Source organism: Pantherophis guttatus, chromosome 1 (assembly GCF_059756535.1).
Source record: "Pantherophis guttatus breed Tessera chromosome 1, ASM5975653v1, whole genome shotgun sequence".
NCBI classification, from domain to species: domain Eukaryota; kingdom Metazoa; phylum Chordata; class Lepidosauria; order Squamata; family Colubridae; genus Pantherophis; species Pantherophis guttatus.
In genome coordinates this window covers 276,506,075-276,794,432 of record NC_142063.1, presented here as the reverse complement: position 1 = coordinate 276,794,432, position 288,358 = coordinate 276,506,075, and the positions used below count along the sequence as shown (strand labels likewise).

Genomic DNA, 288,358 nt, shown 5'->3' with positions numbered 1-288,358 from the left:
CTTATATCTTGCTTCACAGTACTTAAAGCCCTCTCTAAGCGATTTACAGAATCAGCATATTGCTCCCAACAAGCTGGGTCCCCATTTTACTGACCTTGGAAGGATGGAAAGCTGAGTCAACCTGGAGCTGGTGAGACTTGAACTGCCGAACTGCTGGCAGCCGGCAGTCAGCAGAATTAGCTTGCAATACTGCATTCTAACCAATGCACCACCACGGCATAGAAAAAAATATATCAAGTTCAAGAGTTGTGGTTTCCCTCTGTTTTGCATTACTCAGACTACACCTAGAATATTGCACAAAATTCTGGGCATGACATTTCAAAATAGCTCTAGAAGATAGCCTAGGAAGACATTTAGAAAGAAACACCTATGAGGAACAGTTGGAGGCATTGAATATGATTTATATAATAAAGAGAAAGCAGTGGAGAAACAGGATCATAGTCATCAGGTACCTGAAGAGAGCTGTAGAAAATTAGAATTGTTTCCAGGACAAGAATTAACAGGGTAAAATTACAAGGAAATAAATTTTGATTGAATATCAAGTTCAGGAGATTAAATAGAAGTTGGGTGGCCAGCTGTTGAGGCCAGATGGTTTTCTGTTGGGGATACCCTTGACAAAGAATTGGACTAGATCAGTGATGACGAACCCTTTTGGCACAGAGTGCCCAAACCGGAAGGTGCGCACACGCATTAGAAACCGACGATCAGGTGGCCAGCACATATGCGCATCTCGGAAACCCAAACCTGGCTGAGCTGGGGCAATGGCACGTGTGCCCACAGAGATGGTTCTGTGTGCTGCCACTGGCATGCGTGCCATAGGTTCGCCATTACAGGACTAAATTATCTCCAAGGATTTCCAACCCTTGTAGAATGTTACTATACATAGTAATATTATATTCTATTACTATGAGGAACTGGCATCTGAGGAGCTTTTTATTTTATGAATTTATTTTCCTTTGTCCTTTCATAGAAAAGCCTTAGAGTCATTCCTCATATCCCTGCAATATTTAAAATGTCAGCAAGACTTCCAAGAGACACGTTCATGCATTCTGTCAGTGTTCCAACTAACTCCTCATCGCAATTCAGAACTCTGAGAGAAAGTCCATCAAAGTAAGATTTTATTAGAGAAGTCATATTGGCACATCTGGAGAAAACCTGAATCTGAAATCCCGTGTTTTCCCCCACCCACACTAAAACTCACACCCTGTCCAGTCCAGTGATATTCACATCATATGGCCCAATCAATTTCCTGTCTCACCTGCCACCAAACTTCATTCATTCCCACTTCAGGTGCCAGCAGCCCGACCTTGATCTCATGTGAAAAAATGTTGTTATGATTTACTCCCTTCGCTACTCTCCCATTCCCACTGTGGCAGCCCTGTAAAGTCTGAACCAAAGATGGATCCAGGGCTGACACATTTATTATTAACTCAACTTACAACCTCTTCACATGGAACCTTTACTCAATGGCACATGGCCAGATGGACTGTCAACAGCAGTTAAGGTAGTTCCATCTTGTCATTAGAGCAATTAGTGCAATCTTTGTCAATCAGGGACTTCCAGATGTGCCACCTTTCACTTTTGTAATTCTCAGCCATCATTCTTGCTGTTTGGGAACCGTGGGAATTGCAGTTTAATATATCGGAAGGAAATCATATTGGGGAATACTGCTCTAGTGTAGTGGTAGTTCCATGACCATTTGGTCAGTGACTGTTCAAAGTTATGATGGTGTTGAATAAATAGTGGTTATGTCCAGTCTTTGGAATTCTGGCCATGCCAGCATCATTTGATCCTGATCTGGGCACTTGGCAACCAGTTCACACCTATGACCAGTTATAGTGCCCTGCAATCCCATGATCACCATTTGCAACCTTCCCTGCTGGTTTCCCCAGAAAGTCAATGGGGAAGCTGGCAGAGAATGTTATCAAGTCACTGGAGTAAGTTTCCTCCATCTGTATACCTTCCCCCAAGCTCCTCTGTGCTTGCACCATTCCAGCTATTCATACACCTTCATATACCTTCTCTGATTTGTACCTCTGCATATCCTTCCTGACCCTTACTTTATGTCTTTCACACCCTCTCACCATTCCTAATCCTCACTGCATCCTTGCCACACCTCTCACACATACCCTCCACTCCTTCCTCACTCTTGCCTCACATCCCTCCCCCATATTTCAGCCACTTACCTGCCTGCTGTCCTGGGACTTGCAACTTCCTACTGGCTTCCCCACTGATTTTGGTTGTGGGAAGCCAGCAGAATTTGCCTCGCCTAACGACTGTGGGATTTACCAGTAGTTAATGATGGCAACCAGTACTGTAGGGATTGCTGTTGCTAAGCAATGTGCTTGTGTTTTACAGCTGCATAGTTTAGGAATGGAAATTCCAGTCTCAATTGCTCTTTTAAGTTGAGGTCTACCTCTACTGTAGACAACTGAAGAAAGGACCTTGGAGAAGACATCCAGAGACCATTAGGAAACATCAGGTGTAGAGGAAACATGGAACTTTACAAAAAAACCCAACAACAATAAACAAGAATATTGCTTACTGAACTATTGTTATTCTTAACTATTTTAAATTTATTTTTTAATTTAGCTTCTTCCTTTCTTAGTCTCCCCAGAGTTCTCAGCAACTAGCGAGGAGGAAACATACCTGCAAACCTGTCTCAAATGGTTAATAGGAGCTCGCAAATCCCTGCGTATAATCATTAACTGTATTATCAACAAAGCATCCTAAATGATGAACTTGGCAAAAACTCTGCTCTTTATAGGATGGATTATTTGAATGAATTATTGTAAAAAGTAATTTAGGATCCAATCTAGGTCGGTCATTGGGGCCAGAGTGGCACCGGTCACTGGTCCTGGTGACTGATCTAGATTGGATCCTGCAACGTTATACTGGGACACATATATTCACCTTCATTCGTAAAAGTAGTTTAAGATTTTCAAATTTAAAAGCAATTTAAGAATTCATTGTTTTGACTGCAATTGTTCAGTCTTTTTTTAAAATAGCATTCTTATTAAGTAAATTGATAGGTCAATACATTTGGGGAGATTATTTGTAAGCATCAAACACAATAGGAATAAATGATATGTGTATATATAATAAATTATAAAAAAGCAAAGGTTGTTTTATTGTTCACTGTATTTGTTGTGCGGTGTATTCATTATAATTGTAGTGCAAAAGAAACCAAAAATGTTTGAGACATGCAAGGTATGTTAAACTCTAAAAAAGGTTTATATAGATTATGAAATATGGGCAATCCTAATCCCACTGGAAAACCCGCTCAGAAAAATGGACTTTCTCATTGACTTCATTTATTATTCATCATTATCTCACACTTCCTTGACCTTTCCTCCTCTAGTTAATTATGGCTATCGGCTATTAAAAAATTGATCTTCTTTGAGCTGTTCAAACGCTTATGTTTGCATCACCCTGATGGAATTTTTTAAAAAATGTTCTAAGAAATTCTAATGTGCAGAATAAATTTTTTAGCATAATACTTCACATTTTTCTTTCAGCAACCACTAGTATCCATATACGTGTGTGTGTGTGTGTGTGTGTGTGTATACACTGCTCAAAAAAATAAAGGGAACACAAGAGGAAGACATCCGAGATCTGAATGAATGAAATAGCCTTATTAAATACTTCGTTTGTTACATACAGTAGTTTTGTTTCTTTAGTTGTTTGAGCAGTGTATAAACTACTGTATGTAAAGAACGAAGTATTTAATAAGGCTATTTCATTCATTCAGATCTCAGTTGTCTTCTGCTTGTGTTCCCTTTATTTTTTTGAGCAGTATATATAGTATATTATATAGTATATTATATATACTATATACTAGTAGCTAAGACATTGAGCTTGTTGATCGAAAGGTTGGCAGTTCAGCGGTTTGAATCCCTAGCCTAGTGCCATGTAACAGGGTGAGCTCCCATTAGTTGTCCTAGCTTCTGCCAACCTAGCAGTTCGTAAGCACGTAAAAAATGCAAGTAGAAAAATAGGGACCACCTTTGGTGGGAAGGTAATAGCATTCCGTGAGCCTTTATTTATTTATTTGTTTGTTTCTTTGTTCAACTTGTATGCCACCTTTCTCCGAAGACTCAAGGCAGTTTACAATGCATTTAAAAACCATATATAAAAACATTAAAAATTAAAACATTAAAAACAATTAAAACCCCTTTGGGGTTTAGTCATGCCAGCCACATGACCACGGAGATGTCTTTGGACACCGCAGGCTCTTCGGCTTTGAAACAGAAATGAGCACCGCCCCCTAGAGTCGGGAACGACTAGCACATGTGTGCGAGGGGAACCTTTACCTTTAGTATCTATGTAACAGTTGAGATTAATAATCAATACCACACACAGAGCAGTACACATTCTTCTAGAGAGAAGTTCCCTGAAGATGGGCTCCAGCACAAGTCTGAAAGCTCGGAAGACAAAACCTCTGGTTCCAGTAACCAACCCAGATTGGATCCTGCATTAATAATCCAGATAAAATGCCTATCATATTAAAACATGTAGCCCATGTAATAAATTATTAAGGATTATTGGGGCATTGTAGGAGATGACCAGGTTGAGCCCAAAGGCAGGGTCAAATATGTCATCAGTTGGAAGTTGCTGCATTCCCACAAGAGACCTAAATCAACCACCTGTAACTCTTATCTAGTGCCAAATTGCCTTGACCATTAGTAGATCAGATTCTTGTCTATAGGTAGCATGAAATAAACTTGCAGTACTTTTGAACTCTGTCCAGACTCCTGAAAAGCTTAGCCCTTTCTTGAAATATTCACTGGATAGGTGAAGCAGATATTAGAAGAGCTAGTTGCTCCATTGAGCACCTTCCAGCTACATGAGGAGAAAAAAAAAGATGGCAGAGATGGAACATAACCTTATGTAAAGCTTTTGCAGAGAACTTGGAGTTCTCTGCAAAAGGCCTGAGTGAATAAGCTCAGTTTCCATAGTTTCCTCTTCTTGGTTGTGATGCCTTCGGCCACCATTTCAATTTATAGCTGTCACCTTAGCTTCAGATTAGTTTCAGCAACACACGGTACAATTCCCATTTAGACAGGCCAATTTGCTGCAGAGTAATCTCTCCTTTTTTCCCCCTATAATCTTGAGACTAGCATCAATATGTTGATGCCATGCATGATTGTACCTCTGACTTCAAAAGGAATATCTTACACTGCCGCAGACTTGGAATTTATTAGCATAAGTTAATAATGAAAATGAAAATTAAGCATTTCAGCTCTGCTTTGAAGAAATATACAAAATATTATCTTAGTGCCTGTCTATGGTTATTACCATAATCTCATTTATTTACAGTATGTTAGACCACTTTAAGAACATTAGCAAGATCAGTAAATAAAGGGTTAGACTGAGCAATGCTTATCTAATCTAGATAAATTCTCCATTCTGAATTTCTGCTGTAACAAATGCTTACCACTGTATGCTTTATGATTTTCAAGTCATGCATTCACCACTCACAAAATCCAATCACTATATGCGTGTGTATTTTGGCTACCAAAAAAGGTCATGCCTTTTCTTCATAAATATCTCTCCTCTTGTCAGCTATGAAGGAAGTTATTTTATGTTACTTTACCCAGGAAACCATCAACAGCTGCAGCAACTGCACAAGAGTATGGTAGAAGAACTGTGTTCATTGCTTAAAACAATAAACAAATGGTGTACATGTGGTTTCCAGAAAACAAATTAGCATAGAAAATCAGGGGGTGAAGCTACACAAGAAAAGGCTATCGATTAAAGGGAAGCAGTTATGGCAGTCTTAAAAATTATTAACTACTTGTCTAGAGTAATTTCTCAGGGGTCATGTTTTGACATTTTTTGCTGATGGTTCCAGCACAAATTGGCAACATGTCTTGGACCAATATTTCAGCACAAGATTTAACTAATTAACTCCCTAAAATATACAATTGAGTCAGAGGGCCCCTATAATTACCAGTGCACCTTTGCTCTAAGGTAGCAATAATTTTCTTTTGGAAGTGACAAATAAAGAACTCTTAATGCTACAGTATGAAGAGACTAATAGAATACATTTAGACACTGCTAGTAGTCTAAATCTCACATAAATATTTTTGAATAGCAGTGGGGCCAATTCACATGTTTTTATAGAAAATTAAATTAAAGACATTTTTTCTAGTCTGAAGAGCATTCCAGAAGCTACTTATTTATTTATTTAAGACATTTATATAGCTGCCCATCTTTCAACCAACTCTGGGTGGCTCCAATCAAAAATTAAATGCCGTATAAAATCAATAAAAATTTAACCAACTAAACCATTAAAAGGAACAAAAGCCAATCAATTCTCACATATGATCATCTAATCTTAATGCTTGGAGGGAAAGCCAGGTCCTTTAAGCCTTATAAAAGACTAAAAGGGTGGAGGCTGGTGCCAAGATGTTTCATAGGACAGGCACCACTATAGAAAATCCATGCTTCCTAGCTCCCATCAGATGACAATATTTAGGGGAAGGGAATTGTTGAAACACTTCCAAGTTTTTTGTGCATTTAATTTTTCTTAAGAAAGAATTTGTCCTTGCTTGATGTCTGCAATCCTGTAGGCTGCTGACCAATTACAGAATATACAATGCCATGAGGGTGAGATGTCATATATATGCACAATTAAATGTCCCATCCCTCCCTCTGCTAGAGATGGGAAAAGATTGGTCCTATTAATACAAAGAAGGGGTATTAAAGAAAGGAAGAATTGGAAGAATGAATCGTCAAGAAGTAGCTGGCCCAAGGCTAGGAGAGAGCAAGGGTGACCATCTTCCCACAGTTTTTGATTCAAGGTTCATACATTTGGGCACTAGGACAGCAGTCCAGTCACCCTGATGGGACTAATCAATGCACTTGAGCTTATGAAATTGAAATTTCAAGCCAATATTTGTTTTAATTTAAAAAAAGTGGACCTGCAACTCTAGGAGAAAGAAAAAGAGGGGGGAAATGAAGGACAGGTTGAATAGCAGAATAATAATAGCAGAAGGACTCCCTATGTCTATAACCAGTAGGCAGGGGTAGGGAGATGGGACACAATGCATGTGGTCTGCAAAATGTCTTGGAGTTGACTCTTCCCTGGTCTACAGATAGTGTGCTTGCAAAGCTCCTGACATCTTTTGTATCATGCTTTTGTTGCTATGCTTGTTTTTAGTGTGGGCTGCCATGTTTGTTTCATGTGTTTCTAAACAATTTTTAATTGCTTATTTGACATCATAAACCACTCAGAGTCTTCTGAAGCAAACTGCCATAATAATTTTGATTAAATAAAATTAATTAATTAATTTTAATTATTAATTATTTAATTATTAATTAATTAATTATTAATTAATTAATAATTAGCTATTATTTAAGACCATGGCTTAAAACAGTCATTGTACATGCATGCCTTTGAGTCAGTTTAACTCTTAGAGGCTGCCTGGACAAGTCCCTGCAGTTTTCTTGGCAATATTTTGGAAGAGGTTTTCCCTTGCCTCTTTCCTAGGACTGAGAGTGAGTGACTGGCCCTACTGGCTTAGGGCCAGTATCTAAGGCAGGACTAGAATTCATGGTCTTCCAGTTTTTAGCAGGTACCTTAACCACTATACCAGATTGGCTTATAAAAATGTCATAAGAAAGTGCCAAAAGGAAATTTAGGACTTTATAATAGAAAGCAGATGATTTTATCACCCACAAAATGATAGGGTGTGCTTTATACTAATTGGTCCAAATGCACAAGAGCCAATATAGTCAAAGAAATAATTGATCCAGCTGTCTGACTAGCTCTACAATAATCTTTCTAAAGGAACCTATGAGTCCTGCCTCACTTGAGCCTCCAAGAAATAACCATCTGTAACTCCATTTGTTGAGAAAGATATAGTTTACCAGATATAGTAAACTATACTAGACAGTGGTGGGTTTCAAAATTTTTTACTACCAGTTCTGTGGGTGTGGCTTGGTGGGCGTGGCATGGGAAGGATACTGTAAAATCTCCATTCCCACCCCACTCCAGGGGAAGGATACTGCAAAATCCCCATTTCCTCCTGATCAGCTGGGACTTGGGAGGCAGAGAATAGATGGGGGTGCGGCCAGTCAGAATTTTTACTACCGGTTCTCTGAACTATTCAAAATTTCCACTACCAGTTCTCCAGAACTGATCAGAACCTGCTGAAACCCACCTCTGATACAAGATATAGTTTACTAGTTTACTAGAGGTCAAGTGAAATACAGTAGTGCAAAGCCAGAACTGATGTTTGCATGCCAAAATCTCCATATCTAACCTCCCTTCCCTTAGGTGCCTTCCCATGCTGCCCCCCATGCCCCCCACAAATATAAGAGCCATAGTGGCTCAGTGGTTAGAATGCAGTATTGCAGGCTACTTCTGCTGATTATCGGCTTCCAGCAGTTTGGCAGATCGAATCTCACCAGGCTCAAGATTGACTCAGCCTTCCATCCTTCCGCAGTCGGTAAAATGAGGACCCAGATTGTTGGGGACAATATGCTGACTCTGTAAACCACTTAAAGAGGGCTCTAAAGCACTATGAAGTGGTATATAAATCTAAGTGCTATTACTATCCAATCAAATTCATTTCAGAACAGTCGCTTTGATATGCAACTATATTCCATTCCTAGATGGTCAACCTTGAAATCACATCTCAGGGAAATACAGTGAACTTTTCATTTTCCTTGAATCCTTCCCCCTGCCATTCCCCCTAGAGGTCATTACTGAGTCTGGCACTGAGTAATCCTAAAAGGCAAGCATGAAGTGGCAGCTGACAGGACCAAAGAGCATAGAGTAGAGTAGGCATGACAGTTTAGAAGTTGGCATACATATGGAGACCTCAAAGCATTCCTGAGATGGGAGAAATTCTACCAGTTAACCTAGGAGCTACGCTACACTACATCTAACTGCTGCTAGAACACATCAGCACCATCCAACTGGCCACCAGAGGGCAAACATTGATAATCTGCTGAGTAGCGGAACCATCAGATAATTTTTTAAAAAAAGTGAATGAAATTAAATATTTTTTTTCCCAATTTAGCAAGAACTATAAAATACTCTTTGAAAAGCATGATTGTTTTCTGCAGGTTTCTCTTTTCCTGGCAAAAGTATGTTGCTGTTATTTAGATGCTTGAAGCACACCAAGTCAATTGTCTAAGCATAAATTAATTGTGCTTTGAATGATGCTCTCTGCATACCTATTTTTCATAGATAGTTTTACTTACCTTTTTTTTTCTTTTTTCAGTAATCTGATATGGATGTTTCATTAAAAGAAATGAATAGACCTACACTGAAAGGATGGCTAATAAAACACACTTCTGTTCTGTTGTTCTATTTGGGTGGGGAAAAGGGAAGGCTCCTTGAACTCAGTGTGATTATGCAATATTTGATGCCATCAGGTAGCTCTGAATTATTAACAGTCTGTGTTTTTTCAGTAGCTGGAATGCAGCCTGTTCATAGCTGATTCCAATTCTTTTGAAAGAATGATTTCAGAAGGTAATGCTTGAAGGCAGGGCTCTATTCAATGCCTCCATCTTATTTAATATATACACTATGGTTTTGCAAAGCTTCAAAAGTGCATACAAAGCAACACACTACACTTCTAAAAGTGAAGAAATAATAACAATTTTACTTTAAGTAGTTCCAAGCTGTTTTAACAGTTCCAGTAGATACTAATCGTCAATTGGAAACACCCATAAGGTGTGATATAAACTGCTTTTGATAAAGCAAATATATCACCTTTGCCTCACCTATCCCTAATACATACACTAATGGGAGTGGCCTGCCATTACATTTGGAGAAAAAGTCACCTGTAGACCGATTAACTCTAATTTAATTTCTCCACTTAAATCTTAGAAAAATGTAAGTTTCTAATGGAGTGTTTGATATTGTTGTAAATAAATTCAGACATATAAATTATTATTTGTGCAAGAAAAGCAAATTATGTCCCCTTCTCTTTGAAGAATCAGATTCACAATAACTTCCAGCCTTATGGTTTCAATCTGAAACCAAAAAATCAGTGGTATACAGTGTATTCAGTATTCAGACTTTTGTTATGCTACAGCCTGATTCTACAGTTGTTGAAATCCATTTTTTCTCATTAACCTACACTCATACCCCATAATGACAAAGTGAAAACAGAATTTTAGAAATTTCTGTAAATATATTAAAAAGAAAGAAAAACCCTGAAATATCACATTGGCATAAGTATTCAGACCCTTTGGAACAACACATGAAATTTAGCTCTGGTGCCTCCTATTGCTCTTGATCATTGCTGACATGTTTCTATACTTTGAATGGAGTCAGCCTGTGGTAAATTAAATTGATTGGACATGATTTGGAAAGGCACACACTTCTCTGTAGAAGGCCTCACAGCTGACAATGCATACTGTAGCAGAGCAAAAGCCATGAGGTCAAAGGAACTGCCTGCAGAGCTAAAGAGTCAGGATTATTGCAAGGAACAGATCTGGGGAAGGCTACACTAAAATTTATGTTGCACTGAAGGTTCCTAAGAGCATAATATCAGGGTTCTGAGTAACACCCCCAACCAAGTAAGACTCTGAGGCAATCAGTTCCTCAAAGATCCATTTTATTAGCGATATCATATTGGCACATCTGGGAAAACCCAAATCTGAAAGCTTCTGGGTTTTCCCCACCCAAAAGAAAGTCGAAGTCCCTTCCCCTACACCCATATGCCAATCACATGGTCCAATCAATCCGCTGGCCCAACTGGAGATGCCTCCCAGTCACACCACTCCAGGTGCAGGCTGAACATCCTTGACTCTCAGAGAAAAGAATGTTGTTCTGGCTAAATAACTCTACCAACTCCATACAACCCCCCTCCCACTTCCCCACAGCACTAACTGCAGCAGCCCTGAAGATCCAAAAGAAAAGATGGCCTCCAGGGCTGACAGACAATGGCCTCCATAATTCTCAAATGGAAGATGTTTGGTACAACCAGAACTCTTCTAACCATCTCAGCATCCTTGAAGTCACATGATTGTGATCTGGGCACTTGGCAACCATTTCACATTTATGATATTTGCAGCATCCCAGAGTCATATAATAATAAGTTGTAACTTTTCCTGCTGGCTTCCCACAAGCAAAAGTGATGGGGAAGCCATCGGGGAAGGTTGCAAATCACTCAAGTAAGTCTCCTGTGCCCAGCAGCCACCTTATGATCATACTGTGCCGCATCTTCAAATGCCCTCTTACACCCAGCCGCAGCAACCCCAAGTCTCTCTGCACTAACACTGCTTCTCCCCAGCCATTCGTGCATCCATACCAAGCTTTACCACCATGGCTCTCCAGCCATTTGCACACCCTCACCCACCCAAACCTGGTTGCCAGTTGCTCTGCCTACTCTGAGCTTTGCTGTGTTCCTGCTGCAGCTCCCTGGGAACCTGCACACCCTCATATACTCTCTTGTAGGCCAATATGAGGCAGAGCCTGGGTGAAGAGTCAACCCTAGTGTTGTTACATTCCCACAAGTGATCCAAGTCCCCACCCCACTTGAATTCTGTTAATGCATATCTAGTGCCAATTTACTGCTGACTGTTAGCTGACTAGATTCTTGTGTATAGGCATGAGCAATACATCAGCTTAACTGGAACTTAATGTGCAGTCCTGATTCTTCACATTTGACCTCTCCCCTGCCAGACATAAGCCACTAACCATCCTACCAACTTGCCAGCCATCTGGAACTTCTTGCTGGCTTCCCCACTGACTTTGATGGTTGGAAGCCGGCAGGATCCCTTAATGACCTGCAAACCTTGCTTAATGATAGCAACAGGGTCTGCAGGGATTGCTGTCACTAAGCAATGCAGCCATGTCACATTGCGATTTATGACCAGATCAGTTAGCAATGGAAATTCGGGTCCCAATTACCATCATTAATTGAGAACGGCCTATAGTCAGTAGTGCATTTGCCCAGACTTGCTCAGACTAGCATGTTAACTGTCCTAGTATCAGACCTGATCATAGATTCACAGGTTGAAATTCCTGTTTCAATTATCTTAATATAGGCTATGTGGGACTGCCTATGAAAAGCTTTTGAGAGACTTCAATTGGTCACAAATAATATAGCCAAACTATTAACTAGGACTAGTTACAAGAAAAGTTTTACCTTTATAGAGTTTTAGGTCCTTTTAAGGCACAAATCAGTTTGTGTGTCCTATAAAATGTTATGTAAAGTATTGCATTCATATAAATAAAGCTGTCTGGATTTTAAGATTCTGAAAACATACTTTTTAAAACCCCACCATAATCCAAGGTACTTTTAGTAGGAATATGAGGATGTTCTCATTTTTCTGAGCCTCAGGAATTTACCCTTTTGTCAAAAAGCAATGCTTTTCTACTAAGGCAGGCTTTTGATGTTTAATGGAAGTTTTTCCTGAAGTCAGTTTTAACTGATGGGTGATAAAATATATACTTCATCTTAAATGTTATTAACTACTTTTTTCTCTGAATAACTAAAACCAGAATGATAATTATGATAGTAATCTTGGGAAGGACTCAATAGGTGGATAAAAATGCCAAATCCAGTTCAAACACCTGACGATGCAAATAGCCGTAATCAAAACATCAAGATATGAAAATAGAAATCAAAACATTATGGTATAAATCAGCCATGGTGGTCCCAATGGTTATGGAAGTAACACTAAGTGCCTTGGACAGCAAGGCACTTAGTGCCTTGTAAAACCTGTGCACTGAGATTTTTTTCATCAATTACAAAAGGCCCTATTGCTTGCATCCACATATGTACTATGCCAATACATTACAGTACAAAACCTTAAGTTCTTTGGAAAAACCGGATGCGAATGAAGGCCGACACTAGTTAAAGAACTGGTATCTGTGATTTCACACTGTTATGTATATAATGATAATAATGATATACCATTTTGCATTCCACTCTATTGAACATAGAGTGTTCTATGTGTTCTATATAAGTCCAGTTTCAGATATGCCCTGAAGGAGCTAGTGGTAATGGCAACAGTAGTGGAAATATATATCCTGTCTCATGTGACAAGTAAAATTAAGTATTAGAATGTCAAAAAGAGAGAGAGAGAGAGAGAATTGGAACCATACATGATTTATTTTAAAAGTCTGAAATGATAATTGTTAGAATAATAATTCCTTATCTCTACAGTTTTTTCTACAGTATTCTTCTTCTAACTAAGCTTTATTATGTTCTCTGACTTAAAAAAAAACAAACAAAAAAGTTGCAAATTATGCAACTTTACGTGTTTCCAGGCAACAACTGTCAATAAAATCTGAATTCTGTAGTACAGTACAGTGAAGGATGTTGCAGCATTCAAGCTACTTGGAAATACTGTCACCAATAAGAGTGGGCTGTCATATTAAAACAAAACAAAACAAAACAGGAATGTTAACATTGCACGCATAATGACTTACCCTTCCACATTCATTTGATCAGAATTTAAGTCATTATTTTCAGTGCCATAGTTTGAATGATTCATAAAAAAAATCTATGAGGAAAAGAACCTTTAAAATTTCAAATCTGACACTTCATATCTAGTTATCTACATGATATGCACAATATATAAATATATTTATGTACATAAATAACAGTTGAACTGTACAATCGAAACTAACATAAATGGTACAAAAATATTGGCTTTGGTGAGCATGCACTACACTAAGCTTCAAATCAAATTAAATAAGAAGCATCTCTGAGTTGTGGTTTCTTAAAAATAAATTTCAGTTCACATAGATTTTGAAGCAGATTTATCAAGAAAGTCAAATTTCCTAGTAAAGATACAAAATCTATTAATAAACATTAAATTCATGTACAGTGCTTTTAGGTGATAAGAGCTTTCAAGTATTTTTTTTTCTCTTTTCATCATTACTTCAATATTCAGCTTGATTATTATTTCACTGAATAAATAAGATCTTAGCTCTAAAATTGCTTGGCTATGAATAGTTTGAAAATCACAGCCAGTCTGCTAAAACTGGAGCCTGAAGTGAAGATGAAAATGCTAAGGAAAATGGCTGTCCACTGTAATATGCCTTCAGTTCTGTATGCTGGTGTTCATGGGTCCCTGTTCCTACAACCCACTCAAATCCGATGCATAACACCCTTTTGTTATATTTAAGGCTAGAAGGAAAACACTCAGAGATCACGTTCAGGCTTAGGAAAGTCTTCATTTAGAATATATTTTAGGCAGGGGTGAACTGCTCCCGGTTCAGACCGGATTGGGCGATCCAGTAGCGATTGTGGCAGGTGGTTCGGAGAACCGGTAGCGATGGCGGCTTGAGGCTCCACCCACCTACCCAGGTGTCGTTATTTCCTGGTTTTAACCAGGAAGTAATGTGTTTTTTACCCTCTGTGCATGTGCAGGTTTTACACATGCGCAGAGGGTCTAAGCGCACATGTGCCCCATGCATGCACTTCCAAACCGGTAAGGAAGGTAAGTAGATTTCACTCCTGATTTTAAGGTAAAATTACTTGATGTAGGCTTAGTGTGCAGCAAATGTAACTCTAAACAACTTTCTGCCGCACATAAAGCACCTTTGTCCAAACTCCCCTCTCCAGGCTGTACAGAATAGAGATGATCTGGACAAAACATTGAGGAGAGATGTTTCAGAATGGCTGTTTGTCTGCCTTATTCATACTGAGACAAACCTAAATGTTTTCAGAGCTTAGAGTGACTGAGACAACGCATAACAGATAGAATACACTTGGTTCTCACTTTTTGGTTCTGTAGCGATAATTGCACTGCTACATACCTCAGTGACTGCCATCTGGAAGATTATTCCTATTTTCTAAAAGCTACCGTGGCTACCATATTCCCTTACGTGGAAAACATGAAGATTTACTAACTCAGTGCTTTCCAAAGATTTGTTGCCACCCATGAAACTGGCATAAGAAGGTCTGATCTTTGGGGAAAAGCTAAGTATTTTGTTGATTTTAGAGTGGAAAAGGAGAAGAGACTAGAACAGGGATAGTCTTATCTTATATACTGTGTATACATCATGAATCCTGAGGTCTCAACTGCACACTAGTTTTAGTCAACATTCCCAGTATGTAGAGCCAGCAACAAAAATGCCTCTATTTGGCCCATAAATTGTAAAAGATCCCAAAGCACTATGTATATATGAATCGTATAGCATAGCATTCCTGCTTCTATAGTTACATTAATAGTACTAGTTCTAACGGCAAGAATGTTAAGTGCACTGTTGTTGATACTAGAATGGAAGCCCTTGGTTAATTGTTTATAAAGTCATCAGAGTTAACTGCAGGTTGAGGAGTCACAAAAGGCTCATCTATTTTCTGGTATTCCTTCATGGATGCTGCCTGGTCTGAAATTGAAGAGAACGACAGTTGGTCATGTTCTGTAATGTGCATCTGGTCTTCTTCCTTGTTTTTCTTCACGTAGAATATTTTCCTAAATTTTTTGAGTTCATGAAGTTCACAGAAAGTTTCTAGAACAACCAGCATTGCGATGAGGCCCAGCAACAGGTAACCTAGGAAAGAATTATCACAGTTGATGAACTAAGAACTGACTGAATGTAAATAGTAGTGCAAATCTCCACCGTGAAAAGGATTAATTGCTAATCCAGAAGCTCTTAATGACCATGCCATGCACAGTCCTTCCACATAACCCCATTAAATCTCTCACATTCTGAAAGACTTAAATCAAACAGTAGGACTCTTAAGCAGAATTATACACCATCTTGTTTACTGACTAACATAATTATCAAACATATAAAGGCTTGAATAGCTCTCATCAATAGTGGGATTTGACTAATCATGTAATTTGGCTCTCTCTCTCTCTGCAGTTATATAATATAAAAGGTTATCAAGAAGAAATATGCTTTTTTCTTGTTAGAGTGTTAGTTTACTACTCACATGTAATTCCTATTTTATATAGCTCTCTGAATTTTTGGTTATAACCTTCTCCTGGAACATAGTCGCCAAGGCCGATGGTGCTGAGAGAAATGAAGCAAAAATAAAATGATTCCAGAAAGTTCCAATCATCTTCCAGGACAGAAAATATTATTGCTGGGATAAAGAAAAAGCATGAGACGGTCACAAAGCCCAAAATCACTGCGTGGATGATGGCCACAATTTGCTTCGAAAAGCCCCAGTGGATGTGGAAATACAGTACAGGCCGCCTGGTGACATAAACTATGACACGCTGGACCACTGCTGTCAGGAAGAGCAGGGTGAAGGGGATCCCAATAACTGAATAGATGATGCAAAAGGCCTTTCCTCCATCTGACAAAGGCACAGTGTGACCATAACCTGTAACAAAAGCACAAAGACAGGAGTGAGGCTTAGAGATTTATGTGTGGAGGAAAGCTGTTAAGTCTGAATGCACTCTGAGAGAGCAGACTTAAGATGGTAAAGTAGTTACCTCAACCTGAGGTTGAAGTGCGGAGAAGGCTTACATTTTACATCATTGTCTGTACTTCATTAAAGATCATTCACGTGTACCACAGAACAAAAGCAAAGAGAAAGAAAAGCTGTATTTTGAAATTTGGAAAGCATCTTGTAATTTGTTCGTTAAACTCAGGGGTGAAATCTAAAATTTTTCCCTACCGGTTCTGTGGGCATGGCTTGGTGGTGGTGGTGGGTGTCCTGTGACTGAGTGGGCTTGGCCAATTCAATATCACTCACAGCCACACCCACTCAGTCCCAAGACCCCCTTCCACCAAGCCACGCCCACAGAACCCGGTAGGAAAACTTTTAAAATTTCTTTCTCCCACAGCTCTGCCCACCCACCCCATTCCCCAGACTCCTACTGCTCACCTTTCTCCCGCAGCTGGCTGTCAGGGAAGGCAAGCGCCCAAAAGGTACCGGAGTCGCTCATTCTCCTTCTTGAATGAGCCGCTCTGGTCCACATGCCTGCTGCATAAGCACACACTGTTTATTTAATTCAGTGGCAGGTTGGGTGTGCGCTTGCGCAACCGGCGCATGGACCAGAGCGGCTCATTCAAGAAGGAGAGTGAGTGACTCTGGTACCTTTCGGGTGCTTGTCTTCCCTGACAGCCAGCCGCGGGAGAAAGGTGAGCAGTAGGAGTCAGTGAATGCACCATTCCTCAAACTCTGACCTTGCTGCGGAGCCGCTGCCTGCTCACCCTTCGCCACGCGGCTCCGCCCACCCGCCCCATTCCCCGGAGTCAAAAAGTTAATTTAACCAGCTCTGCAAATTCCATCATCTTAACCAGCCATTCCTCTCTTGTGGGAAGTGTCGAACCTTCCCACTTTTGACCATTTAGCAATCTTGCCACACATGACATTTTTCTAGTTAACTGTCCATTAGTTCCCAAAGAAAAGCCTCTTGTTTTTAATTTAGTCCCAAATTAATGTATTCAATCTTTATAGCTCTTTTACATATCCACTAAACATGGTAGAATGTCCCTTTATCATTCACATTTCCAACAGAGATTCAAATTATCTTTATATAGGTAGTTCTCAACCTCTGACCATAATGGAGCCTGCCCATTATGGTCACATGTTGTAATGGTTGTTAAGCAAGATCGCCTTGCTCAATGACCCCATCTCCTGCTTTCTCTGATGTGGTTATTACATGACTGTGTGGGTTAAGTAGAACATGGGGTGCCTCAGGGGTGGGGAAGCATAGTGCAGGACCAGACCGGTCTGCCTCAGGTCTTTCCCCACCCCGAGACACCCCATGTTCTGCTTCCCATCATCAGGTTCCCCACAGACCTTGGGACTATTTCCCTCCACCAACAGGGTCCCTGTTTTCTCCCCTCCCTCTGACATGCTAATGTACCAGAGAGAAATTAACAGTTTCTTTTATCCAAATTACAAATGATGATAGAGAAATATTAGCTCACTCCTACTCCCTAAAAATGTAGTTCCAGACTTATATTTCTTGTTTAGCTTATAATATATAGTTTATAAGCTATCATGCAGTATCCATTTCTGAGTTGGGTGATCATATAAATCTTTGAAATAAAACTGTTCAAATAAAATTAACTTAGAATTAATTACATGCACTCCAACCATAATATATTAATTTGTTTCTAAATATCCAAATGCTGAATATGAAAACTGAAAATTGATGTAAGTTCTTTGCAATGTCAAGCTGATTTTCTAACATTACAGACCAATTGGGAAAGAAACAACCAAAAAGTTTCTGCCCAGTAAAAACTAATAAACAACACAGAAGAGGTAGTCAGGTTTGAAGGCTACTTTAAGTTCTCTTAGTAGGAAACTCATAGGTCACTTGTTTAACCTGCCAAGCAATGAACTATCAATAAATATTACCAAGGTGAGGCAACTATTTGCAAACTAGGGCTGTCTCCTAGCACAACGGTTAAAACAACAAAAAGGATAAAAAGAAATTTACACGAAGGATGAAATGTTCCAGTTTGGGCTGGGTGTATAGAACTTTCCATTAGTTAAAAGTGTTGAGTATTTCTTTTAAGCACTTGCCTGCTATGTCATTATTATTTTTTTAAATTTTAAAGCCTGTAGATAGTTCTTGAAAATGCTGTTGGATCTCAAACATTTGCATTAGGTGCCAATTCTAGTTATGCTTCTAGTGGACTACAAAACATGCATGGCTTTGTTAATAGGATTCTAATTAAAATAGCATTTATTTTGCCAAGAATAGAATATTCAGGAACATGGAGAGTTCAAGGTTTCTTTGAAGCAAGAAAATCAGTTTAATGCTATGCTTTTTCATCTTCAGCTGTGGCATTTACAACTGTGCATCAATTTTTAATGCTCACCCTCATTAATCCAAACTGTTGAAAACCATGGTTTATTCCTAAAACACCGTAACAATCGACAGCTGTAAAACTAGTGCCTTTTTATGGCCTTGCTTGACTTATTTTCTGATGAAGGGTAATTAAGAGCCAAGGATATCTAGGGATAATAGTCTTGCAGGAGGTGAAGCCAAGACCTCTGGCTGAGGTAAATCCAGTACTCCCTGCCTGCACCCAATAACAGCGTCTCAGATATGAACTTCAATCCTCCAGTCCTAAGCAAAGGAGCACTTTAAAGATCCAACAACAGAAGGTTTAGCTCTTCAGGTCAGCCAGACTGGCCAAAAAGTGGGTCAGCAGGAGACAGAGTCTAACAGTGCTTCAGCTGGGCATTTGGGCAGAGGCCCGGTTTGGCTCATTTATTCACTTTATTCTGTACAAAGACAATTTTGTAAACCTCAGCTCTGTTGCCTTTACCTTGCTGCATTGTATTATCTCTAGAGTTCTAGATTCCACCTCTTTGTGTTTCATGTTTTTTTTTTAATTTGTTGCTTGTTTATTGGATTCCTGGACTCTCTTGGCCCAGGCCAAGATAGGAAAATGTGAGATAGACAGCATTGCCATCAGATGCATTCATAATTGGCTGACCAACTGCACTCAATGTGTATTCCTCAATGGAACTAGATCTACATGGAGGGAAGCGTGCAGTGGGGCACTTCAAGGTTCTGTCTTAGGCCCATCTTTATAAATGATTTAGATGAGGGAATAGTAGGGGAACTTATCAAATGTCATCAAGCTGGGGAGGAATAGTTAACACTTTAGAAGATAGGCTCAAGATCCAAAAAGATATTGACAGACTCAAACACTGAACATTATCCAACAAAATACAATTCGGTGGTGAGAAAAGTAAGATTTTATATCCAGCTTGCTCCCTGGCTGGCTAGCAGCACAAGAAATGCTTGCTGTGTGATGCACCTGTGCAGAATTGTGGCTCAACCTGGAAGGAACCAATGTCAGGAGCAATTAATCCAGCCCAGGCTTCTAACAGTAGTGTATGGCACTTGTCAGTAGCATATGAGTAGTAGAATGTGCACTATAGCTTGACAGTAAAATACATTGATATCCACTGATATATTTAATAAATCAAATCTCTAACAGGTCCGAAAGAAATTCTAAAACCTGGGAAAGTTATTTCTTCCTGTGAAATGAGCAGCAGAAATCCTGCTGGAAATAAAATGAATTAAAATGTGTAGAAAAATAAGAGAGAAATAAAAAAGGGAGGTTTACATGTTTTCTCCTGTAGCCAGGAGTGCTTTGATTTACTGTATGAAAAAAATAACATCAAAGCTGTAGTGCCTTAAGACAAAATAGAGGGAAGGTGAGACTAGGCAAGAGGACCTCAATTTGTTCAGGAATCAGAGGGGACTTTTGCAGGAGCCACTACTGTGAGTGCAGAGGTTGCCAAAGGATAGCCTCAGTGCCTCAATTCCTCTGGGAAAAAGGTAGCCCCTGATTTACAATTGTAATAGAGCTGTAAGGCAAGACATCTTGTGACTGGACCTGTTTTTCCAGCATTTTTGCAATAGTCTTAAGAGAATGCTGTGGTCATGAAATGTATCCATTTTTACCCAATGAAAGGGATTGGGGTTTTTTTTTTGCCAGAAACTGGAAATAAACACTAGTAAAGTTACCTGGTAATTACTTAATATTTATAATATTAATGATAATGCAAGTTCACAGGATTAATCCATCTCCTTATTTATTTGGCTGTCCAACTCAAAACAATATGGCTCTGGGTGGTATACAAGAAAAGTAACCAATGACACTCCCTACTTCCCACCTCTGTACAACAGAAAGTTGCTCACGGTGCCTCAATTTGTAACTCTTTAAATTAGGAGTGTCAAACTCAAGGCCCAGGGGGCGGATCCGGCCAGTGGGGTGCTTAGATCTGGCCCGCAAGACCGCTCTGGAAACAGCAAAGGACCGGCCCATGGTACCTCTGCCAGCAAAAAAGGGCTCCTGAGCTCCATTTTTGGCTGCAACTGCCTCCTGCAAGTCTCTGCCAGTGAAAACTGAGCTCAGGAGGACCACGTGCAGCCCTCCGAGCTCTATTTTCACTGGAAGAGGGTTGCAGGAGGCTGTCGCAGCCAAAAATGGAGCTCAGAAGCCCATTTTCGCTGGCAGAGTGCTCAGGCCAGCACAGGCGTCCCCAACACAAGTGACGTCAAGCTGGCCATGGCCATCCTGGCCATAGCCACCATGGCCACCCATGGTCAAACATAGCCCTAATGCGGCCCTCAATGAAATTGAGTTTGACACCCCTGCTTTAAATCAACCACATATTTCCCCAGGATCCTGTGGTTGTCCTCTGCAGCTTCAGTATGATTCTGGGAAAGTTGCAGTGTGATTCTGGGAAAGTTGCAGATAGATACTACAATATGTGCATGATTGTGTGTGAACCAAAGGAATTTTTCCCTTCAGATCCAAAGTGTTGCATAGCCATGGTTATTACAGAAAATTCAATTTTTGCCCTCTGGCCAGCAGGTTTGTGAATGAATCAGTGTTGAAATTGATATTACAGATCCTTCACTTTAAATACAGCTGCTGTTATGTTGTTTACCTGAGTTATTAAGACTCTAACTCTAAGTAATTAAGACTCTAAGACTCTGTGTAATTTTCTTAATCCATCCAGCAGTCAATATAATTTTCTTGTTGGCAGTGATGTTATCAGTGAGGGATCTCTCACTCCTCATTTTTAATTTATATTATTAATATATACTGTATTGCAATATTGCTGTTCAGTTTTAAAACTATGACGAAAGAATAAATACAGATTTTTAAAATGGCTTACATATTGGTTAATAAATCAACAATTCTTATCCACAATGTCTGGATTCAGGTCTTCTTCTGAATTTCATTTTTTTACAGAAGAACATTTACTTGAATCTAGCTAATCCTTCCGCAAAATAGCCGTTTTAATTTCTAAGGGTGGCTAGATCCATTAATGTTGTAATACTCAGAACATTTAGTTGGAAGTCAGACCATTGACTTATTTCTGAGGAAACATTCGTAACTCATGTGCTGCATGAATTCCAATATACATCAACATCATGTTAATTTTTACTCATTTTATCCTTGCCATGAAGAGTTTGAGAAAACAGCACGTCTGATGCCTCCAGTACGATTACATCAGTTAGTACTAACTTGACTAACACTCTTACCACAGCAAGAAACATTGTGGTCATATTTAGGAATTCATATGACTCAGACTTCCTGGACAGAGTTAATACAAACAGGAAAAATTTCCTTTGAATTATGTGTCATATAAAAAACTTGAAGCAGATGGCAGATATGAAACTGCCATTCAGTAAGAAACTGAATAGAAGATGAAAAAACCTCAGCAAGCTTAATTATTAAATTTGTGCAGCTTCTTTATATATGAGCATAAGAAAAAACTGCTTTAAACTCATCTATATTTACTGCTGCTAGATGTTCCAAGCTACTGGCTTAAACCAGCAGGAGGCTGGTTTAAGTTAACTGACATTTAATCTTCACACATGGTGTTGTAAATGTGAATTAAAGTTTACGTATTTGAATTGATCCTACAACAGATGGCAGGGCTGGCAACTATGGCTAATCTCAAGAAAGATTAGTCTTGAACTCAATTAGTATCTTTATGAGAGGCTACCAGGAAATTGCAGTAACTTAGACATGTTGTATTGTTCCAAATGATCCTTATCATCTTGAGTCACATCTCTCCTCAACTAGAGATGCCCAAACTTTAAAACATGCCACAAGTTGATACAATTAAGAAAGGGTTAACAACAACTGCAGTTCATGTGATGTTTGTCTCACTGCCATTACATTTCACAAAAAGTTATAAAGTCTGGGCACCACCACCTCTAGATACAAACTGGAACAATTTCAAAAAGGGGAAGTGAGGATAACCAGGAGACTACAAGCTATAGCCTATTAAAAGAGCCTGAAAGAAGTGAAAAGGTTCAGTGTGAGATAAAATACTGATGGGGAATATGGTAGCATTTTTCAAATATCTGAAATGATATGGAGTACCTCTTCCCATATTAGTCTACATCAGCATGGAAATTAAAGTTTATGGTCTATAATTTTATAGAACGAGACACCAAATGAGGGATTCAGTAACAGGGTGGTGAATTCTTATAGAACATTAGGAAAAAAATTATAATGAACAGAGCTCTTTGACAATAGAAGAAATTAAATTAGAATAGAGCTGGAAGGGATCTTGGACGTCTTCAGGTCCAACCCCTTGCTCTAGTAGGAGACCCTATACTATTTCAGGCAAGTGGCTCTCCAGTCTCTCCTTGAAGATCTCCAGTGATGAAGCACCCACAACTTCTGACAGCAAGTTGTTCCTCTGGTTAATTGTCCTCACTGTCAGGAAGTTTCTCCTTAATTCCAAGTTACTTCTCTCCTTGATTAGTTTCCATCCATTATTTTGCCTTCTGATGCTTTGAAAAATAAATTGAGCCCCTCTTCCTTGTGGCAAATACCGGAATACTGCTATCATGTTATCCCTAGTCCTTCTTTTCTCTAAACTAGCCATACCAGATTCTTGCAACTGTTCTTCGTATGTTTTAGTCTCCAGGCCCTTAATCGTCTTAGTTGCTCTTCTCTGCACTTTTTCCAAAGTCTCAACATCTTTTTTTGTAATGTGACGACCAAAACTGGATGCAGTACTCCAGGAGTGGTTTTATTACTGAGAGAGGTGATGGGGTTTCCTTCATTGGGAAATTGAGGCTAGATAGTCATTCCTGAACTGAGTAATTGACTCAAGGGTCTTTTCCAGTTTTGGAGTTCTGTGAAGTCAATAAACTAAAGCACTACATCAATCATTTCAAATGAAATCTTATACACAATAATAACAATAATCAGCCTCTTTCAAAAATGAATGTAATTTGCCTGCTTGTGAAATAATTTACTGTGTCTGTAGTGTGAAAAGCCTTTCTAAACACATTTGCACTGAATATTTCATAAAGTTGTAAAATGCTCATGCCAACAGACAAAAAAAGAGTCTCTGAATTCTTTAGACTGCAGTGAAAATATATCCTTGGTATATCTTTTCTTTAAACATTTCTAAATTGCCTTTATTATTTAGCAATAATTGCCAAGAGTTGTTTGGCAGCAGAGGGATCTAAGTGTAATTAATTAATTAATTAATTAATTATCCAATTGTACTTGGAAATGTGATTTGTTTATAAATTAATTAATTAATTAATTAATTAATTAATTAATTTATAAACAAACCACATTTCCAAGTACAATTGGATATAATAGAATATCAGTCCATGCAGTTAGTAAACTACAATAAACCAACTAGAATCCTAAGAAACAGTATTAAGCTGTAAATGCCTGGGCTGTACTTCCTGAGAACGCTCAGGAAGATAAATCTATCTCAGCATCTACTTCTGTCCTACTACTGCAGCACCATTGAGAATGTCCTGACATATGGCATTCTTGCATAGTATGGGAGCAGCTCTGTAGCAGACAAAAAGGCTCTACAGAATCATTAAAAGTGCCCAGAATATCATTGGGCTCCAGCTACCAGCCATGGATGACATCTTCGAATCTCACTGTTTGAGGAAGTTGCATAACATTCTCAGAGACTCTTCCCATCCTGCTTACAATTTTTTTGAAGTGTTGCCTTCCGGCAGAAGATACAGAACAATTAAAACTCAGACCACACATTTTCTGAATAGTTTTTATCCCAGAGCTATAATTGCACTCAGCAATGAACTAAATGCCACCATCAGTGAGTTGTTGGACAGTATTACTTGGTCTGTTGTGTGGATGTTTGGGTGGTTTAGGGGTGGAGAATTGTGGTGGGTGGGAGTGTGTTTGGGGATTGTTATGTGTGTTGGACCTGGTCTTTGGGTGTTAAGTGAATATTGTTGTATGGATATACTGTGTATACACGTACAATAACAATAAAGTTATTATTATAAAGCATAAAAATCTTTTTAATGTTGATCAAGTTCTCTCATTCTGGAGCTGAAAAGGCTCTCTTCTTTATTCCTCTCTTATGATGCTTTAATTCATGGTTACACTAATATGGGAAGAGGCACTTCTTATATTGGTGACTCAAACTTGTAAGTGATTTAAACCCAACACCAGCTCCTTAAACAAAGAAGAGAGAGATGTTCAGCATTACATTGACACTTTATGATAATGAAACTGAGATAAAAAACCTCCCCTCCCTCTGGTGAGCAGCAGAATGGACCTGCTATATCTGCGATGGTGAACCTATGGCATGTGTGCCAGAGGTGGTACGCGCACCCTCTCTGATGGCATGCTAGCCATCATCCCAGTTCTGCTCCGCTGAGCATGCACGCGCACCTCCCGCCAGCCAGATGGTTTTTGGGTCTCTGCTGCACATGCATGGGGAGCGGGGCACATGCATGGGGCCCGTGTGTGCACAGTGGGGGGGGCACATGCAGGGGCTGGGGTGCATGCACGGAGGGTGGGGCACATACATGGGGTTGCACGCACATTGCATTTTGGGGGTTTGGGCGCATGTACATGTGCTTTGGGCACTCAGTCCAGAAAAGATTATCCATCACTGCTATATTGTTTGGTCTCAACAGCAGAAGTGTCTCTGTACCATGAGGAATGCACAAGCAGAACCCACTTTCTTCAAAGTAAGGCTAATGGTCAAAAAGAAGTGTCCTCACCTGAATGCCTTCAGAAATAGACTGTGCCTCCTTCGCTACCTGAAGGATCACAATTTGCACATTCCAAGTTCAGAAAGGAACGTAATATAAATTGATAGACAATGCCAGCCAGAAGTTCAGCTGTAGAATTTAGCATTATATAATACTTTGGATCACCTTTATCGGCATACCATAATATGACATATTACATACGCTAATCCTACCTGCAAATCATCAAAGTTCAGCTTTTCTTGTAAGGGATAGCTAATAGCCTGCAAATCATCTAAGGATAGATGGATTCTCACTGTCATCAAGGAAACTTCCTTGGGAGTTACCTATCTATAACATTACTTCAGCTCATTAACCTCTATGTTGTCCATTGCTTATTATTTATTATTTTTAATTAAAAAGAGCTACCAGACTAAGCATTGCCTTTAGAGTTTACTTATAACTACGGTCAGTGCAACTATATAAGTCACTGCAATAAAAAAGTAGTTATCTGTCACATTTAATTGCAGGATTTGAAAATTTGAATTCACACATTTATAAACTATAAATCCTATTATCAGTAGGAATGCAATGGAGAATGCGAGTTTCTTTTTAAGATTGTTCCTTTTAGAACATCAAACGTCTTGCTAAGTAAAATTTGAAAGTCAATTATTCTCAATTGAGATATTTTTGTATCATGGTTTCTTTTTCTTTTTTTAAAGCATCTCTCTCATGTTCATGAAAAGAAAGCTTGTTAAAATATTTCAAAGACTCCCTTTTCTGCACATTTAATTAATGTGCTGATTACAATTTACCCTACTCCTTCTTTTGAAACAGTATTATTAACATTCCTGTTTTGTACAAGTGATATTTCTCTTTTTAAATATCTGATGAAGGTGTTCCATATATTATAATTCTACTAGGTTGTTTCTTAATTTCATTTTTTTTTCTTTTACTATTTTAAAAGTAATTTAAAATTTACGCACTTTCTGCCGTGCCCTCAAGACTTTTTTATTCCAACAAGCGGGGCTAGCCTAACTCTTTTTAATTGTTTAATTTTAATTTTAATTTGTTTTTAAAAACAGGGGTCTTTTAATTAGTATGGGCCAAATTTATTTAATATGTTTTTAAATTGTTTTTTAAATTTTATATTGTATCTGTTTTATCTTTGGCTCCCGAAGGACTCACTGCCCTGAGTCCTTCGGGAGTAGGGCGGTATATAAATCTAAATAAACTTAAACTTAAACTTTAGCAATTTTTATTACTGTTTTTTTCCCCCTTCTGTTCAATTGTATCTGGTTCTAGGAGACTGCCTGGACAGATCCTGCAGTTTTTTAGTCAAGGTTTCTCAGTATTGGTTTGCCATTGCCTTCTTTCTAGGGCTGAGAGAAAGTAACTGGCACAAGGTCAACTAGCTGATTTTTGCCAAGGTGGGATTAGAAATCACCTTTCTCAGTTTCTAGTCTGATGCCTTAGCCACTACACCAAACTGACTGTTGTATTAAATAAACATTGTTAAAAAGAACATAAAGCTGTGAAACTATCGATCAATGATAGTCTGAAAACTATGTATAAAACAGCATCCTAGGTACACAAAATGAACATAACCATCATCCTTCACTTGTTTGTTGCAAGAAAAGCCAGTGAATTCCTTTTTTACTTAGTTTGCTGAAATCTAACCCAGTTGTAAACGTTATAGCTGGGATGGGAGGGGAAAGGAAGCTTCTATTGCAGGGGTGTCAAACTCAAGGCCTGGGGGCAGGATCTGGTCCATGGGGTGCTTAAATCTGGCCCACAACATCTGGCCCTGGAAACAACAAAGGACTGCCTGCGGTGCCTCAGTCCAGCCCAGGCCAACCGGGCACTGATCTACAACCTGGTGGTGGCCATTTTCATTGGCAGAGTGCTGCAGGAGGCTGTTGCAGCTGACAATGGAGCTTGTGCCCCTCCAGAGCTCCATTTTCACTGACAGAGTGCTAGCAAAATAAACTTGCTTGCCCTCTGCTGCCTAGGCCTCTGGGCAGCCTGTACTGCCATCCAGGGATCCTCCTCATGGCCTGAGAGGGACGGCGAGGCTCCTCTGGAGAACAAGGGTTTAGCGCTCTCCCTGGATTCGCCTTTCTCTGCTGGAGACAGTGGATCCCCCAGCCCCACCCATACCACTACAGGTACCCCCGACACAAGGGACATCAAGCTGGCCATGCCCACCCTGGCCACATCCACCAGCTCCCCAAGGTCAAACACAACCCTGATGCGGTCCTCAATGAAATCAAGTTTGACATCCCTGTTCTAGTGCATGAGAAAAGTTCACTCATATCACATAAGATCCAGAGATTTTCTATGCGAATAATTTATAGTTCTATCCGGCCACAAATCTCTGATGCTGGTGGACTATACAGCACCACAATGATGTGAAACTGTTGAAGACTGATGTGCAAATGTTCTATGATTAGCTTATATAATTTTGGACTACAAGAAGCCTAGGCTCTTGATTCACAATTTTGAGTTTGTGGAACAGTTCAACAAATTATTTTGTCATTGTCATCATCATCTACAGCAATGGCAAATCCAGGTGGTTCAATGCTCTTTTGAGGGGACTTTGAGTTAAGAGTTGATTGCTAGTGACTGCTTGTACAAATCCTTGTAGTTATCTTGGGAAGATTTTGGAAGTAGTGTCTCACTCACTTCCTGAGCTGTGTGCCTGGCTCAAGGTCACCCAACTGGCTTTGTGCCCAAGGCAAGTCTTATGGTCTCCCAGTTTCTAGCCTGGTGTTTTAATCACCTCACCAGTGAGTATTAGCTGTGATCGTCATAGTTAAAATTAAAAAATGATTGGGAAGAAGCATATTAGATCGTTCATGAAATATGCTATTTATAGCAAGCTTAAAGAAAAGATGCTGCTGCTTTAATAATTCTAGTTGTTTGTGCAAAGTCTGAATCTTATGTCTTTTTTGGAGCACACACAATCCTAATAAAAACATAGAATCTGTCCATCAAAAAAAAATGACCTTTCAAAAGGACACATAATACCATGGCAATTTTCAGAATTAAAAGTTAGCCTTGAAAGCAATGCTTAATACAAAAGTCTCATTATCATTCATGTCATCCAAATCGATCAAAATACGGGACATGATACTGAATATCACATTGACAGTACCTCATACCACCTTTATGCAATTTTAACTGCTGAGTCAGCAAGACCTCTAAACAATTTAAGGGCAACATATCCTATCCATAAAAGGATCTTTATTTAGAACTCAGGAAAAAATGCATTAAAGGATTCATACTTAACTGGAAGGTTTAGAAACTTTAGATAACATACATTTTGGTACACAATAAATTAGCTGCAGAGACACAAGCTAAATGATGAATTAGTTATGGGTGTGCTTTCCCTTCCTCAGTCATAAGTGAGCAATCGTTTTTTCCATTATATCAGGAAATACAATACCATTTTGTCCTTATCAGGTCACTTTATTCAAATAGGAAAGAGAAACACAAAAAGAAAGTGGCATCCTCTCAACCTTCTCAACCCCAGTGGGATGTGCTTCCTACATTTGAGAAGACATGAACAACTTCTTCATTTTCAAGTTCTGCTGGTTTAAAGGGGCATTTTAACTAGAGATACCCCAATGGCTTCTCTTTTGCTACATGTAATGTTTGCCACATTTCTCTAGGCAAACCATAGCGAGTGACAAATCTGATGGCTATTGAACTGGTCAATGATAATAATATTAATGATGGATGGATGCATTCTATAAGATCATATTTACCAGACATGCTATTACAGATATGATTCATTATCAAAGCAACAAAATGACATTCTCACTAATCAGAATTTCATTCTTTAAAAAATAACTATTGCAGGACATGTATAGAGTAATAATTTACAATGTTGACAGTACAAGAAGATTTTCATGAACGCAACAAAGATGTCACGAAAATTAAACTATGGCTTCTTTTAAACTCAGACTGTTAAACAAGGCAGAATGGCCTGGCTTGATAAAAACTATTATGGCCAGAAGTCATAAACTAGGTTGACATATGATACATTTTTCAGCTGAAGCAGACACACCCAGCTTTTAATATCTCTTCAGCCAGTCACTTTTTCCCAGCCTAACCTCACAAGAATGTGGAGAAAAGTAGGAAGAAGGCTGTGTGCCCTGCTTGAACTCCTGAATGAAAAGTAGAATATAAATATAATAAATGTATGTCTAATAATAAATATATAAGTATTTGGATTCAAACAACAAAGTGAAAGCGTCAAAACTAAGCAGTTTATATGATTTAGCACCACATGTGACTTCAGTCTAAAAGTGAACATATATTATCCAGTTATAGAAACAGGTTCTGACTGGGAATATGTAAAACTGTTTATGATCCTACACGCACAGTTAAACAAAAATCCATTGTAATAGCATTGGTGAAAAGGCATGTTCTCAAACTGTGCACCTGTATACATTTACCATTTTTAAAACTAGATGGACAGTTTTGACAGGCATAGTACTTACTGCATTGAAATGTAATGTATGAACCCAACTAAGATGCTTTCTTTCTTGGGCTGGCTTCTTTCTTATATTACAAGCAGGAACCCGTCCCAGCATTTTATTACTAAGGGTAGAGGTACTGGCCCTATTAACTAGGGGAAAGGGACGGAAGCCCAGGATGACATGATGATGGGGAAAAGAAAACTTTGCAGTTGGATTACCGCTTCACAAAAGATATGAGTACCTTGCCTCCAAGTTCTGTATTAAGTATCTCTATGCTGTTCTGAAAATGTTAGCGCTATACACAAGAAAGTAAAAGGAGCAAAGGATTGGAAGGAAAATAGAAATGCCTGAAGGGGAATAAAGGGGAAAAAGGGAAAGAGGGTGCTCCTTGGTGCTCTCTGAGCTTGTTTGATTTTTGCAGAGTTTCCTTACCCAAACTAGGTAACATCATTAATTCTAGTAAGGAGTTTGCTGTCAGTTTGTATTCTAATCTAGAATATAAACTAACAGGTTTCTAGAATGTAAACTGACAGCAAACTGCCTTCCTTACTAGAATCAAGGGCCCCTCATTTCAACCCAGAGCTACAAATATTCTCCTTTATAAGAGGGAAAGACCCTGACTATAATCACAGACCTCCCTCAACCAAGTCAAGATGTAGTGGCTGCATTTGTACCTCACCATACCTGCAACAACAAAGCATCAACCCTGGTGACGGTTTCTTCGTGGGACATTTTTGTTAGCACAGCCCGTTTTGCTATTTTTATGGTTCAACGCCTTGAACGACTCCAGACGCCTATTATTTCAGTAAGCGCGTTAAGCGTGTCGCGTGTGAAGGCAGACGCTTTCTTGGCAAACCGAACAGCCGCAATGGAATCCCACAAGAAACATTCCTCGGTCTCTGCCTTCTAAATTTGTCCTAGCCGAGCCACCTCTTTCTCCGTTGGAAAGGGGTTCGTGGGGGGAGGGGAGGAGAGAAGCCGCCACTTTCCCCCACCGTTGCTGACTCAAGCTTTCCGCGCGGCTTGGCAGGCCCGGGGCTGGCCTAGGAAGGAGGTTCCCGATGCAAAGGCCAGGCCAGGCCCGGGCTAAGGCCCGCGCCGCCGCCGCCGCCACCTGCTTACCTGTGGTGGAGAGCACCGTGCTGGCGAAGAAAAGCGCCGAGGTGAAGTCCCAATTCCAGCTGCCCGAAGCGTTGCTCAGCACCGAGACGCCGTAGTTGCTGGCCTGCAGGACGCGCGCCAAGAAGCTCTCGAGCTGCTGCTCCGACAGGCACTCGTGCTCCTCCACGAAGCGCTGCTTCAGTTTGCGCAGCTCCTGGCGCAGGAGGTCTTCGTAGGGCAGCTCGACCGACGAGAAGACCACGGCGCCGAAAACCAGGTAGAGCAGGTAGCCCAGCACCAGCAAGCCGAAGCACCAGGCGGAGCGGTGCCTCTCCACGCACGAGCTGCCCGCTAGAGACTGCAGCATCTTCCCCCGCCAGCGCCGCGCACTCCTTCCGAGCGCCAGCCCGCCACCGCTGCTGCCCTGCCCGGAGCCCGCGGAAGACCCGTGTCCCTGAGTGACCCGGGCGGCTCAGCGCAGGAGCCTGGGGCCTCGAGGCGCGCTGGAGGGAGCGGGGTGGGGGGGGGGCAACCCACGGAGAGTGGCCCGGGAAGCTCTGGCGGCTGGCTGGGGCCCACGCGGTCTCAGCCCCCCCAGAGTAGAGATCCCTCTCTCCTCCGTCTGGGACCAGGCTCTTTTCCTGGTTCCTTCTTTCGGTGACTTTCAATACCAAAAATCCCCGATGATGTGGCGCTCACGTGGCCAGCTCAGGTAACCGGCAATGGGACGCGCGTCACCAGAAGCTGCTGAACTGGTTCCAGCGGAGGAGCTTGCTAACCGAATGAGGAAGAGCGGGGAGAGAACCAAAACGCGCGCAGGCAGTGACGGAAGAAAATAAATAAATAAATCCACGAACGATCCCGGATCGGGCAAAAATGGAGAGATTCTTCCATTCATCGGTCTGCCTCTTGGATTATTCCATGGTTTTTAAATTCGGAATCTCGAGATTCACCCCGAAATCCCCAATACAGGACTGTATTGGTTTCGGATTCCGAGGCTGTTCAAGCTGGTGCAGCATTGAGGCGGGAGCCTGGGGGAGCGTCTCGGCGTTAATGGCCAAGAGCCAAAGCCGATGGTCATCGTCCCTTATTGTCTCACTAGTATAGCAGAAAGGACTCCAGCGGGAACTTCCGTAGAACGTTTTCGGTGAATGAAAACGGCACGTTCGCTTCCAATAAATGAGAGAAAGTGCTTTTCAACCCTCAGCAACTTTAAGCGGTGTGGACTTCCAACTTCCAGAATTCCCCAGCCAGCATGAAATCCTCACCGCTTTAAAGTTGCTGAGGTTGAGAAATTCTGAATTAGAGACTTCAGGTTGTGGGTTCTGTTGAGCAGAATTGCACACAAACATCGGGAGAGGGAGCGCAGCAGTGACTATTTATTTATTTATTTATTGGTTGGTTGGTTGGTTGGTTTGATTTATATGCCGCCCTTCTCTGGAGACTCAGGGCGGCTTACAATGCGTTAAGCAATAGCCTTCATACCTTTGTATATACCTGCTTAGTAGGGCTTTCGCGCCCCCCCCCAAGCAGTGTTCTTTTTTATACAAAGTCATCTTATTGCCCCCACAATCTGGGTCCTCATTTTACCCACCTTGAAAGGATGGAAGGCTGAGTCAACCTTGAGCCTGGTGAGATTTGAACTTGCAATAATTGCAGGCAGCTGGTGCTACTTAACAACACTTTAGTCTGCTGCGCCACCAAGACTCTTACACGTTAGCTGTGAAAACACGTGCAAGGAAAGGAATGGTGGATTCTGGCCATCCTGCTATGCTGCCTATGGTAACAGTTATGTTCTGTTTATGAAGGTAGCTGAGTAGGCTAATATGGTGATGATATGACTAAGTGTTGTTGCCTCCTCCCTTCAGTCAACGCTACTCTTATTTATAGCTGCACTGTGGGTGTGAATGGATTGGAGAAACTTGATACAGTATAGTGCTGTAATGTACAGTTCAGGTTTCTTCTGTATTATACATTATTCAGTTTAGCACTGAAGAGTCATTAAGTCCACCCATTGCACCAGAGCCAAAGCTATTCCTTTTCCCAGCTCTCTTATTTGACACAAAACCCCCTATTTTGATGCCTTCCAGAGCCTACCCTGCTTGTCATTGATAAAGGAAGTATTGATTTTGGACAGCTTTACATTTCCGTCTTTTAAAACAAGATGGAAGTAGCAATAGCAATAAAACTTATATAGCACTTCATAGTGCTTTTACAGCCCTCTCTAAGCAGTTTACAGAGTCGGCATATTGCCCCCAACAATCTGGCTCCTCATTTTACCCACTTTGGAAGGATGGAAGACTGAGTCAACCTTGAGCCTGATGAGATTTGAACTGCTGAACTGAAGCTAGCAGTCAGCTGAAGTAGCCTGCAGTACTGCACTCTAACCACTGCGCCACCTCGGCTCTTTAAAGTAAATTAAAGTAAGTCTGTTCAGCTTTTGCTATGCTGAATATATCTATTTTGCCTTAGCCATCTCCAAAATACAAAAATGAAAGAATGAATGAACAAACGAATGAATGAATGAAATGAAATTGGTCCCTCCTTCTTCAGAAGTACAAGGTACTGCAGCTCTCAAAAACTAAAAAAGAAAAAGCATGTTACTCAGCCATTAAAAGGTTCCCTACTCCAGTTGTAGAAAAATAGAAGACAGGAAGGAGGTGTTAGCTGCCCTACTGCATTGCTAAGTGACCTTTAGGAAATAAAATAGTAGAAAAAAATTAACAGTCTTCATTCCTGTTACGCATCGCAGGGCCATTCCGGTCTCCGTTCTTAAATCAACAAAAAACCTGACTGGCATGACATTTTCTATACCTACTTCTAATCCCTAAGCTGTCTGTGTTGCAACTGTTGTGAGCTAACCCGGGAGTTTGCCACTTGTTAAAGGCAAACAAAAAAACTTTTTTTTTCCTCTGGCTTTGCCACCATACCAATAATATCATTCTGAGAATGTATTTTTAAAATCCTGGTTGAATTACAGCATTGTGTTTATTTGTTTGCTCTTTAAAACATCGTGAATGCAGATACAAATGGGATGAAAAGAAGAGAAATTTTGGTTTTGTGCTTGACATCTGAGAGAATAAATACAACTATTTAAAAAGCTGACTTCTCCCTGGTTTTCATATCTGTGCTGTAAAGTTATCTAGATTTATAACTTTTGCACATTGCAGAAAGATGGGCAAATAAGAAATCAGATAATTTATGTTTCCAAAGAGGAGACCAAGGATTTTTGCGATGTCTGCACTAAGGCAAAAGTGGGGAAGTGATGACAGATAAATGACAACATCATCATGCAAATGCCGTGACATGTACTTGCACCAGACATTAGGAGGATGACATCATTATGTGTATTAAGTGGGGTGAATGAGGACGCAGCAAGCCAGAGTAGTGAGTGACAACAGCTCTTTATTGTATAGTGAGAATCCAGCAACTAACCCAGGGAGCCAGCTCCCTTTATATACCTTGCAGCTGTAGTGGTTAGCTAATCAGCTGAAGGTCAGTTAATTCGAACTTCCCGCCAAACAAACCTATTTACATAACACTCCTCCCCTCCCAGAAGTCACTTGGGGTGTTATTTACATACAAAGTCTCTCAGGTGACTAGGGCGTGTGCGAGTCCTAGTTGATCTGCGCAGTTCAGTCGGAGGGGCGGCGTCGAGCAGGTTGGAGGGACCCTCTGTTTCTCCCTGCTCCGCCAATGAGGCCTCTGGAACTTCCTTGTGGGCGGCGACTTCTCCGGCAGCCTGAACTACCTCGATGGGGCGGCGCTGGATACCAGAATCCTCAGCTAAGTCCTCCACTCTACCCGGGCTTGTAGTTTGTGTTTCTGGTTGGTAGTCATGGTCAGGGGTTGGTTCGTCGAATCTGTCTTCGGTATCTGCGGTTACTCGTTTTCTCAGTTGGTCGATGTGTCTGCGCCAAACTCTCCCGTCCCCCATGTCTACCCTGTATGATTTGAGCCCCGTGATTTCTGCAATGGTCCCTGCCTCCCAGAGTGGGCCCTGTCCGTAGTTTCTGGCGTGGACCGGCGTTCCTATGGTGAACTCTCTAAGCTTCCTCTCCCCCCCCCTTGAAAGATTCTGGGGAGTAGTTGGGGTTAAGCCTGTCTAGTACTCCTCGGAGTTTCCGCCCCATTAATAGCTTTGCCGGGCTTCGGCCTGTGGCTGTACAGGGTGTGGAGTGCTGTGCTATTAGGAATTTGTCTACCCTTTCCTGCCAGTCTCCGGGGCTTAAACGTGAAAGGGCCTCCTTTGCTGACCTCACAAATCTCTCAGCCTGACCGTTACTAGCCGGATGAAACGGGGCCGAAAGGACATGTCTGATCCCTAGCCCCGCTAAGTACCCCTCGAATTGTGTCGCGGTGAATTGTGGCCCGTTATCTGACACTAGGACACTAGGATGTCCGGTAACCCATGGGTGGCGAATAACTGTCTGAGTTCCCTGATGGTTGTGTCGGTGGTAGTGGCCTTCATTAGCTTAATCTCCAACCATTTGGAAAACGCATCTACAACAACCATGAAGGTCTGTCCATGAAATGGGCCAGCAAAGTCAATATGTATTCTGGACCAGGGTCCCTGGGGTCTTTCCCACTCCCTCACGGGTGCCGTTGGTGGATCTGGTCTGGACTCTTGGCAGGGCTGGCATCTCCCCACCCACTCGGTAATGTCTGTATCCATGCTGGGCCACCAGACGTAGCTCCTGGCTAGCCCCTTCATTCTTACAATCCCAGGGTGCCCCTCATGCAACAATGTTAAAACTTTTTCCCGTAGGCACAAAGGAATAACAACCCGATCACCCCATAGTAAGCAACCCCCTTGCATTGTTAATTCATCCCGTTTTCCCGCGAACTGTTTAAACTCCCTGCTCCCAATCCTTTCCGGCCACCCCCTCATGACCCAACTTGCGACTGTCCGGATCACGTGGTCTTTGGTTGAGGCTCTCGCAACCTCTGCTGATGTTATGGGCCCCGAGTCCAATACATCTATCAGCAAGATGGGGATGCCGGGTGTGGGGTCTTCTAGGTTGTCGGGTAGTGGGCATCGGCTAGGTGCATCCGCGTTGCCCATGTCCGCCCCTGGTCGGTGTACCAGGCGATAGGAGTATGCTGCGAGGAAGATGGCCCAGCGTGTCATCCTGGGTGATAGTGCTGCCGGTGTTGGCCGATCTCCCGCGAGGAGGCCCAGGAGCGGTCGATGGTCGGTGATTAGGTCAAAGTCTCTCCCGAACAAATACTCGTGGAACTTCTTTACTCCCGAAACGGCGGCGAGGGCCTCCTTGTCGAGCTGACTATAATTTCTCTTGGCGCTTGACAGAGTTCGGGAGTAGTATGCGATGGGTGCCTCTAGGCCATTCGGGAGTCTATGGCTCAGGACAGCTCCCACCCCGAACGGAGACGCGTCACATGCTAGAACAAGGGGAAGCGTTGCGTTGTACTGGATTAGAAAACTCTCAGCTGATAGTAATTTTTTAATGCCGGCGAATGCCCTGTCTTCGGCCTTCCCCCATTTCCAAATCGCTTTTTTAGCTAACAGTCTATGTAAGGGTTCTGCCACTGTTGCCTTGTCCTTAAGGAAGATGGCGTAAAAGTTTAATAGTCCCAGGAAGGCCTGTAATTCTGCCTTGTCTTTGGGGGTGGGTGCTTCTTTGATTGCCCTGATCTTGCTCTCTGTGGGGTGTATGCCGGTGCCATCTACCCTGTATCCTAGGAATTCGACTGAGGGGACTGCGATCATGCATTTGTTTCTTTTTACTCTGAGTCCCACGCCCCTGAATTTCCTTAGGACCTCCCTCAGCCTTTCCCCTAGCTGTTGCTCATTGTCGGTGGTAATGAGCACGTCGTCAAAATAGGGCACCACCCCGGGGATTCCCTGTAGTAGCCGCTCCATGGTGCTTTGGAACAGTCCGGGGGCTATGCTTACTCCGAATTGCAGGCGGGTGCACTTGAAGGCCCCTCTGTAGGTTACGATAGTCTGTGCCTCTGCGGTAGCGCCATCTACCGGCAGTTGCTGGTACGCCTGCGCAAGATCGAGTTTTGCGAAGATCTTGCCGGAACCCAGGGAATGCAATAGGTGGTGTACGATGGGCACTGGATAGGCGCTCTGCTGCAGGGCCTTATTAATTGTGCATTTATAATCAGTGCATATGCGCACTGATCCGTCCGGCTTTACCGGTGTTACAATTGGGGTCTCCCATTTGGCGTGGTCAACTGGAACGAGCACCCCTTGTTTGATTAATTTGTCCAGTTCAATGTCAATTTTGGGCTTCAGGGCGAACGGTACCGGCCTAGGCTTTAAACGGATAGGTGCAATATTGGGGTTGAGGTTAAACGAAATCGGGGTCCCCACATACTTGCCAAGCCGTTCGTCAAACACGTCCTGGAACTCCTGCATCAGGTCGTCTTTCAGGGTGCTTTGAATGTTCCTTACTCCGGTGAATCCCATGCCCAGGGCTCTAAACCAGTCCATGCCCAGGAGGCTTGGGAGGTTGTCGCTGATGATGGTGAGGGGTAGTTTCTTGGTAAACTCCCCGTACTGTACTTGGAACTCGCCTCTTCCTTCGACGGGGATGCGGTTTCCTTGGTAGTCTTTCAGCCTGCGTTGCTGTGGCTGGAGCTGTTGCTTGTGTACGCTGGGGATGGCTTTCTTCAGGTTGTCCCATGACATGATGGATATTGGTGATCCCGTGTCGATCTTCATCTGGCACTCCCATCCCTCGATCTCGACCGTGGTGTAGGTCTTTTCTCCGGGCGAGGTGCAGGTCTGCTCGATGCGTATGGTGTAGGCCCCAGCGTCTTCGAATTTCGCGCCCTTCCGGCTGCCGCCATCTTTGTTGGGCCTCCGGTGTGGCGCTGGCTCGGATTGGAAGGTTTGGCCACGTGGTTTGTAGCTCTGGTGTGTTTTAGATCTGCAGACCCGAGCGATGTGGCCCCTTTTCTCACAGGAACGGCAAATGGCGTCCCTGAACTTACAGTTTTGTCGGGAGTGGGGCCCTCCGCAGCTGGCGCATCCGTCTCTGGGTTCCCTCCGGGCTGTGCGGGACTGCTCGGTGCGGTAGACTTCCTCTCCGGACTCCCCCTCGCTCGCGGTGCTTACGGCCTCTCGGTGCACGGGTGCTGTCGTCTGCGTTGTTCGGCTTAGGTGGGAGCTCTTCCGTTTCTCTGCAGCCTTTACTGACGATTCCTGCGCTCTTGCCTCGTCCAGGGCGATGTGTAGGGTCAGGTTTGACCTCGCGAGTAGTCTTCTCTGGAGTCGGCTGTCCCTCACTCCGCAAATTAGTTGCTCTAGGAGCATTTCATCCAGGTCTCGGTACTCACACTGGGTTGCGGCCTTGCGCAGGGCAGCGACGTACTCGCTGATCGATTCGCCCTCCTGCTGGAGCCGTTGCTGGAAATCATACCGCTGGACGTACTTCGATGGCGTTGGTGCATAGTGGTCCTTCAGCAGGGTCTGTAGCATCGACCAGGAAATGTTGTGGACCGAATTCGGCTCTGACAATGCTTCGGCTGTGTCGAAGACCCGTGGCCCGCAGTGGCTCAGGAACAGGGCTTTCTTTCGAACGTCCGGTAGCCCTTGCATGTCGTTTGCCACCATGAAGCACTCGAACCGGGACATGTAGGATCCCCACTTCTCCTCCTTGGGGTCGAAAGGCTCTGGCGGGGTGTAGGCAGACATCGTTTCGGGATTCTCCTGTGCTCCGCTCGCTCGCCTGACTGGATTCAGGATGCGGTCTCCGGTCTCCTCTCTGAACGTGGCCTCAGCTCTTTTCTCTTGAGTGTGGCTTCAGCTCTTCTCTGCTTCTGGCCTCAAAATCCCACCTTCGTCGCCAATGTTAAGTGGGGTGAATGAGGACGCAGCAAGCCAGAGTAGTGAGTGACAACAGCTCTTTATTGTATAGTGAGAATCCAGCAACTAACCCAGGGAGCCAGCTCCCTTTATATACCTTGCAGCTGTAGTGGTCAGCCAATCAGCTGAAGGTCAGTTAATTCGAACTTCCCGCCAAACAAACCTATTTACATAACAATGTGCATATGTACATGCTATTACTTTGACTTCATTGTGGTTTGCTGCAGGTGCCATGCAAGCAACAAGGAAAAGGCTTTATTTCTATTTTGGTTCAAATTATTTTGAGGAAAAGCTATGGCAACTATAAAAAACATGAGGAAATTTCAGGCTTAAAGCTTGAGAATGATAAAACCTGGTCAGGATAAAATATGGTCAGGGAATACCTACTTTTTCTGATATTCTAAATCTCCAGGACCATTTTAATTGCATCCTGGGGCACTGAAGAAACTTCCTCATGGTCTGGCTAAACCTTTACTTATTGTTTATTATTTCTTAAGTCCTGTTGAGTCATGTTGGTAAAAGTTATCCATGTGTAAGTTCCGTGTGTGTGTGTGTGTGTGAGAGAGAGAGAGAGAGAGAGAGAGAGAAAGGCAGAGGGAGAGAGAGGGCTTGGTGGCCATGGTGTGGCTTGGACATGGCTTGGTGGGCGTGGCAGGGGGAGGATACTGCAAAATCTCCATTCCAACCCCACTCCAGGGGAAGGATACTGCAAAATTCCCATTCCCTCCCCACTCCTGGTGAAAGGATATTGCAAAATCTGGGGCCAGCAGGAGGTGGTATTTGCTGGTTCTCCAAACTACTTAAAATTTCCGCTACCGGTTCTCTAGAACCTGTCAGAACCTGCTGGATTTCACCCCTGGAATGGGGCTGGGGAGCGGGAGCCAAAGATGTTATACTGAAAGAAACTGTGCCAGAATAACATGTACTTTTTGGGGTACCAAGAGACCAATTGACCATAAGGCTCTGTAGATCCACCTTCTTTCCCAAAATGATTTTAAAATCAAGTAGTTTCAAAATCTCTATATTTCTTTCTATGAACTTGGCATGCTTCGTCCCTTGTAAAAGTTCCAGCTTATCTACATATTTCATTGTGTTCTTGCTGACTTCAGCAACCCCTAAGAAAATGGAAGTATTTCTTTGAAGTATTGAATCAGAATCATCCTAGCTGTAGAGTCACTTGGACATGACCAACTATAGAATTCTGGGTTGGCCTTCTAAACTGGATTGCATGTTCTTTGCAGTCCCAATTTTTCCTGTTTTATCAACAATATTTGGTTGAATTTATGGTTCTATGTTACATCTCACTCATCTTATGTTCAAATGCCAGAGAAAGACGGTGAAACAAAAATAATCAGTCATGTTGGAAACTCCTTGACATCTTTATTTTCCCTGTCAAAAATAGATTTTTAATCTGCAAAATAGACCTTTAAAACTTATAAGACTTCAATTTATAGCAAATTCATAGACTTGATTTATATAAGGAAAAAAAATAACATATATATGTCTTATATACATATACAAATACATGTCTGTCTGTGTGTAAGAGAGTCTCTAAAAGATTTATTAGTTTTACTTTCACTTTCTTGTGTTTTCTCCTATTTATGCTTTGTATCTGATGCAATATAACTGGGTGGAATCTGGGCGAGGTATAGAGCAGCCACTTTGGTAATGTTTAAACAAGGAATCAGATTAACTTTTGATAAATAATTTAAAATAGGTTATAAAAAGATTGAGTTAATATTGCAGGTTATCTTTGGGCTGTTAATCCCTGCCTTTCTGGGTACTAAACAAACTCGTGACAGGTGAAGGTTTTCCTTGGGCCAGGACTCTGAACTTCCCTCAGGCTTGTCACGCCCAAAGTACAGTTCCTTCTTTCCTCAGTTTCCCTTTTCACTCCAGAATAGAAAGTGGGAGGATCTGCTATGCATTGCTATTCTGTACTTGGATTGACCTAATCAGGTTACCTTTGCGTATGTGTCTGAACCTGGCATTCCCTTCATGATTGCGTGTACTGGGAAGCACAGTGTGGGAGGCATGCTCTGGATCACATGACCAGGAGAAAGTGGCGGGGAGGGGGGCTTAGAATGGAGCAGTCAGAATTAGACGCACTGGAGGACTTGAAGGTACTAGAGAGGAAGTGAATCCTGTTCTGTTCAGTTTTTAGTTTTATCTCTACTGCAGGCAGAGATATTTTTTTTTTATTTTTTTTTTAATTTGATTTATATGCCGCCCTTCTCCGAAGACTCAGGGCGGCTTACAATGTGCTCAGCAATAGCCTTCATCCTTTTGTATATTTATACAAAGTCAGCTTATTGCCCCCACAAACTGGGTCCTCATTTCACCTACCTTAGAAAGGATGGAAGGCTGAGTCAACCTTGAGCCTTGGCGAGATTCGAACCCTGCAGTAATTGCAGGCAGCTGGTCTTAAGCAGCTTAATAACAGGGTGCCTTAAACCCTAGTACTACCAAGATATGAACAAAGTCCTAAACTCCTTTACATCATTTCTTTCCAACATTCTGGTGGGCTGGAAAAAATAAAAATATTGATTCATATGTACAGGTACTCTTCGACTTACCAAGTTTGTTTAGTGATTGTTCAAAGTTACAATGACCAGGAGAAAGTAGAAAAATTGACTTATGTCCATTTTTCACAGTTACGACCTTTTTAGCAATCCCATGATCATGTGATCAAAATTCAGACGCTTGGCAGCTGACTGGTTCAGATTTATGATGCTTGCAGTGTCCAGGGGGGGAAGGGAGGGTCATGTGATCCCCTTTTGTGACTTTTTGACAAGCAAAGTCAATGGGGAAGCCAGATTCATTTAACAACTGGGTTGCTAACTTAACAACTGCAGTGATTCACTTAATAACCGTGGTAAGAAAGGTCATAAAATGAGACAGAACTCACTTAACAAATGTCTCACTTAACCACAGAAATTTTGGGCTCGGTTTTGGTCATAAATCGAGGACTACCTGTATTACAATCTAATAGCACCATGTGTATCCCCAGCTCTATTGAATATGCTGTTGTTGTGGATAATAAATTATGCCTCTTGTAAAATAGAATTGTATTTTAAATGTCTCTGTGTCAGTTCAAAAGAAGTGTAATCTATGGCCATGAAATGTATTTGACTGGTATGGACTTAATATTTTCTGTACAGGATGTGTGACATAGGATTAATAAAATTATTTCTAAAACAGAACAAGGAAATGGCTCAGAAAGCATCTGCATTGAAGTAAATTCAGAATTAATAACTAGTATATTTTTTAATCTGTAGAATTATCCTTAACTGTATTGATAATAAATCTTTATTATATGTCTTATGGAAGACTTCCTCTTACCTGTGAAAGGCTAGTCAAACATGTAATTTTGGAAAGCTTAAGGACTATTGAATGACAAAACATGCCCCATGAGAATATATGGTTGCAAAGTATGAATTAGCTTGTGAATACAGTAATTAAAAACTCGCTTGGGCAGAAACATCTGGAATATAAAAAGCTGAGGAAGCAGAGATGAAAATAACTGATCTATGAAAAAAAAATTCAGCTGATTTTTGTGGACAGTATTGTGGCTCTTGCTAGAGAGAAGTGGGAATACTCTCAAACCCTGATTTTGATTATGTGAACACTGGTACAGTATTTTTTTTAAAGTCTGCAGCCAATGTAGAAAAATTATGCAGTAAATGCCAAAAATGACACAAAATGCTGGTGCCTGCCAAGTAAAACGTTTCACTTCCACACTCACATTTTCCATTCCCCAGTGCATCAAAAGCGGGTTGGAAATGATCTGTGACCACCTAGGCTTGAGCAGAAGAAGACATGGACGTATCACTGCCAAAACAGCAAACAATTGCACGTTTGCTGTAGTAAAATTCTATCCCCCATCCCCACATAAAAGGGAAATAAAACAGAAACATAACCAGAGCTGGGCATTTTGCATGAGGCCATGGAGAAAGTAAACCTGAAAAAATCTTGTCAATTTGTTCACTTTGACTGGGCCACTATTGAAGAACAAAACCTGGCAGTCCCCTTACAGCAATGGTGAAATCTATTTTTTTTTTTACTACTGGTTCCATGGGCGTGGCTTGGTGGGCGTATTGTGGCTTGGTGGGCTGGTAGGGGAAGGATACTGCAAAATCCCCATTCTCTCCCCACTCCTGGGGGAAGGATATTGCAAAATCTCCATTCCCACCCCACTCTGGGGCCAGCCAGAGGTGGTATTTGCCAATTCTCCAAATTACTCAAAATTTCCGCTACCGGTTCTCCAGAACCTGTCAGAACCTGCTGGATTTCACCCTTGCCTTACAGGCCTTGGAGGATCCATTGAAGCTCAGGATCCAGGAGACGCCAAGCAAGAACTCTTTCCAATGGGGAAATGGCTCCATAAATCTTCCCTTCTTCCAGATAACAATCTGCTTCAGAGTAGCTCAGGTTAGGTGACCGTTAACAGAACAAGCTCATTTGCAGTGCAGTGTATTAGCAATAGCACTTAGACTTATATACTGCTTTACAGTGCTTTGCAGCCCTCTCTAAGTGGTTTACAGAGTCAGAATATTGCCCCCAACAATTTGGGTCCTCATTTTACCCACCTTGGAAGGATGGAAGGCTGAGTCAACCTTGAGCCTGGTGTGATTTGAACTGCTGAACTGCAGCTAGCAGTCAGCTGAAGTAGCCTGCAGTACTGCACTCTAACCACTGCATCACCTTGGCTCATATTAGGGTCCAAGCTGAATTTGTGACATGGTAGAAAAGCTGACCTTGAGCTTTTTCATTTCTTCATAACAACATAGAACTTCAAGGTGGAGAGAGGAGGAAGGGAAAGAAGAATGGAGTGGAGTAAAATGACTGACGAAAGATCTATTTTCTAATCCAGATATTAAATCATCCAGCATTTCTCCCCAGGGGAAGAACTGACAGCACCTGTGCTGCAGAATACCTTCATATGCTGCAGCCTTTGGGATCTTCCTGCCTTCTTCTCCAATTTCTCTCTTCTTTCAAGTTCACCAGTCCTCTTCATTAACAGATGGATCTACAGTACAGCTTAATAAATACTTCCAAATTATAAAGAGTTCCTTTATAGAGAGACTTGCCACTGATCTCTCTGAAATTCAGTGTGCTATATCTCCAGCACAGGGTCAACAATGCCTGTACATTTCACTTAATATTATTCCAAACAAAGTGACTGATGCTTTTAAAAAAGGAATTTAAATGAATCTCATACCCAAGCACTTTTCTTTCTTTTCTTTTTTTCTTGAATTTGGGCACAGTTTCTGCCCCCAGTTTTTAATAAAAGAGGATTTATCCTCTATCATAATAAGCAGAGCGGCTTTAGGCAAAGGCTGAGGAAGTACTGGCATAGAGACCAAAGCTTGAGGTCCAGTGCTGCTCCTCCCTCTGAAACTGTCCAAAGATGCAAATCTTTCCATCAGCCAGAAGTGTCATCATCAGTCATTGTGGGCTAGGGGTGCCATAAATGCTTGAGCTGGCACTGAGCAGTAAGGTGTCAATCACACAGGAGATATAGACTGTGTGGACTAACTCATGGCAAATAATCTATAAAACAAGAAATGTGTGGCCTGGAGCAGAAGTCAGAACATTACATATAAAGTGAACAAATTGTGAGAGGTTCAGCAAGCCAATACTGTGTAACAAACGATTTGCTGTGGTTTTCCTTTTCTATCTTTAATGCAGCTCTAGGCTGTTTAATGTTTCTCGTAAACATTTCACATTTCTTTGTGTGGCATGGTGGGAAGCTGCTCGCTGTCAAGTAGTCTTTGGGAAGAAGATGTGAAAGTAAAGCATTCTTTACATTTGGGCTGGAAAGAACAATCGGAAATATATTGAAGAAAATGGACTGTTGACCAGGTGTAGAAACAGAGTGATTTGTTGGTTTGGCTTAGCATGTAATGTGAACCCAGCTATTCTGGCTTATAAAAGATCTTTCATCATTTAGCATTATGTGTAAACCAGGCTATTTTTGCCCATTCAAAAAAATAATAGTTTGTCGAAAGTTAGCACCCACCCCTCTCCTAGAAGAATGAAATATTTTAGGAAATATTAAAAAGGCAGAATATTATATTTCCCTGGATGAGAAATGGAGAAACGTGTTTTTTTAGAGGCAGGAAGCAGACTCACTCTTAATAGCCCACACAATTCTTAATAGCCCACAGCAGACATCAGCACTTAAGAGATAAAGAGATACATACCTCTATTCATAAGCAAATTCCCTGCAGCAAGATCTGAACAAAGGTAGGGTTAGCCCTCAGCTACAATAGGAATTGCTCAGCAAGCCCCTTCATTGCATCAGCCCAAACTTCAACCAAATGAAACTCAAACAAACTCCTAGGTTTTGTACATGGCACTATGGGAGTCTGACAAGAGCCAATAGAATACATGTTCTTACACAGGAACAGGAAGCTCAAGTTCAAAGCCCAAGAGAAGGTATAAAACCCCCTCATTCTCAACCCCATGTGGTAAGCTAGCCAGACCCATGTACTTGGTGGTTCTGTTCATCATTAAACCATCTTTCCAATCAGTCTCCATGTTTCCAGTGTCTTTCTCCCAGCTTGGAACTGAACCAGATGGATATTTCTTCCAACAATAGAAATAAACTACACTTTAGAATTTCAGGTATGAGTTCACCCATAAAAATAAACAATATTCTAAGAACCCCAATCTTCTCTCTTCACCCCGATAGACTCATGGTCATTCACAGCTCATATTTAAACCACCTTAAATCATCCACATGTGTACTGGAATCAATTAGTATTGCTTCCTTAGGTCATCAATACTCGATCCTAGCTTCAAGCTGTTCAAAATCTACATTTTGCCGTCCATTATTTTGGAGGTGAGGCAAAGTGACCTCTTGTGAGTATAACCAGAGATGTGTTTTGTTGGAAGACAGGAATGTGCCTCTTTTCCTTTGTGAGAAGTTAGCACCCACCCCTTTCCTAGAGGAATGAAATATTTTGGGAAATATTAAAAAGGCAGAATATTATGTTTCCCTGGATGAGAAATGGAGAAGCATGTTTTAAGGATGAAGCAGCTCCCATTTTCTTGCCCCCACCCTTTGTCAAGGGACCAGAGGCAGAAACTCAATCTTTGTCAAAGGACCATCATCTGCAACACAATGGGACCCATTTAGCAACAGAAACTCACCACATGGCACCTGGGAAGATTACATCAGCCAGCAAGGTTTGCTAAGACCCCCATCCCCTGGGAGTCTGAGAACCAATCAGGATACTCTTTCTGGGCCCCAGGAAGTTCAAAGCCAGAGTGGCCATAAAACCTGGGGACTCACTGCATCTCGCCCCTTTTCTGTTCAGGAACTCAAACCATGTGATCCTGTCCACCATCAAACCATCTTTCCAAGCAGTCTCCATGTTTCCAGTGTCTTTTTCCCCACTTGGAGCTGAACCCAGAATGATATTTCTTCTAACACCTTTTATCACTAATTTCCAATGCTATCATTTCTTTTTTTTTAACATTTGTCGTTCAATTAGTGCATGCTTTTCCTGAATTCCTTTTACCTCCATCCCTTCCCACTCCCAATTTTTGAAATCAATTTAACCTCCATTTTACCTCTTCGTAAAGTCTTTCAGGCTAAACTTGTTCCGATCATGCTCTATGGTGCTGAAATTTGGGGTCTTACAGAGGCCCCCATATTAGAGAGAACTCAAAATAATTTGTTAAGGAGGATGCTTGGGGTAAACAATTCCACTTCAGCTGCAGCCGTCAGAGCTGAATTGGGACATTTCTCACTGTACACCTATACAACCACTAGGGCGGTAGCCTACTGGCTAAAAATGTCCCAGATGGATGCCAGCAGACTCCCTAAAATATGTCTAGAGGAACAGCAGATTTCAAATCCTCAAAGGTATTCCTGGCTAACCCAGCTGTCAGAAATATTGAACCGATATGGCATAGGGTTCCCGTTGTGTGACACACTGAACCAAGTTAAACAACGGATTAAAGATATACATGGGCAAATGGACATGGCAACCCTTTCAACTAATCATTCCCTTAAACTGCTGACAGCAGTTAAAACAACTTTCACTCTGGAAAAGTATTTACATTTAGAAATGCCATCAGTGGAGAGACAGTTATTTGTTAAGTTTAGATTCGAACTTCTAGATACCAACGTTAGATTCGGCCGTTATCGGAAAATCCCGTATGACAAAAGAATATGCATATGTGGGGTAAACGTCGTGGAGGACACGGCGCATATAATATTCGAATGTAGTCTCTATCAAGAAGTAAGAAAACAATATCTGTCCCCAATTATAAATAAATTTCCCCACTGGAATATAAGCCAAAAATTAGCATTTCTGTTGAGGGCTGACTCTCCTCCCCTGGTAAGAGCGATCACTCGATACCTTAAAAGAATGACGGCAATACGAGCCAGTTATATCAAAAAAAATTTTATCGATTGTAAGGAAGATGAGCTCAGTTAGAGAGGAGCTATCCTATTTGGGTTATCTAGTTTTGGCAACTTAGCTATTGAAATTTGATATTGTAAAATTTTAATGTCATCTATCATATATTTTTAGATTGCTATTTTTGTAACTGTTTTATCTTTTTCCCTTTTTCTTTTCTGTTTTGTTTGAAAAGGCCTTCAGACTATTCAATAAACTATACTTGAAATCAATTTAGCAAGGAAAGCAAAGTTCCACTGTTTTTTCAGAGAAGAAAGGAATACAGGTAGTCATCGGTTAATGACTGATCATTTAGTGACCATTTGAAGTTATGACAGACTCCCAAACGATACTTTCAACCCAACTTTGAAGTAGTGATGGCCACAAAGTCTCCCCCCCCCAGGTCACACGATTGCATTTTGGATGCTTGGCAACTGGCTCACATTTGCAGCCATTTGCAGCATGTGGTCACATGACTGTGGTCACATGACTGTGGTTTTGGTGGTCTTTGCTGGCCTTTTGCATTTATCTGCAAAAAGTGCCCATTGGATAAAACAGATTTGCTTTATGACTATGGTGTTCACTTAACAACTGCTGCAAAAGAGGTTGTAAAATTGGGCACAATCACATAATGATCCAGTTAACAGCCACAACAATTTACAACCATAAGTCTGGCCTCAGTTATAGTCGTAAGTTGAGGACTACCTTTATATTTGTGCCACATCGTATTTCACAGCATCAAATGGTGGCAGTGTAGATGAAGCATCCCCACCAGTGGTGGGCTGCCCCCAGTTCGGACCGGTTCTATAGAACCATTAGTAAAACCAGCAGGAGGCTCCGCCCACCGACGCTGACATCATCAGGAAGCTTCTGCGCATGCAGCCCCGTTGCAAACCGGTAGTAAAGGTAAGTAGAACCCACCCCTGATCCCCACTGGAGTTCTGTTTTGAAAATGTGTCATTTCCTGTTTTGGTTTCAGTTCCCATTCCCTCAAAAACTAGTGAGCCCAGCTCTTTAGGGCCTTATCAGTTATCCAATGAGAGCAGGATCTGTGACTGATTAAACTATCTGAATTAGAATCCAGTTGGTGTTCCTTGGTTAATTTAAAATATTGACACACAATTATGAACAGAAAAACTTTTTCTAAAGGTTTCTTCATTTTCCATATATTTTTATCTTGCAAGATGCTCACATATAAGGTGTGAGAAGAGTGGTTAGCAAACTAGCCTACATGAATCAAATGGAGAGACAAAATGGCAGTGTGGTATACCAAGAACAAACTTATTATATTTGCATTGCAGTGTCTCAACTGGTGCTGGTGAGCAGGTAAAAGAGGAGGCCTGCAGAGCTAGAGGAGAAAATCCATCAGTGTGTATCTGTAAATCTGGACAACACAGTATGGCAAAAAATCACAATGGATTAAAGCATTCAGATTTTTTTATTACCGGTTCTGTGGGCGTGGCTTGGTGGGTTTGGTGTGGCTTGGTGGGTGTGGCAGGAGAAGGATACTGCAAAATCTCCATTCCCTCCCCACTCCTGGAGGAAGGATATTGCAAAATCTCCATTCCCACCCCACTCTGGGGCCAGCCAGAGATAGTATTTGCTGGTTCTCTGAACTACTCAAAATTTCTGCTACCGGTTCTCCAGAACCTGTCAGAACCTGCTGGATTTCACCCCTGGATTAAAGGCAGGAGAGGGTTTGGAGATGTAGACAGAGGCACCAAAGAAAGAGCAGAGTGCAGTTTAATTCAGTAGTGGGGAACTGCCCATTACAGAGTGTTTTTTCGTTAAATACAAGGAAGTCCTTAGGGTTGGTATGAACATTTTCCAGTTTTGCTTCATTATACAAGTTCAGCATTGTTCAAACTACCTGTTATTCCTTCCTGTGGTGCAGCGAACAAGGCTTTAATTGCTGTTATTCAGAGCTCCTAGCTTGCACTTTGTGGTAAATAAAACCATTTTCATTCCTGAGTCCATCTTATCCGTAACCGTTTCTGCTATTTCTATGAGTGATAAGGTCATAGTATGGTGTTACCTGTCTGTTTTTTTAGTATGAACTATCTCTTCTCTGAATCACCTTGTACTGAGAGCCAGTGAGCAGCTGGAACATTTATTTAGATGAAGAGGCATCAGAGTGGGAGTTGAAAGGAATTTAACTGTTCCTAGCTCATTTCTTATTAGTACCGAGAATGCAATTCTCTCTGGGTGTATCTCATCGAGGTGAAAATTAAATGGCTTATGACTTCAGATGTGATAGCACAATACATTTTATATTCTTCATTCTTCCAAATTCCAGAAATAAAAATTACCTTATAAAATACGGGACAAGTAGAAAAATTGGGCTAACCCAGATTCTCATGCAATTGAAGACATGAAAATTATTAGAATGTTTTTTCAACATTCCTGGCAAGGATTTTTCATTTTTTTTGTTATCTGCTCATTCTATGATAGATACATAGTAAAATCATCAGAGAATATCCGGTGCAAAGCCAATCACAAAGGATCCTCAGATAAAGAATTAAAAAAAAAACCTTGGTGCAATGTGAAAGTCTGACAAACATTTAACTGAACTATAAAGCCATCAAATACCATCCAAACAAAATTTAACTCTCACTGAAGCCAAGAAATGCTTCAGAAACATTTAAGTTCTAACAGCTGAAAAATTGTAAGCCCTGAATATTTAATTATTGGAGTTGCTAGATGCTTCTGCATCTTTGAAAAAAAAATCTTCAGTCCATCTTCCTATCTTTCATTCTAATTATGTACTTATTCAGTTTAAAACAGATTGCTGATTAGATGGAGAACATCCTATGCATTTGACTGTATGTACTTCAGTTCTGCTCACTCACTGAATCTTTAAGATCAGGAACACAGACAGTGGGCCTAATCATGATTTTTGTATGTCGTATGACCTCTAGTTTCATGTTTTTTTCTTCCCCATCAGATAACTATCATATAACCAATGAGTCAAGCTTTCAAAATGTGTTGCTGTGGCAACCTAGGAATGGTTTATTCCTCACACTTCCTTGAATAACTAAAAAAAAAAAAAGCCTTTTGCCTTATTCTTGTTTAATCAGGAATAAGTCTGAATCACATATTCATATTCTTGTGGCATAGAGATATGGCTTTCAGATATGAGTTGTGAAACAAATTCAGTACAGGTCCTCAGGTATGTTCTGAGAAGTATCCATTAAAAAATATAGTGACTGAAGTAATCATAGTCACCTGATTTTCAGCTTCAGGGACAGAACATACTTTGGTCAGCTGAGAGGTAGTTATTCATTTGGGGCTGAATTCCAGGGCAAAAGTCCAGGGCTTGAAAATCCATGATAGATCTCCAAATAGAAAACATGAAAGGGTGAGTTGGACTTCAACTCACAAGTCTGTTATTAATATCTGAGCAAATAATGTCATTAAGACTGATATTGCTCATCACATCGTCTTTTATCCTGTACAGCAGGAATGTCAATCTATGGATCCCATATGAACTTCACAGCATCCTTTAATGGCCCTCAGAACATCCCTAGAGGAAGCAAAACTATATTTGGTTTATTTTCTTTCAAACTTTGGGAGTGTTGGAAGAAACTTAGACGAAATAGATTCCTTGAACTTTTCAGAGGATTAAGGACTCTTTTCAGATCAGGAAATGACATTGGTTGCACTTATTAATGTCCTATGATGGAGCCGGGATGGGAAAAGTATGGATATCCTGCTCTTCCATGATCTCTCAACTGCTTTCAGTATCACTGATCATGGTATCATTCTGGAATGGCTGTGGGACTAGGAGCTGCTGCAGTGGTTCTTTTTTCCCATTGCAGGTCCCACTTGATGTTGCTTGGAGGAGAGAGGTCAAACCTGAAGTCACCAATCTGTGGGGTGCCTCTCCGCTCCTATTTAATATCTGCGTGAGATCACTAAGGAAAGTCTTCTATTAGTTTGAATTCAAGTTATTATCAGTGAATACAATTTGATTCCTAGCTGACCACGCAATACTATCAAATCTTTTCTTAATACCTGGATTTGGTAAAAATTTGGATGTGGAGGAACAGGTCACACTCAATCCTAGTAAGAACAAATGGCTGTAAGGTTTTGGTCTTCACAATGCCAGGAACTTTTCATCTTTGACTCTGAAAGGGATGGCACTGTGCTGTTTGCGAATGTTGCATATCTAGGAGCATTCTCAGTTTCTGCTCCAGGAATAAGTGGCCATTGTAGCCAGGAACTTAGACTTATATACCTCTTCATAGTACTTTTCAGCTCTCTCTAATCAGTTTTACAGAGTCAGCATATTGCCCCCAACAACCTGGGCCCTCATCTTATTGATTTCGGAAGAATGGAAGGCTGAGTCAACCTTGAGCCAGTCAGGATTGAACTCCTGGCTGAGCAGTGAGTTAGCCTGCAATACTGCATTCTAACCACTGTGCCACCATGATTATCTGAATTAGAGGTCCCCCCTTCACTTACGTTTTGTTTACAGTATCTTGTGGTTGGAAGATTGCAATGTGCTGTATCTGGGACTGCTCTTAAACAGCACTTAGAATCTACAGCTAATCCGGAAAGTGGTGGCACAAGTAATGATGTCTGAGCCTCACTATCCCCATTTAATTCTTCTGCTTCATCAGCTGTATTGATTACCAGTTGACTTCTAAATACAATTCAAGTTGCTGGTTATTACTCATAAATCCCTAAATGGCATTGACACTCCCTGTCTGAAAACTGGTTGTCTCCTCTAAAGTCTGTCTATCCTGTGCATTGTGACAGTTGAGGACATTATAATATTAGAAAGCTAGGCAGTTGCTATATTAGATCTAAGGTTCGGAGGAGAGCGTTCTGGAAACTGTCCTCCATTTTAGCAGAAACAAGTGAGCAGAATAAAGTAATGTCCTAAAAAAGGTCTTTATTGAAACAAGCAGAGTTCTTCTTAATCTTGTAAAAAGTAAAGCAAGCATATAGAGAGAGCAACTTCCTAAGGAAGGAGCAACTGTCTAAAGCTCACTAATTCACTAAAGAAACATGATGCTTTACTATCCTTGTTGCTAGGAAACTCTTTGCACTTACTAATTTAACTCTTTGTTTCCAGGCTTGCAATAATCTTCTAGTAGTGCCATTCTAAAACTCAGTTGATCAAGGGCTTCTGCAGAATCATAGAATCATAGGGCTGGAAGGAAACTCAGAGGTCTTAATCCAACATCCTGCTCAAGACAGGAGCCTTATATCACTATTCTAGTCAAATTTTATGAGAAGAGTCCTCCATTCCTCTACCCGCAATAAAATACCTTATGCCACCAGACTTCAAATTTTGGGCTAAGACAACTTAGAACTACGCCAACTTCGGTATGACCTAAGTGTAGTACATAAAATTATCTGCCACAATGTCCTTCCTGTCAATGACTACTTCAGCTTCAACCACAACAATACACAAGCAAATAATAGATACAAACTCAAGGTAAACCACTCCAAACTCGATTGCAGAAAATATGACTTCAGCAACAGAGTGGTCTATGCCTGGAATGCACTACCAGACTCTGTAGTTTCTTCCCCAAACCCCCATAACTTTAACCTTAAACTGTCTACTGTTGACCTCACCCCATTCCTAAGAGGTCTGTAAGGGGCGTGCAAAAGAGCACCAGCATGCCTACCGTCCCTGTCCTAATATTCCTTTTTACTCTTACTCTTTTCATGTATTCAAATTATGTTTATACTTTTACCTGTTATCTTATATATGTTTGACAAATAAATAAATAAATAAAATAAATAAAATGGTTGTCCAGTCTATTCTTGACTCAATCTCCAGTAATGCAGATAGAATGTCACAATGTAGCTCTCACCCTTCTATACATGCATCAGTGTTGCATTGATGCTTTAAAGGTGGGGGCTTGCAACCCAATTCCCTCTTGACCATTTTGAACTGCAGTACTGATGCAACCGCAGTGGATGACTTTAAAATGAGAAAATGAGTTTTTGATCTGTTTCCTATAGATTCTGCTTCTTGGTGTTTTGCATACCATGATGGAAATTTGCCCTCCAACAGACTGCTTTTCCTTCTCACTGCAGCTCATGTATTGACTGCCTTCTGGCATCAGGAATTAGATATTCAGAGTGAGAGAAGAGGATACAAACGAGTGACCACGAGAGTTCTTTGTCCTCTTTCTTATTACTTCTGCCACTCAACCATCAGCTGTTCTAGCTACAGAGGAGATTTAGTCTGAAGATTAATTCAGCCACGATCAGTGAGGGACCCACTGCACTGATCACTGATAACTTTTAAGATCATATCCTGTACAGTCCTCAGAATCACTAGCAGCTCCATTTTGTCTAGAATATATTTAATCTTTGTCAGTCCTTTGCAGGCCAATCACAAAAGAAAATGCATTCATTTTATAATTGCAAAATTAGGGAAACAGCAGCCATAGGATACAGAATAGAGAATAACAGAGTTGGAAGGGAAGTTCTAATCCAACTTCTCCCTCAAGCAGGAGATTTTATACCTTTCTGGACAAATGGCTCTCCAATCTCTTTTTAAAAGCCTCCACAACTTCTGAAAGCAAGCCGTTCTACTGGTCAATTGTTCTTAACGACACTATAGAACACTGCACACCAGAACAACTAGACACAAGAACAGTTTTTTCCTGAATGCCATCACTCTGCTAAACAAATAATTCCCTCAACACTATCAAACTATTTACTAAGTCTGCACTACTATTAATCTTCTCATCGTTCCTATTACCCATCTCCTTCCACTTATGACTGTATGACTAATTTTTTTTTTAATTTGATTTATATGCCGCTTTTCTCCGGAGACTCAGGGCAGCTTACAATGCGCTAAGCAATAGCCTTCATTCTTTTGTATATATTTATACAAAGTCAGCTTATTGCCCCCACAAACTGGGTCCTCATTTAACCTACCTTAGAAAGGATGGAAGGCTGAGTCAAACTTGAGCCTGGTAAGATTCGAACCTGCAGAAATTGCAGGCAGCTGTGTTAATAACAGGGTGCATTAAACCACTGTTCTACCAAGGCTCTTGTTGCTTGCATGTTGCTTGCATCCTTACAATTTATACTGATATTGTTCAATATAACAATATAACAATTTACAATTTATATTGATATTGTTTCCTGATTGCTTATTTGTACCCTATGACTGTCATTAAGTGTTGTACCTTATAATTCTTGACAAATGTATCTTTTCTTTTTATGTACACTGAGAGCATATGCACCAAGACAAATTCCTTGTATGTCCAATCATACTTGGCCAATAAAAAATTCTATTTTATTCTATTCTATTCTATTCTATTCTATTCTATTCTATTCTATTCGATTCGATTCGATTCGATTCGATTCGATTCGATTCGATTCGATTCGATTCGATTCTTCTCACTGTCAAAATATTTATCCTTAGTGCCAGGTTGTTTCCAATGTGCTATCACTTAGCCCAACCCAAAGTTTCTCAAATTTGGCAATGTTAAGTATGGTGGGGGAATTCTGAGGGTTGAAGTCATACATTTTAAAGTTACCACATTTGAGAACCACTGGACCTCTCCCCATGCACGACAGGATGTTACCTACTCTCTGAGTTTGCCAGTGCTTCTTTTCTGCTTAGCTGGACACAGTTCAAACAAACAATTGCCTGCATCCCTCTATTACCTCTATCAAGATTTATGGGCACATTAAAGATTCAAATACTTTAATGGAAATAATGATGGAAGATGGTGGCTTGTAAATTGGAGCCAGGAATTTAGATAACCTGGTTACACATTTTAGTTCTATCATAGCATTATGCTTAACTCCCCAGTGACTTGGATATCCTGAAATAGCAGGATGTAGTTTTTTGAAATATGAATGTATACCTTCAGCTGGTAATGCATGCAATCTTAGGAAGACATTGGTGATATTCAAGAAAAACTGGTTTGATATACAGCTGATAGAAACTTCTAATACAGAACGAGCCAATTAAATATTAATAGGAGCAGAAGCTTAAGCTACAGTATTATTGGCATTCTATACTCTAAAAATAGAAATACAGTAAGCAAAAACAGAAATAAAGTTAACGATTTTTTTAAATAGATGCTTTTATCATTAAAAAAAAAATCCTAGCCAAAGATTACAATTCAGCAGCACTTTATTGCCAAGCTCAATAATGAAAGCAATTTCTATTTCAGTCTCTCCTTCCCCCTCTCTTTTGGCCTTGGAAAAGAGGAAAAAGCAATCTACTGTGAATTTACCATTGTGAAAACAACTGAAAAGGTAAGATTGATAGGCTTAGTTTTTGAAATAAGAAAAGGCTCCCCAGATTCCAGATTAAAATGCACTTGAATAGTCCAGTTTACAAGGTATTTTACAATAGGCTAATGACAAAAATACTAGGAGCAATTATAGCATAGCATGAAATAAGAGCAAATCAGTAAATGTATATGGTAGTAAAATAGAATTGGAACTTCTAGGACAAGTAGCAATAGAGAAGGGAAACTAATCCTAAAGAATCCCTTTCCTAGACCAGGAATGGACATACCATGGCTTAATCATGGATCTTCATAGTGTGCTATTGAAATGAGGTAACACGATTCTAAATTCAGCGGCAGAATTTTTCATTTTAAGAAACAAAACATAGAAAGTGAAGTCAGTGAATAAAGCTGGTCTCTCAATTATATGGAACACCCATGAGATCTTCTTGGTGATAACATAGAAATGGTTTGCCATTGGCTTTTCTGGACTGGTGATCCAGTCTAACATACAGGTCTGGGATCTTGGTTGCCCCTCATCCAGACTATTAATCAAATCAGACTCTGCTTAGCTTTTCAGTATTGTCAGTCCCACTTGGCTAAACCAACTATGGGTGATACCCATAGTATCAACTATATTATATTCTGCATCTATTTCTTACCTGTTCTGTTGGTTGTTGAATGAGTCTTTGTGCATTTAACATGCAAAGGGAATTCCTCCTTCTCCTTCTCCTTCTCCTTCTCCTTCTCCTTCTCCTTCTCCTTCTCCTTCTCCTTCTCCTTCTCCTTCTCCTTCTCCTTCTCCTTCTCCTTGTTCTTCTTCTTCTTCCTCTCCTTCTTCTTTTTCTTCTCCTTCTCCTCTCATTTCAAAATAAAATTTGGGTAGAACTGAGGTTTTTCTTTCTCTATTCATGTCGTTTTAAATAAATCTAGCTTTTTCTTCAAACACAACAAACATCTGCTAGCATTCAGTAGTCAAACCCGTATTCTGCATCCAAGACAACCTATACCAGGAACATTACTCGTTCAGAATTCTTTCAAGCACTCTGCTTATGTTCTCAAGGTCTCCTGCTGAATTCAAATCCCTAACCATGTCACAAGGAGTTGACTCAAGATGACTGCATCCAGAGGCATCAACAGAATTTGATGATTTCATCAAAATGACATTGAAATACAAGCTTCATCCTGTGTTTATTTGTGTGCAGTGCCTCCATGCAGATATTAAAACTTCAACGGGAGCCTGAAACAAGGTGGGCTTCTTTAATGAATAAAAGAGAAGTTCAATGCTCATGCTTGTGCTTGTGCGAGATCTGAGGCACTTTTTCCAAATAATTTTCCAAATAATTTTCCAATTTTCCAAAATTATTTTTCCAAATAATTTCCCCTTCCCTATTCATATATAGGCTTTGCACTATAAACACAATAACATTGGTATGCAAGAGAAAAATTGAATCAAAATAATATCAAAATATTATATAAGACTAAGGCAACATGAACAAAAAGTCACAACAGCACACATTTTACTACACATCTGGAGAGAAAAAAAGTTGTTTTTCACGCAGGAGGGATTTTTGTTTCCTGTAGGAATTTTGCTTCCTGGATCATAAATAGTGTTTCCCAAATTACTGCAGAGAAATACCTCTTGTGATAATGACTGGCTCTTAGAATTGTAGCATAAGAAATCACCTTCTAATTTAAATTCCAGAGGGAGGGGGCCTGAAGAGAGATTTGGGAAGTGTAGACAAACGAGTCTGGAGTGCTACCCAAAGAAATCTTCCAACTGCCCAGAGGGACAGGCTTAGAAATATATAGCTATTTGTTGCCAGGAAAAGCATAGGTTAACAGCCTTAATTGTCACCCTTCAATGTAGACCAGACTAGGACACCAGAGTTATGGTGTCCTACTTTATTGCAAGGTAACAATAACAGAATTTGCAAATCTGAACTTGCTGCCCCATATCTTTATCTCTATGAGAACCAAGGAGGTTCATGTCTGAGATGCTAAGTCAATCGACATACCTGACCCAGGCTTAGATTTCTTTTATCTGATCTTTGTCTTGTTTGCAGCTTTTCCTCCTGTTCCTACTTCCCATTACACCTATACTGTGTCAAATGTAGGCTACCAGAAGTAATCTTTTCATAATAAGTAAGGAACTACTGCAAATAAATTAATAAGTGCCATACCCTCCCCATCTCCCACTAAGCCATGTCACCCGGTATATAGAGAAATAGAGAAGAAAAATAAAAGAATTTCTAAATTAGAAATGAGTCTACTGACGGTAGAAAAACCAATGGATACCATAACAATTTCCCTAAATTCTGAGATTGCCCTTCAGTTCTGAAACCTTTAAGAAAATTAGCCTGAGTCATTGAAAGCTCAATATTTCAATTGATTTACTCTATGTATGGCTAACTCTAACACCTCTAGGTAACATGTGCAGATACACATTTAATAAAAAAATAAAAACTCTGGATCCAAGTGTAAGACATTTATTGTGGCATAAGGTTTTAAACTGATACATATAAGGCCAGTTCCTTGATCTTTGCCACAATTCCTGACTCCACTTTTGCAGGCTGCCTTCCCCCCGAAGCCCTTTAATTTTGTATTTCTAAAAAACTAATAACCTTTCATACTTTATTATCAGCATGTAGTGAAAGAACATAAAATATACTGAGAAGATTAAATATACTTCAGCATGGAAAAATTGGCATGAAGGCCATCTCTAATAAATATTAACATGACACCCACCATAATTTCAGTTTGGGGAGCATTTACTAAGTACCATTAGTGAGAAATTAATGATGATCAGAGCAATATAGGTCATCAAACTGTATGAGTTTTGTAATGTCAAAAACTGTCTAAGTAACTGAACTGAAATTTAAAATTGTCAGGATTAATTATTACTGCAAGATATAAAACCATGTCTCAGATGTGGCTCATTGCAACTATATGTTTTGTAATTCAACTGACTATGTTTGCAAAATGTCATGCAATACTGAATATTATCCTTTTATTTTTTGCATCGTGCATTAAATCTAGTTTCAAGTGGTTTTCTTATTTATTTTCCTTGTGTTTGAGAAACTATAAACTTTCTCAAAATTTCTGAATCCAGCATTTTCTTTTTGGACCACGAGAACATGGCAGTTCATAAAAAAGGAAGCCAAGAGCTTGAACAATACTGCCTTTGTGACTTTTTGTCACAATGGTCATATCATTGGATCAAAACATCTATTAGAAAATTTATTCATAATAGGATTCTACAATAGATTTTTATTGATTTTTTAATCTAGAATTGAAAATTGTTTGTGTAGGCTCCTCTGGGTATTCTAAGTAAAGTTATTCTAAGCTTAAACTATAGTAATAATTTTATTCATAATAGTTTTTGCCCATATGGATATATATATGTCCTGAATCTACATAGCCAGATCTATTGGTTACATTTTACATTTACTTGTTACTGTGCAAATATGAAAATACAATTATTATTTCATTACAGTATAATAAAGTAATAAATAACTATTTAAACTTTCATTGTTAAAAACAAATTCAAAGCAAGGATTAGGTTTTGTCAATATTTTAATCCAAAACATTTGCAAAAATTGAATCCTAATTAGAAACTTAATGGATATGAACTAGATAAAAATATTTTTCACCAAATAAGTTGGTGTGCATTTTAATAAGTGTGTTTTCATTATTTTATATATAGCTATAAGCACATTCCAGTCATAAACTGTTTGTGTGTGTACGTGTGAACCAGGGGTGAGTTTCAAATTTTTTACTACTGGTTCTGTGGGCGTGGCTTGGTTGGCATGACTTGGTGGGTGTAGCTTGGTAGGAATGGCAGGGGAAGGATACTGTAAAAGTTTCCTCTTGATCAACTGGGACTTGGGAGTTAGAGAATAGATGGAGGCGGGCCAGTCAGAATTTTTACTACCGGTTCTCCGGACTACTCAAAATTTCCGTTACCAGTTCTCCAGAACTGGTCAGAACCTGCTGCAACCCATCTCTGGTGTGAACATGTATTTATTTATTTTTCATTTATTTATATCCCACCCTTTTTATTTTTATAAATAACTCAAAACTCCAAAACAAGGTGTGAAATCCAAGAGGTTCTAACAGGTCCTGGAGAACCAGCAGCAGAAATTTTGAGTAGTTCAGAGAACCGGCAAACCTCTGGCTGGCCCCAGAGTGGGGTGGGAATGGAGATTTTGCAGTATCCTTCCCCTGCCACACCCACCAAGCCACACCCACAGAACTGGTAGGGGAAAAAATTTGATTTCACCCCTGCTGCAAACATATCCAATACATCTTTATCCTCCTATTTTTCCCACAACTACCCAGGAAGAGAGAGAGTAGCAGGCACAAGTTCACCCAGCTGGTTTTCCTGACTAAGTCGGGACTTGAACTCATGGTCTCTTCTTTTTTAGTGCCTTAACTCCTAGACCAAACTAGCTCTACATATATGAGGAGTGCTTAGTGCAGTAGCCTGTTCAGATATTCCAGTTTGGCTTAGTCACATCACATGAGGAGAACAAGATGAGCAGATTAGATCTGCTTCATTTATTGCTTGGGCTCCCCCATGAGTTGGAAGGATAATGGAAGTCCAGTGTGGTGGACATAGATATTCTATGATCATCTCTTGGTCATGGCCATGTACAATAGCAACTTTACAATAGACATAGTCACAGAACTGCATGAAAATGTGTATAAAAAGCTTCAGTGTACATTTATGTACATTTCTGCTAGCTGTATGCTCCCTCTCTTTCTTTGGTTCTCCATAGATGATTATCAGAGAGACCTAAATAGATGCTGTGACTAGAAAAGTTTATTTTTCTTATAACATCCACCAACATCCACCAAATAAGCAATGTTATTTCATATTGGACACTTCAGATTTCATATTGCATGGTGTAGTATACTAAAATTGTCACTTTATTAGGACAGGAGCATTCTAGAAAAAAAATATCCCTTCCTTTCTACTGTCTTCTCCTTCTCCTTCAAAGAATCTGTTTTTTGCCATTGAAGATACATAAATTCCTGGGATAAGTTATATTCAGAGTTGTCTAGTTCTTTGTTTTATTTCTGAGCAACTAATTTGACGCTGCAGTTGAAAGCCAGAAATATTTTTTTCTAGTGAAAAAAGGCTAATTTTTTTCTCTACATTTGAAGCGGTATATCCTTTCCTTTGAATTGTATAAATCATATAGTTTTTACTTTTATGCATAAAACAGATTAACAGAATTTAAAATAAAAGGGGGGTGGGAAAAGAAGGCACTTCAAAGAAATATCTATTCTTTAATATAATATATAAATAGGAAAATGATTTCTTACTTATTATACTGATATTTGAATCTTCTTTGAAAACCACATAGAAACACATCAAAATGGCTATCAAGCACAACACAGGAATAGAAAGAAGAAAATATTGGTGAAATACATATTTATTATTTATTTCACTTATATACTGTCACCTCTCGCTGATTTTTGGGTCTCTGGCACGGGGGGGGCGCATGTGAGAGACATGCATGCATACACAGAGGTGGGGGAGTCATGCATGCAAATGGGGGGGCAGTGCCTCCCCGTGGCCCATTTTTGGTCCCAGGAGGCTTCAGGGAGGCTTGCCAGGCCCAAAACAGGACATGCGGGTGCAGCACAGCCCCCCCGCCCGTTTTTGGTCCCAGGAGGCTTCAGGGAGGTCTGCCAGGCCCAAAACAGACCATGGAGGGTCGCACGCGTATGCGCGGGGCGAGCGCCGGGGGGGGTCAGGCATGCATGCTTGGGGGGGCGCACAGGGGGCATTGCATAATGGATGTGGGCACACATGCACACGACCTCCCCCTGCTTTTGGCACATGACAGCAAAAAGGTTAGCCATCACTGCCCTATACTATTTCAGGCAAATAGTTGTCCAATGTCTTCTAAAAACTTCCAGGGTTGGAACATCCACAATCTCTGGAGGCAAATTGTTCCACTGATTAATTATTGTAACCGTGATGAAATCTCTCCTTAATTCCAGGTTGCTTCTCTCCTTGATTAGTTTCTACCCATTGCTTCTTGTCTTGCCTTCTGGTGCTTTGGAAAATAATTTGCCGCCATCGTCTTTGTGGCAGCCCCTCAAATATTGGAACACTGCTATCATGTCACCCCAGTCCTTCTTTTCATTAAACTAGACGTACCCAATTCCTGCAACCGTCCTTCATATGTTTTAGCCTCCAGTCCCCTAATCAACTTTATTGCTCTTCTCTGTATTCTTCTTAGAGTTTCAACATCTTTTTTTTACACCGTCACAATAAAAATTGGATGCAGTATTCCAAGTATAGTCTTACCAAGACATTATTAAATAAGAGATAAATATTGGTAAACTACAATGCTAAAAATCTCACTCTTAAAAATGGAGAAAGTATTGAATGGGGGGGGGATGTCAATCCCATATTAAATTATAACAGTAAAGGAATCAGTCTCACCTACTCCACAGCTTGTCATTAAATCAAGGCCCCATAACCATGGCAAAATCAGCAAAAGGAGCATCCCTAAATATCTAACAATGTGGAATAGCCTGTATGGACATAGATGGTCCTGCAAATAATCTGGGCTGAAGCCACAGCTATGGGAAAAGCAATTACTGACATATGCAAGTGGCTTCAGTTTACACCAAATATTTACACCAAACTTCAAAGTGATACAAACATTCTTCTCTGCAGGTCTCCAGTGCATGGATTTGTATAGTAGGTTCCATACATATAAGTCCAGAATGGCAAACCTATGGCACCCATGCCCGAAGTGGCACGCAGAGCCATGTCATCTGGCATGCGTGGTGTGGCCTGTTCCTCTTCCAGGTTTCTGGTGCGCATGGATGCGCGATGATCAGCTGTCCTTTTCTGGCAGTGCCAGAAACTAGAAGAGCTGGTCTTCTGTTTTCCTGTGTGCCCATGTGTGCCAGAAACCAGGAAGAGTAGCTGGCTGAAACTGGAAGTTCAGTAGCTGAAACCGGAAGTTCATTTTCAGGGGCGCACATGCACCCTGGGCAGCTCCTCTTCTGGGTTGTGGCCCAGACATGTGCACTCTCCCTTTTTGGCACTCGGTGCCAGTGGTGGGTTGCTCCCAGTTCGCAACCGGTAGTAAAAATTTGTAGTAGTTCGGAGAACCGGTAATAACATTGGCTGGCCACGCCCCCGAACTGGTCCCTGGCCCGGTCACCGCTCACTTACCCTGCCTACCTCATCAGAGGCTGTTTTTTTTTAACTTTTAAAAGCATTTTTTCTACAACCTCTTCGGCGGAAAAAATGCTTTTAAAAGTAAAAAAAAGCCTCTGATGATCGCGCGGCTCAGCTGGGATCGTCAGAGGCTTTTAAAAGCATTTTTTCTACAACCTCTTTGGCCAAAGAGGTTGTTTAAAAAATGCTTTTAAAAGGCTCTGCTGATCCCAGCTGAGTTGCCTGATCGTCGGAGCCTTCAGTAGAAAAAATGCTTTTAAAACCCTCTGGCGATCCCAGCTGAGTTGCCTGATCGTCAGAGCCTTCAGTAGAAAAAATGCTTTTAAAAGCCTCTGGCAATCCCAGCTGAATTGCCTGATCATCAGAGGCTTCTAAGAGCATTTTTTCCTGCAATCTCTTAAGGTTGTAGAAAAAATGCTTTTAAAAGTAAAAAAAAAAAAAAAGTTGGCCACACCCACCCAGTCACATTACCCCTCACCAAGCCATACCCACAAAATAAGCCACGCCCACAGAACCGGTAGTAAAAAAAATTAGAACCCACCCCTGCTTGGTGCCTTTGGTTCACCATCGCTGATATAAGTGTATCCAAACAGAAATGGTCTGATATAATACCATTTTCATGCAATGACATAAGGGCCCAGTTTTAATTGAATCTAATGCACCTGTGAATAGAACTATTTATATTCAACGTGCCAAGGATTGTTCCCTTCTAAACTCTACAGTGGTTTTCTCTGCCTATGGCACTATGGCATCAATATCTGTGAATGACATGTTCGAAGCACAGCTTGCCTGCAAGGGCCCATTTCTCTTTCAAGCCAGTGAATTTCCTATAGTGGCTGTTGGCACTGACATAGTACTTCATTATAAGACATAATTTTCTGGCTGAAGGCCAGACCGTGTTTGGACATTGTAGGAATGGAAGTCCAAATGCCTATTAAACTTTAAGCTGAGGAGATATACAGTAGATGCTTTCCAAATTAAAGGTTATATTTAGATAATTCAAATTAAAAGTGGTTTTCTTCTATGTAGCACCACTGCCATTGTGCTTCTGAGTTATAAATCTTGATACAGCTTTCTAAACGAAGTGCTTTGTGCAAATGTCGAACAAGCAGAAAAAAAGGCTGTTCGCTCAAACCTTCACTTGATTGTCATCCGATTTTCATGTGAAGATGAAATACGTAATACAGTAAATGCAAGTCAGTACTCAAGGTTGTAGCTTAAGAGGTGAAAGATAACTTGCTCTATCACCATTCTTGCTTTCCTGAATTCCGCAATTTTTTAAACCTGTCCATTGGAAATGTAATGTATCAAAACTTTAGAATTCAGAATAAATTGAAGTTACTGGTATATCTCATTTTTTTTAATCTGATTTCTTTGTTTTTATTTATTTATTTATTGAATTTATAGGCTTGCCCAGCTTGCCTAGAGGCTTACAATCAGTAAATGGGAAGGAAGGGAGCAAGGTTTCTTTATATTTATTTATCAGATTTAGAAGTTGCTCATCTCCCTCCCAGAGGGAGATGGGCAGTTTACAAGTAAAATATAAACACATAAAAACTGTGAGGCAAAGATGGTTAAAATTCAAAGTTTTAGGCAGAAGGAGAGCCTTGAAGTTGCTAAACAGCCCCATGGCTCTGTGCACACCAGCTGCTGTGTCCTAGAAGTGGAACTCTTGCCTCACAATCAGAAAGTTATGAGTTCGATCCTAGGCAGAGGCAGATGTAGGGTCTCCTGCTTGGGTCGAAGGTTGGACTAGATGACCTGCAAGGTCCCTTCCAACTCTGTTAATCTGATTCATTTGCTTCTCTGTGACCCCCAAGCAAAATGGTGGAGCCACACCTTCAGACATTTCCAAAAGGCCAGGAACATATATATGGAACAAAATCCACAGATTTTTTTTGCAGTTCCAGCACTATTCTTCCTTACACATTCTTCAAGTTAGACAGGGTCATCCAAATCTCAAGAACAATATTTGGGAAACATAGGACAGTACTTCCTGGAGAAAAATCTATTTTTATAGTTGCTAAGTGTCAACACTGACTACTGTAGATAGCACATCAATCAATCGATCAATTAATCCGGGCAATATGGAAAAGGGGCAATTGGACAGAACCTCTTCCCCTAGCCCTTTATTCTGATTTTAATTGAAAAGTTCTGATACAGTTAAAGCCTGTTACCTTTAGCCATGCTTAATGGCTAAAGATAAGTCTTAGAAGCAGATCAGATGCACCTCAAAAGAACAGGTGTAAACATGTTTTCCCAGAAACATCCCTTTGGATCTATTCCATTTTATGCTTCTCAGCAAGTAATTAAGGACGCAAATAAGGCTAACATCAACTTGAGCCAAGTGTGATCTTCATATTTAATCCGCGGTACATTTTGCAATGGCTCAACAGATGCATATTGATGTAGTCTGATTGTGAAAATCATTATCCTTCTATGAGAGGTTCCCTCTGATTGTGATTGTCAAAGATTGGAGAGATACAAAGTGATTGAATTTCAACAAGGGAAGTAAGGAAAGAGGAAAAAAATATTTTTGGAACAACAGCACTTTTCTCGAGGTCAGCAGTAAAATTATGCTTACTGAATTGAAATAAAATGCAGATGCGGTGTTCTAAGAAAAACAAACCAATAAAAAAGCAAACAAATCTCATATAAATAATCAGATTTGGGTTTTTTGCTTTGTTTATACCCTGTTTCCCCTAAAATAAGACATCCCCTGATAATAAGCCCAACCGGGCTTTTGAGCGCATGCGCTAAAATAAGCCCCTCCTGAAAATAAGCCCTCCCTGAAAATATTTAAACGCATGCACAGCCGGTCCCCACCATTTCCTCTGGTTTTCTCCACACACCCCAAAATAATAAGACCAATAAGGCCAAGCGCTTATTTCGGGGTTCAAAAAAATATAAGACAGGGTCTTATTCTTGGGGAAACACAGGTATATTTAGTGAGGTATTTCTCTCTCTTTTTAGCATAATTGCTTACCAGATGATTGTTTCTGACTTGCATGAATTAATTACAAAGCTACCTATTACAGTCCAGCATTTTAAAAAATCTTTTGTAAGTGAAAAAAAAATTCCAATTCTTTATTTTCTGTTTGTGGAAACCAGTTTAGTTTTCCTGATCTGTGACTTTCTCTTCACTTTCTTCCAGATATTCACATGGTCTGTTGAAACTCCATTCTCACACTGTGGACAGTCCCATGATCCACAGCCAACAATCCAAGTTTTTTAGTAACCAGATTCTGTACTCAGTAAGAAGAGTATGGAGATTCTCAGTCATCATGATTGTCCCAAAGCAGGGGTGAAATGCTCCCGGTTTGGACCGGATCACCCGATCCGGTAGCGATGGCGGCAGGTGGTTCGGAGAACTGGTAGCAAAAATTCCTGCACCCCCTCCACCATGCCCACCATAGCCGCACGAGCATCAGAGGCTTTTAAAAGCATTATTTCTACAACTTGTTCTGTCAAAAAAATGCTTTTAAAAGTAAAAAAAAAGCCTCTGATAATCACGCGGCTCAGCTGGGATTGTCTGAGGCTTTTCAAAGCATTTTTTTCTGCAACCTGTTCCGGGGAAGAAGTGGTTAAAAAAATGCTTTGAAAAGGCTCCGACGATCCCAGCTATGTTGCCTGATCGGCAGAGCCTTTTCAAAGCATTTTTTTTGCATTTGCAGAAAAAATGCTTTGAAAAGTTTTTTTTAAAAAAAGGTTGGCCACACCCACCCAGTCATATTACCACCACCACCAAGCCATGCCCACAGAACCAGTAGTAAAAAATTTTTACATTTCACCCCTGTCCCAAAGGTGCTTTTTCAAGAGGCAACTGGACTTTCTGGTTTTTCCTTGAAGACGTTTGACTTCTCTGAAAAAGCTTCTTGGATGAGAAGCGAAACTCAGTAAGGAGAGGCTCTCTGGAAAGTAGTTCTTCCAGATTTCTCAGTCAGCTTTCCCAGAATTCCCGGTCAGCCTTTTTTGGGCATGCTAGGGAGTTCCAGGAACTGCAGTCCCAAATAATCCAGACCACATTAACTTGGGAAGACTTTCTTAGTCCCATCTACCATTTACTACTGGGTATCTTACACTGAAAACTATTTGGAAGTTTCAACTAAACTGGAAGATTATAGACATTTTTTCCATTGGAAGTAATTATTGGAAGCACATAGCTCTATCACTAAGAGCCTTAGCAGTTGCTGCAAGTTCAAGATACAGTTCAAATTAGGCCCTCCCCATTCTCTCTCTGGTAATTTCTTCATGTTTTGAAGTTCTGGAAACATTTTAAAGGGATTCTTTTAGAGGTGGGGAATGTTAAAAGTTTAGCAAAGGGTACACTACATTCAAAAGCTTCCCCTATTTTTCTTGTTTCAGGTTTGGCTGTCATTTTTCCTAATAATGGGATTAATTTACTACACCAGGAAGACATTATAGTAACAATCATGTGTGAAATTAAGTTCCCAGTACTTTTAATAGATGCTGCACCAAAATAACTGCATTTCTTTTTTTATGAGCCTGATGGAATAACAATATTTATATATTTAGAATTATTTCAGATATATTATAAAAATAAATCTCCATTAGCTTGATTCTATTCACTTATTTTGGAGACCGTTTATCTATTGTACAACAAACTATACCTGATGAATCTGTTAAATGTTGATGCCAAGACTCCAAGAGCTACAATGTTTACACCAGTATTACCTGCAGGGATTTATCCTACATAATCTGATTTTATGAGGAAAATCAAGGTTTGGATAATATAAGACTTTTGGTTTTTATAGTAAACGTGTATGTTGACAAACATAAACCAGCAATATTAGCTTTGTTAATACACAAAAAGCTTTTGATACACTTCAGATAAAGTTTTACCTCAAATGTTGTGGAAGATTAGATTTACACACAATTTATGTTTGGGCTACAGTTTATTATATTTAAACTTCTGTTCATATAATTGATTGATTAATTATATGCCATCAAATTGCTGTTGACTTTTAGCAACCACATAAATAGATGTTCTTCAAGAGTATCTGTCCCAACCAGGGCTGGGTTCTACTTACCTTTACTACCGGTTCACATCGTGCCCGTGAGATGCGCATGCGCAGATCGCCTATGATGACGTCCGGGTCAGTGGGCGGAGCCTCCCACCTGTTTTACTACCGGTTCTTGTGAACCGGTCCGAACTGGGGGCAACCCACCACTGGTCCCAACCTAATATGTTAGATCTTGTAATGATGCTCTTCTAGCTATTGTAACAGAGACAATCCACCTTGCTGCTGATTGTCCTCTTCTTCCCTTCTATCTATCTATCTATCTATCTATCTATCTATCTATCTATCTATCATCTATCTATTATCCTACTTTTATTATTTTTAAAAATAACTCAAGACAGTGAACATACCTAATATTCCTATCTTCTGAAACAACAATCCTATGAGGTAACTTGGGCTGAGAGAAAGTGATGGTCTTTAAGTTGCCCACCCAACTGTAATACCTAAGGTGAAGTTAGAACTCCATGTTTCCTGGTTTCTAGCCTGGTGCCTTAATCATTAATTCAAACTGGCTTTCTTTCTTCATTTCCACCACACCCAGCATTATAGACTTTTTCAGAGTGTTAGTTCTTTGCATAATAAGTCAAAAATATGATAATTTGAGCTTAGTTATTAGTATCTTAAGTGTGAACTCTGGAGTAATTTGTTTGATGAACCATTTTTTTTGTTTTGTTTTATAAATAAAATAATAAATAAATAATTTTATTTCTATACCGCCCTTCTCCCGAAGGACTAAGGGCGGCGTACAGCCTATTAAAAAACACAAAGACAAACATCAGTTAAAAATAATTAAAATTATTACATAATTTGGCTAAAATTTAAAACTCAAATAATTTAAAACCCAATTTAAAAATCATTAAATTGATAGCCCGGCTTGGCGAAACAGCAGGGTCTTGAGGGCACAGCGAAATACACGGAGGTCATCAGCTGGCTCTATTCTCAGGAGTCTTCTTCAACATCAAGGATCAAAAATGTCAATCTTATTTTTATCCTGTTTCCTGAAAGCCAAGGGAAAACCACCATCTGTGTGATTCTGATCTTTGTAGATATAGTCACATCCTGGTATGTGAATATCCTTTTCAAGGTGTCCTTGTTTACTCTACCAAGTGCTAATATGTGGCATATTATTTGACTGCTTCTTCCTTTACATAGTTGCTTCTAAAAGCAGAAGCTATCAAGAATTTCCATATCTTCATGTCAGTTTTAAAGCTGATTGGATTACCTGTTGTCATTACTTTGGTCTTCTTTGTATTCAGCCTTAGTCCCATTTTTTTCACTGTGCTCCTTGACTCTCATTAATAAAGCTTGCAGATCATTTGCATTTTCAGCTATCAGCATAGCAATGTTATTGATTTTCTTCCTCTAGTTTTATAACCTTGCCTATCTTCTTTCCCTTGATAAATATTTCATACATCTATATAAATAAAAATGTAAATGTCCGTTTGTACATATCCGCACATCTCCGAAAGTTCTTCACCGATTGCTTTCAAATTTTGACACAACGTTGCATTCGACTACGGGCATGTTTTTATATACCTATATTATATACATGTCACACCTGTGACAGGTAAAAACATGAAAAACATTGGAAAACATTGAAAGACATTGACAAACATTGAAAAACATTGAAAAACAGTGCCATCTGCTGGATTTAAAACCAACATGGAAGCCTCCCAGCCCTGATTACGCTCAACAGATTTCTGCTCCTTATATTTAGACTCTCCATATTGCTTCCAAGAAACTGCGCATTTGGAAGGAAGAGATGCCCGAGGGCCATATCCTGCCACCAGGCTCGGCAGGTAGGCAGCCGGCTCCCCGCTGGGAAGCCCTCACAGCTGGCCCTTCTAGGGCTGGGCGGGGCCCGCCCAAGCCTGGCTCTGACCTCCCCCTCCCCTGGCCATCCCACGAACTAGCCTTGCCCACCGCTGCTGCCCATCTCCCTTGCCAGCCGCTCTTGGGGCTCCCTCCAAAGAACACCTGGCAACGAGGCTTCCTGGGTCCGCCGAGCGGGAACCCTCCGTCCCTCGCCTGGCTTGAATTATGCCTGGCCCAGCGTTACCACGGGCCCTGAGGTCAGAAAGACCAGCCGCTAACTGGCGCTATGCGAATCCGGTCAGTGAGCGGGAGATGGAGGCAACTGAGCCTCAGGGTCGCCTTTGACCAGCGCTGCCTTGCATTCCCAGGTGGGCGCTCTGGCAGTTCACGGAGCCTATACGAAAATTTTGGCCTCTGGCAGAAAAGGGGCTCCAGGGAGGCTTCGGGGGGCGGAAATGGGCAGAAGGGAGGATGGCTGGCCCTCCTTCGTTTCGCCTGGAAGAACAAGGGATTTAATCATTCCCCTGCCCTTGGCAGGCAGGGAAGGAGAACTGCGCAGCAGGGGTCCAGTGGGGTGTGCATGGCTCCTGGCTTTGCCGCCTCCCCCCGAAGAGGTTGTAGAAAAAATGGTTTTAAAAGTAAAAAAAGAAAATTGGCCACGCCCACGCAGTCACATTACCAAACCCCCATCAAGCCACACCCACAGAACCGGTAGTAACAAATTTTAGATTTCACCACTGGTTTAGGACTACAGTTTCCATTCTGCTAGGATCCATAGCATCTAAAAAAATTAGACAATAGGAATGGGACAGGTTTGCTTCAAAAGCTCTGCTTTTTACCCACTCTGCAAAACAACCATTTATTAGTCCATGAGAAAATGACTGACAATGACATAACCAGAGCAAGAAATTTGGTAAATTAATCTTCTATAACAGAACACTTAGAAAAGGAGCTCATATATCAAGACTGATTCTGAAATAAGTATGTATGAGAGAAGAATAGATCAACATATGCTATTTATTTTGCTCCAAACAATTCCATCCAACATCTATTGATTTGCAAGTACCATCTAACATATATTGATTTTTCCCTGTATGTCAAATTCAATGCTTTTTACTTTCTACTCATTTAAAAGTTGTCAAAGCAATCTTACTTTCCCAGATTTAGTGATCTGAAGACGACATTTCTGACATTCACCAGTGACATATTTGCAAAGCAGAAATAAGGAAGGAAAGACATTCATGTATCTTCTGCCTCTCCTGATTATTTATATATTAATAACTTTGAAATTTGAAAGCATCTTAAAATATATCTTTGTTGCAGTGGTTAAATCCAATTTTTTTTACTACTGGTTCTGTGGGCGTGGCTTGGTGGACGTGGTGTGGCTTGGTGGGCATGGTAGAGGAAGGATACTGCAAAATCTCCATTCCATCCCCACTCCTGGGGGAAGGATATTGCAAAATCTCCATTCCCACCCCACTCTGGGCTCAGCCAGAGGTGGCATTTGCCGTTTCTCTGAACTACTCAAAATTTCCGCTACTGGTTCTCTGAACTATTCAAAATTTCCGCTACCAGGTTCTCGAGAACCTGTCAGAACCTGCTGGATTTCACCCCTGCTTTGTTTGCATCATAATCTGCATTTGGCACACTACAGCCTCAGTTCATGGACTCCATCGTGCAGAACCGACGATGACATTATGGGTACTTTTATATATATATCCTCACCAACATTTCATCCTCACCAATCTTTCTTAAATGATTTGTGGGACCCTCACATTTTCCCTCATTGAAGTTCTTCTTGCAAGTCTGGTGAACTGCTTATGAGCTTTTATCTGTCCTCATTTTCCGAAAGGCAGTGAAGGAATGTTCTGGTCTTGCAGTGCTTAAACTACAAAGATCAGGTGGGAAGCTGGGAAAGTCACATGTGGGAACTTTTCTTTCAATTGAATTTCAGTATCTGGGAACTTGGAGGCAATCTTACTTATCTATATACATTTTCTAAATGGACTGTTTTCCATCTCTTTTCGCTATATTCTTATTTGGATGCTATTTTAATTACATTTTCTTTCTTTCTTTAATGTTAGAATTGGCGCAATATAATCAAATTACTGGTCCTGAAATTAAGCAGAATTTTTGATCTTTTATTGTTATTGAACTATTCTAATACAAACATGAATCATATCATTTCACTGAATGGGGAAAATACAGCATTCCATCTGTAAACAGTATGCTCATTTTGTTGTTGCTGATATGCTAACCAAAGGAAGTCTTCTTAATTATGTAAGATACACAAGTGAAAATGTGGTTTGCAAAGATCACTCGGGAACGTTGTTCTGGAATGGCTTTTAATTAACTACACTGAAAATGTAAGTGAAAAATTAACCTTTTCCTCTAAAGCACTGCCCTATCCTTTCTCTGAATTCATTATAATAGTTTACATTCTTCAGTTGCCCCTAATAAATAACTGCAGTGAAAAAAGGTTGCTAATATTATAAGTGGATAAAATTGAAGGGTAATGGTAAATATTTGAGTTGATTTTTTAAAATCCCATCCCAATAGGTTTGAATTAGAAATTGCATAAAAAAATTAAACTGGGCTTCTTTGCAAAAACAATCTGGAAAGAATATGACACAGAATTAGGCCATCAATGTGAACTATTTCTAACTCCTGTCAATTAAAATACTAATATAAAGGAAGTGTTAGTTTGATGTTCTCTTTAAAAATGTTAATGTGTTAACTTATGCAGATAGAATTTCTACAGTTAATGGCTAAAACACAGGGTAAAGGCTTTAAATAGGAAAAATGCATAGAGATAATTATTAGATAGCAATAGCTCTCTTTTTAAATTTCTCCATATTTCCTCTGGACGTATCCATAATACATCAGTCAAGCTTTGAAAAGAAAGTGAATTGCAGTCATGCTCTTAAATCCAGACACCACATTTGCAAGTATCCTGAAAAAGCATGGCATCATTTATCTGTAAACTGCCTGGTATATTAAAAGCCTGGTAAACTGCCTGGTGTATTTAAAGTAAACCAACAAAGGCTGGAATTGCAAATCAACACAGATTTATTCAAAAGTAATCCCTACTGGGTTCACTAAAGCTTACTCTTACATATACAGTATAAGGTTTGTTTATCAAACTGGTTTCATGTAGATGTTAAACGGGGGCGGGGGGGAGAGAATATTGAACCCTGCAGCACTGCATACATGAGGGACTATGAGTAAGATCTCCCCCCACCTTCCAATACCAATTGAAACTCACCACAGAGAAAGGAGGAGAGCTACCATAAAACAGTGCCTCCTATTCCCAACTTCCAAAGCTGGTTCCTCACTGATGGAATTGAAAGTAATTGAGAGATCATGAGGATGGATGCACCACCCTATCCTAACTCCATCACAGGTCATCAACAAGCACAATCAATACCATCTCTGGGCTCAAGGTGGACATAAGAAATGGCTTTGAAGAACAGGTAGAAGGGCCACTAATAAAGCAACAGTCAGATAAGAGGGGCTTGAGCCCAGTCCAAGAAACTACTTTGAGTAAATGTTTCAGTCAGGTCTCTTCCTAGTACTCATGAAAATGGAGTAATTCATTTAATAATCATAGTGATTCAGTTAATTACCATCATAAAATGATGGTAAAATCGTGTTCGGGTGGTGATTTGACTTAGGAGCGCAATGACTTATGACCAAAATTTTGGGCAAAATTGTGGTAGTAAGTCAAGGACTACCTGTAATAGGAATCTGAAGCCATGTCTGAAATTACACTGGTCTACAGAGAACAGGTCCCACTGCCTTTGCAAGATAGTCCTGCCCTAGGACCAGAATATTGGATAGGACACCTTTTCCTACAGCCCAAACTTAGTAAGGGATGCAAGCAAACTTTCTACACAATTAAAAGTAAAATGTGTGTGGATGTGTAGGCTAACCTTTGGCACCAGTGGCAAGGCCATCTGAAGGAGATTGTTTTTATATTAACACAATGAATCTTTTCCATAAAATGGAAAGATCCTGACCAGCTCAGGATTCCCCACCAAGCAGATAAATTCTAAGCATATATGCTGAGTTATTTATTTATTAATTAAACGTATGCAGGCAGTGACTCTGGGTGATGTATATTATAATAATAATAAAAAAACACATGTAAAACAATCATGAGAAAAATATTAAAACAGTATTAAAAATAAAAAAAATATTAAAATGAAAATATACAAGCCCCAGGCAGAGAGAGAGAGAAAGTAACACCACTTAGTAGTGGAGCCATCTAAATATGTCTCCAGTTCCCTGGGAACACACCAGTGGTGGGTTTCAAAAATTTTTACTACTGGTTTTGTGGGTGTGGCGTGGTGGGCGTGACATGAGAAGGATACTGTAAAATCTCCATTCCCACCCCACTCTAGGGGAAGGATACTGTTAAATCCCCATTCCCTCCACACTCCAGGGGAAGGTTACTGCAAAATCCTCATTTCCTCCCGATCACCTGGGACTCTGGAGGGAAAGAATAGATGGGGGCGGGGTCAGTCAAAGGTGGTATTTACCGGTTGTCCAAACTACTCAAAATTTCCACTACCGGTTCTCCAGAACTGGTAAGAACCTGCTGAAACCCACCTCTGGAACACACCAGATTTGGTGACATAAACAAATCTTAGGACTTCTGGAACATCAAGAGGGATGGAGCTAACCTAATTTGAGAGGGAAAATGTTCTGTAAGGAAGGTCCCATGTGAGAGAAGACCTGCCATCTGGGACTTAGCAAATGCTACTGCTTAGTTTACATCTTAATTTGTTTGCACTGCAGCTGATGGAGGGTATGGCCAAGAACACTTTGTCCAGCTTCAGTTGGTGTTCCAGTTACACCTTACTTGATTAGAAAGCCTTGGTGACAAGAACTAATCCAATTTAGTTGGATTACTGCAACATCTGGGACAATCTTTAGAAATGACCTGGAAGCTGCAATGTGTCCAAAAAGAGGCAACATACTACTGACAGGGCAATCTGGTCATTGTAAAGTTGTAACAGTAACACCATTACTAAAATCCCAGCACTGGTTTCTAGTAGTGCTGGCTATCACCTACAAAGGCCTACATAACGTAGCACCAGTTTACTTCAAATACTGCTTAGCCAATTGAATCTGCTTGTCTAATAAAATATCATGAAAAGGCCTGCTCGGTCCATACTCCATGTGATGACACAGGAATATGGACCATATGGCAGGCCTTTTCTGCTATGACCCTGTACTTCTTGTTCCTGCAGTCTCTGCCTCTTGGCAACCATAAAAACAGCAATATCCTACTACCCTTTTCATTAGAACTGAACATTTATAGTGGCTTTGGGGGAGGAGAGGGGATTATCCTGTTTCTTTATTCTGTGGCAGGTTACTTCAAACTGTGTTCTACAGAATTTGGAGTTTTGTGGGAACTTAATAAGGTTCCATCAAGTGAGAGATTAAGGGCAAAGGGGGGAAATTCGCCTGAATCCCACCATTTTTATGTAGTGGTGTGTTGCCCCTGGTTCAGACCGGTTCACAAGAACCGGTAGTAAAACCGGCGGGAGGCCCCGCCCACTGCCCTGGATGCTGTCATCGACGATCTGAGCATGTACAGAAGCGATCTTGTGAACCAGTAGTAAAGGTAAATAGAATGCACCCCTGCTTTTATGTCTCTGGAGTATTGTCTTCTTGATCAGAGATTCTGAGAATTAAAAAAAAAAAAAAAGCTAACAGGTTTTGTGTCCTGAAAAATGTAAGAAACTAGTGTCGCCAAATTGGGTTGGGATACAAAACTATAAAACAAATACAGATCATCCTACTTTCAATTCCCCTCTCATTTTAGATAGGAATATAATAATGTGGCCCTTAGAGAGCAGATGAGTTATTCAATCCACTTGGGGATTTAGTCACCGGCAACAAACTTTACATTCCTTTTTCATTTATATTCAGCCCTAACACTACATGCACAAATCCATAAAATCTCCTGCCGAAGGGATTATGCAGAATTATTTGTGACAAGTTGTAAATTTCCTAGTTAATCAGTGTAACAAGAAGAACAAATAAGAGGCTTGGCATTTAAATGGGCTGAAATGGTTTAATATAGCTTTCATAGCATGTGTTTAAAAATAGGTTACATATTTACAGAATATTGGCCTTCAGAGATGGCTTGTAGACAGATTAAGAAATGTCATGGTGGTATTTTACAATTGCATGGTAGTTAGTTACAATTCTCATGTATTTTACCCTCAAGGTGGAAAACCAAATTGCTGTGTATAGATTCTGAGTGGAAAAATCACAGTAGGAAAAAGGTTTGAAACTTCATGAAACCGACATTGTTTAAACAATCAACCTCTTCTTTAAAATTTATTTTTTTAAAAATATTGTCCCTAGTTCAAATGCTAAATTTCTGTCCAGCAACTGTTGGAATATTCCTCATCACCACCTAGGAAAAATGCAAGGCTGCCCTTAGGAAGATGCTTATATTCCTTCCTCCAATCTAGTGGCATTGAACTAAATGGGCTTTCTTGCAGGACACTTTGAAGGATGATCAGGCTGCTGGTACTGTATAAGAATGAGTTGCATTCTGCAATTAAGTTCACCCAATTGCATAATGGGGTTTATCAGCCCTCCCCCAGGAGTGGGTTCTATTTACCTTTACTACCGGTTCACATCGCGCTTGCGTAGATCACCTATGATGACATCCAGGTCAGTGGGTGGAGCCTCCTGCTGGTTTTACTACTGGTTCTTGTGAACCAGTCTGAATCGGGGGCAACTCCCACTGCCGTCCGCCCCACACCAGTGCTGAGCTCATGCTAAATAACCAGGCAAACTGTTGGCTTTGTGAGAATGGTGCTGGATTGGCAGTGGGAAGGCCCAGATTCTGATCTACCGTCAGCCGCCAAAACTCCTGGATGATGGTAGCTCTCTCAACTCAACCTATCTTATAGGACTTCTGGGGTGGGAAAAATGAGGAGTCCATATGTAATGATAATGTTATCCATTCAGTCATGTCTGACACTTGGCAATTCTATGGGAAGGTCTCCCCACATCTTCCAATCTTGCCCTACTTCTTTGAGTTGTTCTATGCTTCAGGTGGTGCCAGCTTTGACGGTGTACAGCCACCGTATTCTTTGGCAGCCTGGTTTCCTTTTACTACTAAACAGGGGTGGGTTCTACCTACCAGTTCGCAACGGGACCACACGCTCGCACTCACTTTGCTCGCGCACATGGGCGCTCTTCTGCGCATGCGCAGAAGCGTTCTGATGACATCGGGGTCGATGGGCGGAGCCTCCCGCCAGTTTTAATACCAGTTCTATAGAACCGGTCCAAACCAGAGGCAACCCACCACTGCCACTAGCTCTTCCAAACATAATTGCTTTCTCCAATAAATCCCCCTGTATGACATGGCCAAAATAAGTGAGACACGGTTTTGTGATTTTGCCTTCCGGTGACAGGTCTAGTGTTATGCGCTCCAGTACTTGCTTGTTTCTCACCTTTGCTGTCCAAGGAATATGCAGAGCCTTCTCCAGCACCACAGCTCAAACTAGTTGATTTTCTTCCTGTCTTGCTTTTTTTAAGGTCCCACTTTCACAAGGTAGCTACGGGGAACATAATAGAGAGGATAACCTACATTTGGTTACCAGGCTGATGTCCTTGCTTTTCAAAAATTTGGCTCATGTTCATCATTGCTGGACGACCCAGTGCAATCTGACGTTTTATTTCTGAGCTTCATTTTATTCCAATATTTTATTTCTGGACCTGGTGATCTATTCTGCATAAAACTCGCCAAGAAAATTCTACATAATACACAGAGACAATATAATTCTAATTCATAGATAAATGAATGCAATCACTTGTGTTTGCAGTCAACAAACCAGTTAAAACAAACAATGGCTTAGTCTAATGATCCATTAGTAATTAGTCCATTACTATGGACTAATAGTAACTTCATCTTTTTTTTAATGGATTACCCTTTGCCTTTCTGCTCATTTAGCTTCTTCAAGCTGGGGATCTTCAGATGGTTTTGGAGTTTTGGGGAGTTGTAACTATAGGATAGATGACCTTGGGGAAAGGAGTATTGGCATGCAGAAAATATTCATGCCAATCCTGTTTCTTGGTTCACAAAATGCCATTTCCTCTCAATTTAAGAATAATTTTTCCTTCCCAATAATTAGCCAAGAGTAAAGTCATTTGCCAACAGATAAAAATGCATAGTGCAATTTCTCTTGTAAGTGCTCCTCTTCCAGCTGCTGAAATATTTTAAGATATCTTAGATTGCATTATTTTAAATGTCAGTCTTTAAAACACACACTTGGTGAAGGGAGGGGCAAGGGACAGATCTTCCTTGCACCATCTGCTCTGCTCATGGCTTTTGAGCTGATGCAGCATGCAAGCTACTAAACCACTAAACCACTAAACCACTTATGTAGGTAAAATTTTGCTTTCCTAAAGGCATGTAAGAAATAATCCAGTTAAACCTTGTCTGGTTAAACCTTGTTTAAAAAGTATCTAAATCTATGTCACATGCTAAGCAAATAGCAATCGAATTGTCATGAACTTTATAAGCTAGGATGCAGAAGTTGGTAACATGGTTTAAAGATCTTCCTGGTTTTAAGCAGTTTTTCTCTAACTAAGACTGGGTTTTGGTTGAGATCTGTGCAAGAAAACTGGCAAGCTTCCTACAGAACTGGTCCTGGTTTTTGATGCCTATCTCCATGAATTATAATAGAGCCAGGAGGCTTTGTTAATATCAGATTAATACCTAGGAAGTGGAAAAGCAAAATGAGTTGAATTTAGGAGCCTTTGTTGTTAGTTGTGAAGTCATATCCGACCCATCGCAATCCCATGGACAATGTTCCTCCAGGCCTTCCTATCATCTACCATCCTCTGGAGTCCATTTAAGCTCACTTCGACTGCTTCAGTGACTCCATCCAGGCACTGCGTTCTCTGTTGTCCCCTTCTTCTTTTGCCCTCAATCTTTCCCAGCATTAGGCTCTTCTCCAGTGAGTCCTTCCTTCTCATTAGGTGGTCAAACTATTTGATTTTCATCTTCAGGATCTGGCCTTCTAAAGAGCAGTCAGGGTTGATCTCTGCTAGGACTGACTGGTTTGATCACCTTGCAGTCCAAGGGACTCACAGGAGTCTTCTCCAGCACCATAGTTCAAAGGCCTCAATTCTTTGGCGCTCAGCCTTTCTTATGGTCCAACTTTCACAGGAAAGTTGGAGCCTAGTCTGACCTAAATGATCAGCTATCTCCCTGCAGTGAAAATGCCTAATCAATGTCTTTTCCATCTGTTCTGCTGGAAGGCAGATTCAATAGCACAACCATTCATTGTTCATCTGGATGCATCGATGCCCTAAACACAATTAAAAACTTTCCTAAAGGCTTAAGAGGCACCCAAATCTAAGGGAGGGGGGGCATTTGAAAGAGCAACCACCACAACAGAAAAGTCTAGAAAATGCCCAAATTTAAGAGCATGTGGGACAAGGAGAAATAAATAAATAGTTCCACAGGACTAATCACTTAGTCCTGTATTGTGTATGGCTTTGTAGGTAAGAACTGGCACCATGAGTTGAACTTCAGAAGTCTATTGGAAGCCAGTCCAGTTTGTGAAGTTGTGATGTTAAAAGGACCTACCCTGGTGTACCCATAACTACATGTGTTGCTTCATTCTGGACCAATTACTTGTGGCATTCTTCAAGGGCAGACTCAGCTAGAGTGCATTGCAGCAATCCAAACAGGAAATGACTAAGGAGTGAGTAACCATAATCAGAAACTCTCAATCCAGGTACAAGTATAAATGGCACACTAGACTGAGTTGTGCAAAGGCCTCCCTAGGCAACTTCTTATCTATTCTTTGAGCAAGAGCTTTGAGCCCAAGGAAAATGCCCCCAAAGGTTCTGAATGAGAGAATGCAACTGCCTACAGAATTCACAGTGGAAAATTTTCAGCTCCCAGTACAGAGGGGTCCAAATCCATAATCACTTATGCTGGTTAGATTTAGTTTTAGCTGATTATTACCCATCCACGCTCCCATAGGCTCCAGAAATTGAGAAATGACCTTGACAATATCATTAGCTTGGTGCCTTCAAGGGTAGAAATACATAATAGAGGGTCATCAGCATATTGGTGATGCTTCATCCTGGACTGTTGAATTATCTAATCCAGCAGTTTGCTAGGTTGAACAAAGAGGAGAGGGAGAAGAATGGCAATATTCAACAGATGTCATCTCAGAAGGAAGACAGAAATGGAGAGAGGATTTGAAGTGGAAGAACAGATCTGAGATAGGCTGGAAATAGGGCTGGGATAAGTTAGTATTGGCAAAAAATAAACAATCTGTAGAAATAGTTGAACCTGCTTTAAAACCCATTTTTAAGCTACAGTATTTAGTAAAAGTCAAATTTTGTCAAAATCAAAGGAGACTACTTCCTGAAGCAGGAAAAGAATTTGTTGTGCTCACATAATTATATTAATTCATCTGAAATTATTAAACAATTAATTGTTATTCATTATTGCATTTATCTGTAATTCCTGTGGTTTTATTTCTAATATAAGGAACATTTTTGTTACTACAGCAAAAGGTGTCCTATTATGAATTTAAAATAATTGCCAACAGTATCAAGATTTTTTCAGTCCTGAAACCCCCATGCAGCCTCCCGGAACAAATATACCTATCAGTTAAGGCAGGGGTGTCAAACTCACATTGTCACGGCGTCATCACATGATGTATTACAACTTTTTTCCCATTCGCTAAACCAGGTGCGGGCGTGGCCAGTGTGTGACGCATCCAGCCCGCAGGCCATGAGTTTGAGAGCCTTGAGTTAAGGTGTTTGGATGCTATTAAAAACATACCTATGTTCAAACATTGTGGTTGAACTTTTCAACAGCATCAGACAAACCAACTGTTGTTTTCAGACTAACTTAATGTCTGTTCTGCAAGATTCTCCAGTTGCTGGTACAATAATAACCAACCTGTGTCACTGTCCCTGATTCACAGGAACAATTACTCTGATAATCTAACAAGACTTTAATGAGTATTTTTGTTTTTTTATGCCACAAAAAGGAAGTTTCATTTCATTCAAACCGTGTTTCCCCAAAAATAAGACCGTCTTATATTTTTTTGAACCCTGAAATAAGCGCTTGGTCTTATTTTGGGGGAAGTCTTATTCTTTTGGGGTACGTGGAGTAAGACAGGGCTCCTCTTGCCATCTTACCTGATTTCCAGCTCTGTTTCTCTAACCCTAACCAGAGGAAATGGCAGGGACTGGCTGCACATGCAATTAAATATTTTTGGGGAGGGCTTATTTTTGGGAAGGGCTTATTTTCGGGGTTTGTGTGTTTTAGCGTATGTGCTTAAAAGCTCAATTGGGCTTATTATTAGGGGATGTCTTATTTTTCGGGGAAACAGGGTAGTCCCCATAGATTTCCAGTCCGCTCCCACAGAGAGGGTCTCCTCAGGGTGCCATCAGCCAAGTTATGTCGGCTGGCGACACCCAGGGGGAGGGCCTTTTCTGTGGGAGCCCCAGCCCTGTGGAATGAACTGCCCCCGGAAATACGCAAGATCTCCGACCTCCGAGTGTTTCGTTGCGCACTGAAGACCCTGTTGTTCCGCCAGGCAGGGCTATCAACTTAATAATTTTAATTGGGGTATTTTAGATGTTTGGGGTTTTAAATCGGCCAAATCTATGTAATTATTTTAATTTTTAATTATTGTTGTGTGTTGTGTTTTTAAATTGGCTGTACACCGCCCTGAGTCCTTCGGGAGAAGGGCGGTATAGAAATAAAATTATTTATTTATTTATTTATTTATTTATTTAGAGTAAATTTGTGGGGACTGATGTTTTAAGAGATGATATTTTACTGGGACTGCCATTGCTGGAATTGCTCATGAATATGCAGTTCCTTTTAGTCGACCTTTGTTTGGTAAATGCAATCTGATCATCGATGCTGCAAATGTAGATGCTGAAATCCTATCTCCATTTCTACCTAGGCAACCGTGTTAGCAAGCCACAACTTCAGGTACTCATGTGTCAGGATGATCGAATCAGTGGTATATCTTGGTCATTTTAAATTCACTGTGACCTTGTGCAGAGGCAGGAATTCAAAGCTTCCCTATGCTCTGCAGCCGGGGAAGTAGATGAATTATCTAGCAACATAAGAATTTCTGAGATGTAATTACAATTTGAATGACTATAATACAGAATTTCTTGCTGCTGTAATATAGCACTGATCTTTTCAGATGAAAGCTTTACAATCCATGAAAATAAGGCATATTTCATGATGTAGTATGAGCTGCATTCCAAATGGAGAACCATGTGTTTTGAAAACTGGGCTTATTTCAACATTTAACTTGCAGCCAATGCAAGAAGAAGAAATACACTTTAGGTCATTAAGCCTGAGAACATTTGAAGGGAAAAAAATAAGCACTATATTCAAATTAAGGTTTTATTTGACTTTTATGACATTTATATCCCATTAATGTTATTAAATGAAGTCACCAGGATACCAGTAGAGGCTCACAGGCATTGAAATTACTCTGAATATATTCATAGAGACACTAATAACATTCTGAAGCTGCAGTGTGATTCCAAAAACATTTTCAATGTGTAGACGAGAATATTTGTAGCTCAGAGTTAAACTGTGGGCTCCTTGGTGCTCTCTGAGCTTGGTTGTTTTTTCCCAGATGTCTGCAAGAAAACAACCAAGCACAGAGAGTACCAAGGACTCCACAAAAACATTTTCTTTAGTTCCATATGAATTATGGGAGCAGGTAGGATCTAGAGCAGGGGTCTTCAAACACTCAAAGAGCTATTTGGACCTATTTCTCACAAAAAAGAAAACACTGGGAGCCACAAAACCCTCCCCATGCCTGACTATTTCTTGAGTGGCCACAAAACTAGTATATATAGTTGAATTAAACTTTATTTTCTTCTGAAACTTTTCTTTTCTTGGATTTATCCATGGTTGGCCTACCGGGGGGTTGAAAAGTTCAATAAATTGCGGGCTGGCGGGTGTCGCACATTGACGGTTGTGACGCATATTTTGAGTGACAGGGAGCCACAGCAGAGGGGTGAAAGAGCCACATGCGGCTCCAGAGCCGCAGGTTGCTGACCCCTGAATTAGAGCATGGGTGTCAAACTTGCAGCGTCACGTTACCGTCACGTGATGTTTTTTCCCTTCACGAAGCTGGGGTGGGCGTGGCCTGCATGTATCGCATCTGGCCCACAGGCTGAAGTTTGACACCCTTGATCTAGAGGAAGAAACAGCAGGAGGATTTCTGGAATAAAAGTTCCTATAAAATGTTTATTCAAAAGAAACCTGAGCATTTTCTGGAGTCAAGTGCCAAACTGAAATTCTAAATAATGGTCCTGAAATTCTCAGTAGATCATCAGAAAATGGGCTGAGAATGTTAAAGGATAAGAAAATGAGTACGCTTATGGTATGGATAGGATGTCCCAAGGCCAACAAAGATCTCTGGAATTTGGGAAGCAAATTGTGCATTCTCACAAAACACCAATTTACCAGGAGGCTAATAGTTAGGTTGCTGTCCCTGTCATTTCCTTCCAGTCCTTTGATAATGTATTGGATTTGACTACCTATTAGCTAAATCAGTGTTTCTCAACCTTGGTAACTTTAAGATGTGTGGAATTCTGGGAACTGAAGTCTATAGATTTTAAAGTTGTCAAAGTTAAGAAACACTTCTTTCTTAGATCTTTTGAGGAGAGCAAGTGGGCACACTTCTAAGCAACACACTAGGCACGTGATGGCGAACATATGGCACCCGTGCTGGAAGTGGAACACAGAGCCATCTCTCTGGGCATGCCAGCCATTGCCCATTGCTCTTCAGGTTCTGGCACGCACATGCGCGCTGGCCAGTTGGTCTTCATACATGCAGGAGTGCCGGAAACCAGAAGAGCAGCTCTCTGGCGCACATGCACGCACTGGGAAGCTGAGTTTCCGGTTTCCAGTGCATGCATGCACGCCGGCCAGCAGTCTTTGCATGCACATGTGCACCAGAAACTGGAAGACAAGGCACACCGGAAACCGGAAGGTTAGCTTCCCGGTGTTCACATGTGCACCGGGGAACTGCTCTTCCAGTTTCCAGTGCTCCCCCGCGCACACGCGCACTCCCCCGTTTTGGCACTCAGTGCCAAAAAGGTTCGCCAACACTGAACTAGGCTATCGTTACTCTATACTTTCTAAGCATGTCTGATGTCTTATTAAAGTCCAAAAATGGTTTTAAAAGCTGCTGCTAGTAGCAGGAATGCAAATTTTGCAATATGCAACTTTTAATTTTAATTTTAAAAACCATAATCAAACAGGGTAAGGGGAATGTTAAGTTTTTTTAAATATCTCTCAGCTGAGTACAAATCACTTTTGTAAAAATATTGACACTTTTATTATAAGATTTTTACAAAAATTACAATGCCATTCGTGGGTCAGCGCCTATCAGACAGCTTGAGGCTTTATGGGATCAGTAGTGACTTTTAAAATTTCAACTTATTTTAAATAAATAAAATGGGGCATCAAACTTTGCCAAGCCACCATTTTCTAAAGCAATCGTGTGTTATTTGAACAACTTCCCTAATGAACAAAATTAATGATTTCATATTGGATTTGGGTTAGGCAAGAAATAAGTAAATAAACCACTTTCAATAATTCTATTTTAAAATGATACAACCCTACAACTTCAGTAATTACAGATTTTTTTAAAAAAAATCAAACATTTAAAAAAAACCCAACGTTTAAACCACTTTTTCAATAGGAAAGATCATCTTGCTTACTTTTGTGTTTCATTTTTAAGATACCCACCCTCATGTCTTGTTCCACATCTATTATTGATCAACATTCCCTCTGTGCAACAGCAACTACAGAAAACCATTATTTGCACAGAAAAAGAAATTGCAAACAGAACTGGTAGGTTCACAGCTTCCTTGCTTAATTCTTTGTTTGCAGACTGATTCATAATTTGGGGAGATACCTTGTTGGGAATATTATTTTCATGGTGGTGTCAAAAGAGATACCAATGGATTACTGTTCCTCAATAGCTCTGAATGTAAAAGCTATCAGGTTAACATTTGCTAAAATGACAGACAAAAACACTGAACTTTACCAACGCATTGCATTTCAACAGACACTCAGAAGATTACAAATATCTACACCATGCTATGGCAAGGAAGGTCTCTGAGATACCCAAACGTTTGCAAAGAGAAGCTGAAAATATCAATACTCAGGGGATCTGCCAGCATCCAAGAAGAATGTGCCAAATGTTCAATAAGGGCCTGTTTCTCTGTAAAAAATGAGTTGTGTCCCTTTCATGTTTATTAAAAATCCAATATATGAAATACATTATTTTCATTCATGCAAATTATAAAGCTTTTCATCAACATTTTTTGAGATAGACAGACCTGTACATTCAAACCTTATAAATAGAACTGAAAGCATAAAAGTCATTTCAACATACAATGCTGTATGACACAAATAACATTTTAAAACTATAATATGTTTGCTGGAATATAGATATGTTTCACCTCTACTCTGATAAGAAAAGTAGGTGGAAAACTGATTTGAAAACTTAGTAATATACTTACTTGGTTTGAAGTTAATTGCCTTTTTGTAGCATCTAAAAAAACAGACATGCAGAACCTACCGATTTCTTTTGAAGTGTCATTTTTAAAAAAATCACACATTTGATCTTTTGACTATGAATGATTGTTTTCACTAACACTTTGGTTTAAGGCTTGAGAAAGCAGTTTGGCCTGGAGGTGGACTAAGAGCAGGGAAACTTGAGTTCTATGCTTACCTGAGATATGAAAATCAGTTGGGCTTATAAATACTGCCTAGAAAATTGCATGGCCTTGTCTTCAGTTTTGATAGCAAAATAATAAAAAATAAACTTTTTTTTCATAATCCCAGTCACCATGAAAACACAGGAACTAGAAATCAAAAAGTAAATTCCTTCACATATTCTTTTCCACGCTTGCATCTTCTAATCTAGATGCATTCCCAATCAAAAGTTATCATTTTAGAAACTGCTTAATATCTTCCTTTGCATCTTGCCTCCTTTCTTATCTAGAGGTGGAACAAGTCAAACCAAATGGAAATAATGTCACATAAATACATTCTGAGGCTATTTGAACCTGGAGCAAATCGCACTACTGCTTAATTTCATATTATGTCTTAAAATGGCTAGAAGAAACTGTGAAAATCAGGAAAATTGCATTTAAAGGTAGTTGGAACATATTGGAAATAGCTTCCTTAAAGTCCTTACAACCATAAACATGACTTGTAAAGATAAATTGTAATATCAATTAGGAAAGCAGCAGGGAATCGGATACCATATTTTCCTCTGGAGTCATTACTTAATAATCAGTCAGAAGATGTTACCCAGCAAGCCCTTCCATGATTGGCAAGTCATTTACATTTTCTTCTTCCTTAGATGCTTCTTGTCTTGCATTCCAGGATCCCATGGGGAGAGTCTGCTGTGCATCACATGAGATACACTCCCAAAATAGATAGTATATAGATCAGGGGTGAAATGCTCCCGGTTCGGACCGGATCACCCGATCCGGTAGCAATGGAGGCGGGTGGTTCGGAGAACCGATAGCAAAAGTCCCTGCCCCCCCCATGCCCAGCTGAGCCACACAATCATCAGAGACTTTTTTTTTACTTTTAAAAGCATTTTTTTCTACAACCTCTTCGGCCGGAAAAATGCTTTTGAATGTAAAAAAAAAGCCTCTGATGATTGCGCGGCTCAGCTGGGATCATCAAAGGCTTTTAAAAGAAAAAAAGCCTCTGCTGATCAGGCAACTCAGCTGGGATCGTCAGAGGCATTTAAAAGAAAAAAGCCCTTTTTTCTTTTAAATGCCTCTGACGATCCCAGCTGAGTTGCCTGATCGTCAGAGACATTTAAAAGAAAAAAAGCCTCTGCTGATCAGGCAACTCAGCTGGGATCGTCAGAGCCTTTTGAAAGCATTTTTTTACAACCTCTTCACTGAAGAGGTTGTAGAAAAAATGGTTTTAAAAGTAGAAAATATTGGCCACGCCCACCCAGTCACATTACCCCTCACCATCAAGCCACGCCCACAGAACCGGTAGTAACAAATTTTAGATTTCACCACTGATATAGATACAAAATTGCTTAGAGCACAGGGGCTCATGTGGTTGGGACATTGGGTTGATGAACGGCAAGCCCACGTTGGAGACCGAAGTGCTGCTGCATGACGGGGTAACCTTCTGTCACTCTCTCCAGCTACTGCCAACCTAGCAGTTGAAAAACATGTAATTGCAAGTAGATAGATAGGTACCACTTCAGTGGGCAACTTTATGGGGACATGAGCGGAGCCTCTAACTGGGCATCCCCCAGGCAATAGTGAGGTTACCAGTCAGGGCCGGATTTAGATGAAAAGAGGCCCTAGGCTATTCCACTTATGAGGCCCTTTCACCTATAGTGAAAGTGTAATTTTAATTTTGCTAACAATTTGAATGTAGGCCCCTCTTGATCTTGAGGCCCTAGGCTGAAGCCTAGTTAGCCTATAGGAAAATCCAGCCCTGTTACCAGTTAATCCTTTCAACCTGAAAGTGCCTTGTAATGTGTTTCTGCCTTGAATGTAATACTATTAGTAGTATACAAACTTGCTCTGCTTTTATCATAAGAATACCTAAAAATAGTACAGATTGCTAGGAATGGATGGATGGAAAGTTAAAGAGGAGAACCAACTACCTGGTCTCCAATAACATTTGAATCCCCGCAAACATGCTGTAGATCTTCATACTAGCAATAAAACTGCAAAGCCAAAGGACTGATTACGTGCATGGCTGCATCGTTCTTGCTACAGGGAAGTTTTGCAGCAAATGAAAAGCAAACCTAACAGATTTTATTCATCCTGCTCCACAATTCACAGTCAGTTGACTCAACAGTTAAGCAGAATCAAATTTATTTTGAGGCTTTTCAGTTTCCTGGAAAAAAAATACTTGGTGATCAATAATATATTCAGCCTTGTAAAATAATTTCACAAATTGCTTACAACTGAATGGTAGCTAGAACATAAGCTCTACTTAGCAAGCAGAGGATGGACCTAGTTGGTCTTCCCTGGTTAGCAACTAGGTTGTAGTGAGTACTACTTCCTACAACACCCTCCCTTTGGGGACTATAATCTAGCATTAGCAAGTCTGCCTGGCCATTATCTTTCCAATATATTTGAAGGTACCAGTGTTCCAAAAGTTACCATAGAGAGAAGAGGTGCAAATGAAATCTCCATTGGGTGTATAAAAATCAACAAGAGGACAAGTAGAATAGAATAGAATAACAGAGTTGGAAGGGACCTTAGAGGTCTTCTAGTCCAACCCCCTGCCCAGGCAGGAAACCCTACACCACTTCAGACAAATGGTTATCCAACATCTTCTTAAAAATTTCCAGTGTTGGGGCATTCACAACTTCTGCAGGCAAGTTGTTCCACTCATTAATTGTTCTAACTGTCAGGAAATTTCTCCTTAGCTCTAAATTGCTTCTCTCCTTGATTTGTTTCCACCCATTGCTTCTTATTCTACCCTCAGATGCTTTGAAGAATAGTTTGACTCCCTCTTCTTTGTGGCAACCCCTGAGATATTGGAACACTGCTATCATGTCTTGCCCTTTTACCAGATATGGGTTTCAGCAGGTTCTGACCAGTTCTGGAGAACCAGTAGCAGAAATTTTGAGTAGTTCGGAGAACCGGTAGTAAAAATTATGACTGGCCCCGCCCCCATCTATTCTCTGCCTTCCAAGTCCCAGCTGATTGGGAGGAAATGGGGATTTTGCAGTAATCTTCTCCCTGGATTGGGGGGGGAATGGAGATTTTACAGTATCCTTGCCCTGCCATGCCCACCAAGCCACGCCCACAAACCCATGCCATGCCCACCAAGCCATGCCATGCCCACCAAGCCACGCCCACAGAACATGTAACAATATTTGAAACACACCACTGACTTTTATACGTATTTCAGAGTTGCATGCAGGTTCAGGGTACAGGCAGAGAGGGTTGGGGTTGCTATCTTGAATCACCTTGTAGGGAAGACGAGCGACATAGAAACTTAGACATAAATCAGTCAATAAAAATTTACCCCACTCTGCAAACACCATGACCAGCTACAGATCTTAGTATGAAATAAACCAAACCTAACTTCAGCAAATAAGCAATGCTACATTTGCTTCAAAGTCTTTTTTTTAATCACCTATAATATCTACCTTGCAGACCTAATTATATTTAATAAGTAGATTTATGCCAACATTCTATCTGTGCTTTGATGAAAAGGAAGTAGCAGGTTGTTTTTTTTAAAAAAAAAAGCTATTGCTCATACATTTCTTTAATATAGAGGATAACCTACAGGCTTTCAGATACTGGCAAAGTTATCATTCCCTGTAGCTTCAGCTGGCATAATTAAGGGCAGAACCTGCTGGGAACTGTAGCACAACTGAAAAAATCACAGTTGAGAGAGAGGTATGGATGAATGTAAAACTATTTAACACCAATGTTGCTACCCTTCAAAAAGACTTTGACTTTGTGTCGGAATTGGCAACTCCAAATCTCAACCAACAAATGCTCTGTCTTACACATTGGCAAAAAGAATCAGAACACAAAATACAAGCTGAGTAGACATGATGTTGTAGATGACCCTCACTCGGTCAAGGACTTTGGAGTACTCATATCTAATGATCTAAGTGCCAAAGCCCACTGTAACAACATCACCAAAAAGGCATTAAGAGTTGTAAACCTAATCTTGTGTAGCTTCTCCTCCGGTGATATCACACTACTAATCAGAACATACAAAACATTTGCTAGACCAATTATTAAATACAGCTCATCTGTCTGGAACCCACACTACATATTGGACATTAATACAATTGAGCATGTCCAGAAATATTTCATAAGAATTCTCCACTCCTCTGCTCGCAACAAAATACCTTATGCCACCAGACTTGAAATTCTGGGCTTAGAAAACTTAGAACTACACCACCTTCCGTATGACCTAAGCGTAGCTCATAAAATTATCTGCTACAATGTCCTACCTGTCAATGACTACTTCAGCTTCAACCACAACAATACACGAGCACACAATAGATACAAACTTAAAGTGAACCACTCCAAACTCAATTGCAGAAAATATGACTTCAGCAACAGAGTGGTCAATGCCTGGACTGCACTACCTGACTCTGTGGTGTCATCCCAAAACCCCCAAAATTTTGAGACTAAGATTGTCTACTGTTGACCTCACCCCATTCCTAAGAAGTCTGTAAAGGGCGTGCATAAGAGCACTGGCCTGCCTACTGTCCCTGTCCTAATGTTTCCTCTATTCGTATCTATTTTATGTATTCAATTCATGCTTATACTTATATATATTACCTAATACGTACTTGACAAATAAATAAATGAAATGAAAAATAATGCTGCCTGCCTCCCCCCAATTTCATGAATGGTAACACCTGTCTATGGAATTGGAATACCTTCAGGGACAAAGCTCTCACCAATGCATGTCTGCATGTGAAAACTCAGAAAGGATATACAGGTAGTCCTCGATTTACAACAGTTCATTTAGTGACCATTCAAAGTTACAAAAGCACTGAAAAAAGTGACATATGCCTCTTTTTCACACTTACAACCATTGACGCATCCTCATGGTCAAGTGATCAAAATTCAAATGCTCGGCAACTGATATTAATGATGTTTGCAGTGTCCCTGGGTCACACCATCACCTCTTGTGACCTTCTGACAAGCAAAGTCAATGGGGAAGCCAGGTTCACTTAATAACCATGTTACTAATTTAACAACTGCAGTGATTCACTTGACAACTGTGTCAAGAAAGGTGGTAAAATGGGGCAAAATTCATTTAACAACTGTCTTGCTTAGCAACCGAAATGTTGGGCTCAATTGTGTTCATAAGTGGAGGACTACCTGTAAATGCGATTTGTGAAGATATCCATTCACTGGGCAAGCCAGCAAGTTCTGTTTACACTCTGGTCTAATGCAGAGGTACCGTCTAGCATCAAGGTGTATCCAAACAGCTTTCTAGTGATGAGGATATGCAGAAAACTGTTGTCGTGTGGCTAGGGTGCAGAGGATGTGTGAGGGTGTCGAGGAACTGGTGGAGTATGGGGCTCCACCAGTGCCATGAGGCTAGATGTGGCTACTGCTGGGCATAAGAGATCAATTGAGTGACTTGTGACTTTCCCTACAGGAAGGTGACAAATGGTGATCACATAATTATAGGACACGTCAACCGCCTATGTTGTAGGTACAAGCGGTTGCTATCATGTGACCATGGGAGTGATGAAACAGCCAGAACTTTGAGAGATGGTTTTAAGCATCACTCTTTCAGCACCACCATAATTTCAAATGGTTGCTGAATGAGCTGTCATTTATCAAGAACTATCTGTGATTGTGTATAATTTTTCAATTTTTGTAAACATGCCAAAGCATTTGGCTTAAGTGTTTATAGACTTTTGGAGCAGTTTTTAATTTGAAGAATCATTATTGAGATTCTGTTAATTATTTCTTGACTCAAGATAGCTTAATCCCCTGCCTCAAAATGTTGTCAGAAAACCTTACAATTGAAGCATATTTGCATATTAATAAATTCACTGATTAATCAACCAAAACGTCTAGAATCTCATTTTACCAATTAAAGCATGCAATCTTAGTTAATAACTTTGGGAGGCCTTTTAACTTTTTCTCAGGGAAGAGAAAACTCTTGGAAACCAGGTGTAGATAGCAGGTTTTTGTCATTTTTGAAATTCAAATTTATTTTAATGAGACATCTGCTGTCAGCAGGAGTGATATTGAGAGGCAGGCTGGGAGATGAAGGACCTTCCAACAGGGGAATTCAAGCAGATTTAGTTGTTTACATCTAGATTAGTTTTGCTTCTGTAATTTCTCTCTCGTTTCCAAAATGGAAACATTGCACAGTTCTCAAGACGACAATCAACTGTCAGTCGCTGTGACTACACAGTGTAGGAGATGACCAGGCTAAGCGTAGGGATCAAACTTGTCATCAATCATGAGTCCCTGCACGTCCACAAAAGTCCAGCCCAACTTGAATTCCATTGACTCTTATCTACTGACAATTTGCTTGGATCTTTAATAGTTCAGATTCTTGTAGAGAGCTTAAGCTTGCCATAAATCTTTATACCCACTTGAACTGCCTGGATCTTCTGATTCCCCTGGCATATGGCACCCAGCTTTTCAGCACACTCCTTAAACTTCAAAAGTTAACTAACACACACAAATTTCCTCATATGAATATATAAAGATAGCCTTTCCTTAGCAGTCTGTTGGAAGAAACATTGGTGGTGGCAAAGTGGTTAGAATGCAGTACTGCAGGCTAACTCACTGCTTACTCCAGGAGTTCAATTCTGACTGGCTCAAGGTTGACTCAGCCTTTCATCCTTCCGAGGTGGGTAAAATGAGGACCCAGATTGTTGGGGAAAATATGCCGACTCTGTAAACCATTTAGAGAGGACTGCAAAGCACTGTGATTTACAGTAATTTTAAGTGCTGTTGCTATTTTGCAAATCCCCAGACAGATGTATGCAACAACATTTAAACCATTCACAATCAGCTTGCGTGTAAATACTAGACAATTACTTCCTTTCCTTTTGGGGAGAAAGGCTATACATTTTCACAGGGGTATTGGAAATCTGGGTGCATACACTCAGCAATTGGTTAGTTTAAAATAGAAAGTGTGAACCCTGATTGACTGGTATTCTCTGATCTCCAAGTGTTGGTTTGTTCCAACTAGTTGAAGATGCTGGTTGGATAAAGATGCTTTTTGCAAGCTCCAGACTAGGTATATATTGACAATAGAAGATTGAAAGTGTTTTAGAACTGCAGAAGAAGAGGGTAATTTGGAGAAACTGGTTTTACCCAAAAAGGGTATTGGGACTTGATAGGCAAATGGAAGGCTGGTGATGTGGCAGAATTGATACTGCATTGCCCTAGAATTGGCATGCTATGATTGTTCTGAACCATGAGTGCAATTCTTCTACCCTCACTAGCAAAACATTTGAGAGAGTTGCTGGTATTTTATCGCATTCCCAGTCCAACCTCATGCATTCTGTTACAAAGACCTGGGAGTGTTTCAAGCTTTTCTTTTCTTAATGAAAATAATTTTTTTGTAAAGAGTCACATGAGCCAGAAAGCATGGTAGGCACCAAGAACGGTGCCTGAGGACAGATGGGTTTCTGAGTCCCCTTGCCTATAAGCAGCTGAGGTTGTATTTCCTTCAAACCCTGGTAGTGCTTTTAGCAGTGGTAACCAATACTCAGAGAGGGAAAAATAAACTGATGGAATTCTCTCACATACGTAGATAAGTTAACAATTGATGCTTGTTTCTCATCATGCAAAAGGTATTTCTTGAAAAGGTGAGAAAAATACTATAAAAGATGGAGTCTGGAAGGATTTTTTTTTTCCACCTCAGAAATTGGAACCAGATGTTCTCCTTTAATGCTTCTTGGCTCTTTGAAGATTAGACAAAAGGGCAATGTGTATTATGCGCATTTTGGTTGGATAGATCTGGAGAGTATGACTCTGTGACTCAGCGATAATAGCAAGTGAATAGAACTAAAACCTTACCTGGAAGCATGTCCCTCCTGAATTCAAGGTGGCTTTGCTTGTAATGTATTCAGAACATTCAATAAACTCAGTAAATTTCACAAAGTAAGGGAAACAGGGATTCTTTTTCCCCTAAGGACATTTCTCCACCGTTGAATTAAAGTTCTATCCATCTATCCTTGAGTTATTACATAAAATTGGCTGTCCTTGCCAATCTCTCACCTGACTGTATTACATCAGTTCAGTCATTGCTGGATTCCCAAGCGTGCTCCTTGTTCTAGGCAATGTGCCTGGAGTTGGAGAGGAGAGGGTTCCTGCTCTTGAGCAATTCTCCTTTAGCACATGAATTACTATCGGGGAGAATGAATAGGGTGCATCTGATCTCAGGCCTCTGCCTATCTTTTCAGGGCTGCTTAGTTTGTTCCTCTCCTCTCCTCTCCTCTCCCTTTTCCTCTCCCTTCCCCCCCTCCCTCTCCCTTTTCCTCTCCTTTTCTCTCTCTCTCTCCCTCTCCCTTCCACCCTCCCTCTCCCTTTCCCTCTCCTTCTCTCTCTCCCTCTTCCTCTCCTCTCCTCCCCCCTCCTGCTCTCCTCTCCTCCCTATCCATCCTACCTCGAAATTAGTAACATCAACCAAACACATTTAGGAAGATGCCCTAGAGAGCAAGAGATCAGACCCTGTCCAGATTGTGCAGCTAGCTACATCCCTATGGAGCTGAAAACTTTGAAATGAAAATGACTGAAATGGAATAATACTGGGAAACTGGCAATTAAGCAAAAAGCAAGTTTGGATACCCTTATTATATTCGGGCTCTTGCAGTGAGGAAAATCGAGAGTACTATATCTATCCTGATATCCTTTTGAAGTTGCACAAATATATGCCATTTTATTTTCTGAACAAAATAGTGAAATTCTGCTTTTTTTACATAGTCTCTGGTTGGCTGCCTTGGAAAGGTTCATTTCAAAAACTAAGGAGGGAAGAGCAGAGTATTTGTAGTGGTCATGACTGGCTTCAAAATGTTGACCATACCCAGGTGCTTAAAGCCTTGTGTGGGTGCAATGTGTGAACCCACATTAAAAAGGGCTGGAACCAGGGGTGAAATCCAGCAGGTTCTGACAGGTTCTGGAGAACCAGTAGCGGAAATTTTGAGCAGTTCGGAGAACTGGCAAATACCACCTCTGGCTGGCCCCATAGTGGGGTGGGAATGGAGATTTTGCAATATCCTTCCCCCAGGAGTAGGGAGGGAATGGGGATTTTGCAGTATCCTTCCCCTGGAGTGGGGATGGAGTGGGGATTTTGCAGTATCCTTCCCCTGGAGTGGAGAGGGAATGGGGATTTTGCAGTATCCTTCCCCCAGGAGTGGGGAGGTAATGGGGATTTTGCAGTATCCTTCCCCTGCCACGCCCACCAAGCCACACTCACCAAGCCACATCATGCCCACCAAGCCACCCCCACAGAACTGGTAGTAAAAGAAATTGGATTTCGCCACTGAGTGGAACTTTGACAGTCTCTGCAGTTGCTCCTGGGGGAACTTTTTGATATGAAAGGAAATCAGGAAAATAGTTGCAGAGGGAAAATGTCGTGAGACAATGACATTTAAGAAGGAGGTCATATAAGTGCAGTTTAAAATCTGGAACAAGAAATATATTTATTATTTTATTTATTAAAGATATATAAAAAGAATAGCATCTGCCCAGTCACCATTAAAGCCCATGTGAATAAAATTGTTTTCACTGACCTTCTAAAAGAGACCAGACTCATTTCTTGACAGCGTAAGTTCCAAAGTGTTGGAGCTATGATGGAAAAGCACTGTCTTCTCATCCATCATTATGTCAACTTAAGGAGGTGACATCTTAAAGTGGTTGTCTCTAAATGACCTGACAGATTGGGCAGAATTATTTGGGAAAAAGCCATTCCTAATGTAGGTCAAAGGACTTTATGGGTAATAGAGAAAAGATCCAATATTTTTGGAACAAGCTAACATGACATAGTCAAGGAAAGCAAGTGGCCACAAAGAAGACATATGAAGACTGAATGCAGACTTTCAGCATCAAGCAAGAAAGAAAAGGAAACCTATTTCAGTCAAAAACATCAAGAAAAGGAAAATAACAAGAAAGGGAATTTTTTTCATAAGGAAATCAAAAAGATCCTGGAAAAATTTAGAGCTGAAGTAGGACTACTAAAGGTTAATTATGAAAGAAATGTACTAGATGTAAATGAGGTTAAGGAAAGATGGAAAGCCTTTTACAAATGGCATTGTAAAATGCAGAAATATTTGCAAATAGAAAATGTTTTCAGGGTTATAATTTACTAAACACACATGAGAGGCAATGAATCAGCTATCAAACAGGAAAGAGAAGTACGTATGAAATATTTATTAAACCATTAGATAGGGCACTTAAAGTGCTGATACTGTTACATGAACTAATACTGTATAGAAGAAGGCTGGCCTAGAGATTGGAAAAGATATCTATCTATCTATCTATCTATCTATCTATCTATCTATCTATCTAGCTATCATCTATCTATCTATCTATCTATCATCTGTCAGGGTTCTAAGTAACACCCCCAACGAAATAAGACTCCGAGGCTTATTTCCCACAAGTCCATCACATGGTCTAATCAAAGCACCATCACAACTGGAGATGCCTCCCAGTTCCAGCCTTCCAGGTGCAGGGCAAGATGTCCTTGACTCTCTGAGAAAGGAATGTTATTATGACTATATATCACCCTGGCTTCACACAATTCCCCCCTCCCAAATTCCCACAGTACTAAATGTGGTAGGCTTAAAGATCCAACAAAAAAGATGGCTTCCAGGCCTGACACTATCTGTCTGTCCGTCTGTCCATCCATCAGTCCATCAGTCCATCTATCTAATTATAAAACCATTGCATTATAGGTAGTCCTTAACTTACAATGATTTCTTTAGTGACCATTCAAAGTTATGACAATGCTGAAAAAATGACCTATAACAGGTCTTCACAGCATCCCCATGGGGGTGTGTGTGTCATGTGATCATGATTCCAGTTCCTGGCAATGTACAGGTAGTCCTCGACTTATGACCACAAGTGAGCCAAAATTTATGTTGCTAAGGCAGCGACCTGTATCAACCATTAGCACTAGTCAATGGTATTTATGATACATTTTTAAATGTTCAGTTGACTGAGTTTCATGTTTAATGAATAAAAGAAAATAATAATAAAAAAGAAAAGGCAGGGGGACATGAGATGGCATAGTTTTAATATAACAAAGAGTGTGGAGATTTCATAGAACTTCAGAAGGAATTTAGTTTTGCTTTATCATCTGCAGGAAGCCTTTGATTCAGTAGATCATGCCTGTGTGTAGAACACATCTAGGCTAAAAGAAATCGCAACAGCACTAGCACTTAGACTTATATGCTGCCTCACAGTGTTTTACAGCCCTCTCTAAGCAGTTTACAGAGTCAGCATATTTGCCCCCACAATCTGGGTCCTCATTTTACAGATCTCAGAAGGATGGAAAACTGAGTCAATCCTGAGCCTGATGAGAATCTGCCAAATTGCTGGCAGCTGGCAGTCAGCAGAAGTAGCCTGCAGTACTGCATTGTAACCACTGCACCACTGTGGCTCTGGCACAGAAATGCCAGAATATTTTATTTTTCTTTTGAGGAAACCACAGGTAGTCCTCAATTTACGACCAAAATTGAGCCCAAAATTTCTGTTGTTAAGCAAGACATTTTTTAAAGTGAGTTTTGCCCCATTTCATGACCTTTGTTGCCATAATTGTTAAGTGAATCAATGCAGTTGATAAATTAATAACACGGTTGTTAAATGAATCTGGCTTCCCCATTGATTTTGCTTGTCAAAAGGTTGCAAAATTGTTCTGCCCCAGCTACGGACCCCAAAGAACGCAGCACACACAAAGTCCGTTCAAACCTTGGTTTACTAAATAAATCAGTCTTTTACAACAACGGCTTTTAATTAACTGCATTAACAGTCACCAAGAATTCAAAGAATAATAGCTGAAAGCTTACTGTGGTTGGCAGAATGCCCAGAAGCAATTTGCAGGATGCTGATAAGGTAAGCAAGACAAGACACGAAAGTATGTGAACAAAGTTGTTCCCTGCAAATTGCTTCAGTTGGTGTTCCTCCTTAAATAGGCTGAGGGAGTGGCCAATTAGCCCCAAGCCTTACTCTCAAGGAGACCTCCTCCTGAGGAGCCACTCCTGCCTTTTGGCAGCTCTGTGCACCCGTGCATCAAGAAGAGGCTCCTCCTCTTCGTCCTCTTCACTTAAGGGAGCTTCTGGAGGTTCTGAAGGCCCTGGCTGAATCCCCGTCTCTGGCACCACATCTTCTCCAGCCTCTTCATTGTCTGACTCGAGTACCAGCTGCACAGGCTGCTGACGCAGCACCACGCCAACCTCCTCGCTGTCTGAATCAGCTACTAGCTGCACAGGCTGTGTACAGGCCACAACAAAAAGGGGCCCATGACTTTGGGACACAGCAACGGTCCATAAGTATGAACCAGTTGCCAGGCATCTGAATTTTGATCACACGATCACGGGAATGCTACAAAGGTCTTAAGTGTGAAAAATGGTCATAAGTCACTTTTTTCAGTGCTGTTGTAACTTTGAATGGTTACTGAATGAACTGTTATTAAGTAGAGGACTACTTGTACAGTGAACAAGGTGCTGGTATAAAAAAACCTGCATTTGGAGAAGGACTACAGGGAAGGAAATTGGAGCTGAAATACTCGCATACATATTCAGACAACATTATTTTGTTAGGTGCTTTGATGACTTCATTAGGAAAGTGTTAAACGTAGTATTAAATATTAAGAAGACAAATATTATGTCAGCAAGAATGCTTTGTGAATTCACACTGACTGCAAAGAAGTAAAATTGGTAGATAGTGTTGGTTTTGGAGGTCAAAGAGTAAAGATACACCGAGGTGTGCTGGAGAAGTAAACAGATTAATGCAAGGGAGGATTAATGCATTGCCAAACTTAGATAAGATCCTGAAGGATATTTCCATGGCAACAACAATCAAAATAGTTAAAGCAGTGGGGTTTTTTTTCCCCCAATGAAAGCTAGACACTGAGGAAAAGTGAGAGAAAGTAGATTTTGCCTTCAAATGATGGATCTGGTAATTGAGAATATCACAGACTGCAAGACCAACCAATCAATTGGTCCCAGAAGAAATAAAGATTGACTGTTCCCTTCAGGTGATGATTAGTAAGCAGCAACTTCTATTTTGGGACATGTAATGTGACTAAATGATGGATTGGAAAAAAAATAATTGTCAAGGTGGAGGGAAAGACAACAGATAAGGTAGATAGGTGGAATCAGGACTATCATTCAACCTCCGGGCAAGTCTCTGACTTATTGCTGGGGTCAAGTTGAAAGGAGAGCATTTTGTCATACAAGAACCAAGCATCAAACCTGACTCGATGACAACCAGCTAAGACTGTTTCCTTTGAGAGTTGGGAATGAGATAAGACCAATGTTTTGCAATCAAATAGTGTTACTAAGCATGACAACAACATAGAAGGCCGTAAAAGAGAGTCAAAGTCTAAATCCAAATATCCAGTGATTCAGCCAATAAAAATTATCTCCTAACTTCCAGAGTAATTTTTGGGATTGAGATACTTTTAAATGTTCAAGTGGGATAGCTGAAATTCAAATTGGTAATTTGTAATAATAATTTCTCCATGTAAGTAGATTAATAGGTACCACTTCGGTGGGAAAGTAACAGCATTCCATGAGCCTCAGTGTACAGTCTTGCTGACCACATGACCATGGGTCTTCAGACAACACTGGCTCCCTTGTTTAAGAAACAGAGATGAGCACTGGCCCCTAGAACAGAACACTACTGGACAGGGCAAACTTTTACCTTTACCTTTAATAATTTCTCCAAAATTCCTCAGATCAGAAACGATCACGATGAAAATTAAGATGGCCCAGCAGTGCCCTCTGGTGGCTAAAAGAAATGGTTTACATATGCTCTGATTTTTATGAGCTTTGGAAAATGTGACTAACCCCTCACACACACACACCAAAAAGAAAGAAAAAGGGGGGGGAAAGGAAGGGGAAAAAAGGAAAGGAAAGGAAAGGTTTTCAACTTTTCCAAGGGGACTATATTGTGTAAATAAAGAGCCACATGGGTTATAAAATCTTAACTATTGCGTCCAGTTTTGGTTACCACAAAAAAGATAGTAAGGCGCTAGAAAAATGCAGAGAAAGAGCAACAAAGATGATCAAGAGACTGGAGGCTAAAACATAGGAAGAATGGTTGCAGGAATTGGGTATGTCTAGTCCAGTGATGGCTAACCTTTTCTGGACCGGATGCCCAAAGCATGTGCACATGCCCGAACCCCAAAATGCAATGTGCATGCGCTGCATGTACCCCACACTCGAGCAAACACACACCGCCCCCCCCCCACGCATGAGACCAGCTGGCTGGCAGAAGGCACGTCTGCATACATAGCAGAGCTGAACTAAGGCGACGGCTCGCATGCCCACAGGTTCATCATTACAGATCTAGTCTAATAAAGAAAAGGATTAGGGGTGAACCCAAAGGTGATTTTTTCAAAAGGCAACTGGACTTTGTTTTTCTTTGAAGACGTTTCACTTCTCATTCAAGAAGCTTTCTCGGTTCTGACTAAATGGTGGAGAATGGAAAGATTTATATTAGGGACTAGAGGTGACATGATAGCAGTCTTCCAATATTTGAGGGGCTGTCACGGTGAAGAGAGGGGTCAACCTATTCTCCAAAGCAGCTGGAGGGAGAACAAGAAGTAATGTATCTCAATGCACAATGCATCTCCACGAGGCCGTATTGCCTCTTCATCTCAATAAGGCACCCTGCCATGTTCCAATGGCCTATTATTACATTACAGCCATATCACCTTTAGATTGGTCTTCAAATGCACTAAATGCATTGGTTGTATTTAGAAGGCTCTGCAATATCTGCTTTGCAGATATGAATCATGCCTGCATGTTACAGTTGATTTTCTCTCTCTTTCCCTCCCTCCCTCTCCTCTCCTCTCTCTCTCTCCCTCCCCCCTCCCCCCCTCTCTCATCCCCTCCATGTTTTTAGGAATATGAAAGTGGGATGTGGCTTCTTGAGCCAATTATCACTGTTTATTTTGTCATGCACATGGGAATAAGTGAGGTCTTTTCACATCTGTTCAATCATGTCCAATTATCAGAGTCCGCCTGGCCTAGTCCCTGCAGTTTTCTGGGCCAGGTTTTCCCAAAATGGTTTGCCATTATCTCTTTCCTAGGACTAAGAGAGAGTATGTAAGTGGCTCAAGGTCACCCAGTTGGCTTTGTGGCCAAATTAGGACTAGAACTCGTAGTCTTCTGATTTCTAGCCCGTAATTGCTTTGGCAATTTTATAAAATAAACACACATCCTGCTTTTTGGAGCTCTTCATGGCAGATCTTAATTTTGTTTATTTATTTGCTTTCCTTTCGTGAAGGAGGAAGGCAGGCAGGCAAATGAGGTTAGGAATGGCTACGTTAAACAAAACGACAGCAGCTGGACTTCACCTCTGGGTCCACTCCACAGCCCAATGAAATTCACTGGCACTCTCACTGGCTTCACCCAACACTTGTTTGGATCTATTCTTGTTCAGGACTTGAAACCAATGTATTGGGAGGGAGGACACTGATTTTTGGGGAAGGCTGCCAAAAGGGATACTTACTGAAAGGCAGATGATACCCCAGAAGTCTGAATTTGATCCAGGCTACAGATGGCAGCATTTGGATAATGTAGTCTATACTTGGCAATTCAGCAAGATAGAGCCTGATTGGTCCTTGATTGGAAGAACCCAGGGAATGCCAGGGCCGTAGGCTAGACTGGGAAGCAGAATGTGGCAGCAAACCACTTCCAAACTGAAAAACAATATGGATAGATTGACAAGTCAAGTTCCACCATAGGTCAAGCTTTACTGAAGGACGTCCTTACTTTTACCAAATTAGTAGGTTAATTTCCACTTCTCCCACCAACTGAAGGAGGTTTACAATATGGAATGATTGAAATCTCAAAGTGATACTTTGTGAGACAATTTGCATGACAATTACATTAAACTGCTCAGACTAGTTAGTATGACCACGCACGCCCTGAATCACTTCCAATGCAAAATTGTCAGTGGCTCTTCTCTGGGTAAACATGACATGAAAATACTATTATGCTAAGCAGAACTTAAAGTATTATTATTGGTAGGCTTCAATTTCTGATTAGTGCTACCTAGAAATGATGGTTGCTCTGCATTTATACATCATACTTAACCCATCACTTTTGGTTAAGAGCCACTTCACACAAGGAAAAAAGGCGAGAGAAGTATTCATTTTAATCAGCCAGAGAAAGTATAAATATGTATTTATTTAATACATAAACATTAAGTTTATACTTAGCCAGGTTCTTCCTACGTAAACCAAGATTTTTATGCAGCCCTAGTTCAGTGAAATCCCAATCCACTAGTTTCTGGGCTTTTTTTCTCCAGTAGCCAACAAGGTCCCTGATGCCCATTGGGAGACTAAGGAGACTAAGGAGACCAATGGGCAGCAGGGAGCTTTCTGCTGCTGGAGAAAAAAGCCTAGAAACTAGTGGATTGGGATTTCACTGAACTAGGGCTGCATAAGTATCTTGGTTTACATAGGAAGAACCTGGCTAAAGAGAAATACATACATACATACATACATACATACATACATACATACATACATACATATATATAGCCATCCCAGACTACCAGCACCAGATTTGAAATAGTAACGGCAGTTACTGCAAAAGACCCCTCACATAAGCCTGATGATGGCAGATGAGATTCTGTCGAAACGTCGCTTCTACCCTTTTAGGGATATGTTCACAATTACACGGGAAGAAACCCGAAATATATATTTTTTTTTATTGAAAAGTTTTATGAAAAATACAAACATTTTCACCCCCCCCACCCTTCCCCCCTCAACCCCCCCTCCCCTTCCCACCCTCCCTTCCCCTCCCTCCCCCCACCCCCCTCCCTAGACTTCCCAGAACGAGCACAGGGTATAGCATTCACAAACCAAGAACTAAAATGTGCTAACAAATTATTACATTTCATATTCTCCCTAGGTCCTTAACTCCTTATAACTCAGAAAAAACAAACATAAACTACTTAATATTATTTCATTCATAAGCTATATGAATCTTCTTATTCGGATACTTCTTCTGTATGTAATCAATCCATTTTCTCCATTCCGATATATATCTCTCATTTGAATGGTCTTTAAGGTATGATGAAATTTTTGCCATTTCCGCCAAATGCACAACTTTTAATGTCCATTCCTCAATAGTAGGTGGATCTTCCTTCTTCCAGTACTGTGCCACCAGTAATCTGGCAGCTGTTATTAAGTTCAAAACCAGCTTAGTCTCTATTACAGTACAATCCGTAACTATTCCCAACAGAAAAAACTGTGGTGTAAATTTAATTTTTTTCTTCAAAATATTTTGAATAATCCACCATATTTTTATCCAAAAAGCCTTAATCTTTTTACATGTCCACCATATATGAAAATATGTAGCATCTTCACACTCACATCGCCAACACTTGGGTTGTAAATTTGGATACATACAAGCTAGTTTTTTTGGGTCTAAATGCCATCTATAAAACATTTTGTAAAAATTCTCCCTTAAATTTTGTGCTTGTGTAAATCTTACATTTCTAACCCATATCTTTTCCCATGTTTCCATCATTATTGGTTCACCTACATTTTGTGCCCATTTTATCATACAACCCTTGACTAAGTCTGTTTCTGAATCTATTTCCAATAATGCATTGTACAACCTTTTTATGTGCATTTGACCTTCATCTCTTATTTGCTTTATCAAATTCTCATCCTGCTGCAAAATACCAATTTTTTGATCTTCTCTCCATCTGGCCAGCAGCTCATTTTACCTACCTCGAAAGGATGGAAGGCTGAGTCAAGCTTGAGCCTGGTGAGATTTGAACTTGCAGTAATTGCAGGCAGCTGGTGCTACTTAACAGCACTTTAGTCTGCTGTGCCACCAAGGCTCTTTTGCTTTTCTCCTCTTACTTACTGACTCTACTTACATTTCTATAGCTTAAAAAAATAAGGACCAGGAATAGGAATAAAAGTGAAAAAGAGGCCTATGTAACTCATCAACTCATTAGAATTGGAGATGAGAGACTCACAGAAGGCATGAACTGATTTGAGCTTCAAGATATGAAAAAAAGAACTGTTCATGAGCTATAATGGAATAGCATCAAAATGGATAAAGAAATTACATTTTTGGCAAAATGGGATGCAAATAGGAACTATTTAAAGGATATTATCCCCGCCAAGTTTCAGCTTGATGGCTTTTAAGGTTTCACTCCAATATATTTTAGAAACATTTTTCCTCTACTTCCTTAAAGCTAGAAATAGAAGGGATGAGGAAAGGCAGAGCAAAGACCTTGTTATGCTGAACAAAGGCAGAAAGTGCACTGCTCAGAGTTGCCTCAGTGAGATGGGCCACTATATAAATTTGATTAATAAAATAAAATATTCCAATTAACTTTATCATTTTAAACATAACTTTTAAATATGGATTTGTGGGTGGGTGGGTGCGGGAAAGAGATTTGTTCTTATTTTGTCATTTTGCTTTTTTAGACTGCAAGGTTTAGCATGACACTAACAAATGATCCTGGGTTTGCCCTTGTGGGATGAAGGGCTTTGCTGGCTCTGGTTATTGGGGTTTTTGGGTACCAAGCAGTGGCGGGTTGCCTCCGGTTTGGACTGGTTCTATAGAACCAGTAGTAAAACTGGTGGGAGGCTCCGCTCATTGACCCCGACGTCATCAGGGAGCTTCTGTGCGACCCTGTTGCGAACCGGTACTAAAGGTAAGTAGAACCACCCCTGGTACCAAGGTGGCAAAGTTGGTCCCTCTTGAGATGGAGTTTTGCATCACTGGATTGTGTGGGAATAGATATAAAGCCTGATCTCTTCTTTGTAGGGAGTTGGAAGAATGACAATTGACTTAGAGGATGATGTAGGTTGGCAGCATCTTGTCAGCGACTTCTGTAAGTGTCAGAAGGGTATTGCCCATTGCCTTAACTGGAAGGACATGATAAAAATCAGCATAAGCACATTGCCACAGTGAGCTCCAAGTAGCAGTAAGATAAAGACAATCTCCTTCTAGTTGCACCCAAGTCTTAGTGACTTCACAGATGTGTCTGAGCCTAATCCAGTCCAGTCCTACTATGCTTTTGGAAATTAAGTTAAGCTCTGCCTATTATCTGGGTTTTGTACCCTTACAAATTTCTCCCCTCCCTTTGTTTTAAAATAGCACCTGCAATTAACCTGGTACCCATTCACTCACTGTGAGACTTAAGTCTGCCATAATCATGCAAGATCAGTCCCATTAGGGAATACTCGGTTTGAACCATGGGTATTTTCCTGACTGGTTAGCTTTGCGACTGTATGAAGAATGGTGATTACTGAGCTCAACTCCTAATTCAGCTGACAGAACCAATCTGGAAGTGTGACATGTGAGAACAAAGTTAAGTCTTGTAACTGGTCACATTCAAGAACCCGATCAAGCGAATGAAGCCCAAAGTAATGTTAGTCATGCTACCTCAAAGGAGCTAGGATAAATTTGAAAACTCAGTGGATAGCTGCTCATACAAATGACAGAAAGCCCATCATGCTATTCAACTCCTCCATATACAGTAGAAAACTGAAATATATTCCATTATATATTCTCTCTTAAGAATTCCAAGATCAGCAAAATACCCTTCAACTCACCTTTTAGAGTCACCCAATACTAGTCATCACTTTGATGCAGGACTCTGCTTCAGTGTACAAATCTCCTTTGATGATGAGAGTTTGACAAAAGCGTCACTGAATTGAGTCGCCCATCAGAAAGCTCTGTGCTACCTAACAAAGAATAAATCCTACCCTGTCAATGAAGTCTGTCTATACAAAGTGTTGCTCAAATATTGTCTAGAGAACCAAACTTCCTTCCTCTTGCCCCAAAGAATAGTATAGTTTTGGAATTGGTCTCAAATGGAGGCCTCATTCGGGGTTTGCAAATAGGAAATCACATCTTAGAATTTCATTGGGGTTAAGATCCAACGAATGCAACAATTGTTAATTGAAAAAGAGAGAGAGATAGCAAACCTGCGTTAACATCGGAAATATATCTGGTGTCAAGTATTCAAAACATATATTCCTTGCACTTCATACTTCATAGTCATTGTGTTTAATGTGATCAATATATCAAATATGTGGAAGTGACCATAGTTAACTGTGGTGTTGATTGAAGCATTGTTTTTTATCTGCAAAATCCCCAGAAGCAGCAACTCTACCAGGGGTGGGTTCTACTTATCCTTACTACCAGTTTGCAATGGGACCGCACGCACGCGTGCTTCTGCACATGCGCAGTTCACCCATGATGATGTCGTGGCTGGTGGGTGGAGCCTCCTGCCAGTTTTACTACCAGTTCTATAGAACTGGGCTGAACCGGGAGCAACCCACCACTGAATTCTACCCAAAACCTATAGAATTTGCATAACTCTTTGAAACACTTAACAACTTGCAGCCCTGATTCAATTATCTGCTCTTAAGTGGCTCCTCACTTTGTTTCATAAATATGCTTTAATTCAGTCACTCCGATTCACCTAAAGCCTTGTCAGATTGAACACTCCTTTGAGCATTGCGCAACACGATTATGAAACTTTTGAGTTCTGAGCTGAACTGTAGGACTATAGATGGTCCTTAATAGACAACCATTTGTTTAACAACCATTCAAAATTATAATAGCACTGACAAAAGCAACTTATGACTAGTCCTCTCATTTATGAACATCACAGTATCCCTGTGGTCACGTGATAAAAATTCAGGTCCTTGGCAACCAGCATGTACTGTATTTACCGCAACGGCAAGATCTCACTATCATGTGATTGCCATTTGCGACTTTCCTAGCTAACTTCTGACAATGGGGAACCCCAAATTCGCTTAACAGCTGCATGATTCACTTAACAACTGCAGTCATTTGCTTAACAACTATGGGAAGAAAAGTCTTAAAATGGGGGGAAAGTCACCTAACAGCTGTCTCGCTTAGCAATGAAATTTTGGGGCTCAGCGAGCAGCAAAGCTGATATGGATAAGGGAATGGATCACTTTGGAGAATAAGAGAATCTTAATGTTAGAAGGCCATGATTTACAGAGAGGGTGGCATGCGTATTTATGGGACAAAGATAAGAAAAAGAAAACCTACTTCCACAGGCATAAAATCAGGGACTCCCTAATACAAACGTGGGCGGGGATTAGACAGAGATATTATACAAAAGTCCCAAATTGGCTCTCTACGGTAGAGGCATTGATTTATCCCAACAGGTGGGGAATGGAGAAACTGTGCAGATACAAAGACATCCTCGACGGAGGGGGAAACCTTAAATCAAGTGATGTCCTGAGAGACCAAGACATAATTTTAGATTGGTGGACTTACATGCAAATAAAATCAAGATACCAGAAAGACAAGGATGAATTTGGTTTAGAATTAGGATACAACGGATTAGACAAAATTCTGATGGGACCAGGAAAAAAAGCGTTGGCCAAGCTGTATAATTACTTATTAGATGAGGATAGAGATGAGGACATAATCAGAAACCAATTGAGAGCGTGGGAGAGAAATATCGGACATAGTTTGAACTTCAACGAATGGGAAGAGGCGTGGAATAAAAACTATAAATTAACTAGAGCAGCCACGTACAAGGAAAATCATTACAAAATGCTTCATAGGTGGCACTTAGCACCTGCAAGATTAGCACAGATGTTCCCCAATGTACACCCAAGTTGTTGGAAATGCGGTCATGGTCAGGGCACCTTCTTTCATATGTGGTGGACATGCCCCGAAGCCAAAAGATACTGGAGCAAAATTCAGAGATGGTTGAAAGACATACTCAAAGAAGAAATTGATTTGAACCCAGAAATATTTCTCCTGGGAATGGTAAAGAAAGGGCATGGAAAGGAAAAGGTCCACCTCCTAATACACATAACTACAGCTGCCAGACTGGCGTACGCTCAATACTGGAAAAAGAAAGACCTACCACCAGATGACCTTATAATTAGCAAAATATTAGAGTGTGCAGAGACAAGTAAATTAACATACGAGATAAGTGATGATGAAAACTCAGATTACGATATGATATGGGGAAGATGGTACGAATGGATAAATGATAGAATCAAGGAAGGAGTTAAAGGTGCGGAAATTAATTAGAAATGTATAGTATAAATGACACCAGATATTTTTTTCATGTATATATGTATAAACACTGCGAATCCGATGTCAAACAAAATTGCTATTATATTTTATTTGCCTTAAAAAAAAAAAATCAATAAAGTATATATAAAAAAAAAAAAAAAGAAATTTTGGGGCTCAGTTGTGGTCGTAAGTCAAGGACTCCCTGTAGTATGACAGCTGAGTTTCTAGCTGCAAATTTCTAAGTAGAGATGGATTTCTGCCAAAGCTGTCTTTTCCTCAGGCAAGCTGCCTCTCTGCTTGCTGCCAACTACTCAATTTTAAACTGGCTTGACCGGTTTTTTCTGTTTCCCAGTGCATTTTTTTTTTCTTCTGGCAATGGATAACTCTAGCTTTCCTTCCAAGAAATGACTAGACATATGCAAAATAGGCAATGGACATTTTCCCCCAATCATATATGGAAAATTTAATATCACGCTATTTTTGTACAGGCTTAGCATGGGAGGGAAGAATATAATTGTTGGCACTATGTTACCTGCGAGACAAAGAATATTTTGTTTGGTAAGGTTTTTTGTTTTTTTTACTTCTCATATGCATTGCAACAAACCTGAAACTAAATAGAAATATTAGAGAAGAAAAAGATATAAAAGGAATGAAAATTCAAAAGGAAGAATATAAATTACAAGCGTTTGCAGATGACCTGGTTTTTATTCTTGAAGATCCTTTAGAGTCAATAATTACATTGATAGATAAAATAGGAGAATTCGGGAAAGTAGCAGGTTTGAAAATTAATAAAGACAAAACGAAGATCTTGACAAAAATATGTTAATAAAACAAAAAGAAGAATTGGCGGAAATATCAAAGATGCAGGTCACAAATAAGGTTAAATACTTGGGGATATATTTGACAGCAAGATATAGCATACTTAAAGAGAACAATTATAATAAACTCAAACAACACAGATTGGGACAGATTTGGCAAAATGGGAAAATCTACAATTATCATTGATTGGGAGAATATCGACAATTAAAATGAATATACTACCTAGAATTCTATATTTGTTCCAGACAATTCCAATTAGATTGGGAAAAGACTATTTTGAAGATTTGAATAAAATAATGTTAAAATATATTTGGCAGGGTAAAAAGGCGAGGATAAAATTGAAATTGTTGCAAGATGCTAGAATAAGAGGAGGTTTTGGTTTGCCTAATTGGGAACTTTATTATCAAGTGACAAGTTTGATGTGGATTAAAGAATGGATAATGTTGAGAAACATTAGACTATTGACTTTAGAAGGATATGACTTGTTGTTGGGATGGTACACTTTTTTGTAGTACAGGGGAACTTTAGAAGACATTATATATGTGAGGCTATACGTGAGAAGATTAAAAAACAACACTATTTAAAAATTCCAGTCTGGTTATTGACGATTGAAGCATTTTCATACTCAATAATATTTAGAAGGGAACAAATTGTTAGATATAGTGAACTATTGAAAGAAAAGGGTGAACTCAAATTGAAGCAAGAATTGGAGGAACAAGGTTTAAAGATGAATTGGTTTTCTTATATGCAAATACGTTCTAGATATGATAAAGATTGTAAGACAGAGGGTCTTTATAATAATTTGACTAACTTAGATAAAAATTTAATAGGTTCTGATGACTATGTAATTAAAAAATTGTATGGTTATTTATTAGAGGTAAAATTGGAAGAAGAACAAGTTAAAGAAACGATGATTGCATGGGGGGAAATTTTTGGTTATGGAATTTAGAGAAATGGCAAAAATTGTGGCTGCAAAATTATAAAATGACAATGTCAACAGCATATAAGGAAAATTTATATAAGATGTTTTACAGGTGGCATCTACCCCCGACAAGAATAGTCAGAATGTTCAAGAACAAATCTGAAAAGTGCTGGAAATGTCATCAGACATCGGGCTCATATTACCATATGTAGTGGACATGTGTAGAAGCTAAAAGATACTGGACTATAATCCACACATGGTTGGAAAAAATGATAAAAATACACATAGACTTTAAGCCAGAGATTTTTTTAATTAGGGATTGTGCCAGAAATATACAATAGAGAATTGAGATATTTGATTGTGAATGTTTTAACAGTGGCCAGAATTGTGTTTGCTAAAAATTGGAAAAATGAGAAAATACCAACACAAGATGAAGTTATTAAGAAAATCATGGAATGTGCTGAAATGAGTAAATTGACATTTGAAATTAGAGAACAAGAAGATAAACAATATTATAAGATATAGGATTTATTTTATCAATGGCTAGATAAGAAAGCATGGAAATGAAATATGAAACATGAAATGAATATTATAAATATAATATTTGAAAATAATTTTTTGAAGCGTTAAAACCATAGTTAAATAAATGATAAAAGAGGAAGTTTGTTTGACAATATGAGAAATTAGATAATTAGTAAATTCTGAATATAGAGATGTAACCAACCAACACACTGTTTGCAATTGTAATGGATGATGGATTTATGTTTTATATTTTGTTTAAAAATAAAAAAATAAAAAAAATCACACTATTTTTGTACAGGATTAGCATGGGAGAGAAGACTATAATTGTTGGCACTATGTTACCTGCGAGACAAAGAATATTTTGTTTGGTAAGGTTTTTTTTTTTTTTTTTTTACTTCTCATATGCATTAGAACAAACCTGAAACTCAAATAATGCCTATGTTTTGATCTTTCTTTGTTTATTTTTCTTCCAAACTATGAAATAAGACTGATGTGTGAATATCTTGTTCTCCATATATGTATAAGGCCACATCTCCAACCTGGTAATACTGGGATTTTTGATTCCAACTTATTTAGAAGACCTTAGTTTGATGTAATACATGGAGATAACACGCAAACACCAAGTAGTATAAATCAACGAAAGACACGTTAAAAAAAACCTCTTAAGAAATTAATAATGAAAAATCACAATCAAGTCCATTATAAAGTCTGCAAGCATCAGGAAAGAGGCCAAATCAAATAAAACAAAGATTCCATTTTAGGCTAAGGCTGGTAATGAATTGTGTAGGAATGAGGTTTATCAGACTCTAAACATCCAAAGGATTGTTTCCATTACTGGTCTTGATCCGAGACCCAAATTGGGGAACATGTAGCCCCAGGATCTCTCATCCTCTTCATCCCTTTTTGTTCCCTTTGGCTGGGATTGCTGAAAACCAAGGTATAAATTTATTATTTCATAGTGAGAAATAGCTGAAAACTGCAGAACAAACTATACAATAGGCAAAAATTACAGTTAAAAGAAGCCAATAAAGAATATTTGTAGTTCGGGGTAGAAATGAGGGGTCCTTGATGCTCTCTGAGCTTCCTTGTTTTCTTACAGATGATTCGTTACCCAACTAGGTAATATCATCAGTTCTAGAATATAAACTAGAACATTAGCTCTAAAATATAAAGTGACAGGAAACAGCACTCCTTACTAGCACTGATGATGTTACCTAGTTTGGGTAATGAAACGCCTGCAAGAAAACAAGCAAGCTCAGGGAGCACCAAGGACCCCTCAGTTAAAAGAAGCAGATGCATTCATGACTCACAGTTTCACAGAAATGTTAAGGGAAGCTTTAGTCAAAATAAAAATAAATAAAATAAAATAATAAATAATAAATAAATAAATAAATAAATAAATAAATAAATAAAATAAAATAAAATAAAATAAAATAAAATAATAAAATAAAATAAAATAAAATAAAATAAAATAAATAATAAAATAAAATAAAATAAAATAAAATAAAATAAAATAATAAAATAATAAAATAAAATAAAATAAACCCACTCCTATCCCAGAGCATATGTGCTGAATTTCATGCGCTGAATGTTAAGGGTAGCTTTAATCAATCAATCAATCAATCAATTTTCCCACTCCTATCCCAGAGCATATGTGCTGAATTTCTTTGGGTAAGAGCAACACGACACAATCTCTGGCTAAGCCAAAACCTGATTCGATTCAACTTAATTTTGCATCAAGAGTCTTTCAAGGGTAGGCCCTCATACAGCTCTCTAGCCTAATTTTTCTAAGAAATAACATGACTGCTGAACGGAAGCAGGAAAACAGAAGACCTACTCACCATACATAGGCACTTCAATCTCTGGGATATCAAGAAGAATTCTCACTTTTAGGGAAAACTGTGGCCCATCCAGGACAACCCCAGTAGGTGGCAGCACTTAATCAATCTTAACTGCCCCTTTTTTTCCCACATGATGGGTGTTTGAATGCAACCCCTGAATCAGGGGTGCTATTCAGCAGGTGCTGGAGAACCAGTAGCAGAAATTTTGAGTAGTTTGGAGAACTGGCAAATACCACCTCTGGCTGGCCCCAGAGTGGGGTAGGAATGGAGATTTTGCAGTATCCTTCCCATGCCATGCCCACCAAGCCACGTCCACCAAGTCACACCACACCACACCACACCCACCAAGCCACGCCCACAGAACCAGTAGTAAAAAATTTTGAATTCCACCACTGCCCTGAATCCAATGGTAGATCCACAAGGAAACAAAACAGATAACTTTAGCATATGGAGAATTGAAAAACAACAGCACCCATCATTCTCCAGAACTCTGTGATCATTTTAAAAAGCAACTGATCAGCTGCCTGCAAGACTTATCCAGACTTCTGAAACATTTGTATCCTACCAAACAACTTGATTTTTAGGATAAAATTGTACTATTTAAAGGGTGATATTTAAAAGACCGGCTCAGCATGTCAGGTTTTCAAAGTTAATGTTTAGCAGGAAATGATAAATCAATAAATTCGTAAAGAATCACAGAAATAAAATCATAACCTGTTATATTTTTTTTAAAAAAAAGGCTAACAGAAAATTACAGCTAGTGTGCTTTAAAATTTCTACCAATATGGTACTTTATGTATTAAAAGGTACGCTATTTCCTCTTCCCTTTTTTTCCAGAGACTGTACCAGTCTATTGGTATATGCCTCCCCTCAGAATACAAATGCAATATTATAACTCTACAAGAATGATGTTTATTGCCATGAATTTTAACTAAGTATAAAATGCAATCCACATTTTTGAAGTTGAAGAGTGTAAATGCCTGAACAACAAATATGTAGCTTTTTTCATCTACATAGTAAACTTTTTCGTATAATTACGAACCTACTTTCCGTGTCTTCGTAGTTGCAAAGAATGGAGCTATTTCTTGAAAGTTCCTTGTTTGAGTCAACTCATGCTCCAATAAATTGAAAGTCTACCCCACCTCTGCTGCATCATTTTGGAGTTTAGATGCATTTTTAGTAATTCCAGGATTTAAGCTGTTCTGAGTAGAGCTGCCTTTTGCAATTGACTGATGGAGAATTTGTGTCAATACCAATGATGTTTTATTATTATAACTCTGATCTCTTATGGCTTTTTTTTTTTTTTGAATTCTAGGATCATCTAGTTTTTAAGAAGCATTTATCATACCAGTTCCTTGCAGAGACTTTTTCCGTAGGTTCTGTTGTAACAAGATGCACAATTAAAGTCACTTGCTACTTATAGCTGATAAGATGATGTTTCTAGAATAAAGCATTAAATTCATTCAGTGCTCCACAATTTTAAGGAAGTTTCTGTTGCGCAACACACGCAGCTGATCTGAAATTCCATGTAGCATTAACTTTTGGGAAGCAAACATTCTCACAATTATAATAAGCCTTTTCAGAAAATGTTACCAGTAAGCAGACTCTTGATGCAATCTTCTCTTGCTAATAATTGTCTATGGTGACTTTTAACAGTAGTCCAATCTCACTTTTTTCTTTGGTAATTTGTTGAGTTTTTTTGCTGGCATGCCAATTAATAGTTAATTTTTCCCCTCCAATAATTTGTTTCTATACAACCCAATATAGCCAGAATATGAGACTAGAAGAGTTTGCAACAAAATCATAGGCCATAGGCCATAGGCCACAGCCTATCCACTTTATCACAATTGGGAAATTTATGCCAGTAATGGATTGGAAGTAATTATAACTAGTAGTCTTTGACTTACAGCAGTTCATTTAGTGACCTTTGAAAGTTACAATTGCACTGAAAAAAGTGACATGACCATTTTTCATATTTATGACCATTTTTCATATTTATGACCATATCTCCCATGGTCACATGATCAAAATTCAGACACTTGGCAACTGGCATGTATTTATGACAGCTGCAGGGTCCTGGGTCATGTGATCACCTTTTGTGACCTTCTGACAAGCAAAGTCAATGGGGGAAACCAGATTCACTTAACAACCATGTTGCTAGCTTAACAACAGCAGTGATTTCACTTAACAACTATGGCAAGAAAGATCATAAAATGGAGCAAAATTCACTTAACAAGTGTCTCACTTAGCAACAGAAATTTTGGGCTCAATTGTGGTCCTACGTCAAGTTACTTTCATTATATTTGGGGAACATGAACATGAAGTGGGTTTTTTTTTGTTTGCTTGCTTTAGCTCTAGTATAAGGGAATCCTTCAAACTATTACTCAAATAATTCCATAATCCAGGATCACCTAAGTTTAAGGAATTAAACTCAAGAAGAGTTGTTTCTTGCTCTTCTACCACACTTTTTTTTTTAATGGTTAGATCCATTTCAGATTGTTATATGGATGATGCAATAGTTACCTCATCACTCTGACTGACTGGAAGATCAGACATCATTTCACAGTTTCACTGCAACTAAAAGGCTCATTGTAAAAGACAGGGTCTATATACCCCAAGATAAGTCCTTCGTGCTCTCCCCAAAGGAGCATTTTCTTATTTCATTCTTGACTATTGCTCTGTGCCAGAATAGTAGCCCTTGCTGCAATACTTCGCTGAAAAGAACAAAAAGGTGAGATGAGGTGGACTGTGTAAGATACCAGCATCTAAAGACTTTTTTTTAAAAATTTGATTTATATGCCGCCCTTCTCCGGAGACTCAGGGCAGCTTACAAGGTGTTAAGCAATAGCCTTCATACTTTTGTATATTTATACAAAGTCAGCTTATTGCCCCCACAACTGGGTCCTCAATTTACCTACCTTAGAAAGGATGGAAGGCTGAGTCAACCTTGAGCCTGGCAAGATTCAAACCTGCAGTAATTGCAGGCAGCTGGTCTTAATAACAGGGTGCTTTAGACCACTGTACTACCAAGGCTTGAACTGGTTCTGACTAGAATCTCCACTGTCTCTGAGCGGTTGGCTGTCCCTTGTCTTCAAATGGGTTTGTAGAAGCATCAGAAACAGAAGGTGGAATATAGTCTCACTTCCCACTTACTGCAACTCCTACCATATTCTCTTATTATCTCTGCTCCTAAGACTTAGACTAACTTTATTGCCACGTTGAATGCACACTAATCGGCATACATTAAAATGAAATTTCATTGCATACAGCTCTCAAAGGATCACCATCTCCTATTATGCCTCTTATACCTTTCCTTCAGGACAGCACCATGCCAGCTCTGGGTATCTAGAGCAAGCAATCTATATATACCAGGAGCAGGCATGATTTTCTAAACTCTGGAATCTTCTTTCCCCAATCTGGCACCTGAAGCAGCTGCTTCCTTTTCTCTCTCATCTCATTTCCTGACCTTCTCTCTTCTTCCCCCCCCCCACCCCTTTTGCAATGCTCAGATGCTTTTGAAAATAATAATAAAAAAAAAAACTTTAGAGACGAGAAAAGGTTTCAAGCAGGAAGAAAGCGATTGATGCCTACTACACAGGATGTTATTTGTGACAGTTGTGGTTTGCAGCTGCTCCGTATGTGCATTTGTTGTTGTTGTTGTTACTGGTTGTTTTTTTTACTGAGTTTTTATTACATGTTAGACATTCATTTTATGTTAGACATTAAAATTTCATGTTAAATAATTCCTGCAACATAGGCAAATCCATCAGAATGGCATAAAAGAGTGGTGTGTCATTCAAAAGTTATATATTTGAATAAAGTTTCCTATCTTAAAATGAACTCATCTAAAACGCATACAATAGCACGTAAGTGATCAAACTAAAATTTAAATCAAAATGTCCATGTAATTCACTTCCACATGAACTTCTATCAATAGATAAATTAAACATTTGTATCTATTTTTGACACAGGACAAAAAGCCATCTTTATAAGCCCATAGACAGAATAGGAAAAGCCAGCTTTCCCTAGAAGCCTTTTTAATAACTAAAATCCTTTTAACAGCTTTTTGTTATACTAAATCAGCCATCTCAGCTTGGTGTACCCCAAGTGAGTTTGGTCACATTCCCTGGAAATAGTGAGAGTTGAAATTTGACGCGTCTGGAGAACTCAGTTTAGCAAAATTAGCATAAAAATTTTCTTCCCCATCTTTTCCATTTACCCCATAACTATTGTCAGAAGTACTATGATTCAGTTTATATGCCCTTCACTATAAAAATATGTAAACCAGACAAACTGACACAAGCAAACTGAAGCATTCTTCAGTCATAGATAATAGGAATTTACATGAGAAATCTTAAATATTTTTAATCAAATTACTGTCTTGGAAAGTTGCCTAGCCAAAATACTCATATTTTTCGGAGTATAAGACATACCTTTTTCCCCCCAAAAAGAGGGTGAAAATCTGGGTGCATCTTATACTCCGAATGTAGCCCTGAAAAAAGCCTCAGAAATGAAGCTTCAGAAAAAAAGCCTCCAAACAGAGCTTCAGAAAAAACAAAGTTTCAGAGGTTTTTTTCTGAAGCTCTGTTTTGGAGGCTTTCGGAGGCAGAAAAAAAAAGCCTCTGAAACAGAGGTTTCAGAGGCTGAAAAAAAAGCAAGGCACAGAGCTCACAACCAACGAATCTGTTGCTAAACTTCACAGGATTAGGAACAGCTGATTGGGGGTATTCCAGGAGGCTGATCCACCCCCAATCAGTTTTTTTCTTATTTTCCTCCAAAAAAACTCAGGTGCGTCTTATACTCCAGTGCGTCTTATACTCCGAAAAACACAGTATATTTCAGTTATAAAAGTTATTGCTTTTATATGATATTGCTTTGTCAAAATTAGCATAACATTCATTTTGATTTTGGCAAAACATCCTAAAATTGAACTGTGCCACTTCCAATGAATATTGGCCAAATGTAATTGGCAACTATTGTAGTATTAAAGATAATATAATTTTACAAGTATGTCTCAAGAAAATCACAGTTCAGAATGGAGTTCTCTCTGTAGAAAAACATCTTTTCAGTGCAATGGGATTTTAATGTATAGCAGTTCAAATGGTTAATGGGAAAAATAATTAAATAAAGTAGCTGGACATTTGGCAAAAAAGAATGAAAAATCAAAATTGTGAAAAACTTTATTGACATCCACATATGTGTATTCATTCAGGATAGTGATGGTAGAATCAGTTAAACTATCTATGGGCTTACAGTGATCATTGCCTGTAATATTTCATCTATCTAGCATGGTATCAAACCCTACTGATCACAACATTTAGAAAAGAGCAGCATAAAAGTTTATTCTTAAAACAGGCTAAAAATTCCAAGGCACTTAAGACAAGAATTCTCTCTCCAGTTCATATATTGATGGCCGACCTGCTTTACTCTTCATCCTACACAAAGGGACTGTACAGTCACTATTCTGACCTTCCACATCCATATCCAATAAAGAGGGCATGTGGAATTTAGTTCTCTCCTTGGTATCAGTCAGTGACTTAGCCTTTGAATTTCTGTCGGCCTCTAAATTACCCATTTCAAAAGGGTTTGGCTTTATATTTTGAGAAATAGCCAGCCAGGGATCCAGTCTGCTTCTTAAAGAAGAAGGTCGAGGTCTTGGGATAATATTGACAGTTTCTTGCTTCCCTGGTGAAAGGTCATTTTGAAAGTTTGTTTGTGGTGTAGCAGATGTGTGCAGATTCCCAACAGTTTCATTAGAAATTCCATTAGCTGAGTGGAAGAGAAAGACATTGAACAGAAATATAAAGCAAAATGATGGTGCCGCTATAATGGAAAATAACATATATATTAGCCACCACTAACATTTAATTCCACAACAAGTAGCATGATACTGAACCATTCTAAGAGCTCCACCCCTCTGCCTCACACTGTGCTTTTCCCCCACCTTGTCTTCTCTGAAAGACAACACACATTGAAATTTAGAGACGGAAGTCTTTCTAATCAACTGCTATATTAATAGCAACACCAATAGCACTTAAGACTTATATACCACTTCACAGTGCTTTAGAGTCCTCTCTAAGTGGTTTACAGAATCAGCATATTGCCCCCAACAATCTGGGTCCTCATTTTACCGACCTTGGAAGGATGGAAGTCAACCTGAGTCAACCTTCAGTCGGTGAGAATCAAATTGCTGAACTGTTGGCAGCCGACAGTCAGCAGAATTAGCCTGCAATACTGCATTCTAACCACTGTGCCACCATGGCTCTTAAGTTTCTACCTTGAAATATTGAAGTGGAAACATGAGTACGTCAGCCATGGGACAGCTGTTTTTCAGTCCCAGTAATTCCTATTGTTTCTTTTCTGTCTGATGCTTATGAACTACAATATTGTTTGAGTCAGGGGTGAAATCCAGCAGGTTCTGACAGGTTCTGGAGAACCGGTAGCAGAAATTTTGAATAGTTCGGAGAACCGGCAAACACCACCTCTGGCTGGTCCCAGAGTGGGGTGTGAATGGAGATTTTGCAATATCCCTCCCCCAGGAGTGGGGTGGGAATGGAAATTTTTTTAGTATCCTTCCCCTGCCACGCCCACCAAGCCACACTTCACCCACCAAGCCACGCCCACAGAACCGGTAGTAAAAAAATTTGAATTTTACCGCTGGTTTGAGTTATTCATCAGACTGAACCATCTCTCCCCCCTCCCCCCCACAAATATCATTTTACTCACTTATGGAATGACACGCATTTCCATCTGACCTGGTCCGCCTATGACCCCACACTTTGACTTTCGAAGAAATGGCACCGGCTGCACATTGAGGTTCTTGCTTCAAAGGAAGACTGGGAGATGGCAAATCAGGATGGACAGTCCGATCAACTTTATCTAGTTGTTCTTGTTTGCCTGCCTGACTTCCAGGCAAAAAAGTTTCAACGGGAACATCTTCATTGCCAGGCGCTGTGCTCATAGTTGCATCCTCATTGTCAGACTGAAGGAGGCATTTAGTAGAAATGGAAGATATGGACAGGAGGTTCACCGTACTTGCACCTGGAGATGATGAAGGGACACATACCTCCTCTCTCTTAGGCTGCAATCTCACAGGGCTTGCACTTCTCCGAAATTTTGATGCTCGCTGAAACAGGCTGTCGCGTTTCTTCTTTTCCTCCTTAGGCAACATTTCCTCCCCACTTTGCAATCGGTTTGGCTCCCTAATATCTAAGCCTATAGCTATAGAGGCTAGAAGGACAGCACAACCATACAATACAGTGTCCGTTTTCTTCTTCTGTAATGTTCTGCTGATACTATTTGTTGGGGTCATTTGTGGAGTGCTATTTGCAGAATTTGCAGAATTTCCTTCAAAGCTGTCCTGTTCTGCAGAATGTAGTTCTTGGTCATCCTTCCAACGAGGTAGATCAATATAAGCCTGATTTGGCAATTTCAACTGCTTTGGTCGCTTAGGATCAAGGCCTTCAGGGGAAAGTTTCGGTTCTGTACAAATGCAAAATTGATTGATGTGTTTTTATATTATATTCAGAAGTTAAAAGTATTTTGAAATGAAAAATATGAAATTATAGATAGCACGATAAGGGTACAATCAGGATGTACTTCTTAAACAAAAAGAATAGTTTATTATATCACACAGTAATACAAAATTCCCGACTAGTGGAAAGCAAACAAGATAATAACTTAAAAACCACACTGGAGATTTTTCAGAATTTTTTTCTTTGCTGTGAAACAACATTGTTTCTCCTATATCCACAATCCCCCTCCATTTTTATGAACGTCAATTGAATAAAACATCAAAACAATTATCTGACTTGATTTTTCTGTCCAAAATAATTCAGTGTGTATAGGTTTATTTTCAACTGTTCCAATAGAAGGACCTCAGATTCAGGATATGACTACCTGGATTTGAATTTACTGCTGAGAGCATATGACAAGATAAAATATTGTCTGCAATCACTCTTATAAACACCGAAAATATATTAGGGAAGAGAAGGCGGATTTAATAAATATGGAATAGATCTAAATTCTACATTGAGCTAACATAATTGTCTTGATAGAACTAGAACTTCCCAATATTTCTCTGATATCTTCTAAATCTGCTCTAAAGAAATTCCCCAATCCTCCAGCACAGAATTGGGGCACCATGGAAATGGGTGGGAATTTGATCCACCACTGTCAGTTCCACTAACAGAAGGATACCACTGGATCAATGGTGGGTTTCAATTTTTTTTACTGCCGGTTCTGTGGGTGTGGCTTGGTGGGCGTGGCATGGCTTGGTGGGCGTGGCTTGGTGGGCGTGGCAGGGGAAGAATACTGTAAAATCTCCATTCCCACCCCACTCCAGGGGAAGGATACTGCAAAATCCTCATTTCCTCCCGATCAACTGGGACTTGGGAGGCAGAGAATAGATGGTGGCGGGGCCAGTCAGAATTTTTACTACCGGTTCTCTGAACTACTCAAAATTTCCGCTATCAGTTCTCCAGAACTGGTCAGAACCTGCTGAAACCCACCTCTGCACTGGATATAACCCTCATGAATCAGCATAAGAGGACCTTAGTTTTTCTTCCCTTGTAAAATTGGTCAGGATAGCAAGGCAATTAGTACTGGGGAATTCAACTCTATACCTCCCCTGCCCTGCTAAACATTTTCAGTATATATGAAATCTTGATGTCCAGTTTCAAAACAGTCAAGTCTAACATAGGAGTAGGGTTTTCCTGGACTGAAAACTGTATTTCAGTCTTATGTACCTCAGTGAACTCTGTATTCAAAAAGACACCAAGTCCATAAAAAGTAGGCAGGATCAAATGGAAAAATGACTAGGATCGAATTTTAAAAAGGATATATATCTTTAATACATTAAAGGCACAATCATAAATACATAAAATATTTAAACAGAATCTTTACATATATTTGCTGACAAATTTTAGTAGTGGACAGGGATTTTGTTAGCTCACTAAAAAAATCATGCTATTTAGAAGTTACAGTTTATAGCCTATGGCCCCTTGAGTGTTTCTCTTCTAGGGCCTGAAAATAACTGTATTTCAACACCTACCTTGGTCCATGAACAAAGAAGCTAATGGGACACCTTTATGATTCTTCATCAATAGTGCTGACCAAGGACTACCACCATCTGAAAGAGGTCTTATTCTGAAATCAGAGGAACTCTTAATTATAACAAGCATTGCTCTTTTTGATACAAATATGATTCTAAAGACATAATAATGTTTGTTTTTTAAAAAATGTTTAATAAAAAAAATAAAGGCATAATAAATAAATTATGTAAGCCACAGCTGACTATAAGTCCGCCATATTTGAAGGAACACCACTTTTTTTTTCAATATGTATTAATTTACGTTATTTTAATTAAGTAATTAAGTTATTTTAATTAAGTAATTAAGTTATTAAGTTATTTTTTTCCAATGCAAAGTTTGTTTAGAAACTCCTATCACTTGTATTATCTGAAGTTTGAACGTATTTTTTCCTAACTTGTAAGAAAATATAATAAGGCTAAGCTTATTTCTTTTTCAGAATCATAGTTAGTCGCTAAGCTGCAGGTCTTTAATGTAATTGATAGTTCTCAACTTCTTCTAACAATAACTTTATCCAGAAAAAGCAAACTACCGTGGGACAGCCTTAGATAATTAACTCTTCTCATCCTGTAATTTTGTGCTAGTAATTCATGTTTGCATTTAGTAAGAAGTAGGGGTGTTTTTTAAAAAAACAACAGGTCTCTATCCCTACCTCCAATTTTTCCAATATAAATTGCAATAACGCAATCGTTGCTTTTTATGTCTATTACACAGAGGTGTCTAGTAGCTTGCTTTGTTACTGAATATGGTGTGCGAAATAACATGCTCCCAGAACACTTCTATGAATGAGGAACTCTGCACATTCCTCTCCCCTACTAATAATATTTCAATTCTGCTGCCCATGTCCTGGAACCGCACGTGAAGGCAGATTCTCCTAGCAATGGGAACTGGATAGTCGGTGAACAAGCAGAGGCTTGTGCAAGCTCACAATAGACTCTGAACGTCGAGATCTACATTGTCATACTTTCTCTAGCCAAGATTCTCTCTTCCGAACTAAAAAGAAAGTAGAGGAGTTTGATATACTCCCTCCCTAAATCTCTGCCGCATCTGTTTTACTCCATTTTGTAGGGGATGTTCTTAAGCATTTGGGATACAAAACTGAGGAAGAGATTAGGTTTAAGTCTCAGTCCTCAAATTTTCAACTCAATACTTTCCCTTATTGAATCTGCATATTTTGGCACAAAGAACTCATGAATATTCAGTCCAGCATATGCAATTGTACTTTTGACTTGTCCATTCATGCAGCTCTATTTATTTCAGTGTCTTCACAGTTATGGGATTTTCATTGTCACCCATCCTATCTACATACCATTAAACTTCTTAAGAAGCACAATATCTAGTAATTTTTCGTAGACACACTGTATTGTCTATTCTCATGGTGCCCATCAGCCATACCTCTCTTTGCAGTCTGCACGCTCTTTTGTTTGAACGGAGTTTGGTCCCCAAGTACAACCTTTCTTTTTAAAGCTTCTTTTCACCTCTTCAAATTCTTCCTGGTGATAAGCTGTGCTTCTTCCCCATGTTCGGTTGCTCTCATCTGAGGTTACTGGAAAAACAGAAAAGATCTCAACAAGAATTCGGCATCTACCGTACCCTAGGATTTGCATTACAGAACCAGCTTAAGATTTGCATTACAGAAGAGACAAGTTTCCCTTCCAAAGTGCAGGTAAGAAGATGATCAAACGAAGCAGGCAAAGAATGAATCTACCAAGGTAAGAGGGTAAGAAAAGAAAGTCAATCAACGGATAGTGATTTTTTTTCATGCTTTTAATTTTTCTTTATTTTTAGATAAATTCAGATAAGCTATTATTTCTGAATACTTTCATTAGATATAACTGAAATAATGTCTTCTATGAGAAAAGTCAAGACTTGATATGCAAATGTAATATTTCTGTTAATCTGAAATCGCTGCAATGGATATCCAAGTAAGTATTCAGCTTATCACTTTATACAAATTTAGCTAAGAAATCCAACCAACCAACACCTTGTATTAGTGAATATCGGCTTGCCTTTTGTCTGAACTCCACAGGGAAGTTCATATTCACTTGTGATATCTACATCTTGCTGGTACACATATATACTGTTTCTTTGCCCGTTAGCTGTACTTGAGTCAGTTTTGGAAATCACTGAAGAAACAATTAGAGAATATACATGAATCCACCCGGTGATACCTTGGCTTGATTGTAAATCAACACCAGTTTCAATTTTTTTTTTCTTAAATAGCTGAGTCTTAGAGCCCAATGATTGCATGCTAGGAATGGCTCAACGAAGCCTGGCTGAGAACAGCACATGAATGATTACAGGTAGTCCGTGATGTATAACCACCATTGAGCCCCAAAGTTCCATTACTAAGCAAGACAGCTGTTAAGTGAGTTTTGCCCCATTTTACCACCTTTTTTGCCACAGTGAATCATTGCAGTCGTTAAGTGAATGCAGTTATTGCATTCCTTAAGCAAATCTGGCTTCCCCCATTGACTTAGTTTGTCGGAAGTCAGCGGGGAAGGTTACAAATGGTGATCACATGACCCTGGGGCAGTGCCACTATCATGAATACAGGCCAAATGCCAAGTGTCCCAATTTTGATCGAGTGACCATTAGGATGCTGCAATGGTTTTAAGTGTGAAAAACAGTCATGTCCCTTTTTTCAGTGCCATTGTAACTTTGAATAGTCTCCAAACAAATGGTTGTTCATCGAGGACTACCTGTATACAGTATTATTATGCAGGGCTAGGTCTGAGGAGATTGAGGGTCTAGTCCCTAGTACAGGTCTCCTGCTGTTGTGGCCCGTCAGCGGCCTGTGCAGCTAGTAGCTGATTCCGACAGTGAGGAAGCTGTGTGGTGCTGCGCCAGCAGCCTGTGCAGCTGGCACTTGAGTCAGACAATGAGGAGGCTGGAGGAGATGTGGTGCCAGAGGCGGGGATTCAGCCGGGGCCTTCAGAACCTCCAGAAGCTCCCATAAGTGAAGAGGACGAAGAGGAGGAGCCTCTTCTCGATGCACAGGCCCGCAGAGCTGCCAAAAGGCAGGAGTGGTTCCTCAGGAGGAGGTCTCCTCGAGAGTAAGGCTTGGGGCTAATTGGCCACTCCCTTAGCCTATATAAGGAAGGACGACGACTGAGGCAATTTGCAGGGAACAACTTCGTTCACTCTCCTTCGTGTCCTGATCTTATTTCTCTTATCAGTTTCCTGCAAATTGTTTCTGGGCTTTCTGCCAACCATAGTAAGATTACGATTATTTATTCTTTGGATTCTTGTAGGCTGTTAAGAAAGTTAATTAACAGCCTTTATTTGAAAAAGACTGATTTAATTTAGTAAACTAAGGTTTGTACAGACTTTGTGTGTGCTGCGTTCTTTGGGGTCCGTAGCTGGGCCAGAACACCTGTGTGAGCAGGGGGTTGGACTAGATGACCTCCAAGGTCCCTTCCAACTCTGTTACTGTTACTTTCCTAAGACCTAAAAATTCACTGGGTGATTATGACCAATCACCCTGTCTAAGCCCATCCTATTCCACAGGGTTATAGTAAGAAAAGTGAAAGATGGAGTAGACTGTATGTTGCCTTGAAGCTCCTGGAGTAAAGGCCAGATATAGCTAGTACAAATAAATGAATATATAAGTTCTTTAATTAATTGAATCCTACGATTTGTAATACTTCCCTCAACCCTTTAATTGTTATTGAGTTATACTTCCCTCAATAGTTTAATTGCTATTTAATAGTGTGAAATCCCCACTGATGAATTTGTAGCACTTATCCAGTCTGGGCAGCATGCCTTAGGCATTTATTTGATTTGAGCCAGTTTAACCATTGATAAAAAAAAAATATTGAATTGGGCATTGCTACACAACTCCTATTATATTGCACAGAAATGGAAATAGTTCTGAAGACAGTGAGAAAATAACAACGACAGCCCATACATGATTGTGAGAATGACAAATCTATATATTGCTGCATTTTTCTAAATATTCTGGATTGTACCTTAATATCTGTAAGTACAGAGAGCACACAAAAATGAATTTATACTTCCCGCACACTCCTGAAAACAGTAAAGTTTTTAGGACCCTCTAGAATGGGCGGGACGGACTATGGTAAATGGGGATATTGCAAAAAGAATCAATGGAAGTACTTTGTGAATGTAAAGTTCTCCTTTCTCTAAGAAACCTCTGTGATTCACGCCCCTGGTTCTGATGGTTCCCCAATTGTTGGGCATGACTTTTCAACAAGTGTGATATTTCTAGAAAAAGTGCTATTGTCAATGCCTGGGGGCATCTAATAGTACTTGATAGTCATCTGAGATTATCAATGTTGGGTTCCAGTGACTAAGACACAAAGACTCCTTCCACAGGAAGCAAGTGAAGAAGGGGAAAACCCATATGATAGTGTATCCTAAGATCTTTTCAAATTTGCAAATTCTAGGAGTGCCAGGAACAATCTAAATGCAGAAGATGGGTTGAATTTACCTAAGGGCATGTGCATTTCTGAGACTTTCAAGCAATTCTGATAAGTAGTTTCTCTTTTGAATGGAATCTGATTGGGATGAGGATGAAACCTGCACTCTTATTTGCTTACTGAAAGAATTATAAACTCAGTAATTTATTTTGCCCACTTCATGATCTCTGAAAGGAAGGAGGAAACTGAGAGCCCAAACTATTTTTCAAAAAGTAAATATTTAATATAATGTTAGGAAAAATGAGTTCTATTTGTTGGAGCTTCAGATTGATAATGACTATTACCCTTTTAAAATGAAATATAAGAGATTTACTGGAGCTACTTCATAGAAATTGCAAGTGGACTTGGAAAAAGATAAGAACTTCGAGAGAAGAGGCAAAAGTCTATAGAAGAAAACAAGCGTTAGAATTTTATTTATGGGACTTAAAAAACCCCATGAGGAAAAAGGGAAAAAAAATGAAACCAATTGCTATTTCTGGCAATGCTTAATGGTTATTTAGATTGTTTTTCTTTTGGAAATGTTTAACGATGAAATGGACTAGTTTGTAATATGTTTATTATTATTTTTTATATCTAAGGAGTTATTATTTCTGGTAATGTTTAATTCTTTTTTTTAATCTTTAATTGTTAAGAGACAGAAGAGGGAGACTTGGACTAAATGGAAAAGGAGAATACGTATGTTATTAGCTATTTTTGTTAATTTTTTTTCCTGGCTCTTTGCTGATTAAGGGGAACTTTATTTCCCCTAATTAGAGATTTAAAGATGAGTTTATAGGAAATGGGGTGAGGTAAGGAATGAAGATGCAGAATATATAGTACTTGCTGGGGATGAAATAAGTTTCTTATTAGAATTTCTTTTTTTCTTCTTTTGGGGGCATTCTGCAGTTCCTAAATATTTTTTTCTTTTTTAAAATGTATTTTTGAATTCAGTTTTTAAATGTTTTACTTAACCCTTAATAAAAAGTATGGAACTATTATCAAAGATTAATTAATTTTTCATTTTTAAAAATTGTTTTGTTAAGATGAATGTGACCCCTCTTGAAATTTCCATACATATATATATAAAAAAAGTCTTGGTAAAGATTAAAAAAAAAGATTAAAAAAAAGATACCTGTAGTTGTATATCAACTATTTAAATTGTGTGATTGCAGTACAACTCAAAGCGGGGGAGAAAATATGCTAGAAAAATATGAGTAAGAAAATGGCTTCAGCTTTACCCAAATGAGTACACAGGTTTTAATGTTGGGAAGAGCTCTCCTTCAACTTTATCTATTAACTCTGAAGGAATAGAAGATAATGGGAACAAAGGATTAAGAAAATGGTGTTCAAAGTGAAGAAAATAATCTTTTGTTTGCAAGACATCCAGGTTGAAAAACTGACAGACAATACCCTCTTTCAGTGCTGGGAAACAGGAGTGATAATTTATTATCCTCAAACAGAACCTACTGAATAATTAACCAGCATTAATGATTGAATGCAATGGGAAAACATTGAGATTTAAAGCTGAATGTAACACTCCCTTCTTTTCCTTTGCTGGAAAGGACAAGTTCCATACACTGCTCACGTATTTTTTTCCCAGCCCTTCTGAATGCAAATGTAGAATTTTAAAAAAATTAAACATTAACATGTAAGCAGCATTTCAAATTCTCCAGATGCAATTCAGTTATGCTTATGTGTAATGATCTCACTTTGCCAGTGCACATCTGGCATCCTGTTACTTATAGAAACTGGAAAGTGTGCATTTCTCTTTTGTGAATTGTCAAATCCAGTCAATTAACTTTTTGTAATTAAAATAACACCAAGAAAGTCCATATTTGGAATCAATAGAGTTCAAAGTTCAAGATGCTAAGAATGGTCAACAGAGAAGACTTTTGAGAGTTATATATCCTTTGGAGTGGTTGAATGTTATATGAGCAAAAGTCTATCCACACAACAGTATTTCTTCCTCGTCTTGCCCTCTTTAGCCTGCTCTGCCTCAATCTGTTCTGGGGGTTGAGCAATCTTCTGGAGGTGAGTTTGAGCAAACGTGAAAAGTTGCAGGGGAACAGCAATCATTCTCTCCAATTCTATCAGCAGAAATCAATTCTGCTGAGAGAAACACATGACTTTATTTACCCCTGACTGTGAAATTGAGGAAACTTCTGGCTTGCCAATTTTGGAAACAAAATGCTTGACTGATGGACCATGTCTTGATCCAACAAGACACTTGTTTATACTACAGAAATGCAAAGCACAAAACTGTATAAGTAAGCAATTTTAAATTTTCCACCTCAACAATTAACAGCTATAATTGTGTGCCCAGTTACAAATGTGCAAATATACTGGTATCAGCAGAGCTGGTAGATGAAATGAGTAACTGCAGCAATCCCTGCCTTTGACAATGTCCTCTTGGCTGAAGAGTCTTGTGTAACATTCATAAATTCCCTCCTGGAACCTCACTTCTGTTTGGGTCCAAAGTCTCTGGTGAAGGATGAAATTACATATATCCACAACCTCACCCATACAAAGATATATTTATATTTTCACTCCTTGCACAAAGGAATACATGTCCCACCACAATGTTGCAGAATCCAATCTGGGTTGGGTCACCAAGACCAGAGATGGGCTCTTTCAGTCCTTTCCCCAGTTGTATCCAACTCCAGCAAAAACATGAATAGCAAGATCTTTTTTTCTGCCATCCCTAAACAGTCTTTTTTTAATGCCCAGCCTGTGAATGAATTTTATTTTACACCCAGCTGTATAGATGTAAAATGATGTTTCCCCCTTAAGCTGATAGTATCCAACCACAGCTGTGAAGAGTGCAAAATCTGTTGTGCTTTGCTATCTATTACACTGAAAATGCTATCAGGTGATTAGCACTAGTAGGTATTTGTTGAACATTTCAGGTTGATGTGGTCATTACGCTTTGCCTCCCTGGTTACATCATATCTGTTGCCATTCTCCATGAATTCCCTAAAGAGTATGACCCAGTAATGCTCAGTTAGCAGTGATGTTATGTGGTTTAATGATACAGCCATTATTTGTTTAGCACAATAATGTATTAATAAAGCAGCAGAATGGTGAATGAATCCTCTTCCCTATTGCCTCCTGAACAAAATGTAGAGGAAGCTGGAAGTCAACATCTATTGCCTATATAAAGAAAGGACAGGAAGGAATGAAGAAATAAATCCTAAGTAAAATTGTTGATATTCACCTTCTATCACAACCCCCATTTTAAAACATTTTATTACATTTGGGTTACAACAAAATAGGGTGTAGAAGAATGGGCATGAGAAGAAACCTGAAAAAAACAGGTCAGGTCATGCTATATTTAATGGATGTTTTTTCCACTTGCTGCTGGCATGCAGAAACAGGAGGACATAGGAATTACCTAATCACTTTGCCTATCAAGTGGTGAACAGGCAAAATCAAGATAGCACTATTTGGCAGACAGTCAAAACAGATGGTAGAGTCAGGATGGGATGGGCATGGAGAGTAGCCTGAATAGTTTTGTGCCAACTCAAGTGGAAATACCTTAATTCAGCAATGGGGAAAGGCCCTATCTAAGAAAAAAAGAAGAAAAAAACTGAATTCTAATTTTCCTCATGGTACTCAGTCTTCTTGTATGCTGCTATTATTTGCCATGTTTTCCTGAGAGAAGTTACAATGTACAACCAAACTTTTATATTAATCAGAGACACTGAGACTATATTTTCCACAAGGCAAAAGAATTTACATGAATTGACCATATAAGACTTATGTAAAAGTAAACTTTAGGAATGATTAAGGGAGCATGAAAGTCTACACTCTTTTCCCAATTTATCCAAAGCACTATATCTGATTAAGCAGCCAGTTCAATTGTTCTCTCTTGGTTTGCGGGTGTGAGGGGAGGGCACCAGTGGTGGGATTCAGCCAGTTCGCACCACTTCGGGAGAACCGGTTGTTAACTTTCTGAGCAGTTTGTCAAACTGATTGTTGAAATAAATCATTAGGGCAGAGAACCGGTTGTTAAATTACTTGAATCCCACCACTGGAGGGCACCATATTTAGGGACAGGAGTGAAGATCAGATGAAAGATGAAAGAAAAACAGAATTAATTTAGTTTGAAATTCAACTATCACTGTGATGGTTTAACTCAGCTTCAGGTCACAATTAATGGTTGTATCAGCACCAGCATTTACCCGATTACCACACATTTGTTGAATTATTGAAATTAACCAATAATTGTCATTTTTCTTTTTCTTTTAATCCTTCTGTGGTATTACCCAATGCAATTTTTTTTTGCAGAAATAGGTCACAATGTAGTCAATCCAGTTTTTTCTAGTCAAACAAGTTTAAGATTATACTTAACAATATGACATATTTTTCAGAGTGATTAAAAAAAAGGTTGTAAAATGTATCAAGATCAACAGGATAGAAATGCTCATTTTTTAAGACTTACATTGTATAGCTCGAAGGCGAGGAATTATTGGAGGACTACTTGGTGGACTAGAACTATTGCTTTGTAAACTTCTACGCTTATCTATATTCGGGGAAGCTTGCACCGTGATTTTATGCTGAAAATCTGTTATAATAAAAAAAGACAGGTTAAGTTGAAATGTTTCAAAATAAAATTTCAATAACAGACTATCTGCCTGCATTATATTAAAGAGATGCACATACAATGTTGAATTTTAGCATATTCCTAAGAAAAATCCTTTACTAATAAGAGCCTAAAGACCACATTAATTTATAAACTCTTTAAGGAGAGCCAATTTGGTGCAATGGTTAAACCAGTTCTAGTCCTGCCTCAGGCACAAAGCCTTCTGGGTGACCTTGGCCAGTCTCTCAGCCCTAGGGAAGAGGCAAGGGCAAGCCAGTTCTGAAATCTTGCCAAGTAAACTGCATAAACTTGTCCATGAAGTCAGCAATAGTCAAGACTGTCTCAAAGGCAGTTTTTAAAAATGGTTTGGGATTGCAGTGTTTCTGCATAACTACCTTAAGAGGCAGATTAATTATCCAAAAAATTCCAATCTGTCTGGAGATTGGAATGTGATTTTCAAAGTATATACCATGGAGAACTGACTTTCTTCAGTAGTTAGCTTTGCTGTGCCAGAGAAGCATTTAGGATGTGAACGGGAAGATATTCTTATAAGCAGAATAGCAAACATCTAATTGGAACAGCACTCATAAACAGGTCATAGCAGCAGTAGCTGCTCTCAAATCAATCTGTTGTTATGAAAATGCATTGTGTACAAAAACAGAAAATTAATGATATAGCAACAATTCTGAGAAAGATAAGCCACAACAAATAAATAGCACAGGTTATTGAAATGATGTTGTTAACAGAAAGACTAAGGACACAAAAGTGCCAACAGAAACAACACATGGATTTACTTATAAATGCTGTGGAGAATTTTGTTTCTGTCTTTTCAATTTTTCCTCAACTTTTTTTTCTTTTCTTGCACCTTTTGCTTTGATTTTTTTTTCTTCCTTACTTTATATTAATTTCTAATAGTACTTATCTTCTTTTTTAAAAGCTTCAATAAAAATCATATCAGCTAAGAAACACCACATGAATAAAGGAGAGTGTAATTAAAACTTTTCTTTTCCTAATTAGACACCTAATATAATATAAAGCATCATAGCTGTAAAGCAGGAAGTGATTTAATCCATCTTTCCTTTTCCTAATTAAAAATGTAATAGCACCTTGTTATAAAGTATTATAAATAAGTAATATCAATGTCATCAAAAAGAAGCAATTATAATTTCAGCAACCACATTTACATTTAAGTTCATGTACTTTCATGATGTTTTCTAAATTGCAATTAAGTGCAAGAAAGAGACAAAAGACTTGGAACTAATTTGTCCAACTAATAGGAGTTGCCTTTTAGAGATCTCAAATGGGTCCGAAGCATTGAAATTCATAGAAATGCATGTTATGGGGCCATACTTCAAAGCAATTTTTCTCAATCTAGTGACATATAAGCTTTCTGTCTTCATGAAGTTTTTATAACTAAAAAATAGATCAGAACTCTACATGGAATGAGCAACACTTCTAAATCTTTTTGGAATTTACTAATTTCTTGCACACATCTAATCGTGTCCCCTGTTTTGGGATTTGAGATTATGACACCAGGTTTATACAAGGCAACTTACAGTCAGGTCCAGAAATATTGGGACATCGACACAATTCTAACATCTTTGGCTCTATACACCACCACAATGGAGTTGGAATGAAACAAACACAATGTGCGTTAATTGCAGACTGTCAGCTTTAATTTGAGGGTATGTACATCCAACTCAGGTGAACGGTGTAGGACTTACAGCAGTTTGTATATGTGCCTCCCACTTGTTAAGGGACCAAAAGTAATGGGACAATTGGCTTCTCAGCTGTTCCATGGCCAGGTGTGTGATATTCCCTCATTACCCCAATTACAATGTGCAGATAAAAGGCCCAGAGTTCATTTCAAGTGTGCTATTTGCATTTGGAATCTGTTGCTGTCAACTCTCAAGATGAGATCCAAAGAGCTGTCACTATCAGTGAAGCAAGCCATCATTAGGCTGAAGAAACAAAACAAACCCATCAGAGAGATAGCAAGAACATTAGGCGTGGCCCAAACAACTGTTTGAAACATTCTCAAAAAGAAGGAATGCACCGGTGAGCTCAGCAACACCAAAAGACCCGGGAGACCACGGAAAACAAGTGTGGTGGATGACCGAAGAATTCTTTCCCTGGTGAAGAAAACACCCTTCACAACAGTTGGCCAGATCAAGAACACTCTCCAGGAGGTAGGTGTATGTGTGTCAAAGTCAACAATCAAGAGAAGACTTCACCAGAGTGAATACAGAGGGTTCACCACAAGATGTAAACCATTGGTGAGCCTCAAAAACAGGAAGGCCAGATTAGAGTTTGCCAAACAACATCTAACAAAGCCTTCACAGTTCTGGAACAAGATCCTATGGACAGATGAGACCAAGATCAACTTGTACCAGAGTGATGGGAAGAGAAGAGTATGGAGAAGGAAAGGAACTGCTCATGATCCTAAGCATACCACCTCAACAGTGAAGCATGGTGGTGATAGTGTCATGGCGTGGGCATGTACGGCTGCCAATGGAACTGGTTCTCTTGTATTTATTGATGATGTGACTGCTGACAAAAGCAGCAGGATGAATTCTGAAGTGTTTTGGGCAATATTATCTGCTCACATTCAGCCAAATGCTGCAGAACTCATTGGACAGTGCTTCACAGCGCAGATGGACAATGACCCAAAGCATACTGCAAAAGCAACCAAAGAGTTTTTGAACGGACAGAAGTGGAATGTTATGCAATGGCCAAGTCAATCACCTGACCTGAATCCCATTGAGCATGCATTTCACTTGCTGAAGACAAAACTGAAGGGAAAATGCCCCAAGAACAACCAGGAACTGAAGACAGTTGCAGTAGAGGCCTGGCAGAGCATTACCAGGGATGAAACCCAGCGTCTGGTGATGTCTATGCGTTCCAGACTTCAGGCTGTGATTGACTGCAAAGGATTTGCAACCAAGTATTAAGAAGGGAAAGTTTGATTTATGATTATTATTCTGTCCCATTACTTTTGGTCCCTTAACAAGTGGGAGGCACATATGCAAACTGCTGTAAGTTCTACACGGTTCACCTGAGTTGGATGTACATACCCTCAAAATAAAGCTGACAGTCTGCAGTTAAAGCACATTGTGTTTGTTTCATTCCAACTCCATTGTGGTGGTGTATAGAGCCAAAGATGTTAGAATTGTGTCGATGTCCCAATATTTCTGGACCTGACTGTAGATTCACTTTGACAATATGCTATGGAGATGATGTGATTCTTTTGGTCTAAGCAAAGACACAACATCAATTGCTTTAACCAGGCATTTCACCTAACACCAAAGCTTCTTCTTGCCTTTCCTGTCCTTTGCCAAAGTCAGAAAAGTCACATGTCATTTGCCAAACCCACGGTTTCTGTATATAGGTGACAGTAGTATACAGAAAAAGGCAAATTGTGTGTCTTCTGTAGAGAAGCTGTGTTGAAAAGGAACTGTAAGCAGTACAAAGCAAAACATGACCATCGGATGGTTCTGCTTCTAGAAATGAATAGCCCACTGCTTCATGAAGCATCTCCTCACTTGAATCTTCATCCAAGAAAGCACCCCTCTGAGCATCTACCTGAGATGATGCTACTGGCTTTAATATAACAGTTTCCAAAATTGTCAGCAACTGAATCCAACACTGGAAATGCATTATTTGCCTTAAATAAAGCTGCAAGGGGCAGGAAAAAGGAACCAACCTGAAGGCAGACTAATTCTGTTCCCATCTTTAAGTTTTAATCTGCTTTTTTTAAATTTCCCTTTTCTCTTCTTAACATTAGGCTTCTCTTGATTTAACTGGAATATCAATATATTCAATTCACGTTCCAATACGTCAATCTCCCGTTCTGCGAGCTGCTGTTCTCGCCGTTTCAGCAACTCTTCTTGAGATTTCTGATGAAGAGCAGCTCTTGTTAATTCTTCTTCTCTGGATCTCAGCTCCTAACAATTGTAATGGAGGTAGTGGTTAGAACATTGTCTTCTGCCTCATGATGAACAAGGAGGGCCATCTCGCTGCAGGCGGTGTTTACGCATCCCACTGTATCTGGCAGGAGACGCTTGCTCTGGGTCCTGTCCATGAGAGTGCACTATATATAGTGGGACCCAGGGTGGGGGAGGGGCACCTACCAGGGGTGGTATTCACTTACCTTCATTACTGGTTCGCAAATGTGAGTGTGTGCGCCACCTCTGTGCATGTGCAGGATCTTCCGCGCATGTGCAGAGAGTCAAAAACTTGCATTAATGGGACGTGATGACGTCCGGGTGGGTGGACGGAGCCTCCCACAGCTGCCGCTACCGGTTTGCCTGAACCGGATAGAGCCGGCTGAATACCACCACTGGCACCTACCCTTTGAAACATCATTTCCACCCACCCCCAGATCAGATTTGCTCCAAACCTGCTGGCTTTCCACAAAGCATTAAAAACCTGGCTTTGCCATCAATCCCAGAACCTTGATAATGCGGGCAAGCCTGATTTTAAATTTTATTGACTGTGACCTATTAAATTATTCTTGGCTGCTGTTTTATGCTGTTTTGTGCTATTTATGTTATTAATCATTGGTTGTGTTTTTAGTCTGTTTTCATTTTGTTTTAATTGCTAGCTGCCCGGAGTCATGTATATGAGATAGGTGCTCCTATATATTTATTAAATAAATGGGTACATCCATAGTGATATTATTTGGCAATTATCTAAAGAGTAGAACCCCCACAGTAAAACATGCACATAACATGGCTAATTGGGAGCAGCCAATGTTCTGTTTGGAAAGAATACGGCTCAGCTTTTTAGAAGGTCGGAGGGAAATATCTGAAGTGTTTGCAAGAACAAACTGAATATTTGACTGTACCATTATCACTGAAGGAAACAGTTGATGCTTATAGATCTATGAAAACAAAGAAAGCTTGCTGGAATTTCCATAGAGGGCTTGATGACATATATAGGATACTGAAGACGGATACCTTCCCACAAGTAAATGGAGAAGCCTGAGAAGCTAGCAGTGAGAAAGTCAATGGGGATCACGTGACCATAGCTAATGGAAGGATTGTGTTCAAGTGATGCTCCAGATGTTTTGGGAAGGCACTTTTTACTCTTGGAGCTATCTTTGCTTTCTTTGGCCACATTATTGTTATCGATCAATATTGTTTTCCCCCATCACTTGGTTTCTTGCTAATTTCTGTATCTACAGTATGTTATTATTTTAACATAATTCTGCTGTTGGAGGATTTAAGAAAGAAATAATAATTTTCCGTAAGGTACCAGATAATTAAAATGTAACAGACATGGCAGTCCCCCAGGGTACCATTCCTGCCTGTGAAATTTAAATTGCTTAATGCACTGTAAGCCGCCCTGAATCTCTGGAGAAGGGCGGCATATAAATCAAATTTAAAAAAAAATGTAGATAACAAGATTCAGTTAGACTGACAAGCATGGAATTTTTTTCTATTAAGAGGTGTAAATGAAGAATATGTAACCTGGTTCATTTTATGTATATGTTATAAAATCAGAGGGATAATAAGCAGGGTATTTTTATTGGTCACTATTCAGAACACAAAACCAATTTCTAGACTATTAATCAGTCCTTTATAAAGGCTTCATCCTTCCTGCTGCAAGTGATTTGCCTAAGGATAACTATGTTGTTGTTAGTTATGACCTTAAAAACCCTTAATGGCATAGGTCCAGGCTACCTGATTAACCACATCATCCCGCTTGGACAAGCCGATCCTAATCGTGCCAGCAGAGAGGGCTTATTCTGGATCCTATCTGTCAACAAACTCCAACTATGAGGATTCAGGATAAGAGCTTTCTCTACTATAGTGGCCACAATTTAGAACAGGGGTCACCAACCTTTCAGACCTCGGGGACCACTAAATTCATCGTTTTAAATCCCTCGGACCACTAATATGATCTGCCTAATGACTGCCTGGGTGGGCATGGCTAGGTGGTCATGTGACTGGGTGGGCATGGTCAACTCGATGTCACTTACGTTGAGGGACATCTCGCTGGCCTCTGCTCACCCCTCCCCTCCCAGCCACTCCTTGCCTGCCCGCCCAGGCTCCTTAGGGTCTCAACAGGAAGCAATTGTTGGAGCTAAGCAGCCACCACGAAAAAGAGTTGGCAAAACAGCTGGCTCAGTTCATATTGGATCTGACCGAGAAGAAGGCTCATCAGAAGCACCTCACTGAAGTCTACGAGCATAGGCTTTCCAAGCAGAGGGAAGACCTGTGGGAGTACAAGGCCAGGTAGCAGCGCCTGGAGACTCAGCAGCTGAGATGTTCCAGGCCATGATGCAGTCCCACTGGAACATGGCCCTCCAGCTCTTCGTCCCAGCTGTACTTTCCTCCAGCCTTTGCCCAAAGCCCTGCCCCAAGTTGGAATTTCTGCCTCCTTCTGACCCACACAAAAAGACCCCAAAGGGGGAGATTCTCTGCAACAACACAAACATTCATTGCACGTATCCGGCCCAGGGGCCATAGTTTGAGAACCCCTGATTTAGTGCAATATAAAAAATGCAAATAATTTTTCTGCAGACCACCAAAATTTTCTCCGTACCACCAGTTGGCGACTGCTGCTTTAGAACATCCTCCCCTCCAAGGTGAGATCTTCCCCCACCCTCCGATCCTTCTGTAAGAGCCTGAAGAGCTGGCTCTGCTGGTTAGCCTGGGGACCAAATGAGGAGTTCCACATTGGAGGTGGCTGCTGGATTGATGGCAGAGTCCCCCCTCTCCCTTTTGTTCTCTGCCCATCTGTTTGGTCATCACATTGATATATTCTTATATTGTTTCTTTTTCATTGTTTATTTTATTGCTCTGTTATTTTAGTTCTATTTACACTCCTTTCATTTTCTTCTTTTTATTATTGTAAGCCTCCTAGAATAGTCCCACAGTGAGATAGGTGGCAAATAAATTAAACAAACAAACAAACAAACAAATAAATAAATAACATTGGTTGTTTCCTGGAATCTGGCAAACCACAACTCCAGGTAAGTTTTAAGCATCAAAATGCAGCATTGTGTCAATTATAACAATAAATCTGGCTCCCCCATTTGCCTCAAACACCAATGTTTAATTCTTAAAATTCTAGGCATTCACAATTCACTATTTGGAAATGAGCCAAACAGCGTCTTATGGTTCGGTGCGTCTTATGGAGCGAAAAATACGGTATTTACTTAGAAAAAGGACAAATGTAAACAGTGGGGTAAGAAGCATCACAGGAGGCTTGAGGGAATTGACAGCAAACTCATTAACTGTCTTCTGGGGGGGGAAGATGCTCTCCAATTGGCTACTGAGACTCTCTCTTGTATGCATATGAAAGTTTAATGGCAGCTATGTTGGGAGACCACTTCAAACATGTCCACTCTCTCCAAAAATTGCTTACCTCAATCAACTCCCAATGAGAGAAAAAGTAAAAATAAGTGATTTTTAGAACTGCCACATTTTAGAACATGCTCTAGCTACTAGCATCATAATTAAAGTAAGATGCTCAGAGTTTAAAACAACCCAAATATCAACATAGTAAAACAATACTGGAACTCCAAAACATTCAAAGAACTACTCAAACTATTTGTTCTGAAAAGGAACTTTTACAAAGTGATACTAATAACAACAAAAATGGCAGCCAGTCTTAAGAACTAAATGTCATGATAGTAAATGAGAATGAACAAAAGCTAAAGAGCTCCAATGATTTTGAAAAAAGTGTATAAAGATTTTCCCTGTCCAGTCATGACTGACTCAAGGGGATTGTGGTCATCTCCAATTCTCTGCAGAGGGAGCCTGCATTGTATGAAATCTGTTTTCATCATCATGTGGCCAGCATGAAAATATGGAATGCAGTAGCCTTCCTGTTGAAGTGGTACCTATTTATCTACATGCATTTACATGTTTTCAAACTGCTAGATTGGCAGAGCTGGGGTGAGTAAAAGGAGTTTACCCCATTGCACGGCACTCAGGTAGCAAACCTGGGCTGACAACTTTCCAGCTGACAAACTCAGCTTAATTGCTGAGCTATTCCCCCCACCCCGTCCCAATGATTATCCAAACTTTATTTAAACAAGTATAGACCCACAATCTCAATATACTTTAAAATTCACTCACTTTTTCCTTGGTTCTCAGTTCATCAAAAATCTGCTGGATTTCCAGTTTCCAGTCATCTTGCATAGAATGGAAAGATTCTTGAGGCATCTCAGTCTGTACAGCTCCCTCAATGGCAGTCAGCTGTTCAAGAATCATAGTAAATGATGGCCGGATATGGGGGTCCTGTGCCCAGCACTCTGAAATTCACCAGTTACATTTGTCAGATTATTAAGACCAAGTGATTCTAAGTCTACCTTGCAGAAATGCTATAACAACAACAGCATCATCATCAACAACAATAATAATATCAGATACTTTCCTCTCTCATGAAGATTCAGTTCTAAGAATATTTGACAAAAATCAAAGAGAACTTTCTTGATGTGGTTCTAGTACAAATTGCAATGGAGGAACAGTTTCCAAGAGATAGTCACCTATAAACTTGGGAGTGGAATATTACAACTCTAGCATATGACTTGGATGTTATGTATGCATGGAGTGTTATAAGCACAATCTTCAAAATGCCTGGGATCCTTTCACTACAAAAAGGGACAGCAGAAAGGCAAACAGATCATAGGTACATCCAACACATGTCTCTGAGCAGAAAGGCAGGATATAAAGTAAATTAGTAATAGTAATTAGTATTAGTTCATGTGCTATGTGCAATGGGAATGATTAGAGCTACTGAACCCATGTACCCAAGTTCGCCTGCTTTAAAAAAAAAAAAATTCAATTTTTTTTCCCTCACGTGACTTGTTCTAAGGAATAACTTTTTTAAATTTTGGAACGATGAAAGGAGTGACATTCTGATAAAGGGTGTGATTGATGTTCCATGTAGCTTTATCATTCTAATGATAAGGTCTTTTGATTTCCTATAAGACCAAACATAATATAGTGGCTATTGTCCTGGAAACCCATTCAAACCCTCATTCAAGGAACTTGGGTGGAACACAAAGTAACATTTAGATAGTTCACACTCTTTTAACTGAAGCTAAGTTCACACTCTTTTAACTGAAGCTCATGTTGCTGTGAGGCTTTAATACTGTTCTGAGCTTCTTAGGGAAGAAAGGTAGATTATAACTGATTGAATCGATAAGCAGGCTAGTGCTTCCAAAGATGAATGTAACTTTCTAAAAAAAAATGAACTGCATATTTAATATACCAGTGCCAAGTATATTAAAGTATATTTAGTACAAGACTTCAGTGGAGTGGAAAAATGTTTTCTGCCTCTGAATAGAAGTTAGCCTAGTACCGAATGAAACACTGACGTTAAGAGTCACAGATATTATAGAGAACATGCAAGCAATCTTACATCAGCTGTCTTAATAAGCAGCACAAGTACCTTTCATTAGTTTAGCAAATGGTTCAGGACAGGTGGATGGAATGGGCAAAGTAAGCTTATTGACAGCAACGCCGTAAGCCACAGCAAGACCATCAATGCCACGGTAAGGAACCTCTCCCGTAAGCAGTTCCCACAGCAATACGCCATAACTATAAATAAATTTTCAAACAGTTAATTGTGTTTGTGTAATGCTAAGACATGATTTCCTTAAGGTAGGGAAGGACAGCAGTCTGCCTAGAAAGAATTCTAGTAGGGGGAGAAAATAACATCCAGAAGAGGATATCTGGGGCCGTTGGGATATGTTGGACTTCCCATAACCCCCAACTTCCATGCGGCTGTTTGAAGAAAGTTAAAATCCTATATATCTTACAAGCATCAAGCTGAGGAAGGATGCACTATAATAGTGATGGCTAACCCTTTTGCCATCGCGTGCCAGGAGGGGGGAGCAGGGTAGTCATGCCCACACCCATAATTCTATGCACCCCACCCCCGTACATGCGACCCCCCGCTCCCCCTGCTCCTGGCAAGCGATGGCCCGGTAGGCCTGTTTTTCTCTCTTATCTGGCTCCAGAGCCCCTCTAGGAGTCTGGAGAGAGCGAAAACGGCTTTCCCCACCCCCCCGGAGGTCCTCCAGAGGCTGAAAACAGCCCATTTGCCAACTTCTGCCACCAGAAGCTGAGCTCGCATGCCCACTGATATGGCTACGTGTGCCACCTGTGCCATAGGTTCGCCATCACGGCTCTATAACAATGCCATTGCAATGGACTGCATCCTCCCCAAAATAGATTTGATACTATAAGCACTTGCAGCAAAATGAAACATATTAAACCTCCAGGATATTAGAATCCAGAAAAGTTTTATTATGCAGGCAATTAAATTATTCCTTCCCCCAAGATTTTCCGCCAGAATAATATACACCAACATTTGTATTTCACTGTTGTTCTGTAAAACTTTACTTGAAGTGGATTGAAATTTAGTTATTCTTCAGTTGCAAAAGGGAACAAATTATCACTTCTTTTACAGGAGGCTTGATGATCTTATGGTGTTAGGTGGGGCATTTTGTGAAGCTGGTTTGCAAAATGTTCTTGAGCTTGAGGGAAGTTGGTTGATTTTCTTCACAATAGTGTATTTGAGCCGATCGACCCATAAGGATTGAAAATGAAATGTCTTCAGAGTTTTTTTTTTTACAGTAACAGAGTTGGAAGGGACCTTGGAGGTCATCTAGTCCAACCCCCTGCTCACGCAGGAGACCTGTACTTGGGATTCGAACTGACAACCTTTCTGATGGACAAGCTCAGTGTCTTAGCCACTGAGCCACCAAGTCAGGTTAGGGTTAGGGTTCAGATAACAGAGCCTAGTAAATGTCATTAGCATTAGGATTGATTTGAAGCAGTGTACAAAAAGACTAGCAATGAATGTAACATGCAGCAAATGGCACCCATTTCTGCCTTGCTTTATCTGTATGTAAATGGGAGGCCTCAGCATATCACCGTGTAACCATTACTCCCCTTCCTTAAACAAGAAATCAGTGTTTCCTTTGTTGATTTAGCAAAAAGCTTCAGGGATTATGGGAGATGTACACAGGCTTCATCTCCATTTAAGTGCCAGTATACTATCAATTCAGTGTGTGGGAAGGGCAGATCAGGCAGATCAGAACAGCACAACCAGATTCTCCTTCATGGGCCTTACTAAGCAGAAATCAAGTTCCATCTTTGTATATCTATTTTGCATAATTACTTAAGAAAATGCAAGATTAAAAAAAAAGCAGGAAAAGCAAATATTCAAGAATCAAAAGTAATGTCAAGGTGCAAAGCCTCAAAAGGAATTCACTCTCAAAGGGCATGATGATAACAGAAGGTAACTGGGGCCTGCAGTTAAATTGTTTAGGGGAAAAAAAGGATAGTTTATCTTCCTGCATTGTAACTACGCTGAAACTGAGCCATTGGCAACCACTCCTTTCCGTATGCAACTCAGCCTACAGTGCTAAGAACATTTTGATTCACCTTCAAAAAGAATTAAATGAAATTGTTCCTAAGCAAGTGGATGCATAAAAACTTTAAGAAATTTCCTACGGTGGAATGCATTAAAAAAAAAAAAGATCTAAGTTTAGTAGGCAACAAGTTAAGAATAAACATGGGCGTGTAATATTTTTTCTCTTTTTAAAGATCAAAGAATGCTGAAGATAAAACTAACAAAAAAGCTTCTGCGTTTTCTTGCTACAGGGAAAATAATAATCAAGGGTGTACAAAAGGAGCAAAGAAGCACAAAGGGAATCCAGAGTTTTTAATTATCAGCTTTCACTTTCTTCTGTTTTAAGAAAAGGAAAACTGACCCATGAGGCTTTGTAGAGGAGCTTGAAGCTGTATAGACTCTGTCTACAAAATAATCTCTGTGTTCTGGGTAGACTTGATGTCTCTCGTGGCTGTTTTTAGATGTTATACTAAATCATGGCTTAGAATTACAAGCGTGTACATGCAAACGTTGGGCTTAGGTGCTTCTCCTCCTCGTTGGCTACTAGAATAGCTGAGGGGAGTTCAGAAGGTTTGGCTTTTATTTCAGATTAGTCAGAGTCAGGGGTGGATTCTAAATTTTTTTACTACCGTTTCTGTGGGCGTGGCTTATTTTGTGGGTGTGGCTTGGAGGTCATGTGACTAGGTGGGCGTGGTTAGCTGGTCAGAGTCATTTCTGGAAGGTCCTCGCACTTACGACCAGTCCTCACACTTACGACCCGACTCATTTGTTTGCTTTTAACACTGATCAACTGTAGGACGGCCCTTTGAAGCCCCACGGCAAGAGTTTAAACAGTTTTTTCCTCTCTAGTCATCAGCTGGGACTCAGGAGGCAGCAATAGATTGGGGGTGGGACCAAATAAAAGGTAAGAATAATGTGGTTGGATGGGGGGGTGGGAGGGCGGGGGGGAGAACCGGTTCGGTGATGTCATATTGTCACCGCTACCGGCTCAGCCGAACCGGACCGAACCGGGAGGAACCCACCACTGGTCAGAGTGTTATGAATTTTAAAAGCTTTAAACATTAGTGGGAACATATTTAGTTTTGTGAAATGGAATGCATACTTTGCAAGGCCACAGAATAGGATTTGCTTGCTTTTGGATTAGCTGGATGAGCAGCTAGGGGGTCAGTGAGGAAACTACTGCTTGGAGCCACTGCTTGGTTTGTGCATTCCTGGTTGACTCCTTGCTGATTTTTGGGCTCTACCCACCAATTCACATAGGTGTAGGATAAGAACAGGTGTAAAAGTGAACTAGGAATTGGTCAAATAAGACAGTGTATTTAAAAAAACCACAATTAAACAAACAACAGTTTAACCTTTTTTGACATTAGCTTATTTCCATTAAGCACTTGGTTTGGATAACATGGCAAGTATGGTAATATACAGTAGAAGATAAAGCCTTAGAACAGGGGTCTCCAACCTTGGCAACTTAAAGCCTGGCGGACTTCAACTCCCAGAATTCCCCAGCCAGCAAAGCTAGGCTGGCTAGGGAATTCTGGGAGTTGAAGTCCGCCAGGCTTTAAGTTGCCAAGGTTGGAGACCCCTGCCTTAGAAGGCCTCTTTGTAATTGCATTATAAGAATATATAAACCCTATGTTTCTTTTGCTTTTTATTTTTTAAACATGGGTTTGACACTGTCTTCGATCCAGTTTATAAAACTTAAAAAATCGGAAGTAATATATCCAAACCAGGAAGCCAAGGCAGAATAACTGCTCAAACCAAAGAATTTGACAAAGCGGCTTATTCTCCATAATTAAATTTGGTATTATTGTCTCTTGGCATAAAACGTTACTTTTTAATGTCGAATTCATATCGTCCTGTCACTAGTTATTACGTTTTTGAGAGCTATTTCAACCCACCTTTATTAATACACGAGTATCAGATTTATTACAGCATACATCCATTTAATTAAAGAGCATATTAGATCACTTTTAGAATATTGTCGGCCTGACAAAAAGCTCTCTGAAGTAGACCTGTCCTTCCAGATATGCCTTCTCATCTTCCAGCAAAAAGATTGGAAGGAGGCGAGGGCCTTTGTACCTTGTGCTAAACTATGGTTTATTTAAGCATGTTGTGTAGAAAACAGTGAATCAATCCACATTAAACTTTAGTAGCCCTCGACTTACGATCACAATTGACCCCAAAATTTATGTTGCTAAGTGAAACATTTGTTAAATGGGTTTGCCCCATTTTACGACTTTTCTTTCCACATTTTTTTTAAAAATTTTGATTTATACGCCGCCCTTCTCCGGAGACTCAGGGCGGCTTACAGTGCGTTAAGCAATAGCCTTCATACTTTTATATATTTATACAAAGTCAGCTTATTGCCCCCACAAACTGGGTCCTCAATTTACCTACCTTAGAAAGGATAGAAGGCTGAGTCAACCTTGAGCCTGGCGAGATTTGATCTTACTTTAATTGCAGACAGCTGGTGTTAAATTACAGTGCTCTGTCTGTTGAGCTGTCCAGGCTCCTCTCACTTGTTAAGTGAATCACTGCAGTTCTTAAGTTAGTTAAGTGAACCTGGATTCCCCATTGACTTTGCTTGTCAGAGGTCACAAAAGGGGATCACATGACTCCAGGACACTGCAATGGTCATAAATATGAATTACCGTAATTGCCAAGCATATGAATTTTGATTATGTGACCATGAGAATGCTGCAACAGTTGTAAGTGGGAAAAATGGTCATAAGATTTTTTTTCAGTGCCATTGTATCTTTGAAGTCACTAAATGAACTGTTGTAAGTCGAGGACTATCTGTACTGTCTCCAACAGCCCTATGGCTAAGAACCATGTGTACTATTCTCCACACACAACACTTATAGAGTAAAAGAAACTGTTAATACATGGGAGGGTTTTGTGAATTATTGTACTCACAAAATTGCATTTTCCTATCACAGAATCCACAGAGTAATGTCTAAAATTCCACATCTAGAATTATTTAGGCTTCAATGAGTTTCAGAACCTGTTTATTATTTATACTACTTTGAAATCCTTTACAGTTTAAAAGTACTATGCAATTACTGCTTAAATCTAAAAATTAAGCATCTTCTATTTTTTAAAAAACCCCTTGTCAATAAAAAATAGACCCTGTTAAGGTTATTTTGCATGCATACTAGGAGAAAACCATTGAACATAAGGTTGACTCAAATTTTATTTAGTTATATAGAAGTCATTTAAACACTTTACCTCCAAAGGTCACTTCCTTTAGAAAACACAGATGATTTGATGACCTCAGGAGCCATCCATGCGTAGGTGCCTGCAGTACTCATTTTGGTTGTTCTGTGCCACTCTCTTGCCAAGCCAAAATCTGTGATTTTCAGAGTTTTGTTGTGAATATCATCATTTTCTATCTTCTCAAGCAACAGTACTGTAAAAGACATAAATGTTTTCATTGTCATTGTACTAACCAAGACTATGTAAGCATAATCTATCTCTGCTTAATTGAAAACTCAATATATAATTTTGATTTAAAATGTATTTATTTATCACTACACTGACATTATTTTCAGATTCTTCCTTCAGCTACTATGCTATGTTTAATGCTATAAGCCTGAATTACAGAGCCATGTAAACACAGTGGCATTGTTCAGTCAGACGTCAGAGAAAGAATATATGAGTTGCCTTATATTGTTTTTTCCAGGTTATTTGAGATGAAGATCACTGAAACATATTCACAAAACAGGGGAAACCAGGTTTATAGAATGAGGGACCCTACATGCAAAGGGAACAAAAAATCAGAAGTCGACATATTATTCCGGACTAATTCATACGCATTTTGCATTTAGTTTATATATCTTTGCTAATGGCAGCAACTGTGTTCAAGAACACTTGATAGATACAGGTCAAAGTCTGGTTTACAGATAGTAAATTGAGATTAAGGTGTTTTCTTCTGGGTAATCTATACTGCAACACGCTATTAACCAGTAACTAGTTAAAAGTAGCTATGGCCGTGAAATGGATTCAAGCAAAAGGCTAATGCCCTCTCATCTTTCTAACTGTGGGACATGTTTAATATTTTACTATTTCTGAAAAGTGATACATATTATCAACCTGTTCTGAAGCACAAATCAAATACCAAAGAAAGTTTAACGAAACTCAGTGCCCAAGTTGGCAATAATTACTCCCAAGAACATGTCGTAAAACTAATGATTTGAACATGATGGCCTTTGTACTTTAATGAAAGAGGTTTTGTTCTAAATTCCACACATGCAAAGTGGAATTCCACAAATTCCATGTCAGTCAGGCAGTCTAACCGAAACCAAACACAATCTGATTTGGAAAGGTGATAATTGGCAGCCAGCCAGTCTTCTATTTTCTTTTTTCTTTTTCCCTAAGGGAGGAGAGACAAAAAGAGCAGGGGTGCAGAACCATTTATCTACCACAAGCAGAATGGAGAATTACAACCGCTACAGACATGCTACGTTTCCCCCACCACCTTACCTTCGTTTGTCATTCTGGGTGGTGGAGTGCTTGACATAAACAAACTGAACAGGCGACATGGCCTTGTGAGTGAACAAATTCTTGTGGTCTGTTGCTTAGCAACCTGTATGAGGCCATCCCTCTTGCACTTCTGCAGATATTTGCTTCCCATTAGCTTCATATCAAAACAAGTGACCTTTACAACTTGGACCTATTCTGTACACTCAACCATACATAGCTGAAACTCAGTATATATACCCAGAAACAGACAAACATACACAGAATCTGAAAGTTACTTTAGCCGTAAATCATGAAATAAAAACAAATGGACAACCAATTCCACAAGTGACTGATGCCACGCATGTGCACTTAGGGTGACTGGTTGAACCCAGTTTGTTTGCAAAATATTAATTCCAATTTGTAGACATAAAAGTTCTTTTTCAGAACTAAAATTAGGGTTGAATCCAATCGGTCAGTTGATGGGATGGTATCAAGAAAAAAGCAAGCTTCCATTTCCTCTGCAGTCTCCAGGCATCTTAACATCTGTTCTAAGGAGCCCTAAAATATGGGACAGATTTGATTAAGCAGGGTGAAAGGAGGAGGGAGGCATCATTTCAAAAAGTGCTGCGGTTTGCTTGATCATAATTCAACCTTACATCAAGCTTAAATACCTTTTACATATTTAAATTTGTAAAGTATATTTAGGCTGTACCTGTCTAAGCTCCATTGAACTCAATGAGTTTAAAATCTATTTAACACCTGAGTATATGACAAGTTATATTGCACCTTTCTAAATATTACCAGTTTTAAATTCTATCAGTTTTACATCTTGCCATAATAATTGGTTTATCCAAAGAGGAGAAGACTACAGATGACTGAAGGTGTATATTGTTCCTAGAGATCCATTTCAGGCAAATGTTATCCAATAATGCAATGGCTGATAATCGCCACCCCCAGTTCTAAAAATGCAGAATGCAAAGTACAAAATACAAATTGATATGCTCACTGTGGAAGTAGATATCTTTAACCTGATTATGTGCATTGAAACTGGCCTTGGGGAGGTAGCTTATTGGGAGACAGAGGAGGACACAAGATAATACTATATCACTGATAAGGTTAGAATGCTTCCTTCTCAACTATGAAGAATTTCAATTCTTTTTTCCCTTTATTCTATTGTTGTCCATTCAGAATCGTGAAGCCAACTAAATTCCACTGCTCTTGGCACAAAGAGTAGACACATTAATCTATTACATCAAAATTAACAGAATGTCCTCTGGCACATTTTTTTTTAAATCACATTTTCTGTGGTTTTGGATTAGACTCTGTTTAATTTTATATTTGTAGTCCACCCAACCCTGTTACAACTCTGCAACAAATCTAAAAGTCTCTATGTGCTATAATTGCTATAATTGCTCTTTCTAAATATTAATTAAATGGAATTCAATTTGGCCTCTTAAAAAGCCAAGAGGCTTTTAACACTTAGAATGTGAGCCATTCCCTTGCTGTCAGCTTTGAAATATGAAAGGGGATAAAATGGCTTCAAAAAATTATCAATCTCTTCTTCAAGAAGAGGTGTTGCCAGCAATTTTTAAATAGGCTATAATATATTTCCACTTTCAGAGGCCCTATCTGCACCCAGCAGTCTTTAATAACTATAACTCTGTCTCTAACTTTTCTTTTCAGGATAAAGGTTATGGAGATTGTGGTCATTGACAGCCATGGAGAAGTCTAGAGATAGGAGGCTATCTGAACCTGTTTCAGTCAAAGTTCAGGTTTATTGTTTTATGAATAAAAGTGGCAAATGCTTCCTGTGCCCTCAGTGGCTTTCAGCACCATCAACCATGGTATCCCCTCTGGGCCAGCTAAGAGAAGTCTTATATTACAATTATTCCATTCTTTCCTTAGCTGGCATTTCCACTTGACATAAGGGGAGAAGAGGTTGGTGAGACAGCTATTCCTTTGGGGGAGGTTGGGAACAGGACTTGGTATTTTTTCTGCTGTTTTTTAATGTCAACCTGAAGCTCCTGCTATCCACTGGTTCAGGTTATCCACTGGTGACATCATTGGGTTTTTTTTTTCTTTATTCCTTATTGGCCCATTTTTCATCATTCATCCATGCATAATCTTATATCTATAAGCAAAATGTTCTTCACTCACAAGGAGCATCAATCCACTATATAAATAGGGCCAAACATCTGTCTTCCCAATGCTATAAGACTGATCTCTTAACAACAATATGCTGATGATACCCAACTGTACATCACCATTCTGGGTCAGACAGGAGATCTGTTATTGTCCTGTCCCAATACCTGGTGACTGTCTGGATGGAACAAAATAAGCTAAAACTGAATCTGAGCAACAATTCCTGTTCACTGTATGTTTGGGCAGCGGAAAATGGGTGGCGGCAGCAAATGAGCCATGGCACGTTCGCCGCTGCCGCCCGTTCTAGAACAGCTGATCGGCGCTGCACCAATCCCCCTCCCCCCCACTGTATAAGACACACAGACATTTCCATTCACTTTTTTGGATGGGAAAAGTGCGTCTTATACTCCAAAAAATATGGTATGTTGGATTGAGAGAGTGACTGGCCCAAAGTCACGTACAGTATTTAAGAGCTAGAACACAGGCCTCTCCAGAGCCAATCTATTTCATAATCACTCCACCATACTGGCTCTCATTTGCACACAACCTTTGATTATTAGTCAGAACATTGCTAACTCTGGTCCTTATCAATTGATACGTGCAGACATTTCTGTTCTTCTCCACTGTATAAATACACACCCACTAAACTAGAAAACCAAGACATAGATTTTTTAGCATAACTTTCTTCCAACTTTCTCTCACATTTACTTTATTGATTAACTGTAATTATAATCTGTCCTGATTCCAATAGATTTGGGGGATATGCATGAATAAAAACAAAGCTGTACAATCAACAAAATTCAAACCTCGAATAATTAGACATGATTGGCCCTGTCAATAAAACCATCAAAATCCATGTATCTTTGGGGACGGGGTCCCAACAGCCCCCCCTCAAATGACAGTACTGATGGGCATATTCATTTATGACATATCCCATTGCTGTAAATGGATTTAATCATAATGAGCAGCTGTTGAGCTTGGAAGACTACTGGCAACAATAGAAAGGTTTTAAGATTATTGTTCATCATCAAAAAGAGTCAAACTATTAATCTCAATTATCTTACTTCAACTAGATGTCTATTATTACCTATGTACAAATATCAAAATATTTGGTATTTAGTACCAAAACTTTTCCTGGTTCTGCTAAGTAGGATTTTCCTACTTCTGCTGATGGATAACATTGGATTCCATTTCTTCCATATCATAAACGTAACTACATACAGTAACTGAGGAGTAAGCATAAAAGATAAACAGTTCACAAAAGAGAAGGTAGAGAGTGCTTGAATACTGTATGCCATTTAAAATATTGTAAATATTGTAAATATTTTTAAAATAATAAGTACATGAGTAGTGTCCCTTCAGAAGGGACTATGTAGAAAACACGTCTGGTATTGTTGTCCTTCTTTCAAACTTCTAATTTGTTCCTAGTCAGGTTCACATCTAGACTTAACAAAAATTGTCAGTAATTTCTACCCAAATATTTACTCTAGCTATGGCTTACACTTAAGGCTATTCCTCACTAAAGCCATGTTTACCACCATTTAAAATCTACAACTGTCAAATAAAGCTAATCCTATTTTAAAAGCACGGGTCAATTAAAGATAGGGTGTGTTTAACCACCACTCACATCACAGTCTAATAACTCTTCTAGAACATGCCTAGTCATCTTTTTAGAAATCTACCTAATCTTTATTAAGGTTTATCATGGAACATCAGGTAGGTGTGGGTTAGAAATACTCAAAGCAAGTTGTTAAAATTAAAAAATACCTTCATTTGGTTGGATTCATGACATAAAACAATGGATTTTGGTAAATCAAAGTCTTTCACTATTAGACCACAGAAAGAAAAGCTTCTATTTATCTCTGTATTTTAAGTAATCCCTTGCTCAGAATAGAAAGTATATGAGCTACCCTCTTTGCAGAAAAAACACCCAAATTTAGTAATTTAGCATACTTCTTAGGAAAGTATGAGTTACAAGTAACACATGTCCCACTGGTCAAGATCAGCTGACATACTTTAAGGGTGGCACTCCTATTTTGTGTCTTTGATTAAAGCAAAGCTTGATGACTGTGTTACAAGTTGACTCCCTGAAAAGTTAGGTTATTAACAATAGCCTTATACAGAATGTTTCCAAGTTGTTTCATTTCTTGAATAACAAGTTACAGAACCCAAGCCATGGCTGCTGCAATGTTTTGGAGGAAGCAAAGAGAAGGCTGGCTTATCAGGCTTGAGTTAAAAGCACACCTGCAAAAACAAACATTTCATTAGCAGTGAAAAGAACAAAGCAAAACTGTTCTGCCAATATTGGCACGTCTGCCACTGATTGAATGGAAGCTCCCAAATTAGCTAAGGAAAGAGCCCCTTACCTATACGCTTTGGAGCTGCGTTATCAGAATGTGTGTTTGATTTCCCAGGAAACTCTTAGTGGCTTATAAAGACAGAAAACATAATTCTAAAAAGAAGCACTATATATATTAACATTTATTTTGCAAGATAATTATGTTTGGAACGTAAAAACCTTATTGCAAAAAAAAAAAAAACCAGTTATGGGACTTTCTTCTTTCCCTCCCTTCCTTCCTTCCTTCCTTCCTTCCTTCCTTCCTTCCTTCCTTCCTTCCTTCCTTCCTTTCTTCCTCCCTCCCTTCCTAACATTTAATGCCTCCCTCCCCCATCTTACCATCTTATTGGGCAGCTTACAATAACAAAAATATACAATTAAAACATAATTAAAATCAAACATTAAAACCTAAGCACAGATGGGGAGAACAGGGGCAGAGTGCGGGGAGGTGGGATCTGCTGTTAATCAACCACCCCCACTGTGCTGTTCCCCAAGTGGGGCCCAAGGCCAACTGGCAGAGTCCTTTAGATCCTTATGAAAGGATAGGAGGGGTTGGGTCAACCTCACATTGGGAGGCAAGGTGTTCCAGAGGGCAGGAGCAACAGCAGAGAAGACCCTCCTCCTAGACCCCACCAGCCAGAATAATCGGGCAGACGGGATCTACAGCATGCCTCTTCTGCCAGGACTGGTGGGATGGGCCACTCCCAGTGGAATGAGAAGGTCCCTCAAGTAACCTGGTTCCCCATGCCATAAAGGGCTTTAAAGGTGATCACCAACACCTTGAATTGCACCTGGAAGCAGACTAGCACCGAATGCAGTTCGCGGGACGGTGGTGTTACAGGGACCATTCTTGGGCCCCGCAAAATTGCCTGTGCTACCGCACTTTGCACCAGCTGTATCTTCCACATGCTCTCCAAGGGTAGTTTATTATCTTATAATAAATTCAACAATAAACTTCTTTTCCTTTATTGGACAACTTAGAGATTGTTTAGAATAAGATACAGTAGCGATTCAGAAAGTGTAAAATGATAAGACACGTATAATACATGCTTGTCCCACCACTGACCCATTTTAGATAAATATCCATGAATCTTTTAATATTGTTTGGGGAAAATGGTATTTAAAGATATAAGCATAGTGTTGAATTATATACCAGGGACTGGGAATTTACCAATGCATGAAAAACTTTGATTTATCAAGCAAGGAATACAGCAAAATACAAATAGCCTATTATGATTCAGTCTTGTACTGAAATCACTGCATATGAATTGATTGCTTATCAATCTAATAGAAAGACTGATCAACATGACTCCATGTTTTGTCTTATTTATTTATTAATTTATTCATTAAATTTATACGCTGCCCATTTCACTCTGAAAAGTGACTCTGGGAAACTTTGGTGTTATTATTTTCTGCAATTTAAGTCAACGTTAACTATTGACTAATTGTCTGGACTAGTCCCTACAGTCTTCTTGGCAACATTTTAGAAGTGGTTTGCCCTTGCCTATATTTTAGGGTTGAGAGACAGTGACCGGCCCAAGATCACCCTGCTGGCCTTGTGCCTAAAGCAGGACTAGAACTCACAATCTCCCAGTTTCTAGCCTGGTATCTTAACAATTACACCAAATTGGTTCACTTATTACTCCATGTGCTCTATGTTTAATGTTGTGTTTAAAAACAGAGTTCTTTTCTGTACATCTGATAACATATTTTTTTTCTTTGATTTCTGTTTCTCTTACTGTTTGTTTCAGTTTCTTGTATACAGTCAGATCTTGGTACTCAACTTTTAAACTCATCGAATTTAGTACTCGACACATTTTGATGAGAAAATTTTGTCCTGCTACTCGTCATTTGTTTGGTATTCAACATGCAGGCTAGATCTGGGCAGTGTCAGTTTCCTCGTGATTCTCTACCCTTTCTAGCCAAAACAAGCAGTCACATGTTAATCACATGGTCTCTGTTGCATGTACACATCCCCTCATGGTCTTCTTAGCTTTTGTGGTCATTTTGTGTATTTTTGCACTTTTTTTGTCATCAGTACAGGTAAAATGAAGTTTTTATTTTATTTACTGTATTTTTCTGTGTATAAGATGATACTTTTTCTTAAAAATATTTACCTAAAAATGGAGGGGCGTCTTATACATGGGGGTGCAAGAGGAGAACCATGGCGTCCTATACACGGGGGCATCTTATAGATGGAAAAATATGGTAATCTAGGTATTTATTCATTTTTAGGTTTATTTCTCATGTAATGATATACAATCCTATCTTTTTACACATTGCCTTAAAATGTGCATTGTTTTTGGTTTGGGAATGCATTAAATTTATTTATATTATTCCTTATGGAACAAATTTATTTGGTACTCATTGCACCTCCTGGAAACCAATTAATTACGAGGACTGAGGTTAAGACGCTGAGCTTGTCAATCAAAAGGTTGGCAGTTCAGCAGTTTGAATCCCTGGTGCCACGTAATGGAGTGAGCTTCTGTTACTTGCCCCAGCTTCTGCCAACCTAGCAGTTCGAAAGCATGTAAAAAATGCAAGTAGAAAAACAGGGACCACTTTTGGTGGGAAGGTAACAGCGTTCCATTCACCTTTGGCGTTTACTCATGCTGGCCACATGACCACGGAGACATCTTTGGACAGTGCTGGCTCTTCGGCTTTGAAACGGAGATGAGCACCGTCCCCTAGAGCTGGAAACAACTAGCACATATGTGCGAGGGGAACCTTTCCCTTACCGAGGTATCACTGTATTTTCTTTCTTTTACATTTTTGTATCTTAAAATCAGTGAAAAGTCAAATATGCAAGATGTCGGTGAAAAACTCAAATAAAAGAGTCTAAGTTTTACTTATGCAACTTAGGGAAATCTGGAATAATAGATGTGGTCAGTCCTACTCTGCACATCAGGCACAGAGTCCATACATCACCAGGACCTTAATGCTTATCCTTAAAAATACAAAGTCAAAAAATGTTAAGTTTTGGACTTGTGCATGAGATGTGAGGGTCTGGAGAGGGCCAAGTACAGAAGGTGAAATGAAAAGTGTGCACATTCATTCAGTTCTCAGGAAATGTATCTAGAACGTCCACCATGAGTTGTAGAAGAAACAAACCTGTCATTGCTGCAAACTGTGAAAGAGATCTTACCCAAGAATAGTTTAATAAAGTTCCCGTTACTGTACGACAAGCCTGTGCATAAAATAGCAAACAGCGCTAAAGAAATACAAAGCCTGGTTGCCTGAATAAAGCAGCATCCTTCTTTGGAGATATTGAAGATGGCATGCCTGTACTTGTAGCATCTCCAGGTTACTAAATACTCTAGCCATGCTGTTTTAAAGAAATACACCTTCCCTTATGCGTAACATTTGGATGTGCTTCTCTTAACCCAGGGGTCTCCAAACTTGGTAATTTTAAGACTTGTGGACTTCAACATCCAGAATTCCTCAGCCAGCTTTGCTGAGCTTTGCTGGCTGAGGAATTCTGGGAGTTGAAGTCCACAAGTCTTAAAGGTGCCAAGTTTGGAGACCCCTGTCTTAACCTTTTGAATAAAAGTTTGGTTGATACGTTACTGAATTTTCATTTTAATATAGTCAAAATGCAACAAGTAAATAAACTTTACAGTTTCCCTTTTGTTGATCCATCTGATAATGAGATGTAAAAAAAAGAGTAAAATGTATTATTTACTTTATACGGAAGTACAAGTAGTCCTCGACTTACATCACAATGGAGTTTTCCATTGCTAAGCAAGACAGTTATCAAGTGAGTTTTGTCCCATTTTTGCCACAAATATTAGGCAAATAGCTGCAGTCGTTAAGTGACTCATACGGTTGTTAAGTGAATGTGGCTTCCCCCATTGACTTTGCTTGCTGGGAAGGACAGAAATGGTGATCACATGACCCAGGGACAGTGCAACTGTCATAAATACGCGCCATTTGCCATGTGATTTTGATCATGTGGCCATTGGGATGGTGCAATGGTCATAAGTGTGAAAATCAGTCAAACATCATTTTTTCAGTGCCTTTGTAGCTTCAGATAGTCACTAAACGAATGGTTGTAAGTCAAGAGGTACCCGTATCCACCTAAGGTCCAGAGGATAAACATCTTTATTGTTACAGCAGTACCTCTTCTGCAATATTCAGTGTCTTTTTTCTTTCTTTATAGTAATTCATTTTAAATTGAAACCTTATTTTTTTCTGCTTATGTGCTGCTTTAAAGCTGACAATAAGTGGCATGCATTCCAATTTAGTAACAATTATTTGGAAAAGCAGGGGAACTGGTATTTCATGTCCATACAAAATGGAAGAACACCATGTTCTTCTGTATAAATCACCCAATATTTAAAACTCCAAAGGTTGACTTCATTGAAATTGCCAATTTAATTTTTATTTCTTAATAACTTTTTATAATATGTCTATCCCACCCTCTATTGCTTTGCATCAATCAGGCTGGCTTTTACTTGACAATTGAGAAGACATAGTCCTTCCATGTATATGTTGTTGGTTTAGTTTGGGTTGTTTGTTAAATGAAGGCTAACCAGAACAGACAAGTTATATTCACACAGTTTAAAATCCTGTTTGGTGGTTGTGGTGATGATTGTCCTAGCACCTCATGACAAAAATGTTTTCTGACATCCATGATTAATTGAATTGGAGCTGGTTCACCTCCTAATGATTTAACAACTACATATTTGTTTTGTTACTAAATAAAATGACTTGCCACACAATTGTGTTTAATGAACTCTGATGTGAAAAAAGAAATGAGAATTATAACGTTGGCATGTATTGTCTAAAAACTAAACCTATATCTCCGAGATGTGATTACTATGTACTAAAATTGCTTAGAAAATATGTGTATTCTTTTTATGAAAAGAATAATTTAAAGAAATGTTTCTGGCAATAATTTAAATTGTTAGATTTGAGACTTCTTGACAACCATTTGAAATGAGAAATTAGCAAAATATCAATATACAGTAGCTCATTTCTCATATCTCAGTTTATATGAAACTGAGAACCTGAACCTGAACTAGAAGTCTTTTATCAAGCTTTCCCCTAATCTGGTGCCCTCTGAAGGCATCAGACTGAGAAGGATGCTTTATTCATCATTAACTCTTAATAGTTAACCAACTATGCAAAGTATACAAATACAAGTAAATTCAGACTTAGCCACCAATGGCCTAGCACTGATAACAACATTTAAGAATTTGACAGCTTTCTCCCTAATTTTTAAATTAAAGCCCACTATGACATAATAAGCAGATGATCATTGCGATAATTTTTATCCAGTTCTAGCAGAGACTGAAATAGTCTTTCTTCTTTATAAAAAGTGCAGTAGAATAGTATAACATTATAAATTCATAATATATATGAATAGTATTTGTGTTAACTGGACAGCATTAAAACATTCTCCCACAGAATTTTCTGCCACAGAAAAAAATTGGGGTTAATTTTGCCAACAAAGAATTCTTCTATATGTTGGCATTCAACAGAGAATTTAAAAAACCTAACTGAGAAACAGGTATGAACAAGATAAAAGACTAGCTTCACTAATGTTGCCTAATATATTCTGTGAATTTTGAGTTTGCATACTCTGATCTCTATCCAATTGCATAAATTCTTCCCCCCTCCCTTAATCTGACAGATTTTAAGAGAGTCTAGAACAGCTATAGACTGAATCATCTGCAAAGCAAGAGAGAGAACAAATAATCACATCTATAAACAAACCTTTGGAAGATAGGAAATCAGTATAAAAACAGTCCTCCATCATAATATTCTTTGCTTTGTTTCTCTGCTAATTCATTATAATTATTTGAACTTCCTCCCCTCAGGTTTTTCCTGCTGTTAATATTTTAAAATCTCTGTCAGTAATAGGCCAAAGGAATCTGGCAAACCCTGTCAAAATTCCAAAAGGATTCTTTATCACACATCTTCTCTCTTGTACATCAGCAAAATAACTTTATGCACAAGAAAAACAAGAATAATGGGATGTTTTAAAAACCTGCCAATTTTTGTGCACAGAGTATTTGTTGTATTTGTGTCATTAATTTCTAATTAATCCACAATATAAAATGTTCACCAAGTCTCAGCATAGGTATTTGATTTGAAAATAAAAACAAAATACTGAATATTCTGTTTTAGGCTGTTGCAGACTTTTGCTGGTTACAAAGATTTTACACACGTAGGTCCTTAAACTGAAACTTGTTCCTATCAAATAATGGAATTCTGTAATTTATGACTATAAGCAGGATAATTTCTTGCAACATCTCATGACTCAACCAAATACAAACCACATCTCCTCTTAATAGAAACACATACATTTCTTTCAAAAGATGATTAAAAAACGAACGGTAATTACTAAAACAGCATTCATTCATTCATTCATTCATTCATTCATTCATTCATTCATTCATTCATTCTATTTATATCCTGCCTTTTCTTCAGGAGCTGAAGATGCTATACAACACTGTTTCTCAGTCTTAGCAACTTTAAGATGTGTGGATTTCAACTTCCAGAATTCTCCAGCCAACAACACATATTCAGGTTGCTGAGTTTGAGAAACATTGATTTACATAACATTCAAATATTTTCCCCCACAACAACAGTCCTATGATGTAGATTGGGCTCAAAAAGGGCGGCCAAACTAAAGCCACACAATAAGTTCCAGGGCTGTGGGGTAGGATTTGAACCGTTACCACCTCCCACACTTGCTATGGTGGCAGACTTTGCACCACGAAATTTAACAACCTTTATACACCTAACTTTGAATAACTTCATAAGGGAAGCATCATGGGGACATAAAAACGTAAAGGTAAAGGTTCCCTCGTACATATGTGCTAGTCGTTCCCGACTCTAGGGGGCGGTGCTCATCTCCGTTTCAAAGCCGAAGAGTCTGAAGATGTCTCCGTGGTCATGTGGCTGGCATGACTAAATGCCAAAGGTGCATGGAACGCTGTTACCCTCCCACCAAAGGTCCCTATTTTTCTACTTGCATTTTTTATGTGCTTTCGAACTGCTAGATTGGCAGAAGCTGGGACAAGTAACAGGAGTTTACCCTGTTAACGTGGCACTAGGGATTCGAACCGCTGAACTGCCGACCTTTCAATTGACAAGTTCAGCGTCTTAGCCACTGAGCCACCGTGATATAGCAGGGGAAAAAATGCTTTGAGATCCTATTTGTGACCTATTTATGAGCAACTGAGAATACAGTCCACAATCCTTTTTTTCAATTACTTAAATAGTCATTTAGAATTGAGACCCATAAGGAAGTCCTAGAACTATGGAGAACGGTTGTAGAAGTGAGCTCAATGTTACTGTGAATATTTGATTCTGTTAATGTAGTCTAAATCAGTAAAACCTAGTTTTGGTCTTCTTGCAGTTAGTTTCCTGATCTGGACCTCCTTAAACCTCTGACGACAACCTTGCACTGGTGAAGTGTTCAATGAAGAAGCATCTGCATTACTCCACACACCAATTTAAGTACCACAGAGGCTGCAGGATTGATTTCATTATACTACTTTTCAGAGTAAAGTTTTAGACAAATGGTATAGGCCAGTGATGGCTAACCTTTTTGTTGAACCCGTGTGCATGCGTGACCCCCCCCCATGCTCCCTCCTGCACCTATGCACGCAGCCCTCCTCCGTGTTCCCCCAGCATCCTGTTTTGGGCCTAGTAGGCCTCCCTGCAGCCTCCTGGGAACAAAAACAGGCTGTAGGGGAGGCCACGTCCCCCCCGTCCCGTTTTGGACCTAGTAGGCCTCCCTGCACTTATAACCCATAATGCAATGCATGTGCAGCCCCCCACCCCCACCCACGTGTGCTCCACCCCTGCCCGCCCCCCGCGCATGCAAGGCAGAGACCCAAAAATCTGCTGGCTGGTGGGAGGCGCGCACATGTGCAGTGGAGCTGAGCTGGGGTGACAGCTCGCGTGCCGCAGAGAGGACTTTGCATGCCACCTATGGCACGCGTTCGTCATCACGGGTATAGGCTTTGAGTAAACTTTTAGCAGATTGTGAGGGCTATATTTCATTGAATATACTCCAGCTCTCCTGATGGTCTCTTTTAGGATTCCCATAACTGCATTACATTTAGACATATTTCACTCATGGGCTATGGTAGGGGGGTAGTCATGTTGAAGATACATATAGTATGCATTTGTTAGATTTACATCCTGCCTTTTTTCCAGGAGTTCAAGGTGGTGTACACGCTATTTCCTCCTATTCAGCAATATCCTTAGGAAACCACAATTGTGCCCAATTGACAAGTGACATCATCATGCAAATGCTGCAGCTTACATACTTGTGTCAGATGCCAGGTTTCAAGTTGCATTCAGAGGTCTGACAAAGGTATGTAAGTCATGTCATACACAGGATGACACAGTTGCACATGTTTTGCCAATTGTTCCTGTTTTTTTTTTCTCCAACAAAATATGGGCTAGGTTTGGGAGAGAACTACTGATTGGAGAAACCCAAGTCATAGGTGAGCTTCCACTGCTAAGAATGACCTTCAGCCCAAGCCCGAAACCTTAACCACTATGCCATACTGGTTCTCTTCTAAATCCTACTTTGAAGGGATTTCCTAATTTTCTATTTCTGGGAGGATCATCTATTTTGCAATGGATGCGCCTCATCAAACCAAATGAAATATATTTGGCCATTGTTAGTTACACACAGATATTTGATTCTGAAGGAAAAGGTGTTTTGGAGCAGATAGGGTAGGCTTGGTACATTGGTTGATGTCTTCTTCAAAAACCTGTGGATTTTTCCGTGCAAACACATTCCGAGCTGTGCAGTCATAGGAAAATGCATATTAAGGAGTTAGGGGTGCTGCAATAAGATGGCATCCCTGATGGAAATATCATTTTCCTGGAATTGTGGAGCTACTCTGTGAACCTAGGAAAGGTAGAGCCTCTTTAAGGAGATGCCCTGTGTTGCAGTGAATGCATTCACATCCCTTCTAAAGCATATTCTCCACTTTGGTTCTAAATTGCTGCATATTGCTAATGTGTATGAATGAATGACATATGAACCATCATGCAGGTCTATATAACTAGGCAAACAGAGCTAAATACTAATTCTTGCTAATCAACAAACTCCCTACAATGTAGATTTTAACTGCTTTAAAATTTCTACAGGACCAGGCTACCATGTCTTCCTACTTTTCTAAAATTGGGACTATACATCTAATAATAGCTACAAGAGATTTCTATATTTATAGCTATGAATTGAATCCAGTGACCTGCTCTAAGATAAAATGTAGTTTGTTCACTTTTCATTTACTATGTTATATAAGGCCAATCAACTATGTTTTATATAAGACTGAATCTAAATTTGAATTCAACTCAGTACAGTATAAGCAGAAAATTCTTGAATCCCAATTTTTCATATTGGCTGATCGGCAATATAGATTTTGTTCACCAATACATTTTGCTTTTCTGTCTGCTTCATATCTGTCAAAATCTGTCCCGTCTAGAGAAGATTTAACAGGCATGAGATGAACTAATGAACTGTAAATTGCCCAAAATCACTTAATAAGATGGGCTGTGCCTGGATCAGGACTATGCCATCCACTCAAAGTTATGATTGTTTTAATGCTGACAATTGCAAGATCCTTGTCCATTTTATGGCTGGGCAGGTAGTAGAACCTAGATGACCTTGTCTAATGATAGAAATTAAATAAATTCAGGCTTATAGTCACCCAGGAATTCTATGGCTCCTGGCTAGGGAAGGTAGTTGGAAAAACAAAGGAGCTAATGGTACATGACTTCCAACATGCCAACAAGAATAACTACAAGGACACATTCACTAGACATTGATCTTGACTGAAGAGTATCTTTTGTTTTTAATCCAAATTACAGATTAGGAATAAAACAGCAGAGACAACATAGTTTCAATTACTTATTGCAAGGGAAGTGCATATTTGTTTTGTTTCTTTCCTATATCCTATTATTGCCTTCATTTATGTAAGAAACCATCTATGAGGTAGGAGCTACAGCTTCCCATCACAAATGTTTCTTCTGTCTCTTGTGAAAAAAAGAATCTCATGAGTTGAACTTCACCTATGGTACACATACAATAGTGTTTATTAAAACCTAGAAATGTATATAATACACAAACCAAAAATGGCAATATATAATTTTAGGGGTATTTTGGGATCATGGATATAAACATTATTATATGTTCTAAAGAAATTTGTCTTGGACAAGGGTGTGGCTTTAAAATGAAAATAATTCATTTAAAGTTCAAGGAGTTCCATTACAGAAACTGAAGGACAATCAATGTTAAAAAACTTACTTTCTATAGCATCACAAACTAAGAAGTATTTTAGGCCACTCTCCTTCATTGCCTTGGAGGTAGACTTTCAAACTGTTTCATCACTGAAACAATAATGATTCCAAACAATATCTGTTGGAGAATATACTACAATAAACTTCCTTTTATTTATTATTTTCTGATGTCAAGAAATGGGATTTTCTTCATAAAGAACACCCTAGGTGTTGCTAACATATTGCATCAAATCAGTAATTCTAATTATCTATTTTATTTAAATTTTTCTATGCTTAAAAATTAGATTAAATGCCTTAAGTGAATACTGGTGAAAAGAATGAAAAGATTGCATAGTAAACTATCATTGCTTTCTTCTAAAAAGATGAAATAAAAATACCAATTCACTGAGTTAGACAGCATCATTACTTTATCCAGCTAATAATTACAACTCACGCAACACATTTAAAATTACATAATAGCATTACAGTCTGATTCTATTTATGACTATTCAAAATTATATGCTCTTGGGACTGGTTCCTTAAGGTTTCAGTTTTAATAACTCATAAGAAAAGGCAAGATTTCATAGAAGAGACTTCTTCAGGTCTCCCTGTTGCATATGAATCATGAGAAGACTTCCATTTTTCCAAGAAATCAAACACAAGTAAGTATCAAAACGCTTAAGTATAACTATTGTTACTAAAGAGGAGAAAAGACTTGATTCAATTTGGTGGAATGAACTTGTAACATATCTGATAACTGAAAAAAAATCAATTCTTAAAGTATAAAATGATAAGCATCTTAAATAGCACTTTTGCAATGCAAAGTTTATAAATAAAAGTTTTCATGGTTCTGTTCATTACTATAATATAGAAACATGGGAAAGTATGCATAAATTGTCCTTTTTAAAAAAAAAACTGTTCAAAATACTTACTGTTACTTGACTTGAGGTCTCTGTGAAGGATGGGGACGATGGCTTCTTCATGTAAGTAAAGCATCCCTCGAGCAATTTGTACTGCCCAGTTGACTAATATATGAGGAGGAATGCGACGGCCCCAGTGGCTCCCGCTAGCGGTGGGGAAAGTACCTGACAAAGCTCTATTGAGGGGTCCTCCCCTGGCAAATTCCATAACTAGACAGAGGTTGGGCTCCTGCAAACTTACACCATGAAGTTCAATGATATTTGGATGTTTCAACATGGAAAAGAACTTTGCTTCCTGCTTCACATTCTCTGCCGTGGCCATGATGTCCTCATCTGGATCCTGCCGCGCTGCTTTCACTGCAACTTCTTGGCCTTTCCATATTGCTCTATAAACTTTACCAAAGCCTCCAACTCCAATAATCTCTTGCAGTTCCAGATGCTGGAAGTCAATCTCTGCTAGAGAACCCATATGGTCTTCGTGATCTACAGGGTGCCCATCACCAGTGGTCAGATCTTGGGTTTGATGCCCAGTCTTCTCCAACAATCCTAACTGGGGATGTTGGTAACAGCCTGGCTGGTAAGTCACATAGTTTGCTGGGAAGATGCCAAGATGATGATGGATTTTACCGGCCCACCACCCATCATCTCCAGACACTGCTGCGTCTTTAGACAAAACTTCCACCATTTCCCCTCTACGCAAACTCAGCTCATCTTCTCCAGTGGCTTCATAGTCATACAACACGGTCCACAGTGGGCAAGAGTTACTACTGGTCCCCAAGCTCCCTTCAGCTGTTCCCTCAGAACTCAGCAAAGCCATGGTCAAGATCCAGGTACTAACCACATCAGCTTCCGCCTTAGCATTTGAGAACAATTAATGAAGTTGTCCTAAAGGTGCTTTTTTAAGAGGCAACTGGAGTTTATGATTTTTTTCTTTGAAGACCATTCGTTCCTCATCCAAGAAGCTTCTTCGGCTCTTAATTAACGTTGTTGCTACTGAAGCCAACTCTTCCCTATTTTAGGCAAGCATAAAAGTGCTAGGAAAGGAGTGAAACAAAGCAAAAAGAAAAGGGACACCTGGTTAAAACAAGGGAGGGGGATTGGAGCATGAGATGAGTGAAGAGTAGAAATCACACTATTCGGATCAGACATTTGGAGTGCAGGCTTAACGCTTTTGAGTTATGAAAGTGATGAGAGAGAGGCAGGACAACATAAGGTAACAATGAGGGAAAGAGTGAAGGAGTCAGAGAAAGAAAGCACAATCCCGATGTATATCAGAGCAGAGGGAAAGGACTGGTGGCAAAGCAGGAAGTGAAAAGCGTTCGGGATAAATGGGATCGAGGCAAAGAAAGTTTGCGTGGAGTGATTTATACGGAGCCTGGGAGGAAAAAAAAAAAAAATCCAAGGGCCACCCGGCCCGAGAGAACAAGAAAATCAAGCAAGGGAAGTTAAAGCGGAGATCAAATGGGGAAAAAAATGAAACGAGGGAAGCGGGCGGAGAGAGAGAGAGAGAGAGAGCGGGGGAGGAGAAGCAGGAGGAAATCGCAGAGAAGCGGCGATTGCAAAGGGCTGCCGTGCAGTCCGAGGGGGCCCAGGTGAGAGAGAGAGAAGGGAGCCACGCCAGGAACGAGAAGAGGAGACGGGCGATGGGAAAAGCCGCAGGTAAAGCGCTGGCGGAACCGAGAGGGTGGGGAAAACGGAGACCGCGGGAGATCCGAAGGCGGCCTCAGCGGCTAAAGGCAACGCCGCCGCCACCGCTACGGCCGATCGGGCGCTTCTCCCGGGTCTTCTCACCAAATTCTTCTGAGCAGCTCTCGAACAAATTTACTAGCCGGTCCGGATTGGACGGCCGGGAGCACGTGACCAGTCGAGGCCAGGCTCCGAGTGCGGGTCAAAGAGTGAAGTTGCAGGTGCGTGTCTGGCTGTGGTCGTGGGGAGGTTGCCCGCTGTCACGGGTGGCGCCAGTGCCAAGCACCAAACTCCCGGGCGCCCTCGGGAAAGGAAGGGTCGTCGGCAGAAGCAGAGACGCGGCAAGGCGGAAGGGGCGGTGGCAACGCTGTTGCAACTTGTTGCGCGCTCTTAAGCCGCGCGCGCTCTCTCTTCTCCGAGGGGAAGGCCGGGGTTGCAATGAATGGGACTTGGCGGGGCTTTGCTTGTGGGAATAGCATTCTAAGAGTGGCTTGTTTTAAGCCTTGAGCCCAATGCCAGGTTTTGTTTGTTACAGTATATCAGCTGCTACAGTATATCATGCACTCTTTGAGCGACGATTATTCGTTCTGTAATTCTTATTACCCTTGCGGCTGCTCTCCCCCACTCCCCCCAATATCTGAAAAAGTTATAGCAGATGAGAATGTATTAAGGTCAATAACCCAATATTTGGGTTATTGGGAGAGTTTAAGATGTAAAAATGAGTAACATAAGGGGAAAGCTCTATTTAACTAGGGAACTGTAATAATTGAGATACTATTAATTGTATATTGTGTTGAAAGCAGAAATGGTTAAGTTGTGGTTGGGAGGAATATAGGGGGAAATTATCCTGCATGGTGCTAACAGGCATCAGTTTGCCCATTGACACTTGCCAGGATCTTTGACCTGCATTTTGAAGATATTCCTGCCTGTCTCCACCAGCTCTCAAAAGTTTGGGGTTCCCTGCTCCGGATCTTGATAAATTGCAGTACCCAGCATTTTCACCACTGACCGTCCTGGCTGAAATACTTGAAATGGTCTTTTAGCAACCTTTTTTTAAAGCCAATTGTCCCCCACCCCTTGGACTAGAACTGGTCAAAAAAATGTCTTGTACTTTCATAATGCATTTGTACCTCTGAATCGAATAAACAGTACATATTGTGAGCTATGGTTAAAAACTTATTTCCTTTACACTAATTATACAACAAACAAGGAATGCTTATTTTCTGAAATCATGTACATTCCAGTTTTTTTCCCCTTCTGGACTCAATGTGGGCTTAAAATGAGCACAGGACCACATATAGTATATAGTACAAGTACTAACAATCATTAGGTGGTGTAGCCATTTTAGATCATTTATGTTGGGAAGGTGCTTATTCCCAGGTAATTAGGAAATGACTGGGTGCTTAGTGTACTCTTTTTTTCCAGGAAAATGCAATTGGATTAGGATTTTGAAATGATGTAGAGAAAATTCTGGCTACTGAGTTAATTTGCTAGGGCTATGATTTGAAAGAAACTATATAATACCTTTCCTTCCTGTCTATGTAGCCATTTAAATGTTAGTAACTTCTCTTGTTGGGCAGTTTGTATTCTTTGAAGGCCAAATTTCATGCAGGGAAACACATTGGCAAAGAAAACTGTAAATAGTGCCGGCTGCAATGATTCATTGAGAGCTATTATTTTGAAGTTTCAGCTGGGTCTTACTAAGGAACTTTGTTTCACCCAATATTAATAAGGGTACCAGATAGCATTGTGAATCAGTGTTTAGGGAGGGATAAATAAGCCCACAATTATGTTTAAATATCATTTAGCTCTCTGCTCAAGATAGAATTATCCTCATGGTATCATGTCTGGATATTTATACTTGCCTATAGTAGTCGGGCTGTATTCTGTCTCTGCTGTTATTTAATATCTATTCTGAGTCAATTTTCTTTTTTTTTTAAAAAAAAATTATAAGCTTTATTAATACACATATACTAAAATACATAGAAAACACATAGAAAAACATTTACACAACATATAACATTTTTTTTTTTTACTTTTAAAGCATTGTTTCATAGTGGTTTTCCAAGTAATACTATTGTATTTCTTCCCCTTTTTCTTAGTCTAGTGATTTTCAACGAAGCACTGGAAAACATTGATGCTGGCCTCAAAGTAAATGGTGTTCAGATCAGCAATTTAAGATATGCTGATGATACAGTTCTGCTTGCCAGTAAGCATGAAGACCTTCAGCTCCTTATCAACAGAGTCTCAGAAATATCTGAAAAATATGGCTTGAAGCTTAACACCTCAAAAAACAAGATCATGGTCATCAGCAAACAACCCATTAATTTACCACTGATAAATTCGGACGGAATACCATTAGAAAAAGTTGAAAGGATCACTTACCTCAGTTTTAATTTACATGAAAGCTGAGACATGACATAAAGACAAGGATAGAGAAAGCTTGAACAGCATTCTTCAAAATGAAAAAGGTCTTCTGCAGTCACAACATAAGCCTAAGACTGAAAATCAGGCTTGTCAGATGTTACATCTTTTCTATCCTGCTCTACGAAGTAGAGAGTTGGTCTCTTGACAGAAAACCACTTGAAGAAACTAGAAGCATTTGAAATGTGGATTTACAGGCAACTATTACATATAAGCTGGGTTAACAAAATCACAAATGAGGTGGTAAGCTGCCTGGGAAAGCAAAGGGAAATAATCAAAGCCATTAAAAAGTGAAAGTTAGAATATTTTGGACATGTGATGTGACACCCAGAAAAATACAGCATCCTTCACTTAATCCTCCAGGGAAAGATTGAAGGCAAACGAGGTCCAGGCAGAAGAAGAACATCATGGGTTCAAAACCTAAGGGACTGGTTTAGACAAAACCCAGCAGCACTTTTTCATACGGCTATTGACAAAAATAGGATTGCCAACATGATTGCCAATGTCCAATGATGGATATGGCACAAGAAGAAGAAGAAGAAGAAGATAGTAGTTTGAAAGTTGAATCGTGGCAACTGGGTTAATTTTTGTTAGCTTGAGATGTTTCACTGCTCATCCAAGCAGCTTCATCAGTCAGAGCAAGCCAGTTAGGCAGGGAGTCTTTGGAATGTACCAATTATTGCCATACCAACCTCAGGGGTTTCCTCCCCCAAATGTGTTGCAATTTGCCAATGAAGACTCTCCGTCATCCAGGCAAAGATGTCAGAATGTTGAATCATTGCAACTGAACTATATTTTTTTTGCCTATAGTAGCTTTTTCCCCATCCATCAGATAGACCAAATACTTATACAGAAATGTTATAATTACAGATCTGTATTAAATTCTTCACTACTGGTTTAGTAGCAATCAACTCTTAAGCAAACCATCTCACATTAGTTTTTAGCCTATTGTTCTTTTAGTACTTTTGACTCTTCTTTTGTCCATTGCCATTATAGCAGGTGCCATAGGAGTGCAGTGCCATGTCTCCCTTTGACTCACCCTCATCCATTGCTAGTCATATGGGTCATAAGAACAATAACCTCCATGATTGACACTTGTACCTTTTTTTCTGTCCTCCCCATTCTTTTCATTCCTTTGTAATTTTAAGCTTGTTAGCAGGGATTGTTTATGGAGATTCTCAGTCATCCAGATCATGGTTGTCCCAAAGCTGCTTTTTCAAAAGGCAACTGGACTTTCTTTGTTTTTCCTTGAAGAAGCTTCACTTCTCATCTGAAGAAGCTTCTTGGATGAGAAGCAAAACGTCTTCATGGAAAAACAAAGAAAGTCCAGTTGCCTTTTGAAAAAATACCTTTGGGTTAGTAGGGACTACTTTTTTTTAACAATTGGTAAAATATAAACAGATCTGGAAGCATTTTCAGCTAATGTGGTTTATAAAACATGCTTAAAGTAATATACATGCAGACTCTAATCTTTGCATGTTGCAAAGTTGCCTTGCATGCATATTACATTGTCTTACAGATGTTTCCTTTTAGCGTCCTTGGAAAATTTCTTCAAGGTTAGTTGCTTTGGCAATGAAAAGTGGCCACATGGCATCTTAACTTTATAATGACTGTACTACAGATATGAAAGCAGGCTAGTCCGAGCACACCCATCAGAGAAGCCCTTTGACTCCCTTTGCTTTTTCAGTGATTTATAAAAGAGGAAACTAGCAGTAATTTGTTATTTGTTATTATTGTTATTTTTAAATTTGTATACCGCCCTTCTCCCTGAGGACTCAGGGCGGTGAACAGCCAAGTAAAAACATAAACTACAAACATTAAAATACAATTAAAAAGATATATATATATATAAATTTGGCCCCATAATTAAAAACAATTTCTAAAACAAACCTTGACAAATTGCAAAACACACCAGTTTTTTCTGAATGGAGAAAAAAAAACCATGATCAAAAGATGAGCTCACATTACAAGTATTTTAAATGAATTTGTGGGAGATTGTTATACAAAACAATTCAGTTGAAACTTGGCTTTCCCCTCTATATTCCACCGTATTCAGAATGATGTAATATTGCATGTTGCAATAGGAGATCTTTTAAATTATAAGCCTGATGGCAAGAATTGTTTTATAATTAAATAATTCATTTACAAAGACCCTTCCTTCCTTTTTTTGGCTGAGGACTGAAGCTTTTCAAAAAGGAATTAATACATGAATAAAGTGTTACAGTTTCCACTAACAGTATGTAAGACCTTCAGGAATACAAAGATTGGAGGCATCAGTTATACTGGAGACCTGAAGCTTGGATGGGAAGAGATGATGGTAAACATATATCTGCAGATCTCTATTTTGTAGAAGCAAACAGACTTGAACGTAGGTGGGGTTCAAATCTTGAAAAATTTTAAAGCCTGTACAGATTTATTTATTTCGCATACGACATATCATACATAAACTAGCAATATGTATTTCATGTAGATTTTCATCCAGATCAGGGGTGTCAAACTCAAGGCCCGGAGGCCGGATTTGGCCTGCGGGGTGCTTAGATCTGGCCTGCGCGGTTGCCCCGGAAACAGCAAAGGCCTGGCCCATGATGCCTCTGCCAGCAAAAACGCAGCTCGGGAGGCCTGAGTGCCGCTTTTGCTGCCAGGGGTTGCAGGACACCATTGCAGCCAAAAATGGAGCTCATGAGGGCCATGGGCAGCCTTCCTAAACTCTGTTTTTGCTGGCAAAGGGTTGCAGGAAGCTGTCACAGCCGAAAATGGAGCTCAGAAGCCCGTTTTCACTTTCAGAGCACTCAGGTCACCAAGGTGCCCCTGAGTGAAGTTGAGCTGGCCATGCCCACCCTGACCACACCTACCCTGGCTCCCCGAGGTCAAACACAACCCTGATGCGACCCTCAATGAAATTGAGTTTGACACCCCGATCTAGATTAAGAAAACACAATAAAATATAAACCTTAAAAAGATCTATATTCAAATATCAATGTCTAGCTCACCTAACATGCAGCCTTGTTTATATGCCCTCAGCTTACAACCGGTCACAATGTGATTTACAATTTGATGTGGGACCCCATAGTCACACTGAGGGAGAATACTATGCCCCATTTATACAGGGAGTCCTGGCTGATGCCATGTGAGGTGCAAATCCTATTCAGGATTGTCCATTGCTGATGTGGTAGTTCAAAACCTGGCACTTTTGTTGTGGGGTCATTTATATGTCTTCCTACGTCTGGGTCTTTAGAGACCCATTTGGCTTTCCACTGGGAATCAAGCTTAAAGTTCTTGGGCAGATGTTGTACTTATGCCAGTGGAGGCTTCTTGGGTTTGAGTCTCTCGGCTGATAAACGAGGAAAGTTGCCATTCACCAGGGGTGAAATCCAGCAGGTTCTGGAGGACCGGTGGTGGAAATTTTGAGTAGTCCAGAGAACCGGCAAATACCACCTCTGACTGGCCCCAGAGTGGGGTGGGAATGGAGATTTTGCAATATCCTTTCCCCAGGAGTGGGGAAGGAATGGGGATTTTGCAGTATCCTTTCCCTGGAGGGGTGGGAATGGAGATTTTGCAGTATCCTTCCCCTGCCATGCCCACCAAGCCACACCGCACCCACCAAGCCACGACCACAGAACTGGTAGTAAACAAATTTGGATTTCACCACTGCCATTCACCGGTAGGAGTGAGTTATACAGAAAGAAGAGAGAAGAAGCAGGGAAGCTTGCAACAGATTTAAGTAAAAATAATTATTTCCAAGATGAGCCATAATGGTGAAAAGCTCACCTAAAAAAAAACAAACCCCAAATTTGGAGAAGATCCAAATAACAAACATTAATATTTTCATGCTAGTTCTATTCTGTGACATAGTGCTTAGATCACAGAAAATGTGAGCATATGCAAAGGAGACCCAATAGAATTGCTTTACAGCCAATAAAGAAATGAGGCCACTCTAAAGCAGGCTTGGGTATCATTCATAGAGGATCCTTCAATTATGAGCACATTCTTTGGAAGGCAACATAGTAACTTTGGGGTATGAGAGGGGTTTGTTACTCCAACAAGCTGACCTTGTTGGGGAAGAAGGGAGAGAGAAGGAAGCAGAGCAATACACATTTTTGAATATAAGGCCTTTGGTTTGGTCATAATGATGTGTTTAATAAATTGGCATCATAACAAGAATTTGCTACTTAAAGGAGCCGTGAGAGAAATACAATTAAAAGCACATATGCAACAGCATATACAAGAATGGTTGTATAATGGTATAATTCAAGACACGTTCTTAATTCCAAATCACGAAAGACGCCAAGAAGGGACAAGACTGCATAGTGATAAAACTATAACACTCGTTTCAAATATTAAACACAGCAGGAAGGAGAAAACTTACACATTAAAAGCACTGGAAAGGAACCCCTGTGTGTTGACATTAACTGGAGCATTTCTCCTTGCTGTTAAAATTGGCTGAAAACCTTGTCAATGGCACCTCCTAGTGGTGGATAGAAGGCCATAAAACAAGCATGTCTTGGCTTTGTAGTTCTTTGCTTTGAAATCCATAGGGTTCTATACCGACCTGAACGTTAAGGAGTCTACTTTGCATGGCATTCGCGATTCGTGCTTTTTGTGCAGGGTTTAGTGCAATCTTTAGATAGTTAATTTGGATATCTCAGTAGAAAACTTAAGCTGACTTCGCTGGTTTTTTATTTTTTTAATTATGGTACCCAGCTCTGACTGGATGATGGGGCTGAAGAAGCTTCTTGGATGAGAAGCGAAACGTCTTCAAAGAAAAACCAGAAAGTCCAGTTGCCTTTTGAAAAAAGCACCTTTGGGACAACCATGACCTGGATGACTGAGAATCTTCACAGAAATTCAGAAGTCTGTGTGTTTTCACCAACGCCAGAGCAGTTAAAACAGGTCTCTGCATTTTCAGAAACTGGAGAAGAATGATTTTTTTGTTTCGTGGCATGAATTGCAATTTGACACCTGCAACACCTAGGCGCAACTCCGACGTTATAAGTTCGGGGATTGATTTGTGGGAGTGTTGTTTCTTCCCCCATTATCGTACCCCTAACAGAATAACAGAGTTGGAAGAGGTCCTTAGAGGTCTTCTAGTCCAACCCTTGAAGTCTTCTAATGCAACACCTGAAGATTTCGGGAAAACTCGACATCTTAGGGCAAATTTCGGCTAGTGATGACGATATTGCACAATTTATCTTTTATTTCATCCTCCCCCCCCCTCCTCCTCACGGAGTAACGTAATAATCTTCGCTCTTCATACAGAGATAGCTTTCCGGGTGAGCTGGACTCCTGGCAGTTAAATGGCACCATACCTGTAATTTGGCCACAGAACGGAAGCGGTTTGCCACCGCTGCCTTTTGACATGCTTTAAGACTTTCCAGTCCAGCCTCGGATTATGGAATTCCCTTGTAGTTTCTCCTGAAGTCTGAAGATCCTAGTTTAGCGTCCTATCCCAAACAAGTTTAGCCTACTGTACTTGAGGCAGGCTTTCTAGGTATTACTAATTTTCTCAAGATAGGAGACGGAGAGGGAGAAACGCTGTCTCTGGGGAGAAGACTGAGCTGAACTGATTCTGGAGAGGGACTTCTGCGGACGCTAGTTGAAAAGATCGGGGAGGGGAGAAGTTAGGAATAGGATAGAGGTGTTCTCCAAGCTGGCGCCCCCCAGTAACCATGTGCGGGGGAATGATGGGATTTGCAGCTCAACACACACGCCAAGCATACGTTAATGCGTACAGTTGAGGGCTGTAAATTATTAACAGGGAAACGGGACACAAGCACAGAAGGGGAAATACGTTTCAATCACAATCATAGCCTGTCCCGACGTGTTATTCCCCCCGCAGCAATCTATCTTTAGAAAGGAGGAGGGATCGGGGTGTGGGGGTGTGGGGGCGGAGTCGAGAAGGACCCCGCCTTTGCTTTGCATCCTTGGGTGGCAGGAGACCCGGTTGGTGGATTGGGCTCCCCCGCAGCATGATGGGAAAATCCTTCTAGCATCCGGCATGGAGGTCCGGGTGATGCCCGACGCCGAGAAGCCTCTTTGCAAGGAGAGCCTCCGCTCCCGCCGTCCCGAGCAACGGCAAGGAGATTGAGCCGGCGGCCTTTCTCGTGCAAGGCTTGGCGATGGTGTCCCAGGCAGTGCAGCTGCTCCGGCAGGGAGTGTGGGCAGCGTTGACCGGAGGCTGGTATCACGATCCGGAGCAAAGCAAATTCACCAACAGCTGCCATCTCTACCTCTGGCTGTTCTTGTTGCTGCTGCCTATGGCGCTGCACTTGGTGAGTCTGATCGGCCGGCGAGGAGATCTGGGCACACAAGGAAGAGGAGGGTGAAGGGTCCTCTGGTAGGCCTCTGATTTGGGGAAGAGGCACATGTTGCCTTCTTATCTACCAGGATATAGGTAGAAGACTTGATAGATTGCTGGGGGTAGAGCAGAGCTCTTCAAACTTGGCAGCTTTAAGACTTGTGGACTTCAAGTCCCAGAATTCTCCAGCCAGCATACCATAGCATAACATAGCTGGCTGGAGAATTCTGGGAGTTGAAGTCCACAAGTCTTAAAGCTGCCAAGTTTGGGGAAACCCTGTTGTAGAGGAAAGATGTGAGGGGAAGAATTTAACAGACAACAAGCAGTGATCGGAAAAGGGATCTCAAAGGTTTATCAACTGTGATGGCTTTATTATTAATTGTAACACAAATATTTCTGTCCCTTGTTACAGAACTTTGAATTGATTGTGCTTTGCTGTCACAGCAAGTGTCAAACACCAAATGTATTTTTTTTCCTCAGGTCCTATGCTAACAAAATTAAACTGGGTATATAACGATGGATAGGAATAGGAATAGGAATAGGAATAGGAATAGGAATAGAATAGAATAGAATAGAATAGAATAGAATAGAATAGAATAGAATAGAATAGAATAGAATAGAATAGAATAGAATAGAATAAAAAAGATAAACATTCATCAAGAATCATAAGGTACAACACTTAATGATAGTCATAGGATACAAATAAGCAATCAAATCATACTAGGAAATAATCAATATAAATATAAATTGTAAGGATACAAGCAACAAAGTTACAGTCATGCAGTCATAAGTGGGAGGAGATGGGTGATAGGAACGATGAGAAGACTAATAGTAATAGTAATGCAGAATAGTTTGACAGTGTTGAGGGAATTATTTGTTTAGCAGAGTGATGGCGTTAGGGAAAAAACTGTTCTTGTGTCTAGTTGTTTTAGTGTGCAGGAGTTGAAACAATTTATGTCCAGGATGTGAGGGGTCTGTAAATAATAGGTAGTTCTGTCAGTTTTGGGTATAGTACCTAAGGTCTAATTTACAAAGTTAACATGCACAAGTAAAGTTTCTTTCACTCACTCACTCACATATGCATGCATGCACATTATTTTTGGAGAGTTAAATCAAAGAATTCAGTATAAAATAAATACAAAGCATAATAGCTTCTTAACATTAAAGAAAAAATGATAATATGACAATCACTATCATACTGAGTTATAATCTCTAATCCACTCGCCAGCCATGAATTCTATTAGCAAGCAATTCTATTTCAGCCCCAGTTCTCTTCTCTAAAACCTGAAAAGGAATAATACTAGTGTATCTACAGGCTTCTACAGATGACACATTTCAAACAATTAGCAAAGGAACAAGGCAAATATCAGCTGTATAATTATAGTTATTTTTTTTAAAAAGCGCAACAGTATTAATCATGATCATGTTAATGCTCAGATCATTTTTGATGATGAGCTTGACTTCATTATTCTTTTGTCTAGGCATGTCCCCCCACTACCATCACAGCTGTCATCTACTGTGGCTCTGTGACCTTATTTTTCATGATAATAAAGGTGATCTCTTATCGCCTGCACCTGATGTTTGACAAAGGAGAGATGATTCAACAAAAGCTCCCTCGTAAGGAAGGGAAACAAAATAAAAAATATAAAAGAGACAATGCAATTCAGCATAAAAATCTCAGGTAAGTTTACTTCTCTATACAAGGCTATTTAGTGTTACCTGAACTCATTCTGAAGAATAGGTGTATCCTTAAAATATGCACATCACGTATGTGATAAGAGTCTACAGATAAATCACTTATTCCAAAATCATGGGATCAAAGGGATGCTAGAGATTTATTCAGTCATAACATGTTTGTTGATCATGACAAACAGCTATTTTAGGAAAATAATAAAATTATTCCCTGAAGAATAATTGATTGGCATTACTGCCATATTTCTAATAATATGATGCACACCTCTGTTCGCATCAGAGCTCATTATGTCCAATAACAAGAAACAAAGTGATTTTTTTTTAAAAAAACCTAAAGGATCCACAGGAAGCTGCCTTACATGAATCAAACAGCTGGTATATCTTGATCAGGGTTGTCTGCAATGGGAACACTTTAACTATTTAGTTAAATATATATAGCCTGACTAGGTGGCTCAGTGGCTAAGACACTGAGCTTGTCGATCAGAAAGGTCAGCAGTTTGGCGGTTCAAATCCCTAATACAGGTCTCCTGCGTGAGCAGGGGGTTGGACTAGATGACCTCAAAGGTCCCTTCCAACTCTGTTACTGTTATTTCACTGCATTAGCTCTCCATCATAGTAGAATGTCTGTATCAATCATCCTTTCCCACCTTATAATTTCCATTATACGAGTTATTTAAAACTTCTTTCTGTGGGGTCCTTGGTGCTCTCTGAGCCTGCTTGTTTTCTTGTAGACATTTCATTACCCAACTAGGTAACATCATCAGTGCACTCCACAGTTCAACCCTGATCTGAAGCAAGAAAGGCTGGGAAATGAACCTTCTCCATACAAAGCTTTTCTTCACCATTCCATTATGGCTGTGTCTTCCTAGATTCCTTGATACTTACCTAGAGCCAATGAGGCAGATGTTTAAGATTGTCTTTTAAGAAAGTTAATGGCATTTCTGAATCAGCTTGTAGTAAACACTGCATCTTTGAGAATGATACATTCCTTATCTAATAACGATTATTAACTTTTTTGCATATGCATTATTTTGAACAGCAATAACATAGGAGATAATGGTGCAGTCGAAGAGACCAAGCATAATGGTTCAACACCCACCATCCACAATAGTGTCAAAGGGCAGGCTATCCTCTCTCACTACCCTTCAGGAAGCCTGGTTGGTAAACATTTGTCTATAATAATATTCCTGTATTTTTCACTCTATATGTGCCATTGGTGTCTTATGACAACAACAAATGAAATATAGGTTTTATTTTAAAAAGATCAGCCTCCTCCCACCATTTCTTTTTTTTTCTTAATAAAACAATATATACATTGTGCTCCAAGGTTTTTCATGTCAGAAAACTGTTGCCCCTGGAGAGAAGCAGGAACAGGGAAGCTGTTATGATACATTTTGCTTCATTCCACGAAGAGTAGAGAAGGGAGTGGAATTTTCTTCTCATGACCTTCATGAAACTCCAGTTGCTTTTCATTTTGGCAATTACTCTAGAAGTAAACTTGAAAGCATGATGGCCCCAAATTCTAAATGATTATTGAAAGTAACAGGGAAATTGAAAAGTAAAAAAATAAAATAAAATAAATCTTGGATCTGGGCCTTGTGGGAAAATGTCATCAGCACTGAGAACTGAGTATTCAAGTGAGTGAAAGAATGCAGGGGACTGTTAAGGTGAATCTGGTATTTGGTCTAATAAGTCCACTGCTTCTTCACAAAGGTGCTGTCTTGTGACAAAACAAATCAAAAAGCTTTATTTATATTTAGAGCCTAGTCTAACAAAGAGTATTTTGCCCACAGTCAGCCAGCAAACTTCATGATTCAATGGAAACATCTTGGGACATCTTGGTTCATATTTAACACTTTAACAATTTCACTGGATTAGTTCTCCATCATAGTAAAAGTTCTGTATCAATCAGCAGGAATGATATGCTTCCCCACCTTATAATTTCCAATTTTAGTCAGAATTATTTAATTTCTTTCTGTGGGGCTCCTTGGTGCTGTCTGAGCCTGCTTGTTTTGTTGCCATTGGGACATTTCATTACCCATCTAGGTAATATCATCAGTGCACCTCACAGTTCAACCCTGAGCCGAAAATATTCTCTTCTATTGGTAACTTCTTTCTTTATTATGAAATACAGTCTGAACAAAACAGATAACCCAATGCCTATACCTCATACTTTCTTGTAAACACGGTTGTCTGGCAAGCTGTCTTGCTGTATATTCAAATCCAATGATTTTATTCATTAATCTTGGGATTCCATTGGTTTAATGGAACATGGAATGTAATTACATTATTCGTTGCTCTGAAACACATGTAATGTTACATTTACAGTTCACGTTCTTTTAATTGATGTATTTCATTTCAGAACCTGCCAGCTCAAGAAACCATTGAAGATCTGAAAGGTATGCTACAAACAATATTCTATAGCCGAGGTGGACAACTATGGCAATGTGAAGCTACGAATGAGTTTGGGTCTTCTGGTTTGACTGTTTGCATGTGTTCTTGCATTTTGGTGGTTAGCTTCCTCCCCATTTGTCTAACCACCAGATTGCAAGAACACAAGTGAGTGGTCAGACCAGGAGATCCAAACTCATTGGTAGCTTCACATTGCAATGAACAAGAACATACATTTAATTTCTCAGCAACTAAGATCATTGGCCCTGCAGGCACAAGGATAGCCAGGGAAACAATTGAAGTCCAGGAAATAGGTCCCTTGTCAGTTAATAGGAGTGCTAAATTACCACCAGCTTATCAAATACTTAGGAGCCGAGGGCTTGGCAATTCAAGGAAAGGACAGCCAATCGCCAACCATTAACACATCAATAGACAATAGGAAGACAACACACAAACACGACTCACAAAACAGCCCAAAGCACATATTCCATTAGAGAAATTCTCTGAAAATGGGCTCCAGCATGAGTCCGAAAGCTCAGAAGAGTAAATCTCTGGTCCCAGTGACTGACCCAAATTCTATTTTGCATCATTATCCTGGAACACATATATTTGCTTTCATTTGTGTTTTCAGCATTTTTAATAGCAACTTTTTTTGAATTTTGAAGACACCTAGAGTCATTGACTAAGTTGGATAGCTATAGAAATCGAATAAATAAACAAACAAGTGGTTTTTAGCTTTAAAAAATAATGTTACATACTGTACATATTTTCATGTTTTTCTATTGATCTATATTATTTTTTATAGATTCTAACTCTCTCTCTCAAAAAAAAAGGAGCTGTCAATTTAAATTGGGACATATTCACTTTCCATTCCAAGCAATGGGATTTAACTGCACATTAACTTCTAATTTTAAAGAATTTTTCTGGAATGTCTTTTCTGAGAAAGCTTCATATATCTTTGATATTTATTTTATTTATTAGAATTTGTCAAACAAAAAGAAGAACATGAATAAAAGAAAAAAATGCAATGACAGGGGACAATAGGCATGATTGTGCACTTATGCACGCCCCCTCTACTGACCACTTAAGTATGAAGTAAGGTCCATGGAAGTCAATTTGTGATTGAAACCATGAAAATTTGTGGCTGAGATATGCAGTATCTCTTTGTCTTTTTTTACTAGGAGTACTGGTTTCAGAAGAACAACCTGTCCCACCAGTATTGTTGACCTCACCCTGCATCAAAGCCAATATTTTGCCTGCTTCTGTGACATGTATGGCAAGTTCCCCCACACCAGTAATAGGGGACAAACTGAATGCTATGGAGACTATTATCAATGGTGGAGCAAATGAAAAAGAAGAGAAGGCACAAGCTTCTAACTATACTGAAGAGGATGCTACTCTGGATAAAGATGTGATTGTTAAAAAATTGCCAAATCTTTCCTTGTCCCAGTGTGATATTTTAAAAACAGGCATTTCTTTTGAGCCTTGGAGCATGGACAGTCCTGTCCTCTTTTTAGAGGATTTAAATGATCCTACGTGTTTAAGCAAAGAGAATTTATTGGATGAGTCAGCTCAAGATTGCATGAGAACTGGTTTTCCTCAGTGCAATACTGTGGAGACTAAGAGATTTGCAGAAAGCTCTTCCTATATGGATGACCCAAAAGCACAGTTTGATGAATCAGAAAGTGAGATAGCTGTTGCGCTGGTGGACAGTTCTCATTCTGGGGATCCATTCACATTACACGAACCCATTAAAATAGTTATCACCATGAGTAGCACCCATAACTCGGCTACTGATTTAGAGGACTTGCATCACATGAAACAGTCAAGTCCTGAGAAATCTGGTTCAGATGCAGAATCTGCTGTGGCTGCGACAGTTCAAGACAGTAAACAAAGCAACAATCAAATGATAATCCCTGTCATTACTTTTGAGCTATCTGAGGACAATGGAGGCCATGCTTTTCAAGAAGTAAGTGAAAGTTTAAGAACCCCAGAGAATTTAAATGTAAATGCGTCATCTAATCAATGTTCTGGCTATGAATCTGGTGAACAAGACAATATTGGAAAGGAAAACAGTGACAATCCATCAAATAGTCATGAAGGAATGATGTGTCCTGAAAATGCTTCTGAAATTCTAGAAGATCCAGAAGAAGGCCAATGGAATTTGGAGGTCCCCTTATATAAAACAACTCATGAAAAGAGACATGCTCGTGTTCTCAGTGTGGATAGTGGGACAGATGTGTTTTTAAGTAAGAACTCATCAGAAACTGTTAGTGGAAAAGAAAAACTTTTGCCCACCTCAAAGTCTGACCTGGAAGCTAAAGAAGGGCAGATACCAAATGAATCAAATTTCTTAGAATTTGTTTCACTGCTGGAATCCATCAACACTTCAAAGCCAACAGCACCAGATTTGAAAGCAGAGCCTGCAAAAGATAAAGGACTAGCTGGAGGTATAGTGCATAATTCAAATTATTAGTTTCCAATGCATACAAGAAATGTGAGGAATTTATGTGCAATAAAAGCAGTTTCCACTCAGGCTAAAAGCAATAACAATATATATATTGCGGAGTTCGCAGTATGTCTGCTTCTTTTTTTACTAATATACCTGGAACTCGTATTTTTAGAATAGTTTGTAATATGTAATATATATATATATATATATATATATATATATATATATATATATACACATAAGTTTCTAAGAAAACGCATTGACTCCTTGCTGATCTTAATCTCTGTCTTTTACTGGGTTAGAAAAAAAAACTATACATTTCTTTACTCAAGCTTTAAGGAAATCAATAGAACTTAGATTTTTATACCACTATAATATAGTGTTCATTCATTCATTCATTCATTCATTCATTCATTCATTCATTCATTCATTCATTCATTCATTCGAATTGGTTAGAGCCACCCAACTCTGGTGAATTCTTTGCATAGTGGATATCAATTGTCCTTTGCTGTTTTTACTCTTTGTTACATTTCATGGTTTCCTCTACAGAAGAGCAAATGGAGCCCTTCTTACAATTATATGCAACTGATTCCATTTTTTAGAAGTATGTGTGCATGTAAAATTTCAAATATATATATCTTTTATAGAAGTCCTCTGCCATACAAAAATCTTCTCCAAATCAGATTTTCTAGTTCTGTGTCATAATATTTATCTTTTCAGACCCTAATTTACCTAATGCAAGAAAGGGATATGGCTCTACAGCTTTAAACACAATGACTTGTTGATCACAGATTGCAAAATAAACTATAGATTATAAAACAATTTTCAATTGTTTCCTAAATAAACTTTCTCTTTTACAATATTAGAATTAGGATAATATATCAAAATGAATAAATTGAAGATAAAGGAAGTTAATTTGTTTAATTTGTGCTGGCTACCAATTTAGGTGATTTTAAAGGATTATTACATAAACTTGTGAATGATGTCTTTCCATTCTATTCATTTCAGTATCTCCTTAAATATAGCATGTCTCTTACATATCAGATTGTGGAGAACAAATGGGAGGAGAGCGTCCATCCTATTGTTTGTGCTTTTGAATGTCCTAGATATGTCTGATTGGCTGCTGCTGAATAACATAAAAACTTGGACTAGATTGGCAGTAGGTCTCTACGTATGTGGTTCTATCAACTTCTGGGAAAAGTAATTTTCACCAATATTTACAGTAAGTGGATAAGAATCATAGAAATCTAGAGGTTGAAAGCAAGCAACAGAATAGTTGAAATATTGTATTAGCCTTAAGACAATCAAAGCTAGAAGTTAAAGAGATTAGGTTAAACTGGAGAACAGGTAATAAATGAATAGGATTTTTTTTTTTTAAAAAAAAGAGAAGTCTATTGTCCCAGAGATAGGAGAAGGCAGTATAATACATACATGAGATGTCTGAAGAAGACAATGGGTATAGAACAGTGATGGTGAACCTTTTCAGCACCAAGTGCTAAAAAGGTCACACGGAAATGTCACGCGCGCACATGTGCACTTGTCAGGATTGTGCTCCCAGCGTGCATGCGTGTCTAACGATCAGCTGGCTGGCATGCATGCACAGGCCGGTTTTTGGCACTGCTGCGCTCGAAGGGATCGCGCTCTGGAAAAGCTGAACTTCCAGGTTCTGGTGCACACGCGCACCCAACAATCAGCTGGCTGACACTCAGGTGCACTCCAGTTTTTGGCACTGCCACGCGCGCGGACAGCTGATCGTCATGTGCGCATGTGCACCAGAAACTCGGAAGACAAACAGGCAAGGCTGTGCGTGCCAGGCGACATGGCTTCGTGTGCCACTTTGGCCACGCATGCCATAGGTTCGCCATCACAGGTATAGAATTTAAGAATGAGGACTAAAGAGCAAAAAGGAAGAAGAAGAAAAACCTATCTGGAGTGAAGCTGACAGTAAAATCAAAGAGACAAAAGGAGGAAAAGGAAAGATTTAATGTCACATTTCCTACAGACTCAGCTTATGAATCACTTTGCCATCAATCCATACAATCATAACGGAAAAGACAGCAGATGATTAATTTAATATTTGTGATATTGCTACTTTTCAGCATCACTAGTGGACATCATTCATCATATGTAAGTGCTCGGCCCGATAAATTTATTAACTTTGATCTCTCGGGTGGGGGCATGAATTAATGTGATCATAAATTGATTTTCAAAGGTCTGATGTTTTTCTATGGTAGTGGTATCAAGACCTTTTGTATTCAGGAAATAAAAAAACAAGCAAAAAATTCCCCAGGTGGTACATGGAAAGTTTTCTCTGTGTCTTTCAGATGGCTTTTTAAGAGAGAAAAAAGAGGGTGCATTGACCACAGGAAAAAATTGTGCAGAAAAAGAAAATCATGGTTCCTGTAAACAGGAGAAAACCGAGATGGAAACTCAGGATTGTACTAATGTTAATCCAGTGATCCCAGAATCAATAAAGTTCACTGCCCAGTAAGAACTATGTTCTTATTTTCAAGTATACAGTAATATGTGTTGGCCATGTGCATTATACTGTAAAAGAACTCATGTCAAATTTCATTTGATCTATTGTCTTGGTTTCATGAGAAATTGTTTGGGTGGGGCAGAGAAAGATTTCACTTGCTGCTTTTGAAACTCATTCTCCCCCCCCCCCATTTTTCTTACTGATATTTTGACAAGTTACCAGAGCACCAGACAACGACAGATCATTTATCGGGTAACTTCACAACCAGACAGTTCCCTCTTGCAAGTCATAAGTGGGCCTGAAGCATCGGTGCAAGAAGAGATGTCCGTGGATGCAATGCACATCTATTCCTTCATAGATGGAAATGGTAACTTCATATGGAGGAGTTGGGAGAGCTTTCCCTTTGGATAACTCATTTAGGTTTCTATGTGCATGTGGATTAGCTTCTCAGACTCATGTATCTAAATGGGTTCCAGGATTCCATCAAGATATGGCAATTAGGTGCCTGTGATAGGTTTCTTTTTAATTTATAGATCTTATTCATTTAAGATTTGGAAGGTTATCATCAAATATGCCCAATAAGCAGTCCAAGTATGTATGTGTGTATGGGTGCATTGATTTATTTCCCACATTTATTATTTTTACAATTTACTCAAGGGGGCAAACATCCAACACACCTTCCTCCTACTTTCCCCACAACAACAACCCTTTTCATAGCCTCCTGACTCTCCCATCTTATTTTGCTCTATACAGTCCACCATTTTCTCCTCTCCTCTCCTCTCCTCTCCTCTCCTCTCCTCTCTTCTCCTCTCCTCTCCTCTCCTCTCCTCTCCTCTCCTCTCCTCTCCAACTTCTTCCAAGCTTTCTTTTTTTTTAATTCTCTTTTCTTCCCTTTGCACTTTGGGTTCCAGATGCTGCAACAGCCAACCTTGTTCTCTGCCATCCTTTCTGTTTCTCTTCCACAAACTCTCCTTTATATCATTTGAATGTGCTATGGGCAATAGCTTCAGAGGTTTCTGCACTTTCCTTTGGGATGAATGTCAGTACCACCAGTACCCAAGACCATCCAGATTCTAATCTTTACACCTAGCTGCAACACCAGTCCATACTCTCTTAATGAAACATGGACTTAACTTGCTCTCTTCCGTTTAACATTTTCCCAATTCCAGCTCAATTCTCTCCTTCTGGTTTCCCCCCTCTTTCTCTCAGAGTTGAGTTCTGGAACTAAATTTTAATACCCAAATCTAAGTTTTAACAAACTTGCTAAGTCTCTTTCAGATGCCATTGTTCTGATTTATCCATCGAGGCTTTCCAAAATTATGCAGTATATAGATGTAGATACCTGTACATACAATGGAAATATAACAGGTGCAAAGTCACAAGATGTTTCTTGCCAAGGCTAGGGCTGTGGCAAGGAACATTTTAAAATGATTGTGTTGCAGCAGCTACAATGATTCTGAAATCTGTCTTATCAGATGGAGCTCAGAGAATGCAAGTCATTGACAAGGATACCTTAAGATTGGATTTCTATTTCTGGAAAGCTGGCTTTCTAATTTTATAATTTCCCAGTTATAAAACTGAGTGCATGGCAGATCATTGCTCAACAAATTATGTCTCCTTTTATTTGAAGGAGAAATGAGGTCCTTGTACTTAAGGAGTCAAGCAGAAGGAAATATTGAAAATTCACCCATCTATGATTGCATCTCCAATGCTCAGTAAGTAAACTCCTCATATGCTGGATTGGGGATGACTCCATTTCATTTCTGGAGTGGTTACTTAGTTTTCTAAAATTAAAGATTGGGAATATCATTTTCATGAAATGTCCATATGCGAATGACATATATTCTGTTGTATAATAATTTAGATATTTTCTGCTTCAAGCTCTGTATTTTTTGAAATAAATCATAGTATTTCTCCAACTTCTAATTATAGTTACCAGTGTTTGAATTTAGGGCTTCTTATCTGTAACACAGGTTATCTAACACATCTACTCTATTATGAAATTGAACTGTTGAATATCTAGGATAAGAGTAAAGGAATAAGTTTTATTTGATATCCTGTAAACAATTTAACAAAGATCTTAATTTTGTGCCAATACAGCATTTGTTCTGTGTTTGCAAATTTTTCCTGTGATGTAAGTTACTGTTGCAATAGAGATAGTCTATAGCAGCGGTGTCAAATTTGATTTCATTGAGGGCCACATCAGGGTTATGTTTGATCTCGGGGTGCTGGGGTGGGCGTGGCTGGGATGGGCGTGGCCAGCTCGACATCACTTATGTTGGGGGTGCCTGTGATGGCCTGAGCACTCTTGCCAGCGAAAATGGACTCCCGAGCTCCATTTTTGGCTGTGATGGCTCCTGCAACCCTCTGCCAGTGAAAACAGAGCTCGGGAGAGCCACATATGGCCCTCCCGAGCTCTGTTTTCACTGGCAGAGGCACCGCAGGACCGTCCTTCGCTGTTTCCGGGGCGGCCCTGCAGGCCAGATCTAAGTCTTGGGCCTTGAGTTTAACAACTCTGATCTATAGCAATAGCAATAGCACTTATTACTTATTTATTTATTTATTTATTTATTTATTTATTTATTTATTTATTTAATTAATTAATTATTTAATTATTTAATTATTTAATTATTTAATTATTTAATTATTTAATTATTTAATTATTTAATTATTTAATTATTTAATTATTTAACTATTTAATTATTTGTCAACAAGTACAAGGAAACAAGTATCAGTATAGACATAGACATGGATACATGAAAATTGACACAAATAAATGGATATAAATAAGCAAAACATAGCCATAAACACATAAAATGAGTACATATAAATGGGGACAGTAGGACAGCAGGACAGGGATGGTAGGCACGCTGGTGCGCTTATGCACGCCCCTCTTAAAAACATGTAAGGTCCACAGTAGACAGTTTAAGGTAAAAGGTAAGGGGATTCGTGAAACTAACAACAGGATCAGGTAGAGTGTTCCAGACATTTACTACTCTATTGCCTAAGTGGTATTTTCTGCAATCAAGATTAGAGTGGATTACATTTAGTTTGTATCTATTGATAGCCCTTGTATTATTGCGGTTGAAGTTAAAGTAGTCATTAACAGGTAGGACGTTACGGAAGATAATCTTGTGTACTAAGCTTAGGTTGGATCGTAGACAGCGTATTTCAAAGTTATCCAGGTCTAAAATTTCAAGCCTGGTGGTATAAGGAATTTTATTGTGAGTAGAGGAATTGAGTACTCTTCTTGTAAAATACCTCTGGACGGTCTCTAATGTATTAATGTCCAAAATACAGTGTGGGTTCCAGGCAGGTGAGCAATATTCAAGGATAGGTCTGGCAAAGGTTTTGTATGCCCTAGTTAGAAGTATAGCGTTACCAGAGAGAAAACTTCATAAAATAAGGTTGACAACTCTTAGTGCCTTTTTAGCAATGTTGTTACAGTGAGCTCTGGGGCTTAGATCTTTTGAAATGAGTACTTCTAGGTCTTTGACAGTGTGGTTCATCTTTTAGATCGTTTCTGCCCAGCTTGTATTTGATGTTCTGATTTTTATTGCCAATGTGCAGGACTGAGCATTTGTTAGCAGAGATTTGGAGTTGCCAATTGTTTGACCATTCAGATACGTAATCTAAGTTGTTTTGTAGGGTAGTAGAATTGTCTGTGGTGTTAGATAGTTTTACATCGTCGGCAAAGAGGACACAGCTGCTTGTAATATGATCACAAAGGTTGTTATATAGAGCAGAAAGAGTGTTGGTCCTAGAACGCTGCCTTGGGGAACACCGTGGTAACTGGTGCAGGGTTTGATATAGCATTTCCAATTTTAACTACTTGTTGCCTGTTTGATAGGAATGTAGCTATCCACTTGTGCAAAGATCCAGAAATGTCGTAAGAACTTAGTTTTAACAGAAGTTTGTCATGTACCACTGAATTAAAGGCTTTGCAGAAGTCTATGTAGATTGCATCTATTGCTTTACCCTTTGCTTTATGCAACACGCCTTTCTGGTTCTGCACACTGCTTTCCGGGCACAATTAGGAAATAGGAGACTCCAACTCTTTTGTATTGGGCTCTTCCCTGTAACTTTCTTCCCTTGATGGGATGGAAATTAGGATTTCTTTTGTATTTGTGAATCAAATATGTATTATTTCAGTCAGCATCTCTTAAAAAGCATTCTTTAGGGACAAACATTTCCTACCATAGTTACTCAATTATGCAGCAAGATACTTCAATATATTAACATTTTATCATCAGTAGGTTAGCCAAAGAAAATAGAATTCATTTATTGTTTCCTTCAAAGTACATATATTGGCTCCCTCTTTTAATTTTCCCTTACAACAATGTCTCTGCATGATATGTTGGACTGCAAGAACAATTAGCCAAAAGTCTGCAGTGAGCATTCAGAGTAGACCTGAATGTGGGTCTCCAAAATGCTAATCCTACATCTTAACCACTATACCATACCAGTTCTCATTTAATATTCTAAATCTGTGTTTTTCAGTCTTGCCAAATTGAAGTTGTATGAATTTAAACTCCCAGAATTCTCTAGCCAGCAGATGGGTGGTAAATTTTGGAAATCCTGTCTGGCGAATTCTGAGAATTGAAGTCCACACATCTTCAAGTTGCCAGGGTTGAGAAACTCTTGTTATAGATCAGCCTTACCCTATCTGGCACCTGTCAGGTATGGTTGGGATTGCAGTTCCTTGAATTATTGGCTAGTGTGACCTTTGTCTAAGAGCTCTGGGAATTGGGAAGAAAGGATTGCACAAGATCAGATCATGCCATGTAAGTCAAATAAAAAGGAAAATAAATGCAATTGTTTGAAGAGGTATGAATACATATGTTTGACAAAGTAATTGAAAATTAGAGATAAGATTTAAGGAAGTAATTTGGTTTATTATTATCATATAAAGAGAAAAGATTGTTATATAACTAACTGATTTTTATTAAGATGTTGGATTGTATTATTTGGAATAAGACTTAAGGTAATGTATGGTATAAAATGTTTTGGTTATTATTTTGATAAGAAATGATTGATTGTAATACTAGGTATTATATTAAATGAGATTTTAAATTTAAGGGGTTTAACATAGAGAGGAAAAATTGAATTTGGTTAAGATTAGAGTTAGGATGAAGGGTAATATTGGTCTATAAAAAAATTAGAGAGAATAAATAGTATGGCAAAAAGGGAATATATAAATTGTGTTGAATTGACTAAAAACTGTTTAAATTTGTGAACCGGCCAATACTCTGTTCAGAAAAAAACACATTTTCTGTTTGTGTAAAAAAATAAAAAAAACTTTTTTTTTTAAAAAAAGGAAAATAAATGCAAAATAAAAAAAACTTTTTTTTAAAAAAAAAAGGAAAATAAATGCAAAAAATTTGCCACATGGTGGCAGTCAATAACTTTAACAGAATAGTCAACTCTAGGCAGATGTATCTTTTAGAAGGTCATAAGGAAAAGAACAAGAAAAAATTGAAAGTATTTATCTCATCTTCCTAGTTTCTATTTTATTGATTTCTTTTTCATGTTGGACACCAGATTGCAAGTAGTCTAAATAGAACATTAAATAATATTAAAAGTTGTGTTTGAAGTATAGTTGTAAGCTAAAAATTTCAGTTAATTTAGAATCTTAAGCTATTTTGAAAATTGCAATAGTTAATGTTTTAACAGACTAATTAGCCAGACAATCTCTTTCAATTACATTCACAAAATTCCATGATTTTTAATTTGATATGCAGTGTAAATGGGATGTGATAAAATACAATTCTATGTATGCTTACTCATAAATTCCATTCTTTTCAATGGTACTTTAGTCTTTAAACTGTTCCTCTAAAATAGCCATAATTAAAACTTCACTTTTGCTGTTAATGGAGCTGTGCTGTTTCTTCCACTACCTGAGTCCAATATATTAGCTAAGCTGACAATTTACATATTTTTACCAGAGCCGAATTTGAATTGATTTCTATGTCAGGTATCCTAATTTTCAAATAAACATTTGAAAAGTACTTGTGAATCAACAATAATTATGTATATTGGTTAAGAACTCCCAATGACTTTTAACTGTATTAATTTTATTGTATTTCGCCCAGCCGCCCTGTTTAGGGTGACCCGCTCCCTTCTCCATCTGGGAGCGCGGGAGGATCCCCTGCAGAGTCGGGCTGAGGATTTTGTACAGTATCTGCATGACAAAATCAATCAGATTTGGGAAGGCTTGGTCTCTGACTGGGTAGGTTCAGGCGGGATGATGGAGGCAGGTCTTGAGAATGTTATCTGGGAGGAGTTTGACCCTGTGGCTCCCGAGGATGTGGACAGGATTCTGGGACGGCTGAACACGACCATATGTTTATTGGACCTGTGTCCCTCCTGGTTGGTGCTGGCCTCCTGGGAGGTTACACGAGGCTGGCTCCAGGGGATTATTAATGCTTCTTTGAGTGAGAGTGTTTTGCCTTCCACCTTGAAAGAGGCGGTGGTGAGGCCCCTCCTCAAGAAGCGCTCTATGGATCTGGCTGTTTTGGCTAAATACTGTCCAGTCTCCAACCTTCGCTTTGTGGCGAAGGTTGTTGAGAGTGTGGTGGCACGACAGCTTCCGCAGTACCTGGATGAATCTGTCTATCTAGATCCGCTCCAGTCCGGCTTCAGGCCTGAGCACAGCACAGAAACGGCATTGGTCACATTGGTAGATGATCTCTGGAGGGCTCGGGATAGGGGTTGTTCCTCTATCCTAGTCCTGTTAGACCTCTCAGCGGCTTTTGATACCATCGACCATGGTATCATGCTGCGCCGGTTGGAGAGGTTGGGGGTGGGGGGCACTGTTTTATGATAGTTCTCCTCCTATCTCTCTGACTGGTTGCAGTCGGTGTTGGCAGGGGGCCAGAGGTCAATCCCGAGGCGCCTTGTTTGTGGGGTGCCGCAGGGGTCGGTTCTCTCACCTCTCCTGTTCAACATTTATGTGAAGCCACTGGGTGAGATCATCCATGGTTTTGGGGTGGAATTCCATCAGTACGCTGATGATACTCAGCTGTACATCTCCACCCCAGGCCATCCCAATGATGCCCTTGAAGTGATGCTCCGGTGCCTGGAGGCCGTGCGAGTCTGGATGGGGAGAAACAGGCTTCGACTCAACCCATCCAAGACCGAGTGGCTGTGGCTGCCGGCGTCCCGATATAGCCAACTGGTGCCATTGCTGGCTATTGGGGGCGAGTTACTGGCCCCCACGGAGAGGGCTCGCAACTTGGGCGTCCTCCTGGATGCACGGCTGTCTTTAGAAGAGCATATGACGGCCGTGGCCAGGGGGGCTTTTTATTAGGTTCACCTGATTCACCAGTTGTGTCCCTTTCTGGATTGGGACTCCTTACGCATGGTCACTCAGGCACTCGTCACCTCCCGCCTGGACTACTGTAATGCTCTCTACATGGGGCTCCCCTTGAGGAGCACCTGGAGGCTCCAACTGGTGCAGAATGCGGCTGCGCGGGGGATTATGGGAGCGATGGGGTGCTCCCATGTGACACCCCTCCCGCATGAGCTGCATTGGCTCCTGGTGGTCTCCCAGGTGCGCTTCAAGGTGTTGGTTACCACCTTTAAAGTGCTCCATGGCTTAGGGCCTGGGTACTTATGGGACCGCCTTCTGCCACCGATAGCCTCCCACCGGCCAGTACCCTCCCACAGAGAGGGACTCCTCAGGGTGCCGTCGGCCAGACAATGTCAGCTGGTGACCCCCAGGGGGAGGGCTTTCTCTGTGGCAGCACCTGTCCTCTGGAACGACTTGCCCCCGGAGATACGTAGGATCCCTGATCTCTATGCTTTTCGCCGTGCCCTTAAAACTTTTTTATTTCATCAAGCCGGGCTGGCTTAACGCCCCCCCTTAGATATTTTTAATTGTTAATTTGATTTTAGTTGGGGTGTTTTAAATTAAATTTGTTTAATTCTTTTTTTTAAAAAAATTAAATTTTGTATCTGATGTTTTTATTTTTGACTGTTCACCGCCCTGAGTCCTGTGGGAGAAGGGCAGTATAAAAATCAAATCAAATAAAAATAAAATAAAATTTATTGGATTAATAATTGTATACTATTATTTTACATTATTTCTATATTCTTGTAGTTAGCCAATTCGGCTATGCACAGAAACTCACTAGAAATCAAACTTTATGTTTCATTCACGTGTAATACAAAGGCAGGACTTGTTTGGTTTAATTATTATTTCTTTGAATGGTTGAACCTACAGCAACCAAAAAACTATGGTGACATTTTGCCAGCCTATTTTAATTTTGAAAATATAGTTTGAAGCAATTCTAGATTGCTCTATGTTGGGCCTGAACCAGTGGTGGGTTGCCCCCGGTTAGGACCGGTTCGCAAGAACTGGTAGTAAAACTGGCAGGAGGCTCTGTCCACTGACCCGGACGTCATCAGAGGTGATCTGCGTATGCGCAGAAGAGTGCGGGCGCGATGTGAACCGGTAGTAAAGGTAAGTAGAAGTCACCCTGGTCTGAACCCAAAGGCCTGTTTGATTTATGGGTCTGCTTCTATTTTACATTAATCCCAAAGGCATAAGAGAGAAGCAGTTTAAAAGGATATGTCCTACCTCAACAAAATGCTCTGTCTTTGCCCTTCATGATTGCTTGGCTAGGCTTCTATACAGCCGTCAAGTATTGATCAAACTATAGAATTATTGTTTAGGTTGTTATCGAGTGTCACAAGTGACATAAGCAGTGACCTGATAGGAACAAGACAGCTATTTGCATAATTCTAATGTCTTCAGGCAGTTGTTGGCACATTTGTAGAAGAAATTTCAGCTTACTCATATTGCCCTTCTGAAGTTAACAAATTGGAATCAGATTTTCCCTGAATCTGTGGGGAGCCCTCAGCTAATATAGTTGGTCTCTGAAGCCTCTTGTTTTTTCTCCATAGATTTAGGGGTGTCTGAGTGGGTGAGTGGGAATCAAGATGGCAGCTTTGATCTCATGGTTGCATCCTATCATCTTGACTTTTCTTTATCACCCCATCCCTGCAGACACACCAAATTGTTATTAATCATATAATTTTGAATTAATTCCACTTCTTAAATCTCTTTTTATCTTTATATGTACAGTGAAATCCATTTCAGCTCCTCTAGTACAACTACCTCAGAGATCCAAGAAGTATCTACTGGAGATCATGGGCGAAGGGCGCGGCAACAACAGTTCTTACTGATGCTGGCACGGGGAGCTCTTTCTGAACCCCACCGGGTACCATGTAACATTTCAGTACCTATACATTAAAAAAAAAACATTGTGAAAATCTTCCTGTCTAGCTATATAAACTTGCATCTTTCAAATGAGGTTGGTGTAAGCTTATTAATAGCACACAAATGGAAGAATAGTTAATTTTCCACTAAGTATCAGCTGTTATACCAAATTTTATGCTGACAAAAAGGGTTTTTAAATTTATTTATTTATTTATTTTTGAATTTGTATACCGCCCTTCTCCCTGAGGACTCAGGGTGGTGAACAGCCAAATAAAAACATCAAATACAAATATTAAAATACAGTTAAAATATATATATAAATTTGGCCCCATTAATTAAAACAATAAACCAAACAATTAAAAACACTTAAAAAGAATTAGGCCAGCCCGGCTTGTTGGAAAAGGAAGGTTTTAAGGGCACAAATTTGATTTTGTGGATTTTTTTTAAAGGAGCAAAAGAGTTAAACTTTGTTCTGAGAAATTTTATTGTATGTATGTATGTATGTATGTATGTATGTATGTATGTATGTATGTATGTATAGTATGAATCTCTTCTAAGTAAGTGTTGTCTCCATGTGATTGCTGAACAAACCTGACCTCCAGGTTTCTAGCCCCTTAACCACCACACCAAACTGGTTCTAAATAAAATAATAAAAATACTTTACCCAGCATTTCTAAATCTAATGCCAATCAAATTATAGGCAACACTTAAATGTCACACAAAGAGCAATCTTGGGGGACTTAGGTTGTTTTGTTTTGATGTATTTCAATTGATAATCTTATAAAGGCAGTAAAAACATCCTATTATTTGCCATGTGAAAGAAATTAGGCAAGACTGAATATAATCAAGTTTACCAAAAAAAAAATTAACCTGTAAGAAAATATTGACTATGATCATTGTTTGATTATATCCACTGAAAAAGAAATAACTATCAAATTGTATCAAAGCCCTATTTTTATACAAAGCAGTGCTATGAAAATGATATACAATTCTTTTATTTTTAATTTCATGTTGAAAGCATTTTAGCGAAGACCTTGAGGATTCTTCATGCTCATCAGCTCAAAGAAAAATTAATACACAGTTTTACAAATTTATTGTATTTCCTGGCAAATGGATAAAAATCTGGTATGATCGACTCACCTTGCTGGCACTGCTGGATAGGTAAGTTTCACACTGAAACATAACATTCACTGAAAGGTTGAACTTGTACTATTAATTCATAAAATGTTAGCATGTTTCTTGTGTTATTTTTATTTTTAAATCTCTTTTCTTAATGGGCATTATTAATCAGTACGAATTTCAGATTTGTAAATGTGTGTATTTGATACACATGCTTAATATCAAAGTGAAAACTAATAGCTGTCCTCCTTCAAATGATACATAAAATGTGACAACAGCCTTTTCTTAAATTTGGACCTGCCCTACTTGTAAGTAAAACCAAGGATGTATTTGAATCTTAAGGCAAATGGAAGACCTAAGTGAGGGTCCTAAACTCCAGCAATCTTGACAGTGCAGTATACTTCTTTTCAGTCTCCTCCAATAGATGCTTTTCTCTTTAAAATCAAGCTCAAAGAATAGGAAAGGAGAAGAAAATGTCTGCCGTGTTTCTCAACCTTGGCAACTTGAAGATGAATGGACTTCAACTCCCAGAATTCCCTAGCCAGCATAGTACAAATCTAGAGCTGGCTGGGGAATTCTGGGAGTTGAAGTCCACCCATCTTCAGGTTGCCAGGCTGAGAAACACTGGTCTAAGGAAAGAAGTTGACAGATTGATTAAACAAAAATATCTGCTTCTGTTTTATATTGTTGAAAGCTTGACGTAGTCAGAGCTCTAGTTACCCTTTATGTGATCTATAACCCAACCTTTAAAGAGTCTTCTTGCCTCAAAGAATTCACATTGATATGAAGATGCAGGTTTGTGAATCTTAAATCATGGTCCATGCATTTCTATATTTTCTAAGCAACCCACGGAAATAGAAAGAAGGATCTGTTAAATTACATGTTGGATATTAGATGATGCATTTTAGTGGTCCTCTCATTTGCGTTCTATCTGTAACCTTAGGAACGAATTCCTGAGAGTTCTCTAACATTTTTTTTTAAAATTTGATTTATATGCCGCCCTTCTCCGAAGACTCAGGGCGGCTTACAATGTGCTCAGCAATAGCCTTCATCCTTTTGTATATTTATACAAAGTCAGCTTATTGCCCCCACAAACTGGGTCCTCATTTCACCTACCTTAGAAAGGATGGAAGGCTGAGTCAACCTTGAGCCTTGGCGAGATTCGAACCCTGCAGTAATTGCAGGCAGCTGGTCTTAACAAGCTTAATAACAGGGTGCCTTAAACCCCTGTACTACCAAGGCTCTAACATTAGGAGAGACATGACAGTGAGGGTATTTTTGATGGCTGCATATAAATTAGGGCTTCTGACCCCTAAAGAGCAGTTACCAACAAACCCCATTTCTTGCTTTGCTGGTTATTAATCTGTTTCAATCCAGGTTTTATTTATTTATTGAATTGATTTACAACCATTTGTATGCCACCAATTGTCAAGAGTCTAGACACTGAAAGATAGCTAGCTAGCTAGCTACCTAGAAAGAATTTTGGTTTTCACTGTTGACCCCTTTGTATTGCTTTGTATCATTTTTGCTAAATTGCACTTTTTAAATTTTTAAGTTTACTTACTGGTTTTGAAACCGAAAAAAATGTCAGTAAACCCATTTATTAAGTAATCTGTTTCAGAGATACATTTTTTAATCTTGGCAAATAATTAAGCTAATTTTTTTTTGCTTGTGTAAAGATATTTTTCTTACCAGTAAGACTGTACAGAGAATGCCGTGCACACCTGGTAAAGTTGACCCCATGGGACCATGGGGCCTTCATAGGGACATCTTGCAAAAATGAAGTATATTTATGACAAATTGATCTGACTTCAATGTATAAGTCTATATTGAAATGGTACATTTATTATTATCATATTCTGCTTTTGAAAATATATCACTGTGTTATTTTTACAGGACAGAAAATGTCAAGGAGAATGTTTTGGCAGTTCTTCTAGTAATCCTTGTTTCTTTTCTTGGCTTTCTAATCATGAACCAAGGTTTTTGTAAAGACATTTGGGTGCTCCTGTTCTGTCTTATCATGGCAAGCTGTCAATACTCTCTTCTAAAGGTAATAACCCTCACATCCTGGACATATATTGTTTCAACTTCTACCCTCAAAACAATGTTATAGGGCATTGCACACCAGAACAACTAGACACAAGGACACTTTTTTCCCCATGCCATCACTCTGCTAAATAACTAATTCCCACAACACTGTCAAACTATTTACTAAGAATGTATTACTACTATTCTTCTCATCCTTCCTATTACCTATTTCCTTTTCTACTTATGACTATAACCTTGTTGCTTGTATCTTTACTATTTATATTGTTTTATTTAGTTTCCTAGTATGATTTATGTTGATTGCTTATTTAGTATCTTATGACTATCACTAAGTGTTGTATCCTATAATTCATGATGAATGTATTTATGATGACTGTAATCATGATTTATCACTTATATCTTTTATGTACACTGAGTGCTTATGCACCAAAGACAAATTTAGAAATTTAAATAATAAATAAATAATAAATTCCTTGTGTGTCCAATCACACTTGGCCAATAAAGAATTCTCTTCTCTTCTCTTCTCTTCTCTTCTCTTCTCTTCTCTTCTCTTCTCTTCTCTTCTCTTCTCTTCTCTTCTCTTCTCTTCTCTTCTCTTCTCTTCATATTGTCTAAATGTCCTGTTTTTATCATGTATTTAATTTTTTGGTTTTACTGTCAACTACTTAGAGATGAATTGGCACAGGAAGCTGTACATAGAGAGACAGAAAGACAGTCAGATAGATAGATGAGAAATCCATATTTTTATTTGGGATTCTGTGATAACAAATCCAATAACTAACATGATGAATCTTGTTTTGTCTTCAGAGTGTTCAGCCTGACCCTGCCTCACCTATACATGTAAGTTTCAGTTACCAGATATATCCTTTTATTGTTTGTGCTCCCTTTTGGCCAGTTGGTGTAGTGAATTGTTGAAAGTTGAAATAAATCCATCTTTCTGGAATGTTATTCACTTTTCCATCTTGGAACTTACCTAACACTTTATTATTAAAAATTAATCTGCTCAAACACATTGCTGCCTCGGAGTAAACAGCAGAGCTGTGCATAGCATTTTAATGAGTGCTCTCCTTGCACAGCCTGTTGGTGTGAGTGAAACAACGAGGCATCCGGGTCTTTGGCATAGTGGCTTCAGTTACTTTCTCAGATCATTACCACATACATCACTCATTACCACACACTTTTGCTGCCCATTATGCAGGTTTCTAGAAATGTAAAAAGTAATTGTTGCACTGTTAATGTACTGTGGTAAAAAATAATTGTGTGATGTTAGTGGCATTTAATTTAAATATTAATTCTATAAGTTAGTTGATTTTTCTAATTTATACATACTGTATTTTTCTGAGTATAAGATGCACTTTTTTCACTCCTAAAAGAGGCTGAAAATTTGGGTGCGTCTTATACTCTGAATGTAACCCCATGGGGTGCCCAAAATGGCTACCGAGAACAGTTCTTTCTTCCGTGCTTTGCCTGCTTTAATCATTGGAGCTCCCTCTGAGGATCAGCTCTGCTTTTGAAGCTGTTTTTCAGCCCCAATACGAGCCAAGCATCTTCTGTGCTTTGCCTGCTTTTCTAATTGCTGCTCCCTCCGACAATCAGCTGTGCTTTAGAAGCACAGCCCCAACCCCAAAACCAGTGAGCAAACAAATGTGCTGGGACTAGCCAGAACTAATGTGTTGGTAGGCAGAATTCCCCCCCCTCCCCCATTTTCCTCCCCCAAAACTAAGGTTATTCTCTGGTGCGTCTTATACTCCGAAAAATACGGTATATATGGCTTATAAAATTATATAAATTATATGTAATATAATCTAAAATGTGTACCAATGTATATATAAACTTTATATGTCATTGAACACCAAAACAACTGGACACAAAGGCAGTTTTCCCCCATGACATCACTCTGCTAAACAGCTAATTCCCACAACAATGTCTTATGCCCTAACCTAGGATATCAAAGCATCTGGTAGGGCTGTATTACTATTATCCTTCTCAGCGTTATTTTTATCTATTCCTTTAGCATCTTATGACTATCACTTTGTTACTTGTATCTTATGATTTATGTCGATTATGATTTAGTATTTTATGACTATCACTGAGTGTTGTATCTTATGATTTATTATGATTGTATTTTATGATTATGATCATAATGTGTCATTTGTTGCTTGTATGTACACTGAGAGTTTATGCACTGGAGACAAATTCCTTGTGTGTCCAATCACACTTGGCAAATAAAGAATTCTTTTCTATATACATGTATGTAATCATAAAACAATTACCAGCCTAATCAATTTTATGTTTAATACAGAAATTGTTGCAGGACTGTAGGTTTAAACCTTACTTACATTTTAATTACTTTTCCCCATCTCATCTTTTAGACATTAATGATATAATGATCTTTTAATTGGTCACGTTTCTTATAGTGCCACAATCTCATGTCTCCCGAAATACAGAGATACTGGAATATCTGGAATACATCTCTCTGAATCCTCAGTTTTATAGATATAATATTTTGTGATTATTAAAGTATAAATTTGTTTTATATTGAATCAGACTGCAGAGTGCTGGAGGACTTAATCTGCACATGTCTGTCTATTAAATCATGTCTTTTCTCATCCTTTACCTAAAACATAATGCAGTATTGCATTAATTAGCAATACTGCAAAATTTGAATCCACAGGAAGATACAAGTTTAGGCTTCAGTCATATTGCAGTTGCATAGTCCCAACAATTATGATATAATTTATGCCATGGTATGAATGTTGCTGTTTTATTTTTGATGCAAATATATTTATATTGTTTTTCTGTTTCTGATTATATTGCTCTATGATTTATTATTTACATCTTGCATTTCAGCTCACAGTATGTTCTTAGGCTAGTTTGCTTCAACAAAAGCACAATACTTTTAAAATTGGATCAGTTCCATAATGAACAGTGGCAGCCTATAAGCAGAAATAGATTTCAATTGAGGATATATTGAGAGCTATAATTTCCCAGGGCAGGAATATTGAAAATGTCAAAACCCAATTACCATCTAGCTCACAGAACATAAGAATTATAAAGCAGAATTTCTGTTAAACTATGGAAAAGACAGAAAAAAAGACACCGAGTTTAAGCCTCAGAGGCTTTAGTACATGGGCAGTACTCTTAATTGTTAGAAGGCAATAAATGATTTAAAATAATTCCAGTCCTGGGGTACAATGAAGATCTTGTGCTGGGCATGTCATGCCATGCTAAATTTCAGCCAAGTTTGAACCAGCTAAAGAGGGATCTTGGTTACTAAGATCAGCCTTCCCCAAATATTTTATAAGAGAAAATGAGTTTTGAAATCTAAATGGATTGGACTATCATGCCCTATTTGAAAGGTTGTTCTCTAAAATTTAATTTGTACTTCACTCTACTTCTTCTTCATTTCTAGACTAAAGTCTGTTTGGCAAAGGCATTTAATACTTTGTAGATAGTTAACATCAGTCTTGCTCTGGATTTGTGGGAAAAGGCTAAAAGCATCAGAATGGTTAGTGGTAGGTCAATTTATATGTACATATGTAATCTATTTTATTTTACATTTTTATCAAAGTAGGCATGACAGGTGTTTTACTGAATTCCATATTTCACAGAATTTCATCAGAACTATCAGTGTGAACGTTAAAGCTGTTATGTAAACATCTAACATTCTCTGAGATTCACAGCTGCTGAACATCATGCCAAAAATCCATTAAAATAGGACAGGAGAAAGAAGCCTAAATTTTAAACCCCTAGTGGGGTATAAAAAGTATTTAAATCTTCTCACTGGTAGCAGGCAATGAACTGTGGTGTATGATTTCATTCTTGTCAATAGTAAAAATTCTAATCTAGCCAAAACATATTTGTGAATCTTCTGTTGAGCTGAACTGGGAAAACTAATTAAGCCATGCAGAGTTAACATACCTATAATTCACAAGTGAATCCTGGTCAGGGGATTTTGACAAGGGTAACCTGACACTAATGTTAGGAAACACAATTGCAAGGAAATGATTTTCCTCATCTTTATGGCCTTAAGCATTAAAGTCTAATTAGGAAGGCTTTCAGGCAATAGAAGAACTATATTTAATTTGTTTTGTTTGTGTTTATCATGTGAGAACCATACAATTTTAAATACAGGAAGATCTCCTGAATGTTGGAAAACAGAGCAGCTATTTCATAATACAAATAGATTTCATAGTGTCAGACATCAGAGCTCCCAGGAGAAAATTCACACCATAGTTGTTTTACCTTGTTGGCCTTTTGAACTTTCCAGTAATTAGGTCATTTCCACCACTTCCCTCAAGCAGCCAACATTTTGTGACATGGCTAGGCTATTTAAAAAGAGCTGCTAAGAATAATATCATAATAATCTCCAGAGTTTGGGGAAGTGCAGATGCAGTGAGATGGTTTTATTTTCTATCACTACATATGTGATTCTTAGCAGTTAAGATCTAACTTATCTTGCAGACCTTGGGCCATGGCATTTTATGAATCCACTAATAAATGATGATTATTTTAATGTTTGTATTTCCTGGATGGTTGCTTGCTATTTGATTCTTCTACTTCTGTACAGTGTCTTGAATCACTTGATGATTAAACAACCTTACAAAGCCAATTAGCAAGATTAAGACTTAACAGTGAATTCTGATCAGAGTGTAGGTTCAGTGCTTTACTATAACCTACATTGTATAGATGGTTATCAAAATCTTGATGTAGAGGGCTTATTTGGATTTTAAAATGAAATGCATTTCTAACATCTATTTTTTGGGATATGTGATATGTATATAAGCACTGAAACTTCTTGAGTTTGTGCAGATTTAGTTATGAATTTGAAATTTTATGTTGATATTAAATATTTTTTTCTGTTAACTTGCTTTTCTAGGGCCACAACCAGGTGATAATATACAGCCGGCCTATATATTTTAGCATATTGTGTGGCCTTATTCTATTACTAGATGCAGGATCTAAAACCAGAAATTCCTTCAATTATACTGTTTATGACCTGAAGATCTCACCTGAATCAATTCAGGTGATCAGGGACCATGTAATAGGTGAGTTACTTGTGCAAAAATACAAAGAGTTCTCCAAATATTCTTATTTTGCTAAGTACCCATTCGTGTCTTTCAAATACAGAAAGGTGGGGGGAGAGAAAATAGAAAAAAAAATGTTGTAATAATAGGCTTACCAGCCCTCCAAACTACTGCTTTCTTAGTGGATGATTATGATGTTTCTGGAGTAGCTATCTGAAATCTGTTATTTAAGATAATTAACAGTCATTTCTGCATCACAAAATTTCTTGACACCAGTATCCAAGGATAAACCCACAAATTGCAGGATATAAAAAGTAACCTTGTTGCCAGGCTATGAGGTGTATTTGGCAAAACGTTTTACGTTTTTTGCATCAGTTGGAAGATAGATCTGAACACAGCACAAATTTCTTTACCCCACATGCCAAGTCTGTTGCAATTCTTGCTGCTTGTAATATTTTATCTCAACCAAATCAAGAGCAACAAGATTAAGAGATTGTGAGGTTCTCTGTCTAGAAGCTATGCAATAAACTGCCACAGTCAATTAAGTTATTTGAAACAAAAGCATTGTGTAATAGCTGCTATTAAAGCTCCTTTATGCTCTAGAGAAATGAGTTCAAGCAGAAGCAGAATTTTTTTGTGGCTTGCCTGATTTTTGATACGGTTTATGATTATTATTATTTTTTGGCGAGTCACCAATTCTTTATTTGCTGTTCTGTCTCAAACAGTTAAAATTTCTTACCTGCTTCAAGGTTAGATTCCTGTCCTTTTAATTTCTTAATTCTCCATTTTATCAACTGCTTCGTCGTCTTCTGAAAGGCAATGATTTATTGCTTGCAGCATGACAAGGATCCCAAAATAGCTAATACATCAAATACTAAGATCAGATTGAATTTCTGGGGTAAGAAAAGTGCTTCGTGTATCTGCCATGTGTGAACGGGAGTTTCAGCCAAAGTCCCCACCTGGAAAGGATTGATGGAGGATCATTTTTCATTTGAGGCTGAGTGGTGGGAAGAAAAAGCTGTCCAAGGAAAGGGGGAGGAAAAAGAGGATGCTCCCTGCATTATGAAGGATTGTTACTTTTTTTTTCAAAAATACAAGAAGCAGCAAGGAACATGATTACATTTTCTGTGTACCAGCTGTCTTCAAGCACTTCTCATGATGTTTGTTTTTGCAACTATCAGGGAGGAGAGAAATAGAGCTGCCTCTTCACACATCTCTGCCGTGTGAAGAGACGGCAGCGATGCCGTACTTTTAATCCCTAAAGTTCCTGGAGAAGGTGTTGATTTATCTGAAATGGTATAGGATATCCTGCCTAAGCAGGGGGTTGGACTAGAAGACCTCCAAGGTCCCTTCCAACTCTGTTATTCTATTCTATTCTATTCTATTCTATTCTATTCTATTCTATTCTATTCTATTCTATTCTATTCTATTCTATTCTATTCTATTCCATTCCATCCCATCCCATCCCATCCCATCCCATCCCATCCCATCCCTCTCCTTTCTTTCCACATGTGCACAATTTAGGAGGGAGAGAAAGCGAAATGTCTGCAACCTTGGCATGGCCTTACTAGGAATTTCTTTTGACATCTTTTTTCCTCTTAACATTTTGTTTAAGCATGTACCTATTTTTGAATTTATGAACTGTGGTTACAAGAATCAATGTCTGTCTGTCTAGCTATCTAGCTATCATTAATATTCTGACACTCTCCTGTTACACTGATAGTGTAACTCCTAGAATTTGTTTCCTGTATGGAGTTCCAAAATTTTGGGTGTCAAATTAAAAAGACTGGCCTTAGCCTCTTCCTTGTTAATGATCAACTATTTTCATGTCAAATTCGCTTGTTTCCATTTTTAAAAAAGTCAATTTAATTTCTCATTCTAATGATTGGACAAATGGTTCCCTTATTGTTGAGGAATGAGCTTTTGACGCTAGCAGATGTATTTGAGTTATTTCCCATGGTTGCTTGGTAACATGCTGATTTAGCCAGCATATCACTCCTTGCTTAGTGTTCTAAGAAATTACTCTTCATGTGAACTGAATTCCAGAAAACATTGGGGTGGACCTACAGCACACTAGTGAAGCTTTGTTCCCTCTGAAATTAATGAGTTGTACACCAGGACTAACTCATTATCCTTGAACTCTGGATCCAATCTTCCAGCTTTCTGCTGTTGCTGAACAAAACTAGGATAGATGGATATACATTCCCCTGACAAAAAATATTTCATGGGATCTTGGGCCTGGTGGCTCAGCAGATTGATAGCATTGTGATTAACACCAGCTGTCTGCAATTACTATAAGTTTGAATCTCACCAGGCTCAAGGTTGACTCAGCCTTCCATCCTTTCTAAGGTAGGTAAATTGAGGACCCAGTTTGTGGGGGCAATAAGCTGACTTTGTATACATATACAAAAGTATGAAGGCGATTGCTTAACGCACTGTAAGCCGCCCTGAGTCTCCGGAGAAGGGTGGCATATAAATCAAATTAAATAAATAAATAAATAAAAATAAATAAATAAATAAACATGAATTTCTGTCCAATATTGAAGTTCTTATTTATTTTTTTTTAATCTGAGCCCCATCTCCCTGTCCCTTCCCTTCAGGACCTCATTCTAAGAGGATTCTGGGTCCTTCTTGAGTGGAATGTGTTGATATCGCCATTGAAAAATGAAGCAGAAAGGGTATCACTTATTTATATTAGTTCTTCTCCCTAAATAGGGCCTGAGAAAAGATCAATGGGGAAGGAGAAGAGTGTAATAACCACCACCACTGATAAAAAGTTTCTGTAGTGGCGTGGCCCAATAAAGATTCTTGAAGCTAGCAGACTTAGTCAAAGTCCGCTTTGACCAAGAACAGCAACATCTCAATTTAAGAGACTTTGTTTTACTGTAGACTGTAGCAGGCAAAATGTGTCCACGTGTGGTTTGTTTCTCTGCATGTATAAAAATTCTGTTTGCCATTTTACATTTTAATAAAATTCCATCCATGGTGTAGATGACTGTTGAATATGCAGAATATTTTACACATGTGGAGAAAGTGATTCATATTTAACACACAATCTGCATAATAGGATATCTTTCCCCCATTACATAAAGAGATTGATTTTTGATATCAACATATAATTAATCATAAATGATGTTTGTGAAGGAAAGAGGTGGAATTGAATCCCTGTATAGAGGCATGATTTGTCACTCAAGCTGATTTTCACACTAAAACATCTTTATTCTTCCTTTGTGAGATATTTAATATCTTCCATTGTTTTAAAACGGAATTTTAAGCTAGGCGGCTCAGTGGCTAAGACACTGAGCTTGTTGATCAGAAAGGTTGGCAGTTCGGTGGTTCGAATCCCTAGTATAGGTCTCATGCGTTAGCAGGGGTTGGACTACATGATCTCCAAGGTCCCTTCCAACTTTGTTACTGTTACTGTTTTCCTTTGAAATATATGTACTGTTTTATATTATGAATGTTGAATCTCTCCAAAAATAAAATAGCTTATATGGCTTTTTCCCCTCCAAAATTACTTGTGCTGTCCTAAGCCACCCTTCAACTTGAAGGAACAGGCTTAGAACTGTAACTGTGTGCTGGACAGATAGTAAAGCACAAAAATGCACATACTATTTTGAAAACTTATGGCAGGAGTCACAAGCTGGATGGTGCTTTCTAATGGATGGTGCAACAGATTGGAATAAAAATATCACCATTCCAGCTTGTAACATATGGTTGATTGTCGGCCAGATTATCAGAAACAGAACTACTGGTATATTTAGCCCAAGAAATGGAACAAATAATCTGGGAGAACTCTGAAACACAATTTTCTACAGATTCCCAATGGCCCTGTCAACATAGCTCTCTGATTGCTTTTTCTTTTAGAAGAAGGAGTCTGACAGGAGCCATCTTTCCTCCACCAGATCATCTCTTGGCAATTTTAGTTACCACTATGTTTCATTTTTTAGTACATATTAAGCAATTATTAATATGTATTGTACATGTATTAATATATAACTGTGTAATAGAAGGAACATGTTACACATGTATGTATGTATATATGTAACTGATGTTCCTTCTATATATATATAAAGCATTCTTCTTGTATATCTTTGGAGTCAACCAAATCTCTTTTTTCTCCCTTTCTCTCCCTCCCTATCTCTGCTTCTATTCTTTCCATGTCTAATTTCAGGATTTTTATACTGCTTTCCTGTGATTTCTCTTCTTGGTCTTTTCCCACAAATCAACACATTCTGTATATATATCCTTGAACAGATAGATATGCTGGTATTTGGTGGTTCTGGTAAGTACTATATATGGTTATATCTGTGGTTATATGTAATATCCAGAACTGGTTAAATTAGGTGAGAATTTTTATAGTTACATTTCCTTTTCACTTCAGACTGATAATCTGCCTCTGCTAAATTTTCTCTTGTCCACATACTTATTCAAAGCATGACAGTGGCCTTATCTTTCACATTTGTTCACTTTAGGTGATAGACTGCTGCTTGAGAAAAATGATCTGGACTACAGCAAACGGATCTGTAGCAATACAGTTGGAGCCATGCTTCTTTTAGAAATTGAGCAATGTCTCACTAGTAGTTCATCTCTATTAAATGCATACAGTAAATCCCTTAAAAAAAAATATCTAGCATCAGTGAGTTTTGGACCATGGTGATGGTTATCTCAGCCCAGGACCTTTTCGTGTCTCAGGACACTGTATGACCTAAGGGTTTTGCTTTGGCAGCCTCATTGACATTGCAGTGTACCTCAGAATGCGTGAGGCTCTATTGATCTTCCAAAATGTACATTAACTTTTCAAAACATATACACGGAATTAGAATTTAAAATAAGGAAAAGTGCATTGCCCAGCAGTGCTGGGGCTGGCAGCTAGACTGCTTTCTAATGATGGAAAATACAAGATAGGTTAGTGGTCACTGGTGGCCTTAAGCTCCTTGGAACATAAAGAAGTGCAGCAGTTGGGCAACTGAGATATGGTAGCTAACTTCTAGTAGCATACTCTTACTCTCAGTCCAAAAATGTCAAAACGTGCACGATTTGCACACCTGCAAATGCCATCCCTTTGTATTTGCATTGCAATGTCATATTCAAGTACTCAGGGGTGCTTACATTGTGATGCATATTGCATTACTCCATCTCTTTCTAATCTCCTGCAAATGCCTACCATGATGCCATTTGTCGCTAACTTTTCCTACACATTGTATCAATGGTGAATAGGAAACTGCATCCCCCCTCCCCCCCCCATACTATTAGGTTGTGATCATTGCAATGGCGGCCTGTAATAACTGCAGATATTATGATGCTCGCCCCACAAGAGGCCTTTACAAAATATTGAGGCCAATATCATGGCATTTGGTGGGAATTTAAACTTCCCAAAATACAAGTTCAAAATGTAGTTTCAAATCAAGAACATCTGCAATTTAGGCTACCAATGTTTAGAATAAAATGTTCTGTTTTAGTATGATACTTTATTTTCCCAAGATTCTTGCATTCGGCATTCAATTACATTGAGTAGGTGGATACGCTCACTGCTTGCTGATTTTTCTGTAGCACGTGGCATCTGTCAAGCTAGAGTTCCTTGAAGTTAACCAGTTCCTCTGGTGCTGTGTATTATTTTACTGGGTCTCAACGCAAGAGTAACATTTGTGGTTTTGCTTAACTTGTGTTTTGAGGCTGGTGTTCTTGTCTTTCTGGGTCCAGCAATTTATCTGATTGAATGACCTAATTTATTTTAACACATCCAGGCAAAAAGGCCTTTCTGATAATAGGCAGGGGGCTTTCACCATTTTGATTTATCTTATAGTAGTTATATCCAGATGCAAATATGTAAATGTTGGTTTCTGTATTTCAGCTGTTGCTGGAATGTACTCTTCATTGTACAGTATTTCTCGAAGCTTTATTGCTGTAATTGTCCTGTACACATTCTGCTTCAATGCAGTTAAGGTAAGGAGGAGTAATCCTAATAGCAAAATAGGCTAGAATTGCTTGTGACTATGGTATTGTTTTCTTCTTCCCCCCCCCCATATCTAGAACCTGTATGAATATAAATCTAATTTGCATTATTTTTCCATCCTCATAAGGGGAGAGTCTGCCCTGGAGAGTGGGAAGGAAGTGGATAGCAGGATAGCAGGGTTTGTTGTGAACATAATTTTAGCTGCAAACAAGAACTATATTTTTTGTTTACCATATGATGATGAATGGATAGATGGATGGGTGGATGGATGGGTGGATGGTCATCCAACTACATAAGACTTTAGGTGGAGTACATATTAATACTGTAATGATAAAAACAAGAAAAGAAGTATGTAAATCCAAATAAAGCAATCCTTCAGACTGATAAAATCTTATAAGAGGTATAATCCAAAGCATGGGATGAAAAGAGAGCCTTGGTAGTACAGTGGTCTAAGGCACCCTGTTATTAAGCTGGTTATTAAGACCAGCTGCCTGCAATTACTGCAGGTTCGAATCTCGCCAAGGCTCAAGGTTGACTCAGCCTTCCATCCTTTCTAAGGTAGGTAAATTGAGGACCCAGTTGTGGGGGCAATAAGCTGACTTTGTATAAATATACAAAAGAATGAAGGCTATTGCTTAGCGCATTGTAAGCCGCCCTGAGTCTCCGGAGAAGGGCGGCATATAAATAAATAAATAAAAAAGCCAAGTTTTCAAATATTGTTTATTTTATTTATTAACCAAGTTTGTGTAGCTGCCCATGTCATCAAAATTTACTCTGGGTGGTGCACAACCTTAGATAAAATCCACAAATATAAAAATGGCATATATAAAAATGTAAAAATCTACCTCAAGTAGTAGATAGTATTAAAAAAAAAACCCAAATATACAAAGCCCCAAGCAAAAAGAGGATAAAAATGGCCACCTCAACAATGGAGCCATCTGATCATATCTCTGGTTCCCTGGGCACCCCAGACCTGATGACATAGCCAGTCTTGAGGACCATCCAGAATGTCACAAGTGATGGAGATAATGTAATTGGATGGGGGGCGGAGGAAAATATTCCATAAAGTGGGCACCATAGCAGAGAAGACACATATTCTGGGACCCATCAAATGTAGATCCCTAGCTGATGGTATCCACAGCATGCCTTCTCTGCCCAATCTAATAGGGGGGCTGAAATAAATATTATCATCATCTTAAACATCATCAGTGTGTGGAAGCCATACAGATTGCCCCTTCTGCTGTGTGTAAGCTAGGCTTTGGTTTCTTGTTAAATTAGGGGAAAGGAAAATGAAATGAGGGAAAAGCTGGATTTTTTTAAAATGAGATTACTGATGGGAGAATGTGAATTTAATGGAAACTCATTTATATCGTTGGTGTTCTCTGTGGGTTAATTGAACGTTCAAAGTCTCTTTGGTAAATAGTATTAAGGGCAATCCTTTTAAACATGTCCTGTCATTTGCACATCTTTCTGCAGGCTAATAAGCTAAATTACAGCAGGCAGGTGGTTTTGCAGATAAGCAATCTTGCCCACAGCCTGGGCTTCCTAGAGCTTTGAAATATGCTTATAATGCTGCTACCCTGAAGTTAGAAAACGCGGTAAAAGATTTACAAGATATTCGCTGCAAATTACATACATCAACTGTAGACCTTCCATTTACGCAGGAAAATTACATATAATTTGAATTTTTATTGCTTTTTCATTTTTGAAGGTATCTGTAAGCAGAATAATTATTTGTTCCAAAATGGTGCTATGTATTTCATATCCTGACCCCAGTGTACTCTTAATGTTGGCATTTACATACTTCTTTATACAAGACGTCTACCTGATTTTTTTAAAGCATGACTTTAAATGTTGAATGGGTGGATGGATTGCAATTCAGGATTTACTTGCTATTAACTGACCAATTGCCAGTTCAGACAATGCTGAAGGTGCCTGTATCCCTTCCAGACACAAGAAAGAACACAACTGTGTTTTCTTTCCAGGGATGTATTCACATTCGAGATCAGTGTTTCTGAACCATGCCCACTTTAATATCTGTGGATTTCAATTCCCAGAGTTCTTCAGCCAGCAAGCTTGCTGGGGAATTCTGGGAGTTGAAGTCCACTAGTCTTAAAGCTGCTAAGGTTGAGAAACATTAATCTAAACCAATATAGTGGAAACCAATATATATGAACCCAACTCTTATGGTTTGTAAATCATGGTTTATGAATTAATGTGATGGGCAAACTCAGCTGCTTTGGGTTCTTCAGGGATAGGGAGTGGAATGCCTGTGAAGCATTCCTACAAAATAGGAAAGCTAACATTTTACCAGTATTTCTTGTTTTTTGGGGCTGTGGAACTTTCATTTTTCTTCAACCATAACAATCCTACTTTTAATACTTATACTAAAGTTCTACTGTGTTTCCCCGAAAATAAGACCCTGTCTTATATTTTTTTTGAACCCCAAAATAAGTGGCCTTATTTTCGAGGTCTTATGATTTTGGGCCGCAAAACTTGGAGCAAGACTCCTCTTGCCATCTTACCTGATTTCCAGCTCTGTTTCCCTAACCCTAACCAGAGGAAATGGGGGGACGGCTGTACATGCGTTTAAATATTTTTGGGGAGGGCTTTTTTGGGGGGGGGGCTTATTTTAGCACATGTGCTCAAAAGCCTGATTGGGCTTATTATCAGGGGATTTTCGGGGAAACAGGGTATGTATTTTTTCCTCCAAAATGGCATTAAATTACTCTGCTGGATTTTAACAATTAGAGTGTTGGATTTTGTTGAGAAGTCAGAGTGCTTCAAAATAAAAATGTTTTTTAGAAGGCGAGGACATCCTGAGGCAGTACATTGTCTGTTCTTGCTAAAATCTAATGCAGGTGTCATCGAAAAATGAAAATGTCAAAAAAGTATGATAACTTTGGAAGACAGACTGATAACATTTTTCCATTCAAAACAGCATCCAGCTCCCTGTGAAATGTAAAATTGAATAGTTTTAAAACTGGCCAAGTTAAGCTGAATTGTTGCCCAGGAATATGTTGTGTTTTTAAATCAGAGATAGGAAGTTTGGAGATAACTTACTTTTATATGGCTCATTAGTTGACTAATGAGAAATTGGTTGAGGCTCAACTTTCTGAAATAATAAGTGCTGAAAGAAGAAAAAAGAAAGATGGGTTTTGGTTTTTTTTGCTATTTTTCCCACCACTTTACATACAACTCTTTACATACAGCTACAACTCTGTTCTAGAACATCTTCCTTGCAAGTTCTGCCTTGGATTCAACCTATTAATTTTTATTTTGCACTTTCATATGTATTCATAACTATGTTTTTTGAAGAGCAAGAAAAAGTGCTTTTTCATTTAAAATTATATTTATGTAATTTAAAAATTAATGCCATTTCAATTCATTTATTTATTTAAACATAGTTTATGTAATTTAAAAATGTATGTAAGGAGAAAAAAAATAGCCTCTCGTGATTTTCCTTGCTTTTTTTACTTAATTGCCAATTTTAAGGGTATTGTGGTTTGCATAATTAGATACCATGTTTGAAATATCACAACTTCATTAGCCTGATGAAATGTAATATAGTTTATTTAATATATGACGCAGCCATTTAATTATTGTGAATTCCAGCATGTTAATGATATTTAACTTATTTCTGTAGTAACTTGTAAGCTTGCAAACAATGTAAAGACATCCATATTTCTTCCATCTCTGTCTCCTCTTTATCTATAGGAACCATGGGATGCTCAACATATTCCCGCACTGTTCTCTGCCTTTTGTGGGCTTTTAGTGGCACTTTCTTATCATTTGAGCAGGCAGAGCAGTGATCCATCTGTCTTAGTGTAAGTTATCACTGATGCTTTTGTATGGTTTAAACTACAGAACTACAGTAGAACTTCTAGTCATGAACGCTTCTGAACATGATCAAATCAGGTTCAGACCAAAAAATTCACAATTTTTTTCTCCTTCAACGCCATTTTTTTTGTAAGCACCAAATTTCCAAAATTAGGTTTGTGTCATGACCAAATTGGTTTGCGACCAAAGTTATGGAACGAATTATGGTCGTGACCAGATGTTCTACTGTAGAGGTATTTTGATTTGTTATACAAATTTATTTAGTTGCGCATCTTAATCAAATGACTCGGAGCAGCTAATAAACATAAAAAGAGAACGTACGTATAAAAGAGATCAGGAAAAAGAGAACATATGTATAAAAGGAAGATACATAGGACAGGAAACATACTTATAAAAGAGAATATATTTTAAAATTTATTTGTATCCTGCCTTTGTTAGTTTCACAAATAACTCAATGTGGAGAACATATCCGACGCATTTTCCTCTTCCTATTTTTCTCACAACAACAACTCTGGGAGCTGAGCTAGGTTGAGAGAGAGTGACTGGCTGAAGATCACCCAGCTGGCTTTCATGGTTAAGGTGGGACTAGAACTCATATACTCCTGCTTTCTAGTCTGGCGCCTTAACCAAACTGTCTCTCTTACATACATACATACATACATACATACATACATACATGCATACATACATACCAGGGGGGGTGGGTTCTACTTACCTTTACTACCGGTTTGTAGCGGGACCGCGCGCACGCTCACTTCACTCGCACATGCACGCACTCTTCTGTGCATGCGCAGAAGCGTTTTGATGATGTCGGGGTCGGTAGGCGGGGCCTCCCGCTGGTTTTACTGCTGGTTCTATAGAACTGGTGCAAACCGGGGCAACCCACCACTGATATATAGATACATACAAACATACATACATACATACATACATACATACATACATACATACATACATACATACATAAAACATAAAAGAAACAGGGAAGGCCAGTAGGAGTTAGTGCCATGTTAAACCTCAGAGAGAAAACTGTTCTATAGGGCAGACATGTGACAGGAAAAGCATACCTTCAAAGTTTCATAAGATGATACTCTTTCACAGAATGGACCTAAAGCATGTCTATCCTATGAATATAATGGGATGGGCAGAGACTATAAGAGTCTGGTGTTCTCTTAAGTATCCTGGCTCCATGCTATGTACAGCTTTATTGATGCTATCCAGGAGTTTGAATTGCAGCCAGAAACCTACTGGAAGCCATTGCCATTGCTTACTGTGGTGTGCATTGCTTATGAAGCAGTGATGTTGTATGGATGTACCATTGTGCACCCAAAAGTGTTCATGCCATTACATTCTGGTTCAGCTGGAGTTTCTGAATGTTCTTGCGCCCAAGAAGTTCTCCAGACTGTGTGCCAAGTAGGTCTCGAAGAACAATACCCCATCCAAAAATTAATGATGAAAGCTTTCCAAATATGGGGGTGGAGACCTATGAACTTGCCATTTGGAATTACAAGGGTGGAATCAGAGCCAGTTCTTTCACTTCCAGATCCAAGAGATCTGTTAAGTGGCTGGTACCCATCTCTTGAGTTGGTAAATTGTTATTTAAATAAGCTAGGAGAAAAAATTAATACGTCTATTGTCTAGGATTGTTTTCTTTTCAGGAGATTGGTGTTCTAACTGATTTTCCTTTGTTCTGTAAATTAGGTCTCTTATTCACTGTAAATATTTTCCGCACCTTGTAAAGCAACATTTCGAAGAGCCACGAGTCGATCCACTCCCTGAGAAGATGAGAGAATCAGTGGTAGGCTTCCTTGTTTTGGAAAAAAAAAAGTCTTATCAAGACCTTTGTGATGGTATCACATTTGAAATGTCAGAGCTATTATTTGATGTTATATTAAATTGCTTAAACCACTTTACAGTAGAGCTGTAAACTGGTCCATATGGATTCTTTGTTGAATGACAGAAGACGGACAATTTCAGGGACATGTTGCACGTCTTCCTTTTTCTCAGTTTCACCCCTCCTCCCCCACTCCAGGGTATATAAAAAGTAGCTGGAATTCTTTACTGTTTTAAGATGCTTCCTATTTACTTTTTTACTCCCAAAAGTTGTATACCATACTTTTTTTTGGCCTTTGACTCAGAATTGGCATCTAGCAACTACATTAATAAACCCTTGCAACTTTCTAGGCAGCATTTTCAGAAATGGTTTGCCATTGTCTTTTCCCTATGCTTGAAAGGGACTGACAGCCTCAGAATCAGTCAGATGATTTTCATGCCCAAGGCAGGACTACAATTCAGATTTTGCTGTACCAGGTCCAGCATTTTAATCACTCCACTGAAGTGGCTCTCATACTGCTCACCAGCCTCAATTAATAATAAAAAATTCAACTGTAATACAAAAAATGCCTATGAGGGCACCCCAGTGTAAGCTTAGGCATCCAAATTTTATTTAAAGGGAAAAGTTTTCAGCCTTTACCTGAATGCTGGGAGAGAAAGGACTAGAAACAGTTCTAGGAATTGTTGATTAGTACTATGTTTCTTGGCCTGCAACTTTGAAGCATCTTTTTTGCTTTGAATTGAAAGTCTTATACGGCTCTAGCAAAGGTAAATTAATCCTTTCCCTCTACATTGTTTGCACTGAGTTGTTTTTCCAGAGATATTGATGATTTGTTAGGGAATTTTGGAAAACAGGTATCAGACACATAGTCTTATTTGTACTGAAGAGGGACAATAAATCAGTTTCACTCCCCTCCCAGTCAGGAAAGCAGCTTTTGAGACATTTGCTATGTAGAAAGTTTAGGATCAGTGGGCCAAATGCATAATCATGTTGTTATTGTTCAAACTGTTTTGTTGAGAAAACTGTCTGCTGTCTGCTCTGTATCCTTCTTCACTAAGGAAAATAGGTGTCATTTGGCAAAGTGTTCACACCATGCTTATATAAAAAGTTCGGAATATAAGAAATTATGAACACCACCTGTTTCTTCCTTCCTTCCCGCCTGCAAAGAATTAAAGCAAGTCTATCTTGCCATCCTTCATTTTTGCCTTATAACAATCCTAGGTCATACCAATTATCTGGCCATTGGCAACATGTTGGTTGTATCTGAAACTGAAATAAATTCTTCCCAGTCCGAGTGCACTAAAGATTGTTCCTGTATAACCACCTTTGTTTAAATTGTTGTTATGGAGGGTGTGTGCTAGATAAACCACGTATCTGGATTCAAGAAGCTTTGCCAACACACTGGCCTGAACATTAAACAAGTACAAGGGAAGAAGATTCTTTAAAGCCAAGACTCCTGTAATTATTATGCCGCTGTTAACTGCAAAGGAATAAGTAGTTTAATTTTGTAAACCAAATGAGTCTTTACTTGTATTTTTATATTTTAAAAATTATATTCGCAGAGAGAAACCCTGAGATCAGATCTCATTGTGTGCTCTGTGGCTGCTGTGTTATCCTTTGCAGTCAGTGCCAGTACCGTTTTCTTGTCATTAGGGGTTAGTATTACCATTTCTTTCCTTCTGCGTTGTTATTTTTAAGACAATATATCTATTATTCAGAGCAATTAGATACTGTTTTATATTGCTTTAAAAGTCAGAGGAGGGGAAGAAATATTTGCTTATAAGAGGTAGTGGGTAATGAGGTTTCATATTGTTTCACACATTAAGAGTCTAGTTACAAATATATAGCAATTATAGCATAATGACACTAAGATTTTGTGGCAGCAGTAACAAATCCTTTGGCACAACATGGCTAGGGTAATGCTATGTGTGGGTATATGTATGAACATTCTGGATGTTGAGGAAAATGGTCAACTATCAGACATTCAGAGCTGCCCTACTTTCCTGCATTGAAATGGAAAGTCAGTATGGCAGGGGAAAAAAAAATAACTTGAAAAGAAGAGGGCTAATAGTGGGGACTGAGTGAAACAGGATCCAAGAAAAAAAATAAGTAGGTCACCTCTGGTGGTGGTGGGGGTTCTGCAGAATATTTTATATTTGGAATGTTTTGAATTCAAAATGCTGATTTCAAGTTTGCAACATTTGGTTTCACGTGCATCACAACCTATCTCATTCATCCTGGAAATGTTTGAGGCTCAAAGTGGAACACGACAGACTCTAAACAAACCTACCTATTTTGGGCCCAAGACAGATCTCAAATGGTCTAAAATAGCTTAGTTTTGGATGTGAGCCTGTTTCAAGTAGGAAGCTTTGAATCTGCTGTTATTTGAATTGAAAATGTTTTATGTATCACCTGTTATATCTACGTTTTTCCTTCACTGCCATTCATTTTCTGACTTATTTTCTCTGTCATTACACCTTTAGTGCCACCCACTGTCTGCCACCTCACTCTTTCCGTTTCATTCCTTCTAACTACCACCTGTTTTCTCCTTGCCATTAATCATCCCTTTCCTTTCCTTTTCCTCTTTCTCATTGTCAGCAGAAAAAAAGCATGGTGGCTGAGGTAGGACAACAGCCCCTCACATCCTATGTTAAAATTTAAGGTATTTGCCTAGGTTAGCAACTTGTTACTTCCTGTTCTTCAAATACCCCACCAGTGAATGCACTCACTGTCTTTCTTATTAATTTATAGCTCTCATTGTTGATAAGACAGTGCAGTAGTCCTTGACTTACGAATGAAAGTTACGATAGATCCCCAAAAGCTACTTGCGACCTAGTTTCAAAGTTCCCACATTTCCTCCCCCCTCCCTCATAGTCATGTGACTGCATTTTGGGCATTTGGCAATTGGCCCACTATTATGATAATAGCACCCTACAGTCATGTGATCACAATTTATTATTGTTTTGCTGAAATGGGCATTTACTTCCAGCTTCCAGAAAAAAAGTCCCATAATGAACATATGGGTTTGCTTAACGACCTCCACACAAAAAGTTCGTAAAATTGGGTCAGTCACGTGATGACTTACTTTACAATTTTTATGACTGCAGTTGCCAGTCATATTTTTTTAAAGTTTAACTTAGCCTTTTTTTAAAGTTTAACTTAGCCTCCCCAAATCTGATTCCCTCCATATTTTCTACATTAAGATTATTCTTGCCTCTATCAAGGACCAAACAAGGAAAAAAAAAACACTTTTGGTCCAGTACTTTTAGAAGGAACCAAGCCAGGGAAGGTGGGTTAATTTTATGTCCAAGAAAGACCATTCTGTGGAGCATTAATGTGCACATAGTGGCTATATGGATGTCTGCACAATACTGGGTTAATCAACATGACAGGCAGTTCCACCTATTACATTCAAGATATGGAGCCACAGCTACAGATTCATTTATGATTTAAAATAACTTTGGTGTGTTTACCAATACGTATTTGTCCTACTTTCCTACATTTATTACAGTTTATCACATTTTAGTATATTGAAGGATATACCTTTTTCCCATCTTTGTATTTTGTACAATTTGAGCTGCTCCTTTTGCATTCCCACTAGCACTCCACATGAAACATTTCCTGCATTTTATCCCTCAGCACAATTATGTCTTTTGTCCGTGAACAAACAAATGTCTTGCAAAACTAGAACATTTCTTTCTTGTGTTCTTTTCCCCTTCAGCTACAGTATTAGAAAATTTTCATAAAACATTTTATTAAACAAAAACAAAGCCCTTCTTTTCCTTTCTCAGTTACTTTTTTCAATAATGTATTTTTGGGAAAAATTGCATTCTTTACCTGACTTTTTTATTATTAAGATCATATTTTAAATTAAAAATAGTTTAAGTATATGACATGTGATTTAGGGTTCGTTTTGCTTCCTTTTAATCCAGGAATTACTCAGCCTGGTGCTTTTCATTTTTGCGTGGACTGTGGGATTCATAACACACTACATATTTCCTCAACTTCGCAAACATCATCCATGGATGTGGATATCCCACCCTATCCTTAAAAATAAGGAATATCGGCAGAGAGAAGTAAGAGGTATGTAGAGTCACCCTAATACAAATGTGTAAATGACGATGTAAAAGGTGATGTTAGACTGTTTATTATGCTTTACATTAACGTTAATATGGTATTTTTGCACATTATTGGGAATCATGAAGTAAAGAGGAAGTTATAATTAGAAATAGAAGTCACTGTGTCAAAGTAAATAAATGGATTATAATGCAGCAAAAATAAAAGTGAGCCATCTCAGTGCTTGTTGTAGAACAGTTCTTCCCAGCCAATTCCATCTAAACCTGGGGTTGTAGATCTTAGAATTTCTGGCCAACATGGATTCAGCCCAGTTGACTAAGCAGTCTAGAAATTGAAATCCCAACCTGGAAGGACCTGGGGCAAGGGGAGCCTGCCCAAAAAACACCAGACTGTGAGAGAATAGGACTACCTACTTGGTGTCACGTTCCAGTGTTCCCCGTAAGAAAAGCCAGCAACACAAGGTGATGTTAGACTGTTTATCTGGAAATGCGGACCAGCATGAAGCAACCATCCAAAAGGAATCAAAGTTTGTGCTACCATGGTTGGTTCACCCACTCCTTATATTGTACTCCACCCTTGTGTATACCCCTCCCCTCCTACTGACTGCTCGATACTAATATGGCTGCCGCAGTCTGGCCATGCCCCTAGCCACCCATCCCAGTCTATCCTGCTCAGTTTTCTGCTTCCACCCATGCTCCAATGATCAGGTGGGCCACACCCAACCCAAAAATCAGCTGTTACAGTTGGGTAAATTCTGGGTCCTACTAGCCAGGCGGCAGCCCCAGGGGCATGTGTCTCAGGTGTGTCTTGGGTAGCGGCTCCTCCCCATCAAGACACCATGGCGGCGGCACCGTTGATGCCTGTGCGTGGACGTCCACTCCTCCCCTGCCCGAATGGCAGCCCTGGGCCATCGGGTGGTCTGGGACTGACACTTGGATAGCAAAAATCCTGGGAAGTATGAGATTATAGCAAAGAAATGGAGAAAACTAATCCTTTCTTGCCGTTCTCATATTCTAGATCCTTTTGGATTTTTGTTGCTCAAACATGCTGGCTACACTTAGTGGTAATGCTTGTCATTCTTAACTATCTTGAGAACATGCATTGCAAGAATCATAATACCTTACATATTGGTATGTTCCAAACGGCTACATATGGAAGGTGTTTGCTGAATTTTCAGGCGATTTGGTAATTTGTTCTCTCAGCTGTTTTTTTCCTCCCATTATTTTCTTTCATCATTTGTAGCTTAGTGTTCAGGATGAATACTGTATTAATAGGCTTTTAGTCAATAACACTCATCAATTAGCCTTCCTTAAGTTGGTGTTTCCCAGATATGTTGGATTTTCATTCCCATAACTTTGAGCCAATACAGACTATGCCGACTGAGAAAATTATCAGGTTGCGATCTACCACACTTTGAAGGTACCAGGTGGAGGAAACCTTAGTTTCAATGTAAGGTTGAACTGGGATAAGGATATTTATGATTATAAATACACTACATTCATAAGTAATATTTGGAGAAATTAACTTTGTAACCAACTGGAAGTCAAAATAGGAAATAATTCTAATAATTCTCAAATGCTTGATCATTGTCTAAATTAGTCCTTGGATAACATTATAGATTGATATAATTTTATGAAACCATAACCAGTTAACTTTACTATTTCGATAAACTCAAAATACAGGTTGAAGATTTGTAATAAGATTATAATTTTTGCTGACTACATAAGCCTTAAAAGAAATAGCACTCTTTATTATGAATATTTTATTTTAGTTATTATTATTCCCAAATAATAAGCATGACATTGGAATTGCAACAGCTGCTGAATTGAGAAGTAGGGATGGCTGTAAATATCTCTAAAATTACAGATGTAGTTTTAGTTCTCCTGTAAATCTATCAACTAGAAGCAACCTGAGTTTTCATTAGCTGGCTGTCTTCAGGGGCTCTAAACTCACTTCAATTTAGAACATTCCTGACAAGTTTTATGGTTCTTCATTTTAATGACTCTCTTTGCATGTTTTTAATTTAATTTAATTTAATAGTTTATTGTCATTGTATGTATATACACAGTATACCCATACAACGAAATTCACATAACACCCAGAGACCAAGCCCAACACACATGACAATCCCCAGACACATCCCCACCCACCAAAAATTCCCCACCCCTCAACCACCCAAGCATCCACACAGCAGAGCAAGTAATGCTGTCCAACAGCTCACTGATGGTGGCCCTTTAGTTCATTGTTGAGTGCAGTTATAGCTCTGGGATAAAAACTATTCAGAAAACGTGTAGTCCGAGTTTTAATTGTTCTGTATCTTCTGCCAGAAGGCAACAGTCCAAAGAGATTGTAAACAGGATGGGAAGAGTCTCTGAGAATGTTGTGCAACTTCCTCAAACAGCGAGATGCGAAGATGTCACCCAGGGCTGGTAGCTGGAGCCTGATGATATTCTGGGCAGTTTTAATAATTCTCTGTAGAGCTTTTATGTCTGCTGCAGAGCTGCCCGCATACCATGCAAGAATGCTGTATGTCAGGACACTCTCAATGGTGCTGCGATAGTAGGACAGAAGTAGATGCTGAGATAGATTTATCTTCCTGAGCATTCTCAGGAAGTACAGCCTCTTCTGTGCCTTCTTCACAAGCATTAGCATTCATAGTCCATGAGAGGCCCTTCGAGATATAAATGCCCAGAAATTTAAAACTACCAACCCTCTCTACCTTCTCACTATTTATGTACAATGGTAAATGTACATCTCTCTTCCTCCTGAAGTCAATTATAAGTTCTTTAGTTTTTTTGGTGTTAAGTATAAGATTATTTTCTTTACACCACAATGTCAGCCCTTGTACTTTCTATAAGCAGACTCATTGTTCTTATTAATGAGCCCCACCACCAGTATATCACAGTTCTGAACAAAAGTTATTTCTGAAGTGATGGCTGTAGCTCTTAAAATATTGGGGTTTCTTTGTGCTTGCAAATTCCATGCTGCAATTGTCTGAGTTTATTGTTCGGATGCTACCCATTTACAAGTATTTTGTGTCTTCCAATAGCAAGTAACCTCTTTTTTTATGATGTCCTTTTTAGCTTTACTTTACAGAACACTTATGTTACTTATTCAGGGTTACTTATATTCTTGGGCAGTCTTTAATGGACATCTCCTTATTCAGATGATCAGAACCAGTCTGAAATGTTTTAGGCAGATTTTAGTTCATGTTTCATATTTTTCAGGAAGAACAATATCCTCATTATAAGAATATATTGAATATTAATTGATTTCAAATGAATGAATAATGTGTATAAAGCTATTAATCCCTTAATAGCATATATGAAAGTTAGATGCTATTCGTTATTGGTATTACTCATGGTTTCATAAAGGGTTATTTTTTTAATTCAGCTGCTGCTCATTTAATGTGGTTTGAGAGACTGTATGTGTGGCTTCAGTGTTTTGAAAAGTACATCTTGTATCCTGCAATAATACTGAACTCCCTCACCAATGATGCTTTTTTAATCAGCAAAAACAAGAGGATAACCTCACAGTAAGTTGCATATTACATTTCAAGATGCATTATTTGTAGAATTAAAGCTCTCCCCATATCTCATCAACACTGATTGGAACTGGTCCTGGAAGAATGAGAAGAACCAGTGTAACATTGTGCTCTACTCCGAGCACAATGAGTTGGTCCAGAAGGATATAATGATCAATGGTTATCAAAAGCCATCGAAAGTTCAAAAATAAGGATGGGCACACCACTTCTGTCCTGCTCCTGCCAGAAGTCATCCACAAATGAGATCAGTGTTGTCTCAGTCCCATCCCAGGCCTGTAATCTAATTGAAGCAGGTCCAGATAATCTGCTTCCTCCAGGGTCATCTGCAGTGCAACCAACTTTTCAACTTTTTTTTTTAGGAAAGATTGAAAGCAGGATGAAACGTCTCCATATAGCTGGATCTAGCAAACCACCCTCTCTCTCAAAGAATTTCTTACCTTTACAATCCAGCCTGAATGATGGACATACTTGAAGTTCATTGATTCTCCAGAGAGAAATTACAGACATGCTTACTGTAGATGCATTAGATGTAATGCTTAGATACTATATAAGATATAGAAACTGTGACTTAAGAATTGCTTATCTAATTCTTCACAGTCCAACTTAGTTAGAAAAACTATGAGAGAGGAACCTAAGGATTAACATATGGGGCTATGAGAGTACAGTAGACTTGGAAATTTACAAGCTGTTCAAGTTTGTTGTAACAATTTTTAACTCAACCAACTGCTGAGAGCAAAGCTGACATCTCCCTTGGCTCTTGGTGCTCAAATCCACAGAACACCACTGTTTTATGGTCTCCTTGTGAGGAGCTGGCATTCAAACCACTCCTAGGTGGTCTCCCATTCTCTCCTCTGGAGAATTTTGAAGAACTGGTCTACTGGCTGGTGTTTTCTTCTTCTCAGCAGTTGTCGCCTCTGGTCATTTGTAAGATGTCTTCAGTCAGCCATGACTCACACCAGAGGCATATCTGTTTTTGGCAAAAACACATCTAGTATCAAAGTCTTGTAAGAGCATAGACATATTATTCATGCAAAATATATTCTCTTGTTTTAATTTTGTTGGTTGTTTTAATTTACCTGGGAAATACTGACACAGTTCTTACCAAGTTGTGTGAGCAGGAATCACACCATATTTTTCTCTGAAGTAGTGTGCTTATGTCATATAAATTTAGCAAGAGGAATCTCCAAATGTTCTTGTGAATAAAGATACATGCCATCCTTTCATCTTTAAGCCTTTCCCTTCTTTTTTAGATTTTGCTTCTTTACGTCTTGATATCACATGGTTGTCTTTAAAGTTCTGCTTATCCATCGTGTTCTGTTACCACTTTATTACAAAAGAGTAACATAAGCCTTACCCCTAATGTTATTGTGCACTAAATATTAGAAAGTTGTTATATAATTTAAAATAAACATTAAAGCTTGCCTTCAGTTTAAAACAAGACTATGTGCATTTTATACTAACAGACAGAAATGAGCATTCTGGGAGAAACATAGATTTTCTTTCTTTTCTAATATTGTAATATTAACAGCACCAGATTTACAGGTGGCCCTCATTTAGCAACTGCCTTGTGTAGCAATCATTCACACTTACTGCAGTGATAAAAAAAGTAACTTTACAACCAATTACAGGTCTGTAAAGCAAAAGAAAACTGAAGTAAGATCGTAAGCACAGTTGTGCTTACGCGAATGCTTCACTTAATGACTGAGATTGCTGGTCCCAAGTGTGGTCACTAAATAAGGGCTCCCTGTACCACAGTTAACAGTTGCACAGTTAAGTGCAACATCACAAATTCCCTAAATCAAGATGAGTGTTCTCTACTAGAAAAGCTTCCATAAGTCATATGTTAGTGACTGGGATATGCAAACACAGTTTTAACAGATACATAAACCAAATGGAATCAAGTGTTTTTTATCAGGGCAACCTGTTTACCCAAATATGAGATGGAGCATACTGCTTCTGCTTTCACCTTTCAGTCCCAGTGCAGGGGCCTTTGCAGGCAGTCACTTTCGCGACAAACTATTTTTTGAGTTAAATTTATATTTACCAACAAAGAAATAAAGGGAGACTAATATAGATCTATTTCAAGCTATTTAGCTTTAATCAGCTAGCCATACCCTTCTGGGATTCAAACCTGGGATGCTTGCATATTAGGTAGATGTATTAACCACTAACTCACTGGTATAGCTGACAAAGCAAGGAGAACCTGTGGCTTAGAGGTTAATATATTTACCTAATATGCAAGCAGCTCAGGTTCAAATCCCAGAAGGGTATGGCTAGCTGACAAGAGCTAAATAGATTTATACTAGTCTCTCTTTATTTCTTTGACAGTAAATATAAATTTACCACAAACCAAATGAAAGCAGGCCTAATGTCTATAGTGCATCTATTTGAATTTATTTGAATTTTCTTTCCATTTTATTTTGCAGCTGTGATATCTTTCTAATTACAATTGCGGGAATGAAGCTACTGCGGTGTTCATTTTGCAATCCCATTCACCAGTTTGTTACATTAAGCTTCACGTTCATCTTCTTCAAGTTTGATTGCAAAGGTTTCTCCGACAACTTCTTATTCAATTTCTTCATTATGTCAATTGTATTTAATAAGGCAAGTGATGATTTTCAAAACGTCATTGTCCTTTCAAGCGTAAATGTTTTCTTGGATTCAGTTAATATTTTTTTTTCTTTCAAAACAAACAAAATGCAGAACTGTTGCAATGCTGTTAATGGTAGTATTATCTAAGTTTTGATCTCATATTTATATTTAAATAGAAATTAAACAAAACTAAACCCCGCTGATAAATATCAAGCAGAAATATTGCTTTATCCTACCAGAACTTAAGAAAGAAATTATTTTAATGTGAAATGTCTTTGAAATGTCATGTTGACTTCTGTGTTGACACAATGCTGTCAAAACTCACAACAGTAGAGTAGCTTTGAAAAGGAGAATTATTAATAAATTGGAACCCGGCTTGCTGAGTCACACATGAAGGAGCTGCCTACTTGAATATTTATTTAACTTTTAGATACTTCTGTTTTCTTTTTTAATTCAAAAGGCTCCTCTGGGAAATTATTCAAATATATAATCAGCTTTAACATAAATTATTAATTTTTCATTCCTTGTGACCGGTTTCACCTTCACTTCCTTGGTTTTCAGCTCATTAGGCTTTGTTAGACATGTTACAAAAGGGCATTTGCTGGAGCACAGAAGGATGAATGAAACAGCCTCCCCAAAGCATGTATGTATCTAAGCCCTCCTGAAGGCTTTGCGCAGTTACTTCAAAGCTGTCTGCAAGGAATATAAATCCTTCCATTCCCCACTATCCTGTCAGAGCTGAAGAAGCTTCTTTGATAAGAAGCGAAACGTCTTCAAAACTAAAAAACAAGAAAGTCCAGTTGCCTCCTGAAAAAGCACCTTTGGAACAGCTGCTTCAAAGGCATTCTTCAGTTGTCCCTTGCACACATAGATGAAAATAACACTGCAATGTGCATACACAGATAATTGATTCTGTGTGGCAGGAATAGAGGAGAAGGAAGAGCTATTTAATACACTGTATTGACAGAAGATGTGGGATAAATGCTTTAAATTCAAAGTAGAAGAGGTGGCTTGAAATGTGCTGCAACCTTAATTCAGCCCATCTCCAAGTCATTAAAACAGCTGGCTCATGCAGCTGCTGCTTTAATGAATCATAGTCCAATGGTGTGTTTGGTCATCCATGTGTAATGAAGCAGTTCTTCAGAATTGAAGCACTGCACAGTTCTACTTTGTTGATTTAAAATTTAAAGCATTACCCATCGCGTATCCAATTCCCTTAAACCTCTCCTCATAAGACGTAGTTTGCCACCCTATCCAAACTTGTTGTGAGTTTTCCTGAATCTTTCTTAAAACACGGTGCCTAGTGCTGAACACAATACAGAAAGTAGAGTCAGGCCTGCGATTTGAAAAAAATATTCTTCTTATGAGGCGGTTTAAAATGGCCTTTTTTGGCAACCAGGTCATACTACTGAATGATCCAAATTCTTTCCATACACGATTTTACCAAACCATCTGCCACCATATCGCTCTGCATGTGATTTCTTCTACCTAAGTGAAGAACTTTGCCTTTTTCAGTATTAACTTTTTCTCAGATTTTTCTTTTTGCTGGCTAGAATATTGGCTGCCTCACTTTCTTCTGTGTCAACTGCAACTTGGATAAGTGTTTATCCACCTTTTCATCCAAGTCATTATTTTTAGCAAATATAGATCTATTTTTCGTACTCTGGTTCCTTCTCTGCCCCGTATCTTTTGAGCAAGTTCTATCCTTCAATTTTTCTGACCCAGTCATGAGAATCATCTGATCAGTATAAATAATATCTAATCACATTTGCCTTTTCCTTGCAATAGAATTCAAATTCATTTCATTCCCATTCACCGAGTATTAGTTCACACAGATAGAAAGCCATAGATTTTATGAGTCAATGTTTTTCCTGATTTTTCATTCATTTATATAATAGGCCATTGAACATTTCCTTGGCTTAATTCAGCCTGCTTCCTCACCTCCAGTGCCAGAAAAAAAATATAGTTTTCCTCTTATTATGGCTTTCTTCCACTTGGACTTTGCTTACTTACTTGCTTCACCTAGAAACTAGCATACCAAACTCATGTGACTAGTTCCAATCTCCATCTTGCTTACATTTTTCAATGTCTCATGCTCTTTGTCCTTGATGCCTTCCCAGGTGATATGCTTCCTTTCATATCTGCAAGCTATCTCTTTTTTTGTTTGTCTAAAGACAAGATTTTCTTTGTTCCTTTGTTTATGCATGCATGCATCCCAATAAGGATGGAGAGAGAAGAAGCTATTATACAAATCAAAGGCAAGTTTTTTTTCCCTTTCCTTTCCCCACATTTGAGCCTTGGGTTTTTCTTTTGTTATGAACTTTCCTGCCTATCTCTTCCGGCATCTGGGATATGAAACCTTTGTGGAATGCAAGCTGGGATGAATGTTAGAGGAATATTGCTTGCTATCCCTTGTCTGAGTAAATGGCAGTTTGCTAATTCACTATACCTCTACATTGTAAAATCTGTATCTGCTGCTCTTACTTCTAGATAGATGACTACATATTCAGATATTGAAGCCCTCTTGATCAAGCTCACCATATTTCAGGCAGACATTATTTCTTTATCATATTTAGAAACCACCCGTCTCCCTCATAGAGCAATTCTGGGCAGTGAGTAATCTTGAAAGGCCCACCCATGTAGCCTAACAATCAAAGAATCTCTCATGTGACACCATTTTTTTAGGTAGTTGTTCATTTGGAGTGTTTTTCCCTTTCCATCCTCTTTCCAAGGTGGGTTGCCTCTCTGAACCCCTAGAATGGATAAGGCCATTACATGAAGTCACCCTCCAAAGACCCTTCAGCTTTCCTAGAGTTTTAAAATCCATGATGTTAAGTTTTAGCTATTCTTGGTAGTATCATTTGTCCTCCTGTACATAAGCAAGAAGGGATGATTGTGATACTTTTATGGCAGAAAGGAGAGTGTTGTGAGAATGGCAATTGTTTGCTGGTCTTAGTGATTTGGAATATATGAATTTTATTAATTTAAGGAAAAGGAAAGTATTGTTGAAAAGCAACTTCTGCAAACTGCCGCCAAGATGTTGAACAGGGTAATAATAGCTGAGCGAATGCATGAGTAAAATCAAGGTAGCATCAATCAAACTAATTTTTTTTCCATGCAGAAGGATGCTGGAACAAAGAATGCAAATCAGAAAGTTGATGACTCTGCAAATTGACACATTTTATAGGATTCTAGTTCATCAAGGGGATCAATTTCCAAGGTTCCCACAATGTCATGATCTATCCTTTCAGAAAGGCCATTTGGAAGAAACCATTTTTTTTATTAAAGAATCTGCATGCCTGTATTTATGGATCTATATTCTCTATATATTTATGTAGATCTTTTTATTTTTTTAACCCTGCCTTTATAGTTTTTATAAATAACTCAAGACAATAAATATACCTTTTATTCCTTCCATTTCCTATTTTCCCCACAACCCTGTGAGATGAATCAAGCAGAAAGACAGTCACTGGCTCAAAGTCACCCTACTGGCTTTCATTCCTAAAGTGGGACTAGAACTCACAGTCTCCTGGTTTCTAGCCTGGTGCCTTAACCACTAGACCAGTGTTTCTCAACCTTGGCTGCTGTCCAGCAGCCAAGGTTGAGAACACTGCACTAGACCAAATATCATCAGATCGTGAACTATTACAATTATCCAACTCAGTCACAATTCTTCTTAAAGTACTTATTTTTCCCTGCCATATTTTAGACTGTCTAAACTGGACTTAATTTTGTGAAAATGACTGTCAAGACATTAGTTTTCACTGAAGATGTGAGGTTTTCTTCAACAGCAATGCTAAAGTGTTTTCAATCCATATCATCATGTCAAAAACAAATACTGTATCCCATCAAGGCAGTGGTTGAAGGTACATATGAAGTTTCTCTGTTACTCTTCAAAAACCTTACAATAAAATCTTATTAGACAGTTGATTAGCAGATTATTTTTTCCGATACTATTAGTAATAGTAGTTGCAGTATAATAGTAGACTGATCATTGTTGTAATTTTATCTCTTTTCAGAGCTGATCCAAGATAATTATTGCCTGAGACAAAGCAGCAAATCATACACAAACATACACACAAAATTACATCGCTTTGAAGGCCAGTCAAGCTTTTATGATACCAGAAATAGAAAAATCCCACAAGAGCCTATTATCCCCAATATAACATTTCAATCATTAGTTATTCAGCCAACAATTTGTTGCTGTTTCATGTCACTGAAAATCAATTGCCCAAAATTACAGTCTCATGCTAGCTAATCAGAAATCCAGTTGGTTCCTTTTGCCTTTAATTAATGCAATCCAGGGAGCTCAAACAGTGTGAATCAATATAATTGCTTGGGGTCTTTATTGACTACACCAATTTTCTCTTTTTGACCTGCTCCGTTACTGATTGCTGATACTTATTTTCCCTTGCAAAACCACTCAACAGATTCTGAAATCATTTTTCTCTAGTATATATGGACTTTTCAAAATAAAAGAGACCAAATCACTCAGAGATATTGCACTACATAATGTAGACGATAACCTCCCTTTTATAAACTCTCACAGTTAGCCTTTTCTGCAGATGTATAATATTTGCATTCCAAGAGTCTGAATATAGGTTATTTAATTTCCCATTTATGTGGTTTTCTAATATTCCATTCCACAGACCATACTTTGTACCTGTTTCATATGGTTTTGGTGATGGAAAAAGGTAATATATCATTTTTTAAAAAAAATAATTCAGTGGTTTTGGGTTGTCAAGGCTTATTGTACCAAATAGCAAGGCAATGTTCCTGGTTGCAGAAATATGCTGTTCTTTGTTTTGTCAGTAATCAGATAAAATACTATTTTTGACTTCAACATCTTTGTTGAACAGATATTCTCTAGCTTAGTCTGAAATGCAAGACATGCTTGGTTTAGTCCATGTGTTTTGGCAATTGAATGCTTGGTGCTTGGGACTGATTGTCAGTTAGGTGAAAGACTGTCAGAATATTTTATGAAAAAAAATGTTTCAGAATGAACCTGCCAACATAATCTGCTCAGCTGCACAAGCTACCTGCTGGGACGTCTTCAGACGTGACAACTGATTGTAATGAACTATCTCAAGAAGAGTCTGATTCAGTGGAAGTTTCTCTAGTTTTTTTCACTGCCTTTCAGACCTCACTGCATTGGGAGATTTCTTAATTCCTTAGAGTAGTTTTGGTGAGGTACAAAAGGGAAATTTGCGAAATTATGTTACATGCTGAAGAGAATTTTTTTCCCCTGTTGTTCTGCCCCAGCTTCGGATTCCCAGAGAATGTGACACACACCAAGCTTCGCAAACACTGTTTAATTCCAAACAAACCTCTTTCAAGAATGCAGGCTTCCCGTGCAAAGGGTCCTTATCAAAGTTATTAAGAACAATGTCCGACAAAGCTTGGCAACCAGCCCAGAAAACCAGATATGAGAAATTGCTCGCTCTCCAAGATGCTCTGTAGTAATGAGACGTTTCTAGCAAGAAAGCACTAGCTGCGTGTGACTTAAATAGGCTAAGGGAGTGGCCAATTATCCTCAAGCCCTACTCTCAAGTAGACCTCCTCCTCCTGAGTAGCCACTCCTGCCTTTTGGCAGCCCTACGTGCCCGAGCATTGAGGAGAGGCTCCTCCACTTTGCTCTCTCCACTGGAAGGAGCCTCTGGAGGTTCTGAAGGCCCTGGCTGAGTCTCTGCCTCTGGCATCACATCCTCTTCAGCCTCCTCACTGTCCGACGTGAGTGCCGGCTGCGCAGGCTGCTGGCGCGACACCACATCAGCCTCCTTGTTGTCGGGATCAGCCACGATCCGCGCAGGCCACTGGCAGGCCACAACACCTGTACAGTAAATGGTATCACCTAATTCTCAACTAACAGGGGTTAGCTGATAGTCTACTTATGTGCATGGCGTTTTGCCACAATTTCTTGGATCCATTACCTATTGGCCGATGGATCTGGATTTTTTTTTTCCACCTTACTTGAGTTAATGGTTTCCCTAACACTGAGTGCTGAATTTTGGACCAGTTGCAGATTCTCAATTCTCAAGGGTCACCCCATGTAGGGTGCATTGCAGTAGTCCAACTGGGAGGTAACTAAGACATGAGTGACTGTGAACAGGTTCAGCAGTTAAGTGAGGACTTAAACACTGACTTCCATGCCCCACAAAGGGTAAAAATAGGCCTGATTCTTTAGAGTTTAAGTTCAAAGCATCCATCTCATTCCTTATTAAAAATCCCAAATCTTTAAAAATGTAAAAATATAAGTCAGAAATGCCCGCCCCAGGGATTCTCTGGAAATCCCCAAAGAAATGCTGGTGTGTCTACTGGTCTTCTGCGGGCTATCCACTTACTTCTTGCTCTAGTTTTCACGAATAAAGAAAGAAGTAACAGAAGACAAAGGAATACCCATAGTGACTTGGGATGTTTATGAATTATAAAAACAAGATACAGTATAATGCAAAGAGGAATCTTCAGTGTCAGCAATTTGCTAATCCCTCCAGATCTACCAATTTTCTCTATAAAGATGCAGAAAGACCACTGAGCACTGAGTAATGCACATTAGGGAGATAAATTGAAATTATACTGCACTATACATTGACAAATATTTTCTTTTATTTGGCTATGCTTTCTTTTAATGACTCAATCTCAGTAGTGGAATCTGAATGACGTCCAATAGTTACATAGTTACCGGTTCTGTGAAACTTGGAGCTATGAATTCTGCATTAAAAAGAAACCCCAAAGCATTGTGGTGACACAGAAATGTTGTGTAAATAGGTGTTCTGTAAATTGAACAGGTTCACATAATGTTTACTAATATTCATGATTCATATAATTTATCTAGCTGCAAATTTTGTTGGAAAGGCCTGGCTAAGGTTATAATTCCGTTTCTCTTCCTTCCTTTGGTGAAAAGGAATTGTAAAAAAAATTGATTTGTGGAAGGAAAGAGAATAGATGCTATTTCTCATTTGTAGAAATGCTTTTTGGCATTTAGTGCATTTGTCTTGATTAATAGACATATGGCCTTACTTTCACAGATCACTCTTACCATAGTTCTCTTTGTGTACATGTAATTATGTATGTGTATGTGTACAAGTGCTTTTATGCTACTGGTAGTCCTTGATTTACAACCAAAATTGAGATCAGAATTTCTGTTGCCAGGCAAGATAGTTGTTAAGTGAGTTGCACCCAATTTTGCAACCTTCTTTGTCACAATTGTTAACTAAATCACTGCAAGTTAAGTGACTCACGCAATTGCTAAGTAAATCCGGCTTCCCCCATTGACTTTGTTTGCTGAAGGTGGCTAGGAAAGTCACAAATGGCGATTGTATAATCCCGGGATGCTACAACTGTTGTAAATACATGTCAGTTGCCAAGTACTCAAATGTTGATCACATGACTGTGGGGATGCTGCATTGGTTTTAAGTGCAAGGATTGGTTGTAAATCATTTTTTCAGCACCCTTGTAACTTTAAGTGGTCACTAAATGAATGGTTATAAATCGAGGACTACCTTCAATAAATATCAGATCTTAGGGAAAGCAGGAGGGATGCAGCCTGGCCTTATTTCTTTTCCTAACAATGAATTTCATTTTAGGACAACGAGGCATGGAATGTGCTAATAAAATGGAGTTGAACATCCTTATACATTTTTTTGACCCAAAATTTATCACGGTTTATGCTCTCACCCCACCCAATTTGGGTTACCAAAGATACCTTTTTAAAACAGAAAATCCTGTTCTTTAAATGAGATAATGTAAAACATTCTGTTTTTTGTAGCAGACACATTTCATGAGATTATTCTGACTCTTGTCCTCGGATTATAAAAAGAATTCCATTTTGATGATTGCATTTAATCTTAACTTCTAGGTATAACTGTGTTAGGAAGAATCTTTGTACACTTGTAGTAAATACAGAAACCCGAGTGCTTAGTGGGTTTTTAAAAAATAGACTTTATGGATGTTATCATCATTTTTTTTTCTCTTTCATTTTCAGCTGTGGGATCTACTACAGAAATTACAGTTCATAATGACTTATATTGCTCCTTGGCAAATTGCCTGGGGCTCATCTTTCCATGTGTTTGCTCAGCTCTTTGCAATACCTCATATCCTTTTAAGAAAGCTGTTTGCTGTTTTGTTCTGTATTCAGCCTGAGGCCTGTGAGTAATTTATACAGACCACCATTGTTTTGTTTTGTTTTGTTCCTTTTTTAAAGTTACATCATTCCAAGAGGATTAGCTATGTACAATACTTGGGAAAATGAAATTTGTGTTATTGAATAGATAAAAGTACGGTAAGATAGGAAATGAGAAATGTGTTTCATTATTTGTTGGGCAGTTGTATATGTAATTAAAAAAAGGACAGTACGTCCCTGATACTTTCACAAATTGTATAAACAATTTTCTGCCAAGTTAAGAAAAAAATTTCCCCCCCCTAAGGTTCCATATTTACATACTAGATGAAATACTTTCTAAATGATAGGGGAAATGCATTTTAAAGATTACAGTACTCTGACAGATTACACTGTATTTATTTTTTCTTTATTAGGAATTTGCAAGCCTTTTTTCCTTTCATTTCAGGGGAATATTTGTATGGGTTGAATCTTTGTATATGTTTGCATTTAAAAGCACTATTTTTAAGACAAACCTGAGATAAGATAGCAGTATTAACTTCAAGGATAAATGTTCAACTTACTAGAGGCAGAGAAACCTGTAATATTTACATTAGTTGCTGATTTCATTATTTGATATGGACTTCTCCGAGGGTTTTGCTGCCCTCCACTAATCTTTTCCATTTGTTTCCTGTGCATTTCCCCCCCCCTTGCACTTATATTATGACTTTTTGTCCCAAATTAGTATGAATTATGAGTTCATTGTGTTGTAGCTTCAATATTTTCATTACATCAAATTCTAAATAATCACAGTTCTTCTTTAGCTCTTACACATAACTTTGCTGCACCTATCTTTTGGGAAGGAAACCAAGTAAATCAGGAAGCACCTAAAGGACATTGTAAAAATCCAGTGAATTTACTATTTATACTACCTTAACTTGAAGTCTTCAGACTCTGCAATGCTTTTCTGTCAGACTCTGGCCACTGCAATCTTTTCTACTCCCTTGAGTCCATTTCTAGGGAGTGTCATTTTTCTCACATCATACGCCAGACCAGTCAAGTTCTGGGAAAGAAATTACAAGTAAGATAAAAGTATTATAAATGTATTCTCTTTTTTATTCAAAATGTGGGGTTCAAACGAAATGTAGTTCACAATATCCTAGAGCTTTCTGTAGACTGTGGGGATAACTTTGGCAATTGTTCATGATGCATTTCACTAATGGTTTTTGATGGAATGTTAAGCCATTTTTTTAAAAAAAAGGTTATATATTTAAACACTCAAAATAGAGTTGTCACCTCACATTTCTCTGTTGCAAAAGGCAGCAAAACTCTATGGGGAGGGAGCAGTTTGCAAGCTATGACTGCCCTGAATGTCAACAGTTATTGATTCAACAGCTACAGGTAAAAATAAAAGCATTCTGGCCTTGGGGGGATTTGAAATCAGTAGGGATTATCATATGTTATTAGCTAGTTAATGTTCATGTTTCAACAGACATGGTTGTCACAACGTAACAGGGTTCCCTTTTTTTTTTTTTGAATTAGAGGTTTATTGTTTTGCAAGGGTGACAGAAAAACAAGCCTATGGAGGTTTCTATGCTTTTTACTATACAGTGACATTATTTACTGCAGGTATTTGCAACAGGTGCAACAGGTATACAATACTGGTGTCAGGTTTCCTCCTAAGACGCCCTCCAAGATATGAATCCTGATTCCTTCCCCCTTTTCCTCTATCTCCCCAACCCTCCATTTCTGGGTTTGACAAGAGAGAGAATAAAAAGAAAGGAATGTATTGGAATGTACTGGAATATGCTCAATGCGGCTTGATCGCCTTCTGGAGCTGCTTAGCCAAACACCTACGGCTTCTCCATTGGGGGGGAAGAACATTTCCCAGGGTCTTCTGCCCAGTCATTCTCCAAAGATCAGAGTTTTTCCACTGATGACTGATCCCTTCCTTCTCCTCTGGGGTGTTGAGTTTGCCAGCTGGGTTTTCCTTTCTCCTCATTCTTAGGCTTGGGGTGGAGTTTTCATTCCTTTGGGTCTTCATTTCCCTTCTTCCAGGGAAGCCACCCCCTGGATCTTTCTTCTCCCTTCATATAATGGTATGTTGGAATGATCGTGGGAGAGATGAGAAGGGTTCTTTTAGACTTGCAAGGTTGATGTTAGGTCTAGCAAGGTACTCCAGACAAGAAGCACAATCAGAACTTCTACATCTGTCTTTATTGTAAGGTTACATTAATAGAATCTTGCAACTCTGAAAGTACCCTTCCTTCCTTGTTTATCAGATCATCATCTAGGATGCAGCTCTTCCTCCTATCTCCCAAGGTCATTCCCACATACCATTACATTTCCTAGCCAGGAACCAACAACTGCTCTACACCCCTCATTACACTCTCCAACTTTTCTCTCCAGCCCATCCATTCTGTAAGACATCTCCTCTACTCTCCCCTCTCCTCCCCTCTCCCCTTTCCTCCCCTCTCCTCTCCCTCCTCTCCTCTCGGACAAGGAAGAGGTTTCCTTGTTGATGAATGCAATAAGCTGAATAAAGAAAGACATTGAAGTAATAATTGAGTTTGAGTTCAGTTGAGAGTCTAATCCTTCAAAAATCATACAACTGAATTGAGAACAGAAGAAAGATTCAAAGTCATCTTTAAAAGCAGCACTACGTAGGGTACATTACAATAGTCTAGCCTGAATAGATCATGAGTAGCCTTCTATATTTTATGTGTTCTCTATATAACAGAATTTCAGGGTTGCAAAACATTGAAGTTGGAAGAAGGCTGAGAAGATGCCCTAGGAGCATAATTTAAGAAGCCACATTCATTTTAAGTACATTTCATATGCAACAACATTCATAATTCATATCCTACATAGTGCATCTAAATGCTTCAGTAGCCTTTCTAATATATTGCAGCTAGAAATCATAACCACAAAGATATGTTCCATTTGCCAAACATTCTTTGTCACTGTTTGTCTACTGTTGGAAACCATAGAGTACTTTCAGTGAAATCACAAAAATGTGACCAAAATAATGTCAAATGAGCTTTAATTTTTTCCCCCCTTAGGTTTGCTGTTTATGATTCATGAGATGATAAAAAAATTATAGCTAACAATATATTAAAAAGCTGCCCGGTGTGGTTTTGACACAAGTGGAGCAGCAAATAAATTTAATAAATAAAATAGTTGTGCAAGATTAATGAAATAAATGAATTATTATTATTTATTAAATTTATATGCCACCCAACTCCTAGTGACACTACACAGTTTACAAGTTGTTAAAAACATTGAAAACAAGAAAACAATGCAAAACCAAAAAAAAAAAAAAAGGAACAAAGGTGGCAGAGTTAACAAAACCAGATGGGAACAAAGAAAAGGAAGAAGAAGCAGGGGCTTCAATCATGCTTGCCAAAGGCCTGGGCAAAGAGCCAGGTTTGTTGGGCCATTTGAAACACTAGTTGTGGTTTTGCACACATATTACTAATTTTTAACTGGCTACAATGTTTACTTCAATAATTTACTGTATAAATTCATAACATGTTTTGGTCCCATTAAACAAGCGTAAGATTTTTTTAAAAAACAATCTTAACAAATATTGATGCAAAAACTCACTGTGGCAAAGTGCCATTTTAGAAGAGACATTCCTTCTCCTGCCTCACATTTGACAGATGCTTCCATCCTCTAAAGCCAGAGAGAATGCTTTCTGCGTGCAGATGGAATTGATTAATCAATCCAAATTCATACAATTAATTTCGATTTCTTTAATTGGCTGACAGCCTTCACTTCAAAGCATTTGTTCAAAAGACATTCCTGGTGGAATACATTCCTTTCCTGTAATGATTTCAATGGTGAATACGCACATGTAGTCACAATGTTAATCATAGTTTATGAGAATAATTTACTTGTTTTGAATTGCTGTCTGTTCCAATTTAAAAAATTACCACCCATGTGTTGTTGACCAACCTGATAAAGGAAGAAAAAAATCAAATCTAGTTAGGAACATAATATATCTAATCTCCAGCGCCTTTTCTCTTTGTATCTTCTTTACTCCTAAGGAGCTGCAGGCACTCTGATTTCCCCAAATACTGAAAACTGAAATAGAAACTTGAATCTATTTTTCTGCATTGTTTGTCCCTGAGAAGCAATGTAGTATGAACAATAACAAAAGTTTGGCTTACATAGTTTTAGGCAATGGAGTTATCTTTATGTGTGTGACTATCAAAGGAACTTTAAAGAAAGAACTTGTATATTTGGATAGGATGGAAAAGAGTTTCATGTTCTAGTTTTAAATCTGACTTACTTTGCAAGCCTAAAATCAGCTTTTAAATTCTGTATGGTGAACTCATTCCTCAGGTGCTGATCTTGGTGTAACTAAAACAACACAGTTCATGCATAAGAGAAAATGAAAAACAAATTTGAGGGAACCACTGTTGATGTAGAAAAGCACGAGCATGGCCGTTGCCTTTGAAAATGATGACAGGCTGTGTAAATGTAAGGTTACAGTAGTGCAAAAATGTAAGGTTAAAGGGAAGTAGAATGCAGTTTATTGAAAGAAGGCATGGCTGACTAGAGGTCTCCACAGTGAGCGTGTCTGGAACCCTGTCCTGAATATTACACATTGCAACTTTATTTGTAAATTTTCAATCATTATGTGTGAACCAGGGGTGGGTTCTACTTACCTTTACTACCAGTTTGCATCGCATCTGTATGCGCAGATCACCTATGACGACATCTGGGTCAGTGGGCGGAGCCTTCCACCGATTTTACTACCAGTTCTTGCGAACCGGTCGGAACTGGGGGCAACCCACCACTGGTGTGAACTCTCAACATTACATGATAAATATTATTCGTGATGTCTAAATCCCTAGCTGGGTGCACACCAATTTTGATGGAATTATAATTCCCAGATTCCCCAATGATTGACTGACTGATAACTGATTCTTGATTTGTAGGCTCAAAATACCTACGTCCATTGAGTGTAGCATAAATTAAATAGTAAAAGAAAGCACTTAGGCAATCAATCCCTCTTAAAATAATAGTAATTTTGAGTGTTTATTGAATACCTCATTTAACTGTTTGAAGAGGAACATCAGTCTAAATACCAGAGCCGATGTATTTCCAAGGGTGTGCAAAACAAGCAACGCTGGAAGTATCTCAAGTAACTTTGTACTACACTAGAGCAGGGGTGTCAAACTCAAGGCCCACGGATTGAATCCGGCCCACGGGTTGCTTAGATCTGGCCCATGGGGCCACTCTGGAAACAGTGAAGAACTGGCCTGTAGTATGTCTGCCAGCAAAAAACAGATCTTGGGAGGGCCGCAAGCAGCCCTTTTAGCTGCGATGACCTCCTGCAACCCTCTGCCAGTGAAAACGGAGCTCAGGAGGGCCACTCTAGCCCTCCCAAGCTCTGTTTTTGCTGGCAGAGTGCTTGGGCCACCACTGGTGCCCCTGACATGAGTGACTAGGGTAGTATGCCTACCCTAGTCATGCCCATTTAGCCCCCCGAGGTCAAATACAACCCTATTGTGGCCCTCAATGAAATCGAGTTTGACACCCTTGCACTCTTGAGTATCTTATTTGGCTCTTTTTTACTTTCTTGAATGAGACTGGTTTTAAATCTGATCCAACATATATGTTTTTCCAGCAAAAGCATGAATGAAAGTGACTGTTTCCTTGCTTGGATTGTACATTAGTGATATGTATCAGGGCTACAAGAACCCAAAAATTTGTGACATGGAAGATCTATACATTAAATGCATTTTGACATTTAAGAAAAAAAAACTGAAGCAGATAAGGAGTTGGGGCTTCAGATATAAATAGTCTTGAGCAGTGGTGAAATCTAAAATTTGTTACTACCGGTTCTGTGGGCATGGCTTGGTGGGGGCTAATGTGACTGGGTGGGCGTGGCCATTTTTTTTTTACTTTTAAAAGCATTTTTTCTACAACCTCTTCCGCGAAGAGGTTGTTAAAAAATGCTTTCAAAAGGCTCTGACGATTCCAGTTGAGTTGCCTAATCGGCAGAGGCTTTTTTTCTTTTAAATGCCTCTGACGATCAGGCAACTCAGCTTGGATCATCAGAAGGTTTTTTTTCTTTTAAATGCCTCTGACGATCCAGACTGAGTTGCCTGATCGCCAGAGGCTTTTTTAAAAAGCCTCTGCCGATCAAGCAACTCAGCTTGGATCGGCAGAGGCATTTAAAAGGAAAAAAGGGTTTTTTTTCTTTTAAAAGCCTTTGACGATCTCAGCTGAGCCACGCAATCATCAGAGGCTTTTTTTTTTACTTTTAAAAGCATTTTTTCGGCCGAAGAGGTTGTAGAAAAAATGCTTTTAAAAGTAAAAAAAAGCCTCTGATGATTGTGCGGCTCAGCTGGGCATGGGGAGGGGGGGCAGGGATTTTTGCTACCGGTTCTCCGAACCACCTGCCTCCATCGCTACCAGATCGGGCGATCCGGTCCGAACCGGGAGCATTTCACCCCTGATCTTGAGGTATTAAGCAGTTTTGATTTTTTTATATATATATTACTTCCCTTCACCTAATTAGTTTTTCCAACCTGGAACCATAACTCTGCTGCATGCTTTTAACCACTTTTGTGGAGGCAGTCGGTGAGAAAAACAGTTCAGGAGGAAAATTTACAACATAGTTTTTTTAAAGGATGCCATGTTTGTTGTTAAACAGAGATGGGCAATCTTTTTTCAGTCCGAGGGCTCTCTTTTCTCCTGTACTATTTTGAAGGGATTGTCACAGGAGCATACTGGTGAAATGATGACATCGCCAAAGTTAGCAAAATTGAAAATACAAGACCATTGGGGGGGGGGGGGCGGTTAGGAATGGGATAGGAACAAAATGTGCTTCATTTTGCCCCTTGAATACTCCCCCAAAAAGAAAAAATGGCCTAAACTTCAAAAGACCTGCAATGGGTGCCTTAAGCTTTCTGCAAGGTTTAAAAACCAATTTTAAGTTTAACCTTACCTCAGAACAAAAAATGGAAGTCCCATATGGGTGCTGTGGAGCAGGGGTGGGTTCTACTTACCTTTACTACCGGTTCGCAACGGGATCACAGAAGCTTCTGCTCATGAGCAGATCGCCAATGACGACATCCGGGGTGGTGGGTGGGGCCTCTCACCAGTTTTACTACCGGTTCTTGCAAACTGGTCCGAACCAGGGGCAACCCACCACTGCTGTGGAGCCTCATGATGTCCATTGGTTGTCCACTCTGCTCTAAAAGGTAGACTGGACATGGATCTCCCAGATCACAGAATATTTGGCTCCTTAAAAAAAACCTCCCGAGCTTTCCGTAAATGTTGTAAATGTTTGGCAATGTTTTAAAAGTTTTACATAAATCAGGAAATAGAGCATTGGATTGTTGTTATTTAGGTCTCTGTGTGAAGTATATCTGGGCAGGTCAGTGCAGTAAAGAGGCTTGCTGAGACGTAAGCTGTTTGAGCATTTCAGACCTATTGATCAATCATGTTATCTAGATCAGGGGTCTCCAACCTTAGCAACTTTAAGACTTGTGGACTTCAACTCCCAGAATTCTTCTCTCAGCTTTGCTGGCTGAGGAATTCTGGGAGTTGAAATTTACAAGTCTTAAAGTTGCCAAGGTTGGAGACCCCTAATCTAGATGGTATATGTTACCTCTTTGATGCAATCCAGAAACAGAAGGAGAAATCATGCTATATTTATTGTAAAGCTACAGTAACAGAATCTTGCATATTTATTTCTTCCCTCCTTTATTTTTGCTTTCCATACAACTAGGGATGGTCCCTTCTGAGATGACTTCACACACCTCCTCTTTTTCTGTACAGCTCTTCCTCCTATCTTGAGGAAGTCAAACTATTCTTTAAAGCACCTGAGGGTAGAACAAGAAGCAATGGGTGGAAACTAATCAAGGAGAGAAGCAATTTAGAACTAAGGAGAAATTTCCTGACCATTAGAACAATTAATCAGTGGAACAACTTGCCTGCAGAAGTTGTGAATGCTCCAACACTGGAGGTTTTTAAGATGATGTTGGATAACCATTTGTCTGAAGTGGTGTAGGGTTTTCTGCCTGGGCAGGGGGTTGGACTAGAAGACCTCCAAGGTCCCTTCCAACTCTGTTATTCTATTCTATTCTATTCTATTCTATTCTATTCTATTCTATTCTATTCTATTCTATTCTATTCTATTCTATTCTATTCTATTCTATTCTATTCTATTCTATTCTACAGTAATAGAATTTTGGGAGACTAAATGTGCTTCCACCCCTCCTCACTTTATCTTTAAGTGAACCAGGGAGGGCCCTGAGATGTTTTCTCAAGTTAATTTCTTGTTGTGGGCACAAACCCCACTTATCTGACCCTTGCTTTGGTACTGGTTCCATTTCCTGTTGTTCAAAATCACTCCCTATATGCCCTCTACAATGACAGATTCACTCATGAATCTACTATTCAACAATTGCCTTTCCCTGCAGTCTGGCTTAGTTTGCCTTCTAAAACATCAGTACCAGTGGTGGGTTGCTCCCGGTTAGTAAAAGTGGCGGGAGGCTCCGCCCACCCGCCCAGACGTCATAATGGACAAACTGTGCATGCGCAGAAGCGCGAACACGACTAGTTTTATAGCGGGGAGTTCTTTAATAGCTATGTGGGATTTCATATACTCGTAATGAATAAGATTTTCCTTATTAATCTGATTGGGATCCAGGATTTCTACTGACCATGGCACCAGAGTTCTTCATTCATCTTTTGCTTGCTATGTTTCATTTAAAAAAATGTGACCTGAAAATAGCATTCCCCAGGAGGGAAGATGGGGAGAAGATCCTAGGCTGTAGTATCAAATCATGGGATCCTCTAGATTTTGTCTTGGAATGTCCATGATAAAGGGAATCCACAAACAGGGAGTAAGATATAAACTAGTCTTGGAGTGGGTGTTTCTTGCTCTTTTGATTTAAAGACTATTTGGGAATTGTCTGATACTGTAATAGTATAAGGGAATGAACTTAGAAGATAGAATAGAATAGAATAGAATAGAATAGAATAGAATAGAATAGAATAGAATAGAATAGAATAGAATAGAATAGAATAGAATAGAATAGAATAGAATATTGGCCAAGTGTGATTGGATACACAAGGAATTTGTCTTTGGTGCATATGCTCTCAGTGTACATAAAAAGACAAGATACATTCGTCAAGAATCATAAGGTACAACACTTAATGATAGTCCTAGGGTACTAATAAGGAATCAAAACATACTAGGAAACAATCAATATCAATATAAAACATAAGGATACAAGCAACAACGTTACAGTCATGCTGTTGCAATGAAAGTAGTCCTGATTTATATATGGAATTGGTTTCTGAGTTTGGTTTATCTTGCAGGGCTGACAGTTATTTGAATCAGTTCCTTAGATCCAAGTATCCAGAATTGTTATTGAACTTGCTAGACACACTTTACTTCTCGATAAATTATAGCTGCACTGGTTTCCCCCACCCACCCACCCACCCGTATCTTTAACATTACATTTTCTAAATGTTTCAGGGCTTTATACTTATATCAATATATTTTATTGACCTGCAATCAAAGACCAAAAATATAAAACAATAACACTAATCACAGGCTGTCCTTCAAAGTAGCCAAATGGCTATTCCTGCTATTTGTCATTAGGACAGTCTATTGATAGTTATAACTGGAGTCCTGCTTTCCTGCTTCTTAGGCATTATTTTTTTTCCCTCAGTCTGTTTTCAGTTTCTGCTTTCATCTACCAATTCTTTCCCCCCTCCACCCCCACCATCTTATATTGCTACTAAATCTATTTTTGCAACTGCTTTGATGGCAGGCTTCTTAAATTATTAATGAAATTGTTCGTCACTTCATCACTTCCTGATTTATTTGCCCATGTTTTTCAAATAATATATACCATTTAGGTAATGCTCAATGACTGTGGCTGGACTGTTGTGTAAAAAAGGTATTGATAGGAGTATTCCTGCAGTTGAGCAAACGTATCACTCATATCACCAGGAGTCTAGTTAAAATGCACCATCACATATGGATTTACAGATCTGTAAATATGTAGCCTGTAGCCTCTTCCTTGGCTAGAGATCTGTAGCCAAGGAAGAGATACATCAACTTTGTCCTGAAAAAAGGGATGGGGTGAGAATCTTTTCTCTACCTTGTCACCCACACTGGGCATAGAATGCTCCTATCAGGGCCGTAGGCCACCTGGCAGAGCCAGGTTTTAAGGCTCTTCCCGAAGAAGGCCAGGAGTGTGGGATCTGACCTCACCTCCAGCGAGAGAATATTTCAGAGGGTGGGGCCACAGCAGAAACTGCTCTTCTCCTGGACCCTGCTAGCTGAAATTTTTCAGCAGATGAGATTTGAGACGGGGTCAGCCTATTCTCCAAAGCACCGGAAGGCAAGACAAGAAGCAATGGATGGAAAATAATCAAGGAGAGAAGCAACCTAGAACTAAGGAGAAATCTCCTGACAGTTAGAACATTTAATCAGTGGAACTCCTTGCCAACAGAAGTTTTGAGTGCATCAACACTTGAGTTATGTATGTATGTATGTATGTACAGTATGTATGTACAGTATGTATGTATGTATTGGCCACCCATCTTATCACAGTTACATCTAACCTAAAACATAAAAAGCTAAAATCAAACATTAAAACCAAAGACACATGGGAAGGGTGGGGGTGAAATGGGGGGGAGATGGGATCTGTTATTACTCAATCAACCATCTCTATTGCACTGTCCTCTCACTGGAGCCCCAAGCCAACTGTCAAAGCCACATCTTTAGGCCAATGGTGAAATCTGAATCGGTTTGCTACCGGTTTGCTGGCCGCACATGTGTGCTGCACACCAAGTGTGTGCTGTGTGCATGCATGTGCACCAAATGCATGCTGTGTGTGCGTGCGCAGTACGCACCAAACACAAACTATGCGTTTAAAAAGCTACCGGTTTGGGTGAACTGGTAGTTAGCTACCTGTTTGGTCAACCGGTAGTTTAAAAAAGCTACGATTTGACGATCACCTGTGCCGCGTGGTTTCGCTTTGCTAGAAAGCAGGATTTCCTGTGTGTCACAGTTGATTCCCCCCCTCGCTATTCTACTTACCTTCTCAAGCTTCCTTTTGGCACGTACTGCGCATGCGCGTGCAGTACCGAACCGATAGCTAACTACTGGTTCGACCGAACTGGTAGCTTTTATTTACTACCGATTCGACCGAACCGGTCGTTTTTAACATTTCACCCCTGCTTTAGGCCCTTATCACTAGACATCTGGCATATTTAGCCATGGTGTGAGGCAAATTTTACCCTATGCTGCCACATTAGAAACTTCCATGGGTTAATAAAACATTTCTTATGCTGCTCACATGGAAATGGAGATAGAATAAAATTTGGCCAACCGAATGATTGTACTCAAGTGAAAAGCATATGGTCCTCTAAATGGTTTGGGACTGCAATTCTAATTGACCTTAGTCATCATAAACAAAATAAGGACTAATGGGATATGTAATTTAGTAAGATCTGAAGCGTCGCAGTTTTCTTATCCCTCACTGCTACAGCAACATTTCTCTCAGCATGGCATATTTGTATCCATTAAGCCGCAACATTCCTCTGCGGGCACACAGTCACATTGTGCTATACGTCAGTGCCACGCTGAAACTGCCTTTGTTTTCCTGACTGTGAATTTCTTCTTTTTATTTGACATGTTCTTTGACTTGTTCTTTATTTTTGAAAACAGAAATGCTGTAGCCTAGAGTCATATGACTTTAAAAACAAATTAACATTTGTTCCCCTTTGGCAGTTAGTTTAATAAAAGAGGTTCAGCCATGAGCTGCCTGCTTTATTGCTATTGTTCTTTTCTTGTTGTCACTTGTAAAACTGCACCATATCTTTCACTCGGTTTCTTTTCCTATTATGGGATTTATTGTAAAAAGCAGCCTCAGAGAGGTACCATATTCCACAATATATACAGTAGCTATAGATGTAGATACTGTATATATAGTTAGTCCTCAACTTATGACTGATTGTCTAACGATCGTTCAATGTTATGACAGACCAGGGGTGAAATGCTCCCGGTTCGGACCGGATCGCCCGATCCGGTAGCGATGGTGGCGGGTGGTTCGGAGAACCAGTAGCAAAAATCCCTGCCCCCCCCCATGCTCAGCTGAGTCGCACAATCATCAGAAGCTTTTTTATTTTTACTTTTAAAAACATTTTTTCTACAACCTCTTTCAACGAAAAAATGCTTTTAAAAGTAAAAAAAAAAAAAAGCCTCTGATGATCATGCGGCTCAGAGGCTTTTCAGAGCATTTTTTTCTGCAACCTCTTGGCCGAAGAGGTGGTAAAAAATGCTTTGAAAAGTCTCTAACGTTCCCAGCTGAGTTGCCTAATCGGCAGAGAGGCTTTTCAAAGCATTTTTTAAAAAGTCTCTCTGACGATCCCAGCTGAGTTGCCTGATCGCCAGAGGCTTTTCAAAGCATTAGAAAAAATGCTTTGAAAAGTTTTTTAAAAAAAAAGTTGGCCACGCCCACCCAGTCACATTACCCCCAACCCCCCCCCCCGCCCACAGAACCGGTAGTAACACATTTTACATTTCACCCCTGTGACAGACCCCCAAAAGCTAAGGATGACCTGTTTTTGAAGCTACAATGGCCACACCTCTCCCCGTGGTCACATGATCACATTTGGGGCACTTAGCAGCCAGTTCATCTTTACAGTCATTTCTGATATGTGATCACAATTTGTGATCTTTTTTGTCAGTTTCCAGAAAAAAACACTCAAAATTGATTTTCTTAATGACAACTGTTTTTCGCTTAATAACCATTGCATTTGCTTAATGACTGCCATAAAAAATGTCAAAAAATGTCAGGTTTGGTTACGTGATGCATGGGTATTTTGAATGTTAACTGAAGAATAAATAACTGTAGATTGATTTTGATTGACCTAAAGTATCTAATGTAGAAAAGCCAAAAAATACAATGTACAATGGAAAGCAGGGTGAGTAGTATATTAATTTTGAATTAGTGCCTGTAGTTGACAAAAGTAAATAAGCGGAAGGGTTGTGAGTGAGCTTTAAGAAAATACTAAGAACCACAGAAATAGAAATACAGTAATTTGACCATTAAAATTTATACCAGTTTCCTTTTTTTCTTTTCCGTTTTTGCCTGCATTTATATGTTTTGCATATACATTTAGTTGGCAACAGCATGGTTTTGAATAGGAATTGGAACAGATCCAAGATCCATTTTTCAATTGATCCCTTTCTTAGACATGTACACTTTCAATGAATTGTAAGGGTCAAACAACAAATTCAGAGAAGAGGGAGAACCAGAAGATTATCTATTCAAGTAAAGCAGCATGATAGACTTAACGTTTCAAAAATTAAACTATAAGTAAAAGCAAAGTACCTCTTGTAAGAGCAGAGATTTTGAAAGGAAAAGAACATTTATAATTTAGAAATAAAATGACAGGAAAAGAGCACAAAGAATTCCATATATTATCAAACTTTATTTTTTTACAAACATGGTCTTGAATACATAAGTAAATAGTAAGCATTAGGGTTGCCAGCTTTTGTGATGGTATGTGGAAAAGACCTTGAGAGACTGGACCAAGAGATAAGCCAAGGGAACGGTCAGATAAGAGACAGCATAGCCCACGACTGAATAGTGGACAGGGCAAAAGATTCAATGTAGCTTTACAATAAAGAGTAACTGTTCTGCCCCAGCTACGGACCCCAAAGAATGCAGCACACACAAAGTCCGTTCAAACCTTGGTTTAATAAATAAATCAGTCTTTTACAACAACGGCTGTTAATTAACTGCATTAATAGCTGCCAAGAATTCAAAGAATAATAGCTGAAAGCTTACTGTGGTTGGCAGAATGCCCAGAAGCAATTTGCAGGAAGCTGATAAGATAAGCAAGACAAGACATGAAGGTATGTGAACGAAGTTGTTCCCTGCAAATTGCTTCAGTCGGCGTTCCTCCTTAAATAGGCTAAGGGAGTGGCCAATTAGCCCCAAGCCTTACTCTTGAGGAGACCTCCTTCTGAGGAACCACTCCTGCCTTTTGGCAGTTCTGTGCGCCCGTGCATCGAGAAGAGGCTCGTCCTCTTCATCCTCTTCACTTAAGGGAGCTTCTGGAGGTTCTAAAGGCCCTGACTGAATCCCCGCCTCTGGCATCACATCTTCTCCAGCCTCCTCATTGTCTGACTCGAGTGCCAGCTGCACAGCCTGCTGGCGCAGCACACCAGCCTCCTCACTATCTGAATCAGCTACTAGCTGCACAGGCCACGTATGGACCACAACAGTAACCTGGTTGTAAATCCTATCTGATTTACCCTGTGAAGCCAACATTAGTCTTGCAAGTCTGAAAAAAATTCTGTTCCCCTGTCTCCTTTACAGTTCAAGTAAAGGATGGTTTCTTTTGAGCCTCTTGCTCTGCCCAGTATTCAGTTGCAGGCTATATAGTCTCTAACCTGACTGTTCCCTTGGTTGCATCTCTTGGCCCAGTCTCCCAAGGTCTTTCTCATATGCCATCACATACATAAATTTGGGTGCCCACTTAGATAGTCACACAGAGTTTAAAGTCTTGTAGATCAGTGTTTCTCAACCTTTGCAACGTTAAGATGAATACATTTCAGCTCTCGAATCCCCGAGCCAGCCATGTTGGGAGTTGAAGTCCACACATCTTAAAGTTGTCAAGCTTGAGAAACAGTGTTCTTGATCTTTTTGTTGCCAGCTAGTGGTCATCTGATTTAGTACAGCCATATAAAACAAAAGATAAAGGTTCCCCTCATATGTGCTAGTCGTTCCTGACTCTAGGAGGCGGTGTTCATCTCCGTTTTAAAACTGAAGAGCCAGCGCTGTCCGAAGACGTCTCTCTGGTCATGTGGCTGGCATGACTAAACACCAAAGGCACACAGAACGCTGTTACCTTCCCACCAAAGATGGTCTCTATTTTTCTACTTGCATTTTTTACGTGCTTTTGAACTGCTAGGTTGGCAGAAGCTGGCAACAGGAGCTCACCCCATTACACAGCACTAGGGATTCGAACCACTGAACTGCCAACCTTTCAATTGACAAGCTCAGTGTCTTAGCCACTGAGCCACCGTGTCCCCCCACAGTATATACGATCATCCTAATAAGCAATTTAAGAGCCTGGATAGCTCTGCAGACAAGGCACTGTAATTTAACACCAGCTGTCTGCAGTTAAAGTAAGTTCGAATCTTGCCAGGCTCAAGGTTGACTCTTGCCTTCCAGCCTTTCTAAGGTAGGTAAATTGAGGACCCAGTTTGTGGGGGCAATAAGCTGACTTTGTATAAATATACAAAAGTATGAAGGCTATTGCTTAATGCACTGTAAGCCGCCCTGAGTCTCCGGAGAAGGGCGGCATATAAATCAAATTAAATAATAATAATAATAACTTTGCACATGGGAAACTGACTTTCCCTTTCTTCATAATCACAATTGGACAAGTCTGTCCCTGACTTTTCTGACTTTTCAACAAGATGTCATAAAAGCATATTAAGAAATTAGAATGTTATTCACGTTAATGAGGTAATAAAGGATGCCTCATCACCACAGGAATGCAACATGAAATAATATTGTGCGCAAATCCTTTTCCATTTGTTTTTCTAACCGTTTTAAAGAAAAATGTGTTTTTTTTTAAAAAAAATAATAAAATCCAAAGAAGTCTTTTAGAACGTGCTGGTTCCCTGCGGAAAATGTTAAGCATTTCTATGGACTTCTTTGAACAAACTCCAGAGGGCCTGCACTCGTTTTGTGTAGAATAACTCCACTCATGAAGAAATTCAATTACTGAGCTAATTATCACCCTGACTGAGCAGTATGAACAAAATTCAAAGTAAGAAGCCACTGAAGAAAAGCCAAATTGCTCAGTCATCCCAGGAGTTAATTTTTTAAAAGAGATCATACCTGACAGCTGGAAGCCCATGGGTGAATATTCAGCTCAGTTTGGAATGCTGAGTATTAGAGTTTAAAGTTGGACAGATCCTTGTAGCATTTAACATGTTGCTGCCATAACAATAAAGAGATTTAAAAGAGTTAAATGACTCCAAAATGTTCACAATGTTTTAGATTAGTAAACACCACTATTTATATTTTAAAATAGCCTTTGTCTTTGTAAATAACTAGAGCAAAGCTCAAAGTTAGAAGAATAAAAATAAGTCCAGATTCGGGTTATTGGCTCTTATACTATAAAATTGTACTGGGCATTTCTCCCTTCTATGTTACACAATATTCTTCCTGATAAATCTGTTTTTAAAATATCCTTGCAATGTTTTAAAGATAATACTTCAGTTTTGTCACACACAGGTGCAACTTATTGTTTATAACCTATACCTGAGGATTTCAGTTTATCTGCTGAAAAAAAAATATGAATTCCAAAATCTTAACTAAAAACTACTTGTTACACTAAACCAGCATTGAGTTCATCATCCCCCTCTGTATAAGCAAATATTTTTCTTATCTTTAATAAGTTTTTTTTTCTGAAATGGTGATATTAATATTGTCTTTAGATGCAAAGAGACAAACAAGTGATCAAACGTTAAATGTCTATTAGGCAGTGAAATGATACGGCTACTATATCTAGGGTGAAAAAAATCTGAACCACTAGATGGCAGCAGAGAACTACAAGAACTCTAAACATATTGTTACCATCTAGTGGGCGTGTAGATGTTTACAGCTCAAATATGGTAAACCCTATATTCTGCTACCATCCTATGACTGTGTTTTGGATTTAACTTTGTCTTCATAAGAAAGTGGGAGTGATGTATTTTATTATAAACTCCGGTTCTCCAGGCTCTGAATAGATTCATTAAATTGATTTGGGCTGGAGGTAGCAAGATTAATACTTATTGGGAGGTAAATACCTCTCCTCCCCCCATGGAACCAAGACATTCCCAAATTCTGCTCTTATCATACATCTGTTTGTTTATTCCAGTTTATACAGCTGCCCATCTCATATGTATCTTTCTGTGTCTTACAAACATATCAAACCAACAATACAGTTAAAAACAATACAAAAGTATATAAATCCATCAAAAAAGTCATAAAATTCATAGCAGAGTTAACCACATTTAACAGTAACACTCAAAAACAACCAGTGGGCCAATTCTGCCTCATTTACTGGTCCCCATGCCTGAAGGAAAAACCATGTTTTCAGGATCTTTTGAAAGGCCAGCAGAATCGGGAACTATCTAATCTCTGTGAGTTCCTAAGAGAAGATTATAAATGCTCAACCATGTGGGTATTTTATGCATTCTTAATATTTTTGAACTGAAACTGGCTTTTTAGTGGGTGAGCTTTTTCTGAAAAATACACAATGGTTCAAATTTTCTGCCTAGTGATTAGCTTTCTTTCCTCCAACTCTCTGGCTTGATCTTTTCTGAGTAGTCATACAGATAAAGTGAAGCTACTGAACTGAATGATCCTACATGTCCTAGTGCAGGGGTATCAAACTTGATTTCATTGAGGACTGCATCAGGGTTGTGTTTGACCTTGGGGGGGCGTGGCCAGGATGGGCGTAGCCAGCTTGACATCACTTGTGTCAGGGGCGCCTGTGGTGGCCCAAGTGTTCTGCCAGAGAAAATGGGCTCCCAATTTCTGCTTTTGGCTGGGAGGGCCTCCTGCAACCCTCTGCCAATGAAAACAGAGCTTGGGTGGGCCGGAGATTGGGAGCCCATTTTCACTGGCAGAGGTACCGCGGGCCGGTCCTTTGCTGTTTCCAGGGTGGCCCCAAGCACACCGTGGGCCAGATCCGGCCTGCGGGCCTTGAGTTTGACACCCCTGTCCTACTGTATGTATATGATTTATATCTATAGTATTGCCAGTCTGGACTAGCAGGGCAATTAAGAGAAAACAGAAGGACTTTTTAAAATGAATATACTAAGGGCTAAAAAATGAGTAAGTAAGAGGATAATACAGGTAGTCCTCGACTTACGATCACAATTGAACCCGTAATTTCTGTTGCTAAGCAAAACAGTTGTTACCTTGTGCCCTGTTTTATTACCTTTCTTGCCCCAGTTGTTAAGTGAATCACTGTTAAATTAGTAACATGGTTCTTAAGTGAATCTGGCTTCCCCACTGACTTTGCTTGTCAAAAGGTCGCAAAAGGTGATCACATGACCCCAAGACACTCCAACTGTCATAAGTACATGCCAGTTGCCAAGCGTCCAAATTTTGATCATGTGACCACAAGGATGCCGCAACGTTTATAAGTATGAAAAATGGTTATAGGTTACTTTTTTCAGAGCTGTCATAACTTTGAATGGTCACTAAATGAATGTAAATTGAGGACTATCTATGATAGTCTTTCACTTCCCAAGCTTTGTTCCATCCAGTGGTGCTGAATTTAATCCCTATAGTTCCTCCATAGAAGGTCACTCTTTTGATTAAACTGGGTTTTTTTTAGGCCTCTGGCAATTTGAGAGAACATTTAGCCTATAAAAAAAGGAGAGCTAAATTGTGAGCCAGATTAAAATATATAAATATATACAAATACATAAAGAGTAGAAAGAGAAAACTTCCCTGTTCACCAGCTAACATAATCTATAGGTATCTATCTTCTTTCCAGCACAAAAAGAGTGGACCATTCAAACACAAGATTGGTACTCCAGATTGAAAAGGATGCAGGTAGGAAACAGAATTTATTTTGATGTCTTCTTTGTGAAGATTGTTTATTCAACATGTTGAACATATTGAGTTGGATTCGGAGATAGATGAGCAGAAGATGTTCCAGGAAAGCTGTTCTGCAAACTGTTGCAGAAGAGCTGCTAAAAGATTCCAACTGTACCAGCTGAGCACATGTCTTGGAAAGATTAGTGCTTCCTTGCTTCTGGAGATGTTATAAAAGACTTACATGGAAGATTGCACACATATTGTGTTAACAGAAGTGCCTAGTTCTTTTCACACAAGACATCTGTGTTCTGTTTTTGGAAGGGAAGCTGAATCCAATTCATTTACAGTTGTACTCATGCTACTCTTTGCTCCTCAGGGGAAAAAGTAAGATATAAATCATAAATACTGAGTAAATGGCAAAGTTTGATGCATAAAGAAAATGTAGCTCCATGAGTCAGACACAAAGGTAATATGAGTATGAATAAAATAAAATGGAATATATAGTTTTGTACATATTTATATTTAAATATAAATACATAGTATATCAGTGTTTTATACATACAGTATTCATCAATATAATGAAATGAAAACATGTTTTTTTTTTTAGATTTTGAAATATTATGGTTTTGCAGAGAAAATATTTTGATTTAGAAGATGTGTAAAAGAGTTTTGGTGTTCTGAATCCATCATTCCTAACCTGAAGCCTGTGTACCACTGAGAGAGTGATATAATGCAGATGCCAAAATACCATTTTTTAAGCAAATGGCTAAAATCTCAAAAAACACCACACAAATTTTCTGCTATTTGTAAATTAATTTTATTTAATGCTGAAGTCTTGCTGGGGTGAGGGGGACATGTGGACCTATAGACAATATATTTACCAGAGCTTATGAGTAATATACAAAAGGTTTCCATGATAATACATGGTCTGCATTTAACAGAAGTCTGGGGATCAGCTGATTTCAAGCATTTGGGATAAATATATACATAATCTATCTCTGAGGTGTAATAATTTCAGAGCAGTTGTCACCCAATAGGCCCATTTTAATTTTGAAAGTAAGGGAAGCAGTGGTGGGTTGCCCCCGATTCAGACCGGTTCGCAAGAACCGGTAGTAAAACTGACGAGAGGCTCCGCCCACTGACCCGGACGTCATCATAGGCGATCTGCACGCATGGGCACGATGCGAACCGGTAGTAAAGGTAAGTAGAACCTACTCCTGAAGGGAAGGAACAGCGTCAAACAAAAGTATACTCCCAAAGTTGCTTATACTATGCAGGAGGAGCTTTTAATGACAAAACGTAATAAACAGTTATGAAGACTATCCTCTTTTTAATACTATTTTAATGCTATTAGAAATTCAGGATACTGTTTGCTTTTTTGCTTCAGGTTTTATTAATTATCTTAATTTGGGGATGACTTTTGAGAATCTTATAAAGATGTTTCTTGCCATAAACCTTTTTTTCTTCATTTCCTTCATTGTTTGCCTTCTCCAATCTGATGTCTTCCAGAGGTGGTAAGACTACAACTCCCAGAATAGAGAATAGCCAGTGTGGTGCAGAGGTTAAGGTGCTGGAATAGGACTGGACAAGCTCAGCTTGAGGGCCAAACTCACCCATCAGTTTTTGCTGGGTGGCACTAGGCAGGTTCAATTCTCAGTTCACAGAGTTGTGGTTGTGGAGCAAAGTAGGGGAAGAAAATACTATACAAGTTACTTTGAACTCCTGGATGATAGACAGGATATAAACCTGATCAATAGGTAAATATATCTCCTGTTGGACAAATTGGCTAAGAATTCTGAAAATTGTACATCTGGAGGATACAACTTTGGAAAATTTGTTCGACATGTCTCACCTCTTTGCTACTCTTGTAAATAGTGAAAAACAAAACATACTGAAGAAACACACATCATGTACTGATGTGACTTACTGTTCCTATGAAATTAGATGCTGATCTGTGGTATATTTTCCTTCCCTACCCTCCTCATTTGAAGTAAATGCCCTGTGGATGCCCATCTCTTCTCTCACCTTTTTTTGTAAAGACAGTAGAAAGTGTGTTTTTGTGTTTTCTGTTGAAAGGTGCTTGCATTGCTTTTTTGTTTTATATATGATTACAATGTATGGTTGGTTTTGAAATTTGATTTCTTGTTTGTTTTGAATCCCAATTTATATATTTGAAAAGTTGTATGCTGCTCAGAGTTGGTTTGATTGGAGTAGCCTATAAGCCCTATAAAACAAACAATCAAAAAAGCAAACAAATTGTGTTTGCTGAAACAGCACTCTGAGAGCCTACATTAAGGGCAATTGCATACTGTATATACTATACTGATGCTATATTAAAGGAAGTTATGCAGATATAATTAATATAACTGCTATTAATACATTTTGATTCAGTTTGGACAAAAACGGCACATTTTTTAACATCTATATTACCATGATCCCAAGGTCTGTGGATAGCTGAACCAAGTTAATTAGGCAAGAAGTTTCAAACTCATGAGCATTGTCAATTGACTATGGAATGCCATGTTATATCATTTAAACGTAATGATCATTCATTCACTATGGTTTGGTTTTATTTAATTCATTATATTTAAGTTCTGGTTTTCAGTGCAGCTGACACTCTGACTACTTGTGAATGCTTAACCTTGCAAATTCCCAAAATCCAAAAGGGAAGGGCAGGCTAAGGACATGGGATGGAGTTAGCCTTGGATGTGAGAAATCAAAGTTGACCATTTTCTGTCCAGCCAGAAACAACCTGTATAAAATGGTGTAAGCCAGGATTTATATTACAGAATAAAATTACCTGTCAGCTACCGTGTTTCTCCAAAATAATGACCCACCTTGAAAAGAAGCTCTATCATGTTTTTGAGCGCATGCGATCAAATTAAGCCTCACCCACAAAATTAGCCCTAATTAAGACCCTCACCCCACCCTGGGATGCAGGGAGTGTGGTGAGGCACACAGGTAAAAAATAAGCTAGGGTGGGGATGAGGGGTGGAGCTGCCCTACTTACCAGGCTTCGCACAACCCGACACCTGCCTCGCCTTCTTCTGCGGCTGCTTGCCACCACTCTCACGCATTGCCCCAGCCTCTGTTTCATGCTTAGATGCCTGCCGGAAGGCATCTGCAGCCGATAACAGAGCTCTGGATAGATCCAGAGCTCTGTTATTAGCTGCAAATGCCTTCTGGCAGGCATCTGAAGTCGAAATGGAAGCCGGAGCGATGCATGTGAGTGGCAGCAAGCATGCAGGGCCAGCAGTGGGCTTCTGCTGGGCAGGGCTGTCGGTGCCGCCGCGAGGTGAGTCAATAATTAGAACCCTCCTAAAAGAAGGCCTAGCCATTTTTTTGTGTGTGGGGGTGTTAAAAGAAAATAAGACCCGGCCTTCTTTTTGGAGAAACACGGTAGTTTGACCCACCCCCTTTGTGCCTGGTACCTCTATGGCTTTAACATTTTAGTTAAGGGCAATATGTATGCCTTTAACATTTTTCTGCTCTAACTCTCTTGCCCATTGAATTAATAATAAAACCAAGTGGCGTGCTGACTGTTTGTATATCCCATTTGAATACTTTATGTAACATTATAAAATCCATTGTTGCCATTATAGATTTATAGATGAGACCAGTATCTTCATAAAAATTCACTAGAAATTATACCAACACCAAATACTTTTACTAAATGCTCTTAGCTTTCTCTACAGTATTACATTTTGTGTTACCATTTAACAATAGCTGCTTTTACCTTTTCCTTTCCATTTCAATTGGCTTTTTTCCCCCCTTTTAATTTCAAGTGTAAGAAGATCAGAAATATAAGGCATTGTTCTGTGATTTTCGTTTGTCCCAATGAAACTGTTACATAGTCCCCATTTGAATTCCAAAACGTGGTTGTTTTTCCTCAGGTTTTAATTAGCTTATTAATGCAGGGATGCCCTTGACTGCTTATCTGGAAGGAAAGAAACTAAAAAGCTTAATCCATTGTCTCATAACAGAAGCATTTGTTGCCCGGTTGCTTAAGCCACAGTGTAGTTGCATGAGCTGTACTATGTATTTATTAACTTTTCACAGAATTAAATCATGGTCAAGTATTCTTCGTTGTCAGGCTTAAATGAGGCAGTTAGAGGCAGAATCTGGAAGCTACAGCTGCTTAATGAAATCTAATGGGTACAATTCAAGACTCCAGTTTTCTCCACTCGCTTTGTTATAGGCCACGTAATTTACATTGTGGAAGGGAGAAGGAGCAAATAAGTACATTTGCAGGCAAGATTGAGTGTCCCTGTAGATTTTCCTGTAAAGCGGTGCTTTACATACACAATCCCTTATTGTGCACCCAACAACAGCATATAGTAAATACATCACTTCTTGATTCAGTTAAGCCTTTTGGTTGCTTGATGGAATCACAATATTCAAGAACTGAAATAAATCACCAAAAAGACTCCTAATATTTATTAGTGACACTTGTCTTCAGCTATTTCTACAAACAGAATAAGGTGTAAAAACTACTTGGTAGATGATCCCAGCTGTTTATAAGATCTGATCTGTTGGTTGTGGGAAATGCTTCACTGCCTTCAGACTTTTATTAGCCTACTTTAGTATCTAAGAAATACCTTACAATGACAGTACGAGTAGTTCCTGATACATGTGGTAAAAAGGAATAAGGTAAAATGTAGTAATTTTTGACATAACTTCTCTCAAAATTCCCATTGTAGTCTCCAGAAAGAAACTGGCTATTAAGCAAGCAGTAAGAAAATAGGATTCTTCTCAAAAGATTTGTGGCTGGTACTTTTTTTCATCCCTTTTATGTTCTTTGTGTTCCTGTGATTTTAGGAAATGATGATAACCTTAACTCCATCTTTTATGAGCACCTAACAAGATCTCTGCAGGAGACCCTTTGTGGAGATTTGATTCTTGGACGCTGGGGAAACTACAGTTCCGGGGACTGCTTTATTTTGGCATCTGATTACTTAAATGCTTTTGTTCACTTGATAGAAATTGGAAATGGTCTTGTCACATTCCAGCTCAGAGGGCTAGAATTTCGAGGTAAGCCCTCTCCTTAGCTTAAAGCTAAGCTCATGAAAAAGCAGAAAATTCATTCATTGCATGCTCTTTGTGGATCTGAAAGTTAGCATGAAATTTGGGTAGCTGCTAAATCATTTCAGATTGTTCAACACAAGGAGTTTGTGTAACAAATACTGCCAAAAAGTGACAGCCGGAGCCATTCTTTCCAGGGCCAAAATAGTTTTCATGTCTCATATTATACCTGGTTTATTGCAAAACAGGGGATTAATATCTAATTCCACTGGGGTTAAACGTAATAGTGACCTGGTGACCCATTAGATACTATGTAATATGAAATAAACTTGCACTCCTGACTTTTCTATATTTATTTTAGATGTTAATCCCACTGAACTCAATAGTATTTCGTGCATTCCCAAGGAACAGTGTATTCAGTGTATTCAGCCTTCATTATTAATAGCTCTTGTTTCCTGGTTCTTTGCTTTGCTTTTTTTTCTTCTAGTGAAATCTATAATGGATAATCTGGAATTAGCTTTGTTATATGTGAACGTACCTTCAGGGTTATTAGAGTTTTCTTATCTCTGTAACAAGAGACATAAAATGACACACTTATGCAGTAACAGAGTCTAAATATTTATGATGATTAATATGTTATCAATATGTTTCACGATGTGTGAGCTGAATAGTAGGTGTTTACATTTGCATAGCTCTAAGTTATGCATATTTTGATTTTCATTATTACTCAAAAATGAAATATATAGTCATCTTTATAGTGGTCAGGGAGAAGAAACTCTACTGAGGAGTCTTCTGGTGATATTATCAATCAATAAACAAGAACAAATAAAGCTCTCTCTCTCTCTCTCTCTCTCTCTCTCTCTCTCTCTCTCTCTCTCTCTCTCCCTCCCTCCCTCCCTCCCTCCCCCCCTCCTTGTGATATTTATTTTAAGTCATGAAGTGATGTTGTTTCCTTCTAATTTTTAGGAACTTTGATGTTTAAATGTTATATGAATGCTGTACAGTATAACTATTACACAAATATTCCCTGCTGTTTGTGTGGATTTGACATAGCAGACTGAGGTTTAGTCAGCACTAGTAAACCAATTTGTTATTCAAGCCAATACCTGTGCTTTTATAAATGTATTATAAGAGATATATCATAGGACTGACTGTTTTGGATTTGGGGTTAATGAAATTCAAATTTAGGATTGTTCATCTATCCACCTACTTTCTCAGATCCCTTAGATCCAAGCTGGTTTGAAAAGACTGGATTTTATCAGAACTAACAAATAAAACCTTCCGTACAAAACTTTCTTAAATTGTTATGGCCTGGCTGTTGAACAGGCATAGCTAGGATATAAAACCAGAAAGGGTACTCTGAGTTTATGATTAAGTCATTTAGAAAGCTAAGACTTGGCATGGACATCTGAACTGCATATCCATCTTTCTACATTTAAGGCAAAGTATTTGCAAGTTATTGTTACTTTATTTAATTTTAGGCCATGGCATAGAATCTGACATGATTTACTTAGTAAGGGGAAATAAACAGTCTGTTCCTTAGCAGTTTCTGTTCAGCACAGAATAATCAGTCCATTTTATTTATTGTCATAGCTGTCCCTTTGGTTGGTTTAATTGCTATGTATTAACTATTTAAAGGAGGGCCAGCAGTTTTCTATGAAGAGCTTATTTGCACTGAGCTCAGCTCAATTTGCATTGAGTTACTGCAATTGTGATTATCCTGTGTTTCATTTCCAAGGGACTTACTGCCAGCAAAGGGAAGTGGAGGCTATAACAGAAGGAGATGAGGACAATGAAAATTGCTGCTGCTGTAAACCAGGCCACTTCCCTCACTTGCTCTCATGCAACGCAGCTTTCAACCTTCGATGGCTGACTTGGGAAATAACACGGACTCAGTACATTCTAGAAGGGTACAATATTATTGACAACAGCGCAGCTACCATGCTCCAAGTGTTTGACCTGCGAAGGATACTCATTAGATATTACATAAAGGTAATATAGTACAGTCATCTGCAGGAAAGCGGTCTGTTACTGAATTATTATTTTCATTTTATGTGGAATGGCCACCCACTTGCAAAGCAACTCTTGAGTGGCTAAGGGGATTTTTAGAAACAGGTAGTCCTTGGCTTACAACCACTCGTTTAGTGACTGCAAAGTTACAACGGCCCTGAAAAAAGCGATTTTTGAATTTTTTTCACACAACCATTGCCACATTTCTATGGTCACGTGATCAAAATTCAGACACTTGGCAACTGGCTTGTATTTATGACGGTTGCAGTGTCCTAGGGTCATGTGATCACCTATTGTAATCACATGACCCTAACAAAGTCAATGGGGAAGCCAGATTCACTTAACAGTTGTGTTACTAATTTAACAACTGCAGGGATTCGTTTAATAATTGTAGGAAGAAAAGTCATAAAATGGAACAAAACTTACTTAACAACCGTCTTGCTTAGCCACAGAAATTGTGGATTCAGTTCTGGTCATAAGTCGAGGACTACCTGCACAATGCAAAAACCACAATGAAAGAAATAAAATATGCTGTATATACAGCGTACAGTGTGTTTTATTTCTTTCATGGTGGCTTTTGCAACACTCATATATTTATATTCACATCAGACATATATCTCAGCCTTCCTCTTTTCAACATTCTTCTTTTTTACTTTCCGTATGGTTGACAATCAGATTTGAGTGAGGGGCTGTTTATCAACTTTAAAAGAATCCTGCTCCCTTCTTATGAAAGTGGGTCAGTTCCTGTAGCCTTTCTGCATATATTTGAAATAATTTACGGCATGGCTACTGGAGATTATTTAAACCCTGCCTTCACATTTACTTGTCAATTCATTCCTTTTTCAAGAGAGAGAGAGAAAGAGAGAGAGAGAGAGAGAGCTCACAAGGCTGCTTTTCAAAAAAAGGTGGTTCCCCCTCCCCCACATTTGTGTTGTGTCAGCATAAATCTCCTTAAAAGGCATAGCATGCTTATCTCTTTCTAAAGGCTAAAAAAATTAAAACTCTGCCTTTTGCACTGAATAGGTCCCTTTCTCCACGTTTAAATGCAAATTTAAATATAAAACTGGAAGGATGATATTCATAAATCTTAAGCAGGTATAACAACACTTGCATCATTAATCCTTTCCAATGTCTTAATGTTGTCTTTCTTGCAGTTTTCTTTATTATTATTATTATTATTACGCACTGTTGAATCATCCCTCCTGTTCTTCTGAACTATAAGCATGTATTCCTGAAAAAACCTAGGAGTATAAAAAAATAACAGAAGAAAGGATAAAGTAGTGGTACAATATGATACAGGGTTTACTTTATCCTCCACGGAGGCATTTCTCTAATGTCTGAAATAATTGAACATCTCCTAGTTCAATGTGTTACTAAAGTAAACCACATTTCTGTTTTCATTTACAGAGCATTATATATTTCACTGCAAGCTCCCCCAAAATCCTGTCCTGGCTAAGAGATGAATCATTCCAGAAGACACTGCAGCCATTCTCCAAATGGCATTATATCGAGCGCGATCTTGCCATGTTCAGCATTAACATTGATGACGATTACGTCCCTTGCCTTCAAGGAATCACCAGAGCAAGTTTCTGTAGTATTTACTTAGATTGGATTCAGTTCTGCGCTGGGAAAAGAGTGGAGGTGAGCATTTATTTATCACGTTTATATACCTACCTTGTAGATATTTGCAGTGGTTCTTATTAACAAATTTACAATATGGTGTTCTTTTCTTTGTTTAAAGGAAGTTTATCACATTTAGTCCCAAATCACTACCATAAATTTCCTAATATGCTAAATATTTCCCAACAAATCAACCAGCCTTCCCCAACCTGATGCTTCCAAAATGTTATTAAATGAGATTTCCCATAATTCCCAGCCAGCCAAATCAAAAAGACTGGATGGCTGACTTGGGAAATAACATGGACTCAGTACATTCTAGAAAGGTACAATATTATTGACAACAGCACAGCTACCATGCTCCAAGTGTTTGACCTGCGAAGGATACTCATTAGATATTACATAAAGGTAATATGGTACAGTCATCTGCAGGAAAGTGGTCTGTTACTGAATTATTATTTTCATTTTATGTGGAATGGCCGCCCACTTGCAAAGCAACTGTTGAGTGGCTAAGGGGATTTTTAGAAACAGGTAGTCCATTCATTTAGTGACCAGGCAAAGTTACAATGGCCCTGAAAAAAGTTATTTATGAATTTTTTTCACACAACCATTGCAACATTTCTATGGTCATGTGATCAAAATTCAGACGAGGGTTATGGACTCTGTAGGTCAACACATCTGGAGAACTCCAAGTTGGAAAAGCTTATAAGAGTGTGACTTTTAAAAGCTCCTTGAAAGCTAAGGTTGAAAGAGAACAAATTGGGGAAAATGGGAAGAGAGTATGGCATGGAGAAATTATTTTGTGTTCAAAGTAGGCAACCTGGTGTCCTCCAGATGTTTCTGACTAAAAAAAACTCCTAGCAGTGCCTTGTGATTGATAGTGCTAATGAAAGTTGAATTTTCAAACATTTGGAAGACAGCTGTTGCAGACCTTATGGTTATATATTTGATTTGTCAGTTATTAAACATGTCCTCCAAAATGGTTTTTGGAGCAAGGAAAGAAAATAATGTGCCTCCAACAAGTTTGGACAAAAAGAAACAAAGAAGATGCTGGTAGTCAAACTCATGTGGTCTTTTTTTTAAAAAAAAATTAGAATAAATAAAATATGCCAAGTAAGTTACCTACTATTAACCACTACTAATTAAACATTATGTTAAGTTGTAAAATTGTTAAGTTGTAAAATTGAAGGATCCTTTTCTCAGAAATTACAATGGTACAGTTTCTAGGGAAGTTTACGTCTGTCAAGAGCCACAGCAAATCCAGGAAATAAAAGCATGAGAAAGCGGCCAGACTGAATCTACCTTCATTTACTGGGGCATAAGAAGGAGGGAAAAGAAAATACAGATTTTCAGGACTCTTATTACAGCCTAGCTCAGTAAAGTGGCATTTGAGGCAAACTTGTGGAAACTGTTTCCTGACCTATCCTACCTTGAAAGGCTAATAACTATATGATAATGGATTGATGCAATATTAGTGAGATTTTGGTGTGCCACTAAATACAAATATTACATGTTTTGCAGCCTGTAGAGTGTGATGAAGATTCTCCTTTAGTAACCCTTTCCTTTGCATTGTGCATTCTTGGTAGAAGAGCCCTGGGAACAGCATCACACAATATGGCCATCAGGTAATTTTGTTGTGTGACAATGCTTAAGGCAGTAATAGCTTGCTAATGGCGCAGAAAAGTGTTCGCTCATCCAAATGATTTGTTTTTCCATTTATCGTAAAGGAAGAAGTGCAAGAAGAAAAACTGATTTTGAAATCAGTAACTTGGCAGCTTTTTCAGATGAATATGTACATCTTGAATAATTCTGTACTAGTACCACAGGAGTACGTAACACAATGAATTCTTGAATTTCTGAATTTACCCTTACCTTTTATTATCGATATAAAAACCTTTTTGAATGAAACCAAAGTCTCTAGGTGAATTGATGCAGCTGAAGATATGTGGATATAACCAAGATTCTTGTGGTATTAAAGTAATTCTGGTGACAACAAACGAATTGTATTAATGCATAATTTCTGTGGGTTACACTCTCCATATACTGTATATCTCTGAAATATGTGCTACCAATACCAGGTAGAGCACGGGTGTCAAACTCACCACATCACATAGTCGTCACATGATGTATCATGACAGTTTTTCCCTTTGCAGAGCTGGGGTGGGCGTGGCCTGCATGTGATGCATCTGGCCAATGGGCCGCCAGTTTGATACCCTTGTATTAGAGCCATCATAGCATATGAACACATTATATGAACCAAGGTCTCTTTTTGAGTCCCACATCTCTAACAGTTAGCTCGATACTTCTTAAAATGCTGCATAGATGTTCACAAAATGTTTTTTATTTAAATAATCATAATATTAAATCATTAGAAATGTACAATTCAGATGCTGAAGTAGCCATGCTTTAATCATGCTAACATCCAGGGGTGGGTTGGTGGGGGTTCGCAGGGGTTCGGGAAAACCTCTAGCTAAGATTCTGTGCAGTTCAAAGAACCCCCAAATCCCACTCCTGGCTGGCCCTGCCTAGTCTGCCTCTCCCCTCCCAGGAATCCCCATACGGCCTGTTTTGGATGCAGGTAAGTGCAGGCCACGCGCAGAAGCTCAGGGAGGGCGAAAAATGGGCCTACCGGAAGTTTGGGAAGGCCTCCGGAGCCTGGGGAGGGCAGAAACGCCTCTCCCTGCCATGGTGCAGGAGACTGACTAGGCCATGTCCACCAGCAACTGGACAGAGAATCCTTTGCTAAAATTTTTGAAGTCCACCCCTGCTAACGTCCAGACAATCAAAATTCTTTATTTCATGTCCCCTGTGCTCTTGAACATCTATTCTAATAACCATTTATCAATAGTGATTGTAGTCACTATTGTATTTTGTATAGAACCTGTCTATTCTTGAAAAAAATACCTCATTCTTTTTAATTTAGTTTAGTTTAGTTTATTTTGAATTTGTATACCGCCCTTCTCCCTGAGGACTCAGGGCGGTGAACAGCCAAATAAAAACATCAAATACAAATATTAAAATACAGTTAAAATATATATATAAATTTGGCCCCATTAATTAAAACGATAAACAAAAACAATTAAAAACACTTAAAAAGAATTAGGCCAAATGAAACTTACTGCCTAGTAAGTATATGCAAAATTGCTGCCTTTTCCCTATTGTGCTGCCCACATTGGACCATCACTCACTTGCTTTGTTTTGAGAGGAAGTGGTTCATAATGTGTTTGTTTTTCACAGAAAACCATAGTTATATATATATCAGTCTCATTTACATTATTTGGGAATTAAGTAGACAAAGTGTTGATATTACACATCAATTTCTACTAAATAAGATATCTATACTGTTGACAGTCATTAGGAAACCATTATCATTATAGGGCAAAATGAATGTTTAGGGAGAAATGCTAAGTTGTATATTACATCAGAAGAGAAGTTTATATTATATATGTGAGCTAGTAATTTGCATTCATTTACACATGAATTATGTCTAATCAGTTTAGGAAAAGAGTTTAAAGGCAAGACATGCTGGCAATATTCTTATGGAATGTATGCAAATAATGTTTGATTTACCTGTCACTGTAAATGTCAGAAGATGGCAAACATTGTCTTTTAAATTGTGCGGTGTATCCAACAATTAATAGAAAATCTGCATTAAGTTCTCTTGAACTTCTTCAGTGCAAATCGGAGAGCCTAGCATTATATCTTCAAAAGAGGGATTTGTAGTTATCAATCCTTAGTCAGTTTGGTCTAGTGATTAAGGCACCATGTTAGAAAGCAAAAGACCATGAGTTCAAGTCCTGCCTTAGCTATGAAAGCCACATGGGTGACCTTGGGCCACTTATTTTCTTTCAGTCCAGTTTACATCACAAAGTTGTTGTGGTGAAAATAGAAGGAAGAAGGTGTGTTGGATATGTTCTCCGCCTTGATTTATTTGTAAAAAAAATAAAATAAAGGAAGAAAGTAAATAAATGCCCCAACAGGATTTAATTAAATCCCAAGAGAAGAAGTTATTCCATTTATCACTAATGCAGTATCCCTTCTTTGAAACATGTTGGATAATTTCTCCTATTTCCTTATCAAGTTTTGAAAAATCATCTGGGATAAAAAATTTCGAAAAGCCATTTATCTTCCTTTAAGAAGGAGCCCTTCAAAATGGGGGAAAAGTCATAATCTTTTTTTTTTAAATTCTATCATTTCTTTGTGTAGCCATTTCATCCACAGTATTTCCAAAAGCTCATGATCTAATGCAAACACTAAGTCTACAGTTGCAACTACATTAAAACGTTTACAGCAGATCACAACCAAAAAAAACAAAAAAACAAAACCCAACATTCCCACGGAGTCTGAGTAGGCAGGAAGATTGCAAAGAAAAAAAATAAAGTTTTGGTTATAGAATCTTACAAATTGGATATGTGTACTTGGCGCTCATTTATCAGTAAGCATATTAAAGCAGTGCCTCCCAATTGCCTTTGATCCTCTTTTCGAGTCTTGGTTTAATGGGTAAGCTACTAATTGGTTATTTGATTCCACAAAAAAACGCCCATCTGTTCTTGTTCTGCAATATTTTGGAAACATCCATTTTCTTTCTCAGGCTCAGAGAGTTCCGTCACAACTACTATGAAAGAGATCTTATTTTCAACAGCTGTAATGGAAACTGAATCTGTGAGTAATTAATATGATTGTTTACAGCTTAGACTCCTTCCTCCATGGCCTCCATGCCTTGTTCAAAGGAGACTTTCGAATTACATCAAGAGATGAATGGGTATTTGCAGATATGGACCTCTTGCATCAAGTTGTTGCTCCTGCAATTAGAATGTCCTTGAAACTACATCAAGTGAGTTTTCCCCTTTTCTGCAGCAAATAACTTCTTGTACGTTATACAAACTTTATTATGCTGATAATGTGGTAGGCATAACAAGGGCAACCAGAATGCTTACATGTTGGCCAGTTAAATTCAGATGAAGCATTAAATGTGTTGCTGTGAATTTCTTCTAAGAAATGCAGTTATATAAATCAAACAATTAATTATTAGAAATGTAGATTTTAGGGTGTATTTTAGTCACTTCATCATTTTACCTGTAGTAAAACTCGACCCTCATTTATTCAACCGTTGAATAGACATACCAACCACAGGTAGTAAATGAATAAAAATGCATTCTTAAAGCCAGATAATTTCAGACATTTCATCGAATTTCTCATCTTTCTCTTCTGGGTGTCTATTGTCACCAACCAGCACAGGGTGATGGTATAAAAAATAATTAAAACCAAATGATGTGCTAATGATGGGATTATACCAGTGGAGCAAGCCAAAACTGCTACACACCTTCATTGTGGCTTTTTGCTACATCTCTGCACAAATGCCGTGTGGTCTGCAATTCCAGTGAAGTTTTTAAACCTAAAACCTTTAATCTCTTCATACATGTTTCTGATTGTAACCGTGCCTTTCCTTTAATGCCAGGACCAATTCACTTGTCCAGATGAATATGAGGATCCTGCTATTCTTTATGATGCAATTCAGTCCTTTGAAGAGAAAGTTGTGATTTGTCATGAAGGAGATCCTGCTTGGCGCAGTGCCATCCTCTCAAACAAAGAAGAGCTCCTTACTTTTAGGCATGTGGTAGAAGAAGGAACAGATGAATATAAAGTTATTATGCTCCACAAAAGCTATTTAAGCTTCAAAGTAATCAAGGTACCACCACCTCTGCCTCATGTTCATTGTCTGATGGTATACATTCATAGCTACTGTATTTAGAATTTTATTTCCATTCTAACTAGGTAAGTCTCTTGACAGAGTGGCATAGCAAAGGTTAGAACTGGGATCTAAAGGCCATTTAACTGCAAGGTGACAAAGCGATGGGAACAGCAGTTTCCAAGACCAAAATTAATATTTGGATAAACAGGCATGTCAGAACCCCTGGTCATTGTTTTTGCTTTCTTATTTTTAAAAGCATTTTATCAACAGTGAGTGAGCAATTGGGTAGGATCATAGTTTTATTATTTTTATTTCAAAGAAACTAGTTTGAATGTCTATTGAAATTAGCCTTCCATCCGCATTAGATCAGTAAATTCTAAATTAATTAGTGGTATCGCTGCCCAGAAAGGAACATACATGGGAACCCTTGTTTGAACTATCGCCCTAAAAATACCCAACCAATCCCACAGAATGACTAAAACATACAATGATTTATAGTTGTTATATTTACTGTATATATTTCTCATATAATAATCATATTATTATATGAGAAATATATAATGAGCCGAGGTGGCGCAGTGGTTAGAGTGCAGTACTGCAGCTACTTCAGCTGACTGCTAGTTCAGCAGATCAGCGGATCAAATCTCACCAGCTCAAGGTTGACTCAGCCTTCCATCCTTCCGAGGTGGGTAAAATGAGGACCCAGATTGTTGGGGGCAATATGCTATTTAGTATACTGTCTTTGGTATAAGCCGCCCAGAGTCCTCGGAGAGTGGGCGGCGTAGAAATATGACTAATAAATAAATAAATAAATAAATAAATAAATAAATAAATAAATAAATAAATAAAATATACCAATACAGGTAGTTCTCACACACACAACTGAGCCCAAAATGTCTGTTGCTAAGCAAGATAGTCATTAAATGAGTTTTGCCCCATTTTACCACCTTTCGTGCCACAGTTGTTATGTGAATAACTGCAGTTGTTAAGTGAATTTTGCTTTCCCGTTGACTTTGCTTGTCACAAAAGGTCACAAAAGTTGATCACATAACTCTGGGACACTACAACTATCATAAATACATGCCAGCTGCCACACATCCGAATTTTGATCACATGACCATGGGAATGTTGCAATAGTTGTAAGTCAAACAGTCACTAAATGAATGGTTGTAAGTTGAGAACAACCTGTAGTCTAGGAGTGAGCATGTTATGTATGAATATAAAGCAGCAGTGTTCAGTTCACCGTTGAACATGGCTTGTTAGAATGTCTACAGTTCTCAGATGCACAATAAATTAACCTATGCTCATTTTAGCCTTCATTCTAGATTATAGTGTCAATAGACCCTGGGTTCTTTTGGCTCCTCCTTCTTTTTTCAAGATTGACCAGGAATCAAGAGATGATGAGAAAATAAACTTTTACATCCAACATAACTAAAGCATTGTCATACACCTGCCATGCCATAAATTTTTGCATACTGCCCACTGAATTTTGCAAAAATTCTTCCCCACTTTAGCCTGGCCCACTTAACATTGGTCTTTTTTCAAACACTGAAAGAAAAAATCTGTACCTTCACGATGGCACAATGGTTAAGAGTGCAGTACTGCAGGCTACTTCTGCTGATTGCCGGCTGCCTGCAATTTGGCAGTTCAAATCTCACCAGGCTCAAGGTTGACTCAGCCTTCCATCCTTCTGAGGTGGGTAAAATGAGGACCCAGATTGTTGGGGGCAATATGCTGACTCTGTAAACCTCTTAGAGAGGGCTGTAAAGCACTGTAAAGTGGTATATAAGTCTAAGTGCTATTGCTATTCAGAAATCATCTCCCCTGCTTAATATAAATCTGTTTCTCATAACAGAAAATGACCCCCCCCTCTAATTGTCCAAAGGAGGGGTGGAAGAAAATACAGCAGGCTCAGCACTTTCAGATGGCCCTATGGCCTTGAAATAAGCAACTCTGTAGTGCAAAGAGCAGGTGGATTGCAACCCCCATCTATTTTCTCTCCAAAATGTTTCCACATGATTTGTACTTTTGTTTGTTTTTAGGTTAACAAGGAATGTGTCAGAGGGCTCTGGGCTGGACAGCAACAGGAACTGATTTTTTTACGCAATCGTAACCCAGAACGAGGCAGCATCCAAAACAATAAACAGGTGTTGAGGAACCTGATTAACTCTTCATGCGACCAACCTCTGGGATACCCCATGTATGTTTCTCCTTTGACAACATCCTATGTAGGGACTCACAGTCAGCTGAAAAATCTCTGGGGTGGACCAATAAGTCTCGACAACATCAAAAGATGGTTCAGAAACAAATGGCTTAGGTAAGCACACAGGGGCCCTTTCATTGCATCTAAGCAGATGTTTTAAAGGACATCTTAGGGCTCTCAAAATACAAGATAGATTTTTTTTTAATGAGAACATTAAGTGAGATATGCTGCCTCCTGTTTCCACTGTTTAAAATAGTATTTATTTATTTATTTATTTATTTATTTATTTATTTATGTATTCATTTATTTTATTTACTTGATTTCTATAGCCGTGCATCTCAGCAAATCAAACACTATTAAGTGGAGTTACTTACTATCCACTTAAATTAGATCAGCAACCAAAGCACTGATTTGCCTCCCTTTCCCCTTCTTAGGTAGTTGTAAGAGTAATATGCACATTCTCTTGTGCTCCTCAAGCTAGTTTTGCTGTTTTCCAGGAGCTCTTCCTTTTAGAATTTAAAACACAATAGAGGTGCATCTATTCCAGGGGTGGGTTCTACGTACCTTTACTACCGGTTCGCAACGGGAGCGCGCACACTTCTGCGCATGTGCAGATCACCTTCTGCAGATCACCTTCAAGCTTGAAGCATGCGCAGATCACCCATGATGACTTTATGGCGAGTGGATGGAGCCTCCGGCCAGTTTTACTACCTATAGAACCAGACTGAACCGGGGGCAACCCACCACTGATCCATTCCTATTGTATTCTCATTGCATCCGGATTGAGTTGAACATCCTACTTATTCAATGAATGTGGTGCCCTCATTATCTTTAGGTAGTTGCTCATTGAAAGAAATTCACTGTGATAATATATATATATAATTCTGTTGGAACTATATATACAGTATATAGGAACTCACCTGCTTTCAGATTTTCTGAATTTTTGTATAACTTTTCCACTGAATCTGCTGTACAATATGCTAGCAGCAAAGATTTGTAAAACTTGACAAACGCAGAAAGGAGGCAAATACTTTATTGTAGAACAGTATGTACCTCAAGAGGAATGTTGTTTTTTGTCATCCTCTGTGACTCCAACCTTCTCCATATACCAGCTATTCTGCTCCTTCCAGCAATGTTGCAGTATTATATCATTTAGATGGACTGAGGCTGAACTCCGTGTTGCAGAATCATCTGTTACTACACTGTTGACCCTGAACCAAATTCGCCTTTAACAAATAACAAAGTAATACATTTGATCAAATGACGTAGGCTGCAGAATTTGTAGAATCTATTCTACTTGCAGTGAATTTCTCTATTTACTATGGAATCGGGTTATAGGTTTAATAATGACATATGAAATAGCCAGGCAAATTTGTCACTTAAGATTTTTTTTTCAGCATTGATTTTTTCAGAATTAAATTATCTCAGGGGTGTCAAACTGGCAGCCCACAGGGCCAGATGCATCATGTGCAGGCCACACCCACCCCAGCTTCGCGAAGGGGAAAACCAATGTGATACGTCACGTGACAGCAACATGACGCCACAAGTTTGACACCCATGAACTATTTGGATGATAGAGTTTTGCAACTGTCAGAAACAGAAATTTCTAGAAATAGAAATAAAAGGGATCTTAAATGACTCATATTCTACAAATTAAGAACCAAAATGGACCTCCCAACTTTTCCTGTGATTATTTTCATTGAGGATAATAACAACATAAAAAAGAGGAAGGATACATTTCAGGGGGGAAATGCAGGCCTTAAACATCTTCATTCTCTATGCTCTGCACATATTCTGAACATGGCTGCATAACTTTTTAAAAAAATAAATAGATTGTCCTAGTATGGGATTTCTACATCACACATATTGATAGTGCAGATCATAGCATGGGATCTAGTGTGGTTTAGTGGTTACAGCAGAGACTGGAGACCTAAGATCCATCAAATATTGATGAAAAACAATCTTAACACTTGCCATTGATGATGCTGACTGGAGCTATTTGGGACCGATGATTGTAATTCAGCAATATTTGGAGGTCCCACACTAGATTAGAATGTGAGGCTATGGTCAAGATCAAATTTCCAGTCAGCCATGCAGCTTATTGGCTGATTTTCATCCACTTGCCTGTTTTGATCTAAACTAGCTCTGAAAATAAAATGTGGAAGAAAATGACAAAGTACTGAGCTACTTAGAAATAGAAACAAAGAAAAATGTAGAGGGGAAAAACTGGCAAGATTTATGTCCCAAGTACACATTCCATTACCACCGCGTTTCAACGCTGCTTTTTATATGAAATATTTCAGTCATATCCAATGGAATATTTAATGTGCAACTTGCACAATTCATTGCTATTATTGGCCAAAATATTTCCTGCTTCATATGAGCCCAGTATGAAAGCTGACAGAGCTATGTCAATGAACAGCTGCCTTTTCCATAATTTGCCAGAGAAATGTAAAGCAATTCTGAGAGTAAAACTTTCTGTTGTTTATCTCAAAGAACGGCCTTTCTGGTTCAGCACTGTGTTCCCACTGTGGGAAACAAAGACATTGGAAGCAAAGGCAAAACACCTTCTTGTTTATGTTCCCCAGAATCTGGCCCTGTATTCTGGTGCTCCTGATTATTTCTTTTCTAACAGAATGCAGAAGAACTGCAACCCAAACCACAGTAGAGGAAGCTGTGAGGAAGGGGCCAGCAGAAATGCATCTTCCAGCAGTAATCCAGCTAATAATTCAAGCCAGAGCAGCAGCTCCCAGCATACAAGGAACAGCACACCCCAACTACACCCTTCCCTTCAGATTGCTCAATTTTCAGGTACTTATCTTCAGTTGCATTTATTCCCTGGTAGAAGGGTATTATACAGTGGTGAAATCTGAACCGGCTTGCTACCAGTTCCCTGGCTGCGCATGCGTGCTGTGCGCCAAGCATGCGCTGTGCACACTCATGCACACCAACCACATGCACACATGCACAGTACGCGCCAAAAGGAGGCTTGGGAAGGTAAGTAGAACAGTGAGGGGGGGAACTCAGCTGTGCCGCACGGTTTAGCTTCGCTAGAAAGCAGGAAATCCTGCTTTCTAGCAAAGCTAAACCGCGCGGCACAGGTGATCGTCGGATCATAGCTTTTTTTAACTACCGGTTTGCCCGAACTGGTAGCTTTTTTTACTACTGGTTCACCCGAACCGGAGTGAACCGGTAGCATTTTACCCCTGGTATTATAGGCTGTCCAATAATGAAAACGTATTGGATGGCGTCCAATGCAAGTTCAACATAAAGTGTTGCAAAACTAAAACTGTAACATTGGGACTCCTGGCTTAGTCCAAAAGATATTCAATGAAAGATATGCCTAATCAACATCAAGCTGTTCCCCTGAACCCCTTGCCTTGTGTCAATAAGAGCCAATGTGTCATGATGTTGTATTGCAGACGACACCAATTGCATCACTGATTTCATTTTTGTGATGATATCATGACCTATGGGACATCAACATGCCTTTTACTGGAGGCCTATGCCTCTCTCTTACTGGCCCAGGGCCAGGCATAGGCCCCCAGAAAAGAGATGTTTTTCATGTCCCATGAAACAGATTCATGAAGGAATCTTGCACTTAAGCTGCTCTTAGTGTCACCTAAAGATTCTTTTGAAATTAATGGGTTTGAAAAAGCTTCTATCTCTCTCCTGGAACTGTGGCTGTAAATGCTGCAGTTACCTCCTGGGGTGTGAGTATGCACACTGTCCTTAGAATTAATGCACACACATATTCTGAAAATACCTACCCATACATAGCAATACTAAACTCACAATGTATATTGCTGCTAAACTGATCCAATTATTTAGCAGTACGGTATGCCTATTTGCTTTCACAAGCTACTCCAAAGGTAATTGGAAAAACAAACTTAACTATAATACAACAATCATGGATAAGCCAAGGAAGTTAGTTTGTGTGGGCGGCCATACAAAATCTTTTAAATAAATAAAATAATTTAATAATTAATTTTATTTGGCTTTATCTTTTCATCAACAGCTTTTAACAGTTCTCTAAATAAATTTAGGCATGGGAGCAGGCTTTAAGCTTCAAAAATGTATTTATAAAAGGATACAAAAGACTCTTTTGTTTCCTAAGTATTTGCAGAAATTGAGTTATTTATGTGGAAATATGGGTGGTCTACTATAAAACACTTTAACCACTGAATTAAAGACATGTATGGGATATTTTTGGACAGTGGTCAGATTAACTGTTTAAAATGAGAACAGATGTTTAATTACTTTTGACTGTGAATGTCAGCATGCCAGAATTCTCATCATACAGTGCTTCCTAGCTACAGTATATTTTTATTTTTTATTTAACAATATTAGCATTAAAGTAATCATCAAAGACTGAAATTTAAGAAATTAAAAAAATGAACTTGAATTATGATGACAAAATGAACTTGAATTATGAACGTGAACATTTCATTACTTGAAATGAACTTGAAAAATGAATTATTTCATGTGTATTTAATACATAGATGGTAAGCCAAGTAGATTTTAGTAGAAAACACACATTTATCACATTATGTATGCATATATGTATGTATTTACTATACATTCATACCACTTGAGAGTGAGTTACACTGTATTGCAGTTCTCTTTATTTTTATTCCCACACCAACAACTCTGGAGATAGTGTGAGCTATCTAAAAAGAGGTAGTTGCTCAAAGTGATCTAGGGATTTCCATAGTCAAGTGGAGACTTCTTGAGAAACTGAACTGTACCCTACTGAATTGCAGTAACCAACTGCAGATTCTCAGCTATGGCATAATTTTTGGCACTAATCCTGTCAGGAGCCACAAAGTGAAACAAGGGTTTGCAAAATGCCCTTGGTTCACATCAATAAGTATGAATAACTGAAGTATTACTACATTGCTATATCTATTATTACATCTATTACAGTATTACTACTACTACTATTACTACTAGGAGCATGGGTCACACATTGTTAGGACACTGGCTTGACAAGCAGCAAGCCTGCGTTCGAGACCTGAGTGCTCCATGGTGTGGGGTGAACTCCCATCCTTCACTCCAGCTCCTGCTGGAGTGGTCATGAACGGACCCCCTAACTGGGTGTCCCCCCCAGGCAATGGTGATGTCACCAACTAATCTTTTCAACCCGGAAGCGCCTCAGAATGAACTACTACTACTACTACTTATTACTCAATAATGTAGAGTAATTTAGGTAATTGTTGAAAGGGGTCTTTGCATTATTTTACTGTATAATAATCTGGGTTGAAATATTACCATTTCAAGCTGGTTTGAGCTAAATCATGGTAGCACTTCACACAAAGGCTATGGATAGGGCACTGTGGAAGAGTAGGAAGAATGCAAGGAACATTATGCAACATAAAGCAATTCTGTGAAGCATATTAGACTTGTCCAGCTATATACCCACCAGATTATTTATCACCTATTTATTTATTGTATTTAGAACACAAACATGCTAGGCTATGTACAATATAAGGAAACAGAAGAAATAAAACATAATAATTACAGTAGCTCAAAATCAGTTTCAGAAACCAGAAGTCAGCAACAAACAAAACCAAGATAAAATCCAAAGGGGCCACAATAAGTTAACTGGGACTGAAGACAAATTGAAATGAATGTCTTTAATTTGTTTGTGAAATTGCGGTAAGATGGGGCTACATATATGTCTGGTGGAGAGTATTCCACAAGGTGGGAGTTACTGCAAAGGAAGCTGCCTCAACCATGCCCCATCTACCTTGCAAAGAGATGGAGGCCTTCATTTTGGCAGGCCTTCTCTAGATGACCAAACACGGATGGGCAGATTCATTTCTTCCAATGTATGTTTTTGATTCTCCCAGTGCTAACTGACCACTACTGGAACTCAAAACTAAACAATTCATCTAAAAAAGAATGCAATAACAATTAAGCAGAGATAGGAATTCAAATCTCAGACATAATCTAAGAAGCGACTGCACTAAGCTTTGTGATAATGTAAACCACTCTAAACTTACTGCAATAGGACAGAGCCATAGAAAGCTAAAATATTCTTTCTGGAATAATTGCTATTCAACATCTGCTAAGAAAAAAATACTGTAGGTTTTATATGATTAATCAGATTAGCAACAATGTATATCCTTAAAGTCTTGATCTGTGATGGGGCAGTGGTTAGAATGCAGTATTGCAGGCTGGTTCAAGGTTGACTTAGCCTTCCATCCTTCCGAGGTTGGTAAAATGAGGAACCAGATTATTGGGGACAATATGCTGACCCTGTAAACTGCTTAGAGAGGGCTGTAAAGCACTAGGGAAGCGGTATATAAGACTAAGTGCTGTTGCTATTGAATCCCTTTCAGATTTTCTGATTAAGTGTATTTATTAAAGTAGTCTTCTTGAAAAAAATATTTGTGAGTAATGTTTTGCAGTGGGCATTAATTGAATAGTGAGAATATGATTTGAAGGGTTTAATTAGGGATAGAGTTTCTGCAAATGATTTTCTCTTTTCATTTCTTTTTTTTTAAAGGCAGGAGAAAATTCAGGAGCCAGTCTGTTCAGACGCATGCTGCTTTAAGTCAAAGACCCCCTCGTTCAAGCCATTCTGGTCCAATCTTAGAGAGTCATCCCCCCTTCATCCAGACTTCCACTTCGGCTCATGAAATTGCCCCAAGACTTTCTGACAGCCAGCTCTCCTTCCACAATTCTGCGACCTCTGTGTTCTCCCCAACCACTGCCATCCCTATCTTGGGCCAACTAACAGTACAGGAGCGAGCTGAGGCTGTGATCAGGTCTAGTCTGGCCTCTTCCACTAGCTCCACTCTCAGCCTCCTGTTTGGTAAAAGAAGTTTTTCAAGTGCGCTGGTCATTTCTGGGCTCTCTGCAGCTGAAGGAGGAAACACAACAGATACCCAATCATCCAGTAGTGTTAATATTGCAATTGGGCCATCTGCTAGAGCAGCAAACCGTAACAAGCAGGAGGCCATAAAGGTAAGATATAGATGAACTTTATGTCTTATTCTGTCCTGGAGGAAACCTTTCTATGTAGTTGTTAAGATCTGTAACCAACCGGATAGCAATTAATCAATTAGTGCCTTGTTCTGCCATAGGGATTAGTCATTTATGGCTCCTGAGCCATGTGTAACGACTACAAATTCTTGTTTCTATGGCATATATAATTATATTAAAATTATAATATGAAAGGGTCCAAGGAGAAAGATGGGTTAGGCAGCCGCTGATTAAATTTGTGTTATTTGAGTAAGCATTGTCAACACTGCCACTTCTCATGCTCCACAAAAGTTTTATCAGCTATAGCCCAAACACCCCTGTTGCTACTAAATCTTAGATCGGTTTTGTTCATTACTCCAAATCTGGAACCGAATAATATTTAGTAAATCCCTGAACTGTTTTTGCAAGTGCCCCGGGTTGTTTTTTTTTTTTTTTTTTTTTGGTTTTCTGGTCTTACTGTAACTCCTTCTGTTATATTAGATGTTATGGATTATACTGAAACCTGAGAAATCAAGGTGAAAATATCTGGCGACCATGTACTAGGTTGAACAACATGGCCTCCAAATGCTGACCCTTTTTGGCAATGCTTCTTTGAACGGTGCTGTTGGAACACTAATGACACTGTCTCTATTTTTCAAAAGCAATTGTCTGATGATTATGAAGCAACTGATGCTGCTGAATCCAGACAGCGAAGGGACCTAGGAACCGCTCACGCTTTCCTGATAAGCCATATGGTGGAATGCAGAAGGGCCAGCCAAGAAGACATGGCTCTAGAAGACTCTGCTTCTCAACAGAGCCTTTCCGAAGAGTAAAACAAGAGGAGGCTCACAGAAGGGATAATGCCTTATAAAGCTGATTTAAAAAAAATAAATAAATAAAATTGGCTTAATTTGCCAGAGGAATGAGTAAAACAAACAAAAATGAAAGGATCTATTTTTTTTTAACCCTTTCACAAGAAAGCCTTCCGTTAAAAAAATGTAGGAAGATAATATCTCCCTAATAATATTTAGTGCTGCCCACATTAAAGGTTACTGGAATTCCAAATCTGATTTAAAAGAGAATCGATCTGGCCACCTATTGTCTGCAAAGGAACGCTAGGCAGTATTATTGGGGTGGTTTGCAGGGAGGGCTGGGGGGTGGGGGCAGATTACATGTTTTGTAGCGAGACTGAAAGCAAAAGAAAATCTGAATGCAGTTCAGTGAAAAAGCACATCAACATCTGTCTCTTGTCATAACCAAATAGATGATTGCATGCTAAATAATTGGCTTTTTATACATAATGCATAAAAAAAGGATTGTTTGTAATTGAAGCAATGAATATGGAATAGGAAAGAAAGCTGCCTACTCTTTGAGATTAGTATGCGGAATCTTTTTAAAAAAAAAAAAAAAAGTCAGAGGAAAGCCGTCTTTGTTTGAAGTGTTACGCAGCTGACAATTCTGTGCTGCAACATATTAATTGTGGAGGTGGTCCACCGCATGCAGCCATAAGGAAATTGTCCATAAAAGTGCCAGGCAACACACTGCTACGTACCAAATAGAGCCGATGCATGAATAGCCTTCACAAAGCCAACAGTGCTCCTTATTTGCAAACAAGTGCAGCTTTCTCTGTTGTCCATCCTCACAACAAAACTCCATGCCTTTTTCTGCAACCGAGAAACTTAACAACTCGAAATTGCTTTTGTGCTCTCTTACATGAACAGACTTGTCGATTTTTTTTTTGTAATTAAAAACTTTACAAGTACCAGTGTCTTCTTTTGTTATTTAACAGGATTTGCGTATTTTACTGCAATATTGATATATTTATGGAAGATGCGTGCTGCTTTGGGTCTTTTTCTTCCCTCTTTTTTTTTCCTAAGGCATGGCTTATTTTTCACAAAGTTGTGAATGCTTATAGGTATTTCTTTTAGGAACTTAAGATGATGCTGACCAAGATCTTGCCTCATTTTTTCCTCACAGCAGTAATTGTGGGTTGGGTTGGACTGAAAATGACTCAAAATAACATAGTGAGGTTCAGGACAGGTGGGGTCCTAAACCTTGATTCTCCCAGGCCAACTTCAGCCAGGAATGCATGTTGGCTCAGGTACAACAACTAAGGGGCAGGGCAGTGGTGGGTTTCAAATTTTTTTTACTACCGGTTCTGTGGGCGTGGCTTGGTGGGCGTGGCAGGGGAAGGATACTGTAAAATCTCCATTCCCTCCCCAATCCAGGGGAAGGTTACTGCAAAATCCCCATTTCCTCCTGATCAGCTGGGATTTGGGAGGCAGAGAATAGATGGGGATGGGGCCAGTCAAAATTTTTACTATCGGTTTTCTGAACTACTCAAAATTTCCGCTACCGGTTCTCCAGAACTGGTCAGAAACTGCTGAAACCCACCTCTAGGGCCGGGTGAGAAGATAGTAAATGGGGTCAGAGAGACATGAGAAGATATATAAATGGGATCAGAGACATTCTCACCATCTGCAGCTCTTTACAGCTTCTGAGACTGGGGCATTTTTCACCCCATTGCTAATTCCAACAGGATATTTAGCTACCCTCCATCCCTTTGTTCCCCCCCTCCCCCATTTCTCCATGATTTTAAAGTGAACTGCACAGTTATAGTAGTCAATAGAATGAACTCCCTGCACCTCACTTTTGATACAAATTGAATTGCAGGCTATTCTTGCTTGAGATTAGTCTAAGCAGTGTGGAAGGAGGCCATTGCCAATAAACCCAAGACTATTTTCCCACAGGGTTCTCCAAATTACTCTCTTGTGCAGTCACAACTCCAGAACCCAACACACACAATCTGAAACAACTTTTTGCCTTTGAATCCAAAGTGTTGCACAGCCGGACAAAAATTCTCATTTGATATGGGATTGAATTCTATGCTAGCATAGCACAGAACTAGCATAGTGTAGTTGTTTTATACTATAGAACTAATGTAATAGTAGTACTATAGTATAGAAATAGACTAGTATAGAACTTCAGCAAAAAGAAATCATGAATCACAGGGCAGCTGTGTTAGGAGATATGTGCCGATTTACAGGCAAAAAAACATTTTATGCCTTTCATATGATAATTCCAGCAAACACATGAACAACTGTTTTACAGGGCTGCAGGGATAATTTTCTTATGTCAGGCAATTCTCTAATAGTTGGAGGCAAAGCGGAAAATGATACACCTGTCACACATTCTCTCTGATTTTAAACTTGCATTGTTTGTGTCTTAATTTTCCTGGAATGGATTCAAGTAATCTTTCATGCACAAATCCACAGCTGTCCCATGTTGATTTTAAGGGCATTGTTTACTAAAGTCACAAACAGCTCAAAAAGCACACCAAGGCCCCATTGATGCTTGGCAGGAGCTTCAGTCTAATTTTTTTTTTTTTTTTACACAGCATTTATTGCACAGGCTTTTTTTTCTGAATCTATCTTGCTTCTTCCAATATTTGTTTTCCCTAGTATTTTCTAATCCCACCATTTCAAGCTTGGCTTTTCCTTTTGGCTTCTTCATAGACCATTTCCATTCCATTCAGGAGTGGTGCTTACCTAGCAGATAGAGATGGTGCTGTTTTTCTTTGAATTTCAATCTAATGCTTAGCCTCTTTTCCCCAAGGTTTTACTATTAGCACTTAGCACTTAAGACTTATATACCACTTCCAGGGGTGGATTCTAAATTTTTTTACTACCGGTTCTGTGGGTGTGGCTTATTTTGTGGGGTGTGGCTTGGAGGTCATGTGACTAGGTGGGCATGGCTAGCTGGTCAGAGTCATTTCTGGAAGGTCCTCGCACTTACGACCAGTCTTCGCACTTACGACCCGACTCATTTGTTTGCTTTTAACACTGATCAGCTGTAGGACAGCCCTTTGAAGCCCAGCGACAAGAGTTTAAACAGTTTTTTTCCCTCTAGCCATCAGCTGGGACTCAGGAGGCAGCAATAGATTGGGAGTGGGACCAAATAAAAGGTAAGAATAACGTGGGGGTGGGGTGGGGGGGCGGGGGGGTGGGGGGGAGAATCGGTTCGGTGACGTCATATCGTCACCGCTACCGGCTCGGCCGAACCAGACCGAACTGGGAGGAACCCGCCACTGACCACTTCATAATGCTTTACAGCAGTCTCTGAGCAGTTTACGGAGTTAGCATATTGTCCTCAACAAACTGGATCCTCATTTTACTGACCTCAGAAGTATGAAAGGCTGAGTCAATGATTAGCCTGTCAGTATCCGACTCCTGGCTCTCTAGTCTAGACAGAGTTAGCCTGCAATTCTGCATTCTAACCACTGTGCCACCACATCAAGTGGGAGTTTGGGATGTAGTCATTTCCAGTTTGGGATGTAGTCATTTCCTTATGATAGATGCAAAACTTTGGGCATTCTTCCAGTTAATTCAAAACTTTTTTCTCTTTCCCCTTATAAAGTTCTTTAAAAAGGCCACAAAAGGTGATGACAAATCCCAGGTGAACAAATTTATGTATGTATGTATGTATGTATGTATGTATGTATGTATGTATGTATGTATTATTTGTTTGTGTTGTCTATCTATCTATCTATCTATCTATCTATCTATCTATCTATCTATCTATCTATCTATCTAATTAACTGCCCATCTCCCTCACCCAGAATCTCTGGACTCTGACTTTTAACTTCTCAGATTGCAGGCATTGTTTTGTCTACTTTTAACACCTCTAAGTAAGTCCAAAGATGTTTGAAATGAAAACGACTCATTCTTATAAAGTAAGGGAAGGCTATTTGTGTAGGTTTCAGCTAGCAATTTTGCTTGTGAGAATCACTGAAATGAAAAGTAGATGCTATATTCAATCAAGGCAGGGATGGAAGTTCAAGAAACATCTCTTTTGGAATTGCCTGAAAACTTGTGAGATCTGTAAAACAGAGCCCACAGTGACCTTAAAATGATTTGCTGAAAAGTTTATTAGACACTGGAGCAGTTGTTTCTTATGAGTGATGATCTACATTAGGAGTCTCCAAATGTGGCAACTCTAAGACTTGTGGACTTCAAGTTTTAAAGTTGGCCTGTTTGAAGAGCCCTGATCTATATGGAAGATCTGCAGAAAGAAACCTTTTCTTCACCATCATCTAAAACAACCACAAGAAAACTTTTAGAAGCTTCAGATGCTTAGGAACTAAGTGCTATGGAGTAATGAAAGAAAAAAAAAAATGAACTATTTGGCTACAACCTAAAAAATAGGTTCAACTAAATATCAACATATCTGACATGCTGATGTCCCACAGTTAATGAAGAAATCAAAGCTGAAAAGAGTTTGGATATTTTGGCAAAATAATGATATGAAATATACTTCCATATGAATCATGAAATATAGGAAATATAGGAAATAGATTCTCAGTTATCCAGGTCATGGTTGTCCCAAAGGTGCTTTTTCAAGAGGCCTTTCTACCAGAACTGTTAGTCCAGTTGCCTCTTGAAAAAACACCTTTGGGATAAGAACTAAGGGTTTTGGAATGAACTTTCCAGGCCCCAGACTGAAAGATTATTGAAAATCTGTAAAGCTACAGTGCGTGCGAGGAGAGTTAAGAACATTTCTGAGCCCAAAACATTATGTAAGGAAGAAAGGGGAAACAGCCAAAAACAAAAACTGAAAGAGCTTGGTATATGAAACATTTGGAAGCTGTTATTTCTGTCAAAGGAGGATTTGCAGAATGCTGACTGAAAGTGCGTTCAAACCTCTGCACCTGCCATGTTCAATCTTTTCTTATTTTGAATCTGTCAACTGCACATATAAATATGCATTCAGAATTGCAGAAATATCTGTTTACCTTTGTCCCATGTAGAGGTTGTGTCAGCTTCTATTTCGCTTAGGGATTCATTGGAACGTACAATTTAACCAGGAATGTCTAATTGTTTGCTCTTGTATGTACTTTGTTCTGAGCCACTGGATGAAGTTTGGTATTCTGGCCATTCTGTGGCCTAATGGAATCCCTGACTGAGCAGATAATCGTGGCATTGGAGACTCCCAGGGCTTTTTTGCTTAGGAGATTTCAACAATCATGCTGAGCCTGATTTGAGTCCTGGCTAAAGATGTCAGGTGCTTTACCCAGGCTGTTTTGGAATTTAGCTATGAAATTGACTTCTCCTCATATGATTTTTGTCTTAGAGAAGGTTGACAGTGTATATCAGTTCCAAGGCAGATGTCACTGCAATGGATGGATCAACTGGTGAAGACTGGGCTGCTGCAGTAAGTACTTTTCTTCAGGAGTGGGGATCAAATCATATGGCCAGTGCCTGGAGGTTTCTAGATCCAATCAGATTTCAGGAATCAGGGACATTTTGTCAAACTTTACCCAACTGTGATCTGCTTGAGCTGAACTAGATATGCCAGCCCTAAATACCTCTTGCCCCATGTCAGAACCCATAGACCCATGGCATACAAAGTGATTGTGGATGTTGAACATGAGCACAGACAGCTACCTTCATAAAGCATGAGCAAAAATTGTGCAAGATGAATCCTACTGGATATAATAAAGTCACCACTCAAGTCCATGCTGTAAACTCAAGAGAGAAAAAAATTATTGGTTTCCCTCTTGATTGGATTCACAGCAAACCAACTAATAAGAGCCATGGTGGCGCAGTGGTTACAGTGCAGTACTGAAGGCTACTTCTGCTGATCACCGGCTGCCAGCAGTTTGGCAGATTGAATCTCACAAAGCTCAAGGTTGACTCAGCCTTCCATCCTTCCGAGATGGGTAAAATGAGGACCCAGATTGCTGGGGGCAATATGATGACTCTGTAAACTGCTTAGAGAATAAAGCACTATGAAATGGTATATAAGTCTAAGTGCTAGTGCTATTGCTAATAAAGACTTTGTCACCTCACAGTTCTAACTACAATTTACATTAACCAGCAAGTTAGCACTTTCTTCCAATTGCTGAAACTGGAGACATGGATTTCAATGGGGTGGGGGTAAGGAATGAAATGTGCCTCATAATATCATGATACAAACGTTGTAACTTAAATATCAAATGCCATGATGCATGTTTCATTTTGATATAATCGGGATTGACTGCAGCCCCTTTGGAAATGTACATGGTGTTAATGTCCAGACTGACAAGACCTCTCCAGGTAGGTTCATCAACTTGTCACTTGAGGAAATGGATAAACTCCTTCATACCACTATTTATTAGGGCTGTTCATGGTTCAAAAATGATTTGGAAGATGTAACTTCAGCATCATGCAAACACAGTACATCTTTATCTGTCATTAAAACAGCAACTAGAGTAAGCTTTAAAAGAAAGTGCATCTCCCTTAAGGAAACCTTAATTATTCCATTTATAGTCTGCTGCAATCCCACAGGACTCTTGGTAGCTTTACAAGAATATAAAAATCATTACAACATCCCCTGTCCTGTTAAAATCTGAAACATTTGAAGAGCAGAAAAGTCAAACATCAGAGGTCATTCCATACCTGGAAAAAGCTCCATCTTTAATTGCTTCCAGAAATGGTGGCTTCATGCAGTTTGCATAATAAGTTATTGACTTAGTTTTCTGATGCAAAGTCTTACTGTATTTGTCTAATTGCAGGCAGTACCTAGCCAGCCTTGGCTGGTCTTTAAAAGGTTATTCAGAGTCAGACTTGTCAGCACTTGGAGATTATCAAAAAAATCCCAGTATAAGTAAAACAACAATCTAGAATAATGTTTGGCAAATCACTCTATATTGTTGGTAAAAAAACATGGATGTGTCCATGTGGTCTCTAGGAACAAAACTTGACGAGGGTGATTTGGCTTTTACACTGGCATGTTCTTAGTCTTACCCAAATGGATATGTGGAATTTTGAAATCTGAAGTAAGAGGCATCTTGGAAAGATAAACTGTGGCAACAGCATGAATAAATGAAAGCAGCCTATGAAATGGGATTTCAATGAATGGATGCCTAGCTTCAATTTTGATGAATTACAGAACCATTTGCAACTCTTTAGTGAAGTACAGTACAAGCTGTCTGAGAAAGCATTTAAAGAAGCAAAGTGCTAAATGGAATAAAATGACAGATCACGAAATCCAGGGCACTTCTACACAGTTGGATGTCTCCCTTGAAAGTTGTGCAGAAAGTCAGCTTTACATTTTTGCCATTAAAAAAAGATAGCTGCAGCATTTGGAAAAGCAGTTATTAAAGACACTCTGGTCATGGAAAGTGAGGGAGGGGGATCCTTTAATCTCCACTGAGATTAAGTGTTTCTGAATAATGTTGCAAATCATTACTATCTAAGGCGTTTCACTCTTCTATTTGCAGCTGAAGAAAATAAAATCTGCTGAATATTTTCTCAAGTCCCTTTGCCGTGAGCAGATTTAGCCTAAAGAGCTAGGATTCAACTCTTTCCTCCTATATTCAAATTCAGTTCAATTCAACTCCATTAGCTTTCTATGTATAAAACTTGAGATGTTCAGATACTTTGGTAATCTTACTGCTGTCTAGACTCATGAACACAATATAGAATTGCTGCAAAATGCCTTTTTTAAGAGAGACACATTTATGTAGACCAACTTACACGTCAAATATTGCGGTCAATTCTTGAAATATTGACACGAGAACAGCCTTGGTAGCAATATGTACTTTTGCTAACAGCATATACTGCAATTATTTTAAGAGACATCTTACCATTAGCCTTTCAATGTTACAGTATCTGTGTTTGTCTTGGGCACCAGGAATCCAGGAATGACATTCCTATCCATCATTAATGGTGTCAAGTTATGGATGTGCACATTGTAATTTTGAAATTAAGGGTCTAAACTTATTCCACTGCTAGTCTTATTTTCCTTCTGCTGAGTAGATAAATTATCATTCCATTATGCTAGTGCATGATATTTTCACAATGTTTGTGCTATTAAGCTAACTGATGGACTCTATACAAACAAATTAAGTGTTCTTAAATTGGTCAACAACTGCTCACTCTGTATGGAAACATGTGTGCTGTGCCTATCCAATAGAAGCCAGTAATGAAAACAGGAACATATTTCAACTGCTATTTATGAACTTCAGAAGTATTTCTCCATATTACTGCTTTTTGCTACAAGTTCCAGAGACTTTTGAGATATATATCTCTATGAGAATAATTTATAATATGTGCATTACTGAGACCTGGTGGGACAAGAGGATTGGGGAGGGGATCTTCTGTCTAAGATATGCCCAGCTGGGCTGCAGATGTGGCACCAGTCAAGACCCCATAGAAGGGCCGGTGGGTTGGCAGCGATCATCCAACATACTTGGGATGCCAGAGACTGCCAGATGTGAGACCCTATTTTTTAATTTAGGCACTAAGAGGGGTTAGTTGGGACTCTTGCTCAGTCTCTCTGCTGAATAGCAACCTTCCTGCCTGAGTCTTGACTCCATGGCCAGATTGGCATTAGAGATCCCTAGACCGGGGTCTCCAACCTTGGCAACTTTAAGCCTGGCGGACTTCAACTCCCAGAATTCCCCAGCCACTGGGAGTTGAAGTTCTCCAGGCTTAAAGTTACCAAGGTTGGAGGTCCCTGCCCTAGACAATGCATAATTAGGGTAATTTGCCTGATCTAGTTTTTTTTTCAGAGCAGTGGCAGCATGCTCTGGAATTGGAAAAGATACTGGTTTCTCTTCCATCATGGTCAGATCACTCTGTGATCATCTTCAATTCCCTGGTACTACCCCACTCCTCAGAGACAGTGTGCCTATTAGATCAGCCCATCCCAGGCGACAGATGGGCCTATTTGGGTTTCAGAGGGAGCTTGGGTTTGGTCTGGAAGACCTGCTACACCAACTGGCTTAAGCCTTGGTGACCACTTGGAATAGGAGAGCAGTTGCGAGTTTGAACTGGATCGCACTTGAATGACCTCTCTGCACCAGGGGTGGGTTCTACTTACGCTTACTACCAGTTCGCAGTGTGGCCGTTTTGATGATGTCTGGGTCGGTAGGCAGAACCTCCCGCCAGTTTTACTACCGGTTCTATAGAACCGGTGCAAACCGAGGGCAACCCACCACTGCTCTGCACCCATGGTTCCTGGAACTATACATGATATACAAAAGGAATTAAGAATTAAGGAAGGTGAAGAAGCTGACGAGATGCCTAGAGTGCCACTGAAGAACAAGAAGTGATGATGATCAAACACCAACTACTTTATGGCAGTAAGAGCAGTGAAATTGACTCCAGCTGATACAGAATGCAGCCGCACGGGTTGTTATGGGAGCCCCTCGTTACTCCCATATAACACCTCTCCTGCATGAGCTGCACTGGTTACCAGTGGTTCTCTGGGTCCGCTTCAAGGTGCTGGTTCTCACCTATAAGGCCCTACATGACTTAGGTCCAGGATATTCACAGGACCTTCTCCTGCCTGCCTCTTACCGTCCTGTTCGTTCACATAGGACTGCTCTCCTCAGGGTTCCGACGGCGAGCTAATGTCGTCTGGTGGTGCCCAGGGGTAGGGCGTTCTCTGTGGGTGCTCCCACCCTCTGGAATGAGTTGCCTACTGAGCTCTGGACGGCTCCTGATCTCCGCTCCTTCCGTCGGGACCTGAAGACTTGGCTGTTCAAGCAAATAGGCTGACTCTGATTCTGGGTTTTATTATTTATTATTTATTAGTTAATTTGGTTTAAAATGGGATTTTGTTGTACATGTTTTTAACTTGTGTTCACCACCCTGAGTCCTTCTGGAGAAGGGCAGCATATAAATACATGAAATAAATAAATAATAAATAAATGTAATTTTTTCTCCACCTTTATTGTGTCCATAAATAGTTGCCCAAAGGCTCTGTTTCAGTGACCTGATCCCTCCTTGGAAGCAGAAAGATGGGATTCACCCACAAAGTTACTGAGTCTTGCATGGTTATCTGGAGAGTCTGATCCTGCTTAACTTGAAGTGGACAGGGCTGTTGAAACTGCTAGTTCAGCCACTTCTGTTTTAGATCCATGCCCTTCTTGGCTGGTCAAGGTTGCCTGGGACAGGCCATATGATTGGAGAAGGGCAGTGGTGGAATAAATAAATGAATATTCTAGCACACATCTTATTCTCTAGTGCAATTTTAACTCGGAGAAATCAGTCACAATGTTTTGATATTTTCTTTTATCAGGTGAGCTGCTGAGAGTCACCAGATTGTGGTGGAATATTCATACAATCAGTCAGTGTCAAGGAGAGAGTAGAGTCTCTATACCATTTGTTTAGTCATTTAAGACAACTTTTGATTCACATTTGATTCACTGAGACTCTTATAACCTGAAAAAAACCTATTTTAGCCTAGCTAACAGAAAGGTGTTAACTTGAGGTTCCAGAAACCAAATTTAGAAACCTCTGAATGCAGAGATTTGCTGTGCTGTTAATCTATGCCCCTCTTTCAATTACGTTCGATGTATATTTCATGCCAGAAACACCATATTCTACAGAATGCTTTAAGCTGTGTGAAACTGATAAGAACTACACATTCTGCTAAAATACCCAGCCAAAGATTGGAAAGTAGAATTGTAATGCATTTAAATACCATTATAATCTGATGCTAAATATGTGGATGTCTCCACCAGGTCTATGAATGCTTTGAAAATGATTTGGAAGGGCTTCAAATGGTCCACATTAATGCAGTACTTCTGCGCCATTCATTAAAACAGACTTTGTGAGTTTGAAAAACATTCATGGAGAAAATTTATCTATGAGGTTGTTAAGAGTCGAAAATGACTTGATGGCACCTAATCAATCTGAAAAAAGTGGTAGCTGCTTTGAGCACCTGGCACCTTAAAATTAAAGTGATTCTTAAAGCAGCCACCACTTTTGTTCTAGATTTATATAGGAGCCTGGGAAAAAGATGAAGTTTATTGAAAAAGTAGGGCCAATGCTTGTGCTCTAACAAGGTCCAAGTCAAAAATTCCAAGTTATTTTTTAGGTATGTACACCAACAAATAATATGCGAAAGCGGGAGGATGAAAAGGTTGTAAAATGTTGAAAATCTGCAGTGGAGGATTTCTGTGACATGCAAGAATTCATAAGTCCAAAACCAAAGGTACAGAAGCAATAAAAGAGAAAGGAGCTATATTAAAACACAATTGATTTTCCAATATATGAAATAGCATTTTAAATTTTTTTTGCCAAATGTTTTGGGCTTTGCTAAATGTTCAGATTACAGGTAGTCCTTGTTTAACATTTACGACAGTATTGAAAACAATACTTATGACCAGTCCCTGAACTTATGACCACCACAGTATCCCTATGTCATGTGATCAAGATTCAAATGTCTTCTTTTCCCTTTTAATTTTTTTCTTTTTGTTTGTCTTATTTGTTTTTTGAAATGTAATAAAGTTACATTTAAGAGATTCAGGTGCTTCACAGCCAGGAGGCATTTATGTGCCCCACAGTGTGTTACAGTGCCCCATGGTCATATAATGACCATAAAGAGCTGTGGTGGCAGTGGTTAGAATGCAGTATGGCAGGTTAATTCTGCTGACTGCCAGCAGTTCGATTCCGACTGGCTCAACGTTGACTCAGCCTTCCATCCTTCCAAAGTTGGTAAAATGAGGACCCAGATTGTTGCGGAGATTTGCTGATTCCGTAAACCGCTTAGAGAGGGCTGTAAACCACTGTGAAGCAGTATATATGTGTAAGCGTTTTTGCTATAATCACAATTTGCATGCTTCACAGCCAGCATCCAACAAGCAGGTTAAGCTGGCAGTAAAATCGCAAGGCACAGCCATACGATGTCTTGTTTAACGATCAGGGGTGACTTGCTTAATGACCACTGTGGGATTGAGGTCATGGTCTTGTGATGCCCCATTTAACATATATCTAAATTAGCGACTGAGTAGCCACTTAAACATAGACTCCCTGTACTCAAAGTGATGACACTTGTAAGGAATGTAAGCAGGGCTTACGGAGTTTGTGATGGCATGTAGTAGATTGGATTCCTACGAGGAAGATGGTACATTCCAGAGACAGCTCAGTCCAGATAAGCTGTGTGGGAGAGAAAAGAAGGCGAAGGCAGCTTCTCCCCAATAGTTCTGAGCATATGGTAGATAGAGATAGCAGAATGCTTCACTTTGGAAAGATTCTGTCTATAGGGTTTGGAACAAAAAGGAACTCATTTGAAAGAAACACCGCACATCTTCTTGGTTTGGGACTTCCCTTGCCACACCATCAAAATACATCTTTGGAAGGGAGAAAGCCATGTCCCAGGTCATGTACAGAAGAGACAGAAAATCTGATTGTTTTAAAACTTCAGGAAGACAGACAGGCTGGAAAATGGATAATTATTCCCCATAGGCTCCGATTAAAGTTTGGAACCTACAAGAAATGGTTAAAAATCCAGAAAGGAAATGGGGGAAATTTTTGCTTCAGAAACTTTGTATGGAGATAAATGTATAGCCAGGAACTGTGTCAAAATTGTTGCTGTTGCTGCTGTTTGTTAAGCCCAGTGTCTTTAGGAGATTGGATGTGAATTCAGCTTTTTTTCATTTTCATGCTAAGCATGAGGATATAATATAGTCCTTAATATATTCTAATAATTTATAATATGAAGTGGAATCTTGGCAAGCCTCTTCTCCGAGATCAAGAAGAGTGCTCACTTGCAGCAGACTAGTGCTATTGTGTGGTTTGCGCAAGCCCATCTTTTATTTTGGAATTGTTCTTTTTAATTCATTTGAAAACAACTATTTTACCATGAATTGGAGAGCTTTGTAATTTATCTTCAGCACAGACCCAATACAATCTGAGGAAAGAAACTTTTCTTTTGCACACTTTTTATCTTGAATTATGCATTGATTCTTTCTTGTTGATTCTTGAGAAGTCAAATATAAAATATTCCATTATAATTAAGTATAATTGCTCCTGGGGAGGAAAGCTATGGCAAATCTAGACAGCATACTAAAAAGCAGAGACATCACCCTGCCAACAAAAGTGTGTATAGTCAAGGCTATGGTTTTCCCAGTTGCAATGTATGGCTGTGAAAGTTGGACATTAAGAGAGAATTGAGGCCTTTGAACTATGGTGCTGGAGAAGACTCCTGCGAGTCCCTGGACTGTAAGCTGATCAAACCGGTCAGTCCTAGAGGAGATCAACCCTGACTGCTCTTTAGAAGGCCAGATCCTGAAGATGAAACTCTATTATTTTGGCCACCTAATGAGAAGGAAGGACTCACTGGAGAAGAGCCTAATGCTGGGAAAGATTGAGGGCAAAAGAAGGTGATGACAGAGAATGAGATGGCTGGATGGAGTCACTGAAGCAGTAGGCATCAGCTTAAATGGTTGTGGGACAGCTTCCCCAGTACCTGGATGAAGCGTCGTATCTGGATCCGTTCCAGTCGGGTTTCAGGCCTGGATACAGCACGGAAACGGCATTGGTCGCGTTGGTTGATGATCTCTGGAGGGCTCGGGACAGGGGCTGCTCCTCTGTCCTGGTCCTGTTAGACCTCTCAGCGGCTTTTGATACCATCGACCATGGTATCATGCTGCACCGGTTGGAAGAGTTGGGGGTGGGAGGCACCGTACTAAGGTGGTTCTCCTCCTTTCTCTCCGACCGGTCTCAGTCTGTGTTGACAGGGGGGCAGAGGTCGACCCCGAGGCCCCTCATATGTGGGGTGCCGCAGGGATCGGTCCTCTCGCCCCTTTTGTTCAACATTTATGTAAAACCGCTGGGCGAGATCATCCGTGGTTTTGGGGTGAAGTACCATCAGTACGCGGATGACACCCAGCTGTACATCTCCACCCCGGACCACCCCAACGATGCCCTTGAAGTGATGTCCCAGTGCCTGGAGGCCGTACGGATCTGGATGGGGAGGAACAGGCTCAGGCTCAACCCATCCAAGACCGAGTGGCTGTGGTTTCCGACGTCCCGATATAGTCAGCTAGTGCCATCGCTGACTATTGGGGGCGAATCATTGGCCCCCACGGATAGGGCTCGCAACTTGGGTGTCCTCCTGGATTCACGGCTGTCGTTAGAAGAGCATGTGACGGCCGTGTCCGGGAGGATTTTTCATCAGGTTCGCCTGATCCGCCAGTTGCGTCCCTATCTAGATCGGGACTCCCTACACACAGTCACTCATGCCCTCGTTACTTCTCGTCTGGACTACTGCAACGCTCTCTACATGGGGCTCCCCTTGAGGTGCACTCGGAGGCTCCAAATGGCGCAGAGTGCGGCCGCACGGGTGGTGATGGGAGCGACATGGAGTTCCCATGTGACACCTCTCCTGCGCGAGCTGCACTGGCTCCCGGTGGTCTTCCGAGTGCGCTTCAAGGTTCTGGTTATCACCTTTAGAGCGCTCCATGGCTTAGGACCTGGTTATTTACGGGACCGCCTGCTACCACCAATAGCCTCCCACCGGCCAGTACGCTCCCATAGAGAGGGGCTCCTCCGGGTGCCGTCGGCCAAACAATGTCGGCTGTCGGCCCCTAGGGGGAGAGCCTTCTCTGTGGGGGCACCTACGATTTGGAACGAGCTCCCCCCGGAGATTCGTAGGATCCCGGATCTGCGCACCTTCCGCCGCACGCTTAAGACTTTTCTATTTTATCAAGCTGGCCTGGCCTAAATCTTCCCCCTTTTTAAATGTGGAAATTTTAAATTTTAAATTCGTCTTATTTATAGGGGTATGGGTAAGGCGTTTTAAATTGGGGAGCCATTTTAGATTTAATTCTGTTTTAAACGTATTTTAATTGTTTATATTGTATGTTTTTAATTTTGGCTGTTCACCGCCCCGAGTCCTTCGGGAGAGGGGGTGGTATAAAAATCTAATAAATAAATAAATAAATAAATAAATGGACTCCAGAGGACGGAGGAACGGCCTGGAGGAACGTTGTCCATGGGGTCGTGATGGGCTGGACATAACTTCGCAACTGACAACATAATTAAGTATAATATAATAGCAATTACAAACCTTGCACGGGGGTTGGAAACTGGTCATACAAGATACCTGCTCCACAGCGGGATTTCTTGCGTAACAAAGCTTTTGATATTTGTTTGCCGCCCTTCTCTGGAGGCTCAGGGCGGTTTACAATGCTTTTAAGCAATAGCTTTCATACTTTTGTATATACCTGCTTGATCCTTCTCAAATTTAGATCAATAAGCTATTAAGAGATAATTCTGTTTATTAGACCTCATCATATGACAGCCTGGGCATTTTAATTGTTGCTTCTTCATGTCTTATGTCTGAGGGTCATGTTGGTTGGGATGATGGTATCATCTTTAAATGGCCTCCGAATGCTACATAAACAGCTGCACTGCAGAAAATAGCTTACTGAGACAGTAGCAAGGAAGGGTGCTTAACAGAACCAAGTCACCGCCCTAAGACATTTTTATGACAAGCGGCCACTTGCAATGAGTATGAACACTCTCCTTCTTATATAAGAGTATGAGAGAGAATAAACCCATGACTTTCTGACACTTCTTTTAAGATATAGGTGTCAACCCTGAAGCGAACAGGTCTTTACGGCTTCAGGGTTGCCACGGAGGGGGGGGGGAATAGTCAGCTGAGGTTTTGTAGTCAAAACAAAAAGTTTTCCTATGGGAACCAAGGACATTTCAACAAGTGCGGGGAAGAGGAGGAGTACAGTAACCAACCAACTCACCAGCACTTCTATTGGGCAATGTGACTGATGACTGGGGAGAGGGGGAACTTTCACTTTTTAATTAGGTGAAAACCGTGGGAACTTTCAGAGTTGGTTTTCACCAGTTGTGCCAATATGATGTATCCAATAAATTGTTCTTCGAGGAATCTACCTGCCTCAGAGTTCTGCTTTCAATGGGTGCATTGCTTGGAATGCATTCAATGGATGCATTACTTGGAATGTTGACGATAGGGACTTAGAAACTTTTGATAGGCAAAAACTACGTAATTGCAGTAAGATAGTTGCTAACAGTATATCCAGACATTTCCCTCCAGTCACCTCCAGTCATTCAATCTTTTATATTTACTTGGTTGGCCAGAAACTCAGGCAATGGCTCTATGTCTTCCTTATCGCCATATGGGGCCCAGAGTATTATTTTTTTTAAAATTATAGGACAGTTGAGAGGTTCCTGCCTGATAGGTTTGAGACTGAAAAGGGAGCAACCATTTCATATATGTTCTCTATGTTGCTTATAGGATGGAGGGATGGATGGATGGATGATGGATGTGTGTATGTGCATGCACACATATATAAATGGGGAGAGGAAGAGACACAGAGATGACAGAGCAAGCCTAGGAACTTATTTTTGTATGCCTCTTTATAAAAGCTTCTCCAGACGTCTGTCAGTGAAATGAAAGGTTGGGCTTGGTGGCATAAAATAGATTAACACTTTAGTATAGTGTAAGTTTCTTTGCCAAACTACTAGCCTTTTGTAACTATGCAGCTCCCCACCGCAGACATCTGTAGTGGTGTGAACAGAAGTTCACACATTTCCAAATATTCAGAGTTCAAAAAGCTTTAGGGATCTCAGCTGTAGCCTCGTGGAAGAAAAAATTCACCTAATGGATTTTTGTTATCGTAGACTAACTACATCTGCTATCCAAATAAATAGCTTTGAAAACAATGTGTGATTCTACATTCCTTTGACTAAGGAATGCTTTAATTGAACATATGTTACATTTCACATTCCAAAAGGAAAGCGGCTGAGTATCTTTACATTTTTTGCTGGCGCCAAAAAAAACATTGCAGCGTATGAAAACATGTGCACCTGGCTGGGAATTTAGCTTTCATGATATGCTAAACTGATTAAATGGTAAACAATTTGCCTGAACACCATTCAGAGGTCTTGTGGGATGCATGTTGTGTCACAGTAATTTACAGCTCCTTTATTAACAGAAAAAGGTACAAATGAAAAATTTAAAAATGTTACATGCTAATGAGCACAACAACAATTTAACTTGGTGCATCAAATGTCAAGGTGAATTTTTTTTATAAATAATTATTAATTATTTATTAATAATTAATAATAATTTATTAACAAGAGAAATGCATTCCACGTAGAAATAAATAGCTAGCAAATATTTGATAAATGTTTAGAAGTTAAGAGCTGAATGAATGAACAAACAAATGAAGGGATAAAGGAACCAACATTGTGTGTGTGTGTGTGTGTGTGTGTGTCTATATATTTCATCAACAAATGCATGTGTGTGTGTGTCTACATGAGTGGTGGGTTGCCCCCGGTTCAGACCGGTTCTATAGAACCGGTAGCAAAACTGGCGGGAGGCTCCGCCACTGACCCTGACATCATCAGAAGTGATCTGTGCATGCACAGAAGGCGCGTGCGCGAGCGATCCCGTTGCGAACCGGTAGTAAAGGTAAGTAGAACCCACCCCTGGTATATGTATGTATGTATGTATGTATGTATGTATATATGTATGTATGCATGTATGTATATATATATGTATGTATATACACATATATATACATACGTATACATACATATATTTATATATCATAATCTAACAATAGCACTACATAGATACATGTGAGCCTCCTGTTTCTAGTCTTCCAGTCATTTTAACATTTTTTTCAGAGGCAAATAAAACTCTCTAACATGT

At 39.3% G+C, this 288,358-nt stretch overlaps 4 protein-coding genes across 5 annotated transcripts in view; 1 reads left to right on the top strand and 3 right to left on the bottom strand.

Annotated features, from left to right (window-relative positions):
* Nucleotides 1-13,066: 13,066 nt before the first annotated feature.
* KCNK1 (potassium two pore domain channel subfamily K member 1) lies at nucleotides 13,067-32,179 on the bottom strand. The gene is made up of 3 exons (XM_034428328.3): nucleotides 30,978-32,179; nucleotides 15,864-16,259; nucleotides 13,067-15,478 (listed from the first exon to the last, which is right to left on the bottom strand). The coding sequence occupies exons 1-3, from the start codon at nucleotides 31,321-31,323 to the stop codon at nucleotides 15,219-15,221; spliced, it is 1,002 nt and encodes a 333-aa protein (XP_034284219.1). The 5' UTR covers nucleotides 31,324-32,179; the 3' UTR covers nucleotides 13,067-15,218.
* An 84,388-nt stretch (nucleotides 32,180-116,567) lies between these two features.
* On the bottom strand, nucleotides 116,568-163,165 carry MAP3K21 (mitogen-activated protein kinase kinase kinase 21). Of its 2 annotated transcripts, XM_087882952.1 has the most exons (11): nucleotides 161,004-163,165; nucleotides 144,105-144,285; nucleotides 138,906-139,054; nucleotides 137,588-137,763; nucleotides 133,201-133,441; nucleotides 129,357-129,479; nucleotides 122,504-122,620; nucleotides 121,890-122,040; nucleotides 120,458-120,552; nucleotides 118,132-118,887; nucleotides 116,568-117,174 (listed from the first exon to the last, which is right to left on the bottom strand). In XM_087882952.1, the coding sequence occupies exons 1-11, from the start codon at nucleotides 161,806-161,808 to the stop codon at nucleotides 116,780-116,782; spliced, it is 3,189 nt and encodes a 1,062-aa protein (XP_087739078.1). In that variant the 5' UTR covers nucleotides 161,809-163,165; the 3' UTR covers nucleotides 116,568-116,779. The 2 variants fall into 2 exon arrangements, with proteins under 2 accessions (XP_087739078.1, XP_087739079.1); XM_087882953.1 differs by lacking the exon at nucleotides 122,504-122,620.
* A 7,840-nt stretch (nucleotides 163,166-171,005) lies between these two features.
* PCNX2 (pecanex 2) lies at nucleotides 171,006-271,649 on the top strand. Its single transcript, XM_060692360.2, has 34 exons — nucleotides 171,006-171,370; nucleotides 172,878-173,077; nucleotides 174,128-174,245; nucleotides 175,451-175,487; nucleotides 176,661-177,929; nucleotides 180,256-180,418; nucleotides 180,626-180,777; nucleotides 182,041-182,125; nucleotides 189,499-189,634; nucleotides 190,652-190,794; nucleotides 192,649-192,802; nucleotides 193,606-193,638; nucleotides 197,678-197,846; nucleotides 202,000-202,110; nucleotides 203,680-203,771; nucleotides 207,499-207,608; nucleotides 209,323-209,419; nucleotides 211,018-211,110; nucleotides 213,388-213,538; nucleotides 216,926-217,067; nucleotides 219,503-219,680; nucleotides 227,650-227,759; nucleotides 228,716-228,844; nucleotides 246,331-246,389; nucleotides 251,193-251,405; nucleotides 253,135-253,388; nucleotides 254,814-255,047; nucleotides 256,545-256,648; nucleotides 259,713-259,857; nucleotides 260,482-260,712; nucleotides 262,758-263,032; nucleotides 265,554-265,729; nucleotides 269,430-269,890; nucleotides 270,550-271,649. The coding sequence occupies exons 1-34, from the start codon at nucleotides 171,218-171,220 to the stop codon at nucleotides 270,718-270,720; spliced, it is 6,348 nt and encodes a 2,115-aa protein (XP_060548343.2). The 5' UTR covers nucleotides 171,006-171,217; the 3' UTR covers nucleotides 270,721-271,649.
* A 16,683-nt stretch (nucleotides 271,650-288,332) lies between these two features.
* Nucleotides 288,333-288,358, bottom strand: part of NTPCR (nucleoside-triphosphatase, cancer-related) — a 9,295-nt gene continuing 9,269 nt past the window's right edge. The window contains exon 5 of the mRNA XM_034428332.3: nucleotides 288,333-288,358. This exon is cut by the window's right edge and continues 753 nt beyond it. The gene's annotated coding sequence lies outside the window, so the exon portion shown is untranslated.

What these genes read in the sequence shown, in the direction of transcription:
- KCNK1 (XM_034428328.3), bottom strand. Translation starts at nt 31,323, where the DNA reads ATGCTGCAGTCTCTAGCGGGCAGCTCGTGCGTGGAGAGGCACCGCTCC. An exon ending in CACGGTGCTCTCCACCACAG is followed by an intron (nt 16,260 to 30,977) that starts GTAAGCAGGTGG and finishes CTTTTGTTACAG; the next exon opens with GTTATGGTCACACTGTGCCT. An exon ending in ATATAAAATAGGAATTACAT is followed by an intron (nt 15,479 to 15,863) that starts GTGAGTAGTAAA and finishes ATTCTTTCCTAG; the next exon opens with GTTACCTGTTGCTGGGCCTC.
- MAP3K21 (XM_087882952.1), bottom strand. Translation starts at nt 161,808, where the DNA reads ATGGCTTTGCTGAGTTCTGAGGGAACAGCTGAAGGGAGCTTGGGGACC. An exon ending in AGACCTCAAGTCAAGTAACA is followed by an intron (nt 144,286 to 161,003) that starts GTAAGTATTTTG and finishes TGTCTTTTACAG; the next exon opens with TACTGTTGCTTGAGAAGATA. An exon ending in CAGAATTAGTCTGCCTTCAG is followed by an intron (nt 129,480 to 133,200) that starts GTTGGTTCCTTT and finishes TTATTATAACAG; the next exon opens with ATTTTCAGCATAAAATCACG.
- PCNX2 (XM_060692360.2), top strand. Translation starts at nt 171,218, where the DNA reads ATGGTGTCCCAGGCAGTGCAGCTGCTCCGGCAGGGAGTGTGGGCAGCG. An exon ending in ACTACCCTTCAGGAAGCCTG is followed by an intron (nt 174,246 to 175,450) that starts GTTGGTAAACAT and finishes ATTTCATTTCAG; the next exon opens with AACCTGCCAGCTCAAGAAAC. An exon ending in TCGGCAGAGAGAAGTAAGAG is followed by an intron (nt 213,539 to 216,925) that starts GTATGTAGAGTC and finishes TTTTTAATTCAG; the next exon opens with CTGCTGCTCATTTAATGTGG.